General features: G+C 36.7%; 2 protein-coding genes across 3 annotated transcripts; both read left to right on the top strand.

Moving 5' to 3' along the window:
• The first annotated feature begins 508 nt into the window (after positions 1–508).
• Positions 509–10,094, top strand: MINDY3 (MINDY lysine 48 deubiquitinase 3). The gene is made up of 6 exons (XM_087918406.1): positions 509–623; positions 4,838–4,910; positions 6,516–6,588; positions 7,449–7,536; positions 8,433–8,504; positions 9,059–10,094. The coding sequence occupies exons 2-6, from the start codon at positions 4,841–4,843 to the stop codon at positions 9,206–9,208; spliced, it is 453 nt and encodes a 150-aa protein (XP_087774532.1). The 5' UTR covers positions 509–623; positions 4,838–4,840; the 3' UTR covers positions 9,209–10,094.
• Positions 10,095–18,461: 8,367 nt separating this feature from the next.
• ITGA8 (integrin subunit alpha 8) lies at positions 18,462–170,537 on the top strand. 2 transcript variants are annotated; one of them, XM_026716137.2, is made up of 30 exons: positions 18,462–18,904; positions 26,115–26,239; positions 50,358–50,458; positions 55,414–55,537; positions 56,567–56,628; positions 59,528–59,573; positions 61,717–61,842; positions 62,885–62,929; positions 68,829–68,872; positions 70,350–70,406; positions 70,667–70,719; positions 75,179–75,384; positions 77,108–77,299; positions 86,586–86,631; positions 89,486–89,593; positions 94,513–94,568; positions 97,050–97,204; positions 99,208–99,345; positions 99,809–99,876; positions 100,324–100,471; positions 109,582–109,674; positions 112,428–112,507; positions 115,638–115,718; positions 117,323–117,428; positions 120,432–120,590; positions 120,728–120,850; positions 129,801–129,914; positions 144,588–144,689; positions 163,802–163,924; positions 167,439–170,537. In XM_026716137.2, the coding sequence occupies exons 1-30, from the start codon at positions 18,687–18,689 to the stop codon at positions 167,523–167,525; spliced, it is 3,186 nt and encodes a 1,061-aa protein (XP_026571922.1). In that variant the 5' UTR covers positions 18,462–18,686; the 3' UTR covers positions 167,526–170,537. The 2 variants fall into 2 exon arrangements, with proteins under 2 accessions (XP_026571922.1, XP_087773831.1); XM_087917705.1 differs by lacking the exon at positions 77,108–77,299 and having other exon boundaries at positions 18,554–18,904.
• The last annotated feature ends 46,355 nt before the right edge of the window (positions 170,538–216,892 follow it).

Here is a 216,892-nt window from a genome sequence, read left to right as displayed (position 1 = left end):
CTACATGACCCAGGAAAAAGACTGTTTTAAGCAATTGCTGACAAGTGCAATACAAGCATTTCACTATGTTCTGAAACATCTTTTTCCATTCCAATACAAATCACTCCATCAGCTTGCCATTCATATCTCACCTCACTTTAACCTCATAGCAACACTTTTGTCAGCTACATAAGGATCTATGAGAAGGACTGGTTTAAAATTATCTAATATGTTTCGTGATCAGACCTTAATCTGAATTTTACTGTTATAAACTAATACCAAATTCCATACTGAATTTCCCATTTTTATATTTGTTTCTTATTTTAGTACAGAAGTAAATAATAACTGGTTCTCACCCCTGATCTATGATACTTTTCCTTGGAATACAGTGTAAGCCATAGTTAGAAAGCTGATGTCCAGATGTAGACTTCTTTTCCTTAAGAGTACTCTGAGTCTTGTTTACCGAACAATGTTTTGAAGCAGAAGTATGCATTATGTGCTCCATTAGAAATGTGCTAATTCATTTTTGTTTTGTTTTGTTTTAATGTTCTTGTTTTTCTTAGGTTGGATCCTATTTGAAGTCTCCAAAATTCCCTATTTGGATACTTGGCAGTGAAACTCATCTCACAGTCTTTTTTGCCAAGGTAGGATTCCTTTCTTTTTTATTTCAATGTTTAGGGCCAAATAATACTCTTAGAGTCTTACAGTTCAAGTTTTTCTTAAAGTATAATAGTTTTTCCACACAATAGTGTTTGCAAAACAGATTGGTAATATTGAAAGTTAAATGAAAGATATTTCTCTAAATCTATTGGACTTAAAAAAATGTTGTAAACATGTGGCTTGTTATGATGAAAATGTCGCCAAAACTTTCTTGATTGTTTGGTATGGCAAAGAAACAAAATCCCTCCAGAATATTTTTTCAGAAACAACAAATCCATATGCAGCTATTTTTAGAAAGTTATGTATTGTATTACATGTATTGTAATATGTGATTTTTCAGTGCTGAAAATAAAGGGTTTAATCCAGAACCTCTCATCAAAACAAGAAATGGCTCTGCCACTGCCTATATTGAATTGTTTTTTGGTGAGCCAAAGAGGTAAAATTTGCTTCAGTTCAGCATTATTTCAATCTTGAATTAAATCTTCCATTATTCAGCTCCTGTCAAATTTGCAGTAACTGAGTGATCTTTTAAAAGAAAAAATAAGAATGAACAGCAGAAAATTAAAAATAACAGAAGCATCATAATAAGGGAGTTCAAGAAACTTTAATGAGGAAAATATTAAGTAAAAGTACTGAATTTCCAGAAAGACTAAAGAACCTTATTTTGTTTTGAGCATTCATGATATATCTGTTCATGATTAAAATCCAATTTTAAACTGCTTTATAGTGTTATAGTGAATATATTAAGATATATTTCCGTGAGACAGAATTTGATGTACCTTTTTTTCCTAGCTAATCTTATTCTGTCTAGATTCTAAATATGATAATATGAAAGGTTTTGCTGCTCATGACTAATTGTGGACCATGAAAATAGAATTGTTTATGTACCTAGTGGGTTGAATTCATTTTTTTTCCTTTGGAAGAAAAATCTAGTTTCTGTCTACTCTTTTCCCAAAGTTTTAGCAGTTTACCTCTAAATGAAATACTGCAAAATGTTTTATACTTTAAATAGGTGTAAATATTACAGTGTATGAGCTACAATATTCAAGTATTTTTTAAAATCTAGTTAAAAACTAGTATGGTTTGTTGTACTGTATTCAAAACAAGTCGCCCATCTTTTCACATTTAGCTGAACTCATGTAATCTGCTATATGCCTTATAGCTGATTGAAGCATCTTAATATATATCAAATAAGAAATGTTGAAACTTGGTGAATACTAGTGTAATTATATGGATGACAAAAATTACTAGTCTGTGTCGCCTGTTAACTATTTGATCATCCTGTAGACAGTAATGTATTTGACAGTTTTTGACTGCCCACCTACGTTGCATATATTCTTGTATACAACATTTAGTTTCATTCTTTACAAGTGCAATTAAATAACCTTGCAAATTCATTTCATGTTGTCTTTTGAAGTGGTAAGAAACAAGTCTTTGATTTTCTTCATTGTCTCTTTGTGCCGAAATGTGTACACCAATATTACTCCGTAGTAAGAGAAAAGTATTAAGGAGTTAGTTATTTTTAATTGAATATTTTGCAATATAAATCACTACCTGTGGTAAAAGAAACATATGAATTATGCAAACAGTTCAGATTATTACACATACTTTAAAACTAAACTATTTTGTTTATGCTGTGGCATATTAGCATATTCAGTATAGTAATATAATATTAAATTGAATTCTAATACAGATGCTATTCTATGAGTGATTAGATGACTTTAAAATAACCTGGATATTAATTGTATACTAAAAATTAGCCATAGGGTTAAAGAATAATTTAATTTATATTACAGTGGTCATAATTTCAGTTAGCTATTGTACTTTGAGCACAGCATTGAATATACTGGTAATTACCAAATACTGCCCTTATATGAAAAGTAATTAATTGCTGTTTTTAAGTGATGTTGCTTTGTAAACTGGCTTAAGTCAATATTGGGCTCTAAAATTGAAATAAATAGAAGATAAAATTAAGTCCCTATTTTTTGATAAAAAAAGTTTTCTTACTTCACTAAGAAGAAAAAGTATATAAATATAAAATTTGAATAGTTCTTTTGTTATGTATAGCAACTTCTTCTTTGATCTAAATGACTGAAGTTGTTTGGCATGCCTCAACTCAGTATAGCCATAAATTATACTGAATTAGTAACAAGTTTAAATTTAAGTGTATTTTTTTCAATCTTACAACTTGTAGTATATTTCAAATAGATTTGGAAAGGTTTCAAGCTGTACAGAATTTTTTTGAACACATTTCTGTCACTATTCTTCTATCTTGCCCATACTTAACCTGAATTAATTATAGCACTAAGCAAGCTATTAACAGAATTTTATAAATATTTTGTCTTTCCTTGGCTATATAGTATCTTCTCCAAAAAGGATTAACACCTATTTAATGTATATGAAATTGGTATTCTGATGAGTACTGTATAGTAATTGTATATAGCTTCATCCTATTTTTAGATTAACAGAATTTAGGAAGTTTTTAAAAACCTTTTGTTAAAACAAAATCCGGGAAATTCTATCAGCAGTTCTGTTGCTGTAGGGTTTGTGTGTGCTGTTTTTGATTTCTAAGAATGAAAACAGCTGACAAATGCTCATTAAAATATACTAATGGACTATGTGTGTTTGCCTTCCAGGGTAAACATAAGTTCCTAAAATAAACCTATATTATCAAGGAAAACTAGACTTAGATGGCAGCAAAATGGACAGTAAGAATAGTAATATAATTTAAAGAATGAAACACTATATGTCCTACCTTTGCTACATGGTGTGCATTGAAAAGAATTTTAAAAACAACAAATAAGATTTCTTCTATGGAAGATAAAGAATTTAGGATGTATTTGATAACATGCATAACCTGGGTGCTTGTGTTTGGCAGGAGGTTTGGAGATTTGGAAGATAAAATAAATACATATGGGGAAAGTTTACATGTCAATAAATATTACTGCTGCCTAGAGTGAATGAACAATTTGCTTTTCAGTACTTTGCAATAAAAATATTTTATTCAATTATAATGATGGTGAACAAAAAAATTATGTAACAAATATAGTGAGAGAGAAGTTGTATATAGCCAATTTTTTTCATGTGATATATAGCAAGAGCTTCAATATTCAATGGAAATGTTTTTCTCAGAGCATCAGGGCAGAAATAATTCCTAATCAGACAACCATGTAAGAAGAAGTGACACTGCCATCAACACAAGCAGGGCAAGCTGCTGTATATAAACCCCATTTGCTTGCTATGTACATAGGGGGTCCAAATCTTGCTTGCACTGATGATGTTACTTAGCTGGGTTGTGAAATGACTGCCAGAAAACAACTGAATTTAGACGACATCAAATTCAACAGTCCTTGACCATTCAACATTTTAAAAATCTCAAAATCTCAATTTGGGAATCTATAACCTGTTTTGTTCTCTAGTACAAAGCTTAAAAAAGTCAAAGCCAATCATGAAAAATAATTGCAAAAGGCTTTATGCATCATTTGCTATTATAATAATCTGGTTGCCAACTAACAGGTTTGTAGCTACTTCTTCGTTTAATATAATCATCTGAGAGATGTCTTGAGAACATTCATTATCATTATCATTTGTAGGTGGTAGGTTTGCAAACTATGTTTTATTACAAGATCTCATTAAAGATCTCACTTCTCTTCAAGCATTTTCCTAGTAGCCCGTAGGTTTATAAGGGATTACATGCAAAACAGTTTATGGAATAGAGTTTAGACGAATGAGGAAGGAGAAGTAGTAAAATCAATAGAAGGAGAAAGAAGGTGACCACATAGAAACAAATGGGGTAGCCCAGGAACCGATCCCCTTTTTTATGCAATTGCAATATTGAAAACATAGAGGAGGGGCAGAAAAAATGTTCTTTATTGATCAACTCACAAAATTTGTATGTTCATAGGCTTGTGTAGGAGGCTACAGAAAAAATCTTTTTAAAGCTTCTTCAAGCACTTTTTGGTGTGGTAGCTGAATTATCTTTCAATTCTGAAGTTCCTTTCTATCTAAATCTAGATAGTCTTATGTAAATACCTTGTGCTATTTTATTTTATTTTATTTTTGCAGTAAAAATAGATTTGTCAGACTTTTCCTAGTGGTTTCATCTAGAATGTTATGTTTCCTTTATAAAACATTTTCCTTATAGCTACAACAGTGATTGCTGTTGTTATAGCTACATTTTTTGATTTTTTTTCTTCAGGATATGGGTCTTGTTGCTCCTGAAGCACCTTCAGAACAGGCCAGGAGGGTCTTTCAGACATATGACCCTGAGGGTAAGCAATCTAGAGCAATTTCAGGTGCCTCTTAGGAAGTTAAATTTCTTCCTACGCATATTAGTTGAAGTGAAAATTCAACTAATTTCATCAGTAAAAGTTATCTCTCACAGATAATATAAAGTGCCTGGAATTTTTGTAATGTTATATCCATATTTTCTGTGTTACTGGCTACTATTTATCCAGTCCTTAAATACAACTTCCCTTGTTGAGTAATTGCTGCTCTGGGACTGAGATCAGGGCCAGTGAAAGAAATTTGAGGCCCAGTGCAACACCAAGTTTGGCTTCTCCCCACAAAGCTATAGATTAAACACCACAAACAGATTCTTGCATAGAATGTGAACTAAAATATTAAGTACCTAGAAGAAATTTACTGGTTTAATTTTGAAAGTCTATTTTACTGAATTTCTGTCCTTTTTGCTATAGCAATTGCCTCATTTTAGAATAAATAACAGAACAAGGAAACAGTAGATGTCCTGATAATCTTTTTTATCTGAGTAACGTTAATTTGTTACTCATTTGTGAGGTGGCCTGACTCAACAACTACTAAGCTTACTCAAGAGAACCATGTAAAAGTTTTGTCAGAAACTTTGTGGAAGTCCAATATAAATGTCAGCTGGATCATCTCTATCAACATGGCTGTTCATACTATTAAATAATGCCCTGTCTCCTCTGGATTCTCTCTCTCTTGGCTTGGAAGGGAGAAAGTAGGTTGGGAAGAAAGGCATGTTTTTGCTTGCACTTTCCCTATCTCTCAATAAAAGCCTTGGCCAAAAGCAGCCAAGGTAACCTTTAACATTTCCTGAAAAAGGAAGATACAAATGTTAAAAGAACTAGGATGGATTGCTATTGCTATTTATGCCTTTTCCTGGCACTGCCTAGTGGTTTTTGGTTGTCTTTTCAAAGCATCTTTCTCCTGCCAGTGTCCATACTTACATAAGATTAGTCCTTTTCCTTCTTGGTTCATAAATGTTAAAAGTATTTGATTTTGACATTCTGTATAAGCTAGCAAGGCTTGAGCAGAGAGGCTGGACAATGGAGTATGGGCACCAAGATAAACAGGAAGACAGTATAGCTTCAATGATAGTTACTTATCATCTGCCATCCTGCCTTGGTTTTCATCTGTTGATTGCTTGGTCTTACAGTCAGGAAAGAAGGCAGGAACATCCATAATTACTAGAACAGAGCAAAGTGTTTGGGCAGGAGGAGGATCTGGGTTGAGGCATATAAGAAGTACCCTAAATAGGCAATCTCCGTGTTTACAGGAGCCAGAAGAACTTCAACTGCCTTACACTATCCTTGATTCTTTGAATCTATGAATACATAGATGTCAATTTATGGTTTTAGGCTCAAAAGCTCCATCATTTCAAGGCGTTAAGCCAGTGATTGTGACAGATTAATAGACATAGTTACCCTGCCCAGAGAATGAAATTAGAAAAGACAAAAATTTCCCAAATGACACCTTCCTGTATGAGAACATCTTAATGAGACTGTCTTTCATACCCACATATGAATAAATATTGACTTGTTCCCACTCAAGAAGTATCAGTGCTAATCAGTCAATAAAAACATGCTGGAATGTTAATTAAAGTACTTTTTTCTCAGATAATGGCTTTATACTAGATGCTCTTCTAGAAGACGTAATGAAGGCCCTGGATCTTGTATCAGATCCTGATTAGTAAGTATAAATTGTCTGAGGTTATGATATCAAATCACTGTGGTAATTTTTGGGGGGTAGGGATAATATGTTGTGATATGGAAGGTGGATTTCTCCTATTTGTCTATTCAAAGTCAATAAAATCTGTCCATTTCATATCTTAGTTTTGCAAAGACACCTTTGCCTTTCTTGGGGTTAAAATAAAGGCACACATGTAAAGAGACCTGTGCTGATAATTTCCATTTATGGTTATGATGCTTCCTAACACCACAGATGTTCAGAAATAGAATTCAGATGTAGTCTACAGAGAAAGGGAAAAGGGTACAGGTTTTATCCATGTACCTGAAACTATGAAATCAGAAGTATATCACTTACATAAGGGAGGTTCTTGGTCCCAAATAAGGCTTGATTTTCATTTTAACCCAAATTATAATGTTTGAACAGTCTATCTTAAATGTGTGTTTTGAAGAGATGCTTAATGCTGCTACAGTTTAGAGTGTATTGAATTTTCTTGTTATATCCTCTAAAATAATAAAATCAGGGCTGGCTTCTGCAGGACATTTGGAAAATTGATGGAAGAGTTAGTGCTGTGAAATATTTGCAGTAATTGTATAATCTTCTCAAGTATAATCCCAGTAGTTAGACAGCAATCTCATTCAAAAAAAAATCTTTACCTAATAAAGTGTGGAGTCTTTGTTATTGCTGTTGCTTTGATTTAAATAGATTTATAAATAACCTTATTTTGGCAACAAAAGCCATTCCTTTGCATTTGTTATTCAGATTCTAAATACAACCATTTGATTGTTTTTGGCATTTAAAAGTACAGCATTTAGTCATGCAAAAATATGAATGTGCCATTTTTGTGTGTTTCATCTTAACAGTGTAAATCTCATGAAAACAAAATTGGATCCAGAAGGACTAGGAATCATCTTACTAGGTCCCTTTCTTGAAGAATTTTTCCCTGAACAGGTAATAATACCACATTTCTCTGCCAGTGCTAATGCAGAGACTTCTCTGTTCCTGTGTAGAGCATTTGTAAATAAATATTGAGTTAATCTCAATCCTGAAATCAATAGGGTCATTGCTAATGCAGAGACTTATTGTAATTCTTTAGCTCTTTTGATGAATTTCCAGACAAACCTGGATTTTAGCTATGATGATTTATCCCTGACCTATTCTTTTCAAGTCTACCAATGGTTCCCTCAACACCCCTTTCACTGAGTCCATACACCTTGCTGCTGGTCATCTTTTTCCTTCCACAGCGAAATTTATTTCCTAGAAAATACAATAATATTACAATCTTAATTTACTATAAACCATTGGAAGTACATTTACAAGCAGTCCTTGACATACAACCATTCATTTAGTGACCAAAGTTACAACCACACTGAAAAGAGTGACTTAACAATTGGTCCTCACACTTACACACAACACAACATTCCCATGATCGTGTGATTACAATTTGGGTCCTTGGCAGTCAGCATGTATTTTCAATGATTGCAATGTTCCAGGATCACATGACTGCCATTTGTAACCTTTCCAGCTGGCTTCTGACAAGCAAAGTCAATTGGGCAAGCCAAATTTCCTAAATGAACACATAATTTACTTAACAACTGCAGTAATTTGCTTAGTTTGTTTATTTATATCCCATCTTTAATATTTTTACAAATAACTCAAAGTGGCAAACAAATCCAACAAAGTGGCAAACAAATCATCTATTTTTTCCACAACAGCAGCCCTGTGAAGTGAGTTGGGCTAAGCAAAAGTGCTTGGCTCAATGTCATCCAGTGGCTTTCCTGGCTGAGGAAAGACTAGAACTCATTGTCTCCTCTTTCCTAACCTGGTGTCCTAACGCTTCTTCTTAGGATCCAAAGGTTCAAGAATCATTCGCTGTATACCACTACAATGGATTGAAGCAATCTAACTGTAATGAAAAGGTATGAACGTGTCTCATAATATTGTTGGATTTCCACTTCCTTAGAAAAGAAGAACAGTAGATTTTAGCCAACTTTGCAATTGATAGTCCCCCAACGTATGAAGATGGGGCTGGAGATGGCCAGTGGGCTCTAACTGGTGACAGCGAGGAAGAACCAAATTAGCAGGGGTTTTTAGGTGCTTCAGGGGTTATAAAAATATATATATACACTGTGGATTGCTTTCTATTGCTATATAAGATGATCTACATATACACAGTAGGTAATATCATCACTGTAGGAGAAAATGCATCCATTTTGATAACTGGGGCTAATCATATTCAAAAGCGCACACTTGAAAGAGGTAGGTAGTCAGCAGTTTTTTCTGATTAATGGAGTTAATTTAATATGGGACAAACATAAAGAGTTTTAAACATCTTTTCATTATGCTAAAATAATGCTTTGGCTCTTGAAATATCTTATATGTATAGAATGGCTGTTTCTGATAACATTTATTTGCAGCTGGATTTATTATTTCAATGTATGCAGCGTTAAATGTAATACTGCTATTTTCACAGGTCATGTATGTGGAAGGTACAGCAGTGATTATGGGCTTTGAAGACCCAATGCTGCAAACTGATGATACACCAATCAAGCGCTGTTTGCAGACGAAATGGCCCTATATAGAACTGCTTTGGACATCAGATCGATCCCCTTCATTAAACTGATGTTAAGAAGAGACTTTGTATTCATCCAATATTTTGAATGAATGTGGAATATGCAGTTGACTGTATCTAAAACAAACTTATTTTCCTTTGCGACTATACACTGGTATCACTGAGAAATTATAAATGAATACTTTTTTCAGTGTTAGTATTTTTTTAAAGAAACCAATGACTTGATTTGTATTAAATTAATTCCTGTTTGGCCATAATAGAATAGGTAAAATGTGAGTTTGCATCCATAAGCCTGCTCATTCAGCCAGAAAGGATAAGGAAGTGAGATGCTACATGGCAGCATCAGCACAGTGGATTAAGTTTGTCTTAGATATCATAGTATTAATTTGTTTCATGCTTGTTCGGTCATATAGTTGAATTATACTGCCTTAGGGTACAACCTGTTTTGGGGGTCCCAATGTCCAAGCCTCACTGAAACATAAACATAAAAATATCAGGTAATACTATTATATTGTTCTTATTTCAGGAGGTTTTCTGCCAGGAAACTCATCTAATGGGTTGTGGCCTGTACTAGAATATCATAGTTTGGGGAATAGATTGATATTTGCACTAACTATGCTTAGATGATAACATCTCTGCTGCTTTATTCTGAAAATCTGACTCTTTATCTATGTAGCTTTTTTTAAATGAAGCAAAAATGATTTTTAGTATGGTTGGTGATAAATGATAAATACTATTTATTGGATGTTATACCATTCTTAAAGCTATTACTCAAAACAGGATTGAAATAAAACTGCATATTAATATCCTGAATTGTAAAAGGGATATATAAAAGCCTAACTGCAAAAAAGCGCTGTGATTTTTGCTCATATTATTATTGCCAAATACCTCTTCTCAATATGTATTAATAAACACATACCTATACACTACGTGTTAACATGCATGAGTAATCTGTTATTTAAGTAGTATAGTGTATTATCTAGCAAAATCAAAATTAAAAAAAATGTTCAATAATAAATGGGTTATTTTCTTTATTATAATAATTTGGATATGTGGAGTCTTGACAAGTATTTTTTTTCATTAAAGACTGAATTTCAACATAATTATTTTCTTAAGCACCAATTGCTTAATTATTGAAACAACATGGCAAAACTTCATTACTGCTCTTTTTTGGCACATCCTTAGAGTTAACCTTTATTGCAGTCTCATGTCTCACAAAGCCAGCTTCCCATTCTCTTAAGTAAAAAAGATGAACTGCCTAGAGGCATTTTTCATTTTGGTGATGACTGATTCCAGTCACCTGAGGCTTGCTGATCATTTTTGAGAACATGAAATGTTACTGGCTAAATGACAGTAGCCTTTGTTTAGACCTCTATAGTTTCAAGTAAAAGTTCAATTGTTAATCTGTGACTTTGTTGTTTTTTGCAAAACCTTAATCTAACTACCAATACTGATTTTTCATAAAATAATTCATTATAATTAGCAAACCAGAAAAATTCCTTGCTGTTATAAGGAAAATCCTGAATGGCTATGAATCTTTTTCTTTACACATTTGTTAGACGTCCCTCTTAATTTCTAAGGAGCAGTATTGCATCTTCGTATGAAAAAAGATTACTTTGCTAATAACAATAAACTTGGGAGTTCATATTTATAGCTCTAACAACTGCTAACCCAGTATGGGCCTTCTTGGATAACAAAGTGCTTTCTAAAGCGTATTTGAATAGGTGGAGTTATTCACTTATTTCAATAAAAGACCCACATTTTTTCCTTAGTTAAGATTCGTAACATTTTAAAAGGTGTTATTGTTGCTAAATATCCTTGACACTGCCGTCCTCTTGTGTGTTTGGATTGCTCTGGAAATTCAGAGATCCTATGACTAGGAGGTCCAGCATGTGGTTTGCTATGGCTATTGAAATATTGAAGGTTCAGTTCAGTTTGATATCAGTCTTGTGTGACCAGTCTTGTGTAACTAGTCTCATGATTATGAAGTGGCATTATAATCTGCTCTAGTTTATAATATTTGCCAACTTGTTTATGTACTTTATGTATTGTTCTTACAACCAAATGCATACTACAACCCTCAATTTAATTAAGCTTTCTGACAAATACTTTATTTGAGATTTTAGAAGTGTACAATGATACACTGTTGATCTGGTAATTAAATTAGAGTAGGAGAACATTTATGAAACAACTTTTCCAGGGAAAATAAAGGGAGAATTGTTAGACTGTATACTGTAAAAACAGTGGTTAAGGTTGATACTGTTAGTAGAGGGATTATGCAAGGCAACTTGCACTGGGCATCAAATGCAAAAGATCATACAGAATTGAACATAACTGAACAACAGTCCAGACAGAATGGATGTGAAAAATTCCCTTTTTTATGACCTGAAACATCTGCCACTACTAAGGTTGAACTCAACACTCCAAGTGGGAGGTGAGCCTTTTCACCACTAGAACACCATGCCACTCAGAAAAAATGGATATAGATCCAAATTAATTTTTAAAATATTCAGTTGATTCAGTTGAAGAAATATCTCTGTTTATGGGATCCCAGTGCTTCTGGGTGCAATTCAGGGTGCTGGTTGATCACATTTAAAGCACTACATGACTTGGGACCTGGTTATCTGAGGGACCATCTATTTTTTAAGAGTCCATCAGATTAGGCATGCTGCAGATCCCATCAGCCAAAAAGTGTTGACTGGCAGGAATTAGAAGATGGACCTTTTCTCTAGCCCTGCCTTAATGGGCTTTTCTCTCCTCAGAGATTAGAACATCCCACAACCCTGCTGGTGTTTTGTAAGGCTTTAAAAACTTGGCTGTGTATCTGAACCTGGGCTTTGAATGTGTTAAGAGTCCATTTCTTTACTTCATTGTTAATTGGTTAACTATCTCAATTGCTTTATGTATTTTTTGAATGTTTTTATTATTTTTAATTAGCATTTCACCCCAAAAAATAAGACCTGGTGTTTATTTTCGGGCCCAAAAGGAAAATAAGACCTTGGTCTTATTTTCTTTTCGGCCCCCAAATAAGCACCAGGTATTATTTTCAGGGAATGTCTTACTTGCTTACTTTAGGACCACCGCAGCCAGGCCTCTCATGCTCTGACACTTGTTGCGCCACTGTTTGACTTCTTATGTGGCCGCTTGCAGCCAGAAACTGTAAGGTGCATTGCACCACAACTACTGCTCGTGGCAGAACACCACATGGTTTGATCAGTGGCACTGGCACGATGCACCATGCCGCTTTGTGCCACAAGGGGCACCTGCTACAAGCAGCGGTAGCAGTGCAATGTCCCACACAGCCTGCCATGAGTGACAGTACCAGCACAATGCTCCACGTAGTGTCCACCTGTGAGTGATTGCAAGTGCCAGTAAAAGTTAAGCAGCAGCAGGACAGGTGTCAAGGTATGGGAGGAATGGCTGCAGTGGTTACAAGGTAAGAAAGTGGGATGCGTGGGAAGTTCCACCCCCGCCCTAGCTTGATTTTTACACACACACCTCATTCTACCTTGTACAACCAGATGGGATGGAGTGGGCAGGGTCTTAACTAGGACTTATTTTGGGATAGGGATTAGGCATGCATGTAAAAATCAAACTAGGGCTTATTTTCAGGATAGGTCTTATTTTTTGAAGAAACATCGTATTTAACTGTTTCATAGTTTTAGAATTGTGAGCTGTCCAGAGTCATTTGTTTTATATGGGCGGCTATAGAAATGGAATAAATAAACATTTACATATTGGTCACCACAATATAACAAAAGATGTTGAGACTGTACAAAGAATGTAGAGAAGAGCAACCAAGGTGGGACAGGAGGCTAAAACATATAAAGAACAGTTGCAGGAATTGGATGTCTAATTTAATGAAAAAAATTACTAAGGGTGACATGATAACAGTGTACCAATATTTAAAGGGCTGCCACAAAGAAGAGAGGAATCAGTCCGTTCTCCAAATCATGTGGAGGCAGGATAAGAGGCAATGGATGGAAACTAATCAAAGAGAGAACTAACCTAGACCTGAGGAGAAATTTTCTGACAGAACAATTAATCAGTGGAATCAGAAGTTGTGGGTGCTCCGACACAGGGGTTTTTCAAAAAGAGGTTGGATATCCACTTGTCTGAAATCATAAAGGGTCTCCTGCTTGAGCAGGGGGCTGGACTAGAAGATCTCCAAGGTCCCTTCCAGCTCAATATTCTGTAAATAAAAATCCCTTGCTGTAGGGAAGTCAATATCAGTGTTGCTGGTATAAAATCTTCCTCTACTGATGGACAATTACATTTGATATTTTCCAAATTAAAACTAAAGCAAACAACCAATACTGGTTGTTAAAAGAAGAAAAACGTTCTTACCATCTTCTTGTCTTATTCAGAACCAAGTTCTGGCACGACAATCATGGATCAATTAAAAGATCGTGACTTTTTTATATAGTGCTCCTTCTATCACAAAGGAAGGCTATCAATTCTTGACTTTGTAACTTTTTAATAAAAGAGAAAAACAATGAGAAAAAAATATCCAAAGGCATGATAAGGGTGAATCATTCATTCGAGTCAAGAGATCTTACTCATACCTACTCCTTTCTGCACATTTCCCACCCTCCTTCATCCCTGTAGCTGTGGGACAATTTAAAAAAAAATCCAAATATGGAATTGCTAGAGAAACCCCATTCTTCTGCTACCTTCCTCAAATTTCACCTCTTCTAGCCCCAAGGAGCAAACAGTGAACCTTGTAGAGAGTAATTCACACAAAATGATTGGATTCATTCTCAAAGAAGCTTGTTTTTTTCTATTCTATTTCTATTTAGTGCAAATGTGAGGTTAATTAACTGAGCTTGGGGGAGTCCTCCTTTGCCTTTTAAGGATGTGATGGACTCAAGGTTATTTCCTTTTTGTTTTGGTTTTTCTCCCATCTCAATTATTTTGCATTAAATGCCTAATCCTGCCTCTAAGGCAGTGTTCCCTGTTTTTTTTTTTTAAGTCATTTCCTGCCTCTCCCACACTAGTAGAAGAGCAGGATTAATATGGTGGAAGTGTGGAGTTTGGAATAGAAAATATATTCAAACGGAAGGAATCAAGTATTTTCCCAATGACATTTGGCCCAAAAGATCAAGTTGGGGTCATTTTAACCATCCTTTAGACACTTTTAAGATCCTTTAGCAATCTTAAGATAGAAGAATTCTCTCTTGTTTGTGTTATAAAGTGACCCTCCTCCCTCCATAACTTGCAAAGGAAGAAGGTCAGAGACGGAGCTAAGATCTTGATTTGATTGTGTTTGTGTGTTCTTCTGGGTGGGCGAGTGCCCTGTAAAATAAACTCAGACCTTTGTGGGAAAAGGTTCTGTTTGTGTTGATCAGGACTTCCTTTGCTGACACCCCCCCCCCACGCTCCTCCCCACTTGCAAAGACCCCCAGGCCTTGCTGGAAAAGGCTTAACAATTGTCATTAGGGTAATTCCAGGGGGGGATTTCCCCTGCTTTATTAGGATGCAATAGAGGCTCTAGTTCATCTCCCTCTCCATATATCACAATTTCAGGCTTATTTTCTTAGTGGAATGAAAGGGATGTTTACAGGAAGGGATTCCTGCTGCTTCTACTGTTTTCCTGAACGCACCCAGAAATATTACAAGAAATTTTTTTTTTAATGCTTTCAAAAAAAAATCTCAAAAACACCCATCCCGTATTTGCTGGATCCTAAACTCTGTCATCACAAACCAAAAGGTTTTCCAGCCTTAATGGATATGGATGCTGCATAATTCAGCACAACTGAATAGCACAAGCTTAGGGTCAGTCACTCAAAAAAGTAGCCAGAGTTCATTGGCATCTGAAGTAACTTGTGTTGCTTTTTACATTTTCTTCTGGTCCCTCCTGATAGCTTGATGCACTACTGTGCTTGTGTAATTTTATCCTATGTCACAGTGATACAAAGCAACATTTCTTTCTTTTTCTTCCATCATTATTATTGAGCTTAATGAGGAAAAATGCTTTTATAACTTTTTTCCGAGGTAAGAATACTTTCGGGATAATTTTTGTAATGAGATGTAGCTATTTTCTATGTTTCTTAGCTAACAGGATGACCAGAGGATGGGTATGAATGTGCTACTTTGGATTCTGCAACTATCTTTTTTTCTTTCAATTAAATCCTAAGGGAAGACTTTATAAGAAAACTCTTTCGCAGAAGGTGGGGCAGTCAGCCAAGGAAGAGGGAAAGCTATGCGAGCTGCAGGATTGTCTTTAGGATATGAACAGAAAAGTAAAAATTGCAGTCACAATGATGCAATCAAAGCTCACCATATTTTTATGAGCATTGTGTATATGATGAACATAAAAAAACCAGACAGAGCTTTGATCTCACCATAATGGTTGGTTCCTTCTTTATTTTTTACTACAGGCTATGAACATCAATGATAAGTCTGCTACTTTGCCTTAATATTGAAAATAAATCTTTAAAACAATGTAAGTATTCTCAGAAGAACAAAAGGGAAAATCTTTGCCATCTGTTTTGGCTGACAATCCATTTTCTTAGTCCTATAAAAGAAGACTAACATTTTTGTTACTATAATTTGAAAAAGAAAAATTAGAAAAACAGTTACAAGTTACAAAGCAAATATTTATATGTACAAAGACAGAAAAAAACAAAAACCAATGAAACACCCATGTATTCCAGTTTATGAAAAACAACCACCTTTTGAAAAACCAATTAAATCTTACCCGTTTAGATTCATGTTGATCAGTCTTTCCATTATGTCACTTGAGAATCAAATTAAAGATGAGAATGAACATCTTTTTTTTAAACAGAGGATTTTGAATTCAGATGGATAGTTTCCAGTGTGATGATAAACATCAATGACTTAGGTAAGAAATACAGTAATATGATCTTGAAATATATAAAGAAAAATATTGATTTCTCATAATACATTAAATCACTAATTTAGAACTGAAAGTTTATCCCCATATTTATAGACCATCTCTGAACATCTGTTTATTATATTCTCAGTACTAAAGGAAAGCTGCTTTATTGGTATATGAACACAGGGCCCAAAGCATTTTAAGAACTGTTAGGTTTTAGACATTTTAGAATGTTTTAATATTTTACTTTATGTTTTGCATTGTTTTTACTCCACCCTGCCAGATTTATTTCATGCATTCATTATAATTATATTGTGGTTTTATGTTTGCTTCTTTGTGTACATTGTTCAGAATACTGCTGTTGCTAGGCAATCTAAAAATGTCACAAATAGATTTAGTATAAGAGAACTCAAAGATCATGCAAGAGACATGTGAAGATTGCGCACTGCAATAAAGTTCTATTAATTACATCTTCAACTTTTCCATTAAAGACTCATGAAATGATGTTCAACCACTGTCTATGCAGTCTGTTCTCTCTCAAACAGCTAATACCCACCAGGATATCCTCCCCCACCCCCACCAAATGTTTAGTCTGATCCCTTTTCTTATATTTTGAGTGAGTTGCTTTGAATTGAACTTTCTGAAACTGAAGAAATGTCTTCCATCTTGTCTTGACACCCTATGAAATATTCCAAGATGGTTATCGGATAACCTCATAATTGTCTTTTCTCCAATTCTTTTGTTGAACTAAGCATGCAGTTTTCCTTAATTTTCAGCATGAGTTTTAAACAAAGCAGCACTTCTTATTCCCACTATTTAAAAAAGTGAACAATTGTAGTTGAGATGAAGATGGTGTGTTGCATCTGACTTTGTTTCAGTTGTGCTAATCACCCACCCAGTTTTGAATTAAAGAGAAGATCTGTGACTCTTCCTTCTGCTCTAGGAAGTTGATTTGTCGATTTTACCCTAGAATAGCCCTACAACCATGATTATGTATCAACTAACGCTGCACTTGAAGGGAGATTCTCTGAGTAAAATATAGTGAGCCCTTACAAGTTGGTGATGACAGCTCAGGGCAAGACACTTAACCTTCGAAATAAATTCAATCTTTTTTGTAGTTGCTGGCTGTAGCTAAGTTATCCTGCCTTCAGTAAGCACATTCAACTGTTCATAAACTCTATGCTCTGTACATGGTCTACAACTTTCCTGCTAAGTGTTTGTTTATACAGTTTTTCTTTTTTTATTTAGTTTTGTCTCATCATAACTGCAGAGTAAGCTGAATGGATGGAAATAGATTTAGTTCATGTTCCATCAATTTTCACTAAGCTGTAACAGGAAGGTGGAAAATACAGAATTTCATTTACAACCAGGAGCAATGTTTCCAAAATTACTGGTAACCTAGACTAGAATCCTGCTGCTTGCTAAGTCTAAACCTGAAAAGTTGTCAAGTGCAAGAGAACATTCCAATATTTTCCTTCCTTGCTCTACTGCATAACACAATTTGAAGTGGAAGTCTACACATAGTCACTTCAACTTTCCAGGGGACTCTACTTTAAGAAGATTCCCCATTACTCTGAGACTTTAAGTGATAACGTCTAACCTTATAACTGAATATGGCACCTATTAGGGATTGAGATGAAAGGGATGATCACAAAACAGGACAATGGGTGGAACAGTATCATAAAATAACAAAACACTGTAGTTGCTAAGTGAATCATGCAATCATTAAGTGAATCCAGCTTCCACCATTGACTTTGCTTTTCAGAAGACAACCAGAAAGATCAGAAATGATGATCACATGACTTTGGGGCTGCTGCAATTTTCATAAATGTATGCTGGTTGCCAAATGCCCCGACTATAATCATGTGACTGTAGGGAATGCTGTAATGGTTGTAAGTCCGAGGACTTGTTAGTGTAAGTCATTTTTTTCAGTGCAGTTGTAACTTCAATCAGGAGAGATGGTAAGATAGAAATGTGAATATTCACAGTCACAATATTTTGATTGAAGTCATTTATACTGTGCAAAAGATGTTTCTCTTGTCTTAGCATACTATGTGAATCTAATCAACTGTGCCTTTGTTAGCAAATTAAGATACAAAAAATATGACTTAAACCTTGTGAATTCTGTATATGGTGGTTGAATGCCTATTTTGTTGCCTGCAAAAAAAAGGGGTGTGTGTTTGTGTGTGGAGATCATTGTTCCTAACCCTTCTAACCAGCCTTTTTAAGCCCTTCTAACACTGCAAACTCGCTATAATGGATTTGCAGCGCGTTATGTGGTTGGGGAGGGTAGAGGCAGAAGGCTGAAAAAACTCCTGTGCAAAAACCATGACCAAAGGCAACGGACGCAGCCTTCCTCCCTCTCAGTTTAAAGTGGACCTAACCCTCGGGTTCTTGCGCTGTTCCCAGAATGTCGCCCGCAGGAACAACACCAGGGGGCGGCACAACAAACAGCCTGATTCCTTCAGAGAAGCGCGGCTGGCTCGAACTTTTAGAAGCGAATGGCTTTGCGCCTCCCTCGCCAAGTTTTTGCCCGGCGGGCGGCGCGCACGCAAAGCGAGACGGTGGGACGGCGGCTGTGGCCAGAGGTAGTAGCCCTACGCGGCAGCGGCAGTGGCAGCGGCAGGGCTTCCAATTCTGACTCGCTGCTTCAGGAGAAAGAAACGAAGCGAGGGAGCCGTTGCCAGGAGGATGTGGAGGCGGCGGCGTAGGTTGCCATCGCTGCCGACTTCGTCCGCCTGGTGCAGGCGCTGCGCGGCAAGCGACAGTGCTGTTCTCTCGCTGCTTTTGCTGCTGGCGGGGCCGCTGAGTGCCTTCAACCTGGACGAAGAGAAGCTCGACATCTACAGCGGTCCCGAAGGCAGTTACTTCGGTTACGCGCTGGATTTTTACAGCCCTGCACCGAACGCGTAAGTAGCGGTCCTCTTTGATGGACGCCAGAATTGCCTTACTTGTTTTCGCTTGGAAATTGCAGGATGGATGCTGGCCGTTGCGGTTCATCCAGGCAAGTCATAGTGAGCCCCGGGACATGCCGAGTTTAGATCGTTTCGGAGCCGATACTTACTTTTTTCCCAGCTTCATCTAGACGTGGCTTCACCCTCAGGGAAGTGCCAATGAAGCCGTTATTCTCATAGTTACTATTGACTGTGACCGTGCAACGCAGAACTGCACAGGTTTGCCCGGAAACGATTCTCTTGTTAAGACAGGTTTCCAAATAAATGTTCGTAGCGATGGAGATCTGCCATTCCGCATCGTTGAATTCAATGGGATTGAATTCTGAGCAGAAAAGTAGAGATTCTGTTGTTATGGAGGTTCCATAGATTAAAATATGATGGTTTCTGGAAAAATATTTAATAGAGAACAAATAGTGGGCTTCCACCCCACCCAAACAATCTTCATCTTTTACCTACAGTGCCAGATAAAGTAATAAATACTCTGATAATTGTTGTGAATTTTAGTGATAGCAACAAAATATATGCAAATGAAGTACTTCCCATCCTTTAACTGAGCTCTACTGGGGTGGTAAGCTATGGACTTGTGGAAGAATCACCCATGAATCCACACACCTCTTTGCTTTAGAGAAAATTGACTTGATAATGACTTCAGTAAAATCAGAAGACTCCATAAAACTCTTTTGCAGCTAAGTAGGAAAGTTGTAGAGGAACACATAGTAATGAGCTGCTTGATCTGATGTTCAGTTGCAAGCCACTTCAAACTCTACATCAGAGTTCAGGCTAGTTCAGTCTTTCCCAAAATGCACCCACTAGTCTCAAAAGATCTGTACCAAAATTTCCAGCCACATGACTGGGAATCTTGAGAGATGTAGTCCCCTCAAATTTGGAGATAACCCAGATTCAACATACAAATTTTAATGTCTGTACATTTTACCTATAAAGTTGGATAGTAACAGCTTATCAATACTTTATATGATTTAAAGAAGAACTTTAAAGAAAAATAGATTACTTCTGTTTCAACCATCTAGAATTTGACATGTCTGAGATTACCTTTATAGTGTCATTTGAGGAGGACTACAGCAGGTGGCACCATTGAGACAACCTTGGCTGATCCCACAAACAGCTAAAGAGGGGTCAGAATAGAGTAGAACTTGGTATTTTGAGTGGCTGATTATCAGGACGGTACAGGACTGTATAATGCAATTCTGTAGAAGTCTGGAAGAATGCATTGGCAAATCATTTCCACATTGTTGCCAGAGAAATTCCTTAGATGTTTCCAAAAAGAATCACAAGAAGTTGAGTTCAACTCTTTGCCATTTTAATTAGGTAGGAAATCAAATTATCAGCTTCTAATTTTAGAAGCAAGTAACTTTCCACTAGTAGTAAGTATATTGTAGACTCTATCCTTAGACATCAAAAAAACATACTGTTGCAAACTGTGAATTATTGTCATTAACATAAATGAGAAACTTGTCTTGATAAAATCGGTATAGGAATGAAGCCAGATGACTATGTAGGTCTTGTCTGCTTTTTCTACCCTAAACTGCTTTGTGTTTCATAAATGAGTGGATAGACGAATATTCTTGCTCATTTAAATGAATTCTGTGTGGGGTAAGGTAGAACTTCTATTTGTGTACTTGTGGCCTTTGCTCTGTGGCTTTGCATTTACATCTGCAATTCATGATTTGATATTATAGGTAGAGGATGTTGAAGTGTGAATTGTATTGCGTCCTAAGTGTAATAATGGACATTGACTGCATGAATGTGGACATTGACTTTGTGGATAAATGATTCTGAAGATTATTTATTTTATTTATTTGTCAAAAGCTTACAATACAACAGAAACAAAAATAAACATAAGTTTAAATACAAGAAATAGGAACTAATAATTGGGGACAATAAGACAGGGACGGTAGGCATGATTATACGCTTGTGCACGCCCCTTACAGACCTCTTAGGAATGGGGTGAGGTCAATAGAGGTTAGTTTAAGGATAAAGGAGTTATATCCTAATTATCAAACATGGTGGCATGGATTGAATGGATCCTGGAAGATCTCAATGTATTGATGATCAGTTTAGGGAAGGAGTTGTTTGTACCTCTTTTGCATTTCTTCAAATAGGCAAATTGATGAAATTTGATGCTAAATAATTAAACCTGAAACAATAACAATAAAATGAATTTAGTAAAAACTCAAATGGAAAACCTAATAATAGCTGCAGAAAGCGTTAAAAATCAAGTGAAAAGTATTAAAACCTGGACATATCTTCAAAATGATCAATTGCATAGTTTTTGGCTCAAATATCTGACCAGCTTACATTCAATTATAGCTAAGCAGCCTAATGAAATATTACATAAAGGAGATATCAGTGACAGGTTAATAACTAGCAAAGTGTCAGGGTTCCGATGGATGCTCTAATCATGAGCCTTAAGCCAAGTTTCAAAAGAAATCCAATTATTTATTAGGAGCAACATGTCGGCACTTTCCCCAAATGCAGTTAGCTCTGCCCTACATAATTTACTGCCCACCTATGACATTATTTCCCCCCTCCTCCCAGGGTGTGTCATAAATCACATTCTCCAACCGAAGCACTTTCACAGGCTGTGAGAAACATATCTCTCCGGGCTGGATAACCTGAGACACAATCTGGAGAAAGGTATGCATGGAATGTACTTCTGTCATAGCAACAAACTATCATAGCAACAAACTGCTCCATCAGATCACCACCACCCGTCCTTTATATGGCAACTCGAGAACAAGCCAGGAATGCTTTATGAGTTGACATTCAGCTCCCCTCACTTCCTGAAAGTGACCTACACAAAGCAAAAATAATTTGCAGGTATAGAATTTAGGGGTGGGACATCCCCCCAGCTTGTTTGGATTTTCTGCACAGAAATTTGCTATAAGGCGATCAGCCTGGATGTTCCTATTCTTTAACCAAGATGCCTCTGATAAGGGGTAGTCCTTCCACTTGATTAACTATTGGAGCTCAGTGTTCGTTTGCCTGTTTCTTATAAGTTTGCACCATTTAGCTAATGCTTTTTTAATATTATCCCAAGTTGCTTTCAGTGTTGACATACAATCTGTCAAGCTGATCGAGGAGGGGGGGATTCCCTTGAATACTAAGGCATTGGGACGAAGTACAGGCTGATCAATACTTTGATGGGGTTAGTCCTGTGCTACTATGAACAGGATTATTGTACGGACCTCCACAAAAGGTAGGAGGTCCACTTAATCGGACTGCTGATAGCTCATGTTGCACCTCAGGTACTGGCATTCAGTCTCTCTGCCCCCACATTGGTGCTCGGATGAAAGGCTGAGCTAAGGCTGTGTGATGACCCAATGGGCAGCAGGAACTCCCTCCAGAACTTAACCATGAACTGGACTCCTCTATCTGAGATAATTCTTCATGGTATGGAGCTCCATATGCTTTAGGAACAGCTTGGCTAACTGGTGGACTGAGGATAGTCCGCTGCAGGATATGAAGTGCACCTGTTCAGAGAACAGGTCTATTACAATCCAGATCACTGTGTTCCCCCTCCCCACTTTTCTGCAACTTCACTATAAAGTCCATTGTAATTTCTTCCCGTGGCCTCGTCGGCTCTGCTACCAGTTGCAGCAGTCTGGGGGTGGTGGTTTCCTGGTCATTTTTTCATTGCGGCACAAATGGTGCAACTTTTCACATAATTGTTAATGTCTTTCTTTATGCCGAGCACCAGAATTGCCTCCGTGCTAAGTGTAAAGTCTTTAAGAACCCACAGTGGCCTGCCTGTTGGAATCGTAGCTCCTCTGGAGGATTAGGGTATGTAGGGATTCTGGGACATAAAAGTTTTGCTACCTTCCATGCCAGGTCATCCCTTTTTGTCAAGATGTGTTGATTGTCTCAGAACCAGGTATCTGCTAGCAGTTCACTTTTGAGTTTTGTAGTTAGACAGCAATGGAGACAGAGTTTTCTACAGATCAAGCAAGCTATCAAAGAGGACAAGCAGGTATTTTATTATATAAAATATAGCCTAGATCAAGTATTGGTGCAAGTTAAAAGTTGAATATATAGGAAACAAAACATGAATATTGAAATTGTAATAAAAACACAAATAGAACGCTAGCAAGGAAAAATACTACATGGTCAATTTCTAAAAAAATCCAAGTAGAAAGTAGATCAAAATAAACCCTGGCAATGACTTGAATAATAGAGTTGGAAGGGACATTGCCTGTCTTCTAGTCAAACCCACTGCTTAAGTAGGAGACTCTATATCAGGGGTGTCAAACTCAAGGCCATGGGCCAGATCTGGCCCACAAGGTCAGCCTGGAAATATCAAAGGAGCAGCCGGCGGTGCCTCTGTTGGCCAAAACAAGATGCAGGAGGGCATGTGAGCCCCCCGTGCAGGCCATTTTTGGCCCCACAGCCTCCTGCAGCACACTCATGGCCTGATTTCGGCTAGCAAAGGACTGCAGAAGGCATCCGTCCCGCCTTCTTCCCCCTCCTCCCCCTGGCTGGCTTGTGGAGGAAAACTACAATGCTGACCTGGCCCTTGAAGAAATCCAGTTTGAAACCCCTGCTCTATACTATTTCAGAGGAATGGTTGTCCAGTCTCTTTTTGAAAGTCTCCAGTGATGGACCACCCCCAACTTCTGAATGCAAGCTATTCCATTGGTTGATTGCTGTAACGGTTAGGAATTTTCTCCTTATTTCTAGTTGCTTCTCTCTTTGGTAGAACAATGGTTCCATCCATTGTTCCTTATCTTGCCTTTTGGTGCTTTGGAAAATACATTTGTCCCTTATCTTTGTAGGAGCCATTGAAATATTGGAACACTGCAACCATGTCTCCCCTAGTCCTTTTCATTACACTAGACATATTCAATGCCATTCTTCGTATGTTTTAGCCTCTAGCAGTGGTGGGATTCAATTTATTTTACTACGGGTTCTGTGGGCGTGGCTTGGTGGACATGGCAGGGGAAGGAGATTGTAAAACTCCAGTGAGACGTGGTATTTGCCAGTTCTCCGAACTACTCAAAATTTCTGCTACCAGTTCTGGTCAGAACCTGCTGAATACCACCTCTGGCCTCTAGCCATCATTCTTGTTGCTCTTCTCTCACTCTTACAGCTGGATTCTTACTTACAACTGGAATAGTTGTAAAAAAAAAAAGAATCTGAAGGTTTGATTTTGGCAAGCTATTTGAACTAATGCAATCAAGACCCCATTTGATAAATTATCAAATGATCCCAAGTTCAGATTATGCAAAGAAGCACAAAAAACAGTAAACCATATACTCATCTCATGTAAGAAGATTGCACAAACTGATTATAAACAAATATATAACACAGTTGACAAAATGATCTGTATACATTATCATGTGCCAGTAATGAAAAAGTGGTAGGAAATATAGTTGAAAATGTAATTAAAATGAGCAGGTTAAAATATTGTTGTATTCCTGAATACAAACTGATAAAGTTTTGGCTCATAACACACTATATTTAACTGTGGTTGAAAAGCAGAAAGTGTGGGTAATTTATGCAGCAATACCAGGGGACAATAGGATAGTAGTCAAAGAATTTGAAAATATCACAAAGTTTTACAATCTGAAAATCAAAATGGAAGTAAGGGATAGTCCTTTATTGGCCTAACAAATGTTATTAAAAGGAAAGTTTGACAGTGCTTTGTACTTATAAGAAGTGAATCTGAAAAGGACATGAATAAATTATCACTAATTCACAAATATTGAAATTGAATTTGGAAAACAAATATATTTACTAATGTACACATGGTTTTAAAAAGAGAAAGAAAAAGTTTTTTTAAAAAAATAAATTATAATTTAAAATAAAAAATCTATCTTTTAAAGTAATGTATTAGAAGTAACTAATTGTAAAGATGATCATTTCTAAAAATGTTTAGAGTTTTAAAATGAATATAAAATTGGAACAAGAAGTTTTCCGTTTGGATTGTTGGTTAAAGAACTTGAAAGTATGTTGTGACTTTTGCTATTATAGATGATGACAAGGCAGAAAATCTAATAAGTGAAAATGGAAAGATGTATTATTTCTCACAATGGAAAAAAGGATGGGAAAAATGGATTTGGTTGAGATGGCAATGTAAACTGTTTTAAACAAAGAAAATATTTTACTCAGTCTTATTTCCATTGGGAAATCACTTCTGTTTTTTTATGCTTGAAATAGAAAAAAATAAAACTTATGAGACTTTGAGGATTGAATAATTTGTGTAGTTACAGAAATGGCCCTAGTATAACTGAAAGTACTGCAAAAAGTTAATATTTCATTACGATAAAGAGACATAAATCAATGTTTTACCCTTTCTTTTCTAACCTGCGTTTCATTTTAAAATTTTCATTTTCATAATCCTTTATGTATTAAACATTTTAATGAAAGATTGAAAAAAATCAATACGGAAGGATTATGGCATAAACTGGCCAGGGTGATCCCAATGGTTATCGGCATGTTGGCTGCCATACCAAAAAATCTTGGATATATGTAAAAAAAATCTGCTCATTGACAAAATTTTCTTCTGATTAATTGTAATTATCCATTGTAATTCAATCCTTCAGTTGTATTTGAATATAACTTTCCTAGAATAAAATAGACCCCACAGTTTAAAAAAAATGCAATGCCTTCAAAGGAAGAATAGTTGAATGCCTGCTTCCATCAATGCTCCCAACATTTCCCTTGGAGCACACATTTGCCCTAAACCATTTAGCTGTGTGCCAAAAGTAATCTTCAACTTCACCACTAAATAGTAAATAGCGATGTTGGACAGGAATTTTTACTAGCCCAGAACCCAGTGTCTGACCTAGAGAGAGCTCGGTCTCTGGCCCTCTATAACCAAAGAAATAACCAGAAAAATAATAGGAAAACATTGTTTTTTAGCTTTGGTATTTCTTCTTCTCGCTTTCTAAAAACACAGTTCCTTGGTGTTTGTTCGGTGCCATAGATTATTATTTGACATTCTTTGCCATTTGACAAACATTATTTAAGATTAGAAATGAGGTGGTCGTTTTTTGGTTTTTTTGCTGTTGCTTGACCGAATGCTTTTCTTTTCTTGACTGACTCTGATTTTTGTGATCAGAAAAGGGTTTCTGGAATGAGATCTCTATCAACTTGCCTGGGCTTTTTCAAATTCATTCTTAGTGTTTTTCTCTTGCCTCTTTTGCAGAGTAAGTATCCTAGTTGGAGCACCTAAAGCCAACACAACCCAGCCAGACATAGTGGAAGGAGGAGCTGTCTACTATTGCCCTTGGCCAGCCACGGAGTGTAAACAGATCCCTTTTGATAATAAAAGTAAGCAAATTGTTTCTTTGTCATCCTCTGCATGGGACTGTTCAGCCAAATTCTGTCACTGATCATGGCCCCAGGTGCCAGCTGATCGGATCTTCCTTTCGTTATGTCAGTTTGTCTGATCTAAATCTCTTTAAGGAAGACACAGTTCTTAGATATTAAATGACTTGTGCAAAAGAATCCTGAAAGAAATAATATGATGTCCAAGAGTTGGACTTGTATAACTTCTATCTTAGCAAAAGTATCTGATTATGCTTGATTAGAGTTCATTGGAGTCTGTTTTATTCATCTGCCCATTTAGAAGTTAGACTTTTAGTTCATAGGTTTTCCTCCATATTTTTAATCTCTCTCCTAAAAATTGCCGGACCATCTGCAATAGGCCAAGGTATGGACTTTTTTGGGAAGATATATGAAACAGCTGGAAAATAGGTAAACTTATTTATATTAAATGTAATAATGCCCTGTCTGCAAACCCACGGTAGCATGGGTTTTTTTGTTCAGAGACTGGTTCTTCTCTGGCATTTCAAACACTATGCATCTCCCAATCATTAAAAAAAAGTGTTGCAAGGGAATCATCTTCTAACAAATTATTGCCTCATTTAATGACCAAAGTTATAAGAGTGCAAAAAAAGGGCTTGCAGCCAGTCTTTCATATTCATTCATTTATTCATTCATTCAATTTGTATGTGGCCTCTCAATTCTATACAAGTAAACAGGCAAACAGTCATAAATAAATTACTATTGCATAACAAAAAGCAAAATACAACAAGGAGGATGTTTTAATTCATGGTTGTTAACACTGCCAGCAGATGGGATCTGTCATACACTTGGAGTCCCAGGCCCAGAACCAAATCTTTAGATCCTTAGGAAAGCCAGCAGGGTCAGGGCCATCCTGATCTCCAGAAGAAGAATGCTTCATAGGGTGGGTGGAACAGCAAAAAAAGGAATATTTCCTGGGCCCACTAGCTGATATTCCCTGAACAATGGACTTTGGGAGCATTCTCATCCTGCCGGACCAGATTGAATAGACATAAAAGACTGCTATAAGATGGTCCCTCAGATAATTTGGTCATAAGCTATGAAGGGTTTAAAGGTAACAAGTAAAGATGCTAGTTGTCACCGTTAAAGCCCTTCATAGCATGGGACCAGGTTGTCACATCTACCCAACCCAACAGAATGCGGAGGCAGGGAATGCTGCAGGTCCTATCCCCTAGGGAGATATACCTGGTGGGATCCAGAAGAAGGGACTTTTCCATGGTGGTTCCTCTCTCTGGAACGTTATCCCCCCAGAGATTAGAATGGTCCCACTCTAGCACTCTTCTGGAAGGCACTGAAGACCTGGTTCTGCTAGCGGGCCTGGGAAACCTAGAGCAGGATGGAGCCCATTAAAAGGCTCATGTGATCTGCTGTCATCGAGGCAGGCGGTGATTTTATTATATTGTATTTATTTATTTGATTCTTTTTATTAGTTTTATTGTTTTAAATGACATTTTATATTCTGTAAGCCGCCTTGAGACACCATGTGCAAATAAGCAGTGTGTGTGTGTGTGTGTGTGTGTGTGTGTGTGCATATATACATATACATATACATATACATACATACATACATACATACATACATACATACATACATATATATACAAACACAATATAGAAGCCTGATGATGGCAGATGAGATTCTGCCGAAACATTGCTACAACTTTAAAAGCACAACTATAATGACATGGGAAAATACCCGAACAAAGCTGAATACCATACATGTAAGTACCCGTGAAAACTTAAGAAAACAAATATATATATCTTGAGTTTTCACGGGTACTTACATGTATGGTGTTTGGATCTTTTCCCGTGTAAGATTGAGAGTATCTTGGTGACGTTTCGATGAGGTCCCACTTGCCATCTTCAGGCTAGTGCTTTCGTCTTCATGCTTGTGTGAGCAAAGCATGATTGGAGCTGCCGTCTCTCTATAAAGACTGGTGGGGATGTTGGCTGTATTGTCATTTCTTGATTGGTTGATGGAGTTGATGTTTGCAGATTGGCTGGCTTTTTCATAAGAACATGTGTGGCTGAGGTATGGGCTGTGTGTCTATCAGCCTTCTGTGTTGTAATGACCTGGGTAATGGGCTGTGTGATGACCTTCTGGGTTCTATTGTTGAGACATCCTGTAATCTCCTGGGTCATTGGCTGTGTTGTAATATCCTGAGGTTTTGTGGTGTAACCTCCTGAGTTCCGTGATGTGATATCCTGAGCGGGTGGCTGTGATGTGACATTCCGAGTTTTAGTTTGGCTCCGAGTTTGAGGTCTGGTTATATGTTCATGGCATGTGTCAGTTTGCTTGGTTTGGTGTTAGGGGTGTGTGGCAGCTGGTGATGCAGCTGTGGTCTTGTTTTTGGACAGTGGTTGCCTTTCGTCTATGGGGTGGGTTTGGGTTTGAGTCTGGTGAGGGAGATTGGTGGTGGTGTCATGTGTTGTTTTGGGTCCGATGTTGGTTTTCATGGCTGGGACTCATTTGTTGATAAGGGCTAGTTTCCAGATGTCTGGTAGGTGGGAGATATTGTCCTGTTTATTCATGTTATGGGGGTGTTTCTCTATTTCGATGGCTTCCCTGATTATTCTCTTGTTGAAGTGTTCAGTATTGGAGATTAATTTGGTTCCCTCAAAATTAATTTCATGTCCTGTGGCTTTAAGGTGCTGGAAAAGGGAGGAAGTATTTTCTTTTTTTCTGACTGCATTCTTGTATTCTGCGATGTGTGCATTTATTCTCCTGTTGTCCAATGTATGTGGCTGGGCAATTGTTGCATGGTATTTTACAACACCTCCACCAAGGAGTTTAGCCAAACCAAAACCCGGAACATCACATCACAGCCACCTGCTCAGGATATCACATCACATCACACACACACACACACACACACACACACACACACACACACACACACACATACACTGCTCAAACAAATAAAGGGAACACAAAAATAAGATATCCTAGATCTGAATGAATGAAATATTCTTATTAAATACTTTGTTCATTACATAGTTGAATGTGCTGACAACAAAATCACACAAAAATTATCAATGAAAATCAAATTTACCAACTCATGGAGGTCTGGATTTGGAGTTACACTCAAAACTAAAATGGAAAAAAAACACTACAGGCTGATCCAACTTTGATGTAATGTCCTTAAAACAAGTCAAAATGAGACTCAGTAGTATGTGTGTGTGGCCTCCATGTGCCTGTATGAACTCCCTACAATGCCTGGGCATGTTCCTGATGAGGTGGCAGATGGTCTCCTGAGGGATCTCCTCCCACACCTGGACTAAAGCATCCCCCAACTCCTGCACAGTCTGTGGTGCAACATGGTGTTGGTGGATGGAGTGAGACATGATGTCCCAGATGTGCTCAATTGGATTCAGGTCTGGGGAATGGGCAGGCCAGTCCATAGCATCAATGCCTTCATCTTGCGGGAACTGCTGACACATTCCAGCCACATGAGGTCTAGCATTGTCTTGCATTAGGAGGAACCCAGGGCCAACCACACCAGCATATGATCTCACAAATGGTCTGAGGATCTCATCTCGGTACCTAATGGCAGTCAGGCTACCTCTAGCGAGCACATGGAGGGCCGTGCGGCCCCCTAAAGAAATGCTACCCCACACCATTACTGACCCACTGCCAAACCGGTCATGCTGGAGGATGTTGCAGGCAGCAGTTCTCTATGGCATCTCCAGACCCTGTCACATCTGTCACATGTGCTCAGTGTGAACCTGCTTTCATCTGTGAAGAGCACAGGGCGCCAGTGGCGAATGTACCAATCTTAGTGTTCTCTGTCCTGCACGGTGTTGGGCTGTAAGCACAACCCCCACCTGTGGACGTCGGGACCTCATACCGCTCTCATGGAGTCTGTTTCTGACCATTTGAGCAGCCACACGCACATCTGTGGCCCACTGGAGGTCATGTTGCAGGGCTCTGTCAGTGCTCCTCCTGTCCCTCCTTGCACAAAGGCAGAGGTAGCGGTCCTGATGCTGGGTTGTTGCCCTCCTACGGCCTCCTCGACATCTCCTGATGTACTGGCCTGTCTCCTGGTAGCACCTCCATGCTCCGGACACTACGCTGACAGACACAGCACACCTTCTTGCCACAGCTCGCTTTGATGTGCCATCCTGGATGAGCTGCACTACCTGAGCCACTTGTGTGGGTTGTAGACTCCGTCTCATGCTACCACTACAGTGAAAGCATTGCCAGCATTCCAAAGTGACCAAACCATCAGCCAGAAAGCGTAGGAGAAGTGGTCTGCAGTCACCACCTATAGAACCACTCCTTTATTGGGGATGTCTTGCTAACTGCCTATGCTTTCCACCTGTTCTCTATTCCATTTGCACAACAGCATGTGAAATTCATTGTCAATCAGTGTTGCTACCGAAGTGGACAGTTTGATTTCACAGAAGTGTGATTGACTTGGAGTTCCATTGTGTTGTTTAAGTGTTCCCTTTATTTTTTTGAGCAGTGTGTGTGTGTTTGTGTGTGTGTGTGTGTGTGTGTGTGTTAAGTTTTTGCGGGTACTTACATGTATGGTATTCAGCTTTGTTCGGGTATTTTCCCACGTCATTATAGTTGTGCTTTGAAAGTTGTAGCAAAGTTTCAGCAGAATCTCATCTGCCATCATCAGGCTTCTATATTGTGTTCATCGAACACAGACCCCAGCCAATCAGTACACAGCCAACCCCCAACCAATCAGAACACAGCCAAACCCCCAACCAATCAGAACACACCCCCACCCAATCAGAACACAGCCAAGCCCCCCACCTAATCAATTCACACCCCCACTAGCAATTAAAAGGAAGAAGCAGCTGCAAGCTCACATTACTCCGAGAAGCACAAAGCCGAAGACACAAGCCTGAAGATGATGAATGAGACTTCATCGAAACGTCGCCTAGATACTTCCAATTTTACATGGGAGAAAACCTGAATAACCAAAGATATATATATATATACATACATACATACATACATACATACATACATACATACATACATACATTATGTCATCCGGTTACTAACATTCCCTATTTGTGTGTAAAGTAACCAATCCTGGAAAGGGAATGTTACAAAATACCATGCAGCTACATTCTTAATCATTAGAAGATTCTGAAATTCTGAATGCCCTTCAGGTACAACCTCATACAGAGAACATTAAGTAATCTAGAAAGGAGATTAATAAGGGCATGAATAACAATGAGCAGGGCCTTCTGATCCAGGAGTGGGCACAGCTAGCGCATAATCTAAAAATGTACAAAAGGATGCTATCTTCTTTACCAGCAGGAGCCATGAGTTCAAGAGGACCCCCCCTTATTAGCTCTGTTAGAGGGAGTTCCAATCTACCCAAGACAAAAGACAGGTCCTTAGCACCAGAATGTCCCACACCCAAACCCACAGTTGACCTGAAGCCTATTGACCCATCCAGGCCTGAACAGCCTCCAGGCACTGAGACAGGAAATCTATAGTATCTATCTGGTGGCCTGGGATGGAGATATGAAACTGGGTATCATCAGCCTACTGGTGATATCACATCAAACCATTGGATAACCTCACCCAGTGGCCTTATATTCAACATGAGAGGGGAAAGGGCCAAGCCCCAACAGGGGCCATGGGTTGGATCTCTCTTCTTTTTTCAAAACTGACTAGGACTGGCCCCAGAGTGAGTAGGAAAACCAGCACTGTATAATGCTACCCACCTCCAATTGCCAAGATGGTTCAAAAGGATATCATGATTAATGGTATCAAAAGCTGCTGAGAGGTCAAGAGGAGAAAGGATCTACTCCATCCTACTTCCACCAAAGGAAGAATTTGATCAGTATTCACTCTGTCCCATATCCATGCCTGAATCACAACTGGAAAGGGTCCAGGCAATCTGTTTTAACTGTGACCACCTTCCCACAATTTTCCTTAAATGGGAATGTTAGTAACTGGATGAATTCTAGCTTGCTTAAGCAATGATCCTTTAAGATTTGGGTGTACCCAAATTTAGAAAAAGGCAGGACCTTTCCCAACATCACCTGAATCATCTTAAGTTAGGATTGTCCCTGCATCCTATCATTATATGACTCCATTCTTTTGTTTCACAACCAGTAGAGTCAATGGAGATCATGGAAGTAAGACTGCAAATCACAGTCATGTGATGTCTTATTTAATCAGTGGTGATTCATTTAACAACCAAACAGGAAGTGATCTAACTGTTGCGGTCATAAGATTTTTCACTTAGTGACTGTGGCAGTTAGCCACAGATTTGCCAACCCCAACTGCAGTCTACCTATATTCCCACTTCTCTGTGGGCTTGGCATAGTCTGTCTGTCTGTCTGTCTGTCTGTCTGTCCAGCTATCTATCTATCTGTCCATCTATCCATCCATCCATCCATCCATCCATCCATCTATCAGCTATCCATCCATCATCTATCTATCTATCTATCTATCTATCTATCTATCTATCTATCTACCTACCTACCTACCTACCTACCTACCTACCTACCTACCTACCTACCTACCTACCTACCTATCTATCTATCTATCTATCTATCTATCTATCTATCTATCTATCCAGCTATCTATCCAGCTATCTATCTATCCAGCTATCTATCTATCCCTCCCTCCATCTATTTATCTATCTATCCATCTATCTATCTATCCATCCATCCATCCATCCATCCATCCATCCATCCATCCATCCATCCAACTATCTATCCAGCTATCTACCCATTCATCCATTCTCCCATGCCAGATTATATTCGGCATATGAAAAGAAGGAAAAAATGTGTTTTAGTCTAGTTTTTAACTTCTATGGGTTACTAGGAGAGAAATATAATTCATTTCTACAAAGATCCATGATGTAATTCTTTATGTCCTATCACTCTTGATTTTTTTTTATATATCCCAGTTCACATTTAATTTCTTTTTTGTTGTTGTTTTAAATATATATTTGATTTCATACAAGTTGGTTCATCATTAGCTTCTAAAATTAAAATGTGATCAAGGTTGGGATTTAGCAGCTTTCTATCTAACAAGTCTTCTGCCCATTAAAAAAAGCATAAAAGCACCCAGTTTTGCATGCATATTTCTCTCAAATGTAATGGAGGCTGGGTGGAAATTAACAGAGGAATAATATGGATCACATCCAAATGCATCCCCCCACAACAGATGGTTCTTATTTAATTAAAGGGAAAACACATTTGAAACAAATTGTGCAGTTTGTTTTCTGTTGTTTCCCTTTGTATGGCCCTCAAAATCGATTTATTGCTAGTGTCTTCTGCAACATTAAAATTGAAAGGCTTTAATTTAAACAGATCCAATTGTTAGAAGCGACAGCTAGGATTCATCAAGTTCAGCTTTTTTTTTTTCCTGGGTTCTTTCGTGTGTGCAAGTGTGTGTCTCCACACTCATTTTGATGTCAGAACTTCTCTGGACGAATGAAACAAAATCAGTACAGTAAACCAAGAGCTTAGACCACTTAATAGCTTTCAGAATAAATATTCTCCTGCCCATAAATTAACAAGTCAATATGACCATTCAGAATTAAAATCCAAACATAAAACAGCTGAGAAACAGAATTTTTCAGATGGACAATGCAATGGATTAAATTTAGGTCAGTCTTCACCTTCTGACCTAAAGACTGACCTAAATCTATTCCATGTTGATATTATTAAACTGAAGGTACATGGGCAAATATCTTGATAGAATGAAATAGAGCTTCTGAAAGCTTACATCACCTCTAGTCTTCTCGTTCTCTGTATTCAAAAGATCTTGGTAAAGAGGAATGAAATCTAACTGGTTTAATATTTTAATTAAAAGGGAACACTTCAAGTATATCAATCTGTTTATAGAAGACTTAGAATTATGTTCATCAAAATTCTGGATATCACAAAAATATAAAGGAGGCAGAGAAACACTATTAAAACAAAACAATTTAGGTGCAGAACTTTGGTTCACACAAATTTAAAGGTAAATTCAGCCTCCTTGGTCAATTGTATAATAAAATAATTTAAACATTATTATTACGTAAAGTGAGATTACAAAGGACAGCTGCAAGCAAGAAGATAAACATACCAGACAATAACCACATTCCTATTTTGGACCCCATTTCCAGTTTGTATTAAATGCTGAACACAAAACTCCTTTGAAAGGTTTTTCACACTTGGAGGGAAAGCTGTTGTTTTCTCTCCCCGTTCCTGATTATGCTAGCTTTTTGGATAGTATATGGGATTTTTAATCTTTTCTTGCAAGGAAACTGCAGAGCAGATTTGGATGAATTTCTCACTTCTGTTGCCAATAATAACAACCATGTAGTCAGTGGACCAGCAATGGAAAGGAGATAACTTTCTACAAGTGGTTTTATTGAAAAAACAATAGTAATTATACACATGTCTTATATCAATTTGAAATAATTCTATTTTGCTTTGAAGTTACTCAAGGTACTTTTTTCTCTTTGCATTAAGGTGGGGGAGGGGATCACAAAAAGTGAACAATCTCAGCCAAATCTTGAGAGATCTCACCACAATCTCATGTTGAGTAAATATGTGAAGGATGGGAATATTGCTTCCCACTAATAAAGTAACCTTTCTCTACCATCTCATCTGTTGTACAGTTACCAACCCAGTCCAGTATCAGTCATTAGTGATTTAAACATGCTGGATCAAAGCTGACCCTATCTAGTTGAGTGCAATATTTTGAGACACACCGTGGTCACATATGAACCTCTTAGGCAGTGGTGGGATTCAATTTTTTTTACTACTGGTTCTGTGGGATGGTTTGGTAGGCATGGTGTGCCTTGGTTGGCATGGCAGGGGACAGATACTATAAAATCTCCATTCCCACCCAATCCCATTAACCTGCTTTTCATCTCCGTTCTCCTGTGCAAGGCAACAAAAGAAGATCCAGCTGATCAGCTGGAACTCAGGAGGCAGAGAATAGATGGGGTGAGGCCAGTCAATGGTGGCATTTGCCTGTTCTCTGAACTACTCAAAATTTCCATTACTGGTTCTGCAGAACTGGTCAGAACTGCTGAATACCACCTCTGCTCTTAGGGTAGAAAAGCAGACCTTATAAATCCATTAAGAAGGCAGTCTGGAACATTAAAGATTCATATAAATTGGATCAGGGTTCATACAAGGATAATAAAGATACTTAGATGATTCAGAACAGAGGATATTGAAGTGGAGACTGAATGAATTAGGAATATTTTACTCATAGGAAACATTGAGGAAAAATATGATAAGATCATTCAAGTATCCGATAGGATATCACGAAGAAAAAGACTAGGATCTGTTCTTCACTGTTCCAGACATAGAGACATGGATTTAAATTCCAGGAGGAAGGATTCCATTTGACTAAATTGTTATAGTAACTGCAGTTTGACAATGGAACCAATTATTCAGGCTCTCCAGACTTTGCCTGTGCTAAAGTGGAGGCTGGATAGCATCTGTAGGACTGTTTTAATTTGGCTTTCTGCCCAGAGCAGATAGTTGGACTCAGTAGCCCCTTCCAACTGTATGGTTCTATTATCTTCCATTGTTGCTGTTTCCTAGGAACTGATATTTCAGACATGGTGCCTGATCCTGGAGTCAACTTATAACCCAGCTGTGCCCAGACTGTTTCTTTGCAGACCACTACATCATCCTCAAATTGTTTTGCATAAGGAAGGTTTTTTTTTCATATGTTCTTTTAAGCCTGCCAGATAAAAACCACCAATCAAATTCCACATTCCCATATTTCAACTGCTTCATGTATAAAGCACATCACATTGAGACATCACCAAAAAAATTATAATTTAAAAACAGCAACCATTATATTGTGCAACATGATGAGTTAGGCAAGTGACACTAGACATAATAGTTAACATGACACAAAGTTACATAGGAGTATATCTCCCTGTTTTTAGTGGAATTCCTGTAATATATGGAATACAGGTTGAAAATTGTTAGTGTAGACCTGTAGCCAATAAAAAATATTCTTATTTATTTAAATAATTTCTATGGTTACCCAACTGGAATACTGCAAATCTAGACAGTTTATCAGAAACCCAAAACAAAGAAAAACAAAATGACAATTCCAGTTGAAATCCATACACAACTATTAAAAAGTGATTTGCAATTACTACTCTCCATTGATAGGAACTTCTATTATCATGGCCCCAGTGGCCAAGAAAAAAAGTAACAAAAAAGTAATAACAAATTCTTTAGATCCTTTCTAAAAGCCATCCAGGTCAAGACCAACTTCCAGAAGGCAGGAGCCTCAATGGAAAAGGAATGACCACTGGTCACCAGAAGACGCTGTTTTGTGGGAACATGCTTGTCCAATTAGAGCATGTGGAACAGATAAATGGCATTGAGGATAATCTAGTCTGGTGCCCCATAGGACTTTTTAGGTGATAATGTTGTGAGATTCCCTGAATCATGTACTTCAGCTTTATATAACCATATAAAACAAATAAAAACAACCTGAATTATATTGGGAAGCCTACAGGAAGCCAATTTAGTTTATGAATCAGAGGTGTTACTTGGGCACATGACAAAACCCCCAAACTACTAGAAATTCCAGACTTGCTCTCCAGAATTCTTCTATTGTGGTGATCCCTAAACTTGGCATCTTTAAAACTTGTGGACTTCAACTCCCAGAATTCTCCAGCCAGCTGGCTGGAGAATTCTGGGAGTTGAAGTCCACAAGTCTTAAAGTTGCCAAGTTTGGAGACCTCTGTTCTACTGTCAAGTAGCACAACAGGGAAACTAATTAAAAACCAAACCCAATAGGAGTAGTTGCTCACTCTTAAATATTGTAGCAGAAAGTTCCATAATTTAATTGTTTGCTTCTGCCATATGTAGCTTTTTGGCCTAACAACTGCTACTGTGTATTAGCATCATCAATTGCGCAGCCCTCCAGATGTGTGGAATTCATCATTCAGAATTCCCAGAAAGGCTTGTGTAGGATAAAGGAATTCTGAATACTGAAGTCCATATATTTATATGTATTCCTAAAAGGGAGAGGTAGGAAGAGAGGGAGGGGAGATGTAGATTAAAAAAAAGTGTTTGTAAACCATCTCAGGAGTCTTGAAAAGTGTGATAAAATGTATTTTAAAAAGATATACTGATACTATTTATGGAACAATTTTATTGCTTTTAGTATAGTTCAATAGTCTTTGTGATATTTTTAATGAAATATTAATTGGAACAAATAGATTCAGACTTAAATTTGATTTGTGAGTAATAAGTTGATATATTTCTAGATGTATTGTTATGTAAGTTGAGTATGTATCATCATTGTAGGCAACAAACAGAATCTTGAAAAATGCTTCAATTAATATTATCATTCCCTGATCTGCCAGAAGGGGTAGCTAGAGAGCAACCTAAAATGAATCCTCTTGTGGAAAAATACTAAATTATTAAATATGGTTCAAAATAATGACCAAATTCTTCCTTTAAAGATGTACCTTTAAAAAATGCAAGCAGAAATTCTTTCCTCTGTGTCCACCTTCTTTTTCTACCGCTGAAGTTATAGCATCTGAAAAATGCTGCTTATGGATCCCTTTTGTGTGTGTTGAATTGTACGTTGAAAAGTACAATTTGTGTTTTCTATCCAAAGTAGGAACTTCATGTCAAGGATCAAGGAGGAAAAAAATATAAAGAAGAAATAAGTCTATTTGTTCAGTAAAAGAGTTGGTTGTGCCAAAATCCAGGTACTGTTTAGGGAAAGAAGTGTATACATTGTGCGTCTCCAGAAATTCAGTCACTTGAAAAAATTATTTTAAAAGATGATAAGGTCTTGTGAGATATATAGCATGAAGTAAAATTTAAGAGTGATAAGTCTTGAAAAATATTGTGTTTGGATGCCAGAGATTTGAGGTACCAATTTTACCTTTAAAAGATGAAATATTTATTCCTGATTACATTTATCAACTACCTTTTAAGGAAAGAAAAAAAAAACAGATGCAAATGATCTTGCTTAGGCCTGGAATTTAAGGAGTATGCTCCTCAATAGTTAATTGATATGAAGCTAATTCACCCACCATGGTGCACCAAGGATAGGAGAGCAAGTGCCAAACGAAATGAACTAGCAATCTAGACTGTCAGGGCCGCATGAATTTGTAGACTTCCCTGATACTGTATGACATACACTAAATAAGGTCTATTATAATCATGATGCAAACTAAGTTAGGATGTGTCCATAATCCGTGGTGGGATTCAAATAATTTAACAACCGGTTCTCTGCCCTAAAAAATTTTTCTAACCAGTTCACCAAACTGCTCAGAAAGTTAACAACCGATTCTCCCATAATGATACGAACTAGCTGAATCCCACCACTGCTTGTAATATAGTCAGAGACAGTTCTTGTTTCCCATGTTAAATATTTTAAAATATATTACAGCTATTGTTTTATTCATTCCTTCAGATTGTCACCCCTGTTTTCTTCAGGAACACAGTGCTATCCTATGACAATATTTTATGGTCGCTGGACTGAGAGATGTTCAGCTTCCATAGTTTGGGCTACAACTGAATTTGGATCTTCCCAATTTTGGATTAGCATGCATTATCCTAGAGTGGTTTACTCCAACCTTTCCAGCTTGGAGGCCTGTTTGGTGGGGAGGGGTTGTTTCTGTGTGAGTGCCAGGCACGCATGCAAACATGCACAACTCCACCCACTACTCGTACACCCTAGTTCTGAACAGGTTGAGGCCCAGTAGTGGGCCATGGCCCAGAGACTGGGACCCCCTGGTTTACATTAGGATCTCTATATGTTTGAAGAATAGAGAAACATGTTTCACCAATTGTTAGTCATCTATCTGAGAAAGGACTGTAAGCAATTTATAAAAAAAAAATTGGGTCTCCAATCTATTGATAGTCTTCACATTGCTTACTTATGCCCAAGACAATAAACTGGCTTCGGAGGCTAGGAAAAAGGCATTGCAGAAGATACTCACTGCAACTACAGGTTTTTTGGATTTCATGTTGATGTTTTGGGTAAGACTATTACTGATCTCAAGGAGAATATCTTGATTTGTAGAATAAATAAAGAGCCAAATAACATGCTGAAATGTGGATTTTTTTCTTTAAAATATTCATCCTATGCCTTTTTTAAAAAAAATGATGGCACAGAGCGCAACCTAATGCTTTATGTTTGTAGCTTTATGGATTTGTAGATAATCTGCTAGTAATTAGTTACTGCATTTTATTAAATTCCTCTGACCTTTATAGGCACCAGGACTGCCTTATATAGAAATTACTTCCATGCAGGAAAATTTTCATTACTGCTGTGGCTGATGATGGAATATGTAGCTGATTCATTTTGTATGTAGAAGGAAATATTGCTCAACTGCATGTGTGAAGCAGCCCTAATTCTATTTTAAGAAATTTGCTAGTAAGGTGGTCAAGAAAGTCATTGATTTGTGATGAATTATAGTGAATGAAAGTCTCGATACCATAAATAAAAATAATTGGTCTCAGAATAAGGGCTATCGCCAGGGTCACATTTGAGGTAGATCTCAGCAAGCTACCTTCCATTCTGTTCCATTTTCACAAACATGGTTATATGGGAATCCTACAGGGAATGTATTCCGACTGACCAAAAGCAATGTAGCACAGAGTTTTGAAGAGAAGTACAGACAGCCACAGCTATCTTAATTTTCTAGGACATTGTATGACCCAGAGGTTTCTGCTTTATTGAGCAGTTTCACACTGGTGGGATCATAGTTTTTAACAAAATATCAAAGGAAGAACCCTGGGTTAATTCTATAACTGATCTCAGTTGTTCCAGACTATGTTTTGTAGATATTACAATTTTCAGAGATATTATATTTCTAACTTTTTTAAGCCCTGCACCCTAAAATAAGCAAGCAATTCAATGGTACATTTCAAAAGTGAAGCCTTAGAAGTGAAGCCATTAGAATATCTTGCAGATATTTTATTAGAAAGATATAATTTTAAAAATTATCATTTTCATAGAAAATGGAAGGCAATTCAGGACCATTAATGGTTGTTGTTCCATATCGACAGACTTGAAACCCTGCATTTGTATTGGTTCAACTAACCGCTACCTGATTGGTCAACCCGGACGATTGTGATTGGCTCGCTAAGAGTCTGTCACGATTGGTTAATACCAAGTGCGGGAGACTCAAAGCAAAGTCATTGGCCGCTAAAGCCCCGGCGAGCTCTATAAGAGCCGCCACAGCTACTATTCTTTTGAGCTGAATCTTGCTGATAAATAAAGAGCTGTTGTTACTGAACCGGAGTCTCTCATCTTTATGAGCCCAACCCTTCGAATATAACACTGGCGACGAGGATGGGATTGAGAAGACAACGAGACTAACTAGCATGTGGCAAACAGCGCAGAGCAACCACCAAGATGGCCAGCAACTCCACACCACTCGCACCTTTTAATCCGGCCACAGAGGACTGGGAGTCCTACATCGACCAGTTCCAAATGTTCTTGGAATGCAGCAACCTGAAAGACGCTAACGGCAACCGGAAACGGGCTGTATTCCTTACACACTGTGGACCCGCCGTTTTTAAAATGGCCAAGGCTTGGCAAAACCCACGGACGTCAAGGCAATGGACTGGGATGACCTCGCACCCACCCTCCGAAACCACTACGCTCCAGCCGTACCCACACTCATTCACCGGCATGACTTTTACCGAAGAGACCAGCGCGAAGGTGAGAGCATCAGCGAATTCATGGCTGATCTAAGGGGCCTAGGAGAGTTGTGCGGATTCACAGACCTAGAAGAGGCCATGCGAGACCAGGTCGTCCTTGGCCTAAAAGACCCCACACTACAAAGTAAGCTGATGGCAAAAGGTAGCATCTCCCTCGCTGATGCCATAGCTGAAGCAACTGCAGCAGAAGCTACCCACAAATCAGCGGCTCGGATTCGATGATCAAATACAACCGACCGCCATCCTGTCAGCAAGACAGCCTCGACACCAGAGAAGCACACCACCTCCACCCACCACGGCAACATCAAATCCCCCTCTGACAGCGACTACGAGGAGGAAGAAATCCATTGACTTCAATCAGAATGCGATCAACGAGACCAGCGGGCTCGTAAGTCGGGGTTCCAGTGCGCTGGATACGGAGGTGATCACCCCCGCTCTGAATGCCATTTCCTTGACGCCATTTGTCAGCATTGTGAGAAGCGGGGGCATATCGCAAAGTTTGCCGAAATAAATGCAACCACAGTCCCCGGCGTCGAGGTGGCAGCCCTAGGTGATGAGATGGCACCCCCCCAAAGCATCGGGATCACCAGACTGACAGCTGATGGAGCCGAGACGGCCAAACCAAATGTTTCAACGAGGCGCCGCGGAAAGAAGAAACCCATCAAACGGTTGTCATCGGCCATTCTTCAACCATAGACGCCCAAAAAGTACGCATGATGGTAAACATTGAAAACCAACCGTGCTCCATGGAGGTAGATTCGGGATCCTACCTCTCCATGGTCTCCTGGCACACTATCAAGAGCCTAATACCCAGCATATGCCGACAGGAACTAAGCGACCAAAAGCTCATTCTCAGAGACTACCAGGGAAACCGCATTCCCATTACCAGCATCGGGCACTTCAAGGTCACATTCAAAGGCCGCACCAACATATTGCCGCTCACCATTGTGGACAATGACCGCCCCAGCTTGCTTGGGCTACAATGGTTCGAGCCGCTAGGGATTGAAATCCACCACACAAACAAAGAGGATTGGGAAGTGGCACTTGCACGAGACTTCCAAGAGGTCTTCGACAACACCTTAGGCAAGTACAAGGGGTCCCCAATCTCCTTCAATCTTAACCCAGATGTTGCCCCTATCCGCCTCAAACTGCGGTGAGTGCCATTTGCACTCAAGCCTAAAATGGACGAGCAACTAAATAAGCTCATCGCTCAAGGGGTATTGGAGCCTACTGACCATGCCCGATGGGAAATGCCTATAGTCACCCCAATCAAACCAGATGGCTCCATAAGAATTTGTGGAGACTATAAGGCCACCCTCAGCCATGCCCGGCAGCAAAGTGCCTATCCCGTGCCAGTAGTCCAGCAACTCCTGCACTCATGGGGGAGAGGCCGGGTCTTTGCAAAGCTCAACCTGGCACAAGCCTATCAGCAGCTGCCGGTTGATGCAGAAACCGCCGAAGCACAAACGATTGTGACACACCGGGGGGCATTTAAATTCAACCGCCTCCAATTCGGTGTCAGCGTGGCGCCTGGGATTTTCCAAAGCCTAATGGAAAGGATGTTGCAGGGCATTAAGGGAGTAGTGCCATACTTTGATGATGTATTAGTGGCAGCAGCTAATAAAAAACAACTAGAAAAATGCCTGAGGGCAGTACTCCAAAAATTTAAAGACTCTGGCTTGAAAGTTAAAGAAGAAAAATGCCAACTTTGCACGGAGAGGGTCGAGTTTTAGGGGTACCTCCTAGACAAACACAGAATTCACCCCACTGAGAAAAAACTCAAAGCCATCAAGGAAACCCCCAGACCGAAAAACAAAATGGAGCTTCAGGCGTTTTTAGGACTCATTAACTTTTATAATGTTTTCCTACCCCAAAAGGCAACTGTGGCCGAACCATTGCATAGACTATTGGACAAAACCACCTGCTGGACCTGGGGAAAATGGGAGGAAAACGCCTTTTAACAAATAAAAAACCTCTTAACTTCCGACGCAGTTCTCATCCAGTTTAGTGAAACTCTACCACTAACAATTACATGCGATGCATCGCCCTTCGGAGAAAAAGCAATCCTCAGTCACACCTTGCCAGATGGAAAAGAGGCACCCATTGCCTTCTTTTCAAGAACCCTGTCCAAATCGGAAAGAAACTACAGCCAGCTGGACAAGGAAGCCTTAGCGATCATTGCCGGAATGAAAAGGTTCCACGAATACGTCTACGGTAGGACCTTTTCAATTATTACTGACCATAAACCTCTGCTTGGCATATTGGCAGGCAACAGGGCCACCCCGACCATCCTCTCACTTTGCCTGATGAGGTGGTCCGAGTTCTTCGCCGCCTATAATTACCAGCTCATACACCGCCCCGGCAAGGACATTTTACACGCTTTGAGCCGCTCACCCCTTCCGGCCGTATTAGATGACCCAGCACCCACCACTCACACACTCCAAATTGAAACCCTACCCAGCCCACTCCTCACCACGCCAAACATTGCCCGCGAGACAAAAAAAGACAGGCGGCTGGCGTGAGTCTTAAGTTGGGTAGAACGGGGTTGGCTGGAAAATGATAAAGATGAACGTTTTAAAGCCTTCAGGAGCCGGCAAACTGAACTCTTTGCTCAAAAGGGTGCATTCTTTGGGGAGATCGGGTGGTGATACCTGAAACATTACAAACCACAGTGCTGGACATGCTACATGACGGGCACCCGGGCATCGTCCGGATGAAAGCCCTGGCAAGAAGTTATGCTTGGTGGCCAGGGATGGACAAGCAGATCAAGACATGGGTCACAGCTTGCAACAGTTGCCAACAAACGCGATCCACCCCCCCCACCACCCCTGGAATGGGAAACATCCAGAGGCCCCTGGTCCCGAATCCACCTTGATTTCGCTGGCCCCAGTCATAGGCACACCTTTTTGATAACTGTAGATGCCTATTCAAATTGGCTGGAGGTCTGTACTATGAAAAAAGCAACCACAGAGGCCGTCATAGCCAAACTTAAACTCTTTGCCACACACGGGTTGCCAGATGTGATAGTCTCCGACAACGGGCCACAGTTCACGGCGCTGGCATTCAAACAATATCTAGCTGCCCGAGGCATCAGGCATGCATTGACATCGCCCGTTCACCTGGTGGCGAATGGGCGGGTGGAATGGATGGTTCAATTTACAAAAAAAAACCATACAAAAAATTGAGGACAGCAATATCGAAGAGAAAATCAACAAAATGTTGCTGATACAACATATCACGCCTAACACAACCACTAACAAATGCCCAGCAGAAGACTCCGTTCGCCAGTAGACCGGCTGCATCCCACTTACAATCCGGAGAAACCCCCCCCCCCGGCTCCATCAGCCGACATCGCGCATTCAACATCAGCGACACCGTTTTCGCAAAAAGTTTTACCGGGGACCCCCTCTGGGTACCCACACGAATCACCCAAATAACCGGACCCAGGTCATACCACTAGAAACCACCGATGGGCGAAGCTGGAAGCACCACATCAACCAGCTACAGTCCAGGCTAGGCAACAGAGACTTTAACAAAGAAATCAGAGGTGGGGGGGAAACCCTGAACATTGAAAAAGAAAAAAACTCAATACAAACAGAATACCCCCCAAACAGGAACAACAATAAACCAGCCATACTCACCTGAATATACAGAGCCGTGGCAGACAGGTGCTTCACCAGAAAGGAGTAGCCGGACAAGCTCGACCAGCCCAGAGAACCCAGGCGGGAGCAGCAGAGCGAACGACTCGACCATCCCAGGAGAACCAGGTGAGAGTCGCAGCTATAGGCCCGGCTCTCCCTTCCAGGCGGTTCCATCAGGAGAGTTGAGAGCGACGCAGAGCCTGTCCGAACCAGCCGACGACCAGGAACTAAATGAAGCATGCAAGTCAAGTAGGCAGGTACGGAGACCCACCTACTTACGCGACTATGTCACCTCGCCCCTTGGACGATACCAAGAGGGAAGGGGTGTTCCATATCGACAGACTTGTAACCCTGCATTCCTATTGGTTCAACTAACCGCTACCTGATTGGTCAACCCGGACGATTGTGATTGGCTCACTAAGAGTCTGCCGCGATTGTTTAATACCAAGCATGGGAGACTCAAAGCAAAGTCATTGGCCGCTAAAGCCCCGGCGAGCTCTATAAAAGAGCCGCCACGGCTGCTATTCTTTTGAGCTGAATCTTGCTGATAGATAAAGAGCTGTTGTTACTGAACCGGAGTCTCTCATCTTTATGAGCCCAACCCTTTGAATATAACAGTTGTTGCCTCTGTGGTCATATCCAGGGCAAAGTGGATAACATCAATGGGATCTTCCCAAATCCCAATTCTGTGAACATGAATTATATTATTTCACCACCAGGAAATTTTCTGGTGAGGGGTAGGCATTACAGTTGGAATAGAGTTGTAACAGCTGAGGGAGAAAGAACAGCAGAGCTAGAAGGAAAAGGGGGAGAGGCTGGTGTGCAAATTATTTTAACCTTGAAATAGACACTTTGAGTATGCATGTTTAAAACAATACGAACACTTTAAAGACTTTTGCTCACAATTCAAAACAAAGTGTGACCATCTGGAGTGATTATTGTTTTCTGAGTTTCCTCCATGCTGGATGCTACAATGGAGATAATGTATATCTGTTTGTTTACTTTTTCTAGCCTAGCCAATATAGCAGATGGATCGAGTCATATCCCACTTGCTTTTGGGCTAGACTAAATTGGATGAAATGGGCATGGAGTATTGAAAGAAAAACACCAGTGAGGCAGATGCACAGATAGAAGAAGATAATTGCATGGCTGTCAAAATCTTTTTATTAAAACATATTCCTTAAGGAGAAGATGAAACTCATATTTTTTAAATAACAAAGAAATTTTGATGCATATATGCTATAATATTTTACAAATGACTGTTGCTAATGCTATTGATTTGGTGGCGATGGAGCTTAGCCTATTTCTTCAGCTTTAATGTCCTATTAATGTAGAGCTTTTAAAAATTCAGAAATTCTGTGCTGGTTTGGGTTGGTTTATTGAGCTTTGGTTTATGTATGCATTCTCTTTGTGCATTTGTGTCATGGATTAATATTAATATTTATACAGTTTATTTGAAAGGACACTCGGTGATCTTTTCAAGTGAGGTATTTTCACTTTAACAAGACACAGAAGCCTCATTTGATGGACAGGCTGAGGGGGAAATGGCTGCCCTACTTTGAGGTTTCAAAGTGGGAGCCACTTCATTTCATCTGAGAGTTTTAAAGGTATGCTTTGAAGCTTCATCAAGGAAAAAAAAAAACCTTTTAAGCTTTGCATACAAGGCCTTTTCTTTCTTTCTTCCATCTGTGCAAGCAAAACATTAGCAAAGTTGCTTTTGCTGAGTTTTTCTGCTGGGCAGGAAAGCTGTAAAAAAATCTGTTATTGATCCTATTAAGTTGGTAGTCAATGGAAAAAATTGGCTAAACTTTTTTTTTAAGAAATGAAAATCTTCAGTGTCATTTAACAACCCTGTTACTAACTTAACAACTGCAATGGTTCACTTAACAACTGTGGCAAGAAAGGTCATATAAAGGAAAAAGCTCACTTAACAACTGTCTTGCTTAGCAACAAAAATTTTGGGATCAATTATATTTATAAGTAGAGGACTACCTGTACTTGCAATAATTTAAAACAATGTCATTCTTCTCATTCTTACTTTTTATGGATTAAAAAATATAGATTTTTTTCATGAAAAATATTTTCTTTATGTTAATATCCAATGAATTCAATATTGTTAATTTAGAGGAGTCAATAAATATTCAGGGAATGTATCAATTTTAATTTTTAATAAAATAAATATTGATGACTAAAGCCTATAAAAATTTTAAAAAATAGGGGTCCTGAGAGGAAAATATTAAGAAACACTGCCTTAGAGAGATCTAAGAAGACAAAGAATAAAAGTAAGGAAAGCAAATGATATCATAAAGGAAATTGCAGGTTCAAAATTGTTTATGCTTGTGACTTTCCAGTATCGAGCATTCTGATAGTAAGGTATGTATGGCAGGAACCTGATCTTACCAATAATATTTTCCTGATCCTCCAGCATATAAGATGAGCATTAATGCTGACTTTCATTGATGGGCAACAATACTGACTGGACAATTAACACCTAATTGCAGTTCTCACAAGTTGACAAAGCACGGGCAATAAATGCAAATTAAATGATTAACATTTGCTACATTTCTGTATCTTCTTAATGGGAAGCTCTGATAGATAGATAGATAGATAGATAGATAGATAGATAGATAGATAGATAGATAGATAGATAGATATTGATCTATCAATCTAGCATCTTCTCTCCATGCTCCTGGTTGTGAGCAACGTTGAAATTTTCCTTCAGTACCAACTTTATAGAAGCTTCATTTTGTGTCTTGTTTTATACCAGTTCTAATCCATTTTGTTTTCTGTACACTTTCTTTGTTTAAGGACACAATCACATCATGCCTAATGTTACTATGGTAAGTATGAGCCATGGTTGTGGGAGAGACAGAAGTGGGCAACAGAAGTGGGTACAGTGACTGCCATTTTTGAACTTTCTAGTTAAAATTTTGTTTTATGCGTGCAGAAGCGCACCAGCATGCCTACCATCCAGTAGTGGTCTCAAAACGTTTTTACTACCGGTTCTGTGGGCATGGCTTGGTTGGCATGGCTTGGTGAGTGTGGCCATGTGACTGGGTGGGCATGGCTTTTTTTTTTTTTTTTGGCTTTTTTGAAGCCACCCCTCCACCCGTTTTTGGGCCTTCTGGGCTTCAGAGGAGCCTCTGGGGGGGGTCTTTTTTCTCCCAGAAAGCTCCTCTGGGGCTCAGGAAGGGGAATCCCTTCCTCCATTTTTTGCCTTCCTGGGTCTCAGCAAGGGGAATCCCGGCACAGCTGATTGTATGAACAGCTTATTGTCGGGAGGGAAAAAAAGAAAGAAATACCTTAAGGAGCGAACGTCAGGTGGGTAGGGTGAGCAAGTATCGGACAGGCGGGACAAGCGAGCCAGTGGCAACCAGGCGACTGGGTCGGGGGTATAGCCAGCCAGAACTTACTATTGGTTCGGCAACCCACACCAAATCCTTGCTACCAGTTTGCCCGATCCGATGTGAACCACTGAATACCACTACTGCTACCATCCCTATCCTACTGTTCCCATTTATCCATTTATTCATACTCATTTGTTATGTATATACTTATACCTGTTTAAACTTATATGTTTATATGTTATGTTCATACACGCTTGACAAACAAACAAAATAAAATAAATAAAATATACTGTGTGTTTAACGCATATATATTAAACCAAACTAAATTCTCTGCAGCTTTGCTAATGCTGAAAATATACTTTGAGACTGGGGAAGAAAAACACCTTCAAACTCCTGTTTCACTGTGTATATGTGTTTGTTTAGCTGAAATAATGAGTAGATGTGGAGAACTCCATGATAGGAAGCAGAAACCAGGCAGAGTGACCCAGATAAGAAAGTCCAGGACTGTGTCTTTGTTTGGGGGAATAAATAGAGAAGTTCATTAAGGATGACCAGTGAAGAAGGAAGACAGCTTAGAAACATATGGGAAATCAGTTTACTTCAGAGGACTGAGGGTGAAAGGAAGGGAGGACTGCTTTTTATTACAACCTGAAATACACTATAATTGAGCTGAGTTTTTACACAGATGGTTTTTCTTATGATGATAGATATGGCGTATATATAAAGCAGTGTTGCAGAGCTGTTTCTTTTGGTAGCATGGTACACATGTAGTAGTGGTCCAAATGAAGTTATCTAGAAGCCAGAATGGGACAACAGCATTTCAAAAGTTACTGCTGGTCAAATAAAGATGTATAATCTCACTTCATAACAAAGAGGGGAAAATATTAAAGTGTCCTTTTAGGAATATATTTATTTATTTATATTCACAATTGAGTAGCATCTTGAATCTCCTATCTACATGAGTTTATTATTGTTCTTTATTTATAACAGTTTCCCAATTATTTTTAGTGTACCTAAACTAAAAGTACACATCTCATTGGTCAGAGATATCAATTCATGACACTGGAATATTCACATATTTTTTGAACTGTAGCAATTGATTGTTGTTTTGATTATGTGTGAACTTTGGGAATTAAAGTAGTGTAGAGCTGAATATCTGCTACAAAATGTAAATTGAGTGTCATTCTCTTTTTGGGGTGGGGGGATAGTCTGTTGTATATTTACCAAGAAAAATTGAATTTATAGAATCTTGGGTATATCAGAGTTCCTATGATCACATGAGACCTTTCTTAAGTTTGAAAGACTTAAATTTGAATTGTTGATCAGCTGTTGCTTCTCAATGTATCCCCCCAAACCTTGGCTGAGTTTAAAGCTTAGAGAATAAAGATAAATGATACGAAAAGTAGTTCCTTCTTGTCTCAACAGATGGCAGAACTTGGCTAATCTTATCTGAGCTGAGATACTAAGCAGAAAATGGAATTTGATGAAAATCCTCCAAGGAATATCAGGGCCATAGACTAATTGCAAAACTTCCTGGAAGGAAGCTGGTACAAAATTACTTTGATATGAAGAAAAAGAAAATGACATGGACATATCCTTGAAATCAAAATCCTGATTTGCAGAAAATAATCTTTAGAATTTTAATCAATTTTGGAAGAAAATACTAATGTTTTCAGCAATATATATATATTTATTAGTATTATCTATGTTTGTTATATCTACAAAACCATCTTTTTGGCTAGTATGTTGTGAAAATCCAGTCCAAGTGGTTAGCTTGTGGGTCAATGTTTCCTGCAAACCCCCAAAGGCTCTAATTGAGTAAGCTGTGGTTAAATGAACTATGGATATACTTATTGGGGTTTCAATGGTATAAAGGAGATCAGAAATGAACTTGAAGAAAAAATTCAACATTTACTATATACATAACAGCTTACAATTGATAGACCGGAAGCAGTACGGACGAAAATCAAGGCTGTCCCACTTTAATTTTCTGTGGTATAAGAGAGAAAATGTCTGACAGGCTTTCAAGATTTTATCATACCATATAATAAGGGTCTTCAAACTTGGCAAGTTTCAGCCTTGTGGACTTCAACTCCCAGAATTCCTGAGCTAACATGACTGGAGGAGGAATTCTGGGAGTTGAAGTCCACAAGTCTTAAAGCTGTCAAGTTTGAAGACGCCTGCCCTATAACAATAGAGTTCGAGTAGTTCCTGTGGGTCAGTTTTCTAACATAGTCCACCTCAAAAGGCAGAAAACATTTTTTGAAATGAAGGAATAAAGATTCAGTAGTTATAGTCTTTTCAGTGTGAAAAAATTAAACTTGCCTAGTTCCGATCCAATCCATAGCTATTTAAATGAGGTAACCTTGACTTCCCTTTCCTCCCTTCCCCTCCCCTTCCAAAACAGCATGGGTAAATGTAAATGTATTTTTCTTTCTTTTACAGACAACAGGAAAATCAAAGTCAATGGTACAAGAGAATCTCTTGAATTTAAATCAAATCAATGGTTTGGAGCAACAATCAGAACTCATAAAGAAAAAGTTGTAGTAAGTTTTTATATTTTTTTAGATTCTTGTTTTTGAACTATATATATTCAAAGCACATATGTTTATTAAAAATTTGTTATGCTGATTCATCAAGAAGAAAATGTTAAATTCCATTACTGTATTGACCTTTATTAGATTAGAAAAAAGTGTCTTGAAATAGTCAATATAAGGGTTAGGCTTAGTGCTTCACGTGTAAAGGTAAAATGTGCTTGTCTACAGCTCTATAAAGGAATTACATCTTTTTTCCAAGATTATACAGCTGTCTTTTACAGTTATTGCCTGATCCTGGATAAAGACCCCCCCTGGTTTTAAAAAAACATACTAAATGCATACCCTTCTTGCTCCATAGTGTATATCCAAAGGAGTTCCCAACTAGAGAGTGTGTTCACGATATAGTTTCAGTCCAATAAATTGTAATGACCTATGAATGCAATATAAATAAATAAAGGGAGGTAATTATCAGTCCAGATATTTTATATCGTATGTATGTGTGCGCACATGCAGTAAGGGATTTTAATGATGAACCTTATTTTTGAAAACAATATCCTAGGATAATTTTTATCTATTGTCAGTCTTCAAAGTAGACCAGACCAGCAAATGAAAGTTATCAGTATTAACATTCCCTTTTATTATAAGGTTACAATAACAGAATCTTGCAAAGAGAATCTTGAAAGAGTATGCCCCCCCCCTCTCTTTCTCACTTTATATTCTTAAGAATGGTGGAGAGTCAGTTTTCAGGTGCTTTTTCAAATTGCCTTTAATTCATGCTGTAGAAGGAATATGAACAGAGATTTTGGCATGTGTTATTTGCTTGTTCCTCAAACCTATTTCAATCTCCAGTCAGGCCTTTATAAGACCTTTATACTACTATTCTGATATACGCAGCTAGTATTGGATTTAGAATTATTCTTGAAAGAGATGGAAAAACCTGGGCTTATATCTCTTTATTTCAAGGGATCTGGAACTTTACCCCCCCAAAATCATTAAATTCCATGAGAAGGAAAATGATTCAGTGTAGGAGTGTAATATCTGCACCGTTACCTTAATTGAATTTAGTTTTGTGTGTGAGAGAGTGTATATGTCATGCTTTCAAGTCAGCATTGATTCCTGCCAACTGCCTGGATATGTCCTTGTAGTTTTCTCGGCAATATTTTTGGAAGTGGTTTGCCATTGATTTCTCACACTCTCCCAGTTTTTCATCTGTTGTTTTAACAACTGCACCAAACTGGGTCTTGAATGTAAATTAATTAAAATTATTTTTCCCCTACTGAATTCTTTCCCCCCACCTCCACTCAGTTTCTAAAGTATAATCACCTGCCTGCTAGTGATAAAAATCAAGTAGAATCCTTGTTCTGGAAAAAATGAAATGCAATAAAATATTTTTTAAATGTGGATAGTAAGGAGTATATAAACAGAGTTTTCTCAGAAAAATTTCAAGCGAGGATGCAAACAGATGTTTAAAATCTGAATGAAATAATAAATTTCATCCTGAATCCAAGATATATAAATAATTGTTATTAATTAAAAACCTTTCTGGCACCAGGGACCAGTTCCATGGAATACAATTTTTCCATGGGGGATGAGCTCATGCACAACTTAGATCTTAGCATGTGCAGAATTTTGCTCACTTGTCTGCTACTTGCATGCCTGGTTCTTAACAGTCCACAGACCAGTGCTGGACAACAGCCTGGGAGTTGGGGACCCTGGTCTAAGTAATCTGGCTAGTGAGATAATAGAGATAGCTTGGAGAGTCTAGAAAACAGCTTTTGTGTTCATTAAAAAAACAGGCAACTAAATGTGTTGTATTAATCTAGGCATTGCAATTAATAAATTATGACTTATTGTGGCTTTAATTCAACAAATTAAATAGCTTACCATTACCTGTTGGAGAATGTTCCTCACAGTTGTAGAACTATTACAGTAGAATCAATGGTGCTGTGGCTCTAAATTTGAAGTTTCTTTCATAAATCCTCGAAAAGGTTTTTTTCTACATGCTTCGATGGAAATCCCCAGCTGAAACACCACAACAGTGTTTTCTTTTGAACAGTTTCATTAAGTTGTTAGTTGTGACGGTTTCCTTACCAAAGCAGGCATTTCATATTAGAAACCAATGTAGAAGGATGTAATGCAAAGCTTCAGAAAGGACAACGAAACCTTTCATGGATTTGGTCATGCTTAATTTTCCTAAACAATTACCAAACAGAAAGTGTTGTCTTGGGGATTTGTTTCAAAATGGTTTGAATTATTTCTAAATAAAATTGTGTATCTAAAGGAAATGCCTTGCTTGAAATATTTGCTCATATGGTTAACCCTAGAAAAGGACTTTGACATAAAGCAGGTGATGAATAAAACATCACCCTATCTTGTTACAGAGATTGTTGGCATGTAAAATTCCCACAAGTCTTCAAGCAGTCCCAGCTCTCGGATTCCAAACTGATTTACCTTTCTTTGCATATCTTCCCTTTTTCTTCCCATTCTTCCTCTTTTTGAAATGCAATATTGATTTTCTTACACAAAATGAGCATCAAAAGAAAAGCATTCATAAAATGTCAAAATAATTTTTGCTAGCTGACAAAGGGGCACTTTCTTCCAAAGCATAAGATAAAGCTCACATCTTTACTCTTATTTGCACAAATATAGAGCTTGTTGAGGAACTACTTATAACAATATTATTATTACTACTACTACTGCTACTACTACTACTACTACTACTACTACTACTACTACTACAGGGGTCTTGTTCTTCTGAGTAGTAAGAATTTCTGATTTAGTGAGAACTGAATACTTATAATACTTTTGTTATATATGTTTTATGTGCCATTATATCCTAAACACCTTTTTTGACTGTATTGAACTTTCTCTGTCTTTAACTGCTAATAATCAAAAGTATCAATTTGCTCCCTTTTAAAACAAAAATTACATCAGTTGCAGTGTAATATTCTCAAACTAGCTTGAAATAAATTGTAAAATAAGATAAAACAATGAAATATCCAAAGAAAGGGTCAGAATCTAGTCATTCCCAAAATAAGAGCAAACTCTTTAAGAAGAATTGCAAGCCTCAACAGGGTGCCCAGTGAATAAATGACATTCCGAAAAGGTAGCCAGCTTTCTTATCTACCACCTACATCTCAACAAAGGAGTCATGTATCCAACAGAAATACCCGCATTCACACCAGAAGTGGTATTCAGCAGGTTCTGACCAGTTCTGGAGAACTGGTAATAGAAATTTTACCTTTACACGTGAAGCACTAAGCCAGGCCCACCAAGCCATGCCACACCCACCAAGTCATACCCACAGAACTGATAGTAATTTTTTTTGAATCCCACCACCCAAGAAATAGTTAATCTGGTTTCCCACCAACATATGTAACAGTTTAAGGATATTCCATAAGCTTGCAATCCTAACTGGACAATATATCCAGCTGTAATGCACTATTCCCCCTTCGTTGAAAAAGTAAAGCTAAAAATAGGCAGTGGGTTTGCTGAAGTAATTTGCTGCTAATGATAACTCCAGATGAATAGATAGCTATTTGTAAATTCTCTTGTTCAGTGATCTGTAATGTTTATTAGCTTTTTCAAACATAAAAGGATATTTAATTATCTTTTATTTCAATATTTATTTCAATATTCCATTAGTCAGATAGATAGATAGATAGAGAGAGAGAGAGAGAGAGAGAGACAGACAGACAGACAGACAGACAGACAGACAGACAGATAGACAATTAGGAAAGCTCACTATATTTTCTATACCAGGCAGCCACATGATCATTTTAACGGCAATAATTAAGTGAATCACCCGATCATAAGTGCTAACTTTACTCTTGAATGGGTGTTTTTGCTAGAAACTGGGAAAAATGTCACAATTTGCAGTCAAATGACCATGTGATATGTCAATCAATTATAAATGTGATCTAGTTTGTTGAGTCCCTGATATGACCTTGGAGGGCGGCACTGTAATATTTTACAATAGTACTATAGGTAGTACTGAACCTAATAATCACAATTCAGCCTGAAATTAAGTTCGTAAGTCTTTGTCATCATAAATCGAGGTATCACTTGACAGGATTCTAAGTAATGGCATTATTTAGGACAGCCATTTAGTAAGTACCTCAATTGTTAAATAAGCATCTCAGTCTTACATTAGCACTATGGTTGTTAAGTGAATCCATTTTCTTCTTTGGGTATTTTTTGCAGGAAAACAGAAATAAACAGCAGAAACCAATAAAAAAACTTCCCAAACTGTGGTTATATGATCACAGGATGCTGCAAACAGCGATAAAAGTGAACTGGTTGCCACGTACCCAAAATGTAATCATGTGACCACAGCGACAAGTGTAGCTGTTATAACTTTGAAAGTGGATGATGAATAGCTCTGTGGCAGTCTCTCATAACATTGAATGTTCATTAAGTAACAGTCTAAGTTGACTACCTGTAGCTGTATTTTGTAGTTTGGTTTTAGACCATAGGGAAAGTTCCACAAGGGCAAGTTGTGTACAGTATAACTCTTGAACTCCAGGATAAAGATGTAAATCTACTGAGTGAATGTATATAGATTAGAACAACTCTTGGGGTTTCAGGCAAAAAAAATCAACTCTGTCCCAATGCCTATGTTTTTTTAAATTATAACTATTCAGACTACTACAAATAACAATGAAAATTTAGGAGATATCCTCTCAGTTAACTGAAGGAAAGTTGCTCCTAAACACAAATGAAGGATAAGACAGAGCAAGAAAAAAAATGCAGCAGATGTAAATATATATATCTAGCCAAGAGTCCAGTCAATCTAGAAGTGTCAATATTTCAGAAATCAATAACCTTGGTTTTATAAAGAATACATCTGCATTTTTACACAAATTACTACACAAATTATTAATTTGTAACAACACAAATTACTATACTGTAAACCTAATCCAAACACCTAAACATGTTTTGTTGTGCAACTCATATTTTGATAGGCTTGTGCTCCCTTATATCATTGGCGGACTCTGAAGGCTGCACCTGAAAAAGATCCAGTGGGCACCTGCTATGTTGCTATTGAGAATTTTACTATCTATGCAGAATATTCTCCTTGTCGCAACAGTAAGTTTTTGAGTAGTTAAACTTCATAAAACAGTTTTCATCTGTATTTTCATAAATTCAACCTAGGCATGTAGTTCTGGAGTCCAAAACCCTTGGTTACAAAGAGACATGTAATTATATATAGATGCTTTTATGTTTCATTAAAAGAATAAAGATGAGGCTGGTCCTACAACAATGATAAATGAACTCTGGCTTAATTTAAAAGTTCTTTTCAACAGACCTTGATAAGCAGTAGCCAAATTTTAAAAGCAGCTGATTGCTAGAGATATAGCCATCCTTTTCTCTATCTCCTTTTGTAGAACTAACAATTAACTCATTGACCTTAAATAAAGATAATTATGTTTGTGAACAAGGAAGTTATAAAGGAAACATGGAATGGGAGACCACCAAATTAATAAAGAATTGCACAATTTCTGCAGATCTTCTAATTGTCATTCTTCAAGACACCCGTGAAGATATGTATCACCTATGAAAGGCAGTGGTTTGTATCAGGATGTACAGAGGCAGAAGAGGCTCAAAAAATCAAAACAACAGCTGCCTTTGTTTTATATGCATGTTATATACAAAAAAGAAGTGGTACTTTGATCATGTGGTTGCAGTTGCCATCATGACTATTCTGGCCTTTCTGCAGACTCTCTGGCTATCATGAACTGCAGCCAAAATGTGTGCAATCCAAGGTCCTTTCTCCAGCTTAGACTGTTGTAGAAATAAACCAAACCAAGGATTTCATTTTCATCTTCCAAATATACACTTGTTGCTTAGATTCATGTTTTTAAAAAAAATCAAAACTCACACACTTGGGTTTTTTTTTGTTTTGGCTTTGGATGATCAAGTATTATGATTTTCATTGTCACTATTCTTATTTTATTTTGAATCTAGAATTCATCTAACAATTGTTACCTAATTTTTACCATAAAAAATGGAAGCTTGCATTTGAAGCTTGTTAACTCCTCCCTTATTAGTTATAAATACATTTGAGTCAATTGATAATATAAAACTAACTCAGTGTTCATTCTTTAATACCTTCAGACAACCCAGATCCTGAGGGGCAAGGTTACTGCCAAGCAGGATTCAGCTTAGATTTTTATAAGGTGAGCATCCACAGTAGTTGGCTGGCTGATGGATTTTCTAATCATTTTCACATTCATTCTCGTATTTACTTTGTTCTACAGTTCATCAATTTTCATCTCAAAAATATTTGTATAGCAAACACAACCACATTGTATTGAGTCTCAAAAATCCCAAGACTCCTAAAAACTCAAAGACTCTTAAAAACTGGCTTTCTACCCAGTTCTTATACTAATCTTAGACAGGCATCCAAATGAACACTGGAAATATGCAATTTTCTTCTTGCACCAAAGGGAGAATATGCTTTCTTAGAGGAAGAAATTAACCAGTTACAGATTCTGTATTTGATTAACAATCCTAATAAAAACTGGCAGTTTTGTTGACAAGGTTCTTACTCATCCATCAGCAATATTAGATGAAGTTTTGGCCAGGGACAAGGCTGGTAAAATCAGCATTTTCTTCATGCTTATTGTCCTCATTCAAACAAAAACATAATACAATAGCTACAATTCCTAGCTACAAATCTGAGCCAAAATTGAAGCCAACTCATGTCCTTGCAAGCAAACAGCTGGTGGAAGCCATTCTGGATGAAGCTGTGATGACATGACTGAGATATTTTATAGTACTTGTGTGTTGGATGGATGTTGTTATTAAACATAACATTCTGCATTCAAAAAATAATGAAACAACCTCCCTGTTATTGCCAGAGCCACAGGTTATATGGCAAAGCCAATTTTATTTATTTCTTTGTTTGTCTCAAATGTGCTTTTTCAGGAGGCAACTGGGCTTTCTTGTTTTTTCTTTTGAAGACATTTTGCTTCTCATCCAAAAAGCTTCTTCAGCTCTGACAGGATAGTGGGGAATGCAGTTGTCTTCAAAAGAAAAACCAGAAAGTCCAGTTGCCTACTGAAAAAGCACCTTTGGGACAACCATAATCTGGACGACTGAGAATCTCTACAGACTTTTAGCTATAAAATTCATTTGTTTGTTTGTTTAACATATTTTTAACTCCCATCTCTCCTTAGTTCCTTCTGAAATGTCAGCGGTCAGTGCAAACTTAATGTCAGAGGGATGATATTTCAAAAGTAGCAAACCATAGGAGAAAAAGTTCTTGAGTCCCACTAGATCAAACTTTACTGGAAAGACCTGGAGCATGCTTTTCCTGCCAGATGTAATAGGACAAATAGACACTATTGAGGAACAGTGACACTGTGCGAGGTTTTAAACAGCTTTAAAGTACCCACTGGTACCATGATTTGCACCCAGAAATATAGTTGTAGCCAATGTAGCTCGTAGAGTGTACAGAAGTGACACATAATGCCAAATGACTGACACCCGTAACTGCCCACCTCACCATATTCTGTTCCAATAGATCAGTGGTTCTCAACCTGTGGATCGTGACTCCTTTTGATGGTCTTAAGAACCGAGCTATAATTTTATGGTTGGGAGTCGCCACAACATGAGGAGCTATATTAAAGGGACAAGGCATTAGGAAGGTTGAGAACCACTGCAATAGATGCTTCCAGATACTCTTTAAGGACAGCTCCATGTAGTGTGCATTGTAGTATTCTACTATTGTGCTGTTTTTGTTGCAATTATTTCAGTTTGTAAGCTTTCTTTGTATCCACAGGATACAACCTGTCTAATAAGAATAAAAAGCAATTTAGGAATCTATTCACATACAATTTAACATGTGTGTGTGTGTGTGTGTGTACACATAGAGACACACACACACACACACACACATATATATGTGTGTGTGTGTGTACACACAGACACACACACACACACACACACATATATATATGTTACAATACATGATGGAGAGGGAGAGAGAGAGAAAAGACATTAATATTAATTCATATCTATAACATTCATTATATCCCTCCATATCTTTCTATTATTGCTTCTCCCATGTTGATGCACTACTTTATACATTCCTTTCTTTTTTTTGAGCTTATCTCTTCCTTTTTGAGGATTTCATAAACTCATCCAAAGATAATCTCCTTTTTTATTCTTCTTTCATTTTGCAGTTGTAGGCTTATATATCTATTCTAAATGATGAAATCATCAAAATTTAGTTCTTTCATGGTGGTCACTCACTTTTGTAATCAATCCATATTGCTTCAGTGCCATTTCTATTTTGACCCTTTCTCTTCTTGTGTCACTGTGATGCCTCTTAAATACCTTATTCCCATTTCATTGCAGGAGCCTGTCAGTTTGATTAGTAAATCAATCACCTTGATTATTCTTTTGATCGTCATTCCATAAATACTTTTCCAGGTACAAATGAAACAGCAATACCCCTCCTGTAATTTTTGCATACTTCTTTGCATTTTGTATTGCACACTGATATTCTTCCCATTGTCATGTTTAGAAGCAGTCTGCAAACACATATGAAACAATTTTCCAAAGCTAAATATACTTCAAATATGTATTTATCTGTAGTTTATGCAATAATGTCATCTATACCTGAAGTCTTGCTATTTTTCAGTATTGTTGCAATATTTATAACTTTATTTTAATCCATTTTTATTGGACACTAAATTTTACAGCATTCATTTCAATTCTATTCAACATCCCTCTATCGTTTCCAAAGAAATATAAAAAAATATCCTTTCAACAATGGCCCTAATTGCAATAACATATGTACTGTAGCATAAATATTTAGAATTGTACATAACTATGTCTTAGAATTTCTAGCCAGCAAAAGCCATCCAGGGATTTGATTTGCCAGCATGTATGGACAGCACGAGGTTTGGTTATAGTATTCAGTAACAAGTAGTGGGGAATCTCTCAATACTTTTTCCCCCTGTAATTGGAATATTAATTGTTTGGATGATTCTTTTGTATTTGATATTAGTATCTAGTATACATTATTAATTTTATGGTTATTGCTGCTGTTGTTTGTCTTATGTACAGAATGGAGAACTCATATTAGGAGGACCTGGCAGTTTTTACTGGCAAGGTATGTTCATCTTTTTCATTAGCAAAAATCCAAAAATGGAAGTGAAAGTATCAGCAGAACCTGTGATGCCATGTCTGCCGTATTTTCTGTAGAATAAGTCTCACCTCACAACACATAGCTTACATCTGAGTCATTCTCAAAGGACTGCATATTTTGGTCCATTCTTTTTATCTCTATAAATTGACAAGATTCAGAATTATACTTTGATCTGATTCAGAATACTTTGAATTATGAATTTGTTCTTGAAATATTTTATATTCTATTCTTTACTAATAAAAGGCTTGAAAAAAGATTGTACTTTCTTCTGTATTTTTTCCTTTATATTATCCATATATTAAAACAGAAACAAGAATTATTATTGTGGTGCATGGGTCTATCAGCTCTCCATTACAAAAATATTTCTATCACACCATGTGAATGACCACTGTAAATAGGTAATTATCAGTGTCAATAGATCCTTTATGTTATGTACTTCCAATATTTGCAGTTCTATTCCCATCTGCTAGTGGTTGGTGAAGTTAAGAAATAGAATTTTTTCTAAATCAGACTGTTTGGTCCAACTATTCTTAAAAAATTGACACTGCATATAAGTTGCCTTCCAGGACTTCAGATTAGAACTTTACCAGGCCTACTTTGTTATATTGGAGATTGAGCCAAGACTATTGATATTTTTTATATGTCCATACATTCTTTAGACTTGCAAACAAATGCATGATCTTTTGCTCCTATGTACCTTTTCAGGTTCATAACATTCATATATTTTGAAATACAAGTTATATCAGGATAACGTAGGTGTGTGTTAGGGCAGGAGTTGCTACACTTTCCCCCTGCAGTTCTTATTTCACCCATTCAACATTTTGCATCCTTCTTTAATCCTTTTATTTTCCAATGTGTTAGAGTAGGTACAATATATATACATACATTCATATTATACTATTCTTTTCTAGGGTAAGCATTGGTCTATAGAGTACAAAAAAGAACCAATAAGTCAAAAAATTAAATGTATAAAAGAAGAGAAGAAGTAATGAATCTAGATAAATTGAGTTTCCACAGCTTCACTCACTCCTTATTTTTCTAGCCTTGCTCACATTATATTTATAAATTACTTTTTCATTGCCCTTTCTTCTGTAAATTTCTTTCCTCCCTTTGAGGACCTTAGGATCCATCCAACTTCTGTGTTCTCAACAGACATGTCCTTCTTCTTGACTCATTAATTCTTCCTTCACATATTTATTTCATTTTTCTCTCCTAAATCATTCTATCTCTATATCCATCCCTATAATTATTTCATACTGGTCCCTTGCTATTGTATTCAACCCACATTTATTTTTGATGATTTTTTGGTTCTATTTCTTCTTTTACCATCCACTGCATCCAGTTCTTTAATGTTTCTTCTGACATATCCAACTGGTTTGGTTATCTGGTCTTTGGTCATCAGGATCCTCTACAAGGCATCACTCACTGGTTAACCCAACTATCAGGATTCTAGCAATTGCTCTAATGAAATCATGATTGTCAAGCCAAACTTCAAAAAACATCAAAGGATTCATTAGAGGCGACATACTGGCACTGCCCTGTATGAAGCCAATTCTGGCATACATAATTTACAGTCACCTGTGACCCTGGTTCCCTTTCCCCTCTGGGTGTCTCATAAACCAGATTCTCCAATTGAGCACATTCACAGGCTGGATATCATCATTCACATTCTCCAATTCAATATATTTACAGGCAAAAACTCTGGTATTTTAGTTACAATCTTTTAAAGATAAGAGTTGGAATGTACTTTTGCTTTCAACTGCTCTTCCAGGTTTCCTTCCTCCCCCCCCCCCTTTTTATGGCAACTACTAAAACAGGCATAGGAATGTTTTATGAGTTGACACCAGCTTTACACAATCACTGCAATGTCTGTTTTGTAGGATTATTTTAAAAAATGTATCCTGGGTAGATTTTGGAATACCATCATTCTCTCAATACAATCTATTTTACAGATCCATTTGGGGGAAATAGGGAGGAGAATTATGTATGATTGCCACCTTGAGTTACATACAAAGTAATAAAGGCAGGATAATAAACTAATACACAATTGCTGCCTGTATTTCTCTAGTTGGCTTGCAAGACAACTTATTATATTTTTGAATCTCAGGTCAGGTTATCACCAGCAGTATTGCAGATGTTATCACAGATTATTCCTTCAAGAATATTCTAAGGAAACTATTACAGGAAAAGCAAACTGGAGTGGCCCCTTCTGTATATGATGATAATTATTTGGGTAAGTTACATAGTGATTTTGCTGGCACTGATCTTGTTTAGAAATCTGATATTAGAAAATATTTACTCTAATTAAGCAGGAGAAGCTGAGAACATACCTGAATATACAGTATGTCCCTTGTTATGAATATAAATCAAAATGTTGCCTTATCAGTTCAACTTTTGATATGAATGTATGACTCTAAGACAAGAACTGTTGCTTGTTCTTTCTCCAACAATAAACTGTCCATTCAATAAATTTATATATAGAAAATAATGATCATTCAAACACTTTGTCAGAATATTTTGGCACTAATGGTCTTCTCTTAGTGACAACAATTGGGAACTCCTCACTAAATGGAAAATCAAATGACAATTGGATTACATTAGTCTTTCATCCTGTTGGATTATTAAGCAAGCACTGTGATTGTTATATCACCAAGTCAGACATACAATTTTATTTCCCCTTTCCCTAGTAACTCTGCCTATTCCAAACTAATTGTAAGCACACAAGTGACAATAATGTTGCCATGTGGTAATGTGAATCTGCAATGTGTGAATCTGCAATGGATGGTGATCACATGAGTGTTAGACAATAACAAGGATTGGTTGCAAAGCTATTTTTAACATTATCATAACTTCGAATAGTTGATAAATGAGATAGATAATAAGTGAAGACTACCCGAATACATAATTTAAAAATCACCTTCATTATAATCTGCAGATTTCCTTTAATCCAGTGTTTCTCAACCTTGGCAATTTAAGATGGGTGGATTTGAACTCTCGGAATTCCCCAGCCAGCATGCTTAGCTGAGTGGTTGTGGGAGCTGAAGTTCACCTTAAATTTTCCAAAGTTGAGAAACACTGCTGTAGATGTATTGTCCTTCTGAGATGTATAATGAATATTTATCCTAAGATATTAAAAATTATTTACCACTCATTGGCCTTATATATTTTAATTTATAATGTTTTTTTCTTGTAGAGATAGGAGATAGATCTGACTATCCATATCTCTTTAGAAATAGATTGTCAGGCTTCATTTTTGTAAATTTGTTCTTAAACAGGTTACTCAGTGGCTGCTGGTGAATTTACTGGAGATCTTCATGAAGGTAAGATGCTACTAAGAGAGATTTGGTTGCAATTTATTTACTTGTAGTGCAGTCATATACACCTTGTGCAGTTCAATATATACCTCTTAACAAATAGTTGTTATCTAAACTTGGTTCAGTGATTCCAAGCTAGAATACATCATTACAGTTTTCCTTCTCAAAATAAGAAATTTGTTAATTGTAAATTTACTGCATAATTACTTATAAACCACTTAATACAATGTGGTTTTGTATCTATGTAAGGCCTTGCATGGATTAAAAACTGTTGTTTTACAGAGATACTAGCTGGCATTTGTGCCAGTAAAAACAATAGGAAAATAAATTCAGTTTATGCATTCCATATTAATTACTGTGTCACAGGTTTGTAAAATCTATAAATATATTGTTAATATGAGTTCTTATGGAATTTTCCTTTGAAAAAGATTCTATTTACAAAATTTTGGAACTTCCAGATGTATAATGAAGCTACTAATCATTTTGTCATTCCTGTCCTGAACCATATTTTGCAGATTTCCAGATCAAGCTCTGAAAGTCATCAATGTAGAATAACCTTATCCAATCTAATAGCCTCCAGATGTGTTGGATTACAGTCCCCATTATTCTAAGCTCAGGGATGATAGCAATTGTAGTTGCCAGATGGGAACATCTGGGCTTGAGCCAAATAGATATAGATCTCTTTTCTTCTCAAGTACATAGCTTGAGTGTTAGAAAGAATAGTTCTTCTCTTGGATATTGTCAAAAACTCAGTGATTATGGTTTGACCTCAGGCTTCATATTTTCTCCCAACTGATTATATGAGAACTAACCCAAACATTTGCTCTATATACCTCTAAGTGTATGAAGATTAAAATAGAGACCATAGTGAATACATAGTTTTGTCCTTCCACTTTATTCCATTACTTCCAAATAAAATTATTAGAAAAAAAGGAACTCCTCTCTTCCATATGAAACATACTTAGGCCAAAGTGGACTACTCTGGCCCTCCTGTAGAATAAAATCAGGAAGTGGTGGGATTCAAAAATTTTTGCTAGCCATTCTATGGGCTTGGTGTGGCTTGGTAGGCATGGCTTGATAGGCGTGGCAGGGGAAGGATACTGCAAAATCTTCATTCCCTCCACACTCCTGGGGGAATGTTACTGCAAAATCCCCCTTCCCTTCCCTCCCCACCCCACTAACCTGCTTTCCAGCTTCTTTCTTCTGTGCAGGCAACAAAAGAAGACCCAGCTGATCACCTGGGACTTGGGAGGCAGAGAATAGATGGGGCCAGGGCCAGTCAGATGTGGTATTTGCCGAACTACTCAAAATTTCTGCTACTGGTTCTCCAGAACTGGTCAGAATTTGCTGAATACCATCTCTAAAAGTAGTACATCTGGAATGCTTTTTGTATCTTATTGTTTGACCCTCAGTAAGGCTCATCAGCAAGAAAGGACATCCTCCATCAAATACCAGATTATTTTAACTGAAAATTTGTTTTTTTTAAAAAAAAACAATTTTATTTCAGTTTTCACAAAACAAAGAAAAATAAAACATCTTTTTTTAGTGAACAGCTTGGTTCCAGGTTTTCAAATCTCCATACAGATATAATCTCAGTCACATATTCATATTTCATCTTTCATCTTTCATATTTAATTTCATATCTTATCACTACTTTAAATATTCTTTATTAATTTTTCCCCTCAAATAATTCCCTCAGGCTTATTTTATAATTCTCTCATTTATTTCTAAATCTGTTACATATCCTTTTCAAGGTTTTCATATTTTCAAAATAATTATACTTATACTTTTATTTGTCCTGTGTACAATTTCAATCCATATCCACATTTCAAACATTACAAAATAAGGTTTCCTCTATAGTTGCCAATTAAAGTGTGTCACCTTCATATCTTATAGTTGATTCCCTTTCACATCCCATTAAATATTCTACTTCTAAATTATCCCATTAAACAATTATAATTTCCATAACCTAATAATTATAACATAAATCCCATTTTAGTCAGATTCCGCATAGTACTTTCCCTTTAAATTACCTCTAAACAGTTCAAGTGTTTTTTTTTTAAATGGGACTTCCGGTTTAAGTTTCTTCGGCGATGGACCAAAATCCATGATCATGCGCGGTTTTGATCTGTGCTCGCCACCAGAGCGCCCCAAACTGGCTGGATTTGGGACTAAGCCATCCTATAGAAGTGGTGAAGAGTGGGGAGACCACCAGCAGGGTCAAGGAGAGCCACATCTCTCCTCCTCAGCTGTCCATTACTCCCTTTCCTGAAGGCAGTTGCAGCGGTTGTCAGAAATGGCCACCTCAAAGAAGAACTCGACCGGAAAAGAATGTTCAGGAGGAAGATAAGAAGAGAAAGTTGACCAGGTTAAACTGAAAAAGCAACAACGTAAGGCACCCTGGAATTTGAACTATAAAAAATAACATTGTTCTCAAAGAAGACTTTGAAGCAGCGAAGGGGAGAGGGAAGGGAAAGGATTTGGCTTTTTTTTTCTTCCCTTCCTTATACTGACAGCTAAGAGTTTTAAGTAAGAAATTGACAAAAATCCACTTTGACATCAATAGGCATTTAAGCTGAAAATAAAAGGTCAAAGGGACAACAAAGACTTCTGGATACTCCAAAACCTTTAAAAGCAGGAAAGGAGAGAAAAAGAATAAAAGGGCGGGATCTGGGAAAATGGAGGAGACTGCCTGGAACTAAAAGGAACCTACAGTGAAACTTTAACAAGATTCCTAAAAGATACATTTTAACTAAAACTTTGTAACAAGATAAGAGAACCCCAGCAAGAGAAAGTGGGAAAAAGAAGCAAGAAGAAACAGCTTTGGATTATTTGGATTACTTGGTGATTTTTGGATTTTTTGGCTATTGGATCTAAAGGACTAAAATTAATTGAGTGGTTGTTTAAAAGTTTTTAAAATGGTATCACTCTTGGAAGAATTGAGAATGGAACTTAAAAAACAGAAAGAAGATGCACAAGAAGGAAGAGGTTCTTTTGGCTTCGTATTTCAATTTTTAGAAATAGAGATCCTGAACTATGAGAAACAACAAGAAATGCCTGTAGAACAAGAAGGGCGGGACAAAGAAGAAGCCATCTTCAATGACCAAGTATTTCTATGTGGGGAAAAGAAAGGAAAGTGGGGAAAGAGAGTGAAAAATTTAAGATCCGAAAAAACAACCCCCCAAAAGAATAGTTTGAAAAGTAGTTATAACATTAGAAAGAAACAGAAGAGTGGATTACAGAAGAGAGAATCAGAATTAGAGAGAGAAGGGGTGAAAAAGGGAAGGGAGAAGAAGAGGGAGAAGAGAGAAAGGAAAAGAAATTATAAAGGACCAGGACAAAGAGAAACAGGGAAAACATACAAGACACAGAGATAATGGGTGAAAACTTAATTGAAAGGGGGATTCTGCAAGGGTACATAAGATAGTATTGTTATATTAGAAATCGAAATGAACTTTGAAAATATGAAACAAGTGTGATTAAAATGATAGATAAAATACTCATTGTAATGGAATGGAATGTTTAATAAACAAATGAAATAAAGAGAATGAGACAATGAAATTAGGAAAGGAGGGGAACATTTTAATTATTATAAATGGGTTATAAAAATTTAAGTGAAGAGGAGTATGAAAGAAACATGAAAAAATTATGGAAATATTATAAGTGTTCCTAGAAGTATGATATCCTATTGAAAAGGAATGTTAAAGATGTCAAAGATTATAACTAACATTAATGATAGAGCTGAATTGGAATAGAATAAGTATTTTATTTATTATTGTTATATATATACTTTCTCTTGAATAACTTAGTGTGTATTTTAAGAATGTACCAAGCAGAACTCGACTGGAAGTTATGTGTTATATTGAATTATAATTGTAAAGGCATAAGTTGAAGTTTAAATAAGAGTTGAATGGATAAAAATTAAAAGATACAAAGGTGTCATACTCCAGTTAGTAACCACAGGTGAAAATTTTGTTTAAAGAGAAAATATGAAATTGAAACAGGACAGACAAAAATATAAATATGATGACTAGAACGGTACTGAAACTTAGAAAAAGATATGTATATATAATTGAATTTAGAAAGGAATGAGATAATTACAAGTAAGATTGAGAAAACTAAGGGAAGGGAAAAATTATTGAGAAAATATTAAAATAGTAATAAGATATGGAATAGAACACAAAGATGAATATGAAATTGAATTTGTGTCTGTATGGAGAAGTGATAACCTGAGACCATGCTATTCTTAAGAAAAGAAATTTTACTTGTATTATGTTTTGTGAAAACCCATATTTTCATTTTTTAATTTGATCTAGCTGTTATTGTACATTCCATTAAGTAACAATCCCTGTTTCATCTTCCATTTTAATTACATATATTTTCCTGTTTTCTACATAATTTCTTAATTCTAAAACATTTATACAATCCCTTATCACCATGCAGAATCCTCTATTTTAGTTGTAATTATACCCATTATCTCTGTGTTTATCAATCAAACTATTACCTTTAATTCTTGTTCATTTTCCATATTTCTTTATTTCCTGATTCTGTTTTTTGTAACTTCTTTTCCCCTTTATTTTCCTCCTCTTTATCTCACTCCAATTTTTGTTCCCCTCCCTCTTTAATGCTTCCTTCTGTAATCTTCCCTTCTGCTCTTTTCTTATATTTTGTTTATTTCTCACACTATTCCTTTTTCTGATTACCTCCTCTAATGTCCAGTTTTTAAGTGCCTTTTCCCCTTTTTGAGTTTCAAACCTCATTGTCCTAATTTTTTTTATTAAATATGGCCTCTCCTTTATTCAAGTCTTCTTCTTCCTCTGAAGCTTTTTGCTGATCCTCATAGTCCAAGACCACCATTTCCAGAGTTTTCAGAACAAAGCCAAACAATTCTCCTTTCACTTGCAATTGTCCTTCATAGTTTTTAGTTCCATTTTCAGTTCCAAATAAAGTTCTGCCATCTTTCAACACTCCCCAGTACTTTTAGACAACCAAATTCTATAAGATTGCTTCCCAGAATTAGTTTCAATTATATCCACTAATAATCCAATGTTCAAAGTTTCCAAAATCATCAAACAATTCCAGAACAGTTTCTTCTTGCTTCTTTCTTTGTTACAAAGTTCCGAACTCTACTTTCACTTTCCAGGGGCTCTATTTGATAACATTTCATTTGTCTTGTTATTCTTTAAAAGTCTTTTAAAAGTTCACATTAATTTCTTTTAGCATCAGTGGCACTCTTTAATATGTCCAAGTTCCACCCCCTTTTTTCAGATCTTTTTTTCCCCTCTTCTTTGCCGCAGCTTTAAAAATCTTTTCCTAAGAATTTTTAATTATTTTAGCTCTAGGATACCTTGCATTCAGATGTTAATCCTGCTTAGCCCAGTTACCCAAGCTGTCCTCTTCTTCTCTCCACTCCTGCACGATCTTGTCCAGTCAGATCTTCCTCTTTGGGATGGCCATTTTGGCCATCACTGCATCTGCTTTTGGAGAGGTGTTTTATGCCTCGCCAAGGAGGGGGAATGCGGCTCCCCTCGACTCAGCTGGCGTTCTCCCCTTTCTCTGCCACCTCTAGATCAGGGCCCTCCAGCAGCAAGCACAAACCAAAACCGCAGATGATCAAGCATTTGGTCCATCACCGAGGGAGCCTAACCGGAAGTCCCTGAAAATTTGTTCTTGTAAACTTATTCTTTTGCACATTGTTCCTAGGGTTTCTTGAAATATGATTTTAAAAATGTTTTTGTGAAAAAGCTGATACACATATTAATATTAATACTATACTTGATGATAATTATACTCCTCTCCAAATGTTACTTATATCCCTCAAATTATTAAACTGAATAGCCAACAGGTCCTGAGTAATGGGAAGGTATTATGCTAAGTTAACTTTCAGACTGTTCATTTCTTGCAGAGCTGGTAGCTGGAGTTCCAAGAGGTGCACAAAACTTTGGCTATGTACGTACTCCAAATATTTTATTTCATTTCCCTTATCCCCTCTCCTTAGCAATTAATATTTGGTAAAGTCTCCGAAATATGGAAAGCAATATTTATAAAATAGTTATTTGGTTCCTTTCTTAACCTCTCAATACAAAAAGTTTCAGTCAAGGTTTACTGTTTTTAATTTTTTTATTACAATAGAGTGGGAAATTAAATTGTGTTGCAGATATTAGAGTGCAGAAGATTATAATTTAATTTACTCCTATAGTTATATAGTTGGGTATTTATATAACACAATAGCCCTATTTAGAGATATGATCATGAGGTTAAAATGGGGTTGGTGTGATGCAAGAGCTCAGTCATTATTTTAGCAAATTCTACGAACTACTCATCAAGTTAAGCTCTAATATTATTTGAGTAGCACATTTTAGAAAAAGAAATGAAATGTATTTGCTAATCTGGCTTTGCTACATAGCATGCTGTAAACTCAGATACATATTTTTAGAATGGTACAGTTTTTCCCTATAAGGGTGATATAGCTCAGTAGTTAAAGATACTGAGTTAAAGCTGACAGCCTGAATTCAAGAGCTGAGCATCACGCAACAGGGTGAGCTCCCAATCATGCCCAGCTTCTGACTACCTAGCATGAAAGCATGAAAATGTGAGTATATAAATAGGTACCACTTCAGTGGAAAAGTTATATGCATCTCAGCATATAGTCATGCTGGTCACATGACCATAGATACGTCTTCAGAAAACCCTGCCTTCCACAGCTAAGAAACAGAGATGAGTACCGTCCCCTAGAGTTGGACACAGGAAACCTTCAATTTTACGGTTTCTCAGGTGATTCTAGCAGCATTGGGGTAGGGCTGCAAAAAGTTAAGATGGAAGCTGGGAATATGTAATCAGCTCCATTCCTTTTTTTATATGCATCAAACATGCAAAATAGGAAGAGCTGTAGATTGCAAGGTTTAGCCACCATCCTACCTTTTTTTGTTTCTTTCTTTCTCCATACAGGTAATCCTTGTTGAATGACTGCCTTGTTTTGCAATCATTCACAGTTATCACAGTGATGAAAAAAGTCCCAATTAGGGTCGCTAAACAAGGATTACCTATAAATGGTTCTGGGTTTTCCCATGAAAGCCAAAAGTGGATGTTTCTCTTGCTTTAAAAAGTTGGAAGGAAATGCTGAGAATAAGGGCTTTGTTATTCGTAGAACTATAGTTCTCAAAAGAAATTAACTGGATAGTCCATCTTAGACCTGACATTCTGAGTTTTGCAATCATCCACATTATTTTAAGGGCTTCCTATGTCAATGCATCAAGTTTTGTAGGAGAAAATTTTTAAAACTAGATTCCAATAACAGTTTTCATATGAAAAAATTGCAGTTTGGAAGAAAATTTGGAAGCATTTGGGGAATCACATCAAGATTTTAGGGAGAATGATTGTGGAATATAACTCTTTATGAAATATATGATAGCATTTTTATTTCCAGGTTACAATAATAAATTCCACAGATCTGACCTTTATTCAGAATTTCACTGGCAAGCAGGTAATAATTTTTGATAATTCTACATAATTATTTTGTATTTCAAGATATGGATTACAGTAATTAAAGGCTACAGTGTAAAACATAGAGATAATTTCATACATAGCTGACTGGTAACTTCATACACCCATTTTTTTTTTGTAATAGTATGGAAATATACAGTCCTCAACATACAGTCAAGAACAAAATAATTATTTTGATGGTACGGAATGAAAATTTGCTGATAACTGATTAAAAATGGCATTGTTTTTTTTTTTAAACAGATGGCATCTTACTTTGGATACACTATTGCAATATCAGACATTAACAATGATGGGTAAGCTAGTAATAAATTATTTTATCATTGTACTGTGTTTAATCTAAGCTTTTCAGTTAGATTTACAACATGCTTGCATGATTGATTGAGTGGCTGACTGACCGACAGACAGACAGATAGACAGACTGGATTTCCACTCTCTTTTTTTCAGCAACTCAAGGCACTCCCAACCCCATTTTTTCCCCACAACAATGCATGGATTCTTAAATTGTTTGCTTAGTCCAGTGGGATTCAAATTTTTTTCGCTACCAGTTCTGAGGGCATGGCTTGGTGGGTGTGGCAGGGAAAGAATACTGTAAAATCTCCAGTCAGAGGTGGCATTTGCTGGTTCTCTGAACTACTCAAAATTTCCACCACCGGTTCTCCAAACCTCGTCAGGACCTGCTGAATACCACCTCTGCCAGGGGAGTATTCCAGGCCAGCCAAAACCAATTATCTTGAAAAAAAGTTTATAACTTATTTGTATAGATACAATACAACCCCTTTCATTTTAATTCCTTTACTAAGTTCCTAACATAATAAATATTAATATTTTCACATATAGTGGTAAAATTTTAATCTACATACTAAGCTGATGAAGCAAATTGTCTGATGAACCAAAAGAAAACTATCTGTTATTTTTCTTTAACTATGTTTTATTCAATTAGTAGTTTTTTTCCTCCCATTTTGTGAATCTTATCTTAAAATAGAAATAGACACTTTCTTTTCCTTATGTGGCAATTCTATTGCTGTCAAATTTTTATTCTGCAATAACAGACTGCAATAAACTAATCTACATTGTAAACAACAATGTCCACAATCTGTGCATTATTGTCTTTAAAGTCTTGATGTGATCCCCAAATACTTTATAATTTTTTTCCAAGTTGTAATTTTTGATATGAAAATTGCAGCATTATTGAATTTTGGAAAAGACATGTGACCACCCATTTTATATATAACAAACCTATAACAGCAACAATAAAAATTGGATATTTATCAATACTAAATATTAAATACAACAATAACCCCCTTATATGTCTTCATATATTTGCTGTGAGTCAAATATTTAATTTAACTAATATTTAATTGAATCAAATGAAATACAATTGAACTTAAAATGAAAATAGAAGTACTTTTTTGTTTTATTTTGCCCACACAATCTGGCTTTGGAGTTAACTCATTTGGTGAAGTAGTCCTGGGCCCCCTGAATGGAATGGTACATGAACTGTTGTCAACTGTCAGGGCAAATACCTGTATTTTTTCCCTTGCAGTTTATGCTGTTTGAAACATTTTCACTTTACTTTATTTCCAAATTTTAGTTTAGCATGTTAGTAAGCTGAGTGCATTCTTTTTTACTCTCCCAGCAGGTGTATTAATTTATCACCTTACAAGTGTTTATGTTGTTATGCAGACAGAATTGGTTAGAATATTTTAATTTTAATAGGACCTAGAGGTTATATTTGGAGTAGATTCTCCTGCTCGAGCAGGGGGTTGGACTAGATGACCTCCAAGGTCCCTTCCAACTCTGTTTCTCTATGTTCTATATTATAGTTGCACTACAGTTATAACTGAAAAAGAATACAATTATGGAGTTTAAATTGATTTCGTAGATTACAGTTGCATATGTTATTTCAATTTTTATTTTAGGACATAAGATTTAAAACTTCAGAAATTGCAAGTGTAAACATCGAATTATAAAATGCTACCATGAATATTATTGCATTCCCAATAAAATAAGAAACGTTTTCTCATCATAGACATCACATTATTTTTCAAAAATTATGAATTGTTTTACTTGTTTCTATTACTATAACTAGTTCAATCAGTTGATCCCCAATTTTCTCACACTTGGACAAGCTTTCAAAAACAAGTAATTTTAAAGAAATATCTGGAGTGGGAGAAGAAGATTTTTCCATAACTGAAGGCAGGAGTATATAGAAGAGAGAGGGATAAAAAAAAAATCTGCTTTTTAAAATAGCTTTGAGAAATGTTGGAATGTGGAAAATATACTTTTGAGGTCTTCTATCACTACCCTACCTTCTGTTCAAAACTGAGAATGGGTCCAGATGGGATTTTATTTCTAAAAATCCTAGAAGTTTGGTTACATTGTATGCATTAGAGAGAAACAATCTGGCACCCTCCAGATGTTTTAGATTATAACTCCCATAATTCTGATAGGTGCTGTTGTTAATCAGAAACATCTGGCTAGGCTCCCACACTCTTCTAGTTTGTGTCAATGTGAATTATTGAATCACAATGCCAAAATACTGTAAAGAAATATTTAATCAAATGTGAGGATATTCAGGGGACACTGTAATGGTATGGAGGAATGACCTTGAAAAGCAAGAGGAAGAACCGCAGCCTATACAATGGTCTGATAAACAAAATCTGAGATTGAAGAAGGGGTAGGAGTAGAGAAAATGTCTCAGAAGGGATCCTCTCTAGTTTTGGTGAGAATAAAAGTAAGGGAAGGGAGGGGTACAATCAAGCTTGTACAATTCTGTTAGTGTAACCTTGCAATAAAAGTAATGTTAGTACTCCTATTTGGTGTTTTTTGTCTGAATTTCCCCCAAAAGCTGACAAGAATAGAAGGAAGCTTGAGGGAAGCATATGGTCCATAGGCTGAAAATTGCTCCATTCCCACCCTGTACTAATATGATACTTAAAACACTACTGTAGATTAGTAACATACAACTTTATTTCCTGTAAATGTACTTGTTATATTTTTTTATCCCACCTTTAGTTCCAGAGTTGAAGGCAATGTGCACTGTATACTTCTTCCCATTTCCCCCCACAATAACAACCCTGTGAATATCCATGCTCGAGCATGGAATTGAACCACAGTCTCCCAGAAGTGTTTCCAACACCTTAACCACAACACCACATTGTCTGTCAGACAAAAATGTCTTAAGAGCCTAAATTTGAAATTGAAGCATATGTTCTGTCATGGACCTATAATCCTTACTTTAAAAGTTGAATGTATAATGTTGTTGTTATAATAGTGGCATGTTGCATTGCTAATACAGTTAATGAAAAAATAGTACTCATTAAATAGGCACCAATACCTGAAGATCAGAGCCATGGTAGCTTATGCACAAGATTAATAGAAATGGCATATATTTATGTGAGCTGAAATCAAATGCCTAGTTGAAATACACAACCCATACTATATCTTAGCTTTAAGTGCTTATGTTTGTGACCTCCAGATGGTAGACCACAATTCCTGCTGCTAATTACCCAGTAGAACACAAAAGAATTGCGTAAAATTTCAGTAGGTGGCCAGCATGTGCTTTTTTAAGAGTCATTTTTCTTAAAAGAAAATAATTAAGGGTCTCCTGGTCGGTGCATGAGTACAAGTACTTTCTTGATTTATGACAGACAAGTCCTGCACCAATGCAGATATGTGAAAATCAAAGACTGATGCTTGGTCAGATCAAACATGATTTTTGTTCCATCTTCTGTTGGCAAAAAGAGTGCCAATAGGAAGTAGACAAGTAGGATTTGGGTACCCTAATTCACTTTTTTGCTCATGTTTCACCAACTGACATTGATGCTCCTTCATTGGAAATGGGAACATTTTCTGGGAATGAAAACACTCAAGGTGGCAAACACAATTATTCCATTTGTGCTAGCCATTTTGACTTTTTTGAAGTTCCTTACCAGAAGCAGTGTTTAGCAAGCAGTTTGTAGCATAGCATTAAACATTACTGTGAATTATAATGTTCTGTTACATTTGAAAAGCTGCTGCTTCATTCCCCATCCCATTTGCCTTTCTGAGCCTGAATTTGGCTCTGAAACAAGGCTATTTATAAACGCAGACAAACAGAAATGTTTCTCAAGTTTAAAAATTTCTACTCTAACCAGATGTTTTAAAACACACAGCTCCCTGTGCATTGTTAGAACAATTCAGGACAGACTAGAACAGAGGAGAACAAATGGAGGTGAAATTGACATCATTGTTTTTGTTATCTGAATTAGGAGTTGGAAAAACAAAGTATAGCAAAGTTCAGAGGCAGTGAAACAGACAGCCTAAGATTCATTCATTCGTGGAAGGATCTACAGAAACCAAAAGGGAAAGAAACTAAGAATGGATAAACTTTTCATCTACCATGATTCAGCAGTATCATATCTCCCAAAACAGGTACTGCTGGGCCATTTAATTCACAGGTGACCCCTATCCAGTCCAGATGTTACATAGTAAGGAACTTTCATAGAGGAAAGGAATAAGGCTGGATAATTTCCCAATGGATAGAAATCCAGCACAGTGCAAACATCTTATTGCTTTCATCAAAATACTGCTGCACTAGAAACTCCACCATTTTCATACATGCCTGAGATAACACAATGCATTTACAAAATGGTCAGGGCTTGTGACTTTGCTTTAGTCATTCTACCCAGTTTGTCCTATTCCGGTAAAACAAGCCACTTTTTCAGCTGAGCCAACTTGGATTGTCCTTTATCCTTCTTTCTTTCCCTTTAGTATGGATGACATCCTAGTTGGTGCTCCTCTCTTTATGGATCGTGAATTTGAGAGCAACCCTAAGGAAGTTGGACAGGTGTATCTGTATCTGCAGGATTCTGTCTTGTCCTTCAAAGAAGCACAGACATTGTCTGGCACTGAGGTTTTTGGTCGATTTGGCAATTCTATTGCACCCCTGGGAGATCTCAATCAGGATGGTTATAGAGGTAAGTAACTACATCACCTTAAAGAGATGCACCTAAATAACTTAGGGGGAATGAATAGTTCAGTAGCAAAGTTTCTTCCTTGCCCAAAATGAAGTCCTGATGATGAAAACATACTAATTACATCCTTCATGACTACTGAAGGATGTTGTGCTACCATGTAAATGGGTAAATGGATTGGATGTTGGAATTGTCACAATTATCGGTCCAGTAGATTCCAGTTACAATTTCCTTTTGAAAAATTATTTTTATCCTACCTTTATTATTTTTATAAATAATTCAAGGCATAAAATCTGTCAGATGGCTCTTCCTCCTCCTGTTTCCCTCTTGTGAGCTAAATTGGGCTACGAGTGGTCCACCTGGATTTCATGCCTAAGGCAGGACTAAAACTCACAGGTTCCCAGGTGGTTTATGATGTCTCAAATTCAACTAAAATTCAGTAGAACAAAAATAATAACTAAAACCAGATGTGTAAAAATGCTTTAAAAGTCTGAGAAAAGAAAAAAGTTTTAAAACCCCTCTTGAATTATTATTAAAGAAGCGGGTGGGGGGGCAGTTTCCTTTTCAACAATAGGGAATAGGACCTGGGTCAAATGATGTAAGTCAACTAGCTTAGCAATGGATCCATATCCCTTTCTCCTTTTAAAACTATTCACACTGTTTCAAATACTGCCCCAAACATCAGTGATTGTGAAAGCAAAACTAACTGAATTTAACACTATGCCAAAACTGCCTTGCCGTCTATCAAAATTGTCCTTTCTCTGTGGAAGAGACATTATTTTTCTACCTGATTCTCAGGACTTTTTCATAATGTCTTCTCTTGGATTTAAATGAAGAGAGGGAAGCCAAAGATCCTAAAGATTACTGGAGAGAAAACTGTATGTGAAAGGATAGAATATTTACCTATACTTCTTGAGTACGTAATAATTAAATTAATGCAGGAGCTACCCACAAATTTTGTTTAATCAAAATGAAAAAAGCTGGCAGAAGAAAAAAGAAAGTGGGATCTTTTTCAGAGCAGTGCTAGTTGAAACATTTCCTACCCAGGGTAGTAAAGCACTTACTTATTTAGTTATTTATCAAATAAAAATAAAATAATTTTAAAAATGGGATAATGCAGGTTATGTCAGAGATTATGCCTGGCCAAGTGCCTGAGGGAGGGGGAAACAGACAGGGGTGGGATTCTACAGGTTCGCACCTATTCGCTAGAACCAGTTGTTAACATTCTAAGCAGTTCAGAGAACTAGTTGTTAGAAGAAATTACTGGCCTAATCCTGTAAGGAAGGCAGGAAGGAAACATTCTGGTGTTGCTTCCTGTCTCTGGAACTTCTCTAGAGTTTTTTTTTCCTCCTTTGCTGGTACTTTGCTTGTGTGGAGTGACCATTCAGAGTTACAATGGCACTGAAAAAAGTGACTTATGACTGTTTTTCACACTTATGACTGTTGAAGCATCCCCACAGTCATGAGAGGCCAGGCGAGGAGATGCATGCCTCACTGTGAGTGATGTTGAGTTGACCACACCCATCCAGTCACATGACCACCAAGCCATGCCCACCAACTAGGCCACGCCCACAGAACCGGTTGTTAAAAAATTTGAATCCCACTCCTGGAAACAGGCCTTGCAAAAGGTGGGAGGGAGGAGCTATTTGGATCTCAGAGTAAATGCTGTTCCTCAGAACAGGCCCAATTGATTCTAATAATATAATTTGGCTTTGCTATTTTGCAGATGTTGCCATAGGTGCTCCATTTGCAGGAGAAGACAGAAGGGGGAGGGTATTCATCTACAATGGAGACAGAAATGGGTTAAATCCTAATCCTTCCCAGATTCTCACTGGCCTGTGGACCACCCAATCTATGCCTGCAGGATTTGGATTTACATTAAGAGGAGACTCAGACATAGATCAAAATGATTATCCAGGTAATGTTCTTCCACCAGAGGGAGATTTCTTTCTCTGGAAAATGCATTCTCAGCCTGTTCCTTTTGGAGAACAGAGATAAAAAAATGTAGACTTGTTTTGGAGTAAAGAAGATACTTTAGTTCTGTTTTGAGATATCAACAATGGATATATTAATATAAAATATTCTCAAATAAGAAGATAAAATCATCATTATAATGCAAAATTGATGATCAACAAATAAGTCATTTAAGGTACTTGCCTGTTTGTAAATTCAGGGTTTAAATGGTTTTAAATATGTGTGTCCTTGAAGTTGAAGACTCGAGTCTTGTTGGACATGTCCATAGAGATTTGCTGTGAACAATACAAACATGGTCTACCTTTGCGTTCTTCTGGGATGTTTTTTAGCTTCCAAGTTTGGCATAATAAACATGTTAGTTCCTACAAGTTTCCAAGTATTAACTAGATCTGATCCTGCTTGGTTTTCATTGATTAGTCAAGATTGGCTGGGCACTGCCATCTGCTGTGGGTAAACACATTGTACCAAATAGATACATATAGTGAGCATAGTTTCCTAGTCCTACTAAACTCAGTGAAAACAAAAACAGTAAACTCTTTGTTTAACCAATAATTGGAGGATGGATGAATACACAAATGGTATTTTATTGATTGAAAATGAATTTTAAAATTGAAAACAAGATATTGTATTTAAAGTCCATTATAAAATCTGGAAGTATTCAAATGTTCTAGGTACAATCTTTTATAGGGTCAAATCTGATGGAAATCATCCCAACATTTGAGAAACATGAAGTGGCAGATGACTAAAATATGCAACAAGTTCAAGGTTTCAAGAAATATTAACTCATCTGATGGCTCAGTACATATATCTAACTTGTAGCATGAGATGTCCACATAGAACAGAGTGAATGATAAATATTATTGTTGGATAGAAAACAGAAGAGTTCATATATTCTTCTTAATTCAGATGATTAATGTTAATATATCCATTTTGCAACTATTTTGTACTCTTATCTAAAGGGCACTATAATAATATACGTATGTTATTTATATGTTGTATTGGATTTTTTTAAAATTGAAACCAATTGAATTGAGTTATAAGTCATTTGTATTTCATACAATTAAATTAAAATGGTTTTCTCCAAACATGATCCTTCCAGATGTGTTGGAAGACAACCTTTATCAAAATCAATTGCCACACAAATCAGTATCTGTACTGGTTCAAGTTGATAGAAGTAGTGCTCTAAGATATCTGGAGGGCTTCTGGTTGGAGAAGTCTGAAGCAAAGCATATCAGGATCCTTTCTTTTAAATCCTATTGCTGGTCACAAAAGACTGGTCTTATGAACAGATGGCAAAGCATGGTAAAAAAAAATTATCCAAAGATTCATTTGGATGATGAAATGAGTGGCATGTAAGGTAAATTAAGTAAAATTTGCTTGCCAATTATTAGCTTGATTTAAATTGGGCTGCTTTTCAATTTTTTCTTTGTTTTTTTCTTAAATGTTTCTACTTGAAGAATCAATATTTTACTGATGTCAGCTTTTATTTCTCAGCACTACTTTACTGATTGAAGCTTTTGGTCTTTATTTTGAAAGTGTCCATCTTAGGACAGTAATCCAATACCATTTGTAATCTAAATGCACCATTTTTATATCCATTTTACCATTACTATCATTACTTTTTTCTGGGATTAGCATACAATATATACACAGCATTTCTCTGTCTTGGCCTGAGAAGGCTCCCAAGCATTTGTAACGTAACATACACAGCACAGTTGCTGTCATCCAAATTGTAGATTGTTTTGTTGGCATACGTCCCATGTAATTAATGGGACATTGTTGGAAGAGTGTTCTGGAATATCTTTGTCTCTATATTCTGTTAACGTACTGTGCTAATGTTTTGGGATGGATTGTGTTTTTGGCCTGCTTTCAGTGATTCTCCCCATCGCCCTTTGTTTATTTTTACCCATCTGGCTAAGGTTGTGGTTCTTGTTCTCATCTCCACTGACTTTGAAAGAGAGGAAAAAAGAAGGAAATTTGAAGTGCTTTATTGTTTCTTCAGATCTTTACAAAGGCTATAGAAGATGTATTTGGGTGCTTTGCATTCGTACTATTATGATCAAAAACTTTGTGAAACTAAGCCATTTCTTCCACTTTAATTGGTTATCTTCTGGTAATAGGGTGGTGATAGGAATGATGGTGATAATAATAGAAGTGGTAGGAAAATATAAACTGGTTTGTCTACAAAATCATACAAATTATCAGAGGCTTTCAAAAAACAACTGGACAATCATTTATCTGAAATGGTATAGGTCTCCTGCTGAAGCAGGGCTAGAAGACCTCCAAGGTCCCTTCTAATATTATCATTCGATGTTCTAGAGTGACTGGCTGATAAAAGTCAAATCAGGACATTCCCTTGGAATATTTCCTCTCTCCATATAGAGGACTGTAGAAAAATCAATGGAACTTGGGATTCAGAAATAGTTTACCTGATAGGTCAATCATATTCTTTGATTTGACAAATTGTAAACATGGAAGTGGATATAGAATTAGAATTAGAATTCTTATATATTGGCCAAGTGTGATTAGACACACAAGGAATTTGTCTTGGTGTAAATGCTCTCAGTATACATAAAAGAAAAGATACATTTGTCAAGAGTCAAGAAGCATAAGGTACAACACTTAATAATAGTTATAGGGTACAATAAGCAATCAATCATACATATATGTGCTTAGAACAACATCATTCCTGTGATGGAATGTACACCTTAAGAAGCAGTGGAAAAGAACATTGGCAGCACAGAACTTTTCCAGGGAGGAGCCAGTATATTCCAAAGAACAGTCCAAATTAAGAGATAGTAGAGGAGGAAAGAGGTTCAGGGAAGCCACAGTCCAGATTTTCTCAAGATATACTGGGTAGAGCATGGATGTCACCTTGGCCGCATCACATGATATATCATGATATTTTTTTTTGCCTTTGCAAAGCCAGGATGGGCTTGGCCTCTGTGTGATGCATCCAGCCTGCAGGCTGCCAGTTTGACACCCCTGGGGTAGAGGTTAACAGCTTCAGTTTGGTAATATTTTGTCCATTAGGTTTAAGCAAATAAAGGGTTGGACTCAATTGGATTTCACTGTGTTATCTTTGTGCCTGGCAGCTTTTTGGTTAAAGTAATATGGCTTTATCAATTTTTACACGATGAGTTGATCCACCTCCTGTATTTTTGAAAAGCTTGCAAATAAAATATAATATCCATATGTACATATGGAAAAAAACTTTAGAATTTTTAGTGAATTAGCTAATACTAGAATATACTTTTTAATGACTCAGTGTATTTGTACCCCCGCACACATTTCCACAATATCAGGCTGTTTTGTTCACTTGAAAGGATATATTAGAACATAATATCATAAATATGGACTTCTTCACATGGGACTTGTTTTATAAATGTTTGGATAATAGAGGTAGAAATTAGGAGATGGAAAAGTATTATTCTATAAGCAAATTGAGCCAGAAAAATATACTGTTCACAAAGCACTTATATATGTAAAATGAAAATGTATAATTAATATATACATGCATGCATACATACATATATGTATGTATGTATGTATGTATGTATTTGTTTTCTTAAGTTTTCACAGGTACTTACATGTATGGCATTCAGCTTCTTTGTTTGGGTATTTTCCCACGTCATTGTAGTTGTGCTTTTAAAGTTGTAGCAACGTTTCGGCAGAATCTCATCTGCCATCATCAGGCTTCTGTATTGTGTTTGTCTGTGAGTCAGACTTTTACAGTTGTTTCAGTTTTAAATTTGGGGCTAGCCTACTGCTGTGCCAGAATGGTTTTTTCTTCATCCTGATTGGTTGGGAGTCTTGGTTTGTGTGTATTTGTCTTGGAGTTTGCTGTGTTCTGCTTGATTGGTGTTTCTAATATCTTCTGTCTGTTTTGTGGCTTTTTTTGTGTCTTGATTGGCTGGCAACATTGTGTTCCTGTATTGGAGGCTTTTAGTGCAGCTTGGCTCCGAGTAAATGGATGGCTATCATTTGTTAGGAAGCTAGGTTTCATCTGGGTGCCTGGTTGGGGTGTATTTGAGCTGGAGGTATCAGGGGGGATCTGTTTGTGCCCAGGTGTTTGCCTGACTAGTGGTGTGGAGATTTTTTTGTTTGTGAGTGCAGGCTTCCAAATAATTGACAGTCTGGTGGAATCATCTCTTCTATTCATGCTTTCAGGTCTTTTTTCAATCTCTATGGCTTCTCTGATAATTCTGTGGCTGGGGTTTTGGTGCTGTTGAAGTCGATGCTATGACCTGTGGCTTTCATGTGTTGGACTAGTGAGGAAGTGTGTTCCAGCTTTTTTACTGCATTTTTGTGTCATCCAGGCGGGTACTTATTCTTCTATTGGTCTGTACAATGTATGTGGCTGGGCATGATGCTCAGGGGACTTCGTATATGCCTTGGTTTTCCAGATCAATTTTATCTGTGGGGTTTCTTAGGATGGCTGCTATTTTTCTGTCTGTTCTGAAGGCAGTCTTGATGTGATGCCTGTGTAGTATCTTACTGATTTTGTCTGTAGTACCTCTTATGTAGGGCAGGACAGCTGTTCCATAGGTCTGTTCATCTTCTAGGTCTCCAATATGTCTCAGTGTGTTTTTGTAGATCAAGCCAGTGATTTTGCTTTTGTGGAAGCTGTTGGCTGTCAGTACTTTAGTCAGGGTGCATAGTTCAGTCTTTATGTGTATCTTGTCTGCCAGGCGTATGGTTCTAGCAATTAGTGTTTTGGCCACGGAATTTATCTGTGCTGGATGGTGGTGTGATTGGGCGTTGAGGTAGCGGTTGGTGAGTGTTTTCTTCTGGTATATGGTGTGTCCTAGTGTGCCATCTGTTTTTTTGTAGATTAGTACATCTAGGAATGGTAGTTGTTTGTTTGTTTCTGTTTCCATGGTGAACTTGATTTTGGGGTGTGTGCTGCTTAGGTGTGTTAGGAAATTGTTTAGGTTTTCTTTTCCATGGGGCCAAATCACAAATGTGTCATCGATGTATCTTAACCATAGTTTGGGTTTGTGGGTGGCATTAGCCAGGGCTCTGGATTTGAATTCTTCAGAACACAAAAAAATCCACAAAACAGACAGAAGATACTAGAAACACCAATCAAGCATAAACAGCAAACTCCAGGACCAGTAAACACAGACCAAGACTCCCAACCAATCAGGATGAAGAAAAAACCATTCTGGCACAGCAGTCGGCTAGCCCCAAATTTAAAACTGAAACAACTGTAAAAGTCTGACTCACAGACAAACACAATACAGAAGCCTGATGATGGCAGATGAGATTCTGCCGAAACGTTGCTACAACTTTAAAAGCACAACTATAATGACATGGGAAAATACCCAAACAAAGCTGAATACCATACATACATACATACATACATACATACATACATACATACATACATAGGCATGCATACATGCATACATACATACATACATATATAATTAATTAATACACACACACACACACACACACACATTTATGTATGCATATACATAGACACACACATAGACACAGAGAGAAATAGGGAGGGAGGGAGAGAGAAAGAAAGAGAGGGTGGGGGAGAGAGAGTTTTTACTTGACCAATTATCTACTTTAGTGGAGAAAGGTAATGCTGTGCATATAGCTGATTTTAGCGAAGCTTCAGCAAGGTTTTGTATGACATTCTTATTACTTGTTAAAGTGTTGTTTGTCTATTACTTGGTAAGATAGGTCCACATGTGGCTGATTAACTAATTCAAAGATTCAGCATTAATGTTAAGTGATATGGCTGACTAGGAACAAAACAAAACAGTATAGAAAATCTTTGGACAAGCTGTAGACCCAAGAAAAAATGAGAACATTCAGACTGGCAATTTGTTGTTTTATTGTTTACAGTGAAAGTTTGAGAATTAATGAAATAGTTAAGGATGAAGACCTAATTGTCAACCCTTGAAAGGGCAAGCACCAGCGGACCATCTTGGGATTGCCATTAGAAGGGGGAAGGTTTACAGGGATAATAAAAAACTGTAGACTCAAGGCATGGGAGGTGGATAACAAAGAAGCAGTCGGCCAGTAGTCAGCTGGAGAGCAGGCCGGCAGCAGAAGAAAGAACTAGGCCCAACAGAAAGATTTCAGGCCTCTCAGGCCTCTCTAGAAGTACAACAGTGATGTGCGTGGGGCAGGCGCAGGCAGGGGCCAAGGTTAAATAGGCAGGAAAGCAGCAACAGTTTTTGCTGCATTTTTTTTGGCTATGTGTCTATGTTTCCAGGCCTGCCAGAATTAAAAGCAGTTAATCAACACTTTTATTTCTGTTTCTTGGTTTTGGAAAATTGGAACAATGACACTAATATCAATAGTGATAGCACTTATATATTGCTTCATAGTGCTTTACAGCCTTCTCGAAGTGGTTTACAGAATATGCTGACCCCAACAATATGGGTCCTCATTTTACCAACCTCAGAAAGATGAAATAGTCAGGATTGAACTCCTGGAGTGAGTAATGAGTTAGCCTCCTTACTGCATTCTAACCATTGTGCCACCATGGCTCTATTATATACTGTGTATATAATATTCATATTATGTTTTCATAGATTTTACAGGTATGTAGGTCTAGGTGTGTTCAGGTCTTTTCCCGTGTAAGATTAAGAGTATCTTGGCAACATTTCGGCAAGGTCCCACTCACCATCCTCAGGCTGGTGCTTTCTTGCACCGGCACGAAGCCGAAAGCACCAGTTTGAGGATAGCGAGTGGGACCCTGCTGAAACGTTGCCAAGATACTCTTAATCTTACACGGGAAAAGACCCAAACACACCTAGACCTATATACATATTATGTATATACATATACATAGTATATACTCTATTATGTACTATGTTGCAACTCCTCCCCTTGGGATGCTGCTATACGGCATTGCATGCCAAATTTTAATTCTTTCTATCGATTGATCTATCTGCATACATACATACATACATACATACATACATACATACATACATACATAGCCTTGTCTCCTGGTCACCTCATATTTGACAACAATATGGAAATGATTTTCCACTAAATTCTTTTGGAATTTTTTAAAAAATCTAGCCAGCAGGTCCAGGATTTGTTGATTACCACAAGTTTTAATAAGTCTAAACCTGCTGGGCTTTTTCAAATTCAGCCAAGATCAATTAGCTGCTGCTACCTAGATGGACTAACATTACAACATGTGGCTTAAAGGAACTAGGTACTTAATAACATAATAATCCATCTTCAAGAATAGTATTCTTTGTAGTTCATCTGTATGTGCGTCAAGATATATAGCAGAAAACCTTCCATCGTTTTACCATAGTAGTAGAGGTTTTGAAATAATAAGTTAGTAAAATTAGTAAGATAGTTTGTAAGCTAAATGCCAGGAGTTCTACAATTATCAAATTTTCATTTAGGATCACTGTTTCAGTTATGGAATGCATTTGGGAGCATCATTGAAACAAGGGTACTTACCATGAAAAAGGAAATCAAAGAAGGAATTAGAGCTGCTTTGTACAGTATCTGTTCTTGCAATCTGTTGCAAACAAGCCATGAAAGTCAGATGTTGGCAGCTGGCTCATCGCAACCTGGTTCCAGTTTTCTTGCTCCTTTAAATGTATGTTATAGAAAGTGTTATATAGATGTAGATTTTGGAAGAGCATAGTGAATATGTCAAAACTGCAATAGCCCAAATCCAAAATAAAGATGACAATCTAGCATCTTTTTAGAGTCTAGTCTACAATGTGTTTTATTATTGAATACAGTTAAAGTAATAATTCTTTTCTTCTGTTACATCTTAAAATAATGCAATGGTGTTTATATCAAATTGTACATAACAACAAAAGCCCATATTAGCAAATAGATGCTTTTTATAAAATTTCACCTTTCCAATAATTGTGGCTAGTACTAGAGAACAATATGTCCCCTTAGAATTATTGCTAATTTTGACTCCAAAAATTAACAATTTTTCCTTATCTGTACACAGTATTAGACTTCTTGGCAGTCTTCTTTGTTTTACAAGTGTATTATGGTTATTTAATTACTTTCTAAAAATTGAGTCATAACCATAGAAGGCAATTCTAAGTAGAAATACACACATAGAATCCAAATGCAAAATTCTGTGGAATTACAGCTATATTCTAAATGACTTTTATAGATTTTTCTCATTTAATCAAAGCCATGAAGTTGAATCTTTAAAAAATGAATTAGTATCAATTTTTAAAAAAATATGTCAGTTTTTCTTCAGTTTTTTCTAGAAAAGAAAAATAATATCTTATTTTGATGAAAAATATTCTGCATATGTTAAACATTTTGTTTTCAGCTAGCAAATTGCGTCTCTGGTATTTTCTAGGAAGAAATACAGCAGTATTCACTAAAATATCTATTTTTAGGATAACAGTGCTGCAAAACATTCTGATAATGTAGACAGCTTGAACACTTGATTGTGATTATTTTCTTTTGCAGAATTCAAAATATTTATAAAACACATTAATGATTTTGGCATTCAGGATGTTTAAAGTAGTCCTTAGCCAGACCAAGCTAAAGAGGAAATCAGTCAATTTTCTGTGGAATGTCCACATTTATGAAAGGCACGAAGAGACATGTTTTGAATATACTTAATAATTATTTTTTAAAAGTATGGTTGTATTAAGTATTGTATCTTGTTTAATAGTAAGAGATGAAATCATATAAAAACAATTATATTAAAACCAATTGAATTATTTCAGCCCAAGGTCTACCGCACTGTTTATATTTTTATTGTCTTCCATCCATTATTAGGTTTACAAATTTTGGTCCTAATTCTTTTCCAGAATCCAGATCTCCATTTGGGTCATCTATTTAGCCATCCTAATCATCTAGACGGTGTGCCACAGAGAGACTTTTTTGGCTTGATTTCTTTGTTTGGCTGAAATTATTGTTTTGGGTGTAGAAAACAGTATGGATAAAAAATGGTACAAATAATGAAGAAGAGTAAAAAATATTCTGATAGTTGAGTAGAAGCTGGATCATTGTTTTGTTTTTTGATTGAAAGAATGTGAGTGCTCATATGGGAATGAAAGTGAAAACAATGTGCCGGAAATCCAAATTAAAATAAATTTAGAAAAATGAATGTTTCTATGAATTTTCGTATTTCCATAAAATAGCTGCACATTTAGTCATTTTATTGATTTTCATATCACTAATGTCAATTGTAATGATTATTCTGTTTCCCTTCTGTTCTAAGAAAGTGTATATGCATTTTTTCCCCACAGATCTAATTGTTGGTGCATTTGGACTTGGAAAGGTAGTTGTTTACAGGTATGCAATGCTAGATGTTCCTACTATCTCCATCCTTAATCTTTTAATAAAAAACATACATATGTAAAATGTTTTCTTTCATAAGCCCATTCTTTCAACCTATATCTGAACTCATAACAGAATCAAAATATTTCTGGAAAAGGTTTCTATTTTGTAGAAACAAATCAGTTACATTGAAATAATTGGAATAAAACTACATTTATTGGATTTGTAAGACTGTGTAATCATCAAATAATGATTGTACATAAGTTATATAACAGGGAGCTTTACAATCTGAAGCTGCAGTATATTTGAAAAGTTGATGAGTTATGGTTGGTGAGTTGATGGTTAGCATTTAAGTTGATTTTACACTATTATGTGCATGGAAAAAATTAACTACTGCTATACTTTTCTACTGTATTTAGCTTTTTTTAAAATTTGCTTTCTATGCTATTATTAAGGATCATGGATTTGGAAAGGAAACAAATGAACTCTATGCTGGTTTATCACTTTCTTCTTTAAAGTTTTATTCTAAAAGGTTAACAAAAAAAGAGACAATTAATTCACTTATTATAGCCATGTCTGTTCCAATTGCTCTTTCTGTGACTGACCTTTCTTCTTTTTTGGCTTTTTGTCTACTTGGCTTAAGATCTGTCATCTATTTTATACCATAAAACAGTCTGAAAAACTGTTCCTTTTTTCCTTGTATATTAATCACGAAGATGAAATGTAGTAAAAAGAGCAAAAATTCTATGTAAGTTTGAGAACATTTTCTACTACTTCAGCTTTAACTGCAACAATACAAGAGCACACAACAGATACAAACTTGAATGCAGGAAATACAGCTTCAGCAACAGAGTGGTCAATGTCTGGAATACTCTACCTGACTCTGTGGTTTCTTCCCCAAACCCCAAAAACTTTAACCTTAGACTGTCTACTATTGATCTCACCCCTTTCCTAAGAGGTCTATAGGGGGCATGCATAAGCACACCAAGTGCCTACCGTCCCTGTCCTATTGTTTCTTTTTATTCTTCTTATATGTATCCATTTCATGTATTCATAATTATGTTCATATTTATACCTATTATCTTGTAAATGAGTGACAAATCAAATAAATAAATAATAAATAAAACATTACATTGTTGAGGGTTAGGGTTAGTTTGCTTTCTTTAGCAAATGAGCAAAAAACAGGGAAGCAATAAAATAAAATAAAACATGAGGTTTTTGAAAAAATTTAACAGGGTCATACTGTCTAGCTCATCAAGTCAGAATAAACACCCAGAATCTTTGGATTTCACACTTGATGACTGTACCTGGATTGCTACTGAGTTATATACTTGTTATTTGAAAACCTGTCTATAAAAATATTAGATATTGTTGCAGACATCTGGTTTAAAAATAGTTATTTTATAACAAAACATTTTAGTTTTTTTAATCACTCAAATATCATTTGTTGTGACATCAAAGAGTGGTTTCAGATGACTTCATGATTTACTTAATCTCAAATGATCCACTCTATAAATACTTTTTGATAAAATTCTCCATTAATTGAATTAAAATGTGTAATCTACAGCATATCACTCAACAGGTTTATATGTAAGTAAATATGCATAAAATTGCACCAATTTTGTTTTATATTTTATCTTGTTAGAATCATATAAAGTAACACCCTGTGGCAAAGATTCCCAAATTTTATTGGTTAACAATTCCCTTAGTATCCCAGTAATTTTTCATAGTGCTTCTAGGTTCAAACTTCGTGTGGTGTGTCCAGTTTGGCCAAACCAGATGTTAAAGTTACATCTGGCTCACTGAACCGGTATTTCAACCAACTGGCTGGCCCAGCTCACCCCTCCCCTCCCCTTCCAGGAGTCTCCATGCAGTCCTTTTTGATGGAGGTAAAAGTGCAGGGTCCACACAGAGGTTCTGGGAGGAGGAAAACGTGCCTTTCAGAAGTCCGGAAATGGGCCCATTTCTGGCTTCTGAGGGGCCTCCAGAGCCCCGGGGGAGGCTCTTTTTGCCTTCTCAGAGGTCCAGGGGAGGCCTCTGGATTCTTGGGAGGGCAAAATCCTGCCTTCCCAGAAAAAACTGGAAGTCACAAAATGGCCCTGCTTCTGGTGGGCCTCCAGAGCCCAGGGAGACTGTTTTTGCCCTCTCAGAGGCCTGGGCGAGGCCTCCGTACCCTTGGAAGGGCAAAAATGGCCTCCCCCAGGCTCTGGAGGCCCACTGGAAGCCAGAAACAGGAAGTTCTAGTAGGCCATGCCCACCATGGTCACACCCACCCAGCAACCGGGCAATGAACTGGTTGCTGTGATTTTTTAATACCACCCCTGGGTGTCGACATATGTTGGATATCACTGTGTTATCCTGTGGAGTTCCTCTGAGTTTGCGGTAGCACCCTGAGGCGTTGTGGCACACAGTTGGGAACTGCCTTACAATTCGGCTTTGAACTTTGTTGGGATGTGATGCATACATTTTATTTGTTTATTTGTTAAAATAAATCCCTGCTGTTTCAAATGTTAGTAACAAGAAAAACCACCTTCTCCTACTTGTGCATCTTTTTCTGTTGAGAATTTGGCTAACTGCTAAAAATAAAAATCAGAAAGAGATGCTATCATATGTGCAGACATGAGTGAATCATTAACATTGAATGTTTTGTGCATCATCCCTCTAGACAGATCTGTCTCATCTTGATGTGGGTATTTTGTATACATGTCCCTGCTGATGTTTTGAATGTTTATTGTGTACATAAAGTGCATTTCATATTTTCTGTATTTCTAAATGTCATGAACATCCACAGAAATTGAAAAAGTCTCCTTTTGTCTTCTCTTTTGTGTTTTTTAAAATATGTTTTTATTTATATTTGCTTGCTTTTCAGAGCAAGACCAGTTGTGACAATAAATGCTCAGCTTCTCCTCTCCCCAGTGATTATAAATCCAGAAAATAAAACCTGTCATCTTCCTGGTTCTATGACCTTAGTGGCCTGGTAAGTTTGAAAAACTAAAGAACTTTTTACCGACAAGTTTTCCTGGTTTGCTTGCAAAATGATTTTTCTCATTGAGTTCTTACATTATGACTAAGCTAATTCAAAACTTCACAATCTCCACATTATAGCATTGGCCAGTTTACATTCCTAGTGTGTGCATTGCTTGAACAGAATGAATCTTATGCAAAGCATGATGATGATGATGATGAGGAGGAGGAGGAGGAGGAGGATGATAGTGGCGACGATATCCATTGAATTGTGTCTAACTCTTGGCAAATCTGAGGGGCCAGGTCTTTCCAAATGTTCCCATCTTGCATTTCTTCTTCGAGTTTTTCTATGTTCCAGCTGGTGCCAGCTGTGCAAATCCTATGATATCATTATCAGAAGCTGTTTTTTAAATATTTTCCTGGAAAAATGCAACATTGATGCCTCATAATGTTCAGTAAAAAAATGACCATATTGTACATGGAAGCTTAAATGCAAGTCTAATGATTTGAATTCTTTGTTGTGTTGAGTATAGGTCAATACTCCATACATAAGAGATAATAATCAGTGGTTGAATTTATAACCAATCAACAAACTATGGAAAGATATACTGGTACCTTCTCTGAAAGTATGAAGGACTGTATAGTTTAATTCATCATCATTATCATTTTTGCCATTGTCTATCCATTGCAGAATGAAGGCCTCTTTCCCATGTTTCCAACCTCTGTGGTCCTGAGCTTTCTTTTGCCAATTGGGCCCACAATACTTGCTGATTCTGTCAATCCATCTTGTTTTAAATCTCTTTCATGGATGCTTTTTATCGAATGTGATCCATTGTATGACTGCCTTGATCCATCTGCCATTAGTTCTTCCTGCTCTCTGACCAGCCCATTTCCATTTCAATTCTTTTACTCTCTTGATGATCTTGTATACTTTCATTTGTTCTCTAATCCGTGTTCAGGTCTTTCTATCTTGTCTTGTAATACTGAGCATGTTTCTTTCCATGGCTGTTTGCACCACTTGTAGCTTTTGTATAGATTGTATAGAGGTCTGTGTCCATGTTTCACCGGCATATGTTAGAGCAAGTAGCATGCGCTGATTGAAAACTTTTCTCTTCAGGCATGGGGGAAGATTGTTCTTGAAAATTAGGCTTAGCTTGCCAAATGCCTGCCAACCACATTTAACATGCCATTCAATTTCCTTTGGATCACCTTCCATTGAGATCCATTGGCCAAGGTATATGTAATGGTCTACTGAGTCTAGTTCTTCTTCAGATGTAATTTTTTTCTTTCTTTAGTGAATTTATTAAATATAACCTGGCTGTTTTTCATGTTTATTTTTAAATAAAATGGTTCTTCTGCTTCATGCAGCTTTTGTATGCCTCTTTGTAGCTCTTCTGGATCTTGTGAGAAGATAACAACATCATCTACAAATCTTGAGTGATTTAAATAGACACCATTTATTTTTATTCCAACTTTTGCCTCATGTAGTTTGCAAAATACTTCTTCGAGGCAGGCTGAGAAATATAGCAAATAGGCAGAACAATATTTCTGCTTATTTGCTTCTTTATTTAGCCATCTGGAACTTAACACTTCTAAAGAAAGTAGACTGTATAAGTATAGTGGTATAGGTACGTGCTTCCTAACCATTGCAATTTTCTGAAATTCAAGCTTGAAGCAAGAAATATATACATAATAACTCTGTACCAAGCTTCCCCAACCCAGTGTCCTCTAGATTATGATGCATAACCAAGGTAGCCTTATGAGAACTGAAATCCAACACATTTTGAGACCAAGGAATTGGAGATGATAAAGATATACCAATGCTTAATTTATACATAGCAAGCTAAAATAAAAATAGGAGAGTCAAAATTGATGGAATATACATTGCAGACTGATAGATTGACTTTTTTTAAAATAACATTTCTGAACATGATTATAAATGTATGTTTTAGAAAACTGAAATATTTCCACACAGGTATTTATATAGTTTTAAATATATTTTTATATTTCTTTTTTTAATTTACAACAAATTTAATCTGTGAAAGATTACAGCTAATTATTGCTCAATTCATTTAACCATCTAAGAATTCTTTTTTTTCCTACATAAGTGGGAAGGACTCAATTACATTGTGAATTCTCCTAGCATTTTTGAATTGGATTTTATGAGAAAAAGATTGTTTAAATGTTATTTTTCTGATAGATGTATCAGTGGAGGTGTTACATGAATACAATGGTTGATAGATGGTTGTAGTGCACTATTACATTATAAAATACAGTGCTTTGGAGATTTAACTCTTACTATTAAAAAATTAATGTAGTCTTCCCAAACGATTGAAGAACAGCTGCTAGTTTTTCATTCTGTAATTTTTCTCTGTAGTTATTAAAACTTCATGTTCTACATATGCAAACAATTATTAGGGAAACTCCAAGAGACAAATATTTCCTTTACACCGTGGGATAGGTTTCTGTATCTCTTACCCAGCTGTGCAACTTGTGCAAAATGCCTTTTGATTGGCATTTCAAGATAAAATGAATGAAATATCATATGAACCATTAAAAAGGCCAAGAAATCTAACTATTTGAATTATAATGTAAAAATAGTATCTAGTATAGAGAAAATATTGTTTTGAATCAGATAGGGAATTGTTATTAAATGTATGAATTTTGTTTTCTTATCTACAGAGAAATCATAAAAACAATTTAAAGTTTGGATGAAATAGTAAAGAGAAAGTTGAATTCATATTAAGTTATTGATGCCTTAGTATCTATATAATTTATTTATTTAGCACATGATATACAATGTCTGGAATATCTACCTATCCTCGATCACCTAGATTGCTAGTTCATTCTGTCTGGTGTTTGCGCATCCATCCTTGATGCACTTCGGGGGGTGAACTAGCTTCACACCAATTCATTAGTAGTGCTTGGGTTTCTGGCTCTTCCAGGCCAGTCATGCCTTGACTTGTGTCACAATGCCTTGCATCCAGCATTGATTATCACCCTCCAACACATGAAGACAGCTAGGTTTTTCCCATCAAAGTGGCACCCATTTATCTACTTGCAATATTGCATGCTTTCAAACTAGCGGGCGAGCAAGAATCAAGGGATGGGGAGCTTAATTCATCTCAAAGAGCCTGGCTCAAACCGTTGGAGTGGAGATCATTTCTGGCTGGCTATTCCAGTGTTACTAAACTTCTGTGCCACTGTATCCTCTCTCTATAATCTTAGTCTGGCTAGCATTTAAATAAGATGTTACTTTCTCTGCCCCAACTCAGCTCCTCGTCTAACATTCCTGCTGGAATAGCTGTAAATCAATGAAATGTGCATCTATCAATAGAAGGAGAATTTTGATGCTACAGTGTACATGCTTTATTCAAAAATCATTAGATAAAATATATCTTAATTACATGTGCTTGAGAAAAAGTAAAACAAATAGAACAATCTATTGTATGTATCAAAAAGTTTATATTGCCATGCTATTGTCTTACTGAAAGTAATGAGATTTAAGATAATTATCACTACTGTTTTATGCTGATGTCTATAGAGACACTAAACAGTTGTCCAAAATTATTAAGTTAGAATTAAACTACTATAGGACTTATGTAGTCCTATACCAGTCCTGTAACAGACTTATTTGGTGTATTTATTGTAAGTCATTGGATTTATTTATTTATTGTTTATTTGATCCAAACTTAGATTATTTGTTGTTTTATGTAGCCTCTATCTTATGCAAATCACAAACAACAGTATTTCCACATATATCCCCATATATGCACAAGGAACATTAGTGGGCCCCAACCTCACAGTGTCCCAATACTTGTAAGAAAAACCAAATCCTTAAAGCTTTTCAGAAACATAGGAGGACAGGGCCTGATGGATCTCAAGGGGAATGGTGTTTTAAAAGCAGAGCGGTTGCCAACTTTCTCGGTCCCACTAAATGGTACATATTTAACCTAGGGACTGGGAACACTTATACCCTATCAGATCTAGTGGAACAGATACTCTCAGGGAAAGAAAATCTCTGTGCCATTAAGGGCTTCAAAAGTGATAATCAGCTCTTTGAATCTCTCAGCCCTTCAAGGTAAATCAGACTAATCTACATATAATTGTTACATGCAATTGGCATGACACACACAAGATTCTTGTTTTCACTCCTTTTTTGACTCATCATTTTAAGAAACATCTTATTCATTTCTCAGAAGAACCAGAAGAATTTGATAATTCTTGGAAAAGTATAAAATAATACTTCCTAAAAACTACGAATCAATGATAATAAGCCTTATTTACTACCCTCAGAAACTGATTTTAACTTAAACTTGTTTTGTGTTTAGCTATGTATGACTCTCTAATTAGATGGTGTGAATTAAACCTGCATAATCCCCAGTAAGAACACATGCTGTTAACAGTTTCTCTATGAGGGAGAAGGATGGTTTCTAAATGTGATGTATAAATAAAATTACCAGAAACATTGATTAGTAGCAAATTGTAGTTCTATAATACAAAATGCATGTATGCATAAATCTGTGGTGGGGGTGATGGGTCTTTAACAGGAGTGTCAAACTTGATTTCAGTGAGGGCCACATCAGGGCTGTGTTTGACCTTGATTTCTGCATTTTTGATTATTTTGATTTTGTTAGATGACTGAGCATAGATCTTGGTATTTAGGAGCTTGAGATCCCTGGTTTTAAAAGCATAATTATTTAGTTAAGTTGTCTAGGAAGATAATTTAGAAAAATTTCAGAATTAGGTTTCTTTTAGTAAAGCAGTAGAGATGGAAGATGAATGAATAATCAAAATCTATTTCAGCAAGATGTTTTATATGGCAGGTTTTGTAAAGGAGAAGACAAAAAAAAAAAAAAAACAGATGTTAATAAGGTTTTTTAAAATGTCTACAAGAACTTCAGTAAGAGTATTTTTCTCTTTCCTTTACAGTTTCACTGTAGTAGCTTGTGCAGGTTTTCAAAGTCCAGGGTTTTCAGATAAAATAGGTAAGTCTTTTTTAATATTTGCATGTTAGCATTGAAGGTTGTGGGGGTTTGGGGGGAATTCGAAAATTTGCATGAGAATATTGAGAGATATTTTAAAAGTTAAAGATGTCTTTATGGTCTGCAGAATTTAATATTCTTATAGCAAGGTGTTAACATTCTTAAAACTAAGTGCTAATGCCAGGAATGCAAATAACAAGCATTCCTTATGTTGATTATTACAAAAATCAGCCTAGAGTCTTCCAGAACTCCAAATTCCATAATTCTCTAATATATGTCATACATACTGTTTTATTCATACATAAATAAAAACAAAATAATACAACAATCAAAAAAAGTACTAAATACATCAAACCATAAACATAATAAACAATTACTGTAGTATATTATAATTATAGCACCATGTAGCATTCATCAATAAGAAAAGCCATTCCATATTCAGCCATTTTGTCTATTTCTATAGCAAATACACAATGGAAAATACACAATAGAAAATATATTTTAATAGTTTTTGAAATATTAAAAGGTAATGTATTTCTAACATTTGATGAGAAGGAGGGAAACCTCTGCAGACAATGCTGGCCTTCAAATCCCTTTTGACAAAAACCTGACAAATGGGAATCTTAGCAAGCTCACTTTTCAGCACACTTGATTGGACTGACCCACATCCCAAACTTCATAAGACTTCAGAGGTGATCAGAATATTGCATCTTTTAACCAACTGACAGTCAATGCAAAATATTGCAAAAATGTTGGGTTGCCAGGTTAATATGAGGTTGATGTTTTTAGGTGATCATCAGACAGAGTCCTCATTATTAGCTCTTAATTTATTTATTGATTTGGATTAGTTTGTTGTTCTTAGTTTTCTAAATTATTCTAAATTAGTAAACAAATAAATAAGTGTATAGTTTTCATGTTCTGTACTATAAGAAACAAGAAAATGAGACAAAACTTAAGCCCATGAAACATAATTATGAATTAAGAGTCAGTATTTATTCAGTAGGAAATGATTCATATTCCATTTTAAATAATCTTTCCTCATGTTCAGGTGATCTTGGGGTTGCTATTTTTCCCAGTACAGCTAGAAATAAATATTACCCGCAAAGGACTCACAAAGATTGGCGGTCTTGGTGCTTCAATAGTACAACCCTGCTAGTGCTGATTGCAAATTTTTCAAGATGACCCAGCTATGCCTGTAACCTTATATTTTCATTTGGCGATGAGACAGGAGAAGGGATGGCTCTGCAATTGAGGCAGGGCTATATCCTTAGGCCAGCAAGAGAGGTGTGAGGAGAGTGGCTAGTTTTTATTCAACATTGAGTACTCCTTAGATGATAGTAAAGTTTGAGCCAAAAGAGAAAATTTAAGGACAAGAGAATCTTTAAGGACAAGAATTGCCAGCAACTTTAAGATGTGTGGACTTCAACTTTAGCTTACCAGCTGCAAGTTGAAGCCCACATATCTTAAAGATGCTGAAGTTTAGAAACACTGCTGTAATTCTTCTCCTTAAGGATTTTCAAGCTTTTTCAGGTTTCAGAATCTTTTAACTACAAAAAATAAAATAAAATAAATATCTTCAAACTTTGTCCTGCTTCAGAGACAACGCAATAGTGATAGAAAATTGGTTGGGTTCAAGTGAACTTTTACTTTTTTTAGTGTTTTTCTTAATCCCATCAAGTTCTCACAGAACCTAGGATTCCATGGAACAAAGGTTGAAAGATCTTGGTCTAGATCAGGGATGTCAAATTTGCGGCATCACATTGTTGTCACATGATATATCATGGTGTGGCCAGCATGTGGCGCATCCAGCCGTGAGTTTGACACTCATAGTGTAGATTATAGAAGATTTAACGTAGGGCCACAGCCAGAAAATAGAAGAGAATAGGTGATTATGAGAGGAAGAGTACTGGCACTTTCTAAATTTGGCATTTCCTTAATTTCTCAGTCTGAAGAGAAGTGTTGGATGAAGGCAACTGCAATAATTATGTCATTTTCCCAGTTTGTCTGAACTACAGTCCTTTGACTGTAGAGCCTGTGAGGGATGACGACAGCTGTTGCCACTTAACCCAGCACTTAACCCAGCATAGAATTTAGCTATTTAAATAATGTCTTGAAAAACGATAGAGACAATTGCATCTATCTTTGCGGGAATAAAGCTGGTATTAGTTCTGCTATGAAGGCTTGGGGTCTGTCAAAAATGTTAAATTTAGAGCCATTTTACTTAGGAGAACTAGTAGAAATATTGTACATTTTTGTTTTGATGTGGTGAATTTCTGGTTAAAAGGCAGTGAAGAATTCACAATAATCCTTCTTTTCTTCTTTACAATATCATAAGGAATACCTGGATATCCTACTTATAGAAAAAGTCAGTTGATTCACTGAATGTATAGAAGCTACAAAAACAGCAGCTTTCTCTTAAACCAGCACAGAATGTGAAGGACAGTATTTGCCTTTTACAACATTTTGTTTCCTAATGTTCTTTAGTTCTGAAAGCTGAACTACAGTTAGATTCACTAAAAACCAAAGGAGCTGTTAAGAGGACTCTCTTCCTTGATTATCATCAATCACAGCATGTCTTCTCCTTCATGATAACTACACAGAATTGGCCCACTTGCAAGGACTTTGTGATTTATCTTAGAGTAAGTTTTGTTCTTTGCTGGTCAAGAAAATCATACTTTCAGGATAGTTATTCTGGAATTAGTTTGAATATGGATGAGTACACGATGACAGCTAAAATAAATTTTAAAATGTTATTGGTTTTGTAAATCTGATGTATTTTAATTGTATGGCTTTGAAATAATAATTTCCATGAATTTTCTCCTTCAAACTTTTAATAGTTGAAAGTTAACCATTCTTTATTGAAACACTCAACAAATGAGGATGATAAAATAATGAGATGAGTTGCATGTTAGCTGTGTTAAGATATAAAATGAATCCCATTCACCTTATTTGGAATGTACATATTGTATTAAGAAAATTTTTAATCCATATAGATCACACAAATTAAGGATGTATTTTCTCTTTTATAAGTGTTCAACGTTTTGGTGAAAATCAAAGTAATTGTTTTTCTGTTTTGAATTTTTTCTCAAAAGATTCCTTGTTCAAATTACATTGCAGTATTTGAAGTTCATGAAATATTGTCTTAGCTCTGTTGCCCATCACATTTTTTGCAATGCAAACCACATGAGAATGCACAACCAATTTATAGTTGGTTGTGATGAAATGTAATACAGCTCTATTTAATATCAGTGTAGACTCTAGTATACATCCAGAATTTTCTGTGACAAGGTAGTCACATAATGAAATATCACAACATATTTCAGTTCAAAAATGGTTTCCCTAAAATTAGTAGCTTGACAATTATGATACATTAGAACAGGGGTGTCAAACTGGCAGCCTACAGACCAGATGTGTCACTCACAGGCCATGCCCACCCCAGCTCTGCAAAGGCAAAAAAGTCACAATATGTCACAATAAGTTACGTGACCCAATTGAGTTTGGCATCCATGCATTAGAACAACAATCAGAACGGTTAAATAGTAAATTCTTTTTATGAATTATGAAATGTCAATTGAGAAATATCAGATAATGAAATGACTTACATGTGCTAATATAAAATACTTAAACACATCTAAAAATCCACAAAATATGTGGTGTATATTTGACATCAGATTTTATGAGATAAACTATATTAATGCCAGTTTAGATCAAATGTATGCAAATAACATTCACCTATACATTGCCCAAATGTATAAATAGTGTTTACAGATGTTGTAAGAACATCAGATATATTCAATTTCAGTAGCTGAAATCAATTCTCTTTCAGTGGTGTTGCTTATGTGGAGGATGATTTTTCAATTAACTTTTCAGAAAGGCATAGAAATAAATATATATTTTTAGAGAAAATGTAGAATCAATTGGACCCTTTAGATTGGTGGAACCTTCAGAGCTTTGCTGAAGTGCATTTTATACTTGTATATTTGACAGGGTAGAAAGTTTTGTTTTGTTCTGAAATTGGCTTAGTCTCAGTTTCCTATCTACTTGATCAATCCAGAACTATCTGGAAGACTATAGAGGAGTTTTCCTTCCTTCCTTCCTTCCTTCCTTCCTTCCTTCCTTCCTTCCTTCCTTCCTTCCTTCCTTCCTTCCTTCCTTCCTTCCTTCCCTCCCTCCCTCCCTCCCTCCCTCCTTCCTTCCTTCCTTTCCTTCTTCCTTCCATCAAGCTAGTTTAATCTGAGAGATGATGGTTGATCTGAAGCTATCTAAAGAGGTTCATAATTCAATGTAGATTTGAATCTGGATTTCTCCAGTCTAATATTTTTACCACTGTATCACTTTTGAAATAAATTTAGCTAGCCATTTTTAATGTACATGGAGTCAAAGTGTCATAGAAACGTTAATAAAAATTAATAACTTGTTCTTTGTCTTTTTAAATGTCTTAACCTCTGAGCCTGTGCATATTTATTTGTGATGAAAACTGCATTCCAATGGAAGTAGTCATCCTAACATCTAAATAATCATAGGACCGGGATGTTAATTATTTTATTATTGAAATAAAGATGAGATATTTCTTTTGTGCATTCATGAAAAATGATGATTGATATCTGTTAAAATTTAGATTCCTATAATTTAATTCCAATAGGATGAAACTGAATTTAGAGATAAATTGTCTCCAATCAATATTAGCTTGAACTATAAACTGGACGAATCCACATTTTCTGATGTATTAACTGTGAGCCCAATATTAAATTATTACCAAGAAAACAGAATGGAGAAACAGGTATGTGACTTCGCATGCAAATTCTATCACATTATGAAGTTTATTCTATAAAATGGCCTATTTAGCAGTTCAGCACTCCCTTAGCAACTTGAGCCAAATTAGTTCATTGTGGTGAGTTAATTGAACCACACTAACCTTAAATTTGTTACTCTCCTCCACTGCATTTTCAAAGAGTTTTCATTCTTGTAGTCCTAGCTAACAATAACAAGATGTGAGAGCATTTTCCTTGCTCCAGAATGGAAAAAATATGCATATACGCCCAGAATTCAGAACATAACCTGGCTTTACATATATAAGTAATTGAGTGTGGCTTGTCGTATTAAGATCAGGGTTTGGAAGGATCAAAATCTTTCGGGGATATATTTATAATGGCTATTGAAAGAAACAAAAAGTAAGAAAGGAAATGGCTAGAATTCCTGCCAAAGGGCCCTAACATGACCAATGCATGTTTTGGACAATTTAGGCATACATTCTTGTGGATTGTGGAGAAGACAACGTGTGCATTCCTGACTTGAAACTTTCCGTTATGCCGTAAGTTGGAACAAGTAAACATATGTATTGTACTTAATGGAATAAAGGTGTTCATTAAAAATGTACACAGGGAAAGTATACAATACAATAGTAAAGTAGTTGGAAAGGGCTTGCATGTAATTAGAAATCAATTTTAAATGTTGCATGTTGAGAGCTAACCTTAGTCTTTAGTTTACTTTTTCCAATTTGCCAAATATACAGCATCAAAGGTTTCTTGCAGTTATAAAATCTAAATCCCTTCGAATATTTTTACTCCTTGAAACTTTGTTTGTTTAAGCAAAAGAGCAAACATTTTGCTTCATTAGGGCAAAGCTGTTTATATTGTATTTACTTTCACTCAGATCTTGTCACAGGAATGCTTACAAGAACATATTGACTGCAGTTCCAGCTTCATAACATATATCTTATTCTCACAATAATAGATTGGATTGTAACATTTTTTTGTAGCGATAAGGGTCAGATTGTAATTGGGGAAGAAAACTATCTCATGCTTACAATCAATTCAAGAAATGAAGGAGAAGGTGCCTATGAAGCTGAGTTGCATATAACAATACCTCCAGAAGCAGATTACACAGGTGTTGAGCGGAGCAATAAGGTAATGGCCAGCAGACATATCATTTTTTTTTGTCTCCACTGTAATCAAAATCTGTACAAAATTATAACATTTGGGAATGGTTAGGGTAGGGTGGAAACCTAACAATTCTGGGCAGTGTGTATAAATAATAAATAAATAAACAAAAACATATCCATTCAGTATATGGTAGAATTTAATTTTAATAGTTAGTTGATTCAGATTTGCAATTTGATTTGCACGATTGATTCCAAACATCAATCCAGTTTGAAAATTCCATTCAGTTGAATAAAAAAATGTATTAGGACTTCTCATTAATCAAATACACCTGTTTAGTGTATAAAATTATTTTGGAAGTTCAGTTCAAAGACTGGATTTGTAAAGATGATTCAAATGCATCACTTTGGAATTCGATTTTTGAACTGAATGTAAGGTTTTCATATTCCTAAAATTCCTTTCAGATTTTTCAAATAATGTATGTTATTTCAGTATAAATCCTTATCAGATGGTTGCAGTTATGGGAAGATGGGTTATGAAAATGTCTCAATAGCTTTATTAGAGCAAGTATAGCAACAAACTGATTTGGAGGTAATACAGTTTATTTAAAAGTATAAAGAAGAGATCGTACTTTTGAAAATAAGATGAAATCCATTCATTAGATGCACAAACAGTTCATGTATTCACCACTGGGCAAGAGTAATATTTCATTTTATCTGACTGCAAACAGTTGAAAGTTATTGGATCATGAACTTTATTTTGAATAATTTAAAATATGAAACTCCAAAAAGGAAAGCAGGATGTGCCCAGATAATTTTCTTTCTAAAGATGTTTTTTTGTTGTGTTGGAAATAACTCTGAAAATATTATTTAATTGAATAAAACTATAATTAACATATCTAACAACAGATAGTATTTTTAAATATTTAAAATATGTATGTATTTAACCACAAACAGGATTGAAATTACTATAATGCTATTATATGGTTCATTTTTTACCTTGTGTTTGTAAATCCATTTCTTAAAATATTCTGATCTTATGTAATCGGCTGTATTATTTATTTACTAGAATACTCATTTAATAGATTTTTGATCTATGTAGTAAGCTGGTAAATATGCTCTAGCTTTCTGTAACTTCAGTGAGAGCTCAGATATTCCTTGTTGAATTTTTAAAATCAAATTTAGCTTCTGATTCAGGCAAAAATCAATGCTTAACTGTGAGATGGTACAAGTCACTTTAAATAAACAATCTAATAAGTAAATAGTGGGCATAAAATTTGGTCTTGTTGGCAATTATTGAATTTGAAATCTTTACTCTTATACAATACACTGCTCAAAAAAATAAAAGGAACACAAAAATAAGACATTCTAGATCTGAATGAATGAAATATTCTTATTAAATATTTTGTTCATTGCATGGTTGAATGTGCTGACAACAAAATCACACAAAATTATCAATGAAAATCAAATTTACCAACCCATGGAGGTCTGGATTTGGAGTTACACTCCAACTGTGATGTAATGTCCTTGAAACAAGTCAAAATGAAACTCAGTAGTGTGTGTAGCCTCCACGTGCCTGTATGACCTCCCTACAACTCCTAGGCATGCTCCTAATGAGGTGGCAGATGGTCTCCTGAGAGATCTCCTCCCACACCTGGACTAAAGCATCCCCCAACTCCTGGACAGTCTGTGGTGCAACGTGACGCTGGTGGATGGAGCGAGACATGATGTCCCAGATGTGCTCAATTGGATTCAGATCTGGGGAATGGGCGGGCCAGTCCATAGCATCAATGCCTTCGTCTTGCAGAAACTGCTGACACACTCCAACCACATGAGGTCTAGCATTGTCTTGCATTAGGAGGAACCCAGGGCTAACCGCACCTCATGGTCTGAGGATCTCATCTCGGTACCTAATGGCAGTCAGGCTACCTCTAGCGAGCGCATGGAGGGCTGTGCGGCCCCCTAAAGAAATGCCACCCACACCATGACTGACCCACTGCCAAACCAGTCATGCTGGAGGATGTTGCAGGCAGCAGAACGTTCTCCACGGCGTCTCCAAACCCTCTCACGTCTGTCACATGTGCTCAGTGTGAACCTGCTTTCATCTGTGAAGAGCACAGGGTGCCAGTGGCAAATTTGCCAATCTTGGTGTTCTCTGGCAAATGCCAAACGTCCTGCACGGTGTTGGGCTGTAAGCTCAACCCCCACCTGTGGATGTCGGGCCCTTATACCACCCTCATGGAGACTGTTTCTGACCGTTTTAGCAGCCACATGCACATTTGTGGCCTGCTGGAGGTCATTTTACAGGGATCTGGCAGGGGTCCTCCTGTCCCTCCTTGAACAAAGGCAGAGGTAGCGGTCCTGATGCTGGGTTGTTGCCCTCCTACAGCCTCCTCCACGTCTCCTGATGTACTGGCCTGTCTCCTGGTAGCGCCTCCATGCTCTGGACACTACGCTGACAGTCACAGCAAGCCTTCTTGCCACAGCTCGCATTGATGTGCCATCCTGGATGAGCTGCACTACCTGAGCCATTTGTGTGGGTTGTAGACTCCATCTCATGCTACCACTAGAGTGAAAGCACCGCCAGCATTCAGAAGTGACCAAATCATCAGCCAGAAAGCATAGGAACTGAGAAGTAGTCTATGGTCACCACCTGCAGAACCACTCCTTTATTGGGGATGTCTTGCTAACTGCCTATGCTTTCCACCTGTTGTCTATTCCATTTGCACAATAGCATGTGAAATTGATTGTCAATTAGTGTTGCTACCTAAGTGGACAGTTTGATTTCACAGAAGTGTGATTGACTTGGAGTTCCATTGTGTTGTTTAAGTGTTCCCTTTATTTTTTTGAGCAGAGTATTATTGACACATACAGAATATTTTCAAAAGACAAGACATTGATCTTTTGGAAAGTCCAAATTGAAAAGTGATTAATCATCGTCATGAAATCTTTTTGCCAGATGTAAAGATTAAAGCTGTTCAAATTTTTCTAGGTTATCACTTTTTACAACGCTTTTCAGTGATTTCCATTTGAAACAATTCCAGATTATTCTGAGGTTAATTCACACGCCTCTCATACTGTTTAGACATAAAATAAGCTATGTGTTGCTATTAAAGCAAACAAAACAAGTTTGTTTTCCAGGTATTGTAGGTTTTAGAACTGTTTTTAGATATGCCAATGAGATCAGGAGGAGGCAGAGGGTGAGTACAAAGGAGAAAGGCAGTTTGAATTTCTTCCATTGCATTTCAAATTCCAAGAGGTTGGTGGGACAAGCTGCTGGCTGCTTGTGAGGAGGCAGAGGGTGAGTACAAAGGAAAAAGATAGCAGCCCGCACACCTAACAGCGCACAAATCATATAACTATAAACCCAAAATACCAATAATACATTTAGGGTTAGTGAGCTTGAGATTGTGATTTTATTTTATTTCAAAATGACTGGGTTAGTTCAGTGTTATACTTGCTTTACAGCTGTCTTTCACAGTACTCTTTTCAAATTTGGATACCGTCCTCTTTGTAAAAAGATTATCAGTCTACATGGACAGATTACCTATCTAGAATCTCTAATCTGTGCTCTCCAAGCAGAAATTTGGTGCCCAATCCAGTCATCTATTGAGCTGCCATGCTACCAGCCCCACTACCACAAAGATCCTACAGGAAAAGGGCAGTATAGACAACCATGGGATCTGGCAAGAAGAGAGCTGTGAACCATAAACACAAAGTTTTTGCTGTGTCCCAGCAAAACAGATACAGTGCCCTTGCTGACCTTAATAGGGACACTAAAGTGACAGGTCAAGGTAGTTGTGATAATGATAAGTCAAATAAGCAGGGGATCATGGTCCGAGAAGAAGAACTTACTTTGGAAAGGGGAAGGTATGAATCAGGTACATCAGTCACACAAGAAAAGCAAGGTATCCAAAAAGAGAAATCACCTTCTGATAGGTGATTCAATGGTAAGGGATGTAAATTTAGGAAAGGATACAGAGGTTTTGAAAGAGGTCAGGTATCTGCCAGGTACTACTGCCAGCAGAGACAAGAGGCATACTCTTAAAGATAGTCAAGAATGCTAGTAAGGACTGTAATGTTGATGCTATTATACATCTTGGTACAAATGATCTGTCCTAAAAGGATGTACTTTCTGTGCAGAAAGACTTCCAGAGCTTGGGGTATGAACTTAGAAATATAGGCTGTAGGCTTATCTTTTCAGAAGTTCTACCACTATACAAGGAACAAAAAGGGAAAGGCTAACGTGTAGCAGAGTTTAATGTGTGGCTAAAGGAGTGGTATAAAAGGGAAGGCTTCGGTTTTATTAGTCATGATGTCTGCAGCTGGTCCAATGAAAAACTGTACAAAAGAGATGGTTTGCATCCGTCAAAGAAAGGGACTGAGTTACTTGGTATTAAATTCACATATTTTCTGGATAAACATTTAAACTGAATGGTGGGAACAGAGAGTTAATTAATACAGAACATTTCTGTCCCCAGCAATCTAAAATTAATAGGGTTACCAGTGCATGTAACATAATTGTTTGTGCAGGTAAGATTACCAACCTTGCTGTCAAGCAAAACCAAGCATTTAATAGTGAGTGCCATACCATGTGCATTAATCAAACAGGTGAAAAGAAAGTAGGGACAGGCAGGCACAACACAGGTTATGTGTAGACAGTAAACACCATGTCAGACATAAAGATCTCAAGTGCCTGTATACAAATGCACAAATTCTGGGGAACAAACAGGGTGAACTCGAACTATGAATACATGAAGGTAGATATGATATAGTTGGAATACCAGAAACTTGGTGGGATGAAATCCATGATTGGAACAAACTGGTAGAAGGATACAAACTGTTCAAAAAAAAAAATCAGACTCCATAAAAGAGGAGATGGAGTTGCACTTTATGCAAAGGGCTACTATATTGCTATAGAAATGCATGAAACCAAAGATGCAAACCTCCTAGAATGCATAGGGGGTCAATATAAAGGAAAAAAAGAATGACATGACCATAGGTGTATATTATAGGCCACCCAATCAAGCAGAAAAAATAGATGTCCTTTTTGCCAACCAACAACATATGCAGAAAACACACAACAATAGTAATGGAAGACTTCAATTATCCTGATATCAATTGGAAAACTAATTCTGCACCAAGTGAGAAATCAAATAAGTTCCTAACCAACCTAGATGACAACTTTGTTATCCAAAGATAGAAGGTGAAACTAGAAGGACAGTGATACTGGATTTAATTCTTACAAACAGAGAAGAAATGATGGAGTTGAAATTGCAGGAACCTTGGGTGAAATGACCATGTCATACTAGAATTCAACATAACACAAACACAAACAATAGAACATAATGACACCAGAGTCTTGGATTTTAAAAGAGCTGATTTTAATAAATTCAGAGAGAACTTTGGAAAGATTCCATGGATGAAAATCCTAAAGGGGAAAACAACTCAAGAATCTTGGGAAACTCTGAAAGGTATGATCATAGAAACCCAGACCAGCACAATATCACATAGAAGCCCAGACCAGCACAATATCACTGAGAAAGAAAAACAAGAAATCCAAGAAGAAACCAGCATGGCTGCAACAAGATCTCTCTTGGCAAATTGAAAGAAAAAAAGGACAAGTACAAAAAATGGAAAGAAGGACATACAACTAAGACAAGATATAAGCAGATAGCCAGAATCTGCAAAGACGAAGTCAGGATAGCAAAGGCTCAGAACAAACAAAGACTTCTAACAAAAGTCAAAGATAATAATAATTAAAAAGTTTCTTCCAACATATAAATAACACACAAAAATATCAAGGAATCAGTTGGTCCACTAAAGAGAGAAGACAGCCAGGAAGTAACAGGCAACAGAGAGAAAGCAGAACTACTTAACTCATTCTTTGCATTGGTCTTCACGCAAAAAGAAACTATAGCTCAACCCACCAAAAACATAACTGTAAAAGACAGACCAGAAATAAAAGTTAAAATAAGCAAAAAATTAGTAAGAGAACACCTGTCTGTTCTTGATTAACACAAATCACCGGGGCCTGATGGATTACATCCCAGAGTTTTAAAGGAGCTGGCAGAGGTCATCTCAGAACCACTGCACCATATCTTTCAAAAATCCTGGAGCACCAGGGAACTACCAGAGGACTGGAAAAGAGCTGATGTGGTTCCCATCTTCAAAAAAAGGAAAAAAAGAACAGATCCAAGAAACTACAGTCAGCCTAACATCAATACCCAGGAAGATACTGGAAAAGATAATTAAAAAACAGATCTGCCAACATCTAGAAACAAGTAAAGTAATAACTAGCAGTCAGCACGGTTTGTTTAGAACAGCTCATGCCAAACCAATCTTATTTCATTCTTCAACATAGTGACTCAATTAATAGATCAGCGAAATACTGTGGACATAATATATTTAGATTTCAGCAAGGCATTTGACAAAATAGACCACAACCTACTTTTTGATAAGCTGGAGAACAGTGGGATATATAGCACCACCACCAGATGGATTTGCAACTGGCTGGCAAACTGTACTCAACGAGTAGTCCTTAATGGGTCTAAGTCTACATGGAGGGAAGTAAGCAGTGGGATGCCACAAGGCTCTGTCTTAGGCGCAGTACTCTTCAATATCTTCATTAACAACTTAGATGAGGAAATAGAAGGGGAACTTACCAAATTTGCACATGATACTAAGCTGGCAGGAATAGCTAACACCCAAGAAGATAGGCTCAAAATCCAGATGGATCTTGACAGACTAGAACACTGGGCCATATTTAACAACATGAAATTCAATGTAGAGAAAAGTAAAGTCCTACACTTAGGCAAGAAAAACCAAAAATACACACATATAGACTGGGTGAAACCAGGCTCAATAGCAGTAATTATGAGAGGGATCTTGGAATCTTAGTGGACAACCAGCTAAATATGAGCTTTAGTGTGCAACAGCAGCCAAAAAAGCTAATGCAATCCTTAGTTGCATTAACAGAGGGATACAATTGAGATCAAGTGAAGTACTAATACCAGTCTATAAAACCTTAGTAAGACCATACCTAGAACACTGCATCCAATTTTGTTCACCACATTATAAAAAAGATGTTGAGACTCTAGAAAAGGTACAGAGAAGAGCAACCAGGATGATTAGGGGACTGGAGACTAAAACATATGAAGAACAGTTGCAGGAACTGTTCTAGTAAAGAGAAGGACCAGGGGAGACATGATAGCAGTTTTCCAATATTTGAGGGGCTGCCACAGAGAGGAAGGGGTGAAGCTATTTTCTAAAGCACCTGTAGGGCAGATAAGGGATAGTGAATGGAAACTAACAAGGAGAGATTCAATCTGGAAGTAAGGAGAAACTTTCTGACAGAACAATCAACCAGTGGAACAGCTTGCCCTTGGAAGTTGTGGGAATGCCATCACTAATTGTTTTTCCCTTCTCACAGACCAAATCTTTCTTTTCAAATATGTATAAAGTGTAACTTGACTGTTCAAACTACAGTTTTTTAAGTGGGAATATAATATTTAGATCATGTATTATCAGATGGTTGTTTTTAAGAATTCAGTAGATCAGATTATAGATCAGGGCTGTTAAACTTATGGCCCATGGGCCAGATGCATCACATGCTGGCCACGCCCACTCCCAGTTTAGTGAAGCGGAAAAAAGCCACAAAGCTGCCGTGATGACATGAGTTTGATACCCCTGCTGTAGATCCTTCTCAGTTTATTCATGATTGCTTTAAAACAGCATCAGTATTAATATCATAGGTTTGTTCTGAAGTATTTAATTATGAGCTACAATTTTAGATCATATCTCAGGTTTTATAGAACTGGAGTCTTCAGCATAGTATTTCAGAACAGATACACAGACACCTTTTTTGATATCTAGCAGTCGCCCCCCCTCCACCCCCCCAAAATCTGGAATAATTAGCTTACCCTACTGGCTGTAACATTTGTAAATGATGGCAATGATAGTAAATACATCTGGAAGGCATCAGATTGCAAAAGATACTTTGCTTAGTAACATGCATAGCAGTCATTCCAAGCACATTATGCTTTTTTAAAGCATTTTGTATACATTTTTAAATGTTATTTCTCCAGTTAATTGTGTTAAAGAAAAAAAGAATTTTTTTTATTTCATTAAAGGATGTTTTACATAATTTCTAATGTCTTACAACTTTTTATGCTTCTCCTGCTGACCATCTCCTGGTTCATTAAGTTCATTCAGATAGAAGATACAAAGATCAAAGATAATACACAAAAAGCTAGCACTGTATTTACTAGGGAAGGAAGAGTCATCAATGTACCAAGCTCTTTTGAATTTTTTCCCCAGTACTTAAGCTAAACATAAATCATGTGTGGCCCTGATTACTCAGCTATTGTCTAGATGTTATGATGCAAGTCATTTACAATGAATTTAGCACTAGAGTTATCCACATTATGAGTACATTTGTATTAAATTTGAGTTGCTCTATTTATATATAGGCTATTTTTTCCCATTTTAATTTCTTCAAACCATTTCCTATATTAAGTTCAGATAAAAACAAATGTACATTTTAAGCCTTTTTATCCTAATACAAATATTCTTATGTGTACTTACCTCTTCATATATGTATCATTTTAAAAATTATGGCAATTTTGCTTTTTAAATTTTATAGGATTTTTATATTTAATTTTATGTTATTTTATGGAAGTATGCTTTTATTTATAAGATAAAGCAGTTTTCCAACTACAAAAATTTAAACTACACGATCAGCAAAAATGTATTGTACTCTGAATTCCAATTGCCTATCACAATATTAGAGCAAAATAGCTTTATTAATTTCATTTTCCAACCTACTGTACTTGAGATATGGTGAAACGTAATTCCAGTGATCTCTCCCTGTTTCTTTTATACTTGCAGTAGAAACAAATAATATCATAGACAATATATATAATAACAAACATATCCTTCAGCATTGTTAACATTTGTGCAGATCTCTAGTTTGTTGTTTTTTGAATGGCAAATTTATTTTTCATGAATGAATTTTTAGACTTCTGTACAGGTGTTTGAAATCAGCAGTAATCTTGCTATCTGAAGGTCATTCATTTTTCCAACAGGATACATTCTGGATTGACCTTTCACCTCCATGTTGGTGTTCTTTGGTTACAGGCACTACGTGTGCTGAGCTGTGATTATAAGATGGAAAATGAAACTAGAACAGTGATTTGTGATCTTGGGAATCCCATGGAAGCTGGAACAAATGTAAGGCAACATCAAAAATATTATTAATTATAGCAGATAAATTGTTTAGAGAATTAATGGGAAACCATTGACATTAGAAAAGGTTATGTTAGTGAATGATAGTTTTTTAAAAATATGCAGGGAGTGAAGTTGTAGCTGAATATTTTACTGTATATATAAAGAGATAATATTGGCCTTATTTGTGACTCCTGACACATTCTAGTCACAGTGATTGATGATTAATTATTTGCATCAAGTTGTCATGTCTTAGTGATCACATATGATTAATTAAATTTGAGGGCTTTAAGCATGTACATTCCATAGGTTTTACTGAAACTAAGGCTGCCATCTGATGAACTAATGAATTCAGTTGATGTGGTTTCTCCAGATTTATATTTATATTGTCAGGCTCCAGCCCTGTCACATACATGAAAGTATCACTGAGCATATTCCTGCATGGACACAAACTAGTTTGTACTGTTAACAATTTTTCAAAGTACTTGTAGTTATAAGTATATTAGCTAGATCCAACTGAGTAGAATCATGTAAAGAAGGGCAAATACTATGATAATTTCCCAATTTACTGATTTCATTTTTCTGTATTTTTATTATGAGGGTACATCACAGTTGGATCTGATTATGGTCTTGTTTACCACAGTCTCACAACCATTTGCCATGTAGCCTAAAACATTTTATTATACACAACTTTCAGGGTTTCCAGATGTTACTTCTTAAAGAATTCATTATTGAAAATATATATAAATAATTCTAATTTTCATAGACATAATTCAGTAAGAATCAAGGACATCCTTTTGACTTTTTCATGTACTAAACTTTAAAATATACTATTGTTACAAAGATAATCACATTTCATTATACAAGTAACCCTTGTCTTACTATAGCAATTAGGACCAGAATCGCCATAGCTAAGCAATCCAGTTATAAAGTGTTACTTAGTGATGATAGCTCCAGCAGTCCCAGTTGCCATCATTAAGTGAGGACCATATAGATCACTTCCTACTTTCCGCCTACTTTTCCCACTGACTTTATTTGTGGGAAGCAGCAGAGAAAAATAGGAAGGATGTTGTTGTTTTGACCATGTGGAAATTGCATCAGCTGGAACTCTGAGGACTGGTCATAACTGTTAGATCTGGGAGGATGGTTCAAGAACAGAGGCAAGACTCAGATAACAACAACAGCTCTTTATTAGTGACTTCAGATCTGAGCAACTATCCCAGCCGCAGCAGCCCCTTATATAGGGCTGGATGCGGCTAGGCAGCCAATGAAGGCGATTTGAGTTTGCCGCTCTTGGCAGGGCCAATCGCGGCAGCCTGTTTACTGGCCAATCGCATCAGTCTATGGCGACCAATCACGATTGGCTATTCGCGGGCCAATCAGAGTTGCAGGCTTTTGAGCCTGCTAGTCCGGAACAATAACCACCACTCATTTAGCTCTTCCCTAACTTTGAACAGTCACTGAAGGAATTGACATATTAGAAGACAATCTGTTAAAATATTTATGAAGTTACATTGCACAAAAACATTCTTAGAGCTTCCTTCCGTTTTCCTCCCTCCTTCCCTTCCCTCCTTCTTGTCTTCCTTCCTCTCCTTTCTTTCCTTCCTTTTCTTCCAAAAAACTTTTCTATTTTAAACAGATAAAATCTGTTGACCTTTGTGGAGTTTTATTGTTGGCATATGTGAACCTCATTTGCCCATTATTGCTAGCAGTGTCAAGGACTAAAAACCTTCATTAAAACCCATTGCCACCCAGAGGCACCATCTGCTGCTCATTAACACATACATCAATTTTATGTTTAAATAAAGCATTACAATAAGGCTAATGTAAAGAGGCTTTCATAGATCACTTGAACTGCGGTACATATTTGCTCCAGTGGATCTCAGGGAACCAGAATAATTTACATTCGGCTGCCAGAAGTAGATACTATAAATACACTATTAAGCCTGCAAGAATTGGGCAGTGCAGATATTGTTTTTTTATGCTGTGTTTATTTAGTCGAATGAATTTTTCGTAAACTATCAGATAGCCAAACTCTCTGGGAAGATAATAATAAAATCTAAAAAAAATACAATATTCATTTCATGGATTTAGGATACCCAGCTTCTTTCAGGACTCTTTTGTCACTGAAAGATTTTGAGGAATACCACACAGCCAGGAAATTGCTGCCTATAGATTCCCTGGTACATTATCTATTTGCGGTATTCATAAGATCTGTATGTATGCATGCATGTATGTATGTATGAATAAATAATAAATAAATAAATTTTATTTAATAGTTAGCAATCTCACAAAATCATCAAAATTCACAAAATGTTGATGTTCCTACCTGAGATAGTAACAAACTTGTGAATAATACTTAAAATCCCATTAATTTTCAAGGTAACATGGCCATAATCTTGTACATTTCAGTAATTATTACAAACACACATATATTTCTAGTTGTATACATTGAACCTTAAGGTCAATACACTAATAAAAAGAGAATAGACAGACAAGATGTCAATTGTTTTACTGCTTTGGGAAGGACGGAAGTAAAAACTCTGGTTTCTTTTTAAAATTAGTAAATATTGTATGTAAGACAGAAGTGGGTAGTACTATACATATATCTGTAGAATTAATTGCCCCCTTTTTGTAAATTGTTTGCTAAAAAGGAACTAACTAATTGCCTTCACGCAAGACAACTTCTGTATAATATTACTTTATAAACATAATTTAGTCATATGTTCAGAGTTTTAACATATAATTTCACTTAATAGTTTTCTGCAGGGATCAGATTTACTGTTCAGCATTTTGAAAATCCTGAACAGAGCATTGACTTCAAGCTCCAAGTGCGAAGGTAAGAATATACATATAATGAAAAAAATTCTTTATTATGGTCTTTGATCAGCTTTACAAATACATCGCTAGAGCAAACATATTACTAAGAAATTATCATAAAACAATAGAACAATATATCTAAGACAAAGTTTTGTGCAGTTATCTGCCTTGGTAAAGATATTTGGTCCTTGAGAATAATTAACATTATCTTTGTTTATATGATTCTCAAATTTTGAAATAATTGGGGAGAACAAAGTACATTTTTAGATATTATATACCGAACACCAAAAGAAATCATAGGCAAAATGTTCTACCTCTCTTGAACAACAAGGGCAAAGTCTGTGATGATAATGACTCTCCTGAAATCTATCCCAAAATAATGCCAAACAAAACAGATTAAAATATGTATATATGTAATTTATTTATTTGATTTATCACTCACAAGATAATAGGCATAAGTATAAACATAATTATGAATACATAAAATGGATACATATAAGAAAAAAAAACACAATAGGACAGGGGTGGTAGACACTTGGTGCGCTTAGGCACGCCCCCTTCAGGCCTCTTAGGAAAGGGGTGAGCTCAATAGTAGACAGTCTAAGGTTAAAGTTTTTGGGGTTTGGGGAAGAAACCACAGAGTCAGGTAGAGTATTCCAAACATTGACCACTCTCTTGCTGAAGTCGTATTTCCTGCAATCAAGTTTGGTGCGGTTAACCTTGAGTTTGAATCTGTTGTGTGCTCTTGTATTGTTATGGTTGAAGCTGAAGTATTCATTGACAGGTAGGATATTGCTGTGTATGATTTTATATACAATACTTAGATCGGACTGAAGGCGGCATAGTTCTAGATTTTCTAGGTCTAGAATTTCAAGTCTAGTGGCATAAGGTATTCTGCAATGAGTAGAGGAGTGGAGAACTCTCCTTGTGAAATATTTCTGGACATTCTCAACTGTGTTAATATTAGATACGTAATGTGGGTTCCAGACTGATGAGCTAGTATTGGTCTAGCAAATGTTTTGTATGCTCTAGTTAGTAGTGTGATATTACCAGAGAAAAAGCTACCTAGGATTGGGTTAACAACTCTTAATGCCTTTTTGGCTATGTAGTTACACTTAGATCATTAGAGATGAGTACTCCAAGGTCCTTGACAGAGTTTGGATCATCAACAAGGTCTTGACTATTCAGCTTGTATTTTATTTTCTGATTATTATTTTTTTGCCAATATGTAAGACAAAGCATTTATTTGTTGAGATTTGAAGTTGCCATTTGTTTGACCATTCTGATACATAGTCGAGGTCTTTTTGAAGGGTAGCAGTATTGTCGGTGGTGTTGAATAGCTTCACATCATCAGCGAAGAGAATGCAGTTGCTCTTAATATGATCACAGAGGTCATTTGTGTAGAGTTTGAATAGAGTTTGTCCTAGAACACTGCCTTGAGGGACACCACTGTTGACAGAATTTGTTTTTGATTTTTTTGGCCATTTGTTGTTTGTTTGACAGGAATGCTTCTATCCAGTTGTGCAGGTATCCAGAGATACCATAAGATTTTAATTTTAGGAGTAGTTTGTCATGTACCACTGAATCAAAGCCTTTACAGAAGTCTATGTAGATTGTGTCAATTGCTTTGACCTGATCGAGTTGTGTAGTCCATATGTTTTTGCAGTGTAAGAGTTGCAGATTACAGGATAATTTTTTTCTGAAACCAAATTGTTTATTAGAGAGTAGGTTGTTTGTTTCTAAGTGGAGGATAATGGATTGGTTAATAATTGATTCCATGACTGTACAGGTGACGCAGCATAAAAAGATTGGTCTGTAATTTTCAACAAGGCTGCGGTCTCCCTTTTTGAGGATTGGGGTGACAGTGGCTTGTGACCATAGTTTTGGCAAGGAGCTGGTCCTGAAAGATTTTTCAAAGATTATGCTTAGAGGTTCGGCTATGGCAGTGGATAGCTTTTTTAAGAAGTAGGCACATATTCCGTCTGGTCCAATAAATAGAGATGGTTTTAGATTGCACAATGCTTTTTCAACATTGTCTTCTCTAAAATTGATATGTATTAGATCATTGTAGTTGTCTGTCGTTCAACTAGAAATACTGGTCATGATCCTTTGCTGTATACAAATACTGATCCAAAGAATGTGTTAAAGAGGTTGGCTTTAATGGTGTCGTCGTTGCAGTCTTTACCATTAGGTCCTTTTAGGGGTGGGATGGACCTTGAGTCTTTTAGTTTGTTGTTTACAAAATTGTAGAAAGTGCGGGTGGAATTGGTGCATAGAAGGTTTTCTTCTTGTTTAATGTGATAATTGGTGCATTCAGTCTTTATCTGGTGGCATAAATTTTTGTATTGGCTTTTGAAGTTGGCAACGTGACCAGAATTGTTTTTCTGCCAAAGTGATCTCTTTAAATAAATTTAAATAATCTTGTTACATCTCTGTATCCTGGAAATCCTGGTTGTCTGAAGGTCATCTCTATCTACTCCACAATATAACAAATAGAGAATGAGTTATGGATGTTCAGTCCAAGACATTTGAAGAGAATGGGGGTATCTGTTCTTGATCTATACCAGCATTTCTTAAAATGTGGTCTGAGGAACTGGGGGGAAGGGGTTACCACAAGATACTCTTAGGGATCAAACAAAATCACAATTATTTGAAAGATATTAAATATATTTGCAAATATTTAAAACAATATCATTCTTCTCATTTTTTAAAATTTGTTAAAAATATAGTTTTCATGAAATTAAACTACAGTATATTAATATGTAATAGATGTAACGTTGTTATTTTATTTGATTTAGTACATGAATATTTTACAAATGTATCAGTTTTAATGTTTAATACAGAACATTGTATGTATAATTCATGCAAGCATAAACTCTTTTGGGATTCTTCTTAATTTTTCAAAGTGGGGAAAGAATTCTACAAGCATAAGCCTTAAGAAATGCTGTACTATACAATACTGTACTTTAATGTACTGATGCCTAATTTGTCTATTTTACTTTGACAAAGGACATATTTGGAATATCTACCCATCTAGAGTGTCTGGTGGAAAAAGCATTGTATTCCTTGATCATTGTAGATTTGAATTAAAATGTTTTTTAGATCCACATATTTGAAACATAATTAAACTTTACCCTAATTTATTTTAGTTCCAACAAAGTTAATCCCAACAGTAATTTGGTTGAACTTAAGATTGACATCAGTGCAATAGCTCATGTACAGATCAGAGGGTAAGTATATTTATTTTGAATCAAATATAAAATAATCATAATTTTTTAATTTATTGTAATTGTGTATTAGAGTACTTAGACATTTGTAATTATTGATTCCCAATATGATAAGTCTTAAAAGATACTTCTTTTCAGAAGGTCTGTTGATTGCCTAATCGATCAAAACAATTCTTACACATTGATTGTTGCTGTATGCATGGCCAGATTGTATATTTGCCCACTGGTATATAAACTTAACTGTAAGTGGCAGCCATGTGAGAGTGATGGAAAAAGATGAATCCATGCCAAATGGTTTTTTAAGTAATCACATAAATATGATAAAACTATTACTATCAGTTTAACAGCTAATTCAGTCCTTGGCAACTCTGCATGTTTGTGTGTCTGTGTCTCTGTGTCCGTGTCTGTGTCTTTGGGTATAAAAGTATGATATCCTGTGCCATTCTATTCAGTCTTATTCATATATCATTCTTTTGTCACAATAAATTAGATTTAATTTTACAGTTAGAGGGGAAAATAGCCAAAGTTCCTTTAGGCTAACCAAGAAGTTTTGTTCATGTAGCAGGATTGTGTTAGGACATGATATTCACAATGTTTTTGAATTTTTTTAAAGAGTACAACACAGCAAACTTATCTTCAAAAATATATGGCCAAGGTTCAACTTGACACGAAAATATTCTTAACTTTATTATTATAAAACAATTTCTTTCAATGTGTGACTATTATGACATGCAAATTAAATATTTAAAGCTAATCACCTGATCCATAGAAAAATGCTGCTGATCGAATAAAAAAATGATATATATCTTTAATATTCTATAAGTGAACACAGTGGACAGTAGCTGTGTATTTCTTGAAAGAATATCCTGCCAGTGCAGGCATTGCTCATATCATGTATAATGAAGGCATTTTTTAAAATTTCCTAAGGAATATTCAAGGGAAGTTTCCAGGAGCATTTATACACATCCAGTTACGAAAACATCCCTTCTTGTGTGTGTGTTTTTGTTGCCTATTACAAAACAATTTCTTTAAAACATCAAGAATTGATTATTGGCATCTATTTAAGTGACTGTATTATTTTTTAGTAATCTAGTAATTTATTTTGGCATTAAAGGTTAAACTGTACATGAGAGATTCCATATGAATGCATATGTATATGATGTTGAAATTGTAGCCTTTGGGGAAATTGTAATTAGTATCAGAAATATCCACAAAAAGGTCAAAAATTCAGAATGATTATTATAACAATGCAATTGAAGGCCTCTCCATTTTTGGCATGTTGTGCATGAATCCATATAAAAATTATTGAGTCTTTAATCATACAGTTGTGCTACCATATTGCAGATATGCTTAATTAATGTCGTAGCTGCCTTAAGCCTGAAGAGCTGTATCATGAGCATCTCTGTTAATACTGCAGCACACCTAAAGATGTCTTTCTTTCTAAAAAAAACTACCTGGGCTTTATCTTTAAGGAAATACTTATGAATGATTTATATAAATGAATCAATGGAGGATCAGCTATCATTTAGTATTCTACTTCTGCATTCGATTCTTCTTTTGTTAAGCAGCAAGTGATGTCATGTGATTTTATTTATGAACTGTTTCAGAGTCTCTCACCCTCCACAAATTGTGTTGCCAATTCATAACTGGAAACCAAAAGATGAACCTATCAAAGAAGATGAGATTGGACCTTTAGTGGAACACATATATGAGGTTAGAAACAAACAAACAAATAAATATAAAAGCTTTCTAATAAGAAACTGCATATTTTATGCATAATACACAAAATGAAGTTTATTGGCAACCAAGAAAGTATTCTTGCCATGCTTAATTTACTTACTCTGTTTCTGCTGATCCTGTTCTAGACAGCATGGCCAATTGTGAAGTTTGTTGTGAATTTCAAAGATTTTTAGAAGGTTACAGAATCTCCACTATAGTCTACCACAAATCTCTGGATATACTGATTACCAAATCTTGCTTTAGGCAGTACTGGCTGCCTGAGCCAATTAAGAATTCTATTTATTCTTCAACATCTAGAAATATTTCATCAGAATTCACAGTTGAGTGCAGCTCTATTGTCTCTTTGGGTTCCTAATTGAGTGTGGCCATGTTTGGGGAAGAAGCATAGTGAGAAATGAAGAAGACCCATCCATGACTATATTCAGTTGGCATGCATGAATGTAGCAAAAGCTTCATTGGATCTGTGACCGCTGATTTATGGCTAAGTATACCTATTATTCTAAATTGCAGAGCTATATTAGAAAAGCAAAGCTGTGATTGTCTATTTGAGGTTCGTTTCCTCTCTCCCCTTCCTCTCCCTCTCCTTCTCCCTCTCCCTCTCCCCCACTCTCTCTCCCTCCCTCCCTATCTCTCTTCCTCCCTTCCTCTCACTCTGTCCCTCCCTCCCTCCCCCCTCTGTCTCCTCTTTCTTCTCTCCCTCCCTCCCTCACTCTCCCCCTTCTAAAATTTTGTTCTGAAACAAGTACTCCAACAATCTTTCTGAATCATTATCATATCAGTATTCGGCATTCCTTAATCTTTGATTATGTATCCTTAATTAGGGAAACATAATAAATCTCAATAGCCATCCCTTTTGTATTATTAAGATTCTGGGACATGAAGAAAAGTGATTTTTCCTAAAATTTAATTCATGTCCTTATCCCAGAAACTAGGTATATTAGATAAATCAAATAATCTACATTAATTAAGCTAAATTACAATAAAGTACAAATTAAAAGCCAATTAGAAACCACATCGTGAAATGAATGTCAACTTTTAATAAATGTTAATATATACTATTATCATTCAATTTCAAAGGATTACTCAAATGAACACTATGGAGGAAGTGAAATATAATGAATACATAATCTTCTTGGAATTTGATGGATAACTAAATTTCAGAGGGAAACAGGATGTTTCACATATGGTTTTATTTACAAATCAGTAGGCAGGACAGGATGGGCAATCTCAGAGGGAACTATGGATAACAAAATATAAACAAAATTATAAATTGAAATCTTACAAGGCAAGCACTGTTTATGTCAGATATTGAGCTTACTGAATGTTATTGATAATTGGAGTTAAGTTTAATATGCTATCACTAGTTTAGCACATTCGTGTATTAAAAGCATACTTATCATATTTTTAGGCTATGCTCCCAAAGCCCCTTGTTATAGTACTATAATATGTCAGTATTACTTTGAGTAAGCTGAAAACATTATAGCTGAAATGGTAAGATTTGAAGTGGGGGAGGGGGATGCAGAGTTGAGAACATTTGGAAAGGAATGATTAAACTGACATATTAAAATATTTGTTTTACTATTGACCAGAATAACATCTCTGCTTTAGGAACATATCTTTAAAGAGACAATTTTAGTTGTAATGTTTGGAAAAGATATTGTGCTCCCAATTATTCCTTGCACATAATTATCAGAATTCCAAGAATACCTGTAACAAATTAGTAATAATTGATTACAAGTAGTCCTTACTTATAAACTGCTCATTTAGAGTTGAAGTTATGACAGTACTGAAAAAGGTGATTATGACCATTTCTCAAAGTTGCAGTCTTTGCATCCTTCATATAGTTGCATTTATTTTTCAAGAACCCATTTGTTTTCATCAGGGGTGGCATTCAAAAATCCCAGCAACTGGTTCGCTACCTGGTTTCTTGGTGGGTATGGCCATGGTGGGAACTTCCAGAAGGGCCGTTTTTCACCTTCCCCGGGGTCCAGAGGCTTCCGTCAGGCCTCTGGGAAGGCCAAAACGGCCTCCCTCAAGCCCACCGGAAGCCAGAAACAGGCCTATTTCCGGACTTCCAGTTTGGCCTGTTTTTTGTCCTTCCAGAGCCTTCATGCAGACCCTACACTTATCTGCATCCAAAACAGGCCACGTGGATACTCCTGGGAGGGGAGGGGCAGGGTGGACAGGGCCAGTCTGTCAGTTCAAGTACCGGTTTGGTGAGCCAGATGTAAATTTAACATCCAGTTCATCCGAACCTGTCCTAACCGGTAGAATCCTACCCCTGGTTTTCAATGACTCTAAGCAGCTTCTTAAAAAAAACCAACAACAACAAAAATCATGATAAAAAGATTAAAAACAGTACGTCCTGGAGACAAAAAGCAATAAAATAAATTATTTGATGGGCTCCATCCCACTCTGGGTTCCCAAGGCCTATTGGCAAAACCAGATCTTCAGGTCTTTGCAAATGTCTGTCTAACGGCATAATGTTCCAAAGGGAGGGATCTAGAGAAGACCCTTCTGGTTCTTCCCAGATATATCTCCTTAGGAGAAGGGATCTGCAACATTCCCTGCCTCCCCAATCTGGGGAGGATGGGTGTAATAAGGAAGAGATAACCTTGCCCCAAGCTATATAGGGTATTAAAGCTGACAACCAGCACCCATTTGCACACAGAAGCAAACTGGAAGCCAATGCAGCTCCCATAGGAGAGTGACATATGTGCAGGCCTAGGTCTGTACAATACCACACACATGCCGCTGTATTTTGAACCATCATCTGGATGCTTTTCAAGAGCAGTCCCACGTAGATCTAATTAGGTCTTCAGTTTGCACCATGATGGGGAATTTTTCATAAGTTTGGCTCAAGAGGTATTGACAGGATTGGAGTAATGAAGTAGGAATAATGTTTAAAAAATCCATAATGATGTGAATAAAATTTTTACTAAATATTTTTATTATTATTATTATTAATTCAAACAGTTGCACAACATTGGGCCAAGTGCCATCAATGATACAGTCCTGTATGTGGAATGGCCAGTATTGAGCAAAACAGAATTCCTTCTTTACATCCTTCACATTCAGACACATGGACCTCTGAAGTGTCAAACAAGTTCTGCAATTAACAGTTTAGAAGTAAAGGTAAAAGAGTCTTGATTCTTCTGTTCACTGAAAGTTTGCTTTTTTTCAGAAATTTGATAATGCTAGTAAGTTAATTCTATAATTATGTATAAGTATTTTCATCTAGGCTATTTAAAGCCCATTTCTCTTTTTTATAGTTTACTGTCCCAGAAGACACTCCAGAGCTTGCTGCTTTTTTACGCAATTCCTCCATCCCTCACTCTGTTGGACGGAGGGAAGCCAAATTGGTGGAGTATCAAAAAAACTCTGCAAAAATTCTGGTGAGATAATTAGGTATTTTTGTGCTATATATTCAAGGATCCTCATTTTACATGATCATGGAAGAACTTTTTATAGCTTGTTTTGTGGAGAAGAAATATTCATAACACTCCCATTCTCCTTAAATATTAGTTTAGTGTGCTCAGGCATGTAACATCATCACTTAGGGAACCATTTATAGTTAACTAGTAGACAACAAGATGTGGAACTCTCAGTTCAATCTACAAATATAAAATTAGCTGTATCAAGGCTGGACATAATAAGAGTTTTTTTTTATTTCCATATGCAATTTTACTTTTGAGTCATAGTGATGTCTAAAAATACTTTTTGTTGTGTACAAGAAAATATCCTATCTATGAAATCAGGTGGTTTTCTCTGTTCTTTCTAGATGTAACATTCTCCATCTTGTTAGAGAAATAAAGACATAATAGCTGGGAAAAAGAGACAGAATGAAACATATAATCTGCTATTTACTTTTTATTTTATTGATTCTTTCTATTTTAATTCAAATCTATATTTGGATTTATTTTATTATATATTTTATGCATTTTGAAACACTGGCATTGGTTGGTTTTTTTTTTTTAAAGACCTGCAAATTCTATTTATTTATTTATTTGTTTGTTTGTTTGTTTTATTTATTTATATTGCCACCTATTCGCCTATGGTGATTCGAGGCAGCTTACAGAATGTAAAACCATATTTAAAATTAAAAAGGATCAAATAAATTAATAAAGTACAATAGAACAAAATCTGGAAAAAAATAAGTAAAAAATCACCAACTTCCACCTCCAGCCCCAACAATAACTGATCACAAGAGCCATTTGATTGACTCCATCCCACTCTGGGTTCTCCAGGCCCGCTGGCAGAACCAGGTCTTCAGTGCCTTCTGGAAGAGTATTAGAGAGAGGGCCATTCTAATCTCTAAAGGAATGATGTTTCATAGAGAGGGAGACACCATGGAGAAGGCCCTTCTTCTGGGTCCCACCAGGTGTATCTCCCTCAGGGATGGGACCTGCAGCATTCCCTTCCTCCTCACTTTAATGGGTCAACATTCCCTCAGATAACCTGGTGCCAAGCCATGAAGGGCTTTAAAGCTGACAACCAGCACCTTGAATTGCACCTGGAAGCAAATCGGCAACCAGTGCAGTTCCCACAGGAGAGATGAAACATGTGTACACCGGAGTCTGCACAAAATCATGTGGGCCACTGTATTTTGCATCAACTGGAGCTTCCGGATGTTCTTCAAGGGCAGCCCAATGTAGGGTGTGTTGCAATAATCAAGACAGGAAGTGTTAGAGTTTGAGTAGGGACTGTTGGTCCAGGAAAGAACATAACTGATGCACAACCCGCAGTTGCACAAAGGGCCTCCTGACTATGACCACCACCTGCACTTTAAGCAGGAGTCATGAGTCCAGGAAAACCCCTAGATTACACACAGGGTCTGTTTGGGGTAGTACCACCCCATCCAAGACTAAAGATGGCAATTCTCCCTGAGCCAGCAAACCCCAAATCCAGGGCCACTCGGTCTTGCAAGGGTTTAGTTTGCTCCCCATCCAGCCCCTAACAGTCTCCAGGCACTGAGAGGGAGGACACAGCAACACTTAACAATTACCAATTAACAGGTAATTCTCATTCTTCATTTCTTTTCCTGATTATCAAGGCTAAGCAAATATAAATTCTAAATTCTGAGAAGGCTATCTATGAAACAATTATTACTAATTCATAGACAGTCTATTCAACCATAGTGCTTCAAGGGGTTGTTATTTTTTTGATAATAACTAACATATAAACTACCAACACAAATTGAACAAATGGCTCTCTCAGTTGTTAACATTTGTATATAAATAACGTGGGGAAGAAGGATCTGCAATGTTGTAGTAAAAATAACAGTGTAGGTTTTCCAATAGTTTGATTCAAGTGGATGGGATTTAGACAGGTAGCATCTCACAATCTAGATTTTTCTCAACTTCTATTTTAAATACAAGCTGGAGGGGAAGGGGAAAACAGGTTATGATTTATCATCTGTGTCACTATTTACACATCTTAGCACTAAGAGACCATCCCCATGTATATTTATAGTGTGGTTCCACCACATAATCTTGCACAAGGAATGTTCCACATGCATTTACAGCAAACAAAGATTACATCAAATCCCACCAGTGCATGGTTAGAATTTTTAGCTGCTTGTTGTGAGCAACAAGTCTTGCTTTAGCATAGTAAACATGTTTGGCTCATTTTCTTCCTTTTTAAAATTTCTGAACAGTATGTCAAACTATTTTTCAAACTTCCTCTTTTAAAAACAAGTGGCTCACTCTTTGGAAAGTGCATCCTATTCAAAAAATGGGGGAAAGTCCAAACTATCCTGTGAGTCTAGAAAAGTCCAGGTAATCCTCAACTTCAAACCATTTCTTTAGCAACTGTTCAAAGTTACAATGGCACTTTAAAAAGTTGCTTATGATCAGTTCTCACACTTACAACTATGGCAGATCCTCATGGTCAAAAAGAACAAAATTTGAGTGCTTGACAACTGGAGGTATTTAAACAATCATTTGGAACTTTTGAACAAGTTAATGGTGGAGGCCAGATTCATTTAACAACACAATTCATTTAATAACTGCAGTGATTTACTTAACAATTGTGGAAAAAAAGTTTATAAAATGGGGTCTGAATCAATTAACAACTGCCTTGCTTAGCAATGGAAATGTTGAGTCCAATTGTGGCCGTAAGTCAAAAAATACCTGTAAAATGAAGAGGGGTTTTTGAATCCTGACTTGTAGGTCTGTTCAATTGCTACAAAGTTCACAACAAAATAGTCTTTCAATCTAAGTTTTATCCATCTGTTTTTTGTTTTATTTTCGAAGTATCTGACTTAGCCTTTAATTATGAAGCTCTTTTTTTGATCTGGTACAACTGTGAATAGAAAGACATGTCTTCATTGCTCCTACATTACAGAGAATAAACACTTTGGCTAGATTAAAGAGTGATTAAATAAGAAAAGCTAAACAAATACTTCCTCTAAAATATTGCCTTTCAGTAAGTTCTGTATAATCAGTTTCCTGTTGAGGAAGTGGACTGGAGTTTAACAAAAAAAAGAAAACACAATCATTCATTCAGTTTTAATGAAGAAACATTTACTGTGATATTCTATAATTTTGGGTACAAATTTAACTTTGCATTTACATAATATAACATAATATAACATTATGTTTATAAGAGCATATTTTATTTTACATAAATCCATCTTATATAGTTATGTATCAGGCAACTTGGGGTTTTGGACGCAGAAGGCTTATAATTTAATATTTGTTGTGTTGTACAATTGGCATCCACACATATATGCACATAGGTAGAGATTACTCCTTCTTGACTATTTGTAACATCATCCAATTGACTATCATTTGTTCTAATTAACGCAATGATTACTTACACTACTAATGATTTCTCCTGAAATGCTAGAAGCATACTTAGCAAATGCCAATGCTCTTTAAACTATATCTCACAAAATGCTTGTATTCCCTGAACAGCACTATGCTTTCAACATATTGTAATAAAAAGTGGATTTTCAGTACTCATTACATCCAAAATCAAATGGCAAAAGGAACTGAATGTTATACTGACAGTTTCAACAAATAATATTTTAGATATTGATGGCATGATATGCAAGCTCATGTATCCCATTAATAATGTTTTAAATGTAAGGGGAAAAGAATGTTGTTAGAATGTTATGAAGAATTACTAAATATCAACATAGGTACTACTTCTTTATGCAGCTTACTGAAAAATATGAAATTGACTTTTAACGCCAAAGCTAAGAATTTCATTCAGAAATATAGATTTTTAATTGACAATTTTCTAATAAAACAGTCTTTTTCTTAAAGAGGTCTAAGCTATTTTTTTTTTATCTTTTCCAGCATCTTTATTTATTTTACTTATTTATTTTTATTTGTCAATTGCTTACAAGGTAATAGGTATAAGTAAAAACATAGTTATGAATACATGGTAAGATATAGATATACATACATACATACATACATACATACATACATACATATACACATATACACATATATGTATGAATATATGTAGGTCTAGGTGTGTTCGGGTCTTTTCCCATGTAAGAGTATCTTGGCGATGTTTTGGTGAGGTCCCACCATCCTCAGGTTGGTGCTTTCGGCTTCGTGCCAGTGCAAGCAGTGTGTGATCGGAGCTGCTGTCTCTCTATAAATACTGATCTCTTTTCCATTAGCCTCCTGTGTAGGAAAAGAGATCAAAACACAAATGACCCAGGAGATTACAACACAGGACCCAGGAGACCACAACAAAAGAACTCGCAAGCCCAGCACACAACCAATTACCCAAGCTGTTAAAACAGGAGGGGCTAATGAAAAAAAGATCACTACAAAACAAATGACCCAGAAGAATACAGCAAATATCTCCAGGACAAAACTCACAAGGCCATCACACAGCCCATTATACCAACATCAACTCCATCAACCAATCAAGAGGCAGCAGCCCAGCCAACCAGCCTAGCACACCAGCCCCCACCACCAGTATTTATAGAGAGACGGCAGCTCCGATCACATACTGCTTGCACTGGCACGAAGCCGAAAGCACCAGCCTGAGGATGGCGCGTGGCACCTCGCCGAAACATCATCAAGATACTCTTAATCTTACACGGGAAAAGACCCAAACACACCTAGACCTACATACCTGTACCCGTGAAAATCTATGAAAACACACACACACTCACACACACACACACACACATATATATACACACACACACACACACACACATATATATAAAAGAAACAATAAGATAGGGATGGTAGGCACATTGGTGCGCTTATGCACACCCCCTACAGACCTCTTAGGAAAGGGGTGAGGTCAATAGTAGACAGTCTAAGGTTAAAGTTTTTGGGGTTTGGGGAAGAAACCACAGAGTCAGGTAGAGTATTCCAAACATTGACCACTCTGTTGCTGAAGTCGTATTTCCTGCAATCTAGTTTGGTGCAATTATCCTTAAGTTTGTATCTATTGTTTGCTCTTGTGTTGTTATGGTAGAAGCTGAAGTATTCATTGACAGGTAGGACATTGCAATGTATTATTTTATATACTATACTAGATCAGACCGAAGGCGGCATAGTTCTAGGTTTTCTAGGTCTAGAATTTCGAGTCTGGTGGCATAAGGTATTCTGCAACGAGTAGAGGAGTGGAGAACTCTTCTTGTGAAATATTTCTGGACTTTCTCAACTGTGTTAATATTAGATACATAATGTGGGTTCCAGACTGATGAGCTGTATTCGAGTATTGGTCTGGCAAATGTTTTGTATGTTCTAGTTATTTGTGTAATATTATCAGAGAAAAACCTACGTAAGATTAGGTTAACAACTCTTAATACCTTTTTGGCTATGTAGTTACAGTGGGCTCTAGCACTTAGGTCATTTGAGATAAGTACTCCAAGATCCTTGACAGAGTTTGGATCACCAACAAGGTCTTGACTATTCAGCCTGTATTTTATTTTCTGAGTTTTTTTGCCAATATGTAGGACAGAGCATTTATTTGTTGAGATTTGAAGTTGCCATTTGTTTGACCATTCTGACAGATAGTCAAGGTCTTTTTGAAGGGTAGCAGTATTTTCTGTGGTGTTGAATAGCTTCACATCATCAGCAGTTGCTCTTGATATGATCACAGAGGTCATTTATGTACAGTATGAAAAAAGCTGGTCCTAGAACACTACCTTGGGGGACACCACTGTTGACAGGTGCTGAATTTGATAGGACGCTCCCAATTTTGACCATTTGTTGTCTGTTTGACAGGAATGCTTCTATCCAGTTATGCAGGTGTCCAGAAATACCATAAGATTTTAGTTTTAGGAGTCGTTTGTCCTGTACCACTGAATCAAGGGCTTTACAGAAGTCTATGTAGATTGCGTCTATTGCTTTGCCCTGATTGAGTTGTGTAGTCCATATGTTTTTTTAAGAGTTGCAGATTACATGATTCTGAAACCAAATTGTTTATTAGAGAGTAGGTTGTTTGTTTCTAAGTGGTGGAGGATGGTGGATTGGTTAATAATTGATTCCATGATTTTACCGGTGACGCAGCATAAAGAGATTGGTCTTAATTTTCAACTAGGCTGGGGTCTTCCTTTTTGAAGATGGGGATGGCCATGGCCTGTGACCATAGTTTTGGCAAGGAGCTGGTCCTGAAAGATTTTTCAAAGATTATGCTTAGCGTTTCGGCTATGGCAGTGGATAGCTTTTTAAGAAGTAGGCACATCTTCCGTCCGGTCCAATAGATAGCGATGGTTTTAGATTGCACAATGCTTTTTCAACATTGTCTTCTGTAAAATCGATATGTATTAGATCATTGTAGTTGTCTGTCGTTCAACTAGAAATGGTGGTTCAGCTAGGAAATACTGGGCATGATCCATTGTTGTTTACAAATACTGAGCCAAAGAATGTGTTAAAGTGGTTGGCTTTAATAGTGTCGTCATTGCAGTCTTTACCATTAGGTCCTTTCAGGGGTTGGATGGACCTTGAGTCTTTTAATTTGTTGTTTACAAAATTGTAGAAAGTGCAGGTGGAATTGGTGCATAGAAGGTTTTCTTTTTGTTTAATGTGATAATTGGTGCATTCAGTCTTTATCTGGTGGCATAATTTTTTGTATTGCCTTTTGAAGTTGGCAACGTGGCCAGATTTGTTTTTTCGCCAAAGTGATTTCTTTCTGAATTGAAGCTTCCTTATTGTTTGGGGTAATTTGTTTTTTCTGGTTTTAGGAGTTGTTAATGGTGCATATAGTTTGATGACTCTTTTGACTTCAAGTAAAAATATGTTGTAATGGTCTTCTACAGTATTGCATTCAGAGAATAGAGATTGCCAATCAAGGGATGAGAAATCATTGTTTATAAGATCATAGTTGCCTTTTTTTGAAGTTATAATTGGGGATTCCGTCGTTGTGATGATTTTTATGTGGACGTATGTTGAGACAAAAGTCAATCATATTGCAGTAACTGTTGGAAAAAGGTTGTTTAATTTGTATTCCATAAATTGAATTAAAACTATTGCAGAAGATGAGATCAAGGCAGTTGTTAATTCTAGTGTTGTTGGTTACTAGTTGTTCTAGTCCCAGATTTGTTACTGCATTGTGGAAGGTTGCATGTGTGGGTTCAGTTGTACATTCATTAAGGGTCCAGTTAATATGAGGTAGATTGAAGTCACCAAGAAAGATAAAAGCGTGTGGGCAGAACGCTGCCCATGTTAGTAGCGTATTTAGCTTGTGTGCATGTTCGATGTTATAATCAGGTGCTCTGTAACATAGTAAAAACCGAAATGTGATATTTAAGGACAGTTCACAGATGATAGTCTCAGGAATAGCAAGCTCCTGGGTAACTTGGATGTTTTTTAGATGTAAGGACTTTTTATAGAAGATAGCAACACCACCTCCTCTAAGGCTTTCACGATCTGATCGGTAAACATGATAGTCTCTTACTGTGGTAATGGAGTCAGGAAGAGATATGTTGAGCCATGTTTCACAAACAAACATAATGTAAAATTTAGCTGTATTTAGTAAGAGGAGAAATCCAGGTATTTTATTTACAAGGCTTCTTGCATCAAGTAGCTTGCATTTAAAGCCAGTTGTGGTTGGAATAGAGGTAATTAGTGGCATGCATGCTAGTTTTGAGTAATGTTGGATTGGATGGGGTGGGGTTGGATGTGGTCTTGTGGGTTGTGTGACTTTCTTTTGATGCAATCAGCTTGGTAGTCAATGTATAGATCCTTTTCTCCATTGTCTAGACAGTTTTTGAGTTCTGCACAGAGTTCACAGGAGTGGATTCTTTGCAGTATGGATAAGTCTGGTCTTGAGCGAAGTTTTTTGTGGTTGGGATTGGTTTTTGCAATGGCATTTATTGTATGAATGAATATGCGTTTGCTGGACTCATTTTTGCATACAACTCTACAAAATCTTGGGGCCACGGAGCTGTCATTGTATTTGTACCGATGGCCATCTCTGGTTATTTCAATGAAATCTTCAGGAGAGATGTTTGTTGTATTTGAGTTGCTTATGATATCACGAACTTTGGTGATGTCATCTGATTCGTTGGTGTCTTCGAGACCAAATAAGATGGCATTTGGACATTTCTGTTCACATTCCATGGTGTCCCTGATGAGTAAGGAGATATCACCTGTGGAATTTTTTGAAGGGGTAGTAATTGTAGCTGTGGTTTGGTGGTTATTTTTGGTTGTAGTTGTGATTGTAGTTGAGGTAGTGGTTGTGGTTGTTGTGGGATTTGATTTTGAGCTGATAGATACTCACTTATCAGTGCTGTGTTTTTTTTTCAAGAGAAATTAGGCTTGCTTGTATAGTTGTTTCAAAATGTGTTGCTAAGCATTCTTCTATTGAGTGAACGAGTGATTCTATGCTTTCAACTCTGTCATGTAGGATACTCAGTTTGTTTAGCTTAGGAGAATATGATGGACATAAATAAGAGAATGTATCTGAATTTTTAACCATATAGGCTAGGCTTTTGTTTGCGTTTAAGCAGGCAGAGTGGGCTAGATTATTGCATAGGTGGCATTTGATGTAAATTTCGCTTTCATTGATGGTTTCAAGACATTTGAAACATGTGCAGGATTCTGGGAGGTTATTGGTAGAGATATTTTTCTTTTGTTTTGGTTTGGAGTTTTTGGCTGGCATGGTCAATGGCAATAGTACAGTAATCAATTACAATAGCTAGTTAATGTGATAGGTAGACAGCTGCTTAATGAATTTTCCTTTTTTTAAACTTAGCATTTTTGTCCTTACTAACTTACTTACTAAAAGTTTTTTACTAACTTTTAAAAATAAAAGCTGAACATGTTGGCATTCTAGATTCTGATGGAATTCTGATAGAATTTGACTCTGTCAATATCTTCAATAAATAATTAATATATCTTTTTACTTTGTGTACAGAACTGCACAAATGTGGAATGTTTAATGATCACCTGTTCAGTGGGGCTCTTGGAAAAAGGGAAAAGTGCTGCATTGAAAATCCGATCTCGTTTATGGGCTTCAACATTTCTACAGGTAAGGAAATGAAAGCTAAATAACAATAGCATTTAGACTTATATACCGCTTCACAATGCTTTACAGCCTTCCCTAAGGAGTTTACAGAGTCAGTCTATTGCCCCCAGAAATATTTATCTTCATTTTACCAACCATGGAAGGATGGAAGGCTGAGTCTACCTTGACCCTAACTGCAAGCTATCCTGTGCGTAGAAAAAAAATCTGTAAATGACAAGTGCAAGCATACGTGCTTGTTGCTTGTCATGGATACCAACAATTCCATTTTACTCCAGTTCATGCATCAACTAAGAACCATTTTTATTTCTAAATAATCAAATATAAATTTCATTAAATATGAAATAGATCTTTTTCTTTTTCTAATATTTGCAATGTACCATTTTTAAACTTGTCTTGTAATAAAACATACAATGTATGAAGCTATTCTTAAAACAAAGAAGAGCGAGATCTGATTTCCCAGATCTTCAGCTTCCACTTCCACTTAATGACTAGATGATTGCATGAATTTCAAATTCAGGGTAAACTGCACAAAACTCAATTGCAGGAAATACAACTTCAGCAACAGAGTGGTCAATACCTAGAATACTCTACTTGAGTCTGTGGTTTCTTCCACTAAACTCAAACACTTTAACCTCAGACTGTCTACTGTTGACCTCATCCCATTCCTAAGAGATCTGTAAGGGGCGTGCATAAGTGCACCAATGTGCCTACTGTCCCTGTCTTAATGTTCCCTTTTATTCATATCTTTTTCATGTATTAATAATCATGTTTATACTTATATATATTATCAAATGCACGCTTGACAAAATAAATAAAAATAAAATAAATCTATTATATTATTCTACAGAATTGACTTAAGCAATCTTTCTCTGCCAAATTACCCATAGATCACACTACAAAGTATTGTAAATGTTTAGGAGAAAAAAATAGGAAACTCGTCTCACTAAGAATTCTATTCTGTAGCTCAATGTAATATATTACAAAATAATGGAACAGTAATTGCTTTCAGATATGAAAGTATAATCTTGATTTAATCCATTATCATTAACTTTTATGAATAAAGAATGCATTTTTCATTTCAATGAATTTTATACTTATATTGATTTTGGTTCATTTATTCAATGATTGCCTAACTTTTCACAGTATTAAAATAACACTTGCTGACTGTTCAATCTTGCAGCTAATTGTAATATGTCATATTAAAGCCTAACATTTTATCACAAACTGAAGCTATATGAAGTGAGATGATTAAACAAGCTTGAATAAACAAGGAGCTTAAGGTCTCCCTCAAAGCCAACAAAGATAATGAAGCCTGTTGAATCAAAGCCAAGAAGAATAAGGAAGAATTTGGCTGGATTTCAAAACTTGAATGTAAACAGAAACATATGTTAAATTTTGCCATTGATATAGTTGAATCTTCAAATCATCAGTTGTGTAATTCATACAAAGAAAAATTATCCTTATTTCATTATTAATTGTGTTTGTAGAATGATTTCTGTTTATTTTAAATATTAAATACAGTGCACAGCCACTGAAGAGGCAATCTGTATAGTATAGAATAAGCGATGGGGAGCAATAAGCTCCAAAGTCTCAATATGCCCACAATTTCTCTCTGGGGGCCTGCCAAGCTCTTTCTCCACCCACATTTTATGAGAAAAAATGTGTCAGAAGCATGGTACCAGTCTTATATTATAACAACAATAGATTATGTAGAGTTTCAATTTAAAAAGAGAAAAATGATAGTATTTGGAAACAGATTATAGCCTAAAATTCCCAGATAGCATGTAGCCTTGAAAGCTTTAGATGTGACAAATAGATTTTGAAGATTGCCACAGAATTTTACTTTTGATGTTATAGAAAGAAAGGTTACTAAATATTTATCTTATAAATATATTCACTGTAATAACTTGGTTTAATATTTTTATTGAAATGAAATGAAATGAAAATTATTTTTTGTCTTGGGTCTTCTTAATAGGAGTACCCTTCACCAATACCATTCACTGGATGCATGCAATCCTTGGCCTAAAAAATATATGTGTCCCACTCACTACCTTATCCATGATAAGATTATCCATGATACTGCTATTCCTGTGTAAAAAGATTCCCCCCCCCCCCAGTTTAGCAAGCCAAGCACAATGGAGCTTAATTGTATGGAATTAATGGCAAACCTACTCTCACAGATTAGATGATCACTCAGATTTGAAGGGAAATCTGAATTCCCCTCAATAGAATTGATCAGTGAAAGTGGATAAACAATTACTTTCTTTACTTTCTCCTCCTTCCCATCTTCTCTCAGGAATCCCACCTGTAGGCCAGATGCCCTTTATTTTGTCCCTATATGCCTTGCTTAGCTTATATACCTTTGGGAGGGAGTTATTGATTTCTGCTGTTGTGCTTCGTTGAGACCAAAGCAGGCACCATAATCCATCAGTGGTCCCATTGAGAACTCATTTAACTACTTAGGTGGGCTGATAGGTGATGTGCTTTCCAAATTACCTCTGCCTGATAGGATAGTATGCAAACAGATTCTGTACTCAGCATGTTTTGGAACTGCTTAGCTATTTGAAATCCAGGTATCCATATGTTTTATATTTGCTGAAACTAAAACTCATTTTTAGTATCATAATAGATGTGAATATGTTTAACATTTGGAAAGGTGCTAGTACTCCAGAGAATGTTAAAAAATATCATTGCAATTCGACATTTGTGGATCTTCCTAAAACCCTTCATCTTGAGAGCATAGATATAAAATTATAATTCTTAATAGAAGAAAATATTCTTCACTTTTTTCCTAACAGCGTTTTAGCCCCTACCAAAGGTAAAGATAGATAAGGAAAACCTGGCCCCACACTACTGATATCTGATGTGAATGCCTTTAAAATGTACCGCAACGTATATTTGAATGAGCCATTTTGTTCTAGTGGTTACAGCACCAGTTTAGAAAGCAGGAAACTGTGAGTTCTAGTCTCACCTTAGCCATGAAAGTCAGTTGGGTAATCTTGAGTCACTCTCTCTCAGCCCAATTCAATCTCACAGGGTTATTATTGTGGGAAAAAGAAGGAGGAATAACTCACTGCCTTGAGTTATTTATAAAATAATAAAGGTGGGATACAAATAAATAAAAAAAAACAAATGAACACCTGAATTAGGATACTGAATAGCATAAGAGTATTATTTTCATTGAATGTTTACATATCTTAGTACAGTGAGAAATTGTGTCCCTTTAAATATATCTATAAGAACATAAGATTCAGAGATAAAGGCCATGATGTGGTAGGTGGGAATAAGTCTCAGATCCAAGCTCCCTTGAACAAACTGAAAATAATTTCTTGAAAAAAATACCTTAAATCTATATTGGAAAATTGTCCCAATATTTAGCACATAGGATCTACCAATTCTTCAGTATATTTTGAACAGTCCACTGTTTCTACTGTTCCATCATAATTGAATGTTTAAGCACTAGAAGCTTAAATCTGGCCACACTCAAGAGAATTATATCATATGAATATGTAAGAATGGAAAATATAAGGTGTCTAGTTCCAAAAGAGAGGTGGAGATTTCAGTTGCAGGTTGTTGCTGGTTGAGAATAGTGTATGAATAGCTTTCTACCACAGATAAATTGCTTTGCACATTGAAATGATACATTGTACAATGTTTTCCCAAATCAATTTCCTCCATCTTCAGTTTATATTAAGTGATAAAAATTGCATTCCTGGAGGTTATGAAGCAATTATGAGGATTCAATGTCCCAAGTCACAGTTTAAATTTTTAAAATAAGTTTAACAGGTGACAATCTCCAGGAAATGTACTGCAGTAGGTGACAGAATCAAAACTGAAAAAGTGGTGTCCACTAGATAAGGAACTGGTTAAATGGAAGAAAAGGAAGAATAACATGATTATTGTAATATCAAAAAGTAGACCTTTAAGTTGAAAGAAAGTTACAAATAACAGTTGTAACTGTTTTTTATTTATATTTTGATTCCCATCACTGACCAGTGTAAGATCTATTTTATTTTTATTAACATCTGTAAAATACATGTGGGAGTTCATTGATGGCATTTACAGATAACTATATCTGGGAGAAGCAGTTTTATTACTACAGGAAGCCATCAAGAAATTATAAAAGAGTGAACTTGCTGATCCCATGACCTCAGATAAAGAAAGTGGAATGCAGTGAAAAATGCAAACTGTTGTGGTCGTATACCAGGGGATTAATGAAAACATGTTTTCCATCTTTGTGGATTCAGTAGCTGGAAATAATTTTAAAAGATTGGGAAAGAAAATAACATTAAAACATCACATGGTTTCATGTATCATAGTGGAAATTGATATTTTATCTTAAGAACTCATTTTCCAGACGACTTTAATATAGGAGGATTTTACATTTCATGTAAAATTGACTCTTTCTCTCTCTCTTTCCCTTCCTCCCTCCCTTTCCTTCCCACTCTCCCCATTTCCCTCTCCTTTTCTCTCTCTCTCCCTCCCTCCCCCCCTCACATACTTTGTGTGTGACTTTGTGTGTGTGTTTGTGTCAATAATAGCAGACATTGACAATAATAAAGTGGAAACCAAAGCTGTTTATAACAGTCCTGACAAAAAGTATTATCTGAATTATTGAGATCACCTAGAAGGAAAAGGAATTTGAAATCAAACCAAACTCTTTCTGTTCTATGATTATAAGAATAAAATCAATAAGAGTTGTTCAGATTTCTTGGCAGGCGTGCAACACTGAAGGCTAAACTAGTTTGGATAGCCTAAACAGTGTAATAGTAGTATAGTTTCTGTTTTGAAACATGAAAAGCTGCTTTAGAAGGAAGGACATTTTGAATCAGAAGAGATCAAGGAAGAGATCCTTGACTCTTCCTCACATAATGTTTCTCTTGATCAAAGTATTTATTCAAATCAAATAGTTTTCCTCTTTTAATTGGAATAAGGTTAGCTGTGTTTGTTTAATTCTGGTAACACATTTTATTCATGTCTATGCAACTTATGCTGGATTTTCAAATTAGCTGTATTTGATTCATATAAAAATCAGCACAAAATTATCTTATGATATAAGTCTGGTAAAATCTCTTGTTTTAAATTTGATATAAAGCACAGCCTAGCATTTACATTTTGAAGATAAAAATCTTATCAGTGACTATGATTTCGAATTTTAAATGGTTCTGCTCCATACTATACTATTTTCATTCAGACTACTTCTTAATCCTTCTCCTCTTTCCCTTCCATCATCTTGGCTGCAATTGCCCTTTAGTATAATCCTTTGCAAATTATGGAAAATTTCTGTCCTGCTAAACTGTGTACATCCTTTTGAGAGAAAAAATGGTCTTTATGAGTAATTTCCAGGCTTTCCCTTTCAGCTGAATTCTAGGTTAATATTACTAATGATTTTAGTTGATAGGTTTAAGCCAAGTTTATTATTTTTGGATTCAGATTCAAAGTAATCTTTGAATAAGCCGTGAATCAGGAAAGTTGATCATGTATCTCTTTTATAACAGACTGGTCTATGTTCGAAGTGCTCTGAAAAAATGGTCCTTTCCTGTATTTGGATAGATCTTGCTCAAGTAAAATTTAAAAATTAAGAAGAGGAAAAGAAAATCTCCTATTCTCCATTTTTTAAATTGTTGCTGTACATATAAATTAGCATGTATGTACTGATTTGATGATGCCCAACTGGCCACTCTATTGTCAGTGATAGGCACCAAAAATGTAAATAAAAAGCAACCGCATGGTATGAAGAGAATTTTTCAATCCTCTGTTAGCTGCTCTGGATATCTGGAAAGCTTCTCTGTGTTTTTTTTTTAAATGCCTGGTGTTAATAATGCCAACATCTGTATTCAAGAAGAGAGTTTGGTCAGCTGATTTTGTCCCCCAAGAAAAAAGCTAGAAACTCATCACTTGAGCTTTTGAATGAGTATCTGTTTGCATATGCTCCACCCACCGGGGCAAAGGTCAGGGTCTAGCCTACTCATAAATCCTCTTGCTGATGAGAGATAAAATAACTAAAGGAGGCCTGCTCAAAACAGCAACTGCAAAGGGAAAAAGTATAGCTGCAAGTATGGGGGAGCATGCTGACACTGCAGGAAATTCCAAGGAATATAAATATTTATCACTAGTAAGATAAAAATTGTGGCCTCGTTGAATATATATCAAAAAGAGACCCAAAATTTGTCCTGTAGTAGAGAATCAATGTGATCTTCCTTAGGTGTACATCAGGAATTCCTCAATACATGTTTCCTTAAAATACCAGTACTACATATTGGCAAAAAAATAAAGTATTGGCAAAATATATCTTAAGAAGAATAGAAATATCTTTAACTTATTTTTCTCTTAAATTGTTTGAATTTCCAAGTAGATTTCTATATGTTTTTTGCAATTTTAATCACAACTTTGCAACTTTTATGATTTGATTTAGATTAGATTGCTAAGATAATTAAGATCTTTTAACAATTATTCTGGGCTTCTGTAAATATAGGCAGCAAATTAAAAATGAGATCCATACCCTCACTTGAAAATTCTCTTCAGGTCACATCTATGTTTCAAAATAATAATACTGTGGAACAGTAGTTTACATCAATGGACAAAAGGGGGAAAATTAAAAATGCTGACAGGATTAGAACAGCACTTCCCAAAAAGGCAACACAACTCCTAGAAGGGTAATTCTGAAGTTCAACAGGAAAGTTAAGGGGCATTAGGGTTCTGTAAAAAAAACATGTGGGCGATCTTTCCCAGAGTTTACAGTCTCTTCCTTCGTAACTGGGTAAGTCAGAACTTATAAAGAATTTGATTATGATTATAGTGATTGTAAAAATTATAAGACATTACTAAAATGCTGAGAAAGTGAGAAGTTTTGAATAAAATGAGGGAATTTAACAAACAGAAGTGTAAAATTCTGGAGAAAAATAAAAGGCCTAGGTAGTGGGTGGAGAAGATATGATTTGTCAAGAAGATATATCAGATTTGAAGAACACAAGTTAAATACGATCCCGTTGTAAAAAGCAAATGCTATTTTGGGGCACATAACAGATAACAGATAATCAGAGTTGGATAGGTCATCTAGTCCAACCCCCTGCCCATGCAGGAGACCCTACACCATTTCTGATAGATGGAAGTCGATTCTCTTCTTGAAAGTCTCAAGTAATGGAGCTCCCACAACTTCCGAGGGCAAGCTGTTCCATTGGTTGATTGTTTTCACTGTCAGAAAGTTTCTCCTTACTTCCAGGTTAAATCTCTCCTTGTTCAGTTTCCATCCATTATTCCTTGTCTGGCCTTCAGGTGCTTTAGACAATAGTTTGACCCCTTCCTCTCTGTGGCAGACTGCTATCAAGTCTCTCCTAGTCCTTCTCTTCACTACACTAGCCATGCCCAGTTCCTGTAATCGTTCTTTATATGTTTTAGTTTCCAGTCCCCTAATCATCCTGGTTGCTCTTCTCTGTACTTTTTCTAGTCTGAATATCTTTTTTATAGTGCAGTGACCAAAACTGGATGCAGTAGTCTAGGTGTGGTCTTACTAAGGCTTTATAAAGTGGTATTAGTACCTCATTTGATCTTGGTTGTATCCCTCTGTTAATGCAACTTAGGATTGCATTAGCTTTTTTGGCTGCTGCTGCACACTGCTGGCTCATATTTAGTTGGATGTCCACTAAGATTGCAAGATCCCTCTCACAGTTATTGCTATTAAGCCTGGTTTCACCCAGTCTAGGATTAAATATAAAAATCCTATAAAATTTAAAAAGCAAAATTGCCATAATTTTTAAAATGATACATACATAAAGAGGTAAGTACACATACGAATATTTGTATTAGGATAAAAAGGCTTAAAATATACATTTGTTTTTATCTGAACTTAATATAGGAAATGGTTTGAAGAAATTAAAATTGGAAAAATGGCCTATATATAAATAGAGCAACTCAAATTTAATACAAATGTACTCATAATGTGGATAACTCTAGTGCTAAATTCATTGTAAATGACTTGTATCATAACATCTAGACAATAGCTGAGTAATCAGGGCCACACATGATTTATGTTTAGCTTAAGTACTGGGGAAAAAATTCAAAAGAGCTTGGTACATTGATGACTCTTCCTTCCCTAGTAAATACAGTGCTAGCTTTTTGTGTATTATCTTTGATCTTTGTATCTTCTATCTGAATGAACTTAATGAACCAAGAGATGGTCAGCAAGAGAAGCATAAAAAGTTGTAAGACATTAGAAATTATGTAAAACATCCTTTAATGAAATAAAAAAAATTCTTTTTTTCTTTAACACAATTAACTAGAGAAATAACATTTAAAAATGTATACAAAATGCTTTAAAAAAGCATAATGTGCTTGTAATGACTGCTATGCATGTTACCAAGTAAAGTATCTTTTGCAATCTGATGCCTTCCAGATGTATTTACTATCATTGCCATCATTTACAAATGTTACAGCCAGTAGGGTAAGCTAATTATTCCAGATTTTGGGGGGGTGGAGGGGGTGGAGGCGACTGCTAGATATCAAAAAAGGTGTCTGTGTATCTGTTCTGAAATACTATGCTGAAGACTCCAGTTCTATATAACCTGAGATATGATCTAAAATTGTAGCTCATAATTAGATACTTCAGAACAAACCTATGATATTAATACTGATGCTGTTTTAAAGCAATCATGAATAAACTGAGAAGGATCTACAGCAGGGGTATCAAACTCATGTCATCACGGCAGCTTTGTGGCTTTTTTCCGCTTCGCTAAACTGGGAGTGGGCGTGGCCAGCATGTGATGCATCTGGCCCATGGGCCATAAGTTTAACAGCCCTGATCTACAATCTGATCTACTGAATTCTTAAAAACAACCATCTGATAATACATGATCTAAATATTATATTCCCACTTAAAAAACTGTAGTTTGAACAATCAAGTTACACTTTATACGTATTTGAAAAGAAAGATTTGGTCTGTGAGAAGGGAAAAACAATTACAAACCAAACTGGCTGGCAATTCTACTGATAACAGGTAACAGATAATCAGAGTTGGAAGAGACCTTGTAGGTCATTTGTCCAACCCAAGCGGGAGACCCTACACCATTTCTGACAAATGGCAGTCCAATCTCTTCTTGAAGGTGATGGCACTCCCACAACTTCCCACTTCAAGTGATGGCACTCCCACAACTTCCAAGGGCAAGCTGTTCTACTGGTTGATTGTTCTCACTGTCAGAAAGTTTCTCCTTACTTCCAGATTGAATCTCTCCTTGTTAGTTTCCATTCACTATCCCTTATCTGGCCTACAGGTGCTTTAGAAAATAGCTTCACCCCTTCCTCTCTGTGGCAGCTCCTCAAATATTGGAAAACTGCTATCATGTCTCCCCTGGTCCTTCTCTTTACTAGAACAGTTCCTGCAGCTGTTCTTCATATGTTTTAGTCTCCAGTCCCCTAATCATCCTGGTTGCTCTTCTCTGTACCTTTTCTAGAGTCTCAACATCTTTTTTATAATGTGGTGAACAAAACTGGATGCAGTGTTCTAGGTGTGGTCTTACTTAGGTTTTATAGACTGGTATTAGTACTTCACTTGATCTCAATTGTATCCCTCTGTTAATGCAACTAAGGATTGCATTAGCTTTTTTGGCTGCTGTTGCACACTAAAGCTCATATTTAGCTGGTTGTCCACTAAGATTCCAAGATCCCTCTCATAATTACTGCTAATGAGCCTGGTTTCACCCAGTCTATATGTGTGTATTTTTGGTTTTTCTTGCCTAAGTGTAGGACTTTACTTTTCTCTACATTGAATTTCATGTTGTTAAATATGGCCCAGTGTTCTAGTCTGTCAAGATCCATCTGGATTTTGAGCCTATCTTCTTGGGTGTTAGCTATTCCTGCCAGCTTAGTATCATGTGCAAATTTGGTAAGTTCCCCTTCTATTTCCTCATCTAAGTTGTTAATGAAGATATTGAAGAGTACTGCGCCTAAGACAGAGCCTTGTGGCATCCCACTGCTTACTTCCCTCCATGTAGACTTAGACCCATTAAGGACTACTCGTTGAGTACAGTTTGCCAGCCAGTTGCAAATCCATCTGGTGGTGGTGCTATATATCCCACTGTTCTCCAGCTTATCAAAAAGTAGGTTGTGGTCTATTTTGTCAAATGCCTTGCTGAAATCTAAATATATTATGTCCACAGTATTTCGCTGATCTATTAATTGAGTCACTATGTTGAAGAATGAAATAAGATTGGTTTGGCATGAGCTGTTCTAAACAAACCGTGCTGACTGCTAGTTATTACTTTACTTGTTTCTAGATGTTGGCAGATCTGTTTTTTAATTATCTTTTCCAGTATCTTCCTGGGTATTGATGTTAGGCTGACTGTAGTTTCTTGGATCTGTTCTTTTTTTCCTTTTTTGAAGATGGGAACCACATCAGCTCTTTTCCAGTCCTCTGGTAGTTCCCTGCTGCTCCAGGTTTTTTTGAAAGATATGGTGTAGTGGTTCCAACGGTGGGATTCTACCAGTTCGCACCTATTCGCTAGAACCGGTTGTTAACATTCTAAGCAGTTCAGAGAACCGGGTGTTAGAAGAAATTATTTGCCTAATCTTGTAAGGAAGGCAGGAAGGAAACATTCTGGTGTTGCTTACAGAAACTGCCTCTCCGTTAACCCTTATTACATTTGTGGCAGGATTAGACTTCCTGTCTCAGGAATGTCTCTGGAGTTTTTTTCCCCTCCTTTGCTGGTACTTTGCTTGTGTGGAGTGACAATTCAAAGTTACAATGGCACTGAAAAAAGTGGCTTATGAGCATTTTTCACACTTATGACTGTTGCAGCATCCCCACAGTCATGAGAGGCCAGGCAAGGAGACGTGTGCCTTGATGTGAGTGATATTGAATTGGCCACACCCAGCCAATAACATGACCACCAAGCCACATCCACCCAGTCACATGACCACCAAGCCATGCCACCAACTAAGACACGCCCACAGAACCGGTTGTTAAAAAATTTGAATCCCAGCCCTGAGTGGTTCTAAGATTACCTCTGCCAGTTCCTTTAAAACTCTGGAATGTAATCCATCAGGCCCCAAAGATTTGTGTTCATCAAGATCAGACAGGTGTTCTCCTACTTTTTTTTGTTGTTGTTGCTTATTTTAATTTTTATTTCTGGTCTGTCTGTTACAGTTATGTTTTTGGTGGGTTGAGCTATAGTTTGTTTTTGTGTGAAGACCGATACAAAGAATGAGTTAAGCAGCTCTGCTTTCTCTCTGTTGCCTGTTTCTTCCTTGCCATCTTCTCTATTTAGTGAATCAACTGTTTCCTTGATTTTTTTTTGTTATTTATATGTTGGAAGAAACTTTTTTTATTATCTTTTACTTTTTTGCAAGTCTTTGTTCGTTCTGAGCCTTTGCTTTCCTGACTTGGTCTTTGCAGTTTCTGGCTATCTGCTGATATTCTGTTTTAGTTGTATGTCCTTCTTTCCATTTTTTGTACTTGTCCTTTTTTTTCTTTCAATTTGCCAGAGAGATCTTTTTGCAGCCATGCTGGTTTCTTCTTGGATTTCTTGTTTTGTTGGATTTCTCAGTGGTATTGTGCTGGTCTGGGCTTCTATGATCATACTTTTCAAGATTCTTGAGTTGTTTTTCCCTTTAGGATTTTCATCCATGGAATCTTTCCCAAGTCTCTCTGAATTTATTAAAATCAGCTCTTTTAAAATCTAAGACACTGTTGTCATTATGTTCTATTGCTTGTGTTTGTGTTATATTGAATTCTAGTATGACATGGTCACTCTCACCCAAGGTTCCTGCAGTTTCAATTCCCTCTATCACTTCTCTGTTTGTAAGAATTAAATCCAGTATGGCTGTCCCTCTAGTTCCATCCTCTACCTTTTAGGCAACAAAGTTTCAGCTAGGTTGGTTAGGAACCTATTTGATTTTTCACTTGGTGCAGAATTAGTTTTCCAATTGATATCAGAATAATTGAAGTCCCCCATTGCTATTGTAGTGTGTTTCCTGCATATGTTTGTTAGTTGGTTGGCAAAAAGTTCATCTATTTTGTTCTGCTTGTTAGGGTGGCTTATAATATACATCTATGGCCATGTCATTCTTTTTTTCTTTTGTATTAACCTATATGCATTCTAGGAGGTTTTTATCTTTGGTTTCATGCATTTCTGTAACAATATAGTGGTCCTTTACATACAGTCTTCTTTTATGGGGTCTGGTTTTTTTTTTGAACAGTTTGTATCCTTCTACCAATATGTTCCAATTATGGATTTCATCCCACGAAGTTTCTGTTATCACAATTATATCATATCTACCTTCATGTATTCATAGTTCGAGTTCACCCTGTTTGTTCCCCAGAATTTGTGCATTTGTATATTGGCACTTGAGATTTTTATGTCTGATGCTCTGTTTTTGTCTAAATAACCTGTGTTGTGCCTGCCTGTCCCTACTTTCTTTCCACCTGTTTGATTAATGCACATGGTATGGCACTCACTATTAAATGCTTGGTTTTGCTTGACAGCAAGGTTGGTAATCTTACCTGCACAAACAATTATGTTACATGCACTGGTAACCCTATTAATTTTAGATTGCTGGGGACAGAAATGTTCTGTATTAATTAACTCTCTGTTCCCACCATTCAGTTTAAATGTTTATCCAGAAAATATGTGAATTTAATACCAAGTAACTCAGTCCCTTTCTTTGACGGATGCAAACCATCTCTTTTGTACAGTTTTTCATTGGACCAGCTGCAGACATCATGACTAATAAAACCGAAGCCTTCCCTTTTATACCACTCCTTTAGCCACACATTAAACTCTGCTACACGTTAGCCTTTCCCTTTTTGTTCCTTGTATAGTGGTAGAACTTCTGAAAAGATAAGCCTACAGCCTATATTTCTAAGTTCATACCCCAAGCTCTGGAAGTCTTTCTACACATAAAGTACATCCTTTTAGGACAGATCATTTGTACCAAGATGTATAATAGCATCAACATTACAGTCCTTACTAGCATTCTTGACTATCTTTAAGAGTATGCCTCTTGTCTCTGCTGGCAGTAGTACCTGGCAGATACCTGACCTCTTTCAAAACCTCTGTATCCTTTCCTAAATTTACATCCCTTACCATTGAATCACCTATCAGAAGGTGATTTCTCTTTTTGGATACCTTGCTTTTCTTGTGTGACTGATGTACCTGATTCATACCTTCCCCTTTCCAAAGTAAGTTCTTCTTCTCGGACCATGATCCCCTGCTTATTTGACTTATCATTATCACAACTACCTTGACCTGTCACTTTAGTGTCCCTATTAAGGTCAGCAAGGGCACTGTATTTGTTATGCTGGGACACAGCAAAAGTGTTGTGTTTACAGTCTCACCCTGCCAGATCCCACGGTTGTCCATACTGCCCTTTTCCTGCAGGATATTTGTGGTAAAAGGGCTGATAGGGAGGCAGTTCAATAGACTGGTATTGCTAGATTGAGCACCTAATTTCTGCTTGGAAAGCACAGATTAGAGACTCTAGATAGGTAATCTGTCCATGTAGACTAGTAATTTGTTTACAAAGAGGACAGTATCCAAATTTGAAAAGAGTACTGCGAAAGACACCTGCAAAACAAGTGTTACACTGAACTAAGCCGGTCATTTTAAGAGAGTTAACAGAATTCACATTAACAGAAGCAGAGTCTAAATCATAGAAAGTAACTGGTCCACTCATTCTGCCCTGGTTAGATCCTCTTAGTGTCGTTCTATATATCCAGTTTTGTGTACCAGTGCAATAGGTCAGAGGAGGGCTATCAGAGGATGTGGGACTTATGGTAAAAATATGTGTTGTTCAGCTTTCCACATATTAGAGAAGAAAGGGTTCCCAAATAAACCTTTTCTCTATACTAATTGATGGGAGAATACAAAGCCACACATGAAGAACATGGAAAGGGCCACGATGTAAAAACTCAAGGTTCATGTTCTCTGCTCCATTGTTGTGAGGTCTAGAATGCTGTAATGTAGGGAACACCTCAGATAAATGTTTAAGACATTTGAATTATTTCTTTAACATGAGAATTTTCTTCATAAGGATATATCAAGAACTCTTCCTGATTAAGCTAATAGATTGTTTCAGGAATGAGAAAACAAATATGTTTTATATAATTTGGCCTCGAAATTATTAATTGTATCCATCCTGGCCATTGGGAAGATATTGTCCAAAACATTTGATAAGCAATAGCCCCATGCTAGTCCAGCATTTTGTTCACATAGGATCTAAGCAAAGAAGCTCACTGGCTTCAAATTGAGACAACAGTGGTGGGGGGTTAACTGTCCTTTAGGAACTGATAATTAAACTATCCAACTGAGCCTCAAAGGTTTCAAAGGCTTTTTTTTAACCAAAAATAGCCGTAAATATATTTACTTTTTTCTAAACTATCTAAATTTGTGTATCTCTTATGAGGATGGAATGAATTCTTTAATTGAATATATGCTAAATAACAACATCTTATCAATCCTGATTCTTTCTGTAACTGATAACTTTTAATTCTATTATTGTGAAAGAGAGAGAAAAACATTTTTCTATTATCTTTATAGATTTATATATTTTTATCTTGCTTTCTCTCTGCTTTCTTGTTCATCTCTTTTCTAAGTCTCTGTCTGCCATTATAGGAGGGATTATGAATCAATTTTTTTTATTAGCCTAAAAAACTAATCAAAACTTTTTCTGTGTCATATTTTTCAGAGAAAAAATTACCGCTATGCTCTTTCCATCAGTGTGTCATTTGAAGTAAAGAAGATGCCATATAAAGTTCAGCCAGCAAAACTTCCTGAAGGAAGCATAGCTGTGAGTAGCACTGAAAATAAATATAGAACATTAATGTCCGTTGTTTGGATAATTTTGATTATTGTAAAAGAATATATTTATAGACAGGAGTTCCAAGATAAGAGTTTCCTGTGTTTTCTATGCAGATCCATTCTTTGAAAGTTTTTTAAAAGATAGTCATCTGAGTTTTCAAATAATCCTTATGTTGGTTAGGTTTCTATTTTAATAGTTTTTAGTGGTATATAATGGCTGAAAATTTAATCCCAGTATATCAGGCATAGATATGCTTCTGGTACATTAAATTTTTGGAAAGGGCAATAGTCATAGGAATGAGATAGTAGTGCTACATCATGAACAAGACCGTGTTACACATATGCTGCAATACATTTGTTTGTTTTTTTAGAAATTCACATTTATAAAATCACCTAATTTCTCAACAACATAGTGGTTGAAAATATATTGTTGAGTATTATCAACTGATGGTAGCTGACACAATGGCATCAGATGACCTGACCCAGAAGATTCATGTAGATATTAAATAGGAGGGGTATAGTGCCAAGCCCTCAGGCATTTTACGTGTTAGAGACTTTGGACTCTTCCCATTAACTTTGATTGAATTCACATGTAGAAAGGAAAGGAAGATTATAAGGATTTTTAAGCAAGAATCATCATATCTCTATACTCACATAGTCTGTTATTAATCATATCATGAGAGATCAAGGAGAATAAGGACAGTAGCATCACCCTAATCCTTGTAACTCTGAATATCAGAGCAATGTAATTAATGTCATCTCATCTATTCTTAATAGTAATCTGTTTGTTTTGAGGATAACTATGGGAAAAGATTGAAGTTTTTCTTAGTACATATCTATGATATCTAAGATAAATCCCACCTTAGCCTAGTAATTAACTTGTGGTCTTGAGGTAGCTGTCATGACTTCCTGTTTTTAGGCTTTGTGGTTCCCAAATAACTTGTCATGTATCTGGGGGGAAAAAAGGAGGAACCTTTTTGTTCATCCTCAATATCCACGGTTCAGAAAGATACTTCTGTACATTATAGTTCTACCTACTTATTCAAAAGGAGAAGCTATTAGAAACATTGAACAAAACAAGTATCTTTTGGTAACTAAAATTAAGAGAAAGGAAGAATCCAAATCCACAACTAAAGTCCAAAGTCACTCTATGGTATGCATTATTCTCTAAGCATTTTGTATCTTTTTGTGTATCATGACATTTAGAGAAATCCATAAGTTGAGTCTATGTTCCAATCTGTATATTAGCCCAGGAACTGAGTATCTGTTAAATTTATATAAAATGCTGATTGAACAAGTCCTGTAATAGTCTCACTACTATGTTAGAGTAAATGTAAGCATTATTTCAAATAGCCATAATTTCTAATTGAGTGGGAAGATGGCACACATCAAACCACAAAAATATAGATATATGTAAATTCAGAAATAGGATTTCTACATATTTAGGTTAAACATTTATATTGATTTCTATATATTTTGATTCATATATATATGAATTGGATATATAGTTCGGAGAACTGGCAAATACCATTTCTGATTGGAGATTTTACAGTATCCTTTCCCTGCTATACCTACCAAGCTATGCCCACAGAACCAGTAGTAAAAAAATGTGAATCCCACCACTGGATAGCAATGATTCAGCCAAGAAGGTTGTTTTTTATATTAGTTCATAGTTGGGTTTTGATACTACTTGAAGAAGGACAATTTGTTTTTAAGCTAGAAAACTGAATGTTTTGATCTTTATACTCCTTTCTCATCCAAGGAATTCAAAAATACTCCAGTGGAAGATAAATTCTGGTGCTTAGGTGTCTATGTGTTTGCTCCATATGCATTCTATAACCAAAACATATGTTCTTTAAAATGGCTGATAAGTATTGTCTCCATCTGCATTGGTGTGCTGTCCTGCAGATGTTAGCCTGCTGTCGGAATTTCTGAAGATATGCAGAATGATCAGATATGTGATTTTAAGGAATACTTGAGAATGAGGGATTTTTTCCAAACAGATGTTTTATTGCTAGATGCCCAAAACAGGCTATAAACTCTTGCAAAAAGTTAGTGCTTTTATGTCTTCTCAGAACTGGCTGTGTTTTATGTAGATTTGCCAATTCTACAGCTTGATGTGTTGTAGTCAGAAATTCTTTCCAATTCTCTACTGTCTATGTTTTTATACTGTCCTCCAGAAATCAATCAATAGAATATTAATTGTAGTTCCAGGAAAGAAATTTGAAATATTAAGTTTCTTTACATGAGTCAAAGTAATGGTTTAAAATGTTTAGAAATATATAAGCAATCTTTAATCTTATTATAATTCAGAACAGTCCTCATACAGATTTGATTTTCTTTTTCTTACTTATAAAAGGTGTGTACAACAAACTTTCGAGCTTGTTCCTAAACAATTACCTTCCAGAAATACATAAGCATTATTTATAGATGTGTCCACCAAAAATTGGTCAATTCAACCCTCAGCAAACCTCACTGTTGCTCTTCATATTATATGATGATTGTATCAACAACTAAGCATTCCTGATCCTGTTTGGAGTTACAGTATTTGTAATGTATAGAAATAATAAACCAATTGTTATGTGGATAAAATAGTCTTGAAATTTTTAGGGAAATTGGGTGAGGAGAAAGTAACAAAATGTTTGCTTTCACGTCATAATGTAAATTCTGCCCATTATTATCCTATCTGTGCCGGTGATATCACAAGTATATAAAAAAGAACATATGCATTTTCCCATTATTGTAACTATGGATATTTATAATAGGAGCTGAAGTGTCTCACTTGGAAAACACTCTTGTTTATTGATTAAAATGTGTTTTCCAATCTTCCTTAAACTCAACTTTTTCCAACTTTTAGTTATGTGGATGATATAATTTTCAGAATTACCATTGACTATAGGCAGCAGTGAGCATAATCTCAACATAATATGCAAGAAATCTTATTGGGTTTACAGTGCTTTCAAAGAAGCAAAAATATTATTTCATGTGATTAATTTTCTTATAACTTATTTTAACTTTTTCTATGTTTACCTTGTATATATGAATGCACATAAGTAAGAACTTTCTTAAATCAAACTAAGGAGTCAACATCCAGCATTCCTTTTCCAACAAATGGATACTAGATGCTTTCCAGGAAGCCCATAAGTAAAATAGCTCACCTTTATTGTTAGTGCCCAGTACTAATCATCAGAGACATATTGTTCTTAGATTTTAACCCTCCTTTTAAATAATTTTCACTATTGTCCTGTTTATCTGGATAGTACTTGCTATCTGAAGCAGCAATATATTTAATGCAGTGTTTTACCAAAACCTTTCCCAAATAAAAGAGGCTGTCTCTAGGACCATGTGCAATTATATGGCTATCATCATGTCACTTTTGGGTCTACCTGTTATCAGATAAATGTACAATATGCTTTCTCATTTGTATTTCTATTGTAATTTTTCTTTTGTAACATCTTAAAAATTTAGTTTCTTTTCCAAATTTCCTCATTTCTGATTCAGCCTTTCTCCACTTAAATACCATGAAATGAGTTAGATCATGCACAGGAAAGGGTGTATATGATATATATGCCATTTTTGAGGCTTGTAAATATATGAACATAAGAAATATTTAGATAGAGAACCTTGTAAGAAAAGATAGAGCCTAGCTCACTCTCATTTTCCCCCACAACATGTTGTATGGCAATGCTTTCTATTAATTAGTTGTGTGCTTTATTTAAAGAATGAGATATGTGTCATGAAGAAAAGTAGCCATTCTCTGGCTAAAAGCAAAACTATAATGTCAACAATCTTCCTCTTTTTAAAGAAATTTGATGTATAAAAATTATTAATTTTAATCAATATTATTTGTCCTGGAAAACAAAGATCATGGTTTGACATTTAATCCTGCTAAGGATTGTGGAGGATTAAAACAGACATATGCACACAGATAGAGCTTTCTATAGATTAAGCCTATATCCTATGAATGTTTAGTTGAAAAAACGAAAGAGGTTTAAATATGCATTGGAGAGGTTTCACAAGAGCCCCTTATTATTTCGGGGGGTGGGGGTGGGGAGTTTGATAAAACTTAATCTTGAAACCAAGGTGAAACAGTGTGGAAAGGAGTGCCAAGGAAGAATCACTGGGAGAAAAAAGGCAGATACTGTAAGCTGTCTATAAAAGTTTCCACATCTGGGCTTCTGGTTTTGAAGTTCCCCAAAGATGGACCACTGACCATGATTGTGCATGGCTTTGGTCCATGTTTCAGCATTGGAGAGCACCGATTGATCAGATTTGGGGCAGAAGCTGCCTTGTAGGGGCGGTGGAGGAAGGGGAGACCATCAGCTGGGTAAAGAGGAGTTGCAAATCCCTCCTCAGCTTGGCAATTGCTCCCTCCCGAAGACCCCTGAAGCGGTGGTCTAAAATGGTCACCCTGAAAGGGAAGATTAGGCTGGAATAAGATTGTGCAGGAGAGAGAAAGAAGCAAACAGCAGGAGGAATGGGACAATAGAATTAAATGGAAGGTACCCCTCAGGATTAACATTTCAAAGAATTTTTAAGAAAGGAATTAAAGCAGCAAAGAGAAAGAGAGAAAAAAAGGAGTGAATTGCTTTTGACAGTGGTGGGGCTTTGAACCGAGAAAGGTAGAAGCTGGAAGAAGGAATCATCTAATTCAGCGGTTGCCAACTGGTAGGCCGTGGCCCACTGGTGGGCCATGAGAAAATTTTCGTGGGCTGCAGAGAAATTCAATCCAGAGCACCCCCCAAATTCACCCCCACAGCACCCCCCAAAGCAATTAATCCAGGCTGTGCAAAAACACCATGTGCAGGGTGTTCTCACATGGCCTGTGGGAACACTCCTTGCCCACTCACTCCTTACCCAGCAAACTTGCCTGCTAAATCGCTATTTTTCCTTTTTCCGACTATCTGGTGTTCTGCTGTGCTGGGAGATTTAGATTAACTAGTAAGCAGGAAATGATTGGATTTCTTGCTTCCTAGCTAGTCTTTAGATCTTCGGCTCTGCTTTTAAGCACAGCCCAACCTCCCTTAGGACTGAAGGTTCTCAGGGCAAGCAAATTTGAGAGACTGAGCTAGCCAATGGCAGATAGATCACTGAATGATTCTGTGAGCAACTCTATCTGCCTGCCTGCTTTGCCTGATTTTAGATAAAAGTTGCTCTTTTTTAATAAAAAAATCAATATTTATATACATATTTATAATATTTACATACAAGCCATGCCTAGCCAGTCACATGACCACCAGCCACACCCACAAATTAGGCCATGCCCACAGAACCAGTTAGTGGTCCTTGGGATTTAAAATTATGAGTTTGGTAGTCCCTGAGGTCCAAAAGGTTGGCGACCCCTGATTTAATCAATTTGGATAAGTATATTCTAATAAAGCTGACCTATAGATTGTTAGAAAATTTAATACCAATTGGATTTGATCTTTTTATTTGGAAAACTGTGGTTTAAAAAGCTCTGAATAATTGGGGGAAAAAAGAGGGGGGTGAAGATCTGTTATAACAAAGAGGCCATCTAATTTAAATCTAACTTGTTCTTTTAAAAGACTATTTCTTAAAAACTCTAAGGAAAATTGATACAATAAAACAAGAACTTTGAAAAATTGAAAAATTGGAACAATGAAAGAAACAGGAAGATTCTGCCCTTGGATTAATTGTTGATTCTAGCATGGATTTGGCATTGGATTAGCTGAGGACTAAAACTTGAGAGAAAGAAAATAAAAGCTGACACTATTTGAATTAAATTGCTAACTAGAAAATTGTAACATGGTGATATCTCTTCTGGAATTAAAAATAGAACTTAGAAGCATGAAAGAAATATTACAAGAGTGAGGTGAATCACTGGGCTTTGCTTTAAAATTTATGGAAAATGCAATTGCAGAATATGAACAACAAAGACAAAAGATAGAAGAGGAGGTGAAGCAAATCATAGAAGGGGCGATCTTTAATTATCAAGAACAAAGAACTCTGGGAAGAAAGAGGAAAAGAGTTGGAAATAAGTATAGGAGATTTAAGAAGTTAAAACGGAATATCTGGAAAATTAAAAAAGGGAAAAAGAATCAGAGAAATTGAAGGGTGGAAGGAAGATATAAATAGAGAGGGGATAAAAACTGGAGTGAAAGAACAAAGGGGAAAATACAAGGGGAAAGAAGGGATAAGAAACAGGACTTGGGAACAAAGAAACATGGGAATTATAAAAAATGGGGGAAATTGTTTAATTAGACACAGAGATAATGGTTGATTAATATTTAGAGAGGGGATTCTGCAAGGTGCTAAGGGTAACAAACAAATTTATAGTTATGAAATAGGGACATACAGATTGATAAGATGGAAAACAGAATTGTTATTTCTTGATAATGGAATCTAATGCTCTTTTCCTTTATGTATAGAGATAATTGTAACAAATAATGGAATATGTTTATTAAATACTGCATATTGAAATATTTCTAGGAATTTAAATATGAATGGAATAATTAATGGAATAAGTGTAGTAAATATATTAAAATAAATGAAACGATATAAGAGGAGAATGAAATGGAATTAACAACAGAGTTTAGGATTAAATGAGTAGATTAATATGTCCTTTTTTGAAATTTTAAATAACTTATGAAATTAAAAAACCATGCAGAATCTGATTTATATATGCTATGTAGTTTTAAAGGATTAATTTTAATGTTTTAGGTAATAAAATGTTAAACGTTTAATGGGATTTAAAAGGAGAGATAATTAATGAATATGTTACTTAGAGGTGGCGCACTTAAACTGTCCCCCTCTTAGGGGAAAAACCAATTTATAGAAGGAGTGTTTTTAATTAGAATTTAAGATTAAATATACAAATGTGACAGTTAAAAGTACTAAAATACAATAACTTGAAGCTAACATAAGTGAATTAAATAATGGGAAAAGCACTTGGAATAATATAATAAAATAGAAAATGTATAAAAGCATTGTTAAGATAAGAAATTGAATACAAACACTGAATATGTAACTATGGTCATATTTGTATGTATATGTGAAACCTGTAATCATGCTGTTCACTAAAAAGAGATGTTAAAATGTGAAAACTGAATAAAACTTGTTTTTAAAAAAGTTTCCATATCTGTATCACCAACCCCGTAAAATAAAAGCATGAAAATAAAATATTTGATGAGCCTTTCATCCTTAGATTTCTGATATTTTTAATTCAACAGAAATGTTTTTAGAAAAATATAAAACACTTATGAATTTTGCTCTTTTTTAAAATAAAATAGCATTAAATATAAATCCACATGGAAAAATGCAGAAACTATCCAAATTGCAGAACATCTGTATAAGTTGTAAATAATAGCTTAATATCTAGTATATTTTATTACTCTATTTATAGGTTTGCACACATAGAGATATATAATGTGGTATATTGGAATAACAACATCTTACTAAAATATGGATCAAAAATTGTTCCTTTGAATGTTTAATTTTTTTTAAAGTGCTTTAAAATGTTGTTACTAACACTAAACCTCCCTCCTCTCCCAGATTAACTAACTTTCTGATCACCCTGCAAGGTAAAATAAATAAGTTTTAAATGCTTTCTGAAAACAGCTTTGGGGTTAACTTAATTTGGGTAATGTGATATTTGAGAGGACAAATGCTGTGATAAAAAAAGGCATATTTCCTGCATCCCACAACATGATTCTCTCTCATTAATGAGACTCAATGTCCCTCCTGTGGCTCAAGATTCAACAAATAGAAACAATGGAGAAAGATAGTGTTCTGTATTAACATTTTTGAAGACTCGCCTTCCGATTGGTCCACCCGGACCGCAACATGATTGGTTGACTGAACTCCTGTGATTGGAGCGCTGAGAATCTACCGCGATTGGCCGAGCCGATCGCGGGAGATTCAAAGCGCTGCCATTGGCCGCCGAGCCACTTGCCGGCTGTATAAAGCCAAGCGGCTCGCAAACCTTCTCTGTTCCTTTCTTAAACTCACAATAAAGAGCTGAATGTTCACTCCCGAGTCTCGCCTCTCAATGTGAACCGATCGACCCGATCTAACACTGGCAACGAGGATGGAATCGTGAGGCGAGGAACCAACCAGCACGTGGCAAACGGCGCACAACGACCCACAAGATGGCCAGCAGCACCCCGCCACCCGCTCCATTCGACCCAGCCACCGAGGACTGGGAATCGTACACCGATAGCTTCCAGATGTTCCTGGAATGCAGCCATCTCAAGGATGCCAACGGGCAGAGGAAACGGGCCGTGTTCCTAACGCACTGTGGCCCCGCGGTATTCAAGATGGCCAAGGCACTGGCCAAGCCCGCCGACGTAAAAGAAATGGACTGGGCTGACCTCGAGCCCATCTTGCACCGCCATTATGCCCCTGCCGTGCCCATACTCATCCGTAGGCACGACTTCTACCGGCGAGATCAGCGCGAGGGTGAAACCATAGGCGATTTCGTGGCCCAGCTAAGGAACCTAGGGGGTCTATGCGGGTTTGCCGACCTGGACGAGGCGCTACGTGACCGAGTCGTCCTCGGACTCAGAGACCCCGTACTGCAGAGCCGGCTGATGGCCAAGGGCGACATCTCCCTTGCCGACGCCCTCACCGAGGCAACTGCAGCCGAGGCCACCCGCCAATCGGCAGCCCGGATGCGGCAGGCGAACACAACCGAACGGCCGCCAAACAATGAAGCGACCCCGGCACCAGCGAAGCCCGGAGAAGCCAGCCGCCGAGAAACAACTACACATCACGGCGACATCAACCCCCAATCCGACACCGATGACGAGGAAGAGGAGATCCACCGGCTACAGGCTGAGCGCGACCGGCGGGACCGGAGGGGACGTAAGTCGGGATTCCATTGCACCGGCTGCGGTGGCGACCACCCCCGCTCCGAATGCCGTTTCCTCGACGCCATCTGCTGGCATTGCGAGAAGCAGGGGCACATCGCCAAGGTGTGCCGGAACAAGAAAAACTACAGCCCACAATGATGAGGCAGCAGCCCCCGACGACGAGACAGCACCCCCCAGAAACCGAAACCGCCAAATGAGAGCCGGTGGAGCCGCGACGGCCGCAGCAGATGACTCAGTGAAGCACAGCAGCGCGAAGAAACCCACCAGATGGTCGCCATCGGCCACCATCGACCATGGACGCCCGGAAGGTACACGTGGAGGTGAGCATCGAGGACCAGCCCTGCGAGATGGAAGTGGACTCCGGGTCCTACCTCTCCATGGTCTCTTGGCACACAATCAAGCGCCTAGTACCAACCATCCGCCGCCACGAGCTAGACGACCAAAAACTAATCCTGGAGGACTACCAGGGAAACCACATCCCTGTGGCCGGCATCGGACATTTTAAAGTCACCTTCAAAAACCACACCGAGGTATTGCCACTCACAGTCGTAGACAAAGACCACCCCAGCTTGCTCGGCCTGCAATGGTTCTCCCCGCTGGGAATAGAAGTGACGGGCATCCACCACACAGATGAGGCTGACTGGGAAGCGACACTCGTGAGGGACTTCCAGGAGGTCTTCGATGACTCTCTAGGCAAGTACCGAGGGGCCCCTATCTCCTTCAACCTTAACCCTAACGTCGCCCCGATCCGCCTCAAACCACGGCGAGTGCCATTCGCGCTCAAGCCGAAAATCGACGAGCAACTAGACAAGCTCATCGCGCAAGGGATTTTAGAGCCAATCAACCATGCCCACTGGGAAACGCCCATAGTCACCCCCGTCAAACCCGATGGCTCCATAAGAATCTGCGGTGACTATAAGGCCACCCTCAACCATGCGCTACAGCAAAGGGCCTACCCCATCCCAGTAGTACAGCACCTTCTGCACTCACTGGGGGGAGGCCGGGTCTTCACAAAACTCGACCTGGCGCAAGCCTACCAGCAACTGCCGGTCGATGCCGAGACAGCCGAAGCGCAAACGATTGACACACACTGGGGGGCTTTCCGATGCAACCGACTCCAATTCGGAGTCAGCGTCGCCCCAGGAGTCTTCCAAAGCCTCATGGAAAGACTCCTCCAGGGAATAAAAGGAGTGGTCCCCTACTTTGATGACGTGCTGGTCGCAGCCGCCAGCAAGGAACAATTGGAAACCCGTTTAAGGGCGGTGTTTAAAAATTCAAAGACGCCTGGCCTTAAAGTCAAAAAAACAAATGCCAACTCTACACCGAGAGGGTCGAATTCCTGGGGTACCTCCTAGACCGGCATGGAATCCACCCAACCGGAAAGAAACTCAAAGCCATCAAGGAAGCCCCCACACCAACAAACAAGGCGGAACTACAGGCGTTCTTGGGACTGCTTAACTTTTACAATGTTTTCCTACCCCAGAAGGCGACTGTGGCGGAACCCCTGCACCGGCTACTCGATAAAGCAGCCACCAAGACCTGGGGGAAGTGGGAGGAGACTGCATTCCAACAGACAAAAAACCTGCTAACATCAGACGCAGTCCTGATCCAGTATAGCGAGACCCTGCCGCTAACGGTGACATGCGACGCGTCGCCTTTCGGCATCGGAGCAGTCCTCAGCCACACCCTACTCAACGGGAAGGAAGCACCCATCGCCTTCTTCTCAAGAACGCTGGCCAGACCGGAGAGAAATTACAGCCAGCTGGACAAATTAGCCCTCGCCATCATCTCCGGAGTGAAAAGGTTCCATGAGTGCCTTTATGGTAGGACCTTTTCAATCATTACAGACCACAAACCCTTACTCAGAATACTCGCAGGGAACAAGGCCACCCTAAAAATCCTGTCACCCCAGATGACAAGGTGGTCCGAGTTCCTTGCCGTTTACTCGTATGAACTGTCACACCGGCCCGGCAAGAATATCCCGCACGCAGACGCACTAAGCCGGTCACCCCTACCAGACTTAGACGACGACCCAGCGCCCACAACAACGACCCTGCAAATAGAGACTCTACCTAGCCCGCTCATAACCGCGCCAGACATTGCCCGAGAAACAAATAAAGACAAACGGCTGGCGTGGGTATTGAGCTGGGTAGAGCGGGGGTGGCCGGAAAATGAGGGCAGCGAACAGTTCAAAGCCTTCCGCAACCGGCAAACCGAGCTGTTCACACAAAAAGGGTGCATACTCTGGGGAGACCGGGTAGCTATACCAGAGACACTACAGAAAAGAGTCCTGGCAATGCTACACGAGGGCACCCGGGCGTCATCAAGATGAAAGCCCTGGCCAGAAGTTACGCTTAGTGGCCAGGGATGGACAAGCAAATTGAGACATGGGTCGCCGGGTGCAACAGGTGCCAAGAGACGAGATCCACCACCCCCGCCGCTCCAGTCCTGGAATGGGAAACCCCCAGAGGACCGTGGTCGCGAATACACATAGACTTCGCCGGGCCGACCAAGGGGCATACATTCCTCATCACCGTGGACGCCTACTCCAACTGGCTGGAGGTAAGCACCATGAGGACAACAACAACAGAAGCGGTCATCGATAAGCTTAACAGACTCTTTGCGACACATGGGTTGCCAGATGTCTTTGTGTCGGATAACGGCCCGCAGTTCACAGCACTGACATTTGAAAGATACCTGGCCGAACGGGGCATCAGACACACCCTAACCTCGACGGCTCACCCGGCAGCGAATGGACGGGCGGAACGGATGGTCCAATACACAAAGAAAACCATCCAGAAAATTGAAACCGGCGACATCCAAGAAAAGATAAACAGAATGCTACTCATACAGCACATTATGCCCAGCACGACCACGAACAAAAGCCCAGCAGAACTACTGATGGGCAGGAAATTGAGGTCCCCGCTGGACCGGCTACACCCCACCTACAACCCGGAGAAACCCCCAGATTCCTCCAGCCGGCACCGGGCATTCAACATCGGGGACACAGTCTACGCAAAGAACTTCACGGGAGACCCACTCTGGGTACCTGCGCAAATAACACAGGTAACCGGCCCCCGGTCATACAGACTCCAAACAACGGACGAAAGAAGCTGGAAGCGGCACATCGACCAGCTATGGTCCAGGCTAGCCACCAACACCCCCGACGCCTCGACAACAACAACCACAGAAAGCAGAGAGGGAGGGGGAACCACAACAACCAAGCAGGGGAACGACAAAAGGCCGGAAACGCCAGCGGTACACCCCCAAACGCAAGCCGAACACCCCCATCAAAAGATAGCAACATCCAAATAAACCAACCATACTCACCAACAGACCTCGAGCTGTCGCAGACGGGAGCTTCACCTGGAAGGTACAGCCAAGCCAGCCCAGAAAGACCAGGCGGGAGCAGCAGGAACTGCAGCTCGACCGACCCAGGTAGTCCGGGTAGGAGCTGCAGCGACAGGCCCGGCTCACCCTTCCAGACGGTTCCATTGGAAGGGTTGAGAGCGACGCGGAGCCCGTCCGAACCAGCCGACGATCACACACAGACTGAGCCGCGCAGGTCAACTAGGCAGGTGCGTAGCCCCGCCTACCTGTGCAACTACGTCACCACGCTGCATCAGACGAAACCATGAGGGGAGGGGTGTTCTGTATTAACATTCTTGAAGACTCGCTTTCCGATTGGTCCACCCGGACCGCAACGTGATTGGTTGACTGAACTCCTGTGATTGGAGCGCTGAGAATCTACCGCGATTGGCCAAGCCGATCACGGGAGATTCAAAGCGCTGCCCTTGGCCGCCGAGCCGCTGGCCGGCTGTATAAAGCCAAGCGGCTCGCAAGCCTTCTATGTTCCTTTCTTAAACTCACAATAAAGAGCTGAATGTTCACTCCCGAGTCTCGCCTCTCAATGTGAACTGATCGACCCGATCTAACACTAGATAGTTTCTCCAGTAATCTGAACCCATGTCATGAAGGGTTTTCTAGGTAAGAATTAGAGAAATCCAAGTCCAGTGCAACTCATGAAGCAAGGGTGTAACACACACTATTTTACATTCTATAATGTCACTTTCTTATATGATTTGGGATGAAAATATCATTGTTCATACTACTAATAATCAAATGTGGCTGACAGTTTTCAGGGCTGAAAATGAAGATCTGTGTAGTATACCTGGATACTAAAACTTGCCAAGAATTTAGAGGTGTTAACATACTTGCTTCCTAAATGGGCCCAAAGAGAAGAATATTCACAAAAGTCTCATTCAAAAATAAAGGTTAAAATAAAAGATTATACAGTTAAAGTTCTGATAACTGAACTTGCCATTATGATAAGGCCAACTCTGTTTGACCAAACATTCGCCTTCCAGTAAAAAGAACAATTCCTGGAGGGTTTTTTTCTTACCAACTTACCAACAGAAGGAGGCATAATTCCGTCATGACTTATATGACTCTCCTGGGTTAGGAAAGTCCTAGAATTATCCCACAAGAACCTCAGACACAGCAAAGGGCTGCAAGTAGCATCAGGAGCCATACTTCAAAGCAGCCTGTGTGCCAAAAGCTGGAGTCCAGGGCAGCAATCGGTTTGTTGCTGAAGAAGCAGCCATTTTGGAATTTATTTTTTAAATATATAGTAAATTGTGCCTTTCATTTCTTAATCATTTTTAAGGATCATTAGTCTTTATTAAGTTAAAAAAAGCTCTCTTTAGGCACAGCCTATTATTCTTTTTTGACAATCTGCGCCATTTGGGGGATTTCTTCATTGTTAAACAACGAAGAACGCTGCTGAAGGCAAGCTAAAATAAGGAAGTGTGGAAATTTTATTAAAAAATTATATAATTAGTATAAAATTTTTATTAAATGATTATTATTTTATTTTATATTATTTTATTTTGTTTTGTTTTTGGTCTGCTTTGCTCTGGGTGGCTAAAACATTTATATTTTTATGATTCCAGATTGGCCAGAAATTCTAATTTTAAAAAAAGAACTACTCTTTGACTAAAGAGGGAGTTAAGAAGATTTAGGAGCAAATTATTAGAGATGTATTTGAAAAATCTTTAAATAAAACCCATCAATTCATAAATCAGCTATGCTCCAAGGATGTTAAAAAAAGTAAACTTCTCAAACTACTTCAGAGATGCAAATATGTGAAGACAGTTACAAAACCACCAAAGCAATTTCATAAATAGCTAACAGTGCAGAGGAGTCAATTGCAATTTTGGAATATAAACCTGAGGCCAATTTTTATTATGATGGTTTAAATATAATTAAATAACATCCCAACACAATTGAAGAAGAGCTTCAAGAAAATCTGCAACTTTTAAAAGGACAAGTTTGGGACTTTTTCCTCATGGAGAGAAAAAGGTTGAGAAATCCTTGAGAAAAAGAAAAGCTTATAACTGGCTGACAAACATTCCAGAGAAAAAAAAGATTTTTTTCCCCATAAAGACAAGTTGGAGGGAGTGACTTAAATTTAATGAGTCAATTGGAATTAGGATTGATTTTTATTAGTCTGATATTTGTAATTGAAATAAAGTCTTAATCTAAAGTTTGAAAATGTATTTTCTTTTATATACAATGCTTAAGTAATTCCTAAAGTTTGTAAAATATAATTGAAAGTGTATTTGAGAAGTATCTATGTTAAGAGACTTGGAGGCAGTGATCTAAATTTAATGAGTTAATTATAGTTAGTTGGAATTTTATTGTTCTGAAAGTGAACTTTAAAGTATGTATGTTAAGAGGAAGCTAAAAAAGATATATTAGAATGTTTTAGAAATGTTTTTAAAGAAAAATTTATTGTTTAAAATAAAAAGGTATTTTCTCTTTAAGATTAGAGAATCTGAAAGAATACTATGACTTTTATTACTATAAATAATAATAGTTTATAAAGATTATTATTAAGTGCAAATAGAAATACAGATTATATCCAGTAAGAAAGATAAAGCAGAAATTGTTAAATTGATCGTTTTATTCAAAGAGGAAAATATATTCAATTGTGTTTTTTTATTTAGAGATCACCTCTGGATTTTGTGCTTGTGATGAAAAAAATGAAACTGGTTTTGCAAATTAGATAAATTTGCTGTTATAGAAATGGCTGGTTATATACTTACTAATGTGTAAAAGTAAAAAATTGAAGCTGTAATTTTGTTATCCTATACTGCACTAAAAAGAGTTGGAAGTCAACACTTTTTTCTTTCTTCCCTTGTACCTCACATTTTCTTTCTCTCTCTCTTTCCCCTTCCCTTAATTTCCTATTTTTATTTGTATTTTATACACTGATAAAACAATAACAGTCATGAGATAAAAGTTTGACCAAAAGTTCAAGGAGTTTTAACCTGCCATAAAGATACTCTCATTACCTTATCTATCTCTATAAAGTATTCACAGTGACAGGAATTAACGTTGGAATCCCTCTTAAAATTTACATTACATCTTTATGTAATGTTTATTTTGATAACATTAATTTTAGTGGGAGGTTAAACCAATTAGTTATATCTACGAGAATAGACATATTTAATTCAACACTATTATATATTTTGAGATAGATGTCACCCAAGTATTATAGTGAGTTTTTACAAATTATAAATTCTAACTTCTTATGGCATTCTATAGATAAGAGTAACAAAATAGATTTCTTCAAAGCAATAGGATAACCAGCATATAAACCATTTTATTTATTACTTCACTAAGCATTGGTAATGACATTGTACAAATATTAAGGGGATCCATAACATCATCAGTGTTGAGAGCAACACATCTTTAATATTTTGAGATTGAATAATGAAAGAAACCATTGATTCAAGAATCAATTTTCATTAAGAAATAAGGACATCTTTATTAGTTGCCATAATAAACAGTTGAAATTCAATGAACAAAAGATGGTAGAACCCCATTTCTCGACATTTAATACTGTCTGAGCTACAGCAAAGGTCTTTGCAGCATTAGTCTCAATCTAATTTTTTTATAATTGGTGCGCGGGAATGAAGAGGCGGAGGTGAGAGTGAAGGCTAACAAAGTTTATTGTAAATTGTAAAACAGCCACAGCTTGCCATCAGTTAACAAGACAGCTGGCTGATAGAGAACAGCTGATTCTGTTTGACAGATCCTTTTATACTCAGCTGTCAAACGGAATCAGCCAATCAGGGAAGGCTGTGGCTTCCGCTCAAAGAGCAGACCGGAGTGAAGACTTCTGCAGGATGCATAAATTCATAAAAAATAGACAGGCATTCTGACAATAGCCATCTGATGATTACTATTCTCTATATTGGCACAGATAAAATGGAATCATTGTTATAATTGACTGTCTAAATTGCAGATTTCCAGACCTTCATACAGGTAGTTTTCAAGTTACAAATGTAATGGAGCCAGCCCATTCCATTCGTAACCTAAGGATTTGTGGGAATGAATGTCGTACCTTGAACATGATTACTCCTTTCGCCCACGCATTTGCTAATCAAATGTGTGGCTTGTTAAGTGCACATGAGGTATTTCAGGGTGGGAAAGGCCACGGGGGAGACTAATGATATAACAGGCCATCTGCCTAAAACCACAGAAGGGCTCCTCGACCCGCTTAAATACTTCATGCTCCCTACCAATGCTTTCCCCCCACCCAAGCTGCTGCGTCGAGTCATTTACCATACAAAGATCTAGCAAGCTGTCTTTTTTCCGTTCTCTCAGCCACGGTCGCTCCTCTGATGCTCCATTTAGGCCTCCACAGGCCTTGCTTGGCAGTTTGCCGACCAAAACTGAGGCATGGAGGGGCAGGCCCTCCCGTCCAACACTCTCGTTTAGGCCTGCGCAGTGCCAGGTGAGGCCTGTGCATGCCCAAATGGAGCATCAGAGGGGCACCCACTCTTCACATCTCCATTTCGGCCAGCAAATTGCGAGACAAAAGTTGCAAAGCCTCTGTGATTGTTCATAAGGGCGAATAACTTCCATGGTGCTGCAAGATTCATAGTTTCAGGACTAGTCCATAAACACTAGGGGGCGCTGATCATGTAACTTTGAATGTTTGCTAAGGGAATGTTCATAACCCAGAGATTACCTATATTCTAAAGCAGAAGTTGCCAATCTTTTGGACTTCAGGGACCATCAAACTCATAATTTTAAATCCCAGGGATCACTAATATGAATTTTGATTGACAGTGGCTTGCTGACGTTTGTGGGAGAGAGAGAGAGAGGGAGGGAGGGAGAGAGAGAGAGAGAGAGAGAGAGATCTGATCTAACCTGTCTCTCTGTCTCACTCCCTCTCTCTCTCTTTCTCTCTCTCTCTCTCTCACACACACAGACACAAAATACACAGAGGCAGGGGTGGGATTCAAATTTCTTAACAACTGGTTCTGTGGGCATGGCCTAATTTGTGGGTGTGTCTTTGTGGGCATGGCTTGTATGTAAATATAAATATTTATATAAATATTGAATTTTTTTATTAAAAAAGAGCAACTTTTACCCAAAATCAGGCAAAGCAGGCAGGCAGTTGCTCACAGAATCACAGATTCATTCAGAGATCTATCTTTCTGTCATTGGCTAGCTGAGTCTGTCACATAAAATTTGCTAGCAAGCAAACTCACAAAATTAACTCACAATAAAACATGTATGTAAATATTGAATTTTTTATTAAAAAAGAGCAACTTTTACCCAAAATCAGGCAAAGCAGGCAGGCAGTTGCTCACAGAATCACAGGTTCACTTAGAGATCTGTGTTTCTGCCGTTGGCTAGCTGAGTCTGCACTGCTTCAGTCCTAAGGGAGGTTTTAAAGATTAGCTAGAAAGCAAGAAATCCAACAATTTCCTGCTTTCTAGCTAATCTAAATCTCCTGGCACAGAACAGATGATGGTCAGAAAAAGGAAAAATAGCAAATTAGCAGGCAAGTTTGCCAGGTAAGGAGTGAGTGAGTGGGAAGGATTCAGTGGGCCATGTGGGTGGTGCAGCCTTGTATTCCTGTGCAGCCTGGATTAATTGCTTTGGGGGTGCCTCTGGGGGTGATATTTCTCTGCGGACCACCAAAAATTTTCTTGCAGACCACCAGTGGCCCACTGGTTGGCGGCCAATGTTCTAGAGTACATTATAGATTAATAATTTAGCCATGAATAACTCATCTCTGTTAATAAAGTTTAACATTCAAATGTTTACAATACTTGCCTCCATGGAGGTTTCAGCATTAACATTCAACTTAAATTGGAAAAAATGAAGGGATCAAGAAAAATATATTTCTTCTTTTGTAATCTTCTTCTGATTGTAAGCATTTCAAAAATTGTATTGGGCGCATTGATTTAGGTCAGTATTTGTGGTCCTGATTAACTCAAAATACAGTAAAGTGATGCTAAAGGATTCATTTTTTTTATATTTGAGGGTTTCAGAACAGAACATTGCTTGTCATTTTATAAAACTGATGGCTTTTTCACATGACATAAAAAGATATTGCACCTGAGGCCTTATTTTAATTTAATTTAATTTAAATTTTTTCCTGTAAAGAAGAAATGGAAAAAAAATCTTATGGGGTTTATTTAGGTGTTTTTACTCAAACTTTAAAAGCACATGGGGCCGTATGAGACCATACTACTAACTTATAATTTTGGCTTTTACTTTTGCAATTGTCCAAAAGAATACAGATATATTGCATTTGATCATGTTATGAATTCTGACTAATTCATATGTAGATTTCCAATTACCTAGGTCATGGTTGTCCCAAAGATACTTTTTAAAAAAAAAAGAAACTGGACTTTTCTTTGTTTTTCTTTGAAGACAATTTGCTTCTCATCCATGAAGCTTCTTAAATTCTGATTGTCATCTGGTTGTGCAATTCCTGTAAGGAATATAAATCCACTTTCCACTATTCAGTTAGAACTGAGGAATTTCTTGGATGAGAAGCAAAACATCTTCAAGGAAAAGTTTGTTTTCAAATACATTATTAAAGGCCAGTTACCTTTAAAAAAAAAAAAGCACCTTTGGGTCTGACTAGTAAACTTAATTGTTCTAGGTACCTGAAAGTTTCCTGTGTGCCAATTCAGTTGACATATTGTGTTTAGGTAAAAGCTTGTAAGAGTCATTCATAAGCATACAAGGATTAGGGGAAAGGGGGCACCCTGGCCACTAGACAAAATGAAGCATGCTTCTTAGAGAGGGACCAATGAGGATTTTCTTCCTTCCTAGCCGGCTACTTCAGAAATGCTACTCTGCTGTCTTTGACATATTAAGCAATTAACATTAATTAATATAGAGTGTTTTTTCTTCTTCATTTATCTTTATTAATTTCTTTCATATTTAATTTCAGATAAAAACATCTATTATTTGGGCTACTCCAAACGTTTCCTTTATAATCCCATTGTGGGTTATAATATTGGCAATACTTCTTGGACTACTGGTTCTGGCTATGTTGACCTTAGCTTTGTGGAAGGTATGTTATATATTGAAACTACTGGAGAGGATGTTAACAGAACAAAATTGGGAGTTAGAGGGAGGAGAGAAAAGAATTCAGTCTTCTTATCAAAACAGTCATAGATATATGAGAAGGGTTAGGGTTAGGGTTTGTGTTACTAGTCTTTTTTAAAAAAAGTTTGTTTTCAAATACATTATTAAAAGCTAGTTATAAGTGAGATTGTAAAATCAGCTGTGATTCTTAAGACCTTTATATTTTGTCCAGCAACTCTTTCTGCAAAATGTAACACAGAAGCATCACTAGTATTGTTAAGAGTTTATCTTTTGCAACATGCTGTAGTATTTCACGAAAACAAATATTGTTTTGTAAAATTGCATGTGATCATATTAAAATTGGTAGTCTGTTTAATTTTTTATCATATCATTAAAGACTTGCAGGCAATAAGTCATTGATAGTTTCTATTTCAGAGTATCAGAAACAATTATTTTTGAATTACCTAAAACCAGAAAACTTTGTACATCTGAGACATAATTTATCTTGGAGAGCAATATTCTGTGAAATAATGATTGTCAACTATTTTAAACAGATCCCATATGTTCTTAAATATTCTTTTCCCTAAAGCTTTCCTCCCCAGTATTCATACATTGATAATCATATCCATAATATAGTACAGTGGTTCCCACCTTTTCTGGCTCCACAGACCAGTATCAGCAGCGGTGGGAAGGGAATAGTTTCGTGCACACAACCTAATTCCATTCATGCACAAATGAAGCTTCACATACTCGTCCATTGCTTGAGCAGCCTGATTCCTGATGGTCTGCAGCCCAATACTGGCCCATGAACTGAGGGTTGGGGACTCTGATATATTAGATTAAAACATATACAATTTTAATTTGTGTGCTCAAATTAAAAAAAAAATAAAATAATTTTGAGTTTTTAAATAATTTAATCCTAAATTTTTATAAGAATGTTCTTAATTGGTCCCAATGATAGCTAATTATGTGTTTTTTGAATTCTAGAATTTTGGTGATCCCTTTATATTGGATGAAGTGGAGGCACATATATAGTAAAATCAATAGGGTATCTTAGAATAGTAAATGTGATATGTAATGAGATAACTGCCTTCAGAGTGTCAACCATCTGAATTAAATTTCCCCTTTATGAAATAAAAAATATCTTTTATGTGTAGAGATGATCATAATTATTCATAATTTGTTCTAACATAATTTATTTACTTATGTATTCAGTACATATAAAACCACCTCTCTCATATATTCAACCTATATACAATAAGATAAAGATAAAGGTTCCCCTCACACATATGTGCTAGTTGTTTCTGGCTCTAGGGAGCAGTGCTCATCTCCGTTACAAAGCCAAAGAGCCAGCGCTCTCATGTGGTTATGTGGCTAGCATAACTAAATGCCGAAGGCGCATGGAACACTGTTACCTTCCCACCAAAGTGGTCCCTATTTTTCCACTTGCATTTTTATATGCTTTCAAACTGCTAGGTTGGCAGAAGCTGGGACATGTAATGGGAGCTCACTTCTTTACGTGGTGCTAGGGATTTGAACTGCCGACCTTTCTGATTGACAAGCTCAGCGTCTTAGCCACTGAGCCACCCCCCCCTGTGTACAATACATAAATAAATATTTATGTTTGTCTTTAAAAAATTAAATTTTTCTCAAAGGATTTTATTTTAATAAATAAAGTATTTCTGAGTGTAATTTAAAACTTGAGACTAGATTTTAGTGATTTTTTTTGTATTAAATTCAGATTTGATTTTTGTGCTAGATTATTGTAAATGTAATGTTATGCAGTTTCCTTAGACAGTAATCAAAAACTTCTGAGTGATTAGATGATATTTTGAGTGATTAGATGATATTCTGTCAAGAAGACATGATGGGTAAGATTTACCTTGCATGGAGTGACACAAGTTATTCATTCCTGGCATTAAGTGCTGCTTATGACCTGCCAAGTAGAGCTTTATTTTTTTTAAATGCATTCCATTTCTTTACATCATCTTCCTAGACTGAGTTACTCAGAGTTACTCATCTAGACAGATAATCCATTACTTAGACTGACTCTTGTTCAACATTAGGCTTTCATCTGCCCCTTGCTTACATTGTTGGAAAACGGATCAATCACAGTGCAACTTAATATGAAATAGCAGTTCACCAACAATAATATTAACCTTATACTTTCTACTATTGACCTCACCCCTTTCCTAAGAGGTCTGTGCATAAGTGCACCAATGTGCCTACTGTCCCTGTCCTATTGTTTCTTTTATTTTTCTTATATGTATCCATGTATTCAAAAGTATGTTTTTACCTGTTATCTTGTAAGCAATTGACAAACCAAATCAAACCAAACCAAATAAATAAATAAATAAATAAATACTCAATAGAGACTCACCAGCTTTCTGGTCTTCCCATTGGAATGATTCATGTCACAGTTATGATGAGTTTCAGACTTGACATCTGTAAAAATGGTTTTTTCTGATATTGAATATTTGGTTTTCACCATTATATACTTTATAAAGCAATCTATTTGCATAAACATTTCACTTTAGGAAAATGAAGAACTGTAGACAGCCTAAGTCCCCAGCGTTAAATATTTGTAACAAAGTAACTTTCTGTGTAGATATCATTTTGCAAAACTAACAACGTTTTCATTTACTATATGTGTCTGGATCTAACTGCTATAAAGGATATCCACAAGATTGAGATATAAAGCTGATATTTCATCATCTACCATCAACTCAAGGCTACGAACTTGCTTAATATTTCTGCCACCAATTTTGTCCATAATAACTTTGGGTGATGGGTTAGGTATGACTGGCCTAAAGTCCTTCAGCCAGCTTTTATGCCTAAGGGAGATCTCACATGGCCTAGTTTAGTCTCTTGTTTCTAAGCCAGCATTTATAACCATTATATCAAACTGTCCTTCTCTCACAACTCCAATGTGACTCTTGTTTTTTTAATTTAGTCATAGTCCATTTCTGAGATATGCAACAGAATCTCAATCAGGTCTACTAAAAAGTAAACACTGCTATATTTAGTAGATTTATTCCCTTGTTTATTCTCAGATAAATTGAATGCTCTTGGGGACACATTGTACTTCTGGAAAGTTTGTTTGTTTATTTGTTTATTTATTTAATTTCTATAGTTCTCCATCTCAATTAATAAGTTCTTATTGTATTAGTGATAGGATTTCCATAGAACAGGATTTTGTTATTGTTTTATGTAGCCTTTCTATCATTTACATAGCATTTGAATTAGTTCCTTATTATCTTACTGTTTTGAAAAAAAAATACCAAAATGACTTAATTTCAAAAGTTATTTCAAAAGTTTAAGTAGCAATTCAAGCTCCACTTGCCAATGATTATGAGAATTACAGTATATCAGGAGACACTTGGATTTGCATAAGTATATTTAGTTGAATCCTAATAGCAGTCTGAAATTTGGAAAGATGATGTTATAATAATCGGATGATTGGTTTTCAAATTTACTTATATTGTATTGTTTTGTTCCAGTGTGGGTTTTTTGACAGAGCCAGGCCACCTAGAGATGACATGGCTGAAAAAGTGCATCTAACAAGTGACAAGACTACTGAAACATAGAAAATGAGTGTCCAAATCAAGAGTTTGGGTTCATGCTACCAGGAACTTTAAATTGGATCAAGATTGCCAAATAGCTGTAATTGGACATGCAGTATTCTACATATTCCGAACATAGATGACAGAAAATACTACTATCTCTGCCTCAAAATTGATAAGCAACCTTCCATCAAAAAAGAACTAATGAAAAAGAATTGTTTCAGTTTTTCAAACTGATTCTTAGTGAAATTACTGGAAACATTAAAAACAGTCATAAATCCAAATGGAGCAGAGATGGAAAGTCAACAACGCTTAAATAGATGAAAGATGAACAAAACACAGTGTTCAACTCTACTGTATATTGGCAAAATCTTGAGGCATCTCCCTAAGGGTAGGAACTTTTATAAACACTGGCTCAGGGAGGCAAGCAATATTATGGGTAGTATTAAAGTACCTCCAGAAAGCAAAGCTAGCTTTCCAAAACTTCTTGAAAGTAAGACACAAAAGTATTTATCTTTTGTAAACTGGGCATCCTAACAAAAATAGGGTCTGAAATATTTTGTTTTCACCATTTCACCTGTAAATAGAGTGAATATATTCTTTGCATTCCATATACTAATTATAAATGTTTGGAAAGAAGCAAAGTTTTATATTCCTTTGTAGGAGAAATGTATTATAAAAATTTATAAAATTTCAGAGTTTGAAAATAAGCCTCAATACAAAAGCATAAAATAGACATTTCCATTTATTTAATGACTCTACATCATGAACAAAACAGATTAAAATTGTTTGCAATATCATGATAGTAAGGAAAAAGTATGGTATTCTAGGGAGAAAACTGAAGCAAAAGGAAAAGTGTTGAATCTGTATAGATTATCTGTACTGTATTCTGATAATATAATCCAGTTCTTTCCAACAGGGGGCCCAGATCATAGATTGTAAAGGCAAGCCAAAAGAAAAACCAATTGGTAAATTTGATTTGATAAAAAGACTCCATGTAAACTAAATCAGATCAAGAAATAAAAATAACTCCTCAATCCTTCCCAAGAAAAGTTCTATAGGTCACAAATTATACAGTTAACATTTGCTTTGAATGGATGGATTATTCAAAAGAATTAAATATTTGGAGATGTACAGTTAAATAAATCATTCCTAAACTCACTAAGAGACATCTGGCTAGCAGATTAAATTTTGAAAGGACCTTCATCAATTTTGTTCAGAACCTTTTTGAATCAAAATGTGTTCTTCTGTTTTTGCTCCTGTGATTCCCCGTAGGTGCAGGCTATTTAGAATTGTATATCTTCCAACAGGAATGTTTTCTGCTGTCTAACAATGATGGTTCAGTGATATTAATTCTGATGCATATATAAGAATGACTCCAGCAACTCTTAGAAGCCTGGGTATGACTCCGTGAATGACTTCAGTATAGCGAGCAGATTCATGAACATTCTTACTTGTTTTTTATAGATTGTCTTTTGTTATTGGGCCAAGTCCAAAATAATTTCCAGTCTATAGATTATGTAATGATAGGACAGTAGTATTTTCCTTTGAAAAAAATCAAAATATATTTGTGTTTTTTGAATATTTGCAGCTATGTTTTTTGGCAAAATAATGTACAAAAATGAAAAATTCTGCATACAAGTGTTTATATTTTTCAGCATCTCTTTATTTTCTCTTGGATTGGTTTGTGGATGCTGTGTCTACCATCAGTTGTCCTAGTTTCAATTGCTCCAATAATCCTACTGTTTGTTCTACAAAAACCAAAAACTATTAAGTAATTTCTGTTTACCTTGACAATGACAATCAAGGTAGACAGAGAGAAAAAGCCCTATCCCTTTCTGCTGCTAGATTCCTTTGAACATTTTGTATATTTTTCTGCAATTAAGAACTGAGTTAGATGGCAGTGCACCTGCAGATCCATTCTTTAAAGAAGATTTTGAAAAATATCTAGCAGTTAACTGAATAGCTGAACAAGTTGCCTTGTCTTATTCTGAGACTTTTCTCTGAGTTCAGTCCACAGTCTTCGGGTTCCTGGTGGTCCAAGTATTATCAAGTCTGACCTTTTTGACTTTTCCAGATCAGCCAAGGTTAACTAGGTGTTATCACCTATTTTTCTAAAAATTCTATCTATTGGCTAGGCTACTATTATTTTAGAGTAACAGAGGCTTTGTAGGAATCAAAGAACCTTTGCAGAGGAATATTTAAACAAGATGTTTAAAATAAACAGAGGAAGCCTGTAATCACTCAACTAAGGATAGGCAACCTCTGGCCCTTGGTCTAATTTCATCTGGCCTTTGATCTAATTTCAAAAGGCCTCTGCAAATGATGAGCTCAAAATTCTGTTAAGAATAAATCCTGTTCTCTGATATTATGTTGACTGGCAAGGAAGAGAAAAGTAAATGTCAGAAAGAATGAGAGAATAGAAGAGGTATTAAAAAGGAGAGAATGATAAGCCATTTACTTTTATTCTAATTTCACTGTCTTTTTTCAGATGCGTTATATTACCATTGTTCCCTGTTACAACACACACAAAACTAATTTTGCATCTAAAGAGGCTATATTACTCCATGTAGTTGTCGTCTTAGCCTAACATCTCTACTTGATCATAATTAAACTTATTATGATTTTCATTTCATCACACAATTATCAATTATGAATTGAGAAAAAACAGCCAAGAACAGAGTACTGTTGTTTTGTTTTCCTCTGTATTCATATACCATGTAAAGGTTGACTGCTCTACTTGTAAAAACAGTTTCGCCTCAACTGATTAATATCCATCTATGTAAACAAAGCAATTAGTATTGGTTTTGGCAAGAATAGTAAATATTGTTTTATAATCCAGAACTGGCTGCACCCACATGTACATCAGTGGCCCATAATTCTCTTGGGTGAATGAGATAGAATATGCTTTTTTAATGTTCTTATGTGCAATACTTTTGTATTATCTGTGTACATGGTGCATGTTTACACTGGCATTTGTTTTTCTTAAAAGAAGTTCAGATATATTGATTAAGAAATAAAATAACTGTTATCTTACCTCCATATTTTGTTAACATTTATTTAAAACAGAATCAGCTTTCTCATGGTCCTCTGATCAGACAATCTCTATGAATAGCCACTAACACTAATCTACTGCTTGCCAATGGCTATGAAAATTCAACTTTTTTTTTTCACCTATATAGATGCACAAAATTCAAGTCAGCAGAGGAATTGAACTTGGACTTTCTCACAGATCTCTTCATCTGCTAAAATAACACCAATAATGCTGGTGGAGAACCACCAACAGTTGAGCACATGAAGAAGGACCACGTACAATCAGGATCAAAGTCAATCTTTATTCAGTTTCTGATCATTGATTGTTTTAGTAAAGAACAAAATAAAAATTGGGAAAGGAAATAATCAGAATGAGCTTGTCTCAAGACCATTTTGGACAGTTATATGTTAATCCAGTATCTGACAAATGAGAAATACATAAGATAATATTGCTTCTTTTGAGAAAGTTTTCAAATTTCTAGTCTTCAGCATCTTACATTCTTTTGCAAAAATGTTTGCAACATTCAGAGGTTTTTAAAAACAAAAATTATGTCAGTTTTCTAACATTAACTAAAAGTTTTAAACTGAATTGTTGGTAACCATTTTCAGTCAAGTGAAAAAATTATTTGTTGTTTGAAACACTCAGGTGGTTTTGAGGAGGATGAATAAATGGGAATATACAGGCATCCATACTTGTAGTCTTTTCCAAGTTGGGAAAGACTTGTGACCAAGGACAGCTGAAGGAGCATGACTATCTATTAAGTTTATTATCTGATACCTTTCCCCAAATGAGTCTACCATTAGAAGAGAGGTGAAGGGGAACTACTAAAATAGAACTCTTTAGTAACATCCCATTTGTGTGATTACTGATCTAAGTATCTCCTTTTAAGCAGTAATACCTAACCCTAGCTTGATTAAAAATTTATTACTTTGTTAGTTGGTTCTTAAAATCTTACTGTTGCATGCTTTTTATACACTATTTTGAATGGAAGCCATTATACTTGTTAGTCAACTTCACATTGACTAGGTTGATCAAGGCATCTGTTCGTTCAAGAGCCATACAAGGCTTTGGAGCACATTTCAAGCATCATAGTGTCCTGATTTCAGAGAAGAGTACAGAATTTTTAACAAGTAAAATATAAAATATTTTTGTCCTTTTGATTGCTGTTTTCATATTACACCAATATTTGAGGAACTGCTTAAATGACCTTTCTTCATAGTTAGAGATCAATGGGAAGTCCTAAACAGACAAAGATACTTTGAACTTAATTTCTTGTAGCAAACTTCCTTTTTTGCAAATATTTTGGGGGGAAAATGCTTCACATTCTTCTCAAGTTATTGTTTATGGGCAAGTTCTTTATTTATGATGACTGGCACACATCCATGTTGAAATACTGTCTGAAATTAGCGCCTCTTGACAATGTAAAATCTTGACTTTAGCTTATGCTGGCGCCATAATATGACACAGCAGGAATGTTTTTAATATCTAAGAAACTAGTGTGTTTTTAACTGACTTCAGATTGTGATGCAGGAACATCATTCATTGTTGCTACCCTGCTGTGTGTAAAGCAAATAAATAACAACAAAAAAGCAGCTGATTGGAAAAGAGAATCAGGCAAAAAAAGAAAAAACCACCCTCCAAGTCCAATATTTGGTTCTCACTGTTGTCTTCTGTGGTTACTAACAGTTCAAAAGAACAGGATGTTTAGTACTGATGTAATTCTAGCTTTGCCCTTTTTCAATCAAGGGTTATGTCAATATTGTACTGTTCCAGAAACAATGATCTTTGTGGGGAATAAATACTGGTAAATCTTCCAAAGGTGATTGTAACAATTCAAAATATCTTTATTGTCTGCTCACTAGTTTTCATCAAGTTGAAGATGAGGTTAATGCCAAAGCATCACTGATTTTCATCTTGAAGTGAAACAGAAAAAAGCTTCAATTGTTTTTTTATGACTAAAAATCTTTTTACTGTCTCATGTACTATTTGGAGATAAAATATTGAAATGACACTCTTTCTACCTCCTCCCAATATATGGAGAAGTAAAAAGGCTTTCTTGTTTATCATTACAAAAGCATCTGTCTTTGACAATAAACAGCATGTAGATTTATAAATGCTATCTATATAAAAGGAAGTTTAAATATCTTACCTACAGTCTTAAGTTGAAGCAATGTTGATAACCTGTGACCCTAGGGCTCCATATGGCTCACTCTATGTCTTAAGTGAAATCTTCAATATCACTCTAGAAGTTGCCATAAAAATGTAAAAGTATAACTATTTTTTAAAATAAGAAAATAAGCCACTCTGGGGAAACTTGAAAACTGGTTTACAATTTTTTTTTGTGGGGGGGGGTAAATTAATATCACAGAGACAGAAATGTATTTAATACAGGAGAAATAATCCTATTCCGCTTTCAATTAATTTAATTAATTACAATTAATTTTATTTCAGCCAAATATTAGATTCAAGAAGAAGAGCTAGGAAGTTACTTGAGCAGGGGAATTAACTAGAAGACTTCTAAGGTCCCTTCCAACTCTGTTATTCCGTTTTCTGTCATCTATATTTTGTATTTAAGAAATTAATGAGATATCCTTAGTGGATACAAAACATGTATTTGAGAGCAGATTATTTAAATGTCCAGATGCATCACCAGCCAAATTCAGCCAAAGGCTCTTGTCTATTATTCTGTAACCTATTTTAAAACATAGTATTAAAGTTCCAAATTATGAAAAGTTGTTATTTTCATGATTTAAAGAGCAACAGTTATTATTGATAACACCAACTTTAAGTGACAAATTACCATTATTCCAAACTATTTGGAAGACCAGCTTATTTCATTACCATCTGCCTGGAATCAGCTAAGATTGTTATTTTAAGGCAAACATTAAGCAACTGCAAAGTCAGCAGAAAATTGTTTCCCAAGCTGTATGGAAAGCCAGTCAAGTGGGCGGGAGCCATTAATAGTCATTTCACCTCCTTTCCATTTGAGCTACCAAGGTCTTACAAGAATCTGCCCTAGGTTTCTGTTAAAAGAGTCGACTCACCCCCTGAAGCATTGCTATATCAGCCATGGCATTTGGTTACAAAATACACATACTTTTGAAATAATTTCCTTTCAAACACTATATTACATTGATCTCTTATGCATGAATGGCTGCTTCTCAGGGGTGGGATGCTCCTGGTTCAGCCCGGTTCTATAGAACCGGCAGCTCTGAAGAACAGCAGACACCTTATAAAAGCACAATTTAACCCAATACCACAAAAAAAGAAAAGCAAGACACTCTAAATAAAGCAGCATATTTCCACAAAAAGTCTCTAATAAACTCTAAACTGAGAAAAAAGACAAACATAAAATAAAATGAAGAGAGAAACATATAACTAAAACAGAAAGCAGCAAATAGCCTGAATCTGCAAAGATGAAGTCAAAAAAACTAAGGCTCAGAATAAACTAAGACTTGCAAAGGTGCCTCCAATATGAACAGGAATGGGGATGCATAAAGAATCAAGAAAAAAAAATCAAAGAAACAATCAGTCCACTAAAAAGATGGCAAGGAAGTGATGGGTAGCAAGCAGGGAGAAAGCAGAACTGTTTAACTTTTTCTTTGCATCTGTCTTCACAAAAAAGAAAAAACTTACCAAAAGCAATACTGTAGGCAACAGACTAAAAATGCAAATCAAGAAAATGCAAAAATAGAAAGAAAAAAAAATTGATAAGAGAACACCTAGCCATTTAGACAGGTGCAAATCACCAGGATCAGATGGATTACATCCCACAGTTCTGAAGGAGCTGGAAGATGTGATGTCAAAACTACTGAACATAATCTTTCAGAGCCACTCAAGCACTATAGAACTACCAGAGGACTGAAAAAGAGCTGATATGGTTCCAATTTACACAAAAAAGAAAAAAAATTGATCCAGGAAACTACAAACCAACCAACATGACATTAATAGCTACCAAGTTCCTGATAAGATAACCAAGCATTTCTGAGCATCTAGAAATGAACAAAACAATAGAAGCCCACACTGGCTTGTCCAAGACAGGTCATGCCAGACAAATCTTACTGCCTTCTTTAACAAAGTGATTAAATTAATGGATAAGGGAAACACTGTGTACATAGTTTACTTAGACTTCAGTGGGGCAAATTAGAGCACAGTCTACTTCTTGGCAAAGTAGAACAATGTGGGATAGTCAATACCACTATCAGTTGGATTCACCATTGGCTGATCAACCATACTCAGTGGGTAGTTCTCAATGGAACTGCAACTACATGGATAGAAACATGCAGTGGGGTATCTCAAGGTTCTGTCTTAGGCCCAATACTCTTCAACATCTTTATAAGTAGTCTAATTGATAAAAAGAGATCAAATTTGCAGATGACACCAAGCTTGGGAAAACAACAAGCACTTTAGATGATAGATTCAAGTATTCAGAAAGATTCTGATAAACTTGAACACTGAGCCTATCCAACAAAATGCAATTCCGTGATGAAAAATGTAATTTCCTACACTTGGGCAAGAAAAATCAAATGCATAAAATATAGAATAGGTGGTTACTAGGTCAATCATACCAACTGTGAGAGACGTGTACGGGGCGTGCATAAGCGCAGCAACGTGCCTACTGTCCCTGTCCTATTGTTTCTTTTATATATATTTTTTCTTATATGTATCCATGTATTTATAACTATGTTTTTACTTATACCTGTTATCTTGTAAGCAATTGACAAATAAAAAATAAATAAAAATAAACATCTAGGTGTCCCAGTATACTATCAGTGTGCTGCTGCTGCCAAAAAAGTTAATGCAGTCCAAATTCAAGTTGCGTAGTTTCAAGATCACCTGAAATGATAGTACTTCTTTATACTAATGTGATGGGACCACACTTGGAATACCCCATCTACTTCTGGTCACCAAAATACAAAAAAATGTTGAGACCCTAGAAAGAGTGCAGAGAAGAACAGCAAACATAAGGGATCTGGAGGCTATATGATGAACAATTGAGGGAACTAGGTGTGTCTAGTCTAAGAGAAAGGCAAGAAGTTATATAATAGCAGTCTTTACTTTATCAATATTAAATATTGCATATTCCATAATCAATACTCTTTGTAATAATTTTTATTGAAATTTAAAAATTCAAAAATAAAAAAACTAAAAATAAAAACTAAAACCTGGAAAAATATAAAATTAAAAAGTCCAAAGAGAAAAAATGGGAGGAAGAGAGAGAAAATAAAAAAGAGATTTTTGGTATGTGAGATGTTGCCATAGGAAATCTGTACTGAAGAGCAGTCTTTTTAAATAAATCAAGTAGGACTTTATATACACTCAAAATATCAAAGGCAGGGGGAAAAATTTATACACCCCCCCTGTTTAGGAGTTTTATGTGGGGAAGAACAGAAGTAATTGTTACCATTAATAAAACAGATCAATGGATATTTCTATATTGTAGCTCTTTATGAATTTTGTCAGAGCTGAAGAGTTGATGAAAAATTGGGATTTGGTCAACTATTGTGACATTCCTCTCTCACAGCTCAAGTAATTTTTTGTAGATTTATTTCATTCCCCTGAAGTTAAATGGTCTATTTTTCTTATTAAAAATCCATATGATTTTCTTAGTAAATTATTATTTTCTTTTCCATATTTCAACAGTATAGCATGGGATATCCTTTCGTACTAAAGATTTTCTTTGAAATCATATATTGTAGGGCATTCAGGACAGTGTAATTTTTGTCAGTTTCCTAAAAAATTCAAAAACTGCATTTCCATGAACAATACATATTTCCATTGAAATTTGCATGATTATTTCAGAATACTGTAGTCCTTAAACTGCCCTAGCCATGTAGGCTATGGAGGCTGTCTGTGTCCTTTTTGGAAAGACAGTATATTGCATCATTAACATTTAGAATGACTCTTGCCAAAATGTTTCCCATATATTGGTTTTTTGGGAAAGATTTCTAAAATTCTTTTTAGATTTAAAATAATAATAATAATAAAGAAATTGAAGGATTATATATGGAGACAGTTAAAGGTTGTAGCATGGAGACAGCTGAAATGTAGACAAAATAGAAGCTCCTTGTGTACAGCAATGTTATTTTCTTCAGGAAAAATATAGAAATGAATTGCTTAGCTTCAGTGAATTAAATCAAATCTTATGGAAACTCTATGAAGAAGACTATTTGTAGAAATGATCCCCCATCATTTTGTAGTGCATCTTAGTTGCTTTCCAGTTTTGCCAATGTAAGTGTTGAATCAGTCTAAGAAGAACAGATCCATCTAATTTTTATTAAGTTATATCTGTGAATACCAAGTGATCAATTCCAAGTTTATCAATGGAAAGATTAGAGGTGGACTTAGACATTTCATAACCTGGAGAAAGGAAAGCAAGGCACCATTTCAATTTCATATACAAAAATGATTGCCTCTATTGCAGCCTCAACTGCACCTGAGGGCAGTCAGCTGGCTTAGAAATATAGAAGGTCTATAGCATTCACAATGTTTTCCCTCAACTTCTCACTATCAAACATTTGCTGGTGGTGCCTCTGTAATAATTATATGATTTAATCCAATTTTCTTCTTGCTTGGGGCTTTCCAGACATTTCCCAGAATTCCAAGCCATTCCATTCCAGACAGTTTGTTAAAAAGCTATAGACATGATAGAAATAGGAAAGAGATGGATATGGGCAGGAGGGAGGGAGAGGAAAAAGAGAGAGATGATACAGTGATAGAGATAAAAATAGAGGTAGAGATGGAGAGATGATATAGAGATAAGATGATAGAGGCAGATAATAGAGACAGAGAGATAGTGATAGATTGACAGATAGATCAACAGACATAGAGACAGAGATATGATATAGAGATAGAAATATAATGGAGATAGAGTTATTAAATTAAAAGCTGGAGGAAGGAGTCTGTTGAGCAAGGAATAGCATTAAAGGACAATATGGCTGAAGGATCTGACCTCCCTTATACTACTTGGAGAACCCTGAATAGGTTAAGAATTGGACTGCCTGAATGTAAAACCAATATGTTTAAGTGGAGGCTCTGTGAATGTGGAGATAACAATATGCTATGTGATTGTGGAGAGACACAGAATCCCACTTATCTGCTGGTATATGACTTATTTTTGGTCAATGGCAAAGCCAAGAAGATGGGTTCATTCTATAGTTTAGAGGAGGAAGAGGAAGAGGAAGAGGAGGAGGAGGAGGAGGAGGAGGAGGAGGAGGAGGAGAAGGAAGGAAGGAGAAGGAGAAGGAGAAGGAGAAGGAGAAGAAGAAGAAGAAGAAGAAGAAGAAGAAGAAGAAGAAGAAGAAGAAGAAGAAGAAGAAGAAGAAGAAGAAGAAGAAGAAGAAGAAAATCACAGTGGGGAAAGTACTTTGCTGTAGTGACAGTTATTCTATGATGCCACATACAATTTTCTATCAGATTTTGGCAGAGAAAGGTTTCAAAGTCATTGGAGGTTTTATAGTATATGGCTCACCAGAGACTTCTATCAGCAGTTTCAGCTTCTATTTGGCTAGATGTCACAGTGGCATGGGGTTTCTTTCACATAGTGCTAGTGTAGTTGATCTCGAGGTCTCTTTCCACACTCCAGTATTCTACAGAGCAAACTGGCAAGGTATACAGTGGTCATCCATTGTGATGATATGTCCCAAACTTCATCTAGGCTCTGATAATCAGGGTGTCAGGATTCCAGCAATTGTCCTAATTAAATCATAAGCCTTGAGCGAAACTTCAAAAAACTTCGAAGAATTCATTAGGAGTGACATACTGGTATGACCTGTATGAAGCCAATTCTGGCATACGTAATTACATTCATCTGTGACCCCACTTACCCTCTCCCCCCTGGGTGTGCCATAAATCAGTTTCTCCAATTAAGCACATGGCTAGGTGTCATCCATCACATTCTCCAATTAAAGTTTTTCTTGGGCAAAAGTTTCAGTCGCTTAGCTACAATCTTTTTAAAGATAAAGTTGGAATGTGCTTCTAAGTTCATTTGCCATATGGTTCTCCTGTCTTTCTCCTCCCCCCCCAACTTGAAAACACAGGTAGGAATGTTTTACAAGTTGACACAGGGTTTCAATGGTGGTGGAATGGCCTTGAGGAAATGGCCCTGAGGGACAAGAGGAAAAGCTGCTACCAAGATAATGTAAAATAAAAGAGATTTGAATCCAGGACAGGAATGTAATGTGAGTAAGCCACTCAGACATGCCCTCTCCAATTCTCACAAATGACAAAGGGAGGGAAGAGGGAAATGCATTCAGGTTTGCAAGATTAGGTTATTCTAATTTTACAATAAAAGTAATAGTAATCTACATGACATAGATTCTTAGTCCAATTTACCTTGAAATGCTGACTTAAGTGCATCACATTAATTTACAGTAGAGTGCTACTTTGGTACTCGTTGATAATTGGTTCTGGTAGACGCAATGAATTTCAAAAATAATGAGTATCAAACAATTTTTTTCCATAAGGAACAATGTAGTCAATCACAAAGCAGCTGATACCAAGTTATAGCTTATGCATCGAGTACCGAACAAATGATGAATACAAGGATAAAATGTTCATGTCAAAAGCATTGAATATCAGATCTGATGAGTTTCAAAGGAGTTGAAGGTACCATTGTATTTTTCAGTTTCCAGGTACTTAGCATGCACAAATATTCAACAGAACAGCATTGCCCTTTGGGGTCTCTTTTTGAGGCTGATTTTCTTACTTTTGGGGATGTACGCTGGGTCAGACAATTGGTGAAACATTACTGGGCAATTACCTGCTAATTTAGATACTATATATTGATGTGGTTTTTTTTAATTTTCTTTCTGCTTAGGACAACTGTAAAACTCAAACACATATTATTATATATAGCAAAGTGTTCACTCCCACTTTTTCTTCACCATGAAATCAAATAGGGACTTCATAGATGATTCCCAGTATATCCATAGCTAACATGGCTGCAGGGCATTGGATGTCCCTTGGAAAATTAGTTCTGCAGCTTTTCTTTTCAACTTTAATACTCCAAAGTATAAACTAAACAGAAAACACAAAATGTACAAGAAAAATATAAAAAAAGATATTTTCTAAAAAAGGAGAAAAGAAAGTTACTCCTTGCAGTAAAGTGTCAATACTGAAACATCTGCATTATGTTGGCTTCAGTGATAATCTATTATTTCTATATTCTCATGAGACAATTAAGGACCATAAATTATTAAGGCTTCCTTAGTTTTAAAAATCCCAAATGCTTTGAAAGACATAAAAACCTAGACGTCTTATCCCATCTTAGATTTTGTGTCAGTACTTGGCAGATTTAAGCTTGAAAAGATAGGAGAAAATTCTCAGATGTCATAGAGCAGGTCTTTTTTATGATCCTAGAGGGAATATTAAATACACATATACACTCACACAGTATTCTTCACCAACGCACTTGTAAACATACAATACATATTTGAAGATATATCCACAGCCTTATATAACCTGGCCTTTTCCCAGCATCTCCAGACAGCATGACCACTGCAGTTGTTGTCCAACACTTTCAGAGGGCAGAAGGCTGATCCTAATTTTTTATTAAAAAAACAGATAAATCATAAAATGTGATTATGAAAAGTCTGAACAAAGATTAGATCTGTTGATTAATGTTTATTCTTTTTTAGGATGCATCCCCTAAAAGACTGTATTTGTAGTCAGATCAAGTAGGGACTAAATCTGGGGAAGTTCAAAATATTTACCACCATTGCATTACATTTGTCTCTATGTTTTCTCCCAAACTTCTTTGTCAGAATTCTAAGCCACAATTATACAAAAAAAAATCATATATTGTAATTGTTAGATTTAAATTTATAATCTGAATACCACTAAGTACTTTGTTCTTCTTCTAACCCTGTAGAATCTTGTGTGGGGATATAAAAGCACTTTCCTTTAACATAATAACCTTCCATAATATAACAGGGGCAAATTTATTGAGAGAGATGAAGCTGACAAAACAAAGATCTAAACTGAAACAGATCAGATTTCGCCAGGGAAGGCAAACATCCTGAATATTTCCCCCAGTGCATCCCTGTTCTGCACAGCTGAAAAAGTGGTTCAGAATGTTCCAGACAGCTCCATTACAAGACCCCTCCCTTCTTCCTCCTGGTCATATGATCCAGAGCAGTATATATGCCACCTGTACTATATTTCCTAGCATATACATGTGCACACACAGAAATGATGATGATGATGATGATGATGATGATGATGACGACGACGACAACCTTTATTGTCATTGTACATATATACAACAGAATTTAGTCTCTACTGGTGCTATTCATAACAAAAATACAATAAGGTAAAGGTTCCCCTCACACATACATGCTAGTTGTTTCCGGCCCTAAGGGGCAGTGCTCATCTCCATTACAAAGCGAAAGAGCCAGTGCTGTCTGAAGACGTTTCCATGGTCATGTGGCTGGCATGACTAAATGCTGAAGGTGCACGGAACGCTATTGTCTTCCCACCAAAGTGGTCCCTATTTTTCTACTTGCATTTTTCCGTACTTTCAGACTTCTCGGTAGGCAGAAGCTGGGACAAGTAACGGGAGCTCACTCTGTTACGCATTGCTAGGGATTCGAACCATTGAACTGCCAACCTTTCTGATCGACAAGCTCAGCGCCTTAGCCACTGAGCCACTGTGTCCCTACCAATAAAAAGTATTATTATTTTTAATTATTAATAAAAAAATACAATACAACATGAATAATATAGAAAATGGTCCTCATGCAACACTTCAAGAGATTGGAAAAATGTCAAAAGTGCTAGTTTCCGGGCAATTGTTCAGCGGTTCATATAAATGCCTGGGCATCTTATGGTCCACATCCGACCTTTCAACTATACCTGTCTGCCTTCAGCGGTGGCAAAAAAATGAATGGTGGTGGGGAGGCAGGTGTCAGGGATGGAACAGGAGGTGACTCTTCACAAAAGTCTTTTTCTTACGCAGCCCCTTGGGAAAGTTAATTGTTCACCACTGGTTTAAATTGTTAAATATATTTTAGAGAGCTAAGGTCTGTAACCCCCCAACTATATTTTCTGTCTTGTACATTACCCAGATCTTTTGCATCACGATAATCCTAAGCATGTGCATCTCATAGTGATCCTTTCAAAGAGATTTATGTGCTCACTCCTCAAAAAAGATGTCTTTGATTGCAACTCCTACAATTTTCAGCCATCCAAGGATCTATTTGGTATAATTGCTCACATCTGTGGTGGCTAAAGATATAGCTAGGAGCCTTCAAACAATCATTCATGCCCTATTATATCATGATTGGATTATGATAATGTGCTCTACATAGGATTGATCTTGAAGACCACTCAGAAGCAACAGTTGGTTCAAAATGCACTGGTGTGGAAAAAAAATACATCAGATGTCACCACTGCTGCATGAGATATAATGAAAGCCTGTTGGCTTCTGAAAGCAAGGTGGTTATCATCTACACAGTGATGGGATTCAAAACATTTTTACCACCGGTTCTGTAGGCATGGCTTGGTGGGCATGGCAGGGGAAGGATACTGTAAAATCTCCATTCCCTCCCCACTCCTGGAGAAAGTTACTGCAAAATCCCATTCCCTCCCCACCCCACTAACCTGATTTCCAGCTCCATTTTTCTGTGCAGGGCAACAAAAGAAGACCCATCTGATAAGCTGGGACTCAGGAGGCAGAGAATAGATGGGGGTGGGGCCTGTCAGAGGTGGTATTTGCTGGTACTCAAAATTTCCGCTACCGGTTCTCTAGAACTGGTCAGAACCTGCTGAATACCACCTCTGGTATAGCCCAGTAGGTGGGCCAGTATAGGGCCAGTAGACCTAAATGATTTGTCTCCAATCATTTCCATTCAGTACATTCCAGAAAAATTAAATTATCTTGTGGAACCTAAGAAGTATGCCTTTTCTGTGGTGGCCCCTTTACCTTCTGAAACAACATTCTCTCACAATAAGGATGGCACCCTGTCTCTTGTGTTTTTGAAAACTTTGAATATCTGACATTGGTCCCAGGCTAGGGTTGATGTTTGAGATTGGTTGTTTTGTTTAGTTGATTCTGCTGTTAAATCATTTTAGTCTGGGCTGGCTGTTTGATTTAATAATTTTAACTGTTTTTAAGGTTTTTTCTTTTTTTATACATTATCAAGAGTCTACAGGAGTTGGGTGCAAATAAATTTAAATAAATAAGTTTATTTCCCAACTAAGTGATTGGAAGTATCAGCCAGCACGAAGTACCTTTTTTCATTCCCAGAATCAAAAAACTATCCTGTTGCCCTCTAAAAAGCATATTACAAAGACAAGATTGAGACCATCTAGTGAGAACTGATTATCTGCCATGGAGTTACAAACAAAAAGGGGTATTGATTTAGCTACATGGAGTTCCTGAACTAAATCACTCCCAAATGTTGATTTTGCTTCCACCTACTCATAAAGAGTTAAGTACATTTCCCATATGCTAGGGGGAATTCAAGGACACTGAGTGTGTTTCTCTGTGTGTGTATCTATAAAATGTGTCCCACAGCTTTCTTTAATGTGCTTTTAGATTCATGTTCCTTCGATGGAGTATGGTGATATAAACATTTGTTGCATATTGTGCTATTAAAATGGCTCCACGTTGTCCTGTAAGTTCAGTAAATATATTTTGTTTATATAAAGTCAGGAATTTCTGAAACTTGTAATCCAGAATATTTCCATATGGAATATTTAAAATAAATTTAAAAAGATATGCAGTGAACAACTCTGTTTTGCGTTTATTTGTTTCATATGGCTTATTGGTAACCCTTGGCTCTACAGCAACCGCCAAAAAGTCAGTATAAATCAGAATGAAGGATTAAAAAGAATACTGGCATGCTAATATCAGTGGCCATTTTTCTTCAAAAATGCTTATGGCTGCTACATTCAGTCTTTTATAAACTGATGCTTTCAAAGCCTTCAGAAGGAATTAAAATTTTCTGTAAGGAGGGTGAGAATGGGGAACACTGATGATCAGCCAGTAGAAATCAAAAATTCCATATATGTAAGTTTTTCCTAATCTTCTGTCTTTCCAATGTGTTGGCCCTCAGCTGTCACTTTCCACCAGCATGGCTAATGATTCCAAAAGTCTTGCTTTACATCTATCATCATTAGACAGGCATGAATTCTGGAAAATATTATTCCATATAACTGAAAGGCACCAAGTTGGAGAAGGTCATTATAACTGAATGGTTTGAAACATAAGCTAGAGTTCTTCGCTTCTTCCATGGACAATTGATAGAGGGTCTTATACCTCCTTACTTGCCTTATTTCTGTGTCTTCTTCAGGTTGCCTCTAATGATATTCAGGGTGATCTCCTTTGAAGCAAAAACCTCAACTTCTTAAACTCCTCTGTGATGCTTAACCCAGCCATGTGAATATCTATATGAATGGAGAGAGTTAATCCCCTGTTGAGAGGTAATAAAATGGGATACAAAAGTTTATTGAACCAGGGTACAGAAATGTTACTGCATCTGGGTTTATACTTGATAGGTTGGCCCTGGTGGATAATCTAAATCAACACACCAATGAAGAGTTAATACTAGTCAAAACCAATGATGAAAAATCTTCAACCTGAAGAAACAGCTGACAATGGTTTCTTGAAGTATTTTTTTTTTAGTATTTAGTATTTATTTGATTTGTCAATTGCTTACAAGATACAGGTATAAGGATAAATAGTTTTAAATACGTGAGATAGATACTTATAAGAAAAACAAAAAACAATAGGACAGGGACGGTAGGAACGATTGGTGCACTTATGCATGCCCCCTACAGGCCTCTTAGGAAGGTCAATAGTAGACAGTCTAAGGTTAAAGTTTTTGGGGTTTGGGGAAGAAACTACAGAGTCAGGTAGAGTATTCCAAACATTGACCACTCTGGTCAAAGTCATAATTTCTGAGTCAAGTTTGGTGTGGTTTACCTTGAGTTTGTATCTATTGTGTGCTCTGATTAATTATGATTAAAGCTGAAGTATTCATTTGCAGGTAAGACATTGCAATGTATGATTTTATATACTATATTTAGATCGGACCGGAGGCGGCGTAGTTCTAGGTTTTCTAGGTCTAGAGATTCAAGTCTGGTGGCATAAGGTATTCTGCAATGAGTAGAGGAGTGGAGAACTCTTCTTGTGAAATATTTCTGGACTTTTTCAATTGTGTTAATATCAGATACATGATATGGGTTCCAGACTGATGAGCTGTATTCAAGTATAGGTCTAGCAAATGTTTTGTATGCTCTAGTTAGTAGTGTGATATTACCAGAGAAGAAGCTATGTAGGATTAGATTAACAACTCTTAATGCCTTTTTAACTATGTAGTTACAGTGGGCTTTAGCACTTAGATCATTAGAGATGAGTACTCCAAGGTCCTTGACAAAGTTTGGATCCTCAACAAGGTCTTGACTATTTAGCTTGTGTTTTATTTTCTGATTTTTTTTGCCAATATGTAAGACAGAGCATTTATTTGTTGAGATTTGAAGTTGCCATTTGATTGACCATTCTGATACATAGTCAAGGTCTTTTTGGAGGGTAGTAGTATTGTCTGTGTGTTGAATAGCTTTACATCATCAGCGAAGAGAATGCAGTTGCTCTTAATATGATCACAGAGGTCATTTATGTAGAGTATGAAGAGAGTTGGTCCTAGTACACTGCCTTGGGGGACACCACTGTTTACAGCTTCAACCTGAAGAAACAGCTGACAATGGTTTCTTGGAATATTCTTATGTAGATGGTGTAGATGGTAGCCAGAAAGTTGTTCATGAACTGCTACACTACAGAACGTTGATAACTGCATTATCTCAATCTGGCTCAAACAACATGCAAATCAACATTCACCGGTACACAAATGCATCAGTTTTGCAGATCAAAAGTCATTAACAGAATTGCCAATTGCAGTGGCACAGGCAGTTGCAAGTTTGATGTTAGCCTTGCAAAATAGTCCAGGCAAAATACAGAAGTAGGATTAGTTTTATCTGTATTGTAAGTTACATTAAGAGAATCTTCCAAGTCTGAAAGTATCCTTCCTTCCCTCTCTCCTTTCTCTTATACTCTCTAAAAAACTAGAGAAAGTCCCTTCTCACAACTTCTCCTTTAGACTCAATTTTCATTTACCAATCCATTATCTAGGTGGCATCTATTCCTTTTGTTTTCCAAGGTTCTTCCCACATACCATTTCAAGAGCCGACTTTTGCTATGATGACTGAACTCACTAATACAGTTTATTTATTAAACCTAGAGAAGTAACCCACTTTTGTACAGGAACTTATGATAATGTATTACTGCTTCCTCCTATTTTTCCCCACAACATGAATAAGAGCAACTGGTCCAAAATCATCCAGTGTGGTCCTATGACTGAAAGACAACTAAAACCTGGGTCCAGGGGTGGGATTCTACCACTTTGCACCTATTCGCTAGAACCGGATGTTAACATTCTAAGCAGTTTGGAGAACCGGTTGTTTGAAGAAATTACTGGCCTAATCCTGTAAGGAAGGCAGGAAGGAAACATTCTGGTGTTGTTTATAGAAACTGCCTCTCCGTTAACCCTTATTACATTCTTGGCAGGACTCGACTTCCTGTCTCAGGAACTTTTCTGGAGTTTTTCCCCCCCTCCTTTGTTGGTACTTTGCTTGTGTGGAGTGACCATTCAAAGTTACAATGGCACTGAAAAAAGTGACTTATGACCATTTTTCACACTTACGACTGTTACAGCATTCCCACAGTCATGAGAGGCCAGGCAAGGAGATGCGTGCCTCGATGTGAGTGATACTGAGTTGGCCACGTCCACCCAATCACATGACCACCAAGCCACACCCACCAACTAGGCCATGTCCACAGAACCGATTGTTAAAAAATTTGAATCCTACCCCTGCCTGGGTCTAATACTTTAACCACTCTATGACACTGGTTTTACAGGTGATCTGGGTATCAGGAGGCACAGCAAGCACATGGGAAAAAGTTGTCACAAGCCTCATCCTTTTTTTACGTAGATAGCCTAGCCACAAGTGAAAATGCTACCATAAGTATACACTTCATGATTAATGAAATATTTCTGCAGATAATCCAACTCCAAAATCAAATATTGAGAGAGAAGAAGCAGTCCATAAAGAACAGGCTGGTTTTGTCCGAATTAGGTTTATTGTGACCAAATCATATATTACAAGATATGAAAGTATGAATCAATTGTAGCAAAGGACAAGGGTGGGAATCAAATTTTTTAACAACTGGTTCTGTGGGCATGGCTTGGTGGGCATGACTTGGTGGTCATGTGACTAGGTGGGCATGGCTTGGTGGTTATGTGACTGGTTGAGGTACCAAAATAACCCAGACGTCTCCTGCTTAAGACAAGGGGATGGACTAGATGACCTCTGAGGTCCTTTCCAGCTCTGGATTGCCAGGGATTGTGGTCCTTCCTTCCTCTCCTCTTTCTTTCCCTCCCTCCCTCTATCCATCCCTCCATCCCCCCATATCTTATTCACTTTCACTTTCCTCTTTCTCCCTTCCCTCACTCCCTCTTTCTTTCTTTTTCACTTCCCCCCCCCTTCCTTCCTCCCTCCCTTCCTTCCTTCCTTCTTTCTTTCTTTCTTTCTTTCTTTCTTTCTTTCTTTCTTTCTTTCTTTCTTTCTTTCTTTCTTTCTTTCTCTTTCTTTCTCCTTTCCCTCCCTTTCTTTCTGCACCCCCTACGCCCCGTTTTTGCTCTCAGGAGGCTTCCCTATACTTACCTGGGAGCCAGATGGGCCTCATGAGGACACCTGGGAGGAGAGGGGAGGGGGTGGGTGGGTGGGGCCAGATGGTCTTCAGAACTACCAGTTCAGTGAACTGGATGTAAAATTAACACCTGGTTCACAGGAACCAGCCCAAACCGGCTGAATCCCACCCCTGGCAAAGGATTCATCATAACATTCATTCACTTTATAGCTGTATATGACAGTGTGTATTGTTCAGCTCATCAGAAGGCATTTGCTATTGAAAGAACACCAGATTAACTTATCGGACTCCTTAAGCTGTTCTATGATGACTTAACTTGCATGGCTTCCATTCAAAAACCATCAGAAAGCTTCCCAGTTTGCACTGGGGTACTCCAGGGATGCATCTTCTCTTAATTACTGTTCAGTACAAATAGTATTGTATTGAGAATATTTACTATCACAGTCGGGATAATCACAATCAGAATTTCTACTGGTAAGCAAGGCAAGTGCGTCATACTTTACAATTTTTTTGCCATGATTGTTAAGTGAGTCAGTGCAGTTTTTAAATGAATCATGAGGTTTTTAATCAAATCTGAGTTTCTTCATTGACTTTGCTTGTCAGAAGTCTACTAAGAAGGCTGCAGATGCTGATCAAATGACTTCAGGATGCTACAATTATTGTAACTTTCAAGATTCACTAAATTAATGGTTGTAAGGTGAGGATTACTACAACAGATATCTTCATTAGAAAATAGTATGGAATTGAATTTGATTATGCTCATCACTAATGTCATGTATGCAAATGACAATTTTTATTAGAATCTACTGTTATTCTCTGTGACATCAAAATAGATTCATCCTCTATGAAATGCTCAAATGGTACCACCAGGGCAACTGTTGATTTATTCATATGACAATTACAGCAGAAGTCTAACATTATCATTTGGTCAAAATGAAAATGTTTCAGTCACTGATACTACTTGGGTTACATGGGACCAAATCATAGACACTTCTATGCCAGAGATCCAAAGTCTGGAAATTTTCCAATGCATTGTGACCAGAGGAACCTTAGCATCACCTTATAGGTCCAAGTCGAGTTCCATTAAGCTCAGCACAATGGGATTTGATTACAGCTGAAAGTAACATAACTAAGGAAAGGAGCACAATGTGAAAAAGCACAATGTGAAACAAATGCAACGATTTGAGTTTTTGGCATGCTGAGAACACTGCTTGCGAAGTCCATGGTTTGGACAACAGAGAGTATTTTTTTTTGTTTTTAATCTTCTCAATTACAAGCAGGGAAGAGTTGTTATTCAAAGCTGTTGGCTCTGAGAACAGAAAAACAAAGAAAAAGGTATGTGAGAGACCTGGTGACCTCAATAAATTTCTAACTTTTTTAGATAGCAAGAGCATCCTTGAAACCCAAAGGCATCCTCCAAAATCCAATCCTCTTCCTGTTACCAGAACATGGGGCAGAAGGGTCAGCACAGGAGCTGTGAATCATAAGATCTCCTGTCAAGCCAGGAAGAACTCTACGCAATTATGTTTTGTTTGCTAGGATATTTACAGGGCAAAAGGAAATCAAGGTAGCAAATGGCCTTTACTTTGTTTAAATTCAGAGTATTTTTAGCTTCCCAAACAAGATGAACTGTTTGTAACATAAAGTAAGCTCTACAGTATTTTCAGCATTTTGTACCATACCTCCACTTATAGATTTGTCCAAGCTTGAAACCACAGGAAGGCATTGTCTGTTCTCATTCACATCCAAATCTTCCTGTAAAAGCTACACATGGAGTTTAACACGGTTTTAATTAGCTTGTCCAAGTTAACCTTTCGCCCCTCTATCATTAAGCTAAGAGACATGTGGGCAGGCTTCTCCATTTATGTTGCAATTCTTATCAACTGGTGCAGTACAGCATGAATATGCTAAATGTTTTACACTCTCTTTTGCCTGAGGTACATTTGAGTAAAAAAAGTCCATTTACCTCTTGATTTTTTTCTTTTAAAGAAATATTTATGGATTAAAAAAAATACCCCCAACTTTTCACAGCTTTAATAAAAGCAAACTTTAAGGGTTATGATAAGCCTAAAGCATGTTGGTTTGAAGACAAGTTCAAACCAGCAACTAACATGTTGCTAAAATTCAGCCTTTTCACTCCTTTTGGAAAACAGCTTCCTTACCCTTTTTCCAGGCTTCAGTAATAGATAAAATCTGCATTGTAGGAAAGTTCACCTGGAATCTGTGGACATCTTCTTGTACAGCTCACCTTGACTTGGAAGAGGAAACAATTTTGAGAAAATCCCCTTCAGCAGTTTTGCTGGCATGCAAATTTGTAGTCCATTAACACTTCCAAGATTTTCTGGGAACATATGACTTCAAAGGACATGGAGAGGCACTTTACTTCAAAGCCCTGGAGATGTTAAAGCTTTTTAGCCTTTGCTAATACTTTAAAAAAATCAAGTAATAGTCCCCTGAAAACTAATGATAAAAACAGTCTGCAGGTCAACAAACACATGTGCACAAATATATGTTGGCAAATGTGTGATGGGAAGAAGTTAAACTTAATGGGAAGGAAGGAATGAAGAGAAGGAAGGAAGGAAGGAAGGAAGGAAGGAAGGAAGGAAGGAAGGAAGGAGGAGTGGGATTCTACCGGTTTGCACCTATTTGCTAGAACCGATTGTTAACATTCTAAGCAGTTAAGAGAACCAGTTGTTAGAAGAAATTACTGGCCTAATCCTGTAAGGAAGGCAGGAAGGAAACATTCTGGTGTTGCTTACAGAATCTGCCTCTCCATTAACCCTTATTACATTCTTGACAAGACTGGACTTCCTGTCTCAGGAACTTCTCTGAAGTTTTTTTTCCTCCTTTGCTGGTTTGTGTGGAGTGACCATTCAAAGTTACAATGGCACTGAAAAAAGTGACTTATGACCATTTTTCACACTTACGACTGTTGCAGCATCCCCACAGGCATGAGAAGCCAGGCAAGGAAATGCATGCCTCGATGTGAGTGATATTGAGTTGGCCACACCCAGCCAGTCACATGACCACCAAGCCATTCCCACCAACTAAGCCACACCCACCAACTAAGCCACGCCTACAGAACCAGTTGTTAAAAAATTAGAATCCCACCCTGGAAGGAAGAGGTTTTTTTGTTACTCCGTGGCAATAAACTCATCAATTAGCAAACTGAAAATACAATGAGTGGGTGAGTGGGTACTCATTGGCTTACATTTTTTTCTGCTCAACTATTGGCCAGCACAAATTAAGAAAATATTTTCTGAAATTTCTAACAAGCTCTAAACTCACCAATATACAGACAGCTTCCTTACCTTGAACCTTTCTGAGCAGCAGTGAATTGAAGCTTTGGGGAAAGTCTTTATTCATATTTGGTTGCTCCTTTCACTCCGCTGCTTTTTCTATTTTCTCCCCTAGCTGCTGTTGGACCAGATGTCTTTAGTAAACAAAACAAAACAGCCAAGACTTCACAGATGATTTTCAAACAGAGCAATTACAAACAGGAAAATAAAATCATTTTCACACCATCAATCAACTTACTCCCAGCAACTTTTTAAAGAATTCTCAAATTCTGAGTAACAGGCCTTTCCACAAGGTGCAGGCCCTAGTTTGACAGCCAGTGGGACCTAGGTGAGTGGGTGTAGAAATGAAGAAGGGCTGAGTGGATAGGTCGAAGTTAGCAGCAGCAGCAATTAATGGAGAATTTAAAAAAAACTGACTCCAGATTTCAAGCCCTTTTTATTCTCTGATTTTCTCTTGTTCTGTTTGGTTTACTAATTTATTAATTAATTGCATTTAACTTCAGTTGGCACATCATGTTCTTTAGACATCTTGTTGCTTCTTTTAATAGTAGTTCAAATAGCAAGTCTTAATAGACAAATTAAGTCTTAATTAGTAGCTTCTAAATATAATTCATTTTTCTAATATTAAAGTTCTTACTGCACATATTAATACTTAAATATTCAAGTTAAGATCTCATATTCAGCTTAGTATTACTATAGAAAAACCTAGACTAAATAAACAGGATGTCTTCAACTTACAACCACAACTGAACTCAACATTTATGTTGCTAAGTGAGAAATTCGTTAAAGGAGATCTGCCTCATTTTACAACTTTTCTTGCTACATTTGTGAAGTGAACCACTTGTTAAATTACTTACATAGTTGTTAAGTGAATCTGGCTTCGCTTCCTGACTTTGCTTGCCATGAAGTTGCAAAAGAGGATCATTTGACCTCGGGACATTTGGGACATCATAAATGTGAGTCAGCTGTCAAGCATCTGACCATGGGGAGGCAACAATGGTCATGTGTGAAAAATGGTCACTTTTTTCAGTGCCGTTGTAACTTTAAACAGTTACTAAACGAACTGAAAATCTAGAACTGTTGTAAATCTAGAACTACCTGTATATCCCAGACTATTCTACATCTTCTGCAGTTTTCCAGTTCAGAATAAAAAGCTGAAGATAACCTAAAGATGTTTGCAGAGAGAGATTGAGAATCTGGTCTCAACATACTGGTATCATAACTCTGTTACTCTGTTATGATAATTGTTTCAAGTTCAGATTTAGTGCAAGAAACAGCACTTAATATCTATTGAAATTAAGGAAATTTGACTCATGACTACTCCACAGATTTTTAGAGGGAGCAATTTTTGTGCGCCAACTTTTCTTTGGGGCAATGATATTGAATGGAATGAATATTATTTGCACATACTGGCCTTCCCGTCCTATAGCCCTGTACATAGCACTAGCAACACACTTAGTCTTATATAGTGCTCCTCTCTAAGCAGTTTACAGAGTCAGCCTATTGCTCCCAACAGTCTGGCTCCTTGTTTTACTGACCTTGTAAGGTTGGAAGGCTGAGTCAACCTTAACCCCTTGAGGATCAAACTCCTGTCAATAAACTGAATTGGCCTGCAATACTGTTTCTAACCACTGCACCACTATGGTTCCTTACTTTTAGGCCTTACTTTTGTACTTCCCACTGAAAGTGCTTAAAGCTTTCCTTTTTACAGGGATTGTGTTTTATGTGGTTTGCCATCCCATTTACAGGCAGACCTGGGATTTAGCATATTTAAATGAATGGGAAGTGCTTCTGAACGAATGCATATATTTTTGTTTTGTTTCTTTAGAGGCTGGCCATTTGCATTAATCCTAATTAATTCATATAAGTAACCAGGGATAGATGCTCTACTCCAGTTGGTCAACCTTGACTTCTGCTCTCACACAAGGGCATCCAGAAAAACAAGACATGGCCCCACCACTTGGTTAATAACATGGAAGAAGAGACAGTGGTAGAAAAAATGGTACGGGTCAAGACAAAAGACTGGTGGAGACAAAGGGCCAGAGATCACATCAGGATACCCTGCTTGTTCATACTCGTGTTTGGAACAGAAACTGGGAGTGCTTTTTTTTAAAGGACATAAAACAGATGCACACCAATCCCATTCTGAAATGGCTTCCTTAGTAGCCAAACATCATTTAGATCAAATGATGTGCAAAAGAAAGGATGCAAGCATCCATTCTATGTATGCGCTTGGGTGCACTTCATCTTTAGAATTTATGGAAATAATTAACGAAGCTAAACTTGTCTTTTCTACATCAACTAAGAAGCTTAGGTCTGCTGATATCCCTCTTATTGAAAATGCCTGCATAATATAGATGGCTTGAGTCTTCCTAGGTATCTCAGAGTTCAAATGTATGAATGAAAGAGCAGTCAGACGTAATCCGAATCAAAGGGTGTTTTTCTTCACTAAGAGATTGGATTTTTTTTTCTTACACAGAAGGATTAAAAAAGGCTCCTCCTGGGATATGGATTCCTTTATGCACCACTTTTTTCAAGAATGCTAATCTACATAAACTATACAGAAGAGGATTACTGGATAGGTACCATTTATAATCTAATTTTCTGTTCACAACAGTGATTGTTTAGATGCTTTTCTGTTGCATACCAGCAATTTTTAAAAAGGAACCTTTCCTCACCCCCAAATTTGATACCCAGACATCAGCCTGAATATGGATGTTTACTGATAATGTGGCTTCAATTAAATAGATCATGCATTGGATGCAGAAGTCCCCGCATTATTCTCAAGATCTTAAAACACATTCGGAAAGATTCATTTCAGAGCACCTGCCATTTTATAGACAATTTTTAGCTAGATCGAAAATGATATATTTGAGGTAGGGCAGCTTTCTATATTTGTAATTGGTATTTATAAAGAAAGGCAATCTATGGAGAAAAGACTAGAATTGAGGAAACCCCAATTTCATATCTAACTATAGTCACGAAAGCCTATAGAATCTCTCTGCCCTATCTACATTATTGATTAATGCTGTAGAGATAATTTGGCACAGAGAACATTACATAGACTGCTTGGAGTTCCTTTACAAAAGTAAGTAATGATAAATTATATTTATATATGACTTTTCTGTTTACTCACACGCTCTGAAGTAGCAACAGGACAGTATAATTTTGGAAAGACCCCAAAAGAGAGTGAGTAGGTTAAAGTTGAACAGGAAATAGAATTAGCTTAAATTTCTATCAAGTTTCTGTTATGTTCCTCATATGGAGGGGTATATAAGGCAACTATTCGATTACTGTAGTACAAATGTATTTCCCTAAGTTTTCTGTCCTCCTGATAGTGTAGTCTTTTATACAAGTAGTGAAGCTTCTGTTCGAAGAATACTATAAACCTGTGTAGCAAGAGAATGCAAATTGGCTTTGATCCACCTTAATCCATCAATTTTATTTAGACTGCTAGGTCAGTTTAGTTTAAATTGATCAATATGGATCAAAACGGACATTTGGGTTCAAATAAAATCAGACTGTAAGAATGTATGTGCATATAGGTTGAAGTCATTTAAATCATTCCTTAACATCTTAATCATGCTTTAAACAAATCTTTGATAACAAATATTTCCATAAGAATATTAAGTACCGTAAATGTGGAAGCAATTGTATTAATATTCTATGACAAAAATGCAGATTCTCTGCTAAAAGCACGAAATACTGTTCCTTATTTTTACAGTTTTCTTAAGGCAAGATGACGGTAATTTTTTTAAAAAATCTGTACATAACAGGGTGTATTGAAAAAAGATAGCCATGAGGAGAGACTGCATGATAATTAATGGTACATCTTTTTAGTAATTCATTTGTGTCTGTCCGTACAAAGGGAAAAGAATATGGTTTTCTAACACGTATCAGAGTTCACTTGCTCATAGATGACAGTCTAGATAAGATTGGTGGTGGCTGCAAAAAACATTTTACTTCAGTTTATAAAGATAAAGCACGAGGCACAAACAAAACTTTAGTGAGTCAGAAGACTTTTCAAATGCACTTTTTCAAGCATTTATGTAAATTTGAGTGAGTCTCAAAGATTACAATATAGGCAGATCAATTTGAAAGCATATTAATGGACTTTAGGTAGGAAACTATAAACTAGCAAATGTACCAAAGCAACACAGAAACTATTTAAAGTGGGACATCTAAAGAAAAGAACCTGGAGAGTAAGCAGCTTTTTTTGTATTCATACCCCCATCCACAAATGGGGGGGGGGGGGTAGGAGAGAGAGAGATTTCTCTACTGCCTTAGTTCCAGGGGTGGGATTCAAATTTTTTAACAACCTGTTCTATGGGTGTGGCTTAGTTGGTGGGAATGGCTTGGCGGTCATGTGACTGGGTGGACATGGCTTGGTGCTCATATTATTGGCTGGGCATGGCCAACTCAATATCACTCACATCGAGGCACGCATCTCCTTGCCTGGCCTCTTGTGACTGTGGGGATGCTGTAGTAGTCGTAAGTGTGAAAAATGGTCATAAGTCACTTTTTTCAGTGCCATTGTAACTTTGAATGGTCACCCCACACAAGCAAAGTACCAGCAAAGGAGGGGAAAAAATTCCAGAGAAGTTCCTGAGACAGGAAGTCTAGTCCTGCCAAGAATGTAATAAGGGTTAACGGAGAGGCAGTTTCTGTAAGCAACACCAGAATGTTTCCTTCCTGCCTTCCTTACAGGATTAGGCCAGTAATTTCTTCTAATAACTGGTTCTCCGAACTGCTTAAAATGTTAACAACCGGTTCTAGCATATAGGTGCAAACCGGTAGAATCCCACCCCTGCTTAGTTCCATATAAGTTCCTCTGCAGATATTGCTACACTAAACAGTAGACAACATAGGAAATACCTGATGCAGACTAATACCAATAGCTTTTGCAAAGCTATTCAAAAATATGTTTTCACTAGGATAACAATTGCAGAAGTGTTTTTTTGTGTGAAGATTATTTTTCCCAATAGGAATCTGGTGTGAAATAATGAAACGTAGACTTACTTTGGATCTCCTATGAATTGCTAGTACAGTAACAAATAAATTAAGTATGGAAGCAGCAGGCTTTTGTGTTTAATTCCACTTCTAAAATAATAACTTGTTTGTTCCTAAATAAGTATAGGATCTGCACCCTTGTCCCCAAACCAATGCATAATCCAATACAGTTAGAATAATTTGCCGCAAAAAACTGAGGAGAGGAATGGGAATAGGAATTTCTGTCCTGGAAAGACTTTTGTTGTGAGTACAGTCATCACCATTCATCATCAATGCATAATATATGTAAATACATACAAACAACTCCCCTATGCACCCCTATTGATTTGAATAATCTTTTGAGTTAATCACCAAAAATTTATACAAAATAGGTAACTGTGACTCCTTGAAAAACATAATAATAGGCTGTGAGACATTTTATAAAACTGAGAAAATTTACCATGATATTGTTCTTCGGATTGCAAAGGGAACTAATTGTGCACCATTCTGATGTCTGAAATCTTGAACTGTATGGGATACCGACATTTGTTAGGGAAGAAAATTGAGAAGGAAGTTCTGCAAAATACCTTCCCTAAGGTAGTGATTTCCATAGTGATCTAACTGATGACATCAAAGCCCACATTTTAGAAAAGTCAACCTCTGCCAATTTTTGCCATTAGATTGGGTGAATTAAGTCATAAAGGGATTTATACTCCATATTTTGTCTATCTGTGTATGTTGCACAAGATAATAAAACAAAAATGGTTTTTTTTTTTTCAATCTTGGAGAAACACCCAGTTTTAAGATATTCAAAGTAAAGTTCCTAAAAATAAATTAGCTGAATTAGAAAAAAAGGGTGTGCACTGATGGTTGCAATGATGAGCTAACATGACTTTAGAAAAAAAATCCATCCATCTTCTGGATGGATTGGACTTTTTCATTGCCTTATATTTCCTTCTATGGGAATGTTTCCTCTCACTATTAAGATAATTAATTACATAAAAAAGGTATCTTAATTTGCCTGGTTAATTTGTGTGGATTTATGCATTACTCTTAAAGTTATTCCATTCTATTCTGAGATCCAATAGTTGTCAAAAGGAAATATGCTTGAATGGATTAATGAGCAAAAAAGAAGCCAGCTTATTTTTGGACAATCCCAGATAAGACACAGTGTTTAAAGTATTTTTTTAAGTGTAGTTTTTAAGCTTGTCTGAAATGTTTATTTTCATTTATAAAACATAAATGAAAACATCTATAGCCAAATTCCCAAAAATATATCTTAATTTTCCTGCATTTTTCACACCAGATCTCAAATGATCTCAAGTGAAAAAAAAATCAATTAATTTAATTTGGTTGATTTTGGATGAGAATTCCCAGACATCATGGCTGAAAATCCCATTTGGAAGCTTGTGAGAAACTGTTTTCCACTTATGTTCAGTTTTTGCCAGAAAAAATCCAAGAAGTTTTGGAACTCAGATCTGACAAGATTGCCAAAGATAACTCCCAGAAAATCACTTCAGAGCCTTTTTGTTAAAATATATGCCTCTTCATCCCCTAGCATACAAGCAAATTCTACGGGCCATCATCTCATTTTTGTGTAAAGCTGGCTTTTCTGCACTTCTGGCTATACAAATTAAGCAGTGTTGGTGTTTAAAGTGACCTCTGTTCTGCATGTTTTCCTTACTGCCTGGAATTAAAAGGCCTCTAGCGAGCTAGTAAGCTTACAATTCATGCTGTTAACCATGGAAACAAAATATGCAGACGGTATGAAACAACAGAATGGGAAGAAAGATATATCTTCTAAATTTACAAATGAATTAAAATGAATTATTAGAGAAATACGTGCAAAGTGAAGGAATAAAATCTTAGTGTAGAATAGAATAGAATAGAATAGAATAGAATAGAATAGAATAGAATAGAATAGAATAGAATAGAATTCTTTATTGGCCAAGTGTGACTGGATGCACAAGGAATTTGTCTTGGTGCAAATATTTAGCCGAAAGGAGAAATACTGCTGTAAGACAATATGAAAAGAAAAAAGGTCAATCTACTCCCAGTCAGCCCCCAAATTTACTTGAGTTTCCCATGTTACAATTAAAATGAAAGTTTTTTACTTGCAGGGAGTTTGTCTTTAGTTGTTCTGTGGAGATGAACTTTACTAAGGAAACAAAAGTTAAAACCTTTATCCTTGTGCATGATGGCCCAATCCTGACAGGGGCTGGTTTTATGCTGTTAAGAGAGATGCAAAGTAGAACCTTAAAATAACATCTAATTAAATCTTAAGACAGTTGCCTCAAACAGCAAGATGTAGCATATACACTTAATTAAAAAACATAGGCAAAACATTTAAATTGTCAGTCTTTCCAGTTTGAACCAGGTTATTCTGTCGTTACCAGAAACTTTCCAATACTGATCCAACTATACTGAAAGTATTCTGAACTTTATATATTTTAGATACCTATATTCCATTATTCCCAATTTTGCAATATTCACATGAGTTGGGACATTAAGCCCTAGTATAATGTAGTTTCTCTTTGATTCCACATCCTATGTCAATATTCCCCAAACGGTTACCCTGTGGATATGTCCCCCATGTAGTATAGCTATTGTCTGAAGACCATGAAAATTCCATTTTAATATGTATGGAGGATACTAGTTTATGAAAAGCTGCCCTATAGTACAGAATTAAACCCACATATTATTGGAATTTATAGACAATATTTAACACCTTATATTGAATCCAAGAGACAAAAAGGAATCCTTATCATATGCTGCCAAATACATATTGCATCCAGAAGCCAAATTTTCTCATCAATAAGGGTGGTCTCCATATTATGAGTTATGTTAGTTATATCATAGTGTTTTCAGAGCACATTTATTATCTACCAGATAGAAGAAAACATCGGTGGAGTTCAAATTCCTAACAATAAATTCCTCATGCCATTGTTTTTCACAGCAATGCAATGTAGCCATTTATAGGCTTGAGGTAAGAATTCAGGGAAGGAGTTGCAATAACACTGTTCCTTTGACTTTTATTTATTCTTATTTGTTCTTTTTCTTTGAGACTGACTATTTCTAACATTTATCATTTACGAAGTTGACTGTCTAGATAAGTAGAATAGTTGTTTCAATTATTTTCTCTTTTCCACTTTCTTGAGATTTGGTGTCTTCTCTACATTCCATTTAATCACTACTGCTCTACAAGTTTTGGGTGGGAAAGGAATGTCCAGTGTACAGCAGGTGGTCAGTGCCAGAGTAGATCGGCTTGGGCCAAATTAGGCCTTCAACTCTTACCAGATTAGAAGTTGGCCTCCTTTCTTACTTTCATTGACAACAAATCATTAGATCTATACATGGACACAGATACTCTTTTTATTTGTTTATTCTTTAAAATATTTTCTGTTTTACTATCGTGAAACTTTAAAAATTAGCTGTATGCTTTGTTACTGAATGTGTTAGTCAAACTGCTGTATCCTGGTTATGTTTGTCTTTTCTGCCTTGCAAGCAAAGCCTTGCCAGATGCCTTGTAACTTTTATATTAGTGAATGGCAGCTGGATCATGGATACTCTACGGAGGTCTTTCCCAACTTCTGCAACTTTAAGATGCAGCCAATCTGGAATTTGAAATACAAACATCTTAAAAGTTTCAGAGACTGAGAACCATAGGAATAGAATCCAAAAGAAGTTCCCCAACTGCACGGTTAAGTCTGTTTTATTGAAAGAACTAAATGTAAACAAGAATATTTGATCCTTTTCACATTTCAAGAGTCTGACTACTAGACGATGATTATGAACAAAGAAGAAACTCTGTTTTTTTTCTAGAAATATATTGCCCATGAGTATTGAAAAATTTGACTGGTAAAATACTGATGAAATTCTATTACTAAAACATCCATGTTTTGTCATTAGTTCAACAGTGCATTTCTAGATGTTTTCTTTGCATAATGGCTCAGAAATAAAATGTTCCCCATATATAGGGATAAAAAAAACTTTAGGCAGGCACTTCTGAAGGATGCCCTTCTCTTTAATTCAAAGAAATGATGTAAAAGGTACAGAAATATTATAATGATTAGAATGCTTAACTAGGACCAGGGAGACCCATCCAGCCATAAAACCCAAAGGATTATGTTCAGCCTATCAATATTTCGCTCAGAAACACACACTGTCGAGTGTATTAAAGGAGCACAATCTTCCTGGATTTGGCTGGTGTTCTTAATCTTCAGATTCAAGAGTAATTGGGAAGAGTCAATCTCTCTGAGTTTAATATTATCATCAGGGGTAGGATTCTACCAGTTCGCACCTATTCACTGGAACCAGTTGTTAACATTCTAAGAAGTTCAGAGAACTGGTTATTAGAAAAAAATTACTGGACTAATCCTGTAAGGAAGGCGGGAAGGAAACATTCTGGTGTTGCTTACAGAAACTGCCTCTCAGTTAACCCTTATTACATTCTTGGCAGGACTAGACTTCTTGTCTCAGGAACTTCTCTGGAGTTTTTCCCCCCTCCTTTGCTGGTACTTTGCTTGTGTGGAATGACCATTGAAAGTTACAATGGCACTGAAAAAAGTGACTTATGATCCTTTTTCACACTTACAACTGTTGCAGCATCCCCACAGTCATGAGAGGCCAGGCAAGGAGATGCATGCCTTGGTGTGAGTGATATTCAGTTGGCCACACCCAGCCAATAACATGACCACCACCAGCCATGTCCACCCAGTCACATGATCACCAAGCCACATCCACCACCTAAGCCATGTCCACAGAACCGGTTATTAAAAATTTTGAATCCCACCCCTGATTATCATCCAGTGGTATCTTAAGCAAACCTCAGTAACACAAATTGAAAATATCTAGATGATGATGTAATTATGCAAATGCCTTGATTGTGTATTTTCATAAGACATTCTGAAGCATTTGTAAGATCATGCAAATAGCATTTGCCTCCTGTGGAAGCTCCTGGAACAATACGTTCTTCAGTTCAGATTGAATGTTCTAGTGCTAGAAATAAGCTGTTGGTGAAAAAAAATGCATTAAAAAGGATTTAAATTAAAGGACATAGATATGTGTTCATTAAGAATATAAGAAGATCCTTGTTCAGTCTGATAAATAGGCCAGTTGAAAGTGTATTCTGTGTATTCGCTGCAGATGTGATCTAGATGTGAACTAGACATGAAATTTATAACTTATTCCACTATTATTTCCTAGGAACTGGTATTTATGTTATGCACCATCAACATTAATAGTTATTGATAGTTCTATCCTTCATGAATTTCTCTAAGCCCATTTTAAAGTTGACTAATTTGGTGACCATCACAGGTGCTGACAGTGGGATTCTATTCCTTAATTTTATGTTGTAAAGAAACACTTCCTTTTTCTGGCCTTGAATTCTCCTTATATTTGATTTCAGTACAGGGTTATAGAATAATGCTGTGATGGCGAACCTATGGCACACGTGGTGAGCATCACCCCACAGGAGGTCCACTGCACAGGCGCACATGCTGTCCATCCACCAGCTCATCATCAGGTAGCTGCTCCACATGTGGGGGGGCGGGGCACACGCATGAGATGCACGCATGTGCAAAAATGTGTGGTGCGTGTGGGGGTCACATGTACATGTACAGAGATGCATGGCGCATGCACAGGGGGTGTGCATGCATGCACAAGGGACATGGCCCCCCGGGTGCATTGACTTATGGGTGCTAGCACACGTGCGCGCATTCGCTTGTGAGCGCACACACTTTTGGCACGTGAGGATGGAAAGGTTCACCATCACTGGTATAATGAAATGAAAAAAGAAAAACAGCACCTTCTTTCTTTCTTTTTCCTGCCATATATGGATTAATGTATCTCTATTCTATCTCTCTGATTCATAAATAAATAAATAAACAAATAAATACTGAACAGTTTTTTTAAAAAAAGGTATAATTATGTTGTCTGATCTTTTCTGCATCTTTTTATCTATTCTTGTGCAATGAGTGGAAAAGAGGGTATTAACTGCATCCCCTAAACTTGATTGTTTTAACAAGTGCATCAATAGGTACTTTCACACAGCCACTGATTTTGCCCCAAAGACTTCAGGAATATTTCTGCAGCATCAATTCACAATGTCCTTATTACTGCTATTCTCCCAAAGCTCAATATATTTCCTAAGTTAGCTAAGGTTCCCAGAAAATTACAATAAGGGAATATTAAAAAAAAATCAGCATTTAGCCAATGCTGTAGTTCTCCCTTTCTCCTTCTGGCCATGCTGCATTTATTTTCTCATCAGAAAAACAACTTAGAAAACATTTTTCCCCGATGTTCATTCACAATTTTTTTTATTATTATTATGTACATTTCAATGCTTATGTATTGACTATAATGTGATCCTACTTTGTCCAAGAGTGCCTTGAACATAGATATTGCAGATCTGCTTTTGACCACAACTGCAGGTCTCTACTTTGATAGAATACCTCATCAGATAACTCTCAATACAGTTTCATGCATCCAAATGTACCATTCCTCTCTAAGATAACTTTTTGCATTTTTTGACAACGTGACAAAATTAGTAGACCAGAGAAATGCTGTGGATATAATTTACTTACTTGGACTTCAATAAGGCATTTGATAATAAGAATAAGACCACAACTTGCTACTTGATAAGATATAAAAATGTGAGTTAGATAGCATTACCACCAGATGGATTCATAATTGGCTGATTAACTGCACTCAACATGTAGTCTTCAATGGAATTGCATTTACATAGAGGGAAGTATGCAGGGGGGTACCCCAAAACTCTGTCTTAGGCACAGTACTCTTCAATATCTTCATCAATGATTTGAATGAGGGGATAGACGGTGATCTCAGCAAATTTGCAGACGACACTAAGCCGGCAGGAATAGCCAAGACTACAGAACATAGGCAAGATCTTGACAGATTTGAACATTGGATGCTATCCAATAAAATGAAATTCAGTAATGAAAAAAGGTAAGGTTCTATATTTAGGTAAGAAAAACCAAATGCACAGATATAGTATAGGTGTTACCTGGTTCAATAGTGACTGTGAGAGGAATCTTGAAGTCCTTAGTAGTCCACTTAAATATGAGCTGGCAGTGTACTGCAGCTGCCAAAAAGTCAACATGGTTCTAGGCTGCATTAACAGAGGGATAGAATTAAGCTCACATGAAGTTTTAATGCCATTTTATAATGCCTTGGTAAAATGGCACTTTTAATATTGTATCCAGTTTTGTTGTCACAATGTAAAGAAGATGTTGACACTGTAGAAAGAGCAACCGCATGGATGATGATTAGGAAACTGGGGACTAAAACATATAAAGAATGGTTTTTGGAATTGGGTATATCTAGTTTAATAAAAAGGACTGGGGTGACATGATAGCAGTTTTCTAATATCTCAGGGGATGCCACAAAGAAGAGGGAGTCAAGCTATTCTCCAAAGTACCCTGAGGGCAGGACAAGAAGCAATGGATGAAATTAATCAAGGAGAAAAGCAACCTAGAACTAAGGAGGAAGTTCCTCACAGTTAGAACAATTAACCAGTGGAACAACTTGCCTCCAGAAGTTATGAATGCTTCAACACTGAAAGTTTTTAAGAAGAGATTGGGCAACCAATTATCTGAAATGGTATAGAGTTTCCTGCTTGAGCAGAGAATTGGACTAGAAGACCTGCAAGGTCCCTTCTGTTATATATCTGCAAATGTTTTAATCATATCAACTATAGTCACTTTGTAATTGAAGTAAATATGGCATTTAGTCATTTTATTGGGGTAAAAAACAAGTGCCTTTGCTTCATAATATGGTAACAGGTAGTCCTCAACTTACAACAACTAATTTAGTAACAATTTAAAGTTACAATGGCACTGAAAAAGAATCTTATGACTGCTTTTGACACTTAAAACTAATGCAGAATCCCTACAAGTCATGTAATCAAATTTCAGATGTTTGGCAACTGACTCATATTTATGGCAGTTGAAGTGTCCTGGAGTCATATGATCATCCTTTGCAACCTTCTAACAAGCAAAATCAATGGGGAAGCCCGATTCACTTAAAATGTTTGCTAACTTAATAATTGTAGTGATTCCCTTAACAATTGTGGCAACAAAGGTCTTAAAATGGGGACAAAATTCATTTAACAAATGTTTCACTTAGCAGCAGAAAATTTGGGCTTAATTGTGGTTGTACATTCAGGACTACCTGGATGTAGAAAATATCTAGAACCATCTTATTTTCTTTATATAATGAGAATTTGCAGGATCCAATCTGGGTTGGTCACTAGGAGCATAGGTTTAGTCTTCTGAGCTTTCAGACCAGAGGTGGTATTCAGCAGGTTCTGACCATTTCTGGTAGCAGAAATTTTGAGTAGTTTGGAGAACCGGCAAATATCATCTCTGACTGGAGATTTTACAATATCCTTTCCCTGCCATGCCCACCAAGCCACGGCCACAGAACCGGTAGTAAAAAATTTGAATCACACCACTGTTTCAGACTCATACTGGAGCCTATCTTCAGAGAATTTTTCTCTAGCTTTTCTGCCTTCTGCACAGAGGTGGATTTGTAAACTGTACAGATGCAGATAGATAACAAGACGTCCATAACAAAGTACATTTATTGGTTCATCAGGTATCCTCATAACTCACGTTTGTGATGAAGTTCTTCTTTAATGACCAATCCTTTGTATATCTGCCTTGTAGTAAAAGATGGTTATCTCCTAACCTCCTCTTAGCGATAGAAAGAAGCTGCCATGAGTTAGAAAGTTCAGACAAAGAAGAAGGAAAACTCCCCCAACTCATTGAGGGTCAAATTAGTGATCAATTGGGATTACAGATGTGGCCACATGACATGAACTACATTTCCCAGGATACCTTTAACTACATTTACCATGATGCATTCCCTTAAGGGATAATTCCTCATAATTCCTAAGTAACTATCCAATTCCCATAGACTGGCTGGGACAGCACACTAGCACATTGAATGCTAGAGAGAAATTGTAAACTTAAACAATATACAATTTATTTACTCAATAAAGAACCTATTGTTAACTCTTCTGTATGAATATATATTCTACACTGTAGTGACAAAAGGCCAACATAGACCTCCTGATAGGTCTACAAATGTTTAAGAAATGGTGTTCCAAGCACAAATCTTCTTTCTCAAATATTTGCCTTCTAGAGTCTTTACACAGATACAGAAATCTACAGATTTCTGTTGTGCTTCAACCATATCACATTTCAATTACTGTTGACTTGTTGATTTCTTTCTTGATTGTACAAATGGAGAGCCTGTCAATAGATCATTGACAAAACAATTGGGAGTTAGACTTTTCTTAATTTTTCTATTTCTGATTTTTTAAAATCTGAATAAATACCACCATCTGCCTTGCTATGGCTAGATGATTAGCATTGTAATTTCTTCTGTTTGGATAGACTGGTTAATAATTTGTATAAATAGTGAAGTGGCATGATGCCAATGCATTTCCATGTGATATGCCGTTCCATTTAATAGCCAGCTGCATTTGCCTCCAAGGACCACTCAACATTTTCCATTAGAAATATATTTTCAGTGAGTTAGACTCTATATTTTTACTGCAATCGTAACTTGACAAGGAGACCAGTGAGGGGAAAGAAATTCAATTTAAGAAGCATAGTAGAAAGATGGTGAGGAACCACAGGGCCTTATCTTCAGCAGGGAAGGAGGAAAAAGGACCAGCCAAAGCGCACAATTGGTTGGCAAGAATTCTTTCCATTACAACGCTTCCTTCTCCCCCGTTATGCAGTTCTACCAACAATATTGCAAAGCATCTTCATAGCATTTCCTCCTATGTAGATAAGTTAATGAATTTATCTGCAGAAAGGCTTCTGAAGAGGTCCAATCTTATAAAAACAAGGGTGAAGGAGGTGGCATTGGGGAAAATGTCGGAAGAGTTCTGGCCATTAGACGTAATCTAATTAGAAGCTGTATTCAAAATACAATGAAATTCTATTGGGAATTCAGGATTTGTGTTGTTATAAAAGTGTTGTAGTACTTTAAACGGTATCAATGGAAGCATGTCTTTACTCTTCAGATTATTATAGCCTGTTAACTTCAACAGGAATGAGCAAAGAATTGGTATGAGCTACTGTATCCATCTGATGAAGAAGCCTTTCCCTGAACTTAGGGATAGAAAAGAAGGAAGGAACCATGTCACAACAAAGCAACCCATGTGATGATGATCCATGCAAATTCTCAAAATTTAAAAGACAACAGAATATATTCAGATTTTAATTTGGTTTGGAATGATGCACTATATTCATTGAAGATTAGCATGACCGAGTAAAGATCCAACTTGTTCCGGACTAGCAGGGTCGTAGCCTGCAAATCTGATTGGCCCACTGAAAGCCGATCGTGATTGGTCGCCATAGACTGCTGCGATTGGCCAGTAAATGGGCTGCCGCGATTGGCCCTGCCAAGAGCGGCAAACTCAAATCGCCTTCATTGGCTGCCTAGCCGCAGCCAGCCCTATATAAGGGGCTACTGCGGCTGGGGTTAGTTGCTCAGATCTGAAGTCACAAATAAAGAGCTTTAGTTACTATCTGAGTCTTGCCTCCATTCTTGAACCATCCTCCCAGATATAACACAACTTAAGATGCAAAAGGATAAAATGACTTTTGACTTGTATTAGCAAATAACATATTACAGATGAAATCTTTGTTTAGTACAGTCTCAGACTTTCAAATATTCCTTCGAGACGGTCTTCTCTCAATTCAATATAACACATCCAACTCAGTACTCTGATACAAATTTCTATCTTTCACCATTATTTTTTGTCTCTTTTCTTGGAAACTTTAAAAATCTCTCTGGGAAGTGGGGGGAAGGAACACTGAATTGGAAAGATAACTTTCAAGTACAGTCAGCTGATTCTTATCAAATTCCAGGCCTGAACTTTATAGAAAACATTGCACTGCTTTTCCATCCACAAGAGCATTGTGCAACAGTAGATGGATGAATGCTTTTCCCATAAAACCGTACATTGACAGGCTGGTAAAACATTTTGGTGGAAACTTTTATGCTCCCTTGCTTCAATTGCTTTACATGTTAAAATTCCATCTAAGAAGCAACTTGAAAATTATGTTTAACATTGCAGGATGTTGGTGCCATCTATAGGAAAAGAAGGAGAAGGCACAAAATAGCATGACTCCATACTATGATACCTATAACTGCTGTTAAAGATTTTTTAAAACTATTAGTGTTGTTGTTTCGATACATTCTTCCCTGTTGTAAGAGAATCAAGTATATAACTGCTCACTGATTTGGAATGGCAGTTAAAAATAAGGAGGACTTCAAGCTCCTCCTAATTAATCCCCAATTCAAATCCTTCATTGTGATCTCATCAAAGTTATAGCATCTTTCTCCAATACACAGATATATTCTGATTCCAGTTTGTTCATCCAGTATCAATAAGATCTCAACTTCAGTAAACAGAATCACTAGGTAAGAATTATTAAATGGTCATATAATCAATTTCTTCTAGACTGCTAATTATCAATTTAAATTTCCAGATGTCCACTAAGTTCTAGGACGCTTCCTTACTAGTTTTGTTCAAACTCAGGTAGTCTTTTGCTGTATGTCCCCTAATAACAGCTCCTCTTAATTAAATGACTCCATAAATTGTAACAGCAGTATGTAACCAAGTGTTCATATAATTTATATGCTGGAAAGGGTGATATAAATGAATAATTAAATGAACTAATAAATAAACAGTGTAAACTGCATTTTAGCCATTTTAACCTGTATAACTGAGTTTTTTTTAAATATAAACATTAGCTGACATGAGGAATTGGTTCCTCAACATTCCTGTTTTTGTTTTTAGATGTCCACCCCACCCCCCCTTTTTTAGTACTTTGTCTGTTCAGAGTCTTAAAATAGGATCTGCCTCTTTATTCACTTGTAAATCAATATCTGGATGCCTCTCCTGCTGGCGAGGTACCTATACATTATTTAAACAAACAACTTTTGAACCATTCTCATAATGTCCTTTTATACTTTGATTAAAATTGCAGGATCATGTCTAATGAAAACAGCATCAACTTTTTTGCCAGACTAATAACTCGGCACAAGTAATCAATATTCTAATAGTAGAGCAAAACCTGATAGAACCATGATGGCAAACCTATGGCATGTGTGCCGGAAGTGGCATGCAGAGCCATTTCTGCTGGCATGCGAGCTGTTGCCCAGAACAGATCCACTGCGCATGAGCACGGGCCCCACCAGCCAGCTGTTTGTCGAGTATCTGCCATGCATGCACAGGGAGAGATGCTCTGCAGGAGATGTACTCATGGCAGATGAGTGTGCATGAGCAGAGGCGTGGGGCACAGTGGGGTCACGCATATGCACAGAGGCAAGCGGTGCATGCGCTGGAGGCATGCGGCTTTTCTCCGCATTTGGAGGGCCTCTCACTGAGTCATCGAATGCATCAAGAAAGACACCAAGCTGGTTCTATCTCGGGTGAGCTGCCCCCACCACGCACTCGGGGAAGCTCTTTTATTGAATACACATGGGGATACGTCACAAAGGAGAAAGTTTCATTTCATCAACATAAGAGTAAGAGTTTTAGTGGATACATTGTAGCATCCAATCACAGTGTTTAATGGATACAAAGTAACCAATCAGCACCTGCAGTCCAGTTAGTAGCTTCTGGTGTCGTTCTTTTCCTGTTTTACCTGGGTGATTTTCTTTGTTCCTGATACCTGCTTTCAGCCTACCTGAGGCCTGGCATGTATCGAAGACATTGCCTACGTGAGGTCTGGCATATGCCAAGACCATTTGAGGCTGATTCATTACTGCAGAGGCATCATACCCATTAGTTTTTAAATATTTTTAAAGATATAGAGAACTGGTGAGCAGATGCAAAAAAATGATATTACAGTCTACCCAACTGACTACATTTCCCAAACATTTGTAGTTTAGCACCAGAGGTGGTTATTAAGCAGGTTCTGACCAGTTCTGGAGAACCGGTAGCAGAAATTTTGAGTAGTTCAGAATACCACCTCTGACTGGCCCCACCCCCATCTCTTCTTTGCCTCCCAAGTCCCAGCTGATCGGCTGGGTTTCCTTTGGTTGCCCTGCACAGGAGAACAGAGCTTGAAAGCAGTTTAGTATGGTGGGGAGGGAATGGGATTTTGCAGTATCCTTCTCCTGGAGTGGGGTGGGAATTGAGATTTTACAGTACCCTTCCCCTGCCATGCCCACCAAGCCACACTATGCCCACCAAGCCACACCCACAGAACTAGTAGTAAAAAATTTTGAATCCCACCGTTTAGCACCCAAAAGTCCCCATTAAAATAGACTACCATTACCGGAACATGTGTGTGCATAGGTAGTCCTCAGGATATGACTTTAATGGAGTCTGACCATTATGGTTGCATGTTGTGATAACCATAAAGAGAAGCATCTCACTTAACAAACCCCAATGTTCTCCCAATGTAGTCTTTAAAAAATGTGCAGGTGCCTGCCCCAGGCCTTACAAGGCCTCTCCCCGAGACACTCTCTATTCCACTGCTTGCATCCCCATAGGTCTTTCCCACTCACCCTGGAACCCCGCAGACCCAAATCCTGAATCCCATCCCACCAGGACAAGAACACTCTTGCTTTTTTAAGAGTTTGGAGGCCTTCCAGAATGCTGGGCTGGATTACTTTACTCCACAGCCATGTGGTGCAATTCCAGAAACATGACAATATTTAAAACTGCCAAAATAAAATTCAACAGCTGGAAATATGGTGGCTGCTTCTGGAATTGTGCCATGTAGCCAAGGAAAAAAATTGACCTGTTCTGCTTCACTAATGTAGTCTGCACAGCCATTTGGAAATCTTCAAGCCCCAGAGGTTCCCAAAAGGCAGTGCAGGATGTGTTAGTGAAGCAGAAGTGGCCACCATGTCCATCAGCTGAATTGCTTTCTGGTATTGTGGTCATTTCCAGAAATGGAAATCTGCCATTCTGTTTGCTGCCTTAATATAGTTTTCACAGTTTCAGAAGCTTTCTGCAATGCTGTGCAGACCTTGGAAAGGCAGCAAAATGAAGGGATTTGTCTGGCCACCGCTATTTTTTCCAGAAGCCATCAAGTGGATTGGTTACCAGTTTGCTTCCAGGTCCAATATAAGGTGTTATTTTTGACCATTTCAAGTATCATTTAAGGGGGTAATTCTTCCCAATTACATCTGCCCATTCTATCAAGACCAGTAGAAGAGAGATGTTGCAGGTCCTATCTGTAAAGGAATTACATCTGATGAGACCCAGGTGACTAGCCTTTTCTGCCATGGCACATACACTGTGGAACATTATCCTCCCATAATGTGAGACTGGTTCAATCTCTCCCAAACTTTTAGAAATCCCTTAATACCTGTCAATACATCTGGAAATCACAAAAGAATAGTAATTTGATTAGATGAGACCATTGTTTATAATCTGATGTTCTCTCTTAGCTCGTTATAATAACATCATTTTTTTATATGTACTTTTCCATTTCAAAATTGTTTTATGGTTGTTTTAAGTCACATTGTGTGAGACAGAAGCTCTTTGCATATCTGCTTAAAATGTTTAGTTTAATATGTTTCTAGAAATCACATAATCTGTAACAAATTTCAAAGGCTCTTTTTGATTATTATTTTTTTTATTATTACAGTTGATCATATGAGCACATAGAGATCCTGTCCAAGAATGCTTTTCTTATTCATCATTGCACAAGAAGAAATATGAATATAGTTATAAAATCTTTTGAACATATAAATTGGCATTTTTAACTGAATAAACAAGGAGTTCCATACATATGAAGCCACTGTACATCAGAAGATAGGAGTATACCTATGATAATCATGAAAAGTTCATTCAACAGAGACTTGTTTGGTACAGTTTTTCTTAAAATAATTATTTTTGAATAATTGGCCTCAGTTGCACTTTGTTTATTAGAGCATAATTTTTCTGGTTCCCAAAATAAAGGTAAAATTTCAGAATGTAAAGGCCTAGGAAATAAGAACTCCTTGTTTATATCCTCAGACTTAGTTATTTAGATATAGATGAAATTGATTGTGTTTTTTAATTTCTGTTTAATGTTGAATCTTCTCTCAAACATCTATAGCCAAAGCTGGTTTGATCATTTATTGACAAGACTCTTTTTTTGCAAAATAAAAAACAAAAACAAAAAACCCAGAAATTAGGGTAGTAGATATTTCAGTAGATATTTTCAATTTCAAGAACATTATTTTATTTTCTAGTTTTCTATTTTCCACTCAGTTTTACTGTGTATGTTTTTTTATTACCAATGGTCTTTCATAAAAAGTTTGGTTTCAAAATATGTATATTTTAGATATTTCTCTTATTTTGCTAGAATGGCAGAAGTTTGACAGCTGATTTAGCTGGCAAAATTATGATGTATGCTTAATAAGAGGTATACTCAGAACTTGAAGTATCTGACAGTGGAATAGACGCAGGCAGCTACTTTTTTCGTTTATTTATATTTTCCAATATTTACAGCATAAAGCTTTAATCTATATTTCCTTAATTTTGAAAGCGAGAAAAATTTAGAATTATAAAATCATGGAATTATCACGTTGGAATAAACTTTTAAGATCTAAGTCCAACATCTTACTCAGGCATAAATCCAAATTAAATCTGCCAACACTTGGATTCTGTTATGAAATTATTCTTGTTTTCATTATTTCATTATTATTTTCCCTTGCTAAAATTATTAACATTATTTTCATTATTTTTGCATATTGGAAAACTAGGAAATAGATAGGTGTTGATTTTCTATGAGATTCCTTTTAACATACTTCTAGCATTTAACATATTCATTTTTATGTTTTCTTCCTTCATAGATATGTTTATGTTCAGCATGATCTATCTCATTGCTTTGTTTGGACCTATGGCAGTTTGTCTGAAGCATTTTTAAAGCATCAGGCTAGGACTGCATGCAATATCTGAGATGAAATCTAACAAATGCAAAATAAAGGGAAAGTTTTTTGGGGAAAAGTGTGTTATAAATATCAAAGCAACAAAGAAAACACATTTCCTGTTCTTTTCTGTTGTGTCAAATTCCCTAGCCTCAAACATTTATCCACAATAGCCACAAGTAAAACATTCTATGTACCAACCAATTATATATAAGTAATATCAGTAATATCACTTGAATTCTGATGGGAGGACAACATCACCATCTACTGCTCAGTCAGTTGAACTATTAGGAGGGAGCTGGTTAACAAACTGTGCTGAATATTAAATTTCCATTGTATGTATATTTATTTTTATTTTACTTATTAATTAAATTTATGGGCCACCGATCTCATCCTTAGGCAACTCTGGAAGGCTTACAAACATTAAAACCAGTCAACATTAAACAAACATTAAACATTAAAGCAAATATTAAAACCAGTCAACTTAAAATAATATTAATATTCTTAATATGATATTCTTATCATTAATTCCTCTTGTGCCTACTGGAAATGTAACCTGGGTAAATGCATGATGATTGAGATGCCATTAGGTATGTATATTGCAGCATGATTTAAAAGATAGCAGAAGTGCTTAAGCTGCATGGAGCAGATAGAATAGAATGGAATGGAATGGAATGGAATGGAATGGAATGGAATGGAATGGAATGGAATGGAATGGAATAGAATAGAATAGAACAGAACAGAACAGAACAGAACAGAATAGAATAGAACAGAATTCTTTATTGGCCAAGTGTGATTGGACATACAAGGAATTTGTCTTGGTCAAGAGTCAAGAACCATAAGGTACAACACAATGATAGTTATAGGGTACAATAAGCAATCAAATCATACTGGAAACAGTCAATATAGATCGTAAGGATACAAGTGACAAAGTTACAGTCATGCAGTCACAGGTGGGAGGGGATGGGTGATAAGGAGTGATGAGAAGATTAACAGTAATAGTAGTTCAGATTTTGTGATAGTTGAACAGGTTGAGGGAATTATTTGTTTGGCAGAGTGATGGCTTTCAGGAAAAAAAATGTTCTTGTATCTAATTGTTCTGGTGTGCAGTGCTCTACAGCATCATTTTAAGGGAAGGAGTTGAAACAGTTTATGTCCAGGATGTGAAGGGTCTGTAAATATTTTCATAGCCCTCTTTTTGACTCGTGCAGTATACAGGTCCTCGATTGGGCAGGTTAGTAGTAATTATTTTTTCTGCAGTCCTAATTATCCTCTGAAGTCTGTGTCTGTTCTGTTGGGTTGCAGAACCAAACTAGACAGTTACAGAGGTGCAGATGATCAACTCAATAATTCTTCTGTAGAACTGAATGAGCAGTTGAGATGAGAAGAAATAGAAATCAGTACAATTATAAAAAAGTGGATGGAAACTCATCTAGAGCTGAAAGCTGGGGTGTTTCAGGATCAGAAATTCCGTAAGATTTAGCTATGGGGCTGGGCTAATTGAAGTTCTACAAATTCTAGAAGCCACAGAATCATCTTCAATGCTTATCATATATCCTAGGGAGATCATATATATCTCTTTATTTGGATTGTTTTTTAAAAAATAGGGAAACAACCTTTATTTAGCAGTATTCAGCGGGTTCTGACCAGTTCTGGAGAACCGGTAGCGGAAATTTTGAGTGGTTTGGAGAACCAGCAAATACAACCTCTGACTGGGGAATTTACAATATTCTTCCCCTGCCATGCCCACCAAGCCACACACTCTGAACCGGTAGTAAAAAAAATTGAATCCCACCACTGGACCTAGAATACAGGAAGTCCTTGACTTACGATCACAATTAAATCCCAAATTTCTGTTGTTACATGAGATGTTTGTTGAGTGAATTTTGCCTCATTTTGCAACCTTTCTTGCCACAGTGGTTAAGACACTGCAACTGTCATAAATATGACTCAACTGCCAAGCACCTGAATTTTCGTCATGTGACCATGGGTATGCTGAAATGGTCATAAGTGTGAAAAATGGTCATGTCACTTTTTTCAGAGCTGTTGCAACAGTGAATGGTCACTGTCAAGAACTATCTGTAATAGCAATGATGTTACTACGAAAATAATGCAGAAATCATATATTTGAAAAAAAAAAGGGAGCCACCTCACACCTTATTTTCACAATCTTGGGAAAACCCCATGGATGCAAAAAGTGTCTTAATGATATACATATTGCTGTTCCTGTAGCAGTGACCAATATAGGTATAAATTTGATCCAAGAGGAATTTTGGGAGATACCTTATGCTAGATAGATTTATACATTGGGCTACTTATTTCCTATTGCAGAAATATCAATGTTTCTTTTGCAATCCATTGAATTTTCCAAAACTGTAGCATTGGAAATTGATATCATAAATAACAAATTTCTCCCAAATAAGCAAGGTATATTAAAGGCATACCTGTTAGTGGCATACCTGTTTATAATGTGTGCCATGAAAATAATATGTTTTTTGAAGGCCTAAATGGTTTAGAAAGTGAAAAGGACAGTGTCCCCTTTTTCTATCATGCCTACCTTGAACTAGGGTTTTATCAGTATGTACAAATAGAATATTGTTATTTTTACTGTAAACTAGAAACAATACTGAAGCTTCTGAACTTTCTGGATTGAAAGAACTATAGTCCTTCTCTCACTTAATGGTATGATTTGTTCTGAGACTTAATATTGATAACACTGGTCATCTTTAAAGAAATAAATTTTCAACAATAATTTTTTTATTTTTTACCTCTGCTAATCCATTCTGTAAACCATCATCAGATTGAAAGTTCTTTAGGTGGATTATAAAATAGTCAAGAATATCTGTATATGACTCAGCTCTTTTCCTCTTCCAAAAAATATAAATGGAGATCATTTGACTAGAGAATAGCCATTCTGCCTGAAAAGCAAGCTTCAGAGGAGAACACTTGATCATGCTTTTCTTTTATAACATCCAGATGAAAAAAATAAGTGAGGATTTCTGCTACACATGGGTTTTATTGACTTCAGATTCACTTTTGAGGTTAGTTCTAGAAATATAATAATCTAAGAATTTTACCATAGCAACTGCTTCTCCTTAAACATAAACTTTAAAAGAGTTCTAGCTTAAAGGTTATGCACATTATACAGGGCCAGTGAACCAAGGAAAATATTATTGGAAGAGGAATAGAGATGAATCTTGGCACAAGTAATGTTTAATTAGTACATCAATTCTCTAATACTAATATGAATCAAGCGCTTCATCTTCCAAACTTAAAGAATAACCATATTCCAATGCTATCATATGCAAATGATTCTATAATTCCATCTCAAATGCCAGCTGGCTTAAAGCAAATCTTATATGCCTATTGTATATTTCACTGTAGAAGATTTTGCTAAAAGCTCTGAAATTTATGCCAGACAACTGTTCAGGCATATAAATGAACAGGTTAAAATTATTCAAATATTTAAAGGGTAGAGTTTCTTGCTACTAGTAAATACTGGGTGGATATGAAATATGTTGTTCAAAAACATTCAGAAATGGACAACAGTCCTGCACTCTTTTGCTCCAGAGATGCGTTGTTCATACCTACTACACTAACCGTACAACATATATCAGTACAACTTGTATTCAGAATAACTTTACTCCTTTGAAGAGGAGGCAAACTGAATTCTTAAAGAACATATTTTAGAAGTTCCACAGTTTTCCTAACAGTACGGGCAAAATGGAGGCCCATATTTGATCATGAGCCTCTCAGGTTGGGTAAAGTCTCTTCTTTCTCCCATGGGCCTGGCTTCCCTGATTTTAATTAATGATTCTGTTTCATCCTGGAATCAGACATGGTTTGAGAAATTGAAATGCTACGGTTTCTAACACCTCATGCAATTCTGATGATGGCACATGATCCTGAAGCAAGTCCCTAAAAAGCATGCCATTTATCTGGAAATTCAATTATTCCTAAGATGCATTTCTGGATGTTGCTCCTCATTGGTCATTACCAATTACTATTGGGCCATATAAGAAAGTTTGAACTTTAAATGAATAAGGGACTTCTTACTGACAAAATAAGGGAATTTTTCAGAGCTATGGCCAGAATTCTTTACATTAAGATGCAGATTTTATTGTTGTTGTGTCAGAATTTCCTGGATAACATATTTTTTCACAGCAAACTTGCACAAATTTGAATAATGTATAGAAAAGTAGGTCCAGAATGATCAAAGCAAGATGAGTTTCCATTGGAAAAAACTATTGAACTAAACCTTAATAATAATGCATCAGCAACGCCAAGTTCAGTTTCTACACTTGGCTCAATACTAAGAGAAAGAATCTGTTTAATCAACTTCGAACAACTACACCAATCTTGTCCATATGTATACATAAATTATTCTAGGCATAAGCATGAATGCAAAATCTTAGGCATTTGGGAGAGACGGGAATTTTTTGTGATTTAGATTACACATGATATGATTTGAAGTTGAACATATAGACAATATGGGCAAGAACACATTTTTACATATGGCTACCCATAGCTAGGATTTTCCTGTATATGAACATTTGTTGTTTTTAACTATGTTAAGTCTCCTTTAATGACTTAGCTTACTTTTGCCAGATACTCACCTGAAAATAACAGAAATCTATACTTTAATAACATAGAGACTGAGACAGCTCTGGAGGCTGGAAAAATGTCTGGGGCATATACAGTCAACTTGTGCAGAGACAGTTGTAATTCAAAAGCAGTTAATAGTAGTGAAAAGATGGATCTTAATTTGGAATCTAAACAGAGAGAGGAATAAGTTAAGAGATTTAAGCCTATATCCAGAGAAACCTGCAAAGCAAATTTCACCCTCACAGAAAGCAATGGATGAAAGGCAAACAAATGTGTTGCTGACAACCAAATCAGATTACTCTACAAATCAGATTACTCTACAAATCCAAAATTGCCTCTAGACAAGATGGGTAAATCTAATATGTAAATAAATAATAAAATGATCGAAGAAATAGAAGAAAATTGGGATCCAGAAATGTGGCCATCTTTCCCTCTGTCAGCTTTTACACTGTGAAAGGCAGTTGGTGGATTTCAGGAGATACTCTAAATTTTAGAGTGTCTAAAAGAATCCTTCATTCATTTTTTCTAGCATGTTATTTAAAACAAAGCCTTTATTGAGCAAATTTGAGATGTTATAGAGCTTGCTACCCCACAACTGTCAAGAAAATATCTATTTTAAAAAAACCATTTACTAGTTCATCCCATATTTCAACATGGAATTTTGACATGGGTGGAGTTTCTCTCTAATTTTGATTTCATAGAACTCTAGGAGACATGGCTGATTAAAGATAAGGAAAAGATTAATTTATTACCCTTCAGATTCTGAATTATTCCTGCAAGGAAATATAAGACTAAAGGACCAGCAACAGGAGGACTCCTGTTGTACAGTTGCCAAGGT

This window comes from Pseudonaja textilis, chromosome Z, assembly GCF_049901715.1.
Source record: "Pseudonaja textilis isolate UNSWEBS1 chromosome Z, rPseTex1.2, whole genome shotgun sequence".
Taxonomy (NCBI): Eukaryota; Metazoa; Chordata; class Lepidosauria; order Squamata; family Elapidae; genus Pseudonaja; species Pseudonaja textilis.
The sequence above is the reverse complement of the archived record's forward strand: the minus strand, read 5'-3'. Positions and strand labels throughout refer to the sequence as shown.

Excerpts from the sequence above, each read along its gene's own strand:
- MINDY3 (XM_087918406.1), top strand. The coding sequence starts at position 4,841 with ATGGGTCTTGTTGCTCCTGAAGCACCTTCAGAACAGGCCAGGAGGGTC. Across the intron at positions 4,911-6,515 it reads TCAGACATATGACCCTGAGG|ATAATGGCTTTATACTAGAT; the intron begins GTAAGCAATCTA and ends CTTTTTTCTCAG. Across the intron at positions 6,589-7,448 it reads CTTGTATCAGATCCTGATTA|TGTAAATCTCATGAAAACAA; the intron begins GTAAGTATAAAT and ends TCATCTTAACAG.
- ITGA8 (XM_026716137.2), top strand. The coding sequence starts at position 18,687 with ATGTGGAGGCGGCGGCGTAGGTTGCCATCGCTGCCGACTTCGTCCGCC. Across the intron at positions 97,205-99,207 it reads ACTTTGTGATTTATCTTAGA|GATGAAACTGAATTTAGAGA; the intron begins GTAAGTTTTGTT and ends TAATTCCAATAG. Across the intron at positions 163,925-167,438 it reads TGACCTTAGCTTTGTGGAAG|TGTGGGTTTTTTGACAGAGC; the intron begins GTATGTTATATA and ends GTTTTGTTCCAG.